The 288,358-nt window shown below is 38.6% G+C and overlaps 1 protein-coding gene and 3 pseudogenes across 6 annotated transcripts; 1 reads left to right on the forward strand and 3 right to left on the reverse strand.

The window, feature by feature from the left end:
- Window positions 1–11,803: 11,803 nt before the first annotated feature.
- MARK1 (microtubule affinity regulating kinase 1) lies at window positions 11,804–154,602 on the reverse strand. Of its 5 annotated transcripts, none has more exons than XM_007988393.3 (18): window positions 153,815–154,599; window positions 96,283–96,486; window positions 94,698–94,751; window positions 77,394–77,442; window positions 75,588–75,653; window positions 71,352–71,422; window positions 61,023–61,079; window positions 58,503–58,739; window positions 58,294–58,413; window positions 44,325–44,424; window positions 42,840–42,952; window positions 39,634–39,787; window positions 39,133–39,326; window positions 25,087–25,187; window positions 23,645–23,809; window positions 22,411–22,665; window positions 17,946–17,990; window positions 11,804–13,951 (listed from the first exon to the last, which is right to left on the reverse strand). In XM_007988393.3, the coding sequence occupies exons 1-18, from the start codon at window positions 153,863–153,865 to the stop codon at window positions 13,597–13,599; spliced, it is 2,391 nt and encodes a 796-aa protein (XP_007986584.2). In that variant the 5' UTR covers window positions 153,866–154,599; the 3' UTR covers window positions 11,804–13,596. The 5 variants fall into 5 exon arrangements, with proteins under 5 accessions (XP_007986584.2, XP_007986585.2, XP_007986586.2 ...); XM_007988394.3 differs by having other exon boundaries at window positions 22,411–22,662; window positions 153,815–154,596; XM_007988395.3 differs by lacking the exon at window positions 17,946–17,990 and having other exon boundaries at window positions 153,815–154,602.
- On the reverse strand, window positions 48,942–51,437 carry LOC103230058 (histone deacetylase 1-like; annotated as a pseudogene).
- A 48,753-nt stretch (window positions 154,603–203,355) lies between the features above and the next one.
- Window positions 203,356–204,609, forward strand: LOC103230061 (L-lactate dehydrogenase B chain pseudogene; annotated as a pseudogene). Its single transcript, XR_005236066.2, has one exon. The product of XR_005236066.2 is annotated as an L-lactate dehydrogenase B chain pseudogene (transcript).
- A 2,909-nt stretch (window positions 204,610–207,518) lies between these two features.
- Window positions 207,519–216,018, reverse strand: LOC103231012 (PRELI domain containing protein 3B pseudogene; annotated as a pseudogene).
- Window positions 216,019–288,358: the final 72,340 nt, after the last annotated feature.

A 288,358-nucleotide genomic window follows, 5' to 3' on the forward strand; every position in this document is an offset into this window, starting at 1 on the left:
GTCGAAGATGACTCCTGGCTGTGCGCAGTGGCTCACACCTGTAATCCCAGCACTTTGGGAGGCTGAGGTGGGCAGATCACTTGAGGTTGGGAGTTCGAGACCAGCTTGGCCAACATGGCGAATCCCTGTCTCTACTAAAAGTACAAAAATTAGCTGGGCCTGGTGGTGTGCACCTGTAGTCCCAGCTACTTGGGAGAATGAGGCACGAGAATCATTTGAACCCCAAAGGCAGAGGTTGCAGTGAGCTGAGATTGTGCCACTGCTCTTCAGCCTGGCCAATAGACTGAGGCTCTGTCTAAAAAAAAAAACAAAAAAAACAAAATGAAGATGACTCCTGTACATTACTTTACACTTCCTCAAAGCAGCAAGAGGAGGTGGGGGACTCTCTTTATGGAGACACATAGGGCACAGGAAATGAACAGCCTTTATTCAAAGAGGGCTGCAGGGAAATACTGCCTCTCAGAGGAGGCAAGTCAAGACTGGGAGGTGGAAGGGAAGTCCTGTGCAGAGATGAGGTGGTGGGTGCTCCTTCAGACTGGGTTTCCAGAGAGCTGGAGAGAGGAGCGGAACAGAGTAGAGTAGTGAGAGCATGAGTCCGAGGGGAACAGAGCATCCTTGGACATACAAAGCTGTTAATCTGGAACTTTTTTAAAAAAGCTATACTTTAATGATAGTTTAATTGGTTTAATATTATATTTCTTTAATATTTAGAGGTATCACTGAGCACTATAGCAAGGGCGGGGGAGGCCAATAAATATGTACAATGCACTTTGCCAAACCAGCTCAGTGGTTTGAACTTTCAATAAAAGTTCAAGGACTTTGAATAAAAGTAAAAGGACTTTGAATAAAAGGCAATTCCTCGAATATGTTATTTTACAAGCATGTTCCTGAGGATGTCTTGTCTCTCTTTCCCCATCCTCAGCCCTTTAAGAAAGTATTCTTTCCAACCACCCACTGAGACTTTTTCTGAGGAATTCTGGTGACTCTAGTTTTTCCATCTCCTTACCTTTTGGTAATGTCTTGGACCTCCTATGAACTGGAGTCCTGAAAACTGCCCACCTGGCCTATCTCTTAACCTGTGTTTTTGTGACAAAGGCAAATAAATTCCCAACTGATTTTTTATTTCATTCCCTTCTCTCAAGAAAAGTGATTGCCAGCTTCAGGGATAGAATATAACCATAGTTAAGAAAAAATAAAAATCCAAAAGCTACAAAAGTATCATGTGTTTTGAAAAAATTTACCCAAGGAATAATTGTGGAAATATGTATAGATTTGTTTACAAGGACATTCATAGCAAAGTTATGATATGAAAAATTAGGGAAAAAAATCAAAATTTCCCCCAAACAGGTCATTAAGTAATCTTATTACACATAATGTCATAAAACTGTTAAAGTATTTTATAATAGCAGAGGTTTATCGCCTTAGACTTTAACAGAGAGCCAGAAGGGGTAGTGCCCCTTATTATTGTAGTGCCAATTATTGTGCATTTGTTTCAGAATTCTCCTGGCTCACCAGATGTTACAGGAGGTCCTGTGTTGATTTTGTGGCTTTCTTCTTTATGAGTCTCAAGTCCCACTAATGTGTTTGTAAAATAAATACTTCTGGCAAACTTCAGGAAAAAAAAGTGTGAAATTTCTGAATTGCTAGAAGTGTGCTTTGAGGAACCTGAGCAAAACAGAAGAGGCACCAGACACTACCAAAACAGGTCAACATCAAAGATCTAGAAAGACCTTTGAGTGGCTTAGGAACTAAGCACCAAGGAAGGAAAATGAAAGGTAATTATTAGAAATTGGCATGGATTCATTAAGAACTGCATTACACCATATAACCTTTCCCCTCCTCCTTCTCCTCTTTCCTCTTGTTGTTATTATTATTAAATGGCAAAAGCAAGCAGAATTTCACTCTTTTCTTTCCAACACACACACACATATATAATGTATATATATAATTTTCATATAGATATGTGTGTGTGTAGTATGTGTGTGTGTATATATATATTCCATATATTTATTCTATGAAACAATACATTGGGGGAAAAAAAGTTCCACTTCATAAAAAAAAGCTTGAAGAATGTTGAAGAATATTGACATAAAGACCCAGAAAGAGGTCCATAGAGCTTAAGTGGAAAAGGTGTGTTGTGAAGCAGTGGTCAGTATGAATTTCATTTTTTAAGTTACTGTTGAATACTGGGTGTGGTGGCTCACACCTGTAATCCCAACACATTGGGAGGCTGAGGCGGGCAGATTACTTGAGGTCAGGAGTTTGAGACCATCCTGGCCAACATGGTGAAACCCTGTCTCTACTAAAAATACAAAAATTAGCCAGGTGTGGTGGCACATGCCTGTAATCCCAGCTACTCAGGAGGCGGAGGCAGGAGAATTGCTTGAATCTGGAAGGCGGAGGTTACAGCGAGCCGAGATCATGCCACTGCACTCCAGCCTGGGCGAGAGAGTGAGACTCCATCTCAAAAAATAAAATAAATAAATAAATAAATTACTGTTGAATAAATGGGCTCAAGTTGGCCTCTGTGTATTGACCACCATGCTGTTTACTTCTGTACCACAGCCCAGGACCATTAACTCAAGCCTACCAGCACCAAACTCAAATTCTTGCACATCCAATTGCTGTAAATACAGCTCAATTTTTTTTCACCCTTTTAGAGCCCATCTGCTTTGCATAACCTGTGAAACTGCACCCAACACCCTCTTGCCATATATAGGACAAACTGTGGGGCTATGAAAGACCCCAGATGGCTGCTGTTCCTTAAGGATCTATGACCAAGAGACTCCTCACTATGCTGCTAAGTGACATCCCCAAACCTGCAAACCCCTCTCTGATCCTCCTCTCCCCAGGGAGGTTGCTTGTCCTTTTTCCCTGATGGTGGTGGCCCTGCTGCTGTATCTGGAAGGTCTTCTGATGTGCGGACTTTCCCCTTCCATGCAATCTGTCCAAACCTCACCCAAATAAAGCTCTTGTGTGCTACTGCCATCTCGTGGTCTGGTCTTTTCCTTGATCAACTCCCAACATTCAAACTCACTACAACCATATGCAGATTTTGCCACTGAAATACACTGGAGGACATACAGCAAAATATTCACAGTGGTTTCTGGATAGTGAGGTGTTTCAGGTTTTTTTTTTTTTCCTCTTTTGGCTTACCTATATTTTCTAAATTTTCATAAAACATCTGTCATTTTTTTAAAGAAAATGAATAAATGATTTTATTTTTATTTTTAAAAACAGAGTAGCAAAGTTATTTTTATTGCCATTCTGAGTTATTTTATGACTCCTAGCTGCAAAAGCAACATTCAAAGGCACTAGAACAGCTCAGAGTATGAAATTTCTGAAGTTTTTAAATTGTGGAAACCAAGAGAATTCCTTCACCTCACTTTTCTAATATATTACTTTTCTTCCCCCAGTAGTTTATATTTGTTAGGTACTCAGAAAGGCCTTTTAGATGGAGTGGAATGATCTGGAACTATATGGCAGTTATGGCTTAGCGTAGTACAGCATATCATAGATGAAACTTTGGATACATAGGCGAATGGCAATATTATCTTGAGAAAAGTGTATACATTTACATAACTTCAAATGTCCTTGAAGTGAGAGAACCTCAATCTCTGACACCAGCTTGTCAATGTCAACCTCTTGAAATGCTCTTAAAAAGAGGACCTGCTACATCAACCTGGCCCACCCCAAGTAGCATTTTAAGTGGCTGCGATGAGCCAGGCTGTGTACTAGGAGCTGTCGTGCCATGTGTTATTGCTCTGGTTTGCTTAGTGTCAATTATTGTGTATTTGTTTCAGAATTCTCCTGGCTCACCAGATGTTACAGGAGGTCCTGTGTTGATTTTGTGGCTTTCTTATTTATGAGTCTCAAGTCCCACTAATGTGTTTGTGAAATAAATACTTCTGGCAAACTTCAGGAAAAAAAAGTGTGAAATTTCTGAATTGCTAGAAGTGTGCTTTGAGGAACCTGAGCAAAACAGAAGAGGCACCAGACACTACCAAAACAGGTCAACATCAAAGATCTAGAAAGACCTTTGAGTGGCTTAGGAACTAAGCACCAGGGAAGGAAAATGAAAGGTAATTATTAGAAATTGGCATGGATTCATTAAGAACTGCATTACACCATATAACCTTTCCCCTCCTCCTTCTCCTCTTTCCTCTTGTTGTTGTTATTATTAAATGTAATGGAAAGTATGCCTAGATTTCAGCTATATATCTGGAAAAATCAATATGGGGAAGAGCAAGTTGAATGATCACAGATTCAGTGAGACTCGTAACTGGCTGAATGAAATAAATGTGGATCAGGAAATTATCCACATGCTTGTGCTTCAGGCCCCTCCCAATGGAGGATGGAGCTGGAGCGATGGGAGTGGGGAAGAGGGGTTTCCTTTGGGACTTATTTTCTTTGTTGCTCTTGTGCCTGCCCTGGCAATATTTAGGGCAGGTTGGCTTTGTCTTTGTTACTACTGAAGCAGCAGTAGCATGACCCGTTTTGGGAGGCAGCTTAATTTACAGCCAGCATCATAAGAGCTCTTTCAATCTATATTTTGATTCTTGGACATTTATTATCAGTTAATCTAGACATAAAGAATAATAATCTATATAAATTACTGTTGGGGTTGAAAAAATTGTCCACTGTGGGTACAGGGATATCAAACTTCAGAATGCCTCATGTCGAATAATTTAATTAATGATGGCATAAAGAAATAATATTAACTCAATATAACTCAGATTCTACTTTAATACAATTTGCATTTTAGGAGTGTATAAAGAATTCCAGTTAGATTTGTTTATATGTAAAAAGGTATGAGTTAGACATTATAAACAGGTAAGAAAGTTCGATTTCTCATAAACATTAAGGAGGAGGGTTTTCTGTTGTTTTACTTGCTTTACTACTTTCATGGCCCCATCTATGTTAAAATATGACTTACTTAGAGATAAACTAAGACTAAAACTAAGAAATGCCAGCTATTTTCAAAGTAAGAAGTTACAATAGTACTATTACTATTACTAAGTAAAAAGTAATACTTTTTCAAAGTCTTTCATTTTCAAAGTAAATATCACTAATTTTTTGGAATTACTTTTTTCTTAGAAAAATAAAGATCAATATTGAAGTATCATTTCCCCACAGCTTGTCTACATTTCAAATGTATTAGCACCAAACCACTGAGTATAGCAGCAATTATTAGGAAATGTTACAGAACCTGTCTATTTGCAATGATCATAGAGTACAGCTTTTGTTAAGTAGGTAGAAATTTTTAAAATATTGATGATTTTTAAAAGATGATGTATCTTATATGTAACACTCCATATCTACAAATGGGTTTTTGTACTTATTGCCATACTATACTGTGTCCTAACAGTCTTGTAAAACAGGCTGTAATTTTTTAAAGGTGTATTTTTTTTCCGGACAATTCACTTTCATCACATATCCTTCTCTTTCACATACCTCTTGCTTTATACTCATGAAAATGTATTGTGGTGTTCTATTACATATACAGAAAATACAGGCTGGGTGCAGTGGCTCACACCTGTAATCCCAGCACTTTGGGAAGCCAAGGCACGCAGATCACGAGGTCAGGAGATCGAAACCATGCTGGCTAACACGGTGAAACCCCGTCTCTACTAAGAATACAAAAATTAGCCAGGTTTGGTGGTACATGCCTGTAGTCCCAGCTACTCGGGAGGCTAAGGCAGGAAAATAGCTTGAACCTGGGAGGCGGTAGTTGCAGGGAGCTGAGATCACGCCAATGCACTCCAGCCTGGGTGACAGAGTGAGACTCTGTCTCAAAGAACAAAACAAAAAACAAAAGAAAACGCAAATGCTGTTACTAACCAATATGATGAATGAAAAAAATTAACTTTTAACCATTCTGGCTTTTAATAAAGTTCTAAACGTTATATAGACAGGTTTCTACATAAATGTAAAAATTTTTAGCAATAAATAATTCAGTTATAATATGAATTTAGAGAATGGAAAATATTACATTTTATACTCCCCAAATAAATAATTTATTTTTAATGCTTCTAAAACCATAAAGGATATATGATTTTCACATTTGAAAACATTTATAAATGTTCTTAGTGTTCCCCCAAATACTTATCATTGGATCATTACTATATATTCTTTATTTAAGTTGCTGATCATGTCCTGAATCTACAACCATCATATCTTTTCTGATAACATCCAAATCTGCCTTTAGATCCAGCTTCCAGTTTATAATCTGTCTATAGGACATTTCATTCAGAGTCCTTCACCTTAGCCTGCCATCTAAGTTGCTGCACTGAGCTGCAACCTATTTATTTGTTAAATAGAGGGGTAAAGCTTGATTATCTTTATGCTATGATTTAAAAATTCTAAGCCTGCAAGCAGATATTATTTTTACTTTTAAACTAGGCAACTCATGATTCTTTGATCCTCTTGCTTTTAACTTATTTGTGTCTATATTAAAAGTAGGTTTCTTATAGGCATCATATAGTTGGTCTTGATGTTTTAATCCAACCGGCCAAGTACAGCCTTTGCATTGGGGCTTTTAGACCATTTACATTTAATGTAATTTTGATAGGATTGGGTTTAAGACTGCCATTTGTTGTTTGTTTCCTATTTTGTCATCTATTCTTTTGTTTCCTTTGTTTCTTTTTCTGCTTTTTTTCCCCACTGCCTTCCTTTGGATTGTGTTTTTATTTTTTTGTTTTTTTTTGGTTCAATTAAAACATTTAACTGGTAAGTTAAAATTATTATATTTGTGTTACACTTTTTTTTCATTTTTGTTCTTGAGACAGGGTCTCACTCTGTCACCCAGGCTGGATGCAGTGGCACGATTTGAGCTCAATGCAGCCTCAACTTCCCGGGCCAAAGTGATCCTCCCACCTCCATCTCCCAAGTAGCTGGGACTATAGGCACAGACCACCATGTCTGGCTAATTTTTTTCTATTTTTTGTAGAGACAGGGTCTCACTATTTGTCCAGGATGGTCTTGAACTCCTGGGCTCAAGCGATTCTCCTACCTCGACTTCCCAAAGTGCTGGGATTACACGTGTGAGCCACTGCACCCAGTCAATGTGATGTTTTTATATATGTATACATTGTGGAATGGCTAAGTCAAGCTATTTAACATAGGTATTACCTCACATACATATCATATTTTGTGTGAGAACACTTAAAAATCTTCTGTCTTAGTAATTTTCATTATCTACAGTCACCGTGATATACAATAGATCTCTTGAATTTATTCCTTCTGTGTAATTTCATATCCTTTGACCAGTATCTCCCTAATCCTTTCTCTCCCAGCTTCTGGTAACTATTATTTTACTCTGTTTCTGTGAGTTTGACTTTTTTAGATTCCACCTGTAAGTGAGATCATATGGTATTTGTCCTTCTGTACCTAGTTTATTGCTCTTCACATAATGTCTTGCAGGTATCATTCACATCACAATTGGCAGGATTTCCTTCCTTTGTTAAGGCTGAATAGTATTCCGTTATGTATATATGCCACATTTTCTTTATCCATTCATCTGTTTATGGACATTTAGGTTGGCACCATATCTTGACCGTTGTTAATAATGCTGCAGTGAACACGGCAGTGCAGATATCTCTTCAACTCACAGATTTCATATCCTTTGGATATATACCCAGTAGTGGGATTGCTGTATCATATGGTAGTTCTATTTTTAACTTTTTGAGGAACTTCCATACTATTTTCCATAATGGCGATACTAATTTACATTCCCACCAACAGTGTACAAAAGTTCCCTTTTTTCTACAGCATTTATTAGCATTCAGCAATTTATAACAGTTATTCTAACAGGTGTGAGGTGATATCTCATTGTGGTTTTAATTTACACTTCCCTGATGACTAGTGCTATTGAGCATTCTCCCTTCGTTGGCCATTAGAATGTCTTCCTTTGAGAAATATCTATTCAGGTCCTTTCCTTATTTTTCAATCAGGTTATTTGTTTTCTTATTATTGAGTTGAGTTCATTTATATATTTTGGATATTAGCTCCTTTTCAGATGAATAGTTTGCAGATATAGTCTCCCATTCTGTAAGCTGCCTTTTCACTCTTTTGATTGTTTCCTTTGCTGTGCAGAAGCTGTTTTTTGTTTTTTTTTGTTTTTTTTTTTTTTTGAGATGGAGTCTCGCTCTGTTGCCCAGGCTGGAGCGCGGTGGCCATATCTCAGTTCACTGTAAGCTCTGCCTCCCGGGTTCACGCCATTCTCCTGCCTCAGCCTCTGGAGTAGCTGGGACTACAGGCGTCAGCCACCTCGCCCAGCTAGTTTTTTGTACTTTTTTTTTTTTTAGTAGAGACAGGGTTTCACCGTGTTAGCCAGGATGGTCTCGATCTCCTGACCTCGTGATCCACCCGTCTCGGCCTCCCAAAGGGCTGGGATTACAGGCTTGAGCCACCGCGCCCGGCTGTGCAGAAGCTTTTAAGTTTGATGTAATTCCAAGAGAATTTTTAAAAATTCCATTTTTTCTTCTTTGCTGGCTCATTAGCTATAATTCTGTTTTGTACTTTTAGTGGTTGCTGCAAGGTTTACAGTACACATCTTTAACATACTCCATCTCCACTACATACATGATATAAGAGCTTTGCAAAAAACCTTCAGGCCTTTGTACTAGGTTGCCATAACTTTTACTTTTACATGTTATACATCTTACAATGCATTGTTAATATTTTTACTCTCAACATAGTTGTTATTTTTGGTGCTTTTTAATTCCTTTTTGTAGACTCCCATCTGGTATGTATTTTCTTATGCTTGAAGAACTTCATTTAACATTTCTTTCCCTGGCCTCTCAGCTCTAATGCAAGCCTGCCGGTGATAAATTATTTCAGCTTTTATGTGTCTGAATATCTTTATTTTACCTTTGCTTTAGAAAGATAATTTTATATGGGTATAGAATTCGAATTTGATAGTTTATATTTTTTCCCAATACTTGTCTGGCTTGCATCATTTCTGCAAGAAGTCAGTTGTTCTTATTTTTGTTCTTTTTTCTTCCTTATGTAATATGTCTGCTTTTTTCTATTTTTTTTTTTTTTTTTTTTTGGTGGCTTTTACTGTTCCCCCCCCCCCCCCCCCCTTGCTGGTTTTAAGCAACTTGTGATATGAAAATTTAGTATAGTTTTCTTGATTGATGTTTATGAAACATTTTAGGTCTGTTTATGGTTTCCTGAAAATTTCAAAAAATTACATCTCCAAACATTTTTTCTCCCCCCACCTCCTCCTCTTTGTCGGGACTCTACACATATACTAGATTGCTTGACATTGTCCTACAGCTCTCTCATCTTTTTTCATCTGTTTTTTGTTTCATTTTGAATTTCTATTGTTATGTGTTCAAGTCCACTATCTTTCCTTCTGCAATGCCCAATCTACTAATTCCATTTATGTGTTCTCCTCAGAAATCTTAATTTTCATTTCTAGATGTTTGAATAGTTTTTTTTTTTACATGAAATGTCTCTACTTAACCTTTTTTCTAACTTTCTGAACATATAAAATACAGTTACAATAATTGTTTTAATGTCTTTGTCTATCAATTTGACCATCTCTGCCATTTCTGGTTCAGTGTCAATTAATATTTCTCATTATGTGTTATATTTTCACACATATTTGCATGCAGGGTAACCTTGAATTAATGTGAGTTATGAAGACTATTACCTTGTTGAGTGATGCACAGTTTCTCCTTCCTTCCTTCCTTTTTTCTTCGGTGTTTCGCTGTTGTTGCCCAGGCTAGAGTGGAATGGCGTGATCTTGGCTCACTGCAACCTCTGCCTCCTGGGTTCAAGCAATTCTCCTGCCTCAACCTCCCCAGTAGCTAGGATTATAGGCATGTGCCACCACGCCCAGCTAATTTTTGTATTTTTCTTTTCTTCTTTTTTCTTTTTTTTTGAGACAGAGTCTCGCTCTGTTGGCCAGGCTGGAGTGCAATGGCACGATTTAGGCTCACTGCAATCTCTGTCTCCCAGGTTCAAGCAATTCTCCGCCTCAGCCTCCTGAGTAGCTGGGATAACAGGCGTGTGTCACCACACCCGGCTTATTTTTGTATTTTTAGTAGAGATGGGGTTTCACCATGTTGGCCAGGCTGGTCTCGAACTGTTGAGCTCAGGCGATCCACCCACCTCAGCCTTCCAAAGTGTTGGGATTACAGGTGTGAACCACCGTGCCTGGCACATTTTCTATTACTGTATTCTTGAGCTTTGTTCTGGGACATAGTTGTTACTAAGAAACCCTTATCCTTCTGGATATGGCTTTTGTTAAGCAGTACCAAGGCAGTGTTAGTGCTAAGTAGTTCCCACTACTGAGGCAAAACTCTTCTGAGTACTACGCCCACTGCTCCATGAATTGTTTTCTACAAATGGCTGGTTGGACTAGGCATTACCCTTGCATGAGGTTCGATGAATTGTTTCTTCTAATACTTTCAGGTGGTTCCTTCACTGGCCTTAAACAGTTTTCTTACATTCATGTGCTGATTTCTGCAGATCTCCAGAGCTGTTTCTTTGGTATCCCTCCACCCGCCTCTTCTCTGCAGACTCTAGCTGTCTTGGCCTCCCTGGCCTCTCAGTTCTGACTTCTTAACCAGAGAGAATGCCAGGCTCCAACATTTTCCTCTCCCTGTGCCACATGCTGGGCCAATCACAGAGGTCATTTTGTTTGTTTTCCTCTCAAGGATCATTGTTCTTTATGGACTAACAGCCAATAAAAATTTTTATTCTGATGAAAACATTCTGTGAAATTATTACATATATCTCATCTTGTTTCTTCATTGTCTCAGGTGGGAGAGTAAATCTGGTACTTGTTACTCCACGTGAAGTGAAAGTGGAAGTCTTAAAATGCAAGCTGAAAACTTGAATCCGATGCCAGGAAGCTCTGCTCCCACCAAATCATCTTTCTTACAGTCTGTGAATCCTATTCATGACACCTTGTTTTTTTTTGGAGGGGGAGGGGGGACAGGGACCACTCTGTCACCCAGGCTGGAGTGCAGTGTCATGATCTCAGCTCACTGTAACCTCTGCCTCCTAGGCTCAAGCGATCCTCCCACCTCAGCCTCCCAAGTAGCTGGGACTATAGGTGCATGCCCTGCTGCTCACTGTATGCTTCCCCGCCCGCCGGCCCCATGGTGTGAAATGACACTGTTGGTGAAAATCACCTCAAAATAAGGTCTTTTAGGTTTTAAATCAAATTCTATCTTAGAGAATATATTGAATCAAGGTTCTGGAGTATATTTAATCTTATTCTTTTCATTTAACAAATAAAATGCTGTGCCCCAGTTTCCACAAAATAATTAATTTAATATAAGGGATGTCATATCAAATAATATTTCAACAGAAGCCAAGGAAATCCTGGTATCACATAGCCAGTGAACATAAACTGGTATTTATTTATGCAAACATATTGCAAAATTCCTCTAAACCTTTGAAAAATATTTGTTGTCATGAACACATAAAACGAAAAATCTAAAGTGAGTATCAAGATTTCATTTTTAGTTCATAAAAGATATTGAAGTCAAATTCCTTTCTACAAACACAGAAGAGTTGGCCACAGTGAGAAAATGTAAAAAAACATCAGTTTCTACCGTGGAAAACACAGCAGGAGGTCTATTTTTTTAAAAAAGTATTTCAGTGACAGGAGTTCCTATAAAAAGATTAAATATTCTTGTCATAATGACAAGAAACCTTCATAGCTTCAATAATCTTGAAAACCTTCACAGCTTCACCTTTTGCCAACTAAATTTAGAACACATACAATAAACTCCTCATACAGAATACTTTTGTACTAGAAAACAGGTAATTCACATTCTGATAAAGAGCAAAAGACAAGTGCTTTATTATGAGAACTGTTCAAGTAAAATTTCAGTGTGCACCAGTGAAAGTGAATAAAGATTTGCATCAATTTTTTTTGAATGAACACTAGGTCAAAAAGGGGCTACACATTTTTTTTTTTTTTTCAAACACCACCCTTTGCTAAGGCAAAAAAAACCAAAACAAAACAAAAAAAAAACCTCACTTAATTTTAGAACATAACTGTTACAGAAGAAAGCTACATCACAGTACAGTACAGAATGTAAAATTCACCCTAGTCTGGAAGCCATTATGGAATGGCACATCACCTACACTTAGACCTTCTAATGTAGGTTGGAATTACAGTATTTATCACAGCTTTATTTTCTTTAAACTGATAAAATTTGAATACACTTTCTATTTTTCAGGAGTGTGCAGATGGGGCCCATATGTTGATATTACAGTAATTACAACAGTAAATAACATTGCACAGTCAACCTCCAAGGCTAATTCAGTATAAAATAACAAGTATTAAAATGTACCTTTACTAGTGGTTTTACATCGCATATATCACTAATTATGAAAGAAAAGTAGGCAAATGCCCAATCACAAAGTGGCACATTATAGGCATAATGATGTGGAATAAATACAAGAAATCTGGCAAAATATTTAAAACAAACGAGTTACATGGGAACAAACTCAACAACCACATAAGCATAAATCAATAATGTACTGTTATAAATAGTATGTTTTGCTCACAAGTCTCTTAAGTACTTATAGATATTACAGTGGCAGGGATGAATGAAGAGGATAGGAGGAGAATGAGGCAAATGTTTCCAATGCCAGTTAATTCCTGAGGTGGCATTATTTCTTAACTGATGCATTGATCAACACTGTAAAGATGAGTTTGTGCTATGAAACAGTCCCAATATTATTATATTCCCACAATTATATTGCGGTATTCTGAAGGCAGCAAACCTACGTGACAATTTATGTTATAATAGCCAGATAAAGTATGTTTTTTTTCTTTTAAATTTTGTTGCTACAATTAGCAGTGGGTCAGAAAACACTTCAAAGTTCAAAAGAAACTTGATGTAGATTTAACTTTTTCCCCAGTACTTCTTAGTTAGCTCAAGGCAATGCTATTATTGAATTTCATGTACTTGAATTTAAAAACTCTTAAGTGCCAACACTGTAAACATTTTGTATCTTCTCAACTAAACCTTGTGGGATAACAAGGAAAAGAGCAAAGATAAGCAGTAATAATTTTGTGTATAATAAAGCTGATCTATTTTTCAGCTTCTGGTTTAAATTTAAATATGATTTTAAAACAATTTTTAAAGGTCCATGCTACAACTTTGTAAAGACTATTTCTATGCACTTTTAATTCTGGACACAATTTTCAAAATTGCATGATGGAGGTAAGAATTTAAAAAACCCACCAGAATGTAAGTAACAGGGAAGAACATTTTCAAATCAAAGCATCAAACGTACATTCATGTGCAGAAATCTAGACAACTATACAAGGTTTTAAGCAATCGTGTTTTATTATACAACTCTATGAACAGAAAATGAACAGAAATACACAATATACTTACCTGTACATGTGAACCTACTTTTTAAGCTACAGATATTTATTATAGTTCATACTGACTTTAATTTTACAGTTCATAACTATGTATAACCTTATTGCATTAACGGCAAATTCTACATGGGGAGATTCACAGGCAGACCACATTAGGCATTACCAGTACATTCAAAAACTGTACCTCATATATGTATGTATCTTCCCTGAACCTGTAAATTTGGACTTCTTTACAGCTTAAGCTCATTTGCTATTTTTGATGCAATGTTCTTAAAGGCAATAGATGTCCCGGATATTCGCTTGAAGCGGACCCCATTAAGTGACAGTCGTGGCAACTTGCAGACTTCCATCTCCCACTGCACGAGGCTATCCTGTCTAGCATCTCCATGGACACAGAAAAGCAAAAATCTCTCTTTTTGCTCATAATCACAGTTATTCGCATCTAACACTTTTCGGATTTCTCTCATCATGTCATTAGGGTCCATTGAACTAGTGGTCTTCATACTCCATGTGAACCGCAAAGAACGCGGCTTAGAATCTTTACCCTCTTCTTTGTCTCTTTCTTTTGGTTCCCCTGATGTACTTCTGGAAGAAGAGGGCAACGGGAAAGAATGAAAACAAATATTTCACTCAGCAAAGAGATCAAAACGCACATAAAATCTAAGTGGTCATAATTCAGTGCCTAATAAAACTACCTAATTTGCAGACTACCCTCAGATGGACGCCAAGATTTATGTTATCTTGCTGTTACAGAAACACACCCCAAGATGCCATCTGTTTTGACTTTTAATATTGTCAATCTAAAATAGCATTTTTCTTAAATATAAGTGGCTTGAGGGAAACACGTCTGCAACTGAAAGTGAAGAACTTAATACCTTCTTCAGTTCCATATTTCTCTGTTCAAGCACACACAAAATAGGGACCACTAATATTCTATTTGGAAATACACATTTTTGAAATATAAAAAAATATTTCTGCCTTTTTGGATAGGAAGAATATAATAACTTCAGAGGGAAAGATAATTCGTTTACCTGATAAGGTTGAGAAAGAATGTTGTACTGCAATTATGTAAAGACGTTAGATTATACCACATGTCTCAGTGTCCTCCAGTGATTCCTTATTTTACTAAAGACATCCTTAAAACAGTCTACAACATTCCCCATGACTTGCACTCCAACTTCTACTCTCCCCACCCCATTTCCTAGAATTTTTCTCCTTCCTCACTCCTATCAGAACACAATGGCCTCCATGCTATTCCTGGAACACACGGGTTATGTTCTTGCTATAAGGCTGTTGCACAGACTGTTCCCTCTGTCATGAATGCTTCTCCCCAGATGGCTGTGATGCTAACTCCTTTACTTTTTTCAAATTTCTGCTCATTTTCTTCATGAGGCTTCCCCTTACCACCCTACTGTACCCTAACTCCTATCCTAGCATGGCCAACTCCCCTTAGCCTGCTTTAATTTTTCTCTATAGTACTTACACATTCTAACATATTATTTAATCCATTTGTTAGGGTATTTACTGCCTGAGTCTATCATTAGATTGTAAACTCCAGGAGGGCAAGGAATTTTGTCTATTTCATTCACTGATCTATCTCAGGCATCTAGAACTGTGCTGGGTAAATAGTAATCATTAACATATTTGTTAAATGACTAAATCTCACTGAATTTTACTTATTGCAGGCATCCCACAAGTAATATGGAAACAAAAAACCTATTTCAAATAGTCATAGGAAGAAACCTGCATAGCTTCATTAAAGTTAATAGATCATTCGTGATACAGAAAATCCTGTAATTAAATTTCTTGAACAATTATCCAAATAGAGATGTTACACTGCAACTTGTTAACCTATCTCACTTCTGTGATTTAAGAAAAAAAAAAGTACCTTGAAAGGAGTTTATAATCTACTGCATAAATATTTTAAATTAATATATATATATTTTATATCAATAGTATAATATATATTCATGTATAATTTTATATATATATTATTTATTTCATTTCTAGGTGTCTGAGCCTAGGTATCTGAGTCCCCAAAGATCTGCAAACTATGCAGTCTTGAGAAAATAAGGAAAGGAATAGGTAGAGAAAATAAATTTCCAAAGACTATTAATAAGTATGGGAAGTATGTACTTCATGTTCTCTATTTTTCTCTTTTTGCCCATTGAATCTAAGCCATTACATCACAGGCCTCTTAGGGCTTGCAAGCCAACCAGAGTCATTTACCAAGGTCACATGTATAATTCTGGTGGATTTGGCATGCTGGAAGGGACTTGAGATCAGTTGACTGAGCACTCATTTTAAAGACGGAACTGATGGCTGGAAAACTTAGAATTACTTTTCTGTGGTTCACACCTGTAATCCCAGCACTTTGGGAGGCCAAGGTGGGAGGACCATGAGGTCAGGAGTCTGAGACCAGCCTGGCCAACATGGTGAAACCTTGTCTCTACTAAAAATACAAAAATTAGCCAGGTGTGGTGGCACACGCCTGTAATCCCAGCTACTCGGGAGGCTGAGGCAGGAGAATTGCTTGAACCCGGGAGGCAGAGGTTGCAGTGAGCTGAGATCGTGTGACTGCACTCCAGCCTAGGCAACAGAGCAAAACTTTGTCTCAGAAAAAAAAAAAAAAAAATTAGTTTTCTGAAGTTATAGAGCTAATGAGTTGAAAAGTAAAGACTAGAATTCAGGGGTATTATTCTAAGTCTAGTTTCCTTCTATTCCACCTTAAGATGACTTTAAGACAATAAAATTTTTTTTGCACGGTCTCACAGACATTGCCACTGATAATGTCAATTTTAGAAAGCTCCTGGAAATGTGCATATTAATATAATAACAACTAACATTTATTGAGTATTTACTAGGTGCAGGAACTGCCCTAAGTGCCTAAAATGTATTAATTACTCATTTACCCCTCAGAACAATCCTAGGAGGCAGGTAGAGTGAGGACATGGAGGCACACAGAGTTGAAGTAACTTCCCCAAAGCCACACAGTAACGTAAGTGGTAGAACACAGCTGAAACCCATGCACTCTGGCTGAGAACCTGTACTTCTAACCACAGTATCACCCCATCTTCCTGAAATGACAGAACCTCACTATAACTGGCTTGATCCCACCTATGTTCCTTGCTGTTTTTTTTCCATCTGTAAAATAGGCATTTTCACCTAGTTGTGAAAATTAAATGACCAGAAAGTACTTTATAGTTAGTATTCAATAAGTTAGTTCAAAAGCAAAAATAGAACCAAACCCAACAACAACCAAACAAAACGGAATGTGAAAAGTATTGTGTAAACATTTATAGAAGATCAGTTACTAATTCTTATAATGCAATAAAATTATGTAGTTGTATCAAAAGGATAAAAATGTAACTATTAATAGCCACTTGCAACGCATACACTACTAAATGTCTCAGAGGGAAATTTAGTGGAAATATAGGATGAAATGCAAGGAGGGGCTCAAAAGTGAAGACTAAGTGAGGGAGAGGCTAAGAACAAGTCCTCCATGTTTATGCAAAAGGCAGAAGAAAGTGAAGAATATTCGTCTTGCTCCCCTGTGGCTCCATACCATGGTGACTCAGGTACCTAACTCTACAAAGAAACATTTCAACTATTATTACTAAATATAAATATAGCACAGTTTGTTAAAAAGACTACATGGGAATGCTATAGTTTTCCCAAAGTTAATTATGTTTTATATTTTAAGTAATTTGAAAAGTAGAAATCAAACTGGAGGCTTGTGTTCAGCAGGTCACAATCGATTCTGAATGAAGCCAGAGTCTTTCGTACTGTGGAATACTTGTTGGTTGTAAAACTTAACGTTGCAACCCTTAAGGCTTGTGTACACTCAAAATAAATTAATGCCTCCATTTCTTAAATTTCCCATTTGTAAAATATTAACGCAAGTACTAACATGTCCATAATGTGGTCCCTAGAACAGCAGCATAAGCATCTCCTGGGGACTTGTTAGAAATGTAAATGCACAGGCACCTGCCTCAGCCCCTGAATCAGAAACCCTGGGTGTGGGATCCAGTAATCTTTTTATCAAGTCTTCCCTGTAATTCTGATTGTGCTCAGATATGAAACCCATTGCCAGAATGAATATACAACTAGCATTAAATGTCAAAAAAAGAAATCCCCAAAAGTATGGCAGGATAGAATTTTTAAATGTGGTCAAACATTGAATTCTCACCTAAAATATATTACTAACATCAAATCTTCCTTCCCTGTTCTGTGTTATTTGTGCTATTTGACTCACACTAATTTTAGTTACATTACTTTAGTGAGAAAAATATCAGGACATTTAATCTATTAATTCCTCAGCTTGATATACTTTATAGAACAGAAAGCCTATTTTTTTTACCAAGTACACAATTCCAATGCATGTTTGGAAAACAAACTTAAAGTTGACTGACTTGAATGCTAGGTAATGTTATGAAAACCCACCCCAATATAAAAATCTAAAATATGCATGCTATCTAGTTATTAGATCTATTCATGACCATTAAGTGCTCGAAGTATTTCAAAAGTACGTTTTCACACACAGGGACCTAGCAGCGAAGTATTAATAGTGGCTCCTCACCTTGAGGTGTCGGTTCTGCCACTGGCTTCGCCTTCACTTGGATCCCTCAAAACAAAGTGAAGGTTGAGATTTAATGATAAAAGTAAAAAATATATCAAGAAAACCTATATCTAAAATTATTTTAAAATTAGCTTGTTGAGCAAACTTCTACCGTGACAGTTTTCTATTACTAGTCAGTCTGAGACTATTTCTCATGTTTTTCATCATAACCGCATGTAATTTATCATTTATTGAGCGTCTACTCATTTTTGTCAACAGGCAATATAAGGTGAAAGTTTAAAATTTTTTTCATAATCTTCCAATTCTCAGCCACAATTCATTTGAAGTCATAATTTATCTTTTGGTTTAGTTTAAAGTTAAAACTACTTAATAATTATCAATAGCAAGATTCAACTCCAAATTTGTAATTATGTATAATTTTAGTAGTCGCTCAATTTAGAAAATATATACATTAACTTTGTAGTTAGCAAATAAATACCAATTTCTAAATAAGCAATTTCTTAGAAGTTATGCTAACAATTCATGCACATGATAAAATATTACAGCAAATTAACAGCCTATCCATGTAGGCAAGTCTAAAAACATGGATTCAATCTTAAATAAAAACACTAACCTTACCTGGATATCCACCTGTGAAATAAAACCAGGAAAACACTACTAATTGTTCTGAGTTGCATGTAATTAATATTTTTGAAGTCTACCAAAATTTTAATGCTTTGCTATTTTTAAAGGTAATTAAATATCTTGTGATAGAGGGTAAAATACTATTAAATAGTGGGAAAAATCACCAACTTGAATCCTTAAGTTAATGTTTTCTTAATGTTTTAGCCATTCCAGAAACATTTCTATTAATTACGTAAAATTAATGCAATAAGAATAAAATCAATGGTACTCTCCCATCCCCCAAATTAATAAAACATACCCACACACCAAGCTCTAAAATTTTAAATTGTTCTTAAGAATATGAATGCCTTATACCTCTCAGGGTCTTTATCTAATACATGCCTTTCTTAACAAACATATTATGAAAAAAATTTTTTTCTATCTGAATTTAAAATAATACTAAAATGTATTCTCACATTCAAATGTAATTTCTTAAATTTCTATTTTTAATAACTGGCATTTTCATTGGGAAGAATAATAAAAATTCAATGCCATCTATACAAATCCATTTTTATTATAGCACATTGAAATAAATAAAACATTTTTGAGCAGGCTCAAAGTGAAATGTACATTTTCAGTTACATGTAGATGAACTGATACACACAGATGGGCAGTGTACCAACTTGGCAAGCAAGACAGTAATGCTGTCGACTCCCACTGCTAAGACAAAATTCCTTTAGGAAGGGACAAAAATCTCACTGGACTTTTCTGTCCTATTTATATTATGCTTTATTATTCACTATTAGCAAACACCTATTCCACAGCTGCTAAACTTAAAGCATTAGGAGTGAAATGTCCCTTAGACCCTATTTCCTCTGCTATAATTGACTGAAATCGCGATTGACCCATATCCTGTTCCTGCCTACGTGGATGCCAGTAGGAACATTGGAAGAATTTCTGCTATTGGCAATTGTTTCAAAGAGCCCAGGAAGTCTGCTTTAAGTAGTCATGGTAGGAGGCAGATGGGGCTACAGAAGGTGCAGCTGGCTCTAACAGCATATGCAGCACAGCATGCTCTCCAACACTTAACACTTAAAAAACAATGACCTACACATAGCAATATATACTCAACTGAACAAATTGGGTTATTCCCTATATAAGAATGAGCTATGGTTAGAAAATCATAAGGTTTGGTGTAGAAGTGAGCCATGCAGGTATTTAGGGCAGAGAATTGCAGGCAGAAGGAATAGCAGGTACACAATGCCAAAACAGTGCTTAATGTACTTGAGGATAGTCTGGTGCCTGGGTGGCTGGTGTGGAAGTGGCAAGAAGAAGAGTGGGAGAAGAAGAGGTTAGAGCAGAAATGGATGGCCAGGTTACACAAAGCCCCACAGGCTACGGCGGGGGCACAGAATTGTATTCTAAGCAAAGCGAAAGCTAATCAGGGGCTTTAAATCTAAGAGTGACATGATCAGATTGACATGACACTGCTGAAACAGAAGAGGAGGACAAGGACAGAAACTAGCAGAACTATGAGGTGGTGAAAGATGAAGAGTGGTTCAGAGTATGAAGGCAGTGGCGGGAGTGATGGAAGCAGCTAAATCCTGGAAATGCTGTGAAGGTAAAGCCCACACAAATTGCCAATGGATCTGATGTGGTATGAGGAAAAGAATTGTCAAGGACAACTCCAAGGCTTATGGTCCGAGCAACTGTAAGGACAAGGCTGCCAATTCCTAAGACAGTGAAGAACGAGGGAAGGATAAGCATGGGAAGAGGAACGAGAGAAGAGTTTTGAACATGTTCTGTTTCAGAGTCTATAATGTATCTAAGTGGAGAGGCTGAGCAGCAGTTGGATGTAAGAGTCTGCAGTTCAGGAGAGAGATGTGGGCTGCAGATACACTGGGGAGTTGTTCACACAGGATGGAATCTAATGTCATGAGCCTGACTGAGATCACCAAGAGTATAAGGAAAACCGGAGAAAAAAACATGTCCAGAGACTGAGCCCTGGGGCATTCTAATATTTAGAGGTTGGGGGAAAGGCAAGGGAATCTGAAAAAAGCCAGCAAAGAAGTCTGAGAAGCGATAGCTAGCCTGTGAGGTAGGAGAAAACCAGAGCCAAGCAAGGGAAATGCTTTAACTGTGTGGAATGTTTCAAGACAGTTAAGTTGCTCACAGGATGGCAAGAGCCCCATCAGTCTCACTCGCTGCTGTACAATAGCTCCTATGAAAGGCCTTGCATGTAGGTCTCCACATATGTGTTCAGTGACTATATGGCAGTCCTTTATCAGAACCTCCCAACAGACCAGCTCTAAGGCAGTTTCTTGCTTTGACATTCTATCTCATGACTTCCTTTCCACAGTACTGTTTCCCCTAGAGTCTAAATTTTTGTTGCAGAGTTAAGAGAAATATTTTGCACAATGCTTAATGCACAATTAGTAATCAAGCACTAAACTACAAACCTATTTTTCTTCACTTTAATTCTGGCTTAACCGTGAGAAAGTACTGGCTTTTTGAAATGGCCTTAAATAGACAAATTCCAAAAGCAGAAACTACTGATATTCTGACTAGTACCCTGCAGATGGCCGGCTAACACCGTGATCTACCTTCCATGCTGACTCTGTTGGTGAACTTTTAGTTCTTTCTGTAGCAAGTTGTCATGCTGCATAGTAATTGCCCAAATGGTACAAAGTCACTGACTGATATGGTTAGAAATTTATGTTACATTTGAGGCTTTAAAAGTTTTTAATTCAGCTATGTGATACTGGGCAAACTGATATATGAACCAAGTCTATAAATAGCTCCATGACAAGGCACTTAAGACTGAAGCTGCTTCTTCTCTTTTCCACATCCACTCTTTGAAATCCTAGGAACAGTAATAACATTGGAAACTAAGTATTTAATTAGTATTTCTTAAAGCAAGTATAATTATTTCTTACCCATCATTGAAGGCTCAGCTGAAATGATTATATGATAGGGTGCCTTCACTGTCTCCCTAGATAGAAACAATTCTATCTTCCTCTGGAATCCAGCATGTTGCCCACACTTTTTAGCACATGTTCTGCTTTATATCACAGCTAGTTGTTTGTCTGCTTCTTACAAGACTATAAGAATCTGGAGGGCACAGATGCCGTCTTACCTATCTTTAGATTCTGTTCTGCACCTAACACAGTGCTTTTTGCTTGTCGCAGGGCTTAAGTAGGCATTTAGTGGGACACAGGAATAGATCAAATCGACATCAGCCTGCATTGTAGTAGCAACTTGTATCATCAATGTGCACTGTACATGTATGCATAGTAAACACAGTAAGTATGCTTACTTTTTAGAAAGTATAATTGTATTGTTTAAGTAGATCAGACCTTTACTATACATGTATTCATTTTGCGTTTACTATGTTGTGATAAGGTTTTATGATATAAAATTACATAAGTGATCTGTGACTCTGGTGTGTAGGCTTTTTATGCAAAGAAGAAAAAAACATAAATGATGTATTATTAGTAAGCAATTTAAAAGTATTGTCAAGATAAATTTGAAGGAAACATGTAAACTCATTTCTTTTCCTCAATCACGGCTTTCAAATATAAAAATCTTTTGGTAAAACACACATTTTTGAAGTCAAGTTTTTGTTCTTTCCATTTTATTTTACAGATTTTAAAAATCTCATTTTGTCGATTTTTTTCTTTCTCTCTCTTAAGGAAAAATACTTTATGTCTTCCTAGATTTTTTTCTTCCAACTCTGTAAAAGAGCAGCTCTAATGAAATGTTATGAAACCATTTTAGAAAATTACTATAAATATTAAAAAAAAGTCAAGTTTCCTTCGTAATCTCTAGAGGAAACAAAACACGACAGTACATTGGTACTGACCTGCGAACAAATTTGGATGTGATTTTGCTTATTATACCAGTTGACGTTCCCCTTCTGGCATGTGCAAATGCACCCGTTTCATGGGATGGTGAAGCAGGTGGCCCATTGTAAGCAGCGCTGCGTCGCTCCCGGAGCTGTTCACCATGGAAAGTGCTTCGGCTTGAGCTCCCTCGGGGAAAGCGGGTCCGGTCTGGAGTCGCAGTACTAATACTGTGAGCAGATGGGGAAGCAGCAGGCACTCTCTGGGTTGTACTGCTGGGACAAATTAAGATATATCATTTAGAATAATGACAGGAAAACCTTTCACTCATGCTAAAAACTTGAAACAAATAGCTATGGCTACTTCTTTTGGCCCTACTTTATTTGTTCACATTAGAGATGTGAGACATGGGTTAATTTTATTTACTATATCATTGGAGAGGAGTAAAATTTCAGTTTGAAACTAGGTACCTTTTGTTTGGTCACTAAAAATTAAGAAATGACTGAAACAGGGACACAAAGATAAATACTTTTCAGTATCACAAACGCCAAACCAGGGGTACTGCAAATATTTTTTTAATATTCTCCTGAAACCACTTAGCAATCAATGTTGAACACAAATTTTATTGTTTATTAAAAAGGCTTTGAATAAAATAATTTCCTATTTCTAATTTAGGCCTCAGTGATGGTACAACATCACATGGTACTACCAATATGCCCAACAAATCTAACAGAGGGTTAAAATGCTCAGATGTACTAAATTTGAGAAATCTTAAAATAGAAAAATACTAGAAAAACAATTACAAAATTTTATATCTGAACAGGCTCTTTGAGTTCATCAGTTTCATTGACAGGAAAACTGAAGTCCAGTTTCATTAAGAACAAGGAATTCAGCCTGATCATTATCCGTGGGTCTCAACTCCCAGTCTAGTGTTTGTTTGTATGTGTTTAAATCATAACAAAATCAGTTTACCTAAATGACAAATTAAGCAGAAATTCTTAACTTTATGGGGATGGACGTAAAATCAAATCCTTAAAAAAATTCCTTTAGAAAATGATTTAAGTTATACGTAACATTTCCAACAACAGCCAAAGTACATAGAAAGTTTATGTTACAATTCAATTTTTCCCCCATTACAAACACTGAATCTTATTAGAAAGGTCTTAATGTGATGGTGACTATCATGTATTTTCACATGGTGCTATATTTTTAGAAATTCTTAATGAACAAAATGAGATGTAACCAGCACATTACCCAGGCCGGTAAGCTTCAGAGCCGTCTTTAATGGTTGGCAGTGTGACTTTAATAGGATGACCAGAAGTGGACATGGACTTCTGGTGGCGGGGTCGTGCTGAGGGGACAGCAGAGGCCACAGAAGAGCCTGCAGAAGATATGCTACTCACAGACATCTCCGTAAGGCTTTCGCCATAAAGCAGTTGAGAAGACCATGGAAATGTAAAAAAGAAGAAAAATTGTGGTTTACTAAAATTTAAGAACTATATTTTTATAGTTTTTTATATTTTAAACTAACACCTTTCATGACTGAAACATTTGAAAGAAACTAGCATAGTGGCATTATTAATGACTAACAAAACAATTAATATTCTTATGAAAAGTATACAGGGTGAATTTATCACTATTATCCATGAAAAAAAATCTCACACACACTTTATGTATGTAAATGTGAGAAAGCACAAAATTATTTTTGTGGATATACAATAATTTCAGATAAAATTATTATGACTGGAGTCATTTTTTACTTCCCCAAAATCACAGTTTGGTGTGATATGTTGCTGTTGTTCATTGTCCATTATTCATACAATCAGAATTGATAATTATACCAAAAATATTATCTCTGGATTCATCAAAACACTTTTAGATCATATCATGGTCAATAGGTTAACTGTTGCAGATTAAAGGAGCTGCAGCTTAAAATTTAGTATAAGAAAAATCGTAAGTCTGAAATCAATTTCCAATTATCTTATGTACAAAGAAGATACATTTTTCTTTGTATGCCTTACAATAGCACTTACTTTACATTCTTATTAAGTAAGAAGAAACAAATGTGAGAATGGTTTGTACACACTACTGAAATGACTGTAGGTGGTACTAAGAAAATAATTTCATTAGAATAGGCTCCATGTCTTTGTACTATATTGATGAGTAGTCCTTGTAACTCATGACAGAAAGAAGATACATTTTTTAAGTAATACAAATAATACGATTTATTATTATTTGAAATAAAACACTTTAAAAATTATGTGGTTCTGAATGATGAGAAATAAGATGGCCACATTTTTTTCAGAGGAAGGAAAATAAAGCCTTTATTCAGATATGGTAATGACTTGATGGGAGGTGAAAGGGAAGGAGGCAGCAGGTGCACAAAAGAAAAAGATTCAAATTATGAAGATGAAATTAGGATGGTATGATCTGCTTTGTTACAGAAAAATATTTACTATCAGATTTTACTCAGAAATTGGCAGGTAAAGAGATTTATTTCTTGTTTTCTCTAAATGTTTTCCCAACCTTCTATCTTGGTACAGGAGAGATGTCTCAGTAAGAATAGTTGGGTTGCAATCTTACTATTTCATGTAATAACTCCTTTTCTCCTGACCCATTCCGCTGCAGGCATTTCAGCAAGGGCACTAACACAGAACAATAGTAAAGGTATTACTACTTGGCACTGTGGCATTTACCTGCTGTCTTTTCCATTCTGCAATGCTGTGTATCGATCTGTGGTCCTTTCACAGACATATGTATTCCTTCTTGCCATGCTACCTCCAGAATACACATTGTTCTTCAAGAATAAAAAGAAGGCAATTAAAAAATTATAAATATATTTGTGGAAAGCCAAAGAAATATTATTTAAGCTGACTCTGCGAAAAATCCACAGAATTTTAATTGATTAGAATCTTATATTAACAAGAATTATCCTCTGCCTCTCTCTCTCATTTAGATTTCCGAAGCAAAAGACAAAGCATCAAAAATGAACTCATTACAGTTTTAGCTTATCCTCCTACAATAGCAGCCAGCAGTTTGGAAGCAATAGGAGAGCTGGGTTTCTATTCACTCCCTCCTTTGTGAGCTGGTGGTAGAGAAAGGGCAGGAGCAGGGGTATGAGCAGCTCTAAGTGACTAGGAGTACAAGCCAACTCCACACTAAGTATCATCACCAACAGGAGCCTGGGGCAGTAAAGACGGCACGCCCACTCAGAAGCCTGTGGGCTGCCTTTCTTCACCTGCTTGGGAAACTCTCTCAACCACTGGGAATATTAAGCAGACTAAATGCCCCAGGATCAAAGGCATGTCCAGTTGAGGCCACCAACAGTGGTGTGTGCAGTGCCACACTGAAGATATTTCCTCAAGGCTCAGGTTTGAGCTAGAAGGAAGGCCAAGTCTGAGGAGCCTTGGAGAAAAGAGAGAAAATAAGCAAAATGGGATAGACAGATGATTCTCCTTACCACGCACACAATCTTTGACCTGTAACCCATTGTTGTGCCTGCCAAATCCTGACCTACTCACTGGTAATAAAATATACAGAAATGATTTTCAATGTGGATATAATACTCTTCTGTTTAATCCTTACTACAACAGAATAAAAAAACTTGCTACTTTTGACTAACACAGCATTTAAAATATATATTCAACCTAAACATTGTTGAATCATGAGGGCTACAAAGTTAATAAGATATTTGCTTGAATTCACTTTGAAGGAAAAAAACTCATATAAACAAAACTGAATACAGATTTAAAATTTTTCAGTAGTGCAGGTTCCTAGATGGAAGGAATTTTGTCTCCAGTTATATAAAAAGCATATGCTAAAAACTATAAAAGTATGGTAGCAAAACAGGCAAAAATTATTAAAATTTTTAGGTAAGACTTGGAACATGTAGGCCAATTGTGGTGGCTCATGCCTGTAATCCCAATACTTAGGGAGGCCTAGGAGGGCAGATTGTTTGAGGCTAGGAGTTCAAGACCAGCCTAGGCAACATGGTGAAACCCCATTTCCACAAAAAATACAAAAAAATTAGCTGAGTGTGATGGCACACACCTGTAGTCCCAGCTATTCAAGAGGCTTAAGTAGGAGGATCACCTGAGCCCAAGAAGTTGAGAAGAATACAGTGAGCTGTGATTGTACCACTGCACTCCTGCTTGGGCAACAGAGCGAGACCCTGTCTCAAAAAAAAAAAAAAAAAAAAAAAAAAAAAAAAAAAAAAGACTTGGTCCATGTTATTAAAGCAAAGAAAATTGATTTGATTATGTGGATGCATTATGAAACTAACTTACATTAAAGTTTTCAAAAAACTAGGAATGTCATCGTATTTCATAGTTTGAAAGACACTGTTTCATTACCTGCTTTCCCATTTAACATGATATTAACATCTATCCACATCAAGTGATACTAAAGTTTTATGGCTGTAGCCTATGCAACTGTACAGACATACCATATTTTATTTTAATCAATAAATTCCTAATTTTTGAACACTTAAATTATTTCCTACTCTACTCTTAGAAGCTACTAACATTTAATTCCCTAGAAATTAACTGGAAATTTGAAATCTAGAGGACAAATCTTAGAAATACATAATAGGAAATAGGAAAAACATACTGGGCAATTATTAAAACTGCACAGGATTACTGAAAAGCTGTAAAATCACCGCATGGGCACCAAATGTACCAATATAAAAATATTTGCTTTTGATAATCTCATAATTTTGGCCAAACTGTCATATGAATAACTTAATTCCTTGTCAAATCATGCTACCATACATCTTCTGGAAGCCTCTAAAATGTTTGTGGCTATTCTCAATGACATTTCTTTCCTTTTCAAAGGCTGATGGTGAATGGGATCTCTCCTTCCAAGCTGTGCCTCTGAATTTGTGCTCCTCCCACCCTACCTCCCTTGCCTTGACCCTTCAATGCCAGTGACATTCAGGTACGGCAACCATCAGTTGTATTTCCCCAAGGAAATTTAAGATAGAATTAGGCAAAAGTTATGGAAACACAGTGTTACTGTTTCCATTTGTCATACATTTATATAAAACTAACTTTTATAGTTGACCTTCCTAATTCAAATAAAAAAGATCTAGTGATCACTAAGCAGGTAAGGTTCTTTCTGCTGAGGATTTGGGAACTAGGTGGAAAACTACCCTTGCAGACTCTTGCAGTCTAGTTTGGTAACTTCCTCAATGTGGAAACCAACCATGTAAACAACTTTTTGGGGGTTCTTTCACAGTAAAGTGATTATATTTTACATAATTATACCATAAGTTTATATACAGTATTTTATACTTACTATAGCATTCTTAATCTTTTTGAGTCTTCCTAAGATAAATCTCTTCTTCCCCTTATTTTATTTTTTTAAATGCTATTCTTTGTTTTTGTTTTTCTTAAAAAAATTTTAAATCTTCTTTTAAAGTTCCAGGGTACATGTTCAGGATGCACAGGTTTGTTACATAGGCAAATGTGTGACATGGTGGTTTGCTGCACCTATCAACCTGTCACCTAGGTATTAAGTCCAGCATGCAATAGCTATTTTTCCTAATGCTCTCCCCCAACCTCCGCTCTCCTCTGAAAGGCCCCAGTGTGTGTTGTTCCCCTCTCTGTGTCCATGTGTTCTCATTGTTCAGTTCCCACTTATAAGTGAGAACATGTGGTGTTTGGTTTTCTGTTCCTGCATTAGTCTGCTGAGGATAATGGCTTCTGGCTTCATCCATGTTCCTGCAAAGGATGTGATCTCATTCCTTTTTATGGCTGCATAGTAGTCTGTGGTGCATATGTACCACATTTTCTTTACCCAGTCTATCACTGATGGGCATTTGGGTTGATTCAATGTCTTTGCTATTGTGAATAGTGCTGCAGTGAACATAAATGTGCATGTACCTTTATAACAGAATGATTTATATTCCTTTGGGTATATACCTAATAATGGGATTGCTGGGTCAAATGATATTTTCAGTTCTAAATCTTTGAGGAATCACCACACTGTCTCCCAGAATGGTTGAACTAATTTACATTCCCACCAACAGTGTAAAATTGTTTCTCTGCAACCTCGCCAGCATCTGTCGTTTCTTGACTTTTTAATAATCACCATTCTGACTGGCATGAGATGGTATCTCATTATGGTTTTGATTTGCATTTTTCTAATATTTAGTGATGGTGAGCTTTTTTTTCCACATTTGTTGGCCATGTGTATGTCTTCTTTTGAGAAATGTCTGTTTATGTCCTTTGCCCACTTTTTAATGGGGTTCTTTTTTTCTTGTAAATTTGCTTAAGTTCCTTGTAGATTCTGGATGTTAGACCTTTGTCAGATGGATAGATTGCAAAGATTTTCTTCCATTCTGTAGGTTGTCTGTTCACTCTGACGACAGTTTATTTTGCTATGCAGAAGGTCTTTAGTTTAATTAGATCCCTTTGTCAGTTTTTGCTTTTGTTGCAATTCCTTTTGGCGATTTCATCACACAATCTTTGTCCATGCCTATGTCCTGAGTGGTATGGCCTAGATTTTCTTCTAGGGTTTTTATAGTTCTGGGTTTTATATTTAAGTCTTTACTCCATCTTGAGTTAATTTTTGCATAAGGTATAAGGGAAGGGTCCAGTTTCAATTTTCTGCATATGGCTAGCTAGTTCTCTGAGCACCATTTGTTAAAATAGGGATTCCTTTCCCCATTGCTTGTTTTGGTCAACTTTGTTGAAGATGAGATAGTTGTAGATGCACAGTTTTATTTCTGAGTTCTCTATTCTGTTCCATTGGTCTACATGCCTGTTTTTGTACCAATACCATGCTGTTTTGGTTATTGCAGCCTTGTAGTACGGTTTGAAGTCAGATAGCGTGATGCCTCTGGCTTTGTTCTTTTTGCTTAGGATTATCTTGGCTATATGAGCTCTTTTTTGGTTCTATATGAATTTTAAAATACTTTTTTTCTAATTCTGTGAAGAATGTCAATGGTGGTTTAATGAGAATAGCATTGAATTTATAAGTTGCTTGGGCAGTATAGTCATTTTGACAATATTGATTCTTCCTATCCATGAACATGGAATGCTTTTCCATCTTCGTTGGTCCTCTGATTTTCTTGAGCAGTGGTTGCAGTTCTCCTTGAAGAGTTCCCCCCCTTCCTTTGCTAGCTGTATTCCTAGGTATTTTATTTCTTCGTGGCAATTGTAAATGGAGTTCATTCATGATTTGGCTCTCTGCTTGCCTGTTGTTGGTGTAAAAGAATGCCTGTGATTTCTGCACATTGATTTTGTATCCTGAGACTTTGCTATAGTTGCTTATAAGCTTTAGAAGCTATTGGGATGAGATGATAGGGTTTTCTAGATACAGGATCATGTCATCTGCAAAAAAGACAATTTGACTTCCTCTCTTCCTATCTAAATGCTCTTTACTTCTTTCTCTTGCCTGATTGTCCTGGCCAGAAATTCCAATACTATGTTGAATAACGAGTGGTGAGGGAAGGCATCCTTGTCTTGTACCAATTTTCAAGGGGGAATGCTTCCAGCTTTTGCCCATTCAGTATGATATTTGCTGTGGGTTTGTCATATATGGCTCTTACTATTTTTAAGGAACTCAAAATATGTTCCTTCAATACCTAGTTTATTGAGAATTTTTAACATGAAGGGATGTTGAATTTTATCGAAGGCCTTTTCTGTGTCTATGGAGATAATCATGTGGTTTTTGTCTTTAGTTCTGTTTCTGTGACTAATTACATTTATTGATTCACGTATGTTGAACCAGCCTTGCATCCTGGGGATGAAACCAACTTGATCATGGTGGATAAGCTTTTTGATGTGCTGCTGGATTCAGTTTGCCAGTATTTTGTTGAGGATTTTTGAATCGATATTCATCAGGGATATTGACCTGAAGTTTTCCTTTTTTGTTGTATCTCTGCTAGGTTTTGGTATCAGGATGATGTTGGCCTCACAGAATGAGACAGGGAGGAGACCCTCCTTTTCAATTGTTTGTAATTGTTTCAGAAGAAATGGTTTCAGTTCCTCTTTGTACCTCTGTTAGAATTCAGCTGTAAATCCATCTGGTCCTGGGCTATTTTTGGTTGGTAGGTGATTTATTACTGCCTCAATTTAAGAACTTGTTATTGGTCTGTTCAGGGATTCAAGCTCTTCCTTTCAGTCTTGGGAGGGTATATGTGTCCAGAAATTTAAATAAACACAGTCAAATGATAAGGAGGGTGCCACCATTGACCCCACAGAAATACAAACAAACATGGTTTGTTTGCTCTTGGTTCTTTAATTCTTTTAGTTGTGACATTACGGTGTTGATTTGAGATCTTTCTAGCTTTTCGATGTGGTATTTAGTGCTATAAATGTCCCTCTTACCATTGCTTTAGCTGTGTCTCAGAAATTCTGGTATGTTGCCTTTTTGGTCTCACTAGTTTCAAAGAATTTCTTGATTTCTGCCTTAATTTCATTATTTACCCAGAAGTCATTCAGGAGCAGGTCGTTCAATTTCCACGTAATTGTGTGGTTTTGAGTGTGCTTCTTCATCCTGAGTTCTAATTTGATTGTGCTGTGGTCTGGGAGACTGTTAGGATTTCAGTTCTTTTGCATTTGCTGAGGAGTGTTTTACTTCCAATTATGTGATCAATTTTAGAGTAAATACCATGTGTCACCAAGAAAAATGTATGTTCTGTTGTTCTGGGGTAGAGAGTTCTGTAGAGATCTATCAGGTCCACTTGGTCCAGAGCTGAGTTCAAGTCCTGAATATCTTGTTACTTTTCCATCTCGATGATCTGTCTAATACTGGCAGTGAGGTATTAAAGTCTTCCACTATTATTGTGTGTGTGTGTGTCTAAGTCTCTTTGTAGGTCTTTAAGAACTTGTTTTATGAATCCGGGTCCTCCTATATTGGGTGCATATATATTTAGGATAGTTAGCTCTTCATATTCAATTGAACCTTTTACCATTATGTAATGCCCTTCTTTGTCTTTTTTGACCTTTGTTGGTTTAAAGTCTATTTTGTCAGAAACTAGAGTTGCAACCCCTGCTTTTTTCTGCTTTCCATTTGCTTGGTAAAGTTTCCTCCATTCCTTTATTTTGAGCCTATGTGTGTCTCTGCAAGTGAGATATGTCTCTTGAATACAGCACACTGATGGATCTTGTCTTTACCCAGCTTGCCATTCTGTGTCTTAATTGGGGTATTTAGCCCATTTACATTTAGGGTTAATATTGTTATGTGTGAATTTGATCCTGTCATCATAATGCTGGGTGGCCAATTCTGCAGACTTGTTAATGTAGTTGCTTCATAGTGTCATTGGTCTGTGTACTTCAGTGTGTTTTTGTAATGGCTGGTAACAAATTTTCCTATCCATGTTTAGTACTTCCTTCAGGAGCTCTTGCAAGGCAGGCCTGGTGGTGGCAAAATCCCTCAGCATGTGCTTGTCTGAAAAGGATTTTACTTCTCCTTCATTTTTGAAGCTTAGTTTGGCCAGATATGAAATTCTGGGTTGGAAATTCTTTTCTTTAAGAATGTTGAATATTGGCTCCCAATCTCTTTTGGCTTGCAGGGTTTCCACTGAGAGGTCTGCTGTTAGTCTAATGGACTTCCCTTTGTAGGTGACCTGGCCTTTCTCTCTGGTAGATCTTAACATTTTTTCCTTCATTTGACCTTGGAGAATCTGATGATTATGTCTTGGGGTTGATCTTGTGGAGTATCTTATTGGGGTTCTCTGTATTTTCTGAATCTGAATGTTGGCCTGTCTTGCTAGATTGGGGAAGTTCTCCTGGATGATATCCTGAAGTGTGTTTTCCAACTTGGTTCCATTCTCCCCATCTCTTTTAAGTACTCTAATCAGTCTTTTTACATAGTCCCATGTTTCTTGAAGGTTTTGTTCATTCATTCATCCTTTTTTCTCTAATCTTGACTGCCTGCCTCATTTCACTAAGATAGTCTTCAAACTGATAGTCTCTCTTCCACTTGGTCTATTCAGCTATTGCTACTTGTATTTTCATCATGAAGTTCTCGTGCTAGGTTTTTCGGCTCCATCAGTTCATTAAGTTCCTCTCTAAACTGGTTATTTTAGTTAACAGCTCCTGTAATCTTTCGTCACAGTTCTTAGCTTCTTTGCATTGGGTTTGAACATAATCCTTTAGCTCAGCAAAGTTCATTATTACCCACTTTCCTAAGCCTACTTCTGTCAGTTAATCCATCTTAGCTTCAGCCAGTTCTCTTCCCTTGCTGGAGAGGTGTTGCAATCATTTGGAGGAGAAGAAACATTCTTCTTTGGGGATTTTCAGCATTTTCAAGTTGGTTTTTCCTCATCTTGGTGGATTTATCTACCTTTGATCTTTGAGGCCGTTGACCTTTGGATGGGGTTTTTGTGGGTTTTTTTATGTAGCTGTCATTGCTTTCTGTTGGTTTGTTTTTCTTCTAACACTCAGGCCCCTCTTCTGCAGGTCTGCTGCAGTTTTCTGGGGGTCTACTCCAGACCCCGTTTGCCAGATTGCTGTCTGCTCCTTTCTCCGGAAGCTTCGTCCCAGAGGGGCGGCAACCTGACGCCAGCTGGAACTCTCCAGTATAAGTTGTCAGCTTGGGAGGTCTCACCCAGACAAAAAGCACAGTATCACAGATGTCCTTAAGGAAGCAGTCTGGTTGCTTGGTGGAGCTGGTGCTCTGTGCTCGGGGAATCCCCCTCATCCTGAACGCCCAGACTCTTCAGTGAGCAGGTAGGACTGCTTAACCTGAGATCACAGCTGCCCCTCCCCACAGGTGCTCTGTCTCGGGGAGATGAGAGTTCTGTCTGTAAGTCCCTGGCTGGAGTTGCTGGGATTCCTGCAGGGAGGCCCTGCCTGGTGAGGAAGGATGGATCTGGGTCCCACCTAAAGAAGCCGTCTGGCAATGATCTGCCATAGCTGCTATGCTGTGCTGTGGGGAACACAGCCCAGTCCAAACCGTGCAGCCTCCCTAACACTGGCAGGGGAAAATCACTGACTAGAGCTGCAGTAATGGTGGTTGCCCCCAACACTGGGAACTTGGTCATCTTAGGCAGACTCTAGGCTGCTGTGCTGGCCAGCGGGGATTCCAAGTCAGTGGGTCTTAGTTTGCGGGGATCCATGGGAGTGGGACCCCCTGAGTGAGGCTGCTTGGCTCCCTGGCTTCAGCCCCCTTTCCATGGGAGTGGACAGATCTCTTGCCTTTCTGGAGTTTCGGGAGCCACCAGATTATGTAAAAACTCCTGCAGCTCAGTGCCTGCCCAAATGGTTGCTGGCAGGACCAGCTGCCATGGGTCTGCTCAGTTTTGTGCTTGGGACCCAAGGCCCTGGTGGTGTAGGCTCACAGGGAATCTCCCGATCCATGAGTTGCAAAAATCCATGAGAAAAGCATAGTGCCCCAGGCAGGCAGCACACTCCCTCACTGCCTCTCTTGGCCCAGTGCAGCTCCTGGATGAACCGCCCATCCCTGGCCCCCACAGCTTTTCCTTGCTCTTCACGGGTTACACCAACCACCTAGTCAGTTCTAATGAAAGAACATGGGTACCTCAGCTGGAAGGGCAGAAATCACTTGCCTTTTGCGTTCCTCTCGGTGGGAGCTTTAGACAGGCATTGTTTCTACTCAGCCATCTTTGGCCCTTCCTTCTTCCCCTTACTTTGTAAAAAAATGGATTAATATTTTTCTTAGAGTTAATGTCTTAGTCTGTTTGGGCTGCTATAACAAAATATCATAAACTGGCTGGCTTATAAACCACAGAAATGTATTTCTCACAGTTCTTGAGGCTGTGAGATTAAGATCAAGGTGCGGAGATACTCACCATGTGAAGGCCTGCTTCCTAGATGGCCATCTTTTTGTTGTGATTTCACATGGTAGAAGGGTAGAACAAGCTCCCTTGGGCCTCTTTTATAAGGGCACTAATCCCATTCGTGAGGGCCCTCATGACCTAATCATCTCCTAAAGGCCCCATCTTCTAATACTACCACCTTTAGGGTTAGAATTTTAACATATAAATTTTGGCAGAGGATGCGGGGGGCACTAAGATTCATATCATAGTGGTTTACATCATTTTATATTTTGTACTGCTCATACATGTGATAGATAATATGGAAAACACCTTTACAAGTTTTATTGTTTTCTTGATTCAAAAACAGCACAACATATTTGTGTCTTCAAAACTCAACACTTAGCTCCCAAGTTTCTAGGCTAGTCGAGGGTTTTCCCTATATTCCCACATGTAACTTTTGGATGGGAATTTCTAGAAGGAAAACATAAAGTTTGTTTTTCCTGCACCTTACTTACAAATAGTAATACTCTGCTACAGTTTGAATGTGTCTCCTGAAGTTCCTGTGTTAGAAACTTGATCCCCAATGCAAAAGTGTTGGGAGGTGTGGCTTGATAAGAGGTGATTAGGCTCTGGTCTCACAAATGAATTCTTGTGTAAGTGGGTTAGTTATCTCGAGAGTGGCTTTGTTATAAAAAGCATATTTGGCCCCCTCTTATTTTCTTGCGTGTGCTCTCTTGACCTTGCTTTATGTCATGGGGTGATGCAGCAAGATTGCCCTTACCAAAAGTTGGCATCTTGATATTGAACTACCCAGCCTCCAGAGCTATGAGAAAGAAATTTCTTTATAAAGTATCCATTATGTGGCATTCTGTTATAGCAACACAAATGAACTAAGAGAGACTCCTTTCATTTCTAGTCTGTGATGGTTGTGGGTGATGAACAATAAAACAGATGACTCAGATAATTAACCAAAACATTTATCCAACCATTATTCTATTTAACTATTTAACTCAAAACTCTCCCCATGCTGTCTATTAACTTTAAATTTCAATGTCAATTTTAAAGATCATCTGCCAGTATCATCCTTGAGTCAAGATACTAAACTAATATTAAATAATACTGTCAATAGAATCATACTTACAACAAGAGCTTTTACTATTGACTAAGAAAATTCTGATTTTATAAACATTAAATGTACTATCACCTATTAATTACCTATGCATGTTATGGGCACTATTTCTTTTTCCATCTGAAAGGAAGGGACCATTTCATGCCATTTGAATAGATTTAATATTTTCCATTACATTCTATTCTACTGACACTGCTAAAAATGTTCATTTGTTCAGGCAATATTTTACATTATTACAGGGCTTGAATTGTAAATGCTGAAGTACTTTCTAAAAATTACCTCAAGAGAAAAGGTATTACAGCTGTGTATTTTGGCTTTAAAGCAGTGATTAGCAAACTTTTCCTGTAGAGTCATATAGTCAACATTTTAGGTTTTGTGAGCCACACCATCAATGTCACCAATAGACAAGAAAATGCAAACTGAAAACAAATGGATACCTTTTTTTTCTTTTTGCCCTTCAGATTGGCAAAAATGATAATATCAATCTTTGATGAGTTTGTGGAGAAATAACTACTCTCTAAATTACCCCAACCATTTGGAAAATTACTTTGGTAGCATTTGTTAAAAATTTAAATGTATATATTCCAAGGATATACACATAGTCAAGTACACTAAGACACATCAGAGCCGAGGCTTTAGGTGAGGTGAGTGGGAGTGGGGATGGGGCTGCACAGACCAAGGGCGACTGTGTCATGGACTGAGGAGCATGAGGAGCCTGCCTCTGCGGCTGAGGTTAAAAAGAAGTGTTCTCACATAGACCTAGAGATGGAACTTTTGAGAATGTCTCTATAAGAAGTATACCAATAACATAAATGTATAAGGATGTGTACTCTGGAGAAATGAAAAACTGTGAACACTGCACCAAAAGAAAGGTTGAATAAATTATGATATATCTATCTGTTAATACTAATGAAATAATATGCATCTATTAAAAAGATCTTGATGTTCTGATCTAGAAGGATCCCCAAACTATTATAAGTGAAAAAAATTAAAATGTTACATAGTATGATTTCATTTTTATGAAAAAGTAAAATAAAATAATTCTCTATGTACATATTCATTCACTTATTTATTTTTATTTTTTTGACAGGGTCTGTCACTCTGTCATCCAGGCTAGAGCACAGTGGTACAACCATAGCTCATAGCTCACTGCAGCCTCAAACTCCAGGGCTCAAGTCATCCTCCCTCCTCAGCCTTCCAAGTAGCTGGAACTACAGGCATGCAATACTACACCAGGCTAATTTAAAAATACTTTGTAGAAATCAAGTTGCACTAGGTTACCCAGGCTGGTCTCAAACTCCTGGTCTCAAGCAAGCCATCCTCCACAGCCTACCAAAGTGCTGGGATTATAGTCATGAGCCACTGCACCTGGTCTGTTTTCTTTAACGAAGGAAAATCTATAGAAGAATTCATTCTAAACGATTAGCACTAGTTATATTAGGAGTTCAGACTAAAAGGAAATGGATAGGGAAGAAGAGATGATCAATTTTACTTTAGAAACTCCTGAAATGCTAAAATTAAACAAAACACATTACTTTGGTTTCTCAAACTACCAAAATTAAAACAGTAAATAACAATATATTATAGTATTATGTGGCTAAGAACAGAATTTCTCTATCAAAATCTTTTAGCTTATGTTTTTTAAAAAAACGATAAATAAGTATGGCATAATTAATTTGAATTTAAACTAATCCCTTAATTTTTATGCCTTCTTTAATAAATATGCTTTGAGTACACACTACATGCTTCAGCACTAATGACTCTGAGAAAGCTACTGTGTCAATATACAACAGATTATAAATTTGGGGAGATAAGGTTTACATGGGAAAATAACAGTGAATGAAACAAGACAGCATATAAACAGCTAAGAGCTAAATGACAGGATAAGCAATTGAAAAAGCTGATGAGTTTTGGAGTATTCGGCCATAAAAGATTCTATCCAGGAGACAAGACTTGAAATGATCTATGGAAATGGAATTTTCATAATGTAATGGGAATGTTTAGGCAAGGGCACTACATAAAGACAGGCATGGAGATAGACAAAGCTGAGTATGTTCATGGGAAAGTAACACTCAGTTCAGTCAAATGACAGGTTAATATTAAGTGGTAGAAAGTACAGGACCAATTATTTCTTTCTGCTATGCAGGGTGATTACACTGGAAACTGTCGTCTAAGGCAAATATAAGTCCCATTATAGTTCAATCATTTCTAAACAGATCAGGTGGAAGCTAAGCGGTTATATCCATCAATTCTTAAAGTAGTTATCTCCATGTCTATCCTTATGCCCTGGATACTATCCAGAGTTTTGATTCTGAATTTTCATTATTTTCCTCTTTTTGCTTATGTTACTACATACAATACTTCAGTGAGTTGATTACTTTCAACTCCTATATATTTTACAGCAACATTCTAGATTCATTTCTCTTCCTGTAAGAATACGTCCTCCAACTAACGTGTTTTCAAATGGTCACTGTGTAGTCAAACAGTTGAGACATTTTATGCCAAAGAACATGCATGGTTTTTGTACCTTCATATTTAAATGTCAACACGGCTAGATAAAATTTCTAGGCTCAATGTGCTTTTCTTTCAATAGTTTAAAAATATTTTCCCCTTTACTTTACTGTATCCATGTTGCTGTTGAGAAACCTAAGGTCAATCTGAATCTTGTTCCTTGTTTTTTTTTTTTTTTTTTTTGAAACGGAGTCGCGCTCTATTGCCCAGGCTGGAGTGCAGTGGCATGATCTCAGCTCACTGCAAGCTCCACCTCCCAGGTTCATGCTATTCTCCTGACTCAGCCTCCTGAGTAGCTGGGACTACAGAATCTTGTTTGTTTTAAGGTTTTCTTCGCTCTGACTCTGGAATCTTTAAAATATTCTTCACCTTGTTTTCGGTATCTATAAATTCCACTTCCAGAGTCCAGGAATAGATTTTCTTTCTGGCTTCTATTTGCGACTCTGGGTCCTTTCAAAATGAAATCTTCCCTCTTTATTTTTTGTTATTATTTCTTTAACTATTTCTCTTCCTTCATTTTGCTCCCTTTCCTTTCAAAACACCTATTATCTGAATGTTACCAATTCTATTTCTACCTTTCATATATCTTAGTTTTCTTTTATATGTTCTCTCTCTATTCTTCCCTGCTGCCTTATGGGAGAACATTTCAAACCTCTTCTAGTTCCCATTATATAATTTCTATGGTTTGCTGTTTTTAAGTGAATAATGTGAAGCAACTTTATAAATTATTACCTGAGTCTGCCTTCATTAAACGGCTTATTTGTAAATAAAAATGAAATGTGCCAATATGATATTAAATAAACATTATAAAAAGGAAAATGAAGCGGGAAAGTTTAATGTACCATTTTGTGTTAAGTGTTATACATGCAAAAATGAATTCTTTTTTGTTGTTTTTAACTTGCATTTATGAGAAGTGTGGTCCCTTTTATATGTTCTTTTTTTTTTTTTTTTTTTTTTCTTGAGACAGAGTCTCGCTCTGTCGCCCAGGCTGGAGTGCAGTGGCCGGATCTCGGCTCACTGCAAGCTCCGCCTCCCGGGTTCACGCCATTCTCCTGCCTCAGCCTCCCGAGTAGCTGGGACTACAGGCGCCCGCCACCTCGCCCGGCTAGTTTTTTGTATTTTTTTAGTAGAGACGGGGTTTCACCGGGTTAGCCAGGATGGTCTCGATCTCCTGACCTCGTGATCTGCCCGTCTCGGCCTCCCAAAGTGCTGGGATTACAGGCTTGAGCCACCGCGCCCGGCCTTTATATGTTCTTTAAAGTATAATTCCCTTTAAAATTTTCAATCATTAAAAAAATGAAAGATAAAAATTTTACACATAACCCTGAAACAAGTTATTACAATAAATTGCAATATACCAGAGTATTTACTCACACTTGGAATAGTTGAAGATTTTTTCCTCTCTGGCCCTACAAGAGGGCTTGCAGTCATCTCGCTTTTTGATCCAACTGTTGTGCTGCCAAGTTTTCGAGCCACATCTTTGTCCCACTCTTCTTTCTGTTCACTTTCCACACTGTTAGCCTGAGCTCTTTTGGTATATGATACAGCAGGAGGAATGGATGGACCAACTATAATTAAAAAAAAAAAAAAAATAGCATAACGAGCTGAAAAACAACTGATTTATTTTCTGCTCACAAACAAAAACTCTATTAAAATTATCCACATTTGCATGCTTTAAACTCTGAACGAAGATTAAATTGTGATTTCAAAAATCAGGTCAGTCCCTGTAAAAGGGATTATATTTATAATTCAGTAATATAAGTCTGTGAGAACTAGATGACACAAGTACATAGAGACGTGAATGTACAATGCTTTAAAAATACAAGTTTAGGTAGAACCCGTGTGTTGTTTCACTTATTTGACTTTTTCCCCTACCATGATCACTGAAACGCCGCTGCTTCTGATTTGCTGAGATACTTCTCTGAACCTTCAGGTGAGCAGGGGACTGAAGAGTGCTGTTGTTTAAGTCACTACTGGGCCGGGACCTCTGACACAAGTTTCCACTGGATAATGATTCACCACCTTCAAACTATAAGAAGAAAAACCACAAGGATTTTAAAGCAAAAAAAAAAAAAGTTTGCACAAATACTGCACTTTTGATTTTCTAAATGATTTAAAGCTATATAAGAAGTAATCCAAACTGAAAAAACAGTGCAGTATTGGGCCTAGAACTTTAAGTTGGCAAGCAGGAAAAGGAGTGAACTGGATAGAATATGCTTTAGTGACTACTCATAATCTTCTATTATCTTGTACAAATCCTTAGTTTAGTCAAAATACCAAAGAACAGTTACCAATTATTGAATGGTTATTATAGACTAGGCACTGTGCTAAGCTCTTTCTATATGTTACTTTATTTAATCATCACAACAAACCTATGATGTATTAACCTACACTTTACAGATGGAAAACCTGAGGTTAAAAAAGTTAAGGGGCATTATTGAGATTCAAACTTAAAATAAAATCTAAAATTTTAAATATACACACATGTATATACCCATATGTATGCATATAAACATACACATAGATTTGTTTGTTTTGTTTTCTCCACATTTGCAAAAAAAAAAATATATATAGTTTACTGTTTCTGATCAGGAAACCGTATCTACTTAGAACTCAGCATGGTAAACTGCGGGTTGACACACTATCCCTCTCTCTGTAACATACAAGTTGTTTGCTGCCAGCAAACTTTTGATGGAATCACTGGCATCCCAATAGGAAATCTAAATTCATATACAGATAATACTAGTGATAAATCACAGAGTAATACTGATGATGATAAACAACTAATGCAGAGCACATAATAATCCGCTAGAAACTGTTCCGAGTTTGTAAGCCCATAATAATCCACTAGAAACTGTTCCGAGTTTATAAGTGCTCATTCATTTAACACTTTCAATGATCCTAAAAGATAAGCACTATTATTGCCCTCATTTTATAGATAAGAAAACTGAGGCACAGAAAATTAATTGCCTTAGTTGCACAGTTAGTGGTTGTGCTGGGACAGGGCAGGGGGGACTCAGATCCAGTGAAGCTGGCTCCAAAGTTCAGGCTCTTACTACTTACCAGTAGCCTCATCCATTTATATTTGATACAATTCACACTTCATTTAAATTCATGCATGGTACGGTTATATACTTATAAAATTACAGCTTCTTTCATATTTAAATTAACAGGAAAATTAAAGACCTCAGGAGTGTACTTTAAAATCTAAGTAGAAACAGTTCAAAGCCTTTAGAAATAACCATTTGTACTATTTCCCACTTAAAATTCTCTTGACTTGGCTTCTTTGATACCACATCTCTAGCTGTTAATGTCTCCACTAAAGATTCTCTTCCATTATAATAGTACCCACCTGGTAGGTTCACTGGGAGGATTAGATTAATTAATATTTGTAAAGTCCTTAGAACAGTCCCTGGCACATTACTATGTGCAATGTGTTCCCCTCTAATGAAGACTCCAAATCTGTTATTCAAATCTCTCCCCCTAATTCAGATCTATATATCCAAATGCCTAATAGACAGCTCCATCCAACAGAATCTCAAATTTAACCATCCCAAATTGAACTTCTTATCTTCCCCCTGAAATCTGTACCTTTCCTATCTTGGCAAATGTGCTTACACAGTCATCCATATTGGAAATCTCATGGGCTCTTATCTCTTATTTCTAACTGGTCCCCAAGTACTACTGTTAATTCTACTTCTTACATGTCACACAGACCTGCCTTGGTGGGTCTGACCTTAGCCTACTGTAGGTACATGTCCACCTATATGCTCCCAGAGTATGCTGTGCATCCCCAAAATCAGAACACATACTGTACCATACTATTAACTGCTCGCCTCACCTCTAGACTAAGGGCTCCTTGAGAGCAGAGACTTTCTCGTCTTTCTATTCACAGTACCCAGAATCGTTTCTGGTACAATAAAGGTTCAATATATGCCAGCTGGAATGCACTGCTCCATTAACAGTTACTACGGAATTATAAATAATTTCAGCTTTTTGTCTCTAAAATACCTCCCACAGATGTCTAATTTCCAATAAATTGTTAATGTCCTGCAATCTGTTCTGGACTCTCCATGTATAGCCTTTATATTTGTTTTGCTAAAGAATCATTTGCTTTTATGCTTCATGATACGGTTTGGATGCTCTGTCCCCTCCAAATCTCATGTTGAAGTGTGACCTCCAATGTTGGAGTGGGCCTAGAGGGAGGTATGTGAGTCAAGAAGGTGGACCCTTCATGAATAGCCTGGTGCTGTCCTCATGGTAACAAGCTCTCCCTCTATGTGTTCACCCTAGATCTGGTTATTTAAAAGAGCGTGGCACCTCCCCCACCTCTCACCTGCTCCCTCTTGCCATGTGACATGCTGGCTCCCCCTCACCTTCCATCATGTCTGTAAGCTTCCTGAGGCTCTTATCAGAAGCAGATGCCAACACTATGCTTTGTGTAGAGCCTGCAGTACTGTGAGTCAAATAAGCTGCTTTTCTTTATAAATTACCCAGTCTCAGGTACTTCTTTATAGCAATGCAAAACTGACTAACATAGTTCACCATTTGTATACAGTTATTTTCTGAGTATATCTCCTTATTATAGTTCTCCTGGCCTTGAGAATTCCCAACTGAAAGCATCAGTCACTTGACACTTTATAAGGCAAAATGTCATTACATAACCTTTCCTGGAGTTACCTCTTTTAACAATCCTTTAAGACATACATTTTATTTTAAATGCTATCACTTCCTCACGTTTCAGTCATTGTCTTTTCTGCACACCTGGAATAACCATATTACCTTTGGTGGGACTGTTACATTTGGATGCACAAGCTATGGGGGAGGCCATTCTCAAAGGCCAGGCTGTGAATGGTGGCTCCTGGAGCTAAGAAAGACAGTAGGCCTATTCTTTCATAAAATCTCTCTTGGTACCCAGAAATAAAACCAGTTTATAATTTAACATCGTGATTTTTGAGTTTCAATAAATAAGAATGTTAGAGTAGGATCTTTATATTATTTTTGATTCCACAAAGAATATATTTACTAATATATAAGCTCAAAAAATAATTCACAGTAATTTGAAAAGGTGAAAAACTTACTTCAGGTGGTTTTCTACCTAGAAGAATATAAGTCGCCATAACTTCATCATACTTCTGATTTATTAAGGCATCATTTATTTCATCTCGTGCAAAGCCCATGGTGACCATAATGTCTAGAAATTTAAAAAAGAGAAATTTTCTGAAAATGGTTTTATTTTCATAAACAAATCAACAAACATGGGCAAGTCTGCCAACTTTGAATATGAAAACTTAGTCATGAAAATTTAGTGTAGTTTAAAAAACTTCTGGACTATTAACCTATGGATACCATATTTTCACAGATATTGTACAATGATACTTTTACATGCAGAAATTATCTACATCATAGGTAATATATTAATGGGCCCACTTAATTTCTCATTGCCTCATACATTCCTGAGCTAACTTTCTTTGTCCAGTCTAAGACCATGTCAGTCTTTGTTACATGCAAAATTCTCTTTCTCTCAACTCATCCTCAGCTACTCGTGCAGTGGTTTCTTTCGTCTCTTAACAATTTCTGCTTTCTGATTTGCAGTAGGGTGACTCTTCTTTGAGAGATCTGAATTTTCATGGTTTTTCTGATCAGGTTCCTAATACCCTAAAATGCTCTCCCCTGCCACTCTGCCCTCAAGTCAAATAGGAACACAGTTGAGATGACTCAGTTGAGACTAAATGATGGCTTTGGGAAGGGACTGCGAAATGAAAAGAACAAGTTAGAAGGACAGCTCTGGCTGGGTATGGGCAGTAGCAGGACGAGTGACGAGGGAGAATAAACATTGCTAAGACAGTAGAAAAAGAAAGGGAGAGCCAAAGTGTTCAACTCTTAATTCAGTGCCTCTATATCTTTGGTTAAAATACATGCTATGTTCGCTGATACTTATCAGTCTGATAAGTACTGATAGTCATATCAGCCATTCCTCCTGCTGGGCATAATTGAAAGTAAAGAATTCAATTTATTTACATTAAGTTTTATATCATCGGCCGGGCGCGGTGGCTCACGCCTGTAATCCCAGCACTTTGGGAGGCCGAGGCGGGCGGATCACAAGGTCAGGAGATCGAGACCATGGTGAAACCCTGTCTCTACTAAAAAATAGAAAAAAATTAGCCGGGCGCAGTGGCGGGCGCCTGTAGTCCCAGCTACTCGGGAGGCTGAGGTAGGAGAATGGTGTGAACCCGGGAGGCGGAGCTTGCAGTGAGCCGAGATTGCGCCACTGCACTCCAGCCTGGGCGACAGAGCGAGACTCCGTCTCAAAAAAAAAAAAAAAAAAAAAAAAAAAAGTTTTATATCATCATTGTCAAACATTGAATTAGACCATAATATATATGAGAACAAATTAGAGAACTTGAAATGTATAATTTTTAGTGTATTACCATTAAAATGATAATGCAAGTATTTTTCAAATAAAAATTGCTTCCTATTTATACTTTTAAACACTATTTTGGTACACTAAAGAACTCCTACTTGCTGCCTAGGGACAGTACTTCTTACCATGTTTAAATACTTACCTATTCTTTTTGTGTCATTGAAATCTGGATCAGGCTCAGTATATGGCTTTAGTTCTTCTTCTTCATGACCAACATTCATCCATCGATCTTTCATTATTTGCTAGGAAATAAACTCTACATTATGTGTGGTCAATCAGAACATTCAGCCACTTACTATAACTCTATTTTAACAAATGTAAAATTACTGGTTCACTCAACAAGTTCCATGTGACATTTCTAGTTTGATTAGTGGGCCAAAAAGAGGTGTAAGACTTTGGGACACACACAACAACTATGACTGTCTTCCTACACACTCACCAAATGTATTGATTCAAAATACCATGCCTCTCTTATTCCTTCAAAGGGAATATTTTCAAATTTGGTTATTTTAACATAAGAACTTACTTCTTATAAAGCAGATTTTAACTTCTGCTTTAAATTTTTACATTTAAGATTAATATGGAGATTATAATTTTTTCCTGGTTTATGCCAAACATATGCCTTATTTTAAAATCATCACTTATTAAAATATTAGCAAAGAAGAGGTCATGGGGAATGAAAATCAGGGTTAGCAGTAAAGCTATCAATAAAGATAGCTAAAACAATGTGGAAAGGGAAGGCAGTCAAAATTTAAGTCTAGAGTTAGGAATTAGGTAAGAATCAAGCTGGGGTTGATGTGAAATACCAGAGTCAGATTTAAGGTAAGGCTGTGACAATAACAGACAGTCCTGGGCTGTTAAAAGGCAACCTTGTAGGGGGCAAGCTAGAGAATGGGAAAAATATTGGCAAAACATATACTGGATAAGGAGTAAATATTCAGAATATGTAAAGAATGCCTGCAACTCAATAACATAAAAACAAATAACCTCAATAAAAATGGGCGAAGTAATTAATAGATATTTCTCCAAAAAAGATACGTAAGTGGTCAAAAAGCATGCTTGCTGTGTGAAAAGATACTCAACATCATCAGTCATCAGGGAACTCAAAACCATAGTGAGCTATCACCTTATACTCATTAGGATGGCCACTATACTCATTAGGATGGCCACTGTCAAAAAAACAGGAAACAACAAGTGTTGGTGAGCATGTGGAGAAACTGAAACCCCTGTGAACTGCTGGCAGAAATGTAAAATGGTGCAGCTGCTACGGAAAACAGTACAGAGGTTCCTCAAAAAATTAAAAATAGAACTACCATATGATCCAGTAATCCCACTTCTGGGTATTTACCCAAAAAAAACGAAAGCAGAATATCAAAGAGATATTCAGAAACTTATATGCACTGCAACATTAGTCACAAAAGCCAAGATGTGGAAGTAACCTAAATGTACATTGACAAATGAATAGATAAAGAAAATGTGGTACATAAATACAAAGAAATATTATTCAGACTTAAAAAAAATCTTGTTACATGTTACAACATGGATGAACCTTGAGGACATTATGCTAAGTGAAATAAGCCAATCACAGAAAGACAAATACTGCATGATTCTACTTACACGGATTATCTAAAGTAGTTAAGCTCACAGAAACAAAAAGTATAACAGAATGGTGATTGCTGGGGCTGATGAGGGGGAAATGGGGATTTGTTTAACGAGTACAGAGTTTTAGTCACACAAGATGAAAAAGTTCTGGAGATCTGTTGTACAACAATGTACACATAGTTAATGACACTGTAATACACACTTATAAGTTGTTAAGAGGGTAAATATATGTAAGGTGTTTTTTACCACCACTACCACCACCACCAAAAAAAAAAGCAATCTAGTAGAGAATTTACTATACTCATGGTCAGGCAATGGGGAACTGGAAGAAACTTATTTGAATAATTTTGTATTAATTTAGAAAGATTGTTCACTTTTTATTACTACAGAATTTTAGGTTTTCATTCTAGGTGCTGATATATTAATTGCTTTTTCCAAGTCCTATAAAGTACGTTCTCTATCTTTAAACTTTACTTGCCAATATTCCACTAATTAGAAAAATAACTTCCCATATATATACCTTTTGAAGGCTAATTTCTTGACTGCCCAGGTACCTTCTCCTCATTTATTAATATCTACCTAAAGCTAATCACTAGAAAATAAGAAATCCAGGGCAGATCTCTAATAACCGAAATCTCTAACAGTATTGCTGTGCGGAATTGGAGGATTTTCCAGGTCATCATCCCATGATTTTTTTTTTTTTTTTTAAAGACAGAGTCTCACTATATTGCTCAGCCTGGAACTCCTGGGCTCAAGTGATCTGCTTGCCTCAGCTTCCCAAAGTGCTGGGATTATAGGCATGAGCCACCATGCCCAGCCACATGATACATTTTTAAATTAAACTTTCTAGAGAATTCATATATTTAAAAAACACTATTATGCAGACATGTAACTCTTAAAAAATTATCACTAACTTGATTTCTTTTCACCACTTCGGGCAATGGTAATTTAAGTGCCTTATTCAACTACTTTAAATAAAACTAGAGACCTACTACAAATAATTCTACCATGTGTCTTTAGTGATATTCATCAATAAGGGAAAAGTGTTGGGGTGGGTGAACATCAGGAGGAAAAAAAAAACGGGCAAAGCAGAGATGCAAAAGTTGCCACACAATTTCTCAAAATACTAAGGCCTTTCCTGTTCCTTCCCTCTCCCCTCTCAAACATTATGTCTGACAGAAGCCTGAGCAAGAGTCAGGCACCAGCATCTGTAGAAATAAAATTTTGTTGTTGGCAGAATTTCCTAGGTTGGAAGGTGAATACATAGAAAACCCTCAGAGAACATATTGAACTACTTAAGGACAGTTATACAGTACACACAGTTCCTCCCACACTGATCAAGCTCCAATCCAGCCGTCTACTCGACACCTTTATTGATTCAATTCTACAGCTGCACAAGCAGAGGAAGTAAGGAAGGCATACGGAAGTAGTAGCTCAGCTGATGCTTAAAAGTCTTTAAGCATATATAAAGTAAATCCATAACAAATCCTACCCCTCCACACACGTATCAGTACAAACAAAGGAATCTGACTGTCCTTTTATTAACACATTACTTTTTAATGGGAGTTCTTTGGACATTTGTTGTTATCATAATGAATGAGAAAGAAAAAAAAGAAAAATAACAAACATGAGCTAGACACAAAATACTTCTAGTTCCTCAAATCGATTTAAGTCCTTATTGATGTTCTCAAATTTAAGATTACAAGTTTGAAAATAATAACAAGTGGAATAAGATTAATAAATAGTAGAATACTAAGTAAGTAAAAAGTTAGATTCAGGTAGAATAAATACGGGTTAATCACGCAAAAAGGAAGTGGAAGGAAGACAAAGAACCAGGAGAGAAAATGCAGGTGTAAAGAGGCCCTCAGGCAAAACCAGCATGTAATGGTTATCTCTCAATGGTATGATTTTGAAAAGTGTCTCTGGCCAGTACATAGGGAGTGAGTTAGAGGGGTTCAAGATTAGAGGCATATAAATCATGTAAGAGGCTCCAGCTAAATCTAGGAGAGAGATGATGACACCCCAATTTAAAGGTACACAGTGGCAATAGGGAAACAAAAGACATTTTCAATATTTTGCAGGTAAAAATGAACAAAACTTAATGATTTATGCAGTTTTATGGAACTTCATAATCACAATTCATGATTATGAAGGATGGCTATCCATATATCTACATGACTGGATATGGGGGAGAGATGAAAAGAAGAAGAAATTGAAGACAATGCCCAAATTTCTTATTCAGACAACTGAATGGAGAGGTTGGTATCATTCACTGAGATATCAAACGCACAGAGGGAAGAACGGATGGAGAAAGATGGAGCTCGGTTTTAGACAGCTTAAGCTGAGTTTGAGGCACTATGGGATATCTCAATAAACATGTACTGTAAATACTCTGATACTTTACTCTGAGGCTCAAGAGAAATCTGGGCTAGGGATTGCGACTCAGGAATCGTTAGCCTACAGATGATGCTGTATAAAAGCTGTGGGGTGGGTGGGATTCTCCAGGAAGAATGAATAGTGTTAAGAATAAATAGAAGAGGTCTCAGAGTGCAGCCTCAAGGAACACTAGTACTTAAAGGTTAGAAAGAAAAGGAATCCAAAAAGAAAAACCCGCAGAGCGTGACATGGAAGGCAACGAAAGAGTTCTTTGAAGAGGAGAAACTGCTGTCCTGTCAAATATGGCCAAATGGTCAAATAAGGTGACACCTAAATAAGTAACCCGTGTGTTTAGCAATAGAGATGGGGGACTTTGCTGGGGGAAGTTTCAGTGGAGTGGTGGCATTAGGAACCAGAAGGTAAATGGATTGGTGAGGAATGGGTGATGGTTTAAATGTAGATACTCTTCAAAACGGCTCACTACAAAGGAGGAGCAAGATGGCAGCACTGAAAGGGGATTACCAGGTTGAAGGATGTCTTTTTTAGTGGAGGAGATTCAAGTATGTATAAAAGCTGAGGAAAAGGAGTCAGTAGAGACAAGGTTCAGTTGGTTACAGAAGAGAGAGCCTTTCTGAAGGGGTGAGATACTGAAAAGGAAGATAGATAACCAAATCCAGCAAACAGATGAGTAAAGTTTTCAACAAGAGAAAAGACATCTTTCCACTATGACAGGCAGTGGGGAGACATGGGGTCTAAACAGTTAATTTTTTTTGTATAGAAACATACCATTTTATTACAAAGAGTCTCAAAAATGAAAACAGTATCTCAAAAAGGAAACTAGACCACCAACCTCCACCTGCAGAATTAGAGGAAGACAAAGGGCACGCAGTGTCAGTTTCTCGGCTCACTTGAAGCCACTGGGAAGGTATGAGAACAGAGTCAATCTAAAAATGGCTGATGTTACATTAGGAGCCTGAAAAGAACAGGAGACCCTTGAAGATCTGGCCATCCCTTCTAGAATGTTCAGTAAGGGCACCTCTCCAAAGCTACTAAGCAGGCATTTGGCATTTCAGGATTTTGTCTTATGGTTGCATAAAAGTATCCCTTTCACCCAGATCTGGTACTCTTTATGGCTCAAAGTTAAGAACTGGGGAAGGATGGAAGGATGAGTGGCAAGGCAGCTCCTAGAAGAGTTCACCCAGCATAGCTGCCCTGGGCTCAGGGCCTTGGTTTCTGTCTAGTTTCTGGGATTTATATTTAATAAATTTTCCTATAAATACACAGAGAAATAGAAGTATAAAATCTGAGGTGTTGGTGGAGAAAGGCGGGGGACTTGGCAAGAAGCCAGAGCTGGAGAGGTCTTTTCAGGCCAACCTGACCTCCTCCTTGACCCCTTTGGCTTCTGGCTTCTCCTCCTTTATTTTCTCCTCTTCTGTGACTTCGTTCTTCTCATCTAGGTCTTTCTCTTTTTCATCCAGTTTTGACTCTCTTGGCTTTTTTGAAGTTGGAAGAGTTCTTGTGGCCACCCTCTCCCACCTCATCAGAGTCGGAGAACTCTCCCTCACAGGCAATTCGTTTGTCAGAGGAACAGATCGAGATGTATTTGTCAGGGTCTTCTTCACTCTCATCGCCACTCTCCTCAGGGACGGATCCTGTGGAATCACCTGCATTTGGACCCAGGTGTGTGGGGCAGCATTCTGAGGTTCTCAAACAGTCGCTGTTTATCTTCTCCAAGTACTATTCGTGTTCTGGTTAGTCATACTGAAAGGACTGATGTGAACCTTGAAATCTGGTCCAAACTATTCCAAGTAGTCGCTGTATGGAAGCTCATTAGGGATCTCTGTATCCAGGGCCACACCTGTCTAATAGGTCCAGCACTAGGCAACATTACAAATGATGAACCACCTCCTCCCAGCATCAGCATAGGCAGGTTAAAGCTCTTGACAAATCCCACACACTTGGCATGGACCCCCCGCCACTTTTTTTTGAGATGGAGTCTCACTCAGTTCCCCATGCTGGAGTGCCCTGGCGCAATCTCGGCTCACTGCAACCTCCGCCTCTAGGGTGCAAGTGATTCTCATGACTCAGCCTTCCGAATAGCTGGGATTACAGAAGTGCACCATCATGCCTGACTAATTTTTGTATTTTTAGTAGATGCGGGGATTCACCATGTTGGCCAGACTGGTCTCAAACTCCTGACCTCAAGTGAGCCTCCCACCTCGGCCTCCCAAAGTGCTGAGAACAGGCATGAGCCACCACGAGAGCCACCACGACAGCCACCACGACAAAGCACGACATGTGCTTTGATGATCAGATGGAAGCAACCTAACCAGCCCCCAGATAAGGAATCTGAGCCACAGTGTAAGAGCACTGCACTAGGCTGGAACATCTCCATTACTCTGAACGCAACCAGCTTGAAATGGCCTCATAGGACTTGTCATCAATCCCATCTCAGAACAGGTAGTTACCAGCATAATACTTGCCTTTGCCAGCCCCAATATCCTGTAGATCCCTAGTTCCTGAAAAGTTCTCTCCATACTCAGGAGAAGACACAGTCAAGACCCAGTCTGTGGTATAGAAGGCCTCTTCCATCCCATCGCCGTGGTGAATATCAAAGTCAATATATAGCACCCTCTGGTGATACGTTAGCAGTTCCAGGATGGCCAAGACAATGTCATTGATGTAACAGAAGCCAGAGATGCCTCAGGCTTCTTTGCATGGTGCAGGTCCCCAGCCCAGTTCACAGCGATGTCTATCTGCTGCTTATTAAGTTTCACAGCACTTGCCACAGAGCCACCAGTAGACAACTGTAAGAATTCAAACAGTCCATCTAATACCGAACAGTCCTTGCCGATGTTGAATCTGCATCTGCTTGCTGAGCTCGAACATGTAATCTGAACGGATGGAGCGCAAGAATTTAATGTAGTCATCCCCGTGGTACTTGGTCATCTCCTCAGTACTGGGCTTGTGAGGGTGACAGATTTCTATTTTTCAGTGGAGACCATAGTTGGGCAGCAAATTATAAGTCATGCAGATCTGGTGAGGCTTCATTGGATGGCCTTGTCTATAAGAGTAACTTCCAACATCCCCATCCTGGTAGTAACAGACTTTCCCCCTGGTGCCCTGTGTCTGCGTCATCTTGCTTGCCTCCCGTCCCTCTCATCAGTTGGTCTCAACAGTAATGTTTAAGGTATGGGGATGGGAAGTGAAGAGTACTCATGACTTTTGGTTTGTATTTTCTCAGTGGAATAAAAGACAAAGATATTTGCCTAGAATGTTTTCCCCATCTTCCCACCTAAGTTCCTTTTTATTTCAAAATGACCACATAAAGTCTGGGCCCTTTCTGTTACTCTCTTTTATGACACCCCAATCTTTGCCTACAATTGAATGAAGGTGGTTGTTATGTAATATTTTGGTTTACCTGTTAATCATGTATCTCCACCACTAGACCATAAACCCAATCAAAGAATGATCCATGTCTGGTTTGTTCAATATTGCATATCCAACACCTAAAAGTACCCAGCACTAAATGGTCAGTACATATTTGCAAACTGAATGAATAAAACCTCAACTTAATCACTTATCTGTCCTTCTCCTGTGTTCCCATGGAACTCTGCTTATATCCTAGTGTTACTATTATTAAACTCTACCTTTGATTACAGTTAGTTGTGTATAGGTTTATCTCCACGTTATTTAAAGTCCTTGAGGACAAAGGCTGTGCCTTATGTGGTGTTTTTTCTCACTACAGATGTCTGTTTTTGAACAAGGTAGTGTTTTAAAATAATGTTGCTACAAGATCCCTGGGTAAGACAGAATCCAGAGATTAGCAACAAGAAGACACCTTACGAAGTTGTTATAATGTCCAGGAAAGAGAACAGAGGACTGAACTAGACATGAGGAAATGGAAGAAAGAAACCAGAAGCATAATCTATTGCACTTGATGAAAAGATTCATTTTGGTTCTGAGGGAATTGATGGAATATAAGAGGGTTCTGACAATTTTAAATCAGGTGCCTGGCAGAATAGGGTTTCTATAAATTAAGCAAGAAATATAGGAGCAATAGCAGATTTGATAGCTGAGAGATAAGCAATTAGAAGGAAAATGAAGATAATTTTCCGATGTTTCCCAATTAAATTGCATTTATTTGGTGCTCATTTCATATCCACATGTTCCTGTCAGAATAAATATATACATGGATCAAACCCTTAAAAGTGATTTGTTATTTGGGGAAATGAGATTTACTTATGAAATCTAAATTCTTTTTTATTTTTTATTTTTTTTTTTTTTTGAGACAGAGTTTTGCTCTGTCACCCAGGCTGGAGTGCAGTGGCACAATCTCGGCTCACTGCTACCTCCGCCTCCCAGGTTCAAGTAATTCTCCCGCCTCAGCCTCCCAAGTAGCTGGGATTACAGGCATGGGCACCATGCCTGGCTGATTTTGTATCTTTAGTACAGACGGGGTTTCTCCGTGTTGGTCAGGCTGCTCTTGAACTCCTGACCTCAGGTGATCTGCCCACCTGGGCCTCCCAAAGTGCTGGGATTACAGGTGTGAGCCACTGCACCCAGCCTACTTTTTTTTTGTTTTTGAGATGGAATCTCATTCTGTTGCCCAGGCTGGTGTGCAGTGGTGCAATCTCAGCTCACTGCAACCTCCACTTCCCAGGTTCAAGTGATTCTCCTGCCTCAGCCTCCCAAATAGCTGGGATTACAGGTGCTCACCACCATGGCCAGCTAAATTTCTATTTTTAGTAGAGATGGGGTTTCATTATGTTGCCCCGGCTAGTCTCAAACTCCTGACCTCAGGTGATCCACCCACCTGGGCCTCCCAAAGTGCTGGGATTACAGGCGTGAGCCACTGCACCCAGCCTATTTTTTTGTTTGTTTGTTTTTGAGATGGAATCTCATTCTGATGCCGAGGTTGGAGTGCAGTGGTGCGATATCAGCTCACTGCAACCTCCACTTCCCAGGTTTAAGCGATTTTCCTGCCTCAGTGTCCCAGTAGCTGGGATTACAGGCGCTCGCCACCACGGCCAGCTAAATTTTGTATTTTTAGTAGAGACGGGGTTTCATCATGCTGGCCAGGCTGGTCTCAAACTCCTGACCTCAGGTGATCCGCTCGCCTGGGCCTCACAAAGTGCTGGGATTACAGGCATCAGCCAAAACTATTTGAATACACAATAGAATTAACTATTTAAAGTTGTGCTATTAGCAGTGAGTTTTAATAAAGACCAAAAAGAACAACTCGAAGTGTGGGCTGGGATTTTCAGGGAAGGAACCATAAGGGGACAGGATGTAAACTGATTTGAAATATAAGCAGTATTTGGAATGGTGCAAAGTCATGGCAGAAGGATGTGAGGAACAGTGAGGAGGCACCCTTCTTTTACTAAGCACATGAATCATATATAACGAAAGAATACATTTCATACTACATTTTATAATTAGCACGGGAAAAAAAAACAATAGGTGGACACAGAAGGACTGACTGCTAATTCTCACATAAAACTAGATTTGAGGCTAGGCTGAGTCAGGAAAAGTAGAAAATGCAGTGATAAGGAAAGAGAATTGGGCAGCAATGAGAGAATCAACAGTCTTGTTTCCCTTTATTATTATTATTCTAGTCACTGGGAATCACCAAGAGTCTGCTTAGCAGTTTGTCTCACAACAACAGTTGTATTTCAAAGCAGAATAAAAGTAATCTCAGAACGGAAAATAAAGGTTGGAAAGATGATCTCCTTAAGAAAGGGAAGATGTGGGGTTTAACTCTGTTAATTCAAAATCTGACAGTCTTTTTCCAAAAATAAAGCATAGAAAGCAACAAAGAATGGATACATGAAAGGGAAGAGAGATATGGACTACTTGCCCTTAGTTGTGTGAACCTCATGCCTATGTAAAATTCTTTCATGGTAACCAAAAGAATTGACATTAAAAGTCTAGGGAGAAACGTTCCCAGAAAACTGAGGTACTGCATGACAGGAGAGAGCTCACATAACCCTAGTCTGGGTGGTTTCAGGCATGGCATAAATAACTAGGCCAACAAACTGCACTAGACATAGAAATTAGTTGAATAAACTCATCCACTCCGATTTCATTTCATATGTCTCATGAGAAACTAGAGGACGAAAAAACTTCCAAAATTAACAAAGCAAAGTTTACCCTAGCCATCAGTGCCAATGAACATAAATGACTGCCTGAGAGTTATATTAACAAAACAATTGATCAGATGAATTAAACTAGCTATGGGAAATATACACTCTATACTTAGGTGCACATTTATTTTATTTTATCTTATTTTATTTGGAGACAGGGTCTTGTTCTGTCATCCCGGCTGCAGTCCAGTGGCGCAATCATGGCTTATTGCATCCTCAACCTCCTGGGCTCAAGCAATCCTCCTGCTTCAGCCTCCCGAGTAGCTAAGACTACAGATGTGTGATACCACGCCCAGCTAATGTAGAGAAAGGGTTTTTCCACGTTGCCCAGGCTGGTCTCGATCTCCTGGACTTAGGTGATCTGCCCGCCTTGGCCTCCCAAAGTATCTGGATTACAGTTATAAGCCATCAAGCGCGGCCTTAGGTGCACATTTTAAAAATATGGAATTTAGAATGGCCAGACAGAAATAATTTTACTTAAATTATTTCAACCTTTGTAAAACATACTATATGCTTCTGAATTTGTAACAGAAATCGTTCATTAAAAAATTATGAATTAATTGATTTTTTTGCTTCACTGTCACTTGGCAGACATAAACAAGACTGTAAAGATTATTTTAGTAACAGCTAAAAAATTAAGTATTAAAAGTCAGAATAAACACTTTTTTGGAGGACCAATGATGACAAAGAAAGGGCAATAAGAGGAGCTTTGCTTCAGGCTCAAATTTTGCATTATTTTGAAAGGTAATACAGTCCATCTTGGTTAAAGACTGGAAAAATGAATGAACACGTATAGAACAGGGAAAGCAGAAAAGTTTTTCAGTTTCTAATAAAAAAATCTAGACATACCAATATTCCAATAAATGGGTTTTAAAAACAATAGTGTACAACATAAAGCACAAATCCTTTTAAAATCATAATGTCCTCATTATCAGAGGACAGTATCACACATGGAAGTTCCAGACTAGTACAATTAGAAAGAGCTGACAACATTCACATATATAACCTGAAAAAATTATATAACTGTTTGCACTTATGCCTAGAAACAAACTATAGGCTAGCAGAATGTGAAACTAATTTCATTACTTTTTATTTTCACAGATGATAAATAAGGTATTTAACTTAGGAGTCTTTAAGAAACATTTTAATAAAATATACAGTTATGTCTGGTAGCAACAGAAAGGTAAGTTAAATAAGTTTGAAATGATAAGCAACCATGTAAGATTCTCTAAATCAAATTTCAATATTAGCAAAATATATAGTGAAGAAAGTATAGAGGATACTCTAATCAATAATTCATGACACTAAAGTACACTGAAAAAACATTCATGATGTTCCACTTTTTCAAAATGTGGAAATTACCAGAAAAATATTTTATATTAAAATATACAAAGTTGGTACCAATCTATGAGGCTTCTTAACCAGACTCCTTAAGACAAGTAGTTAAAAGACACTGAGAGCTTATACATGAAGAAGCACAAACTATTCATTAAAAATGTTCCATTTTATTGCTAATAAAAGAAATACAAATTAAAGCAAGGCATCAAATACTAGAATTTATATCCAATATTGAATCAAGCTATGGAGAATAGGTACATTCAAAAGCCTTGGGTCACACACATCTTTTGGCAATGATAAAAGAGCTATCTGATCACTTGCACCCTTTGGCCCAGTAATTCCACTCTGAAGATTTTATCTAAGGATATATCCCAAAGGGGAAAAAAGTATACCACATTGCTTTTATCAAAAACAATGGAAACAACTCAGATGTGCAATAAACGTAGAACAGTTAAATAAATTATGATATGTTACCCAAGGAGAATAACATAGCTATTGAAAACGAAGGAGTGCATTCTTATGACAAAGCAAGAATGCATATCAAAATCTTCTAAGGTTAAAAAAAAAATGGAACATGATATAAAATATTACTAACACATAAAATGTTATGTTTACATAATACAGATTGAGTATTTTGAAAATGGCTTTAAAAAACTTTACAGATTTTTTACTGTAATGCTAATAAAATTGGTTGGAAAAATAAAAGTGAAGACTAACAATTTTTGAAGTCACCAATATTTCTAGGAGAGTTTCTTAAGGTTTGGTATAAGAAATATTTCTATTTAAAAAAATGGTGTCAAGTTTCCCAGGAAAGTCATTTTTGGGAACTGTGAAGCAAATCAGCCTTTGCATAGTAATATCTATAATATTATGATAATATTTCCAGTGGGAACTCGTGCTTTCATAGCTGAAAAACTTTGTTTTGGTAAGCTGGAACAGAAAGCTGCAGACTATACTGAAATATGTTGGAATGAGCTTCTGATGATCAAATATTTCAGTAATAAAAATTTGGCTTTTAAATTCAACTCAAAGCACTCTACTATTTCAATCCTCAAACACTTTAATACTAATGATAAAAGACTAATGTGTTTGGCTACTATAAATTAATCATCTTTAAGGCATCAGCACATCTTACCTACTGTCCACAGAGATCTGTAATATCTATTCCCCCAAAATAATTTTTGTATATTCTTTTTGCTCTGCTCATTAGCTAAGCTGTTGCTTCAACTCTGGGCATTTTATTAAGTGACACTCAGGTAAAGTGGGGTTCTTACGATAAAAGTCACAAAGCAGGATTACAAGACATGTTCTCTAAAGTTCATTATTTTAGAACTGATATGAGAGTCAAGAATTTTAGCTTTTTAAATATTTCACCTAATTCTTCTATGAATAATGATGGAAAGCTTTCAAAATAAGTGACATAAAAGTGGGCATTATATAGTACATGTTCTCTACTAAAGCATTACTATCGTAATTTTTTTACCCCCAAAAGGGGGGAAAGCCCACAAAATTTGTAAGATATAACTAATACCATTTAAACAAATAATTCAGTAAAAAAAATCCTTATCATTGATGAACTGACACAAAGCATTTAAAATAATTTCCCAGTGGAAGTCACCATCCCTTAACTTCCATCAAAACATGCTGTATCTTCTACTGAAAAATATTTGTGGAAATAAAATTACAAAGCCCACACTAACCTGAGAGCTCTGTACACAGGGATGTCTCACTATAAGGCTGCCTCCTAAGCAGCATGAAGTCCGTGCCAGAAAGCCCCATTACTACACTAAAAAAGTACAGTTTATATGAGGTTAATTCTCTGAATTCTCTACCTTTCTATTAAGGCGAATAAAAGAAGACAGAAAGTACTAGTGAATAATGCATGCTGAATCTCTGAAATTATCTTAGTAAAGGCTAAAATATCATTCTTAAAAACAGATGGGCAAAATACTTAAGAAATAAATTATTCTAACTGCAGCGCAAGAAGAAAAAAAATACTAGACATTTTGGTTATGTGAACTTGCTTGCCTGTAACATACTTAGTCCATTTATAATAGTGTCTATTATTATAAATAACCTCATACATGGAATGTATGTAGGTAACACAACAGTGTGTTAAGAAATGAAACGCCTGTTTCCAATATGTTCTACTTAAATATTTGTAAATTTTCTTTACTAAAGTTGAGAGGTTTCTATTGCATTTTAAAATGCTAGATACCAATGTCAGATATAGCTGTGAAATATTCACTAGATTAGAATTTTCACTATTTTCTTTTATCCTTGAAATATTTATTGAGAACTTACTAAAAACAAGGTTTCTGTTTTCGACAAAGCAATTTCTGAGAGAGGCTACGTTTTCCTCCTTCTCTAACTAAAAGTGAATTTAACCTCTATTTTTGTGTTGTTTTAATTTAACACGGCACTACAGAACAAAGAGGAAATAATAGTTTTTAGAGACAGCTACTGTGGCAACTTTTGAAAGTGAAAAAAATAGTGAAAAAAAGTCATGTCATTTTCCCTACCTCTAAACAACAGGCAGATTAGATAATTTGGCAATCTTCCTAAGAAAACATTGCAGAAAAATGCTCTTCAGTTTCTGGAATATTTTAATTGTTAAAATTTAAATTTGGAGTATAAAAATTTACTTACTTCCAAGCTACCTCTCTTTATTGGATTCAGGACTAATAATTTCTTCAGAAGATTTTCACAGTCTGTGGACATGTAGAAGGGAATACGGTACTTCCCTCGTAAAACTCGCTCTCGCAGTTCCTTAATGAAAGTGAAAGAAAGCACTTGTAACTGGTTTTTGAAATAATCATACTTGGGGATAAAACATTAATATAAAATTTAGCTGATACCTTTAAATTCTGGCCATCGAAAGGCAAGGAGCCACTGACTAATGTATAGAGAATGACGCCCAGACTCCATACATCCACTTCAGGCCCGTCATACTTCTTTCCTTGGAAAAGCTCGGGAGCAGCATAGGGTGGGCTTCCACAAAATGTGTCCAATTTGTTCCCAACTGTAAATTCGTTACTAAAACCAAAGTCAGCAATTTTAATATTCATATCACCATCAAGGAGAAGGTTTTCAGCCTAAGAGGAAAATAATAAAAAGAACAATGTAAAAAGCCTACATAAAATAAAAATATTTGTTAAAAGTGTTTTAGCTTCCAAACTTACATCTCTTGTCTCATTTATAAATGTAGTATCAAATTTAGAAGCCCAGTATGGTACTTCAATGCATTCTGAATTACATCTATATAAGACTAAATTTTAACAATATAAAAGGAAAGCTCTCTTTATATGCATATATGCAACTACTTAAGAAAGGTTATTTAAAACCTATTTTCTTTCATAGGTTATTTTAAACTCATTTTTTTCCTCATAGTCAGAAACATCCTAGAAGTGTACCTTAGTATGACCTACTCTAAAGAGCATAATACTAATCCATCTTGGACTTAAACTAACATGATTACCCAAAGGAGCTCTATTTTAATAGGGTATTGTTGGTTAATGCTAGGCTCAAAGGTATATCTACAGTAACTGCCTGTCAGGGGTTCTGTGACTACTAATTCATTCCTTTGTCCTCTCTTGTAGAATGCTTCCTCAACATAGTACTGTTTCAGTAAAACATGACCAAAAAATACAGCCTCCATTATATCTTGTCTGTTTTAAGCTTCTTTTTGCTGTTTTAAAACTAGATTCTCTTCTTGACACATATTTTACATAGAAAGCAGTGAATTTTCCATGTTTTGAGGTGGTTTTCCAAAATCCTAAAGCAGAATCACTCAAAGACAATATTTTACATGTCCCTTTTATAAACAGAAGCAATTCAATAAAGGACTTGTTTTTGTACACATTTTATTTCAAACTCTATTACAATGGATGGATAGACTAACAAAGGTATAGGTTACTTTGTAGATGTGTTTTATCAGGTTTCAAAAAGAAATAAAATTTGACTAAAACAAAAATCAGATTTCTCTATATTACTAGAAGGTCCAACAATCGTAAGAGTCAAGCACTCTGCCCATCATATATCTCTTCCCTCCCTACCTGCCACAACCTTTCTTTTTTGTGGTATACTAGCTTGGGATATTTGTTTTCATTTTATTTTGGAAAATGCAGATACACCTAGAACCCAAAATATACAATAAAAATGGGGTATCATTTATTACATAAATACTATAAAAGCACATACATTTGGAAAAATTTATAATAGATTGTAACATTTTTGAACTGTGACAAAACCAGGTTATTTTGATGTTCTGATGTAAGGGCCTGGTCACTGTAAATTTCTGAAGCTGTTTTTGAGCAAGCTGGACTTTCTCTAAAAATGTCTGGATGGATATCAAAGTATCCAAGCTGCCTCAGAAGAGAAGAGCTGCACGGGGTTCTGAGGTCTCCTTCCAGGAGTGTATAGGAAAACTCTCTCTACTGGACTGGAGGGAAAACACAAGGTTTTGAACATTATTATTTTTTGCAGATTTTTTTCATATAAGAAATGAGATGATAAACTGGGAGTTAAACACAGAAGCAGGGGAACAGTTCTTTTCTTTCTCATTCATCATGGAAGTGATTCCCCTTAAAATAGCCAAGGAAGGAAACCAAGAAATAGAAAAATTGGGAGCAACAGAAAATTCATAAGCTCTGAAAAATGAAGCTAAAATACAGAATTAGACTTGACTTTTGACAACTGTTTAGGATAATATATTCAAACATAACCCAAACTGGTGCAAGTAGTTGATAAAGGTGACGAGGAGAAAAGTAAAAAAGAAAAATAAGACTCTTATGTACGGGACAATGAAAATTAAATTTGGAAGATTAGAGAAAAAAGGAAAAAAACATGTAAACATTTTAGCCCAGGGTCCTTCCACTTTCATTTTTTAAACAATCTATGTGGCACAACCATTTATTGACTAACTACACATTTCTTATTCCAAAGTATGCTCGTTTATACTATTATACGCATTTAGTGTTCATAAAAATGTTTTAAAACTTTCCTTAGTCCTTTGAGCTTTAAGGTAGAGTGTGAATACTATCTCTTACGTAAGGGAAACATGGGTTTGTGCTCTGACTTTGCTTCTGTCTGAGGTCCCACACTTTTGACTGGGAATAAAGTTCCCTATCTATGCATTTAAAGCAAACTAATTAATAGTGAATCAAATCCTCTAACCTCTAAAGCTAGATAACTTCTCACTCACATTTTCTTCATTTGCTCAGTGAAAATATTACCTTTCATAAAGCTGCTGTGAGAATCAAAAACTAACTACTTGTATAGTGTCTAGTAGCACAGTTAGGCAATAAGACAGCTCTAATATTATTATTAAACATATGTTAATAATAAAGATTTTTTTAAAATTACAATCAGAAGCTTACCTTAAGATCACGGTGAACAATGCACTTTTGATGACAATACTGTACAGCAGATACAATCTGGAATAAATATTTGGATAAAAGAGTCAAACTATTAAAAAAAAACTTCCCCAATAATCATCTCCAATTTAGATAAATTACTAACTTGGATTTCAAGGTAGTATTTAATAAATATGCTATGTCTTTAGTTCAGAAAACTATACACATTAAAGCGATGAAATTTTCACTGTTAAGTGCAGAAAATTTGGAAAAATAATATTCTCTTACTAAAATACAATAAAATATTTCTTTGTCAGAGGCTGTGAAGATGTCATATGGATCATTTATAGTTCTCTGTTTATGTGACTGAATGTGTACAATTTATAGTTTTGGTCAAATGGTTTACTATAGTGTTGAAATAAAAGCTTTGACACACATGAATTAGTATTTTAAGATAACTGTCTCAAGTTAAAAAAGCAAAACTCTATTCTAGGAATTACAACAAATGTGTTCAAGGCATGTTTCTTTAGTGAGGCCAATTCACTAGGAACTTATCGATAAGGTATTTAGCAATACCTATATTTATCTATTCATATACAAAGAGAAAGGAAAATTTTTGAGCCTTAAAAAGAAATGTGATCAGCAATAGAAAAGAGGGAAAAATGAAATTCAATCTTAAACCTGTCACTAATTCAGTCAGGTGAAGTATTCTATGCCTGTAACTTGATTTTGTATGCAGCCATAATTTTTAATCATCACACAGAGCTCTTTGGAGACAAGGACTAAACAAGGAGGAACCCAACAGTTTAAAGGCCAAAAGTATGACAGAAATAGATTATAAACAATTCTATGATAGTTCTTTATTACATAAAATACAGAAATAGAATCTCATAGCAATCAATTAAGAACTATTTTTTACATATAATTACATCTGATGAATAGAAGGATGGTCATTTTAATGTACATCAGAACATTCAATTCTGTGAATTCAGTTAAATATAAAAACAGTTCGAATGTTAGGCATTTGCAAATGGAGACAAAAATGAGATTTTTTTTTTCAAGTATAAAGGTGATGTGAAGTATGGCCATGCTAATAGGAATATAGGTGGGAAAGAAAACCTTCAAAGTAGAAGTGAACTGATATTTCAGTATTATAAAATTATTCTAATGTATATTAAAATGGTTTGAAGAGAGAGAAAACATGAATTCAAAACAAAATAATCAACACACAATGAGTAATATACAATTCCATTTAATTCATTTTGACTCAACAGTTTATTGAGTACCTGCTATGTGCAAGGAAATGTGCTGGTTGCTAGGCAAATACAAAAATGAATACTAATTGGACTCTGTCCTTAAGGTGCTTACAATCTGATTAAGAGGAGAAAATAAGGTATATATTCTCTATATACCTTGTATTATGGAGGTATATATTATTATATATAGAGGTATATATTATTACCTTTCTATATATTGTATATAGAAAGGTATATATTATTCCCCTATAATACAAGGTAGAATCATAGAACTCTACCTTTTTAAAAGAGTATCATAAAAAATAAAGAATAATTTCAGTTGGAAATGCTTCCTGAAGGAGGTGATATTTGCTCTAAGCCATCCTTGAAGGACAGAAATATTTAAAATGTGGAGATCTGGAGATGGGGAGGTGGTGAAATGCATTAATGACAGGGGAACTGTTTATTTGAAAAGCAGGTAGGATTCATGCCTGTAATCTCAGCACTTTGGGAGGCTGAAGTGGGAGGATGATCGCTTGAGGCCAGGAGTTCAAGACCAGGCCTTGACAACACAGTGAGACCTCATCTCTACAAAAAATAAAAATATTAGCTAGGTGTGGTGGTGTGCACCTGTGGTCCCAGCTACACAGGTGGCTGAGGCAGGAGGATTTCTTGAGCCTAGGAGGTTGAGGCTGCAGTATGCCATGCTCACACCACTGCACACCTGCCTGGATAACAGAGTGAGACCCTGTCTCAAACACAACAAACAAACAAACAAAAAGACCAACCAACCAACCAACCAATCAAACAAACAAACAAAAAACTCCAGAAAACCAAACCAAACAAAAAATCATTTAAAGAAAAGGAGGTGGAAAAATGGTGACAGTGGGAGTCAAACCTTGACAAATAGGTTGGTAAAAGTCAAAACTAGGCAGGTACTGCAGAACCACTAGATGTTCTTAGGCAGGGTGACTGGGAATGATTATAATCAATTTGAAGTATGATTCCCAAAAACACAGAAGGATCTAATGATGAACATTTATAGTATTAGTTTTCTTAAGCAATATGCTTCAAAATTCTAATACCCAATTTTCACTAAATTATGTTCATTAGCCAAAAGACATACACATTTATATGTATATTTTATTAGACATACTATATAGGTTATAGTATGTTCATATTATAAGATTATTTTGTATCACGGGTGACAGAAATTTGCTGATAATGACATTATCTTTTATTAGTCACGTTTGTATGATCCACTGAAGGTATGCGACAGATAATAATTTGGTTATCAAACATGATCAGAGGCCATGCAACTCATGTCAGACAGAATGGTCTCTATGAAAACAGTTCTATATTTACTTCTGGAATCAAACATTTCCTAACCTCAAAGCATCAAGAATGGAAAGATAATTACAAAGAATCCTCTGCATTAAGCATGTGTTCTCCCCAAACTCTATGAAGTCTGAGCTATCAGTCAAATGTGGTGGTTTATTATAGTGTTAACACAATTGCTTAGCAGGGAACAATTTCTGCCATGAAAGAAGTTCTGCCTTCTGACTCACTGCAAGAATCCCCCTCTACAAGCCCAATTTTTACTGCATTATTTTACAGCTAGACCTTCCAATCTCAAAACATTCTGTACTTCCATAAAGAGGATATAGGAACTTCCCTATGAGCCTTCTATTAACGGATCTTGAAAACATGATTTATAGGCAGCTGGGAACTGACGGTAAGACCACACACGTCAGTGTTTTCCATTGAGGTGGAGTTATCAGGGTTACTTTGCAATTATTAATACTTATAAGTGGGTCAGGAATCCCCACGCTTGAAGTGGTAGACTTGATATTACAAGAATTGAATCAATATTATGATTTTTTTTTTTTTTGTAGGCTCAAGTCTTAAGGAATTTTGTAAAAGCATTGTATGGGTAATGGCTGCTAAGTGGTCTTAAACTGTCCTAGTGTCTTCAGTATTTCTAAGAGTAAGGTCAAGGACGTATATACATTTATCCTTGTTGACACAGTATTAACACATACATTCTTTCACTGTTAAAATAAAAAAGAAAATAAAAGTAAATGTATATTCATTAAGTCCATAAGAGTTTCAAAAATCCATAAATAAAAATAAGCTACTCAAAAATAAATTTAAGTGTAAATTTACCTTTAGTCAGGTAACCACAAAATAATGTACGTGTGTGCATATGTGTATGTATGTTTACATATCTCTGGTTTCTAAAAATGAGACTTAGTAACTTTTTTAGTTTTGGGAAAACATATATAGATACTAAATACATTTAAAATTTACAGTAAATAAATAAATTATAAATAAAATATTTCCCATTGTTTTACAATTTAAATAGCATTCATCGGGCACTCAGTCTCCGCAATGTAAAGAGTATGAAGATGATTTCAAAATATTACAGATTTTATTTCAAAAACCATGCCAATGTTAGTAATTATTTGTATCTGTAAAAATATCTATGTCCCAACCTCCTATCCTGCTCTCGCTTACCAGCAAAGTTGGAAAGCTCTTTAAAATAGCAGGCATTTCCAACTTCTCTAATTCCATATAGTACCCCATACAATTTTCTACATCTACCAAAAAATAAGTAAAACTAGCTGCCTAAAAAAGTAAGAGTAAGTAGCAATAATCTCTAAAATATACATTAGGATTCCAATGGGAATATTTAATGCAAACTGGAACTTTCTTGCTGGTCTGCTACTAACAAAAGCTACTGTGACTGATATTAAATGAATAATATATAAAATGATGTGTGTGGCTGTGTGCAGTGGCTCACGCCTGTAATCCCAGCACTATGGGAGGCTGAGGTGGACAGATCACCTGAGGTCAGGAGTTCAAGACCAACCTGGCCAACATGGTGAAACCCCTTCTCTACTAAAAATACAAAAATTAGCTGGGAGTGGTGTTCTGTGCCTGTAATCCCAGCTACTTGGGAGGCTGAGGTAGGAGAATCACTTGAACCCAGGAGGCGGAGGTTGAATCACTTGAACGGAGGTTGCAGTGAGACAAGATAGCACCACTGCACTCCAGCCTGGGTGACAGAGCAAGACTCCGTCTCAAAAAATTAAATAAATAAATAAATAAATAAATACATGTCAAGACAGCTGAATAGGAACAGTTCCGGTCTGCAGCTCCCAGCGTGATCGATGCAGAAGACGGGTGATTTCTGCATTTCCAACGGAGGTACCTGGTTCATCTCACTGGGACTGGTTGGACAGTAGGTACAGCCCACAGAAGGCGAGCTGAAGCAGGGCAGGGAGTCACCTCACCTGGGAAGCACAAGGGGTCGGAGTATTTCCCTTTTCTAACCAAGGGAAGCCATGACAGACTACCTGAAAAAACGGGACACTCCCCGCCCAAATACTGCGCTTTTCCAAGGTCTTAGCAACCAGCAGACAAGGTGATTCTTTCCCATGCCTGGCATGGCACGTCCTACGCCCATGGAGTCTTGCTCACTGCTAGTGCAGCAGTCTGAGATCCATCTGTGAGGCAGCAGCCTGGCTGGGGGAGGGGCGTTCGCCAATACTGAGGCTTGAGTAGGTAAAAAAAGCAGCCAGGAAGCTTGAACTGGGCGGAGCCAACCGCAGCTCAACAAGGCCTACTGCCTCTAGACTCCACCTCTGTGGGCAGGGCATAGCTGAACAAAAGGTAGCAGGCAACTTCCGCAGGCTTAAGCATCCCCGTCTGACAGCTCTGAAGAGAGCAGTGGTTCTCCTACCACAGCGTCTGAGCTCTGAGAAAGGACAGACTGCCTCCTCAAGTGGGTCCCTGACCCCCGTGTAGCCTAACTGGGAGACACCTCCCAGTAGGGGCTGACAGACACCTCATATAGGCAGCTGCCCCTCTGGGATGAAGTTTCCAGAAGAAAGATCAGGTAGCAATATTTGCTGTTCTGCAGCCTACACTGGTGATACCCAGGCAAACAGGGTCTGGAGGAGAACTCCAGCAAACTCCAACAGACCTGCAGCTGAGGGACCTGAGTGTTAGAAGGAAAACTGACAAACAGAAAGGAATAGCATCAACATCAACAAAAAGATAATCTACACCAAAACGCCATCTGTAGGTCACCAACATCAAAGACCAAAGGTAGATAAAACCACAAAGATGGGGAGAAACCAGAGCAGAAAAGCTGAAAACTCTAAAAATCAAAACGCCTCTTCTCCTCCAAAGGATCGCAGCTACTCGCCAACAATGGAATAAAGCTGGATGGAGAATAACTTTGACGAGTTGACAGAAGTAGGTTTCAGACATCTACAGAACTTTCCACCCCAAATCAACAGAATATACATTCTTCTCAGCAATACATCACACTTATTCCAAAATCGTCCACACAGTTGGAAGTAAAGCACTCCTCGGCAAATGTAAAAGAACAGAAATCACAACAAACTATCTATCAGACCACCGTACAATCAGATTAGAAATCAGGATTAAGAAACTCACTGAAAACCGCACAATTACATGGAAACTGAACAACCTGCTCCTGAATGACTACTGGGTAAATAACAAAATGAGGCAGAAATAAAGATGTTCTTTGAAATCAATGAGAACAAAGACACAATGTACCAGAATCTCTGGGACACATTTAAAGCCATGTATAGAGGGAAATTTATAGCACTAAATGCCCACAAGAGAAAGCAGGAAAGATCTAAAATTGACACCCTAACATCACAATTAAAAGAGCTAGAGAAGCAAGAGCAAACACATTCCAAAGCTAGCAGAAGGTAAGAAATAACTAAGATCAGTGCAGAATTGAAAGAGATAGAGACACAAAAAACCCTTCAAAAAATCAATGAATATAGGAGCTGGTTTTTTGAAAAGATAGACAAAATTGATTGACTGCTAGCAAGGCTAATAAGGAAGAAAAGAGAGAAGAATCAAATAGATGCAATGAAAAATGATAAAGGGGATATCACCATCAATCCCACAGAAATGCAAACTACCATCAGAGAAAACTATAAACACCTCTATGCAAATGAACTAGAAAATCTAGAAGAAATGGATAAATTCCTGGACACATACACTCTCCCAAGACTTAACCAGGAAGAAGTTGAATCTCTGAATAGACAAAAACAGGCTCTGAAATTGAGGCAATAATTAATAGCCTACCAACCAAAAAAGGTCCAGGACCAGAAGGATTCACAGCTGAATTCTACCAGAGGTACAAAGTGGAGCTGGTACCCCTCCTTCTGAAACTATTCCAATAAGAGAAAAAGAGGGAATCCTCCTTAACTCATTTTATGAGGCCAACATCATCCTGATACCAAAGCCTGGCAGAGACACAACAAAAAAAGAGAATTTTACACCAATATCCCTGATGAACATCAATGCAAAAATCCTCAACACAATACTGGCAAACCAAATCCAGCTGCACATCAAAAAGCTTATCCACCGTGATCAAGTCGGCTTCATTCCTGGGATGCAAGGCTGGTTCAACATTCGCAAATCAATAAATGTAATCCATCACATAAGCAACCAACAACAAAAACCACATGACTATCTCAATAGATGCAGAAAAGGCCTTCAACAAAATTCAACAGCCCTTCATGCTAAAAACTCTCAATAAACTAGGTGTTGATGGAATGTATCTCAAAATAATAAGAGCTATTTATGACAAACCCACAGCCAATATCATACTGAATGGGCAAAAACTGGAAGCATTCCCTTTGAAAACTGGCACAAAACAAGGATGCCCTCTCTCACCACTCCTATTCAACATAGTGTTGGAAGTTCTGGCCAGGGCAATCTGGCAAGAGAAAGAAAGGAAGGTATTCAGTTAGGAAAAGAGGAGGTCAAGTTGTCCCTGTTTGCAGATGACATGAATGTATATTTAGAAAACCCCATCATCTCAGCCCAAAATCTCTTTACATTGATAAGCGACTTCAGCAAAGTCTCAGGATACAAAATCAATGTGCAAAAAATCACAAGCATTCGTCTACACCAATAACAGACAAACAGAGAGCCAAATCATAAATAAACTCCCATTCACAATTGCTACAAAGAGAATAAAATAACTAGGAATCCAACTTATAAGGGATATGAAGGACCTCTTCAAGAACTATAAACCATTGCTCAATGAAATAAAAGAGTACACAAACAAATGGAAGAATATTCCATGCTCATGGATAGGAAGAATCAATATCGTGAAAGTGGCCATACTGTCCAAAGTAATTTATAGATTCAATGCCATCCCCATTAAGCTACCAATGACTTGCTTCACAGAATTGGAAAAAACTACTTTAAAATTCATATGGAACCAAAAAAGAGCCTACATTGCCAAGATAATCCTAAGCAAAAAGAACAAAGCTAGAGGCATCATGCTACCTGACTTCAGACTATACTACAAGGCTACAGTAACCAAAACAGCATGGTACTGGTACCAAAACAGAGATATAGACCAATGGAACAGAATAGAGGCCTCAAAAATACCACCACACATCTACAATCATCTGATCTTTGACAAACCTCACAAAAACAAGAAATGGGGAAAGGATTCCCTATTTAATAAATGGTGCTAGGAAAACTGGCTAGCCATATGTAGAAAGGTGAAACTGGATCCCTTCCTTACACCTTATACGAAAATTAATTGAAGATGGATTAAAGACTTAAATGTTAGACCTAAAACCATAAAAGCCCTAGAAGAAAATCTAGGCAATACCATTCAGGACATAGGCATGGGCAAGGACTTCATGACTAAAACACCAAAAGCAATGGCAACAAAAGTCAAAATAGATAAATGGGATCTAATTAAACTAAAGAGCTTCTGCACAGCAAAAGAAGCTACCATCAGAATGAACAGGCAACCGACAGAATGGGAGAAAATTTTTGCAATCTACCCATCTTACAAAGGGCTAATATCCAGAATCTACAAATAACTCAAAGAAATTTACAAGAAAAAAACAAAACAACTCCATCAAAAAGTAGGCAAAGAATACTTCTCAAAACAATCATCTATGCAGCCAACAGACACATGAAAAAATGCTCATCACTGGCCATCAGAGAAATGCAAATCAAAACCACAATGAGATACCATCTCACACCAGTTAGAATGGTTAGAATGGCAATCACTAAAATGGCAGGAAACAACAGATGCTGGAGAGGATGTGGAGAAATAGGAATGCTTTTACACTGTTGGTGGGAGTATAAATTAGTTCAACCATTGTGGAAGACAGTGTGGCGATTCCTCAAGGATCTAGAACTAGAACTACCATTTGACCCAGCAATCCCATTACTGGGTATACACCCAAAGGATTATAAATCATGCTATTATAAAGACACATGCAGACGTCCGTTTATTGCGGCACTATTCACAACAGCAAAGACTTGGAACCAACCCAAATGTCCATCAATGATAGACTGGATTAAGAAAATGTGGCACATATACACCACAGAATACTACACAGTCATAAAAAGGATGAGTTCATGTCCTTTGCAGGGACATGGATGAAGCTGGAAACCATCATTCTCAGCAAACTATCACAAGGACAGAAAACCAAACACTGCATGTTCTCACTCATAGGTGGGGACTGAACAATGAGAACACTTGGATACAGGGTGGGGGAACATCACACACCGGGGCTTGTCGTGGGATGGGGGACTGGGGGAGGGATAGCCTTAGGAGAAATACCTAATGTAAATGATGAGTTGATGGGTACAGCACACCAATATGGCACATGTATACCTATGTATCAAACCTGCATGTTGTGCACATGTACCCTGGAACTTAAAGTATAATTTAAAAAGGAAGAAAAATAAAAAATAAAAAAATTTAAAAAATGATGTGTGTAATACTTTATTTAAGGGTAAGCTTGAACTTCCATCCCAGGATAGAAAATAAGTTAACAGTACGTGGTTGGATGCCATTCAGTTTCTTAATGTTGTTTTCCTTATTACCAGTTGTCTTTACATTCAGCTATTTTAACATGAATATTTCTAGGAATCTATCCCAAATAAAAGGGCTATGCACATCTTTGGTATAAAGCATTTCACAAATTGTGTTCCAAAAAGCAATAATTCTGTGAGATATTAATAACAGAGGTTTCACAAAACACACACACTCATTTCATGGTCAATTTGGAGAATGCCATGTTACAAGTTAAACAGACTTTTTCTTCCCCTCCCTTTCAGGACTTCTCTCTATTTGTTTCACATGTTAACACACATGTACATATCTTAGAGAAAGAACTTATATCAGTATTTGGTCTTTTCCCAACATATTGATTACAGAACCTCTTTAATTGTAAAATTAAAGTGTTCATGCAGGTAGAAGAGGTAGCGAGCCATTTTAAAAATTCTAAATTTAGTAAAAGTTTAGGATATAGTAAATTGTCCGCTAAATTTTAGTAAATTTTATGAACAATTTACAATTCACTAATTTGCTATTTCTATGGTAACTTATATGTATGCTTACAATTTACAATTCATTAATTTGCTATTTCTATGGTAACTTATATGTATGCTTATTTCAATCACTTCAGTTCTAAAAATTAAAAATAAAATTCTAGATAAATTTATTTTTTCTTATTTTATTATTTCTGTAATAAGTCATATTCAAGTTGAACTGGAAATATGAGTATCTTACCATATTCCTCTGCCACATTTTGCAAAGTTTCTTGCCTACTTGGTTAAATAAAATTGACCATATGCTTTAAATCTACAAAAATGAGTTTAAACACCAAAACATCTTTAATTAAAAGAATATAATACAATACTCTTTAAATAGTACACATACATGCTGTATATATAAAGCCAGTAATAATTTATAATAATTATTGGATAAAGACTTCAAAGGGTTAACTATGTTTTTTCTATGTCAGTCTAGTCTATGTTTCCAGGACTCTCAGAGAGTTAACAGGGTGAGTCTCATCTATAAATATTTACTCTTCATGACAATCTAAAAATAACCATCTGCTACTATTTAAATTTAAATTCAGAAAGGTTTATTTTTTAGGAGTTTTTCATCCTTAAAAATATAAGAAAGCAGGAATTCTTCTTTTTAAAAAATACCGTGTGCTGTGAAGTCCAGTTTGTAATAATGTCCATTGTACATCACTACAAATATCAGTAAAACAAAGTTGAAAACTACTTTCCATACCTGCCTAAATTTTGCACGGGCCTCTTTCTCTTTCATTCTTCCATGGGCAACTAAGTAATCAAATACTTCACCTGAATCAGAAAGGTAAAGCAGGTAGTAAAATATACATAGATTTTTGGTTAACAATATATGCAATGTCAAGTTTTTTCCTTGTTTATAAAGAAACTTTTGGCCCACAATTTTCTGCTAGTTTATGTAAGTTACAAACTAATACATGAATAGAAAAAAGGAAAAAATTACATATAAAATTGAGTATCTGCAGCAGTTTGTGATTTAGCAAAACTCTTTAAAAAATAAGTCATAAAAACACAACCAAGAAACTTGCTTTCTGCTTTCAAGTATTATGTAAAAATACAGTCAACTCTTTATTATTCATTCTAGTAAAGGGAAGACACAGCCTGGGAAATCAAAAATTAAATTTGGCTTTGTATTTGGGGCCTACATTTCAAACAAAATGATTAAGTGTTTTTTGTTGGATTGCTCTTTTAAATTCTCCCTGTCACGTAGCCTGGATAAAATTCCATCTCACTACTTCCATCCACATTGATTTGTTTCTTTCTTTTCCTATACTCTGTGTTTATTCTCACTCTACTCATTTCATACATTTCAGTAGTTAGCCGCAAATTATACAGAATTAAATCTTTTGTGTGTGTATCTCTATTACCCCAGATGAACTGTAAATTGCTTGAACATCATCATAATATCTGTACTTAATTTGCATCTTCATCTCCATGGCAGAACACAAAGTGGATAGATAAATGTTTGGTAAAATAATTTAAAAATAACTAGAAGCTGTAGAAATTTTCTACTAGATCCATTACTTTACATGTCTGTAAGTTTTTCTCCTTTTTCTCTAGTTAGTAATAGCTTAAAACTAAATTAAACTTGAGACACAATTTTAAAAATAAGATATTATCTTAGTATAAGAGTTAAATTTATTTTTGTGTCCTTATAATTTGTACCATATAGATATCCATGTATATTAAAAACTCACAAAATGGCTTCAAGTGTTCTTATAAAGTATAGCAAAGTGGTAAAAACAAAAACTCAGACTTTAGAATCAGACCAATTTTGGTATGAATTTTGTTTTAGCCCTAAGTACTACTGAAAGACATTATTGGGAAGATTTCTTAACTTCATTAAGACTCAGTTTCTACCTACTGCCTACTCACATGGTTGTTGTAAGTATTAAATGAAATAATACATGTGCTTAGCACAGCAACTGGCATATAGTAAGCACTCAATAAATGGCATTTTTGTACCTAGGTATACAGATACATTATATATATATATGCAATATCAATCCTAGGATATAAATAAAATATTAAAAACCAAATACGTAATGAATGTATGTCACATGAAACTAATACATCTACAATGTTAGACAGCATATTATATAATATTAAGCATATTTAAGTGATTAAATGGGATGATGAGAACAGAGAAATGAATGGATGCTTTAGTTGACTCATCATAGTAGTTAATTCTAGGTATGTGGTAATAGTTGTTAATTCTAGTTAACCCATCACAGTAGTTAATTCTAGATATGTGAGTTTAGGCTGGGAAAGATATATACAAGAGTTCGAAAAATTTGGATCTACTCTTAAGTACTGCCTAGAATACACTTACCCCAGGTATTTACATGACATAATCCTGTACTTATCATATATTGTTTGTGTATGATTTACTTCCCCAACTAGAATGTAAGCGTCTTGAGGGCAGGGACTTTGTCTTTGCTCACTCATGTATTCCCAGCACCTAGAACATTACCTGATATATGGTAAGCATTTTATAAATGTTGTTTGAATGAACAAAAGAAAGAATAAACATATCATTTCACAGTAGTCCTGAAACCTACTTTTAATAGGCTCGTTTGGATTAAACATGGTTCAAAATAAAAAAAAAAGATGTATTTGATTTTCTAATCACTGAAAATTTTCATTCCATTAGTGAACCAGAATCAACTCTTGGCAAAGAGGCAGTTGTCTGACTTAATTCTTATTCACATTACCTTTCTAGTGTACATGTCAGGTTTGATCCTAAACCAACTAGAAACTTCAGAGGAAAAATATTCAGTGTTTTATTTTCCAGAGTCACCTTGCCATTTATGGATTAAAAAGGCAAGAAAATGATTCTGGACTATCACAGAACCATGATGGTTTTTGTCACAGAATCACTAACTTGCAAAACTCAAAGAAAACCTATTGCAGGAATCAGAATTTAATGAGACTAGCTGGTATGGTCTGAATTCCTGTACCCATTTCTCTACACTACTCCCCACTGTGCCTCCCAAATATGCTACTGAAGGAGAGTGGTGAAGGCCTTACATACTCTTACTCTAGCCATTACTCCCCTTCATTAGCACCAATAGAGAGTTGACTGTACTTACCATCAATCATTAAGCCAGTATACATATTAATATTAACACAGCCTTGCAGTGGGCCTTTATAAAAACATAAGGGTGTCTACAGAATTTTAGCAGTCTATAATAATTTTCCAAATTAAAGTGGATCTAGCTCCTTTCTCTAAACTTTACATCACTAAAAGGAAGAAAAGAGTCCAATAAACTAAAAATAATATTCGGGGTTCCTATGCGACAGATTATTACAGCAATCTAACTGAAGGACATAAAAGTAAAGAAATAGTTCATTATGTGGTATTTGTAGATTCATTACTTTTATTATAGATACACATTTTATGCAAATTTACATGGTTTTAATATAATTTTTAAAAGCCTATCATAATAAACATTAATGATAGATTTTCAAGTTAAGTAAAAGAACCTACACTGAAATACTTTTTCTGGTTACAAAAGCTTTGCCAAAAAAAAAAAAAAGGACTAAAATATTCAATCTGTATAAACAACTGCAAACGCAATTAAATATATTAACATCTATAGTAAAGCTTTTTAGAAATACGAGGCCAGGTGCAGTGGCTCACGCCTGTAACCCCAGCACTTCGGGAGGCGGAGGCGAGCAGATCATGAGGTCAGGAGATACAGACCATCCCTGCGAACACAGCAAAAACCCATCTCTACTAAAAATACAAAAAAATTAGCCAGGCATGGTGGCAGGCACCTGCAGCTCCAGCTAGTTGGGAGGCTGAGGTAGCAGAACGGAGTGAACCCGGGAGGCAGAGCTTACAGTGAGCTGAGATTGCGCCACTGCACTCCAGCCTGGGCAACAGAACAAGACTCCGTCTCAAAAAAAAAAAAGAAATACAAGACAGTATAAATATAGTTTAGTTGCTACAGACTAGATAAATCCTTTTTATTCTAGTTCACATAAAATCTGAATCACCATAAAAATTATAAATTTCATTAGCTAAGAGCTCAATATAAGTTCAACACTAAGTTTTTCTATCGATTAGCAAAAAATCAATCAGCCAAATAATTTCAGATGCCTTCTTTCTTCTTCAGTTGCTTAAATCCTGAGCCCTTAAAATCTCCCTTTAAGTATTCTTTATTTTTACTTATTAAATGATTAATTCCATAAATTTTCAACCCATTTCTGAGAAAGTGAAGTCCTAAGTCTAAGAGAAAAGTGATTCTGAGCTGACGCATTTCTCGTTTAAGGGAAAGTGCAGGAGATGAAGGTGATTTTCTATTACACATCAGTGTTTAAAAATCATTCCTATTTTTGACATCATGATAGTCAAAACATATGTGATATTCTACTACAAATGCATCTTGCTATCTCCCTGTCAACTCAGTCCTCTAACATGTAAAATGTATAGATCAATACTTGTTTAAATGGAAACATTTAATTCATTTTATGAATTATCTTGGAAAGGCATATATATTGAAAATCTGTCATATGTGAACAATCAGTGAAATAAACGCCTGACCTAGAACAAGCTTTTATTACAGATTTTATTAAATACATTCTGTACTTGAGATTCCCTGCTGATAGCCAAGAGTTTCTAATCATGATATGATATAATAAAATTTAGGTAAGAGAATCAATACATTTATAAGATGACAATACAAATTTAACGTTTCAAAAAATGTCCCTAAGTAAACTGTAAATAAGCCAAAAATTCCACTTATAATACTGTAGGATCAAAAGGTCTTAAAAGCAAACACTGAATTTTTCTTAAGATGTCATTTGAAGGCATTTAAATAAAACAACAGATTCATTAACAACACTGAAGACATAAATGTCATAATGAACCCTTAGGTGTTAATATTTCTGTATGTCTCAGCAAAGAGAACTTTTCAATCACCCTCATTCTTACCCCCACTCGCGTATTCCATGACTAAATAGAGAGTCTTCTCTGTTTCAATAACTTCAAACAATTTTACTGAAAAAAAAAATTAGAGATATAACTCTATAACTGTTAGCACAGATTGAATATGCTTTAAGAAAATCTAAGGTAATACTAAACTAGTAGAAAACTTGACTATTTACTAAACATTATTAATCACAATTTTAAGTTCAAAAAGTCTCTCAAAGATTATTACTCCTATGACAGAAAACTACTTACCACAAAGTGATTTAGAACCAACTTCTTAAGTTGAAAAAGTTAAGTTTCTAGGATTAAAAAGCCATTACTTTTTCAATAAGGTAATAAAAGGAACTCTTAAAATCAGAAAAATAGAATTTTAAACTGAAGTTTAAAAAGAGACTATGTTATATTACGGTGAGCAATTATAAAATGTTAAATAATCTTTGGTACAGAAACAAAAGAATTTCTGTATTTCTGTCATATTATAGAAGTTTCTGGTTAGAAAAACTACCAAATTATCAAATTTATGTAGTTGAAATAGTCACCACAAATAAGCACTTTAACAACTATATACAGTAAGATTTTTAAATGTGCAAAAACAAGGTGTTTTAAAAAAACAGATTTTAAAAAGAATTTTACTTCTCACAATCAAATGATTTCATATAATAATATATCTAATCAATAAGTTTATTTGTAAAGATGGGGAGAAATCAGAACTTACTGAAAAATTTTACTAAAATTGAAATCAACTTATTTTCTTTAAAATGCAGTTATTTTGCCTGTAAACTATGATCAAACCCAAGTGCATAGTATCAAAATATTTGAAAGTCATTTTTTTTTAAAATAAATACCTAAATGGCCTGCAATCTCACTTAGAGACTTTTTTTTTTTTTTTTTTTTTTTTTTTGAGACAGGGTCTCTGTTGCTTAGGCTGGAGTGCAGTGGTGCGATCTTGGATCGCTGCAACCTCCACCTCCCAGGCTCAAGTAATCCTCCCACCTCAACCTTCTGAGTAGCTGGGCCTACAGGTGTGCACCATCACGCCTGGCTAATTTTTTTTTTTTTTTTTTTGTAGAGACAGAGTTTTGCCATGTTGCCCAGGGTGGTCTCAAACTCCTGAACTGGGACAATCCACCTGCCTCAGCCTCCCAAAGTGCTGGGATTACAGGCATAAGCCACGATGCCCAGCCAGAAAGACATTTTCTTTTTTTAAATTTAGAGACATTTAATCAGGAAATTAAAAAAAAATTGTATGCATTAATTCCAAATGGTATCAATTATTTCAGTGGAGAGCAGAAGATAGCAAGGTAGCAGAAAACAGCAATCTGTAGCTTCCAGTTAGCTTCTTTGTAATCTATTTTTACCCAAAGTATCACTTTCCTGGGTTATCATTCAGGTTATCACTTTTCTTCTGCTTAAATAAACTATCCTTAAACATTGTGTCTTTTCAGGCTCGGCGCGGTGGCTCAAGCCTGTAATCTCAGCACTTTGGGAGGCCGAGGCGGGTGGATCACGAGGTCAGGAGATCAAGACCATCCTGGCTAACATGGTGAAACCCCGTTTCTACTAAAAATACAAAAAACTAGCCGGGCGTGGTGGCGGGCACCTGTAGTCCCAGCTACTCGGAGGCTGAGGCAGCAGAATGGCGTGAACCCGGGAGGCGGAGCTTGCAGTGAGCCAAGATCGCGCCACTGCACTCCAGTCTGGGCGACACAGCGAGACTCCGTCTCAAAAAAAAAAAAAAAATGTGTCTTTTCAAATACCCTCAAATTAAGGAAAACACTTCATTGCTGATTTTATATATATATTTCATACCTATATTAGGATGATTCAGTATCTTCATTATTCGTACTTCTCGAAATAACTGTTAAAGAAAACAGGTAGACATATTTCTGTTAAAAAAAAAAAACAAGCAAGCAGAGAGCCAATTAAAATATTTATTTGAAGAAATTAATCTGCTTATAAAATGCTACAGGATTCTGGCAATGAACTGAAACAAGGTATTTTCTCAGTCCCAACTCTGTGCAAACAAGCTATGTTAACTTAGACTGTGACATTAACTTCGCTGTGACTTGGTTTCTAAAAGAATTTTAAGTAGATGAACTCAAATGGTCTCTCTCTGTGTGTGTGTGGTGTGTGAATACACTATATGCAAAAAACTTACAATTATTTAACCACTCCTTATGAAAAGCTACAAAAGAAAAACACTGTGAAAATGAAACTAAATGCTCTTTCATATGATTTTTACCCAGAAACTACCTTCCTTAGAGGTTTGACTCTTTAAAGTCATCTCTACTGACTGATCAGACATTTTAATGAAAGATTCAGTAAGGTTTTTAGGTAGATTTGTAGAATAACATTAAAGAACAATAAAAATGCATTTACTAATTTATATAAAAACAAAATGAAAAGAAGTGACTTGAAACACAAATGTTAAAATTTCCCTGCTTTTCATTTTACTTTTTAAACAATATAGGGCACGTTTTTCAAAAGCATAATTTAGTATTATTTTCTCAATGTCTTTGAGTATGTGTTAGATTCCAAATAAAGCAATTTGTTCAAGAAAATGGGAGAACCAAAAATTGGTGATATTCTGAAAGTATATTAAGACATATGCATTTTATCAGAATAAAATCTAAAGTTACTGCTTTCAGAGGTGACACTTCTCCAGCAAAGATACGCAATAGCCAAAAGAACACAAAAAGATGTTGAACATTATTAATCATTATGGAAATATAAATCAAAGCCACAAAGAGGTACCACCTCACATCTATTAGGATGACTGCTATCAAAAACCAACCCCCAACTCTGCCCAGAAAATAGCAAATGTTGGCGGGGATGTGGAGAAACTGGAACAGTTCTGCAGTGTTGATGAAAATGACAAACGATAAAGCCTCCATGAAAAAAATATATAGCAGTTCCTAAAGAAATTAAAAATAGAATTACCATATGACTTAGCAATTCCACTTCTGGATATATGTCATATACCCAAAGAATTGAAAGCAGAGACTCAAGCAGATACTAGTACACCCATGTTCATAGTAGCATTATTCACAATAGCCCTGCAACCAGAGTCTATCAACAGATGAAGAGATAAACAAAATGTGGTCTATACAAACAATGGAATATTACTCAGCCTTAAAAAGGAAGGAGATTCTGAGACATGATAGATACAACATGGATAAACCTTAAGGACATTATGCTAAGTGAAATAAGCCAGTCACAAAAGGGCAAACACTGTATGATTATGCTTATATAAGGTACCTAGAGTGGAGTCGTCAAATTCATAGAGATGTAAAGTAGAATGATGGTTGCCAGGGGCTGGAAGGATGGGGCACTGGGCGGGTTACTGTTTAATGAGTACAGAGTTTCTGTTTTGGAAGATGAAAAACATTCTGGAGATTGATGGTGATGTCTGAACAACAATGTAAATGCACCTTAATGCCACTGAATTGTATACTTAAAATGGTTAAACCGGTAAATTTTGTTAGGTATATTTTACCACAATTTAAGGAAAGAAATAAAATGTGCAAAAATGCATTAATAAATGTCCACCCCAATTAAAACAAAATAACTTAAGGCTTACCTGCAACGAAAAAGCTTGCTTTCACTAGCTATTCTCAATAATTCCTACACAAACCCAGGGAGTCTGTATGTGTGCATATGTATATTCATATAAATAAATTTTTATAAAGTCCATGATACTTACAACTTTAATAATTAAAAATTACCTACCAGTAAATAAAATATAAAGGTGGATTCATTCATGTTCCAGACAAGTACTTTCTGTAACTGTGAAACACATTTTCATTTCAAATTTGGGACAAAGAGCATGCAGGTTAACCTCTCAGTACACATGGTCTTCAGTACACTTGAGATCATCTCTTGTTCTGGCTCTGACAGCACATCTTCCTGAACATCCTCCAGCCTAAGTGGCCCCTCTCAGTCTTCCACTAAACCTCTCCCGCTCTACTCAACCTTTAAACATGGAGCTCATCAGGGTTCAGCCCTTAGTCCCCTTTATCTTCTCAAATACATGTTTCTCCTAATGATTTATCATGGCTTCAAATATCATCAATTTGTTGCTGACTCCTAAATTTAACTTTCTCATCCCAACATTTATATCCAATCCATATACACCTACTCAATGTTTTCACTTGGCTGTCTCACAGAAATTCAAACCCAATGCTTGAGTTCTCACACCAAATTTGATACTGGTTTTCCCCAGCTCCATATATCTGTCGAGCACCTTAATGACTGAAACTTTAGGATCATTCTTAACAACACCATCTCTTAAAATTTCTACATCAGATGCATCACTAAGACATTTTTACTCACCTCCACAATTTATTTCAAATCCACCCATCCATACTGACACCATTGTCACACTGAATCCCACTGGTCTTGGTACAACCATTCTGACTCTCTTTTCTACCCTCCCATCCTCCAATCTGTTATCCACACATCTTTTCTATCCTCCCATCCTCCAATCCGTTATCCACTAGTTAACATCCACTGGTGGTTTCTCAATGCCATTAGAATAAAACCCCTAACCTTGAACACTGGCTATCAGACTCTGGAAAATATCAAGATCCTATTTACCTCTCTAGCCTTATCTCATGACTCTCAAAGTGCCTACTCTGAGCCTCGTCTGCTCCACCTTTGTGCTCCACAGTCCTAATGGCCCCTTTGAGCTCCAAGTCACTGTAACTGATGATTTTGCTATTTGCAGCCTTGGACAATGGGAGTCGGCCTTCACCCAGAAGCGTTCCTCAGAGTTTTGAACTCTTCACCTCCCAAACAGGGCTAACAGGTTTTAAAAACCAATTAGTTATTAGCATGCTACTGACTGCTTGTCAAAACTGAGCATCTGACCCACAGAGGGACAGCTGCATTTACTGACCAAATTGCCTTACTCAGGTATGTGAACTAGGAAAAGTCAAAGAAAGTAGCATCGGATGTCATTTTATATACATATACATACATACATATACATATCTATGATACACACACACATAATAGACTTTATTTTTATAGCAGTTTTAGGTTCACAGCAAATTTGAGCAGGAAATACACAGAGTTTTCATATACTCCCTGTCCCCAAACATGCAGAGTCTCCCCCACCATCAACATCCCAAACCAGAGAGGTACATTTGTTATAATCAATGGACCTACATATCATTATCACTGGAAGTTCACATTTACATTACAGCTCACTCTTGCTACTACTATACATTCTATGGGTTTAGACATGTACCCATCATTTTAGTATTACATAGACTAATACTAACACCGCTCTGAAAATCATGTATTCCACCTATTCATCCCTCCCTTTTCCCTAACCTCTGGCAACCATTGATCTTTTTATTGTCACCAGTTTTGCCTTTTCCAGAATGTCATATACTTGAAATCATACAGCATGTAGCCTTTTCAGATTGGCTTTTACTTATAATACACATTTAAGGTTCCTCCAATTTTTTTCATAGCTTGATAGCTTATTTCCCTTTAGTGCTAAATTATATTCTGCTGTCTAGATGTACCACTGGTTACTCATCCATTCACCTACTGAGGGACATCTTGGTTGCTTCCAAGTTATGACCATTATGACTAAAGCTGCTATAAACATCCACGTGCAACTTTCTGTGTGGACGTAAGTTTTCAGCTTCCTTCGGTAAATACCAAGGAGTGCAACTGCTGGATCATATGGAAAGGTATGTGTAGTTTTGTAAGAAACTGCCAAACTCTCTTCTAAAGTGGCTGTACCATTTGCATTTCCACCAGCAACAGATGAGAGTTCCTGTTGCTCCACAACCTTGCCAGCATTTGGTGCTGTGTTTTGGGCTTTTGCTATTCAAATAGGTATGTAGCAGTATCTCATTATTGTTTTAATTATCATTTCTCTGATGACATATGATATGGAATATCTTTTCACATGCTTATTTGCCATCTGTATAACTTCTTTGATGAGGTGTCTGTTCAGATCCTTCACCTATGTGTTAATCGAGTTGTTCATTTTCAAGCCTTTTCAAGCCAATTTTTAGAAGCCTGTTCCAATCCTCAATAATACCAGATGCCTGTCGACAGTAGGAAACGTAGAATGTTCATTAAATATCTTGTTGATTCTAGTTTGTCACATCAGAGAAAGGGTCCTTACCGTGGGCAGTCCTGGAGGTCCTGGGCAGAGGGAGCCAGAAGTCATATTCCCTCAATTCCTCCTCAGGGGTCTCAGGGAGGTGTGGGCCTTGGTCTGAGTGGCGGCCCTCAGGTCAGCAGAGGAGAATGTGCCTGGAATCTGGGTGATTATCCAGAGTGAGGGCTGAGGGGGCCTCTCGCTCTGACACAGAAAGGATGCTACCCCTGCCTGGGCCTACCCAGGACTGACAACAGAAATGGAACTCCATGGGGTCCCTTGGTCTGAGCAGGTAGTCCCCTCAGAACATTTTCAGGGTTTTTACCTTGGCTTCTGACTCCACCTGAGCCTCCTCTCTGCCTACCTAACCCGCCCCAGACTCACCTCCCTGAGAACCCCAAAGAGAAACAAGGGGGCACCTCATCAGGTGACTACTGCCCAGAGACTCACAGGCTGACAGTAGGGGTGGGGCTCTACGGGTTAGATTTGCAGAGGATCTCAACTTCTTATTTCAACCTATTTTTTTCCTTACTGTGGCACGAGCAGATAAAATTCACACGTAAAATGAGCAGAAAAGATCCACATATAGCTATAAAACCAAAATTCCCAAATCTGATGATTCTAGGTTTTAATGTAACCAAGTAATTTTTTCCAGAAAGTCAAATATGGTAGCTTATTATTTGATGACTTTCATAAAATCATTTTATAAGCACTGAGTAGTAAAATCAGCCATTTAAACATTTAAAGGTCATTTTATAAGAAAAAATGCTTAAGTGTAACTAAGGTAATTTAAAAAATTGAACATTATTTTTTAAAAATATTATTTTCCCCAAGCCTCCAAGAACATATTATAAAGAATAAACACAAACAGTACATACTTTGGTTTTGCTATAAGATATAGATTTTAAAGTTTATAAACTTGTTATTAATATAAGTAGCACTATTATTTTTCATTTGTAATTTATTTGTATTATCGCTATTATATATCTCTAACAGAAAAGTCCCTGGCACCAATCTTGCTCTCCTACACTCATATACAATATCTAAATGAATTACCACTTCTACTTTCCTCATCTATTCTTGTTTTCTTGTTAAAATTTTACTTATTTGTTCAGCTGTAGGAAATGACTTAAAAAATCACAACTCAGCACTTCAGTGTATCAGACATCTTTGTAACTGGCCTCTACTGAACTAACCTGCCAACCTTTTCTCTACATTTCCTCTGCAACACACAGTGAGTGATATCTGTGCACCCATAATGCTCTTGGCTATTGGTGTTCCCTGCAGCCTTACACTGCAAGCAGCTGAGTATCATGCTTACCAGAGGTTATCTAGGTCCCAAACATGTTTGCTAGTTGCAGTTAGTACTGGAAATAGATACTTTAATATATTAGTTTCCTATTGATGAGTAACAAAGTACCATACCGTAGCAATTTACAACACACATTTGTTGCCTTGCAGTTTCTGTGGCTCAGTAATCCAAGCAAGACTTAACTGGGTCCTCTGCTCAGGTCTCATAAGGCTGCAATCAAGGTGTTGTCCAGGATGGTTCTCATCTGGATATTTGACTAGGGAAGAATCTATTTCTGAGTTAACCCAGGTTACTGGCACAATTCATTTCTTTTTAGCTGTTAGTACTGAGGACCCTGGCTTCTTGGTGGCTGTTAGCTAGGGGCCACCCTTACCTATTAAGAGACTGTCCATAGGTCCTTGCCAAGTGGACTTCTCCAACATGGCTATTTACTTTCTTAAGCCAGCAAGTATAGTCTCTAGAGCAAGTCTGCTAGCAAGACAGTCTTACATAATATAATATAATCATGAGAGTGAAATTCCATCACCTTTTCCCTATCACATTGGTTAGAAGCAAGTCAGTCATAGGTCCTGTTCACAATCAAGGGGAAGGGATAATGCAAAAGTGTGAACATCAGAAGGCAGGTATCATGAGGGTTGCCTCAAAGTCTGTCCAATACAAATTTTACATAAACCAATGAAGTACACGTTTGTTGTTTGACAAAACAAACCAAACTGAATACTTTGGAAATACTAGATAAAAGTTGCTAGACTGCTGTCCAACTAGGTGTGGGCAAGATAAATGTAAAAGACTGGGAAAAAATCTAGGCTTCTGCTCTAATTGCTGCCTGAGTGTCATTCAGTTCTCTCATTAATTAAAACAAAACAAAACTGGAAACAGTAGGAAGTGTATTATGAACTTATGAGTGTGATCTGTACAAGGCAAATAAAGCAGAATGATAACTGGCAGACCCAAACTTAAAAAAAAAAAAAAAAAGAAAAGAAAAAAGCTTTGGCCCTACATGAAAAGATTAATCAATGCATATACATTTGTGTGTACAACTGAAGTGTTAAATGTTTATATAACTTTTAATAATTCCTCACTTTAACCTGCTTTTTTCAATTAACAGTTCCTTACTACACTATGAAAGAGGGCTTTTACTTTTACTCTAATTGGCACAGCCATTTCCTGTATACTATGAAGTGTGGCCCATTAAGCCACATGAATAAGCCATGTTGGTTTCTGGATTCTAACTCCTCTTCTTTCTCTTGTCTTGACAAAGCACATCAAATTACAGAATACCGAAGACAACACTGTCATATGAATAATCTTGAATTGACTCTAGTTACTTTTTATGAAATTACTGGCAAATTTGGTAGTTTTCTCTTAGAATCAGCTGGGATATATCTCAAAACTAACAGAAACATACTGATGTTTCCTGGCAGCTCCATGTTTCAGAACTACTAATCTAAAGAAACAGACTGGCAGCATATTCTTCAGGTATTCCTCCAAAAGCATTGGGGTATTTTTTTGTTTATTTAATTATTTCATAAGTTGGGCTTTTGACTGCAATGAGTTAATAAATCCCTAACTGGTACCTGGAATGTAGTTATTCCGTTCTACAAAGAACAGACATGAGCTGAGGGATAGGATTAAAATCATTTTGTGAAAACTGGGGCATCCACAACAAAAACAGCACCTGAACAGAAGGCCACTCCACTTCCATCCTGAGAAGAAGCAAGAAAAAGAGTTGTAGGCAGGGCCAAAGTTCTAATCATAACTTTAACTGGAATTTTTAATTCCAATTAAAACAACAATACACAGCCATTGGGTTCCTATATCTCAAGTATGTCTTGAGTACATTGTTCAATCCTTAGTTTCCTCTCCTTCAGCAGTTTTGGACAAAGAGAGAGAAAAAAACATAAGCGATAACAATAAGATGTGTGTGGGTTTGGGTGTGTGTTGACTAAAAATGATAGGCAGTTGTCGAAGAATGGTTGCTGTTAGAAGGAGCATCAGGATGTTTTACATGGTATATTGAGTAAGGATAATGGAATACCAGATTCCTACCCCATCAATCATCTCTCCTCCCAAAGAAACACTTGAATTGTCAGCTGGATTTCGATCCCTGTTATGAAATGAACTGTGTTCCCCGCAAATTCATATGTGGAATCCCTAATGCCCAGTGTGACTATACTTGGAGACAGGGACTTCAAGGAGCTAATTAAGGTTAAGTAAGGTCAGAAGGGTGGGGTTCCAATCCAATATGACTGGTGTCCTAAAATGAGGAAGAAATGTCAGGGATGAACTGGTCATGTGCAGGCCAAGGAGAAAGACCTCAGGAGAAACCAAACCTGCCTACACCTTCATCTTGAATTTCCAGACTCTAGAAAGGTGAGAAAATTTCTGTTAAGTCACCCTGTCTGTGGTATTTTGTGATGGTCCTACTAGCAGACTAATATGATAACCCTCCAAATCTAGAGAATTTTGGCCAATTGAAAAGTACCACATGGCTTCAGCAAATGTCTAAGATATCTCTTCCTCTCCAGGACTCCCCTCAACCCCTGCCTAGCTCTTTATTTTCCAGTTGGCTGCATGAAAGAAAGAGACTGAAGCTAATGGCAGAGTTTTCTGCATGAGCTGCATGAGCCAAAAGGCAGCAGGGAGAGGGAGAGGAAGAGCCACATATATATATGTGATCTTTTAACCCAGGGCAGATCCTCATCAGCAAAGTGCCAATCTTCACACTTCTTTGGGTCAGTGGAGAGAGTTAAATGGGCATTTAGACAATGAAAAGAGGTTTGAAACAGAGAGTTACTCTTTAAAAAGTTAATTACTGTATGTGTCATATGCTTCAGGTACAAGTACAAAAAATAGAGGTATTTTTAAGAATAGTAGTGCCATGCTACTATTTGAGTTTCTGATGTTAATTTTCAGTTCTTTTTCTTTCTCATTTTCAAACTGTGATGTCACACAATGTTGCTAGCAAATGTAAATTTAGTAAGAGAGCTCTGAATTTATTATTCCCCTTTGAATTTACTGTTTCAGGTTTGCTATAGGCTGGAAATTAAGGCCAGAGTTTGCTAGAATTGTGTGTTAAATTAGGAAAATAAGTCAGGAGTGAAGGCCCAAGATACGTCTTCTATATCACAGCTATTCTAGTTGTTTAGAGGCCTTTATTGTTTCCTTCTTGGTTCTTGGCTTTGTTCCAGATAACTAAAGTTAGTAAACAATCTTCAATTCTTTGGAGATATTGACTTTTCAATTGGGTCTTTCCTGGCTAGAGCTTAGGTCAGGATTAGCCAAACCCCATTAGTGTCAGTCAACATTTGCCTCAATTATGTGCATTTTCCTTGTCTCTTCTCAACTGCTCTTTGTTCCTTCCTATCTCTTCCATTCTTCTGCTAGTACTCTTTTTGTGATGAGAAAAATTCTGCCATTTTTAGAACTAGCCAACTGGACATGGCTTAAACAATCATCATTCCAGTTATACCCAAAGTGTCACAGTCAGGGGCCAGTCAAATGCACATAGTCTTCTCTCCATCAGACCTGCTCACCAGTCTGATAAAGTTGCCCTTGATCTCCTCAGTGTTACAGGACTTCTGCATCGCTTGCTTGATTTTGAGGCAGAAGGAGAACACTGTGGTCACTGGGAGCTTGACAAAGGCAATGGTTGAGCTCGTTCCTCCTGAGAGCGCTATTCCATGCTGTCTTCAGAGTCACAGTAAACTGGGCTAGGAGAAGGCTGGCACACAGTTCCTGTGCCTTACAACACAGCCTTCTTCACCTTTCAAAGATTGTGCTCTGATTTGGGTTTTAGGAGGGTTAGGAACCCTTCTTTGTCTTCACCGCAATCTTTGTAAAACTTCTATCTGTATCTTTGACAGTTTACTGGCCTATTAATATGAAGTGTGGGTGTGGCTTTACCCTGAAGGTGACATGCAGTTCCAAGAGACTGCTAGGTCCTTGTCTAGACTATCTCAGAAGTGCCATTTATTGAGGGATTATGTGCATATATATATATTTTTTATCTACGTTAACGGAATCCTACAGATTAAACTTTCAGCTTTTTAAATTCTAGAATCATCATGTCATTTCTTTTTTAGCTCTTAGACATCTCATTGGGATGTCAAGTATTTTGTAAAATTATTGCTAGCAGCACTATAACAATTTAAGCTAACTTCTTAAGGTCTTCCTATGAAATCACAGCACAGAAAAACATCTGAATATAATTAAATGAATACATATTAGGTGATTTATAACTACAACAGTAAAATAATTATTCAGTATTTCTTTATAAAGTTGATAACTTGCAGCCAATTATTCATTGCAAAGTAATAGAAGGAAATACCCTATAAATGATAGCCTGTGTCAGTTTCCCAAAGTTTTGTCTTCACATAGGTAGATTATAAGATTCTTATAAGAAGATTATAAATCTTATAATTTCTTATAAACCAGTACCAATTTCATATTACTAGAATCTCTCCTAAGATCCTGCACAGCTTTGGGTATAAATCAGTGCTCAGTAAAAGTAATTGTTGGAGATATGAAGTTAAATAATTTCAGAAAGAAGATATTAAACTTAAAAGTAGCCTAAATTTGAAAAGATGGCCAATTTCATTAGAAATCATGGAAATTAAAATTAAAACTAGATACAACTTCACACCCATAAGGTTGGCAAAAGTTTTAAAACATGGTAATATAAAGTGTTGACAAGAATGTGGAGCAATAGTAAATCTCATACAGTGCTGGCTTAAGTAAAAATTGGTACAGCTACATTGGAGAGCAATTTGACATTATCTAGTAAAGTTGAGGTTATGCATGCCCTTCAACCCAGCAACTCTACTTGGAGAGAGACACCCCTCTATATATCTTCTCAAAAAGATATACACAATAATGATCATTCATTATCTGTATAGTAAAAACAAATAGTTAACTAACTCGAAAAACAAAATAAAATACAAACATAGAACAATAAAATCCACTAACAGGAAAATAAATAGATGTGGTATATTAAGGAGAAAATGGATAAACCATGCATGGCATATTCATACAATGGGATCCAACAATAGCAATAAAAAATAAATGAACAAGGTCAAGCATGGTGGCCCACGCCTGTAATCCCAGCACTTTGGGAGGCCGAGGCAGGTGGATCACCTGAGGTCAGGAGTTCAAGACCTGCCTGGCCAACATAGTGAAACCCTGTCTCTACTAAAAATACAAAAAATTAGCTGGGCTTGGTGGCGGGTGCCTGTAATCCCAGCTACTTGGGAGGCTGAGACAGAAGAATCACCTGAACCCAGGAGGTGGAGGCTGCAGTAAGCCAAGATCACGCCATTGTACTCCAGGCTGTGCAACAAGAGTGAAACGCTGTCTCAAAAAAAAAAAAAAAAAAAAAAAAAGGGAAGAAAGAAAGAATAAGACTATATAACTAGCATGAATAAACTATAAGACAATGTTAAATGAAAAAATCCGATTACAGAAAGATAGGACATCTTAAAATAACAAATATACTGTATTTTAAGTACAATCATATGTAAAAAAAAGTTTTTAAAAATTTGAATGGGAATAAGAAAGACCAAATTCAGAATAGTAGTTATTTCTAGGTAGGAAAAGACAAGACTGGAACCAAGAAATGACACATGGGGCTTCAACTGTAGCTGTGATGTTTTATTTCTTTAAAAACAAGATTAGAACAAAACATTTTGGTGTAATAAATAAATATCATGAGAAAGCAACTTTTTTAAAATGGGAAAGACATTTTGAAGTCCCTATCCAAAAAATAAAAATAGACTAGTTTATTATATCAACAAACTGCCAAGCTTAGAAAAACATGAAAATATGACTCTTAAAATAACTAAATAAGAAAAAAGACTGTGACTTTTAAAACAGCCAGATGGTTAGTCTAAACTTCATAGGTGACTTAAATACTCTAAGCCTCCTTCATTTCCCTCAAGAGAAAATTCTTCCACATTGATTTCAGTGTATCTTAAGTAGCTTCTTGAGAACACAGAAATGGATGCTTTGCAGCTATTAAAAACCAAGCAATTAGGATAGAGGTTTTCAGAGTTAGAGGCAGAATACAGGCATTAAACCAAAAACATCAGAAACAAAAAGCGTCAACAAACAAATCAACAAAATGACTACCAAAACTAAAACAAATAAAAATGGAAGTTATTATTTATAAATAACTTGGTTATGAGTGCTTGATTTTATGGAGGTTAAGTGGATTTAACACTGTCAGAGGAATAGGAAAGGTTTCCCTGAAGAAGTAACTCTAGGCTGAAATGGGAGGAATGAGTAAGGACTAATTAAGGGAAGAGGGGAGATAAGCCTTACCCAGAAGGTGGGAGAAAGTTGCAAAGGCCTGGTAACTGGAATAGAGTATGAATAGGAGCAGATGAAAATCACTAAAGCTGCAGGAGTTGGGGAAGAGGAGAGTAAAGAGAAGCTATGGGGAGTTCATGGTCCATGAGGTAGAAAACGAAGGTAGGATACCATGTTAACAAATTTGATTTTTGGACTACAAACAATAAAATGCCATCTGAAAGTTTAAACAAAGGGATAGCATATTCACAGACGTATTTTGCATCCTTGACGACTTTTAAACTCTATGTATTACATTTTAAACTCTCTCTCTCTCTGTGTGTGTGTGTGTGTGTGTGTGTGTGTGTGTGTACGTACATACATACATAAAGTGGATGCAGTTAGAAGGCTACAAGAAGATAATTGTGACTTTGTCTAAACTGGTCATGATGGAGAAAGATAAAAGCAGATATTTTCAAAAGAGATATAAGAAATAAAATTAGCAAGACTGAAAATTCCCAAGTCACAGTCATAGATTGGGAAAATGAATAAGCATTAGGTAATGTTTCAGATAATTCTCAAGACATTCAGAGTGATTACTGAATCTAACCTTAAAGAGATATTCCTCCCTGAAGATTATGTATGGCTGTCAAATTCTAGGTTGTCGAGCTTATTAAACTCAAAATCTGAAAGACTGGAAGTTTTAATTTGAGGGATATTAGCAAACAGATTTTTGATATACTCTTTGGATATGCTTGCTCTGGAAGATATTCTTCATATTTGGATGCACATCTGTATGTTAAAAATGCCCAATTATATGTCATTGAGCCCTTTATCCAGTAATTAAAGAAGGCTAACAAGGTTTAGAAAAGTCAGATTTTTGGTCACTAAACCGCACCGTTTGTTTTTCTCAGCAAATCTGATGATCACATCCTCAACATTTAAACTGTTGGTATTTTAGCCGGATATTAATATTATTGGTATCACCTTAAAACACTTGTTTAAACACCTTTTCCCTCAAAATCCCCATATTTCAGCGTGAAAAGTATACTTCCCACCAATTCTTCATATGATTTTATGTTAAACCCTGTTTTCAGTATTTTGTCCGAAACCAAATCAAAATTAAAAGCATCTTGCCGACCACTAATTTCATGGAGAAGGAAATAGTGGGTAACTGGGTATTAGGCATAATCTTATTTATTCACATGGTAGTATTATTCCTTGCAGAATATCCCCACCTTTAACCTTCAAAAAAGCTCTAGGGGTATTTCATCATTATTGATTAAAAGATATGCAGTCTACATACCATTTCACAAAATAATAATTCTCTTATCACTTATGTTTTTGTTGGCCCACGTAAGAACTAGTCAAATTGTTCCTTCAAATGATCCACACACGTGACAAGAACTGTATGAAAGAATTACTCAGCACATAAGTGGTTTTGTTTAGCTATAAAGTGAAATATGCTATATAGCGTGTATATGTGAGAGTAGCTGATATTTCAATATATGTCCAATAGTAACATTTGTTAAGGAATACTTCCAAAGCACTTCTTCTGCTCACTCCTTGATAAAAATATTTGTCAATAATTTTGTGATTGGTTTTACAAGTTTGGTTTCTGATAATTGGCTAAAACATATTGAATTCTGAATATTGCTCCCATGGTTCTGTTCTCCTCTCTACCTTTCACTATGAAATTCTTCAACATGACAAAGATTATTTTGCAGATATTCTGGAAAACTTAATTAGCTTACCAGAGAGGTCTCTGAGCTTTATTCAAAAACTCACAAAAGTTTAAATGGCTTAGGCCACCATTTGACAACATTTTATATAACAAGTAACACACCAGACATGAGTGGTAAATTGATAATTCATTTAATAAAGTCTAATTTTCAGAATTCAATAATTTAAATTTTTTACCCTTTTCCTGTTTGTGTAAAATCACTGTCCTAGCAAAGCGATTCACATTCTATAAAACTTTAATGCAGCAGTCATCTATTATATAATGACATAATTCTGAGTTGTAGTAAGTCTTGTTTTTATTTTCATTACAGATTTTACTAGTTAGGAAATCACTTCTGAACTACTTAGCCACTTTTGTGAATTTGGAACATAAAATAACACAGTAAAACAACGGAAAATGTAAATTAATAAGTAATACACGGAAGATACAAAAATGTTAGCAGAGATTAACTGCACCCTGGTGACTATAAGCTGAGACAGACTTGACACAAACTTTGCCATCTTTGCATAAATTGATGTGTCTGAGTTTCAAAACTAGTGATATCTCTGAGAAAATGATCCTACAACATTTCAAATTTATGAACTATGAAAAATATTGTTTCATTATTTTGCTTTTCCTTCAACATTAGTAGGCTGCTTAAAAGAACCCCACGAGGCTGGGTGTGGTGGCTCATGCTTGTAATCCCAACACTTTGGGAGGCCGAGGTGGGTAGACCACGAGGTCAGGAGATTGAGACCATCCTGGCCAACATGGTGAATCCCCGTCTCTATTAAAAAAAAAAAAAAATGACGAGTTGATGGGTGCAGCACACCAACATGGCACAAGTATACATATGTAGCAAACCTGCACGTTGTGCACATGTACCCTACAACTTGAAGTTTAATAATAATAAATAAATTTAAAAAAATAAATAAATAAATAAATAAATAAATAAAAATTAAAATTAGCCGGGTGTGGTGCGTGTGCCTGCAGTCCCAGCTACTCAGGAGGCTGAGGCAGGAGAATTGCTTGAGCTTGGGAGGTGGAGGTTGCAGTGAGCCAAGATAGCGCCACTGAACTCCAGCCTAGGCGACAGAGAGAGACTCTGTCTCAAAACAAACAAACAAACAAACAAACAAACACCAGGAATCACTAGTATGGTTCATGGACCCTCTTTTAAAATACATTATTATATGAGGCAGAACTAATGCTTTGAAGAGGAAGAACTAAAAATAGTATGTACCTTAAATACTTTTTAACTATGAAAACTAATTAAATTGGATTCCACTAATTCAAAATATGTAATACAAATAATATGAGCATATTATGGGAACAATATTGAAGCCAAAGATACTTAACAATTCCAAAAACCAAACACGTTTAAGAGCTTTGTATTTTGGCAGTGTTAAGCAGTTGGTGTATCAACTTTAGATTATTTTATCTATCATTGATGTTTGCAAAGGAAGGCAATAATTCCTATAAATATCTGATACACAGAAGAGGGTAAAGGAGAGGGATCAGCTTAAATTCAGATCAAACCAGAACAAATTTACCCAAACACTTCTAGAAGTGAGATTACAATGAATCCTTATTTCATATAAATGTGCGATAATTACCTGCCTTTTAATGAGTATACCTAAGACATGGAAGCAAATTTTACTATCTTTTTCAATGCTAGGGAAAAATGGATTGTTTTACATTCCATTACTTTCTAGGTATGACTGACTGGGAGATGCCACTGCCTAAATGGGAAAGGTCAAATGCTGAATGTTCTAAACACATGAGAGTTAGTGAAGATTTGATCTGTTTTTTCTTCAGAACTTCTAAAAGAAAGCAAATCTATGAACATACATGTAAATCACTTAAAAAACAATCACACACACACACAGTGTACTGGCTACATTTAGTGAGTCTTCATCTTTATTTTTACTTTCACAGGTTAAAGAAAACAAAATTGTATCATTTTTTATATGCCTATTTGGAAAAGCAATACTTTATCAACAAGATCAGTAGACTATATGACAGAAATTACTTATCATCAAGAAGTACACATTTTAGTTATTCAGATAAAGAAAGCAACATTCAGTCTCATGTTCACATGTTTCAGTAAGTACAATTTTGTTTATACAACCTTGGAAAAGACAGAGTAGGAGTCGCATTACTGTGTATTCCAGCTAGCACAACAGGCCTGAGTAGTTCTAGATGCCACTTAAAATCACTCAGTTTGCTAGGGTAATCCACAGCTAAATACAGGAAAAGTAGAAAAGCTAGGTGAGCCATGGACAAGGACGCTGTGTACAGTTACGCAGTCTGTGCATTTTAAATGGGTTCCCAGCACACGGGTGGGCAAAGACATATCCCACTGTGGTTCTAGCCCAGTAAAAAACAGCATCTTTGCGTAGTTAATTGGTCCAGGGAAGATGTCTTTTTGTCACTTACACAAATGCATCATGGTCAGCAAAAAGACTGATGCTAGAAGAAGAGACTTTCTCCCAGAAGAAACTTAGAATACATTATCTCACATTCACGGAAAAAATAGAACCCAGCAAAGTTTTCATGTTCTTACTGGGCAGAAATATCAGTGTTATGAAAAGTTAAACTGGTTGTCAAATTTTCAAAAGAATCTCCAATAAGTACAGAGGCAGAGCTCTAAGAAGAAATTTGGGACTGAGCCAAATGAGAAGAAAGTTTGAAAAACACAAACCTAAATTTTTTATCTAATGCTACAATCATAGCAGATGTAAGCACAGCATACTAACAATTTCTTATAAGATTCTTTCTGTTTTAGGAATTCAAAGTCGTTTGTGTTAAAATTACATATGTGACAATGGTCCCATTATATTCTAATAAAAGTCACAATGTACATTCTCTCACTCTATACAAACCTATCATATATGGCATAAATGTTAAAACATTCGTTTCATTTTTAAAGTACTAAAATGCACATCTGAGAAAATTTTCTCATTTAAGTAATTAATGAAGTAACATGAAATAGCTTTGGTTTGCTAAGGCAATCCCCGTCCTAACTGCTTTCTTTTCTCTCTATGTTGTTTCATATTTTCATCCTTTAAAGAAACATTCTTATTTTTTACTGTGAGTTATCTGAAAGACTAGTAGTTCTTGTGGAAGAAGGAAGAAGAGCAAATGAAGCAATAAAAGGAAACTCACCTATGAACAATATTAACTTCTAACTAGATTTTTAATTAAAAAGCTTATCAGCAAGGTCTCTGGACTTCATCTGAAAATTCACAAAAGTTTAAATGGCTTAGGCCACCATTTGTCATTTTATATAACAGCTAAGACACCAGATACTATCAGTAAGTGGATTATTCATTTAATATAAATCTAATTTTTAGACGTCAATTCTGAATACTTGAAAATACTTCAAAATATTTGAATAGCTCAAATCCTGAATATGTATGATACAAGGTTTTATTCTATTGAATAGAAGAGATAAATTTCTTTCATATGGTACACGTATTTAAGTAGTAGATAGTTTTCAAGCAACTACTTGGTAAGTCATAAACATTACATTTTGTATCATGTCTTTTCTTCACATATTGATGAAATGTAGAATTGTAGCTAACAGAAAATTTAGAATGATTTTACAGAACATCATATATTAATGATAAACTCACATTCTAATTACTTATTAAATTAATTAAATACCTTTTGTAGACTGGTAGGATTTAGCTGAGTTTTGTCTATTATTTTCACAGCAACCTAAAAAAAAAAAAGAATCATTAAACTCTGTTTGAAAAAGGCATATTTTAATTAATAAAACTTACAAAAGACCCAACTTTTGTTTCATTCCTAACTAGATATCATTTCGCTCTTTTTAGGTATTCAAATAATCAGATAGTAACGTTTTGATAATTTGGCAGCCTTAGAATATACTCCATTGACCCAAGTCTTTAATCTTTTGATCCTGAGTCGATGAAATGAAAGCGTTGCTATTTCTTCTAAGTTTCCTTCTTTAAAGTAAAAATCATCCTGTATCTTAACCTTTTACTCATGATCTTGATAAGCAACAATTATAGGGGGGAAGTGGCTTGTAAACTTGCAGTAAGTTAAATATTATGTGAATAAAACGATTCTGCTGGTAGAGAGATTGGATATCCAAGCTCACTTAGAGCAAACTGACAAAACGGACCTGAATATCTAAGGCTCTGCCCAGTATTCCCTGTCTCTGAATGGCTCCTAGGGTCAGAATAGACAGAAGGAACCAAATTCAATGGGAAACGACAATAATATTATATATAGAGCAAAGTGAAAATTTATTAAAAATATTTTTATTGTTTTTTTTTTTTTTTTTTTTTTTTTTTTTTGAGACAGGATCTCATTCTGTTGCTAAGGCTGGAGTGCAGTGGTGTTATCACAGTTCGCTGCAGCCTTGACCTCCTGGGCTCAAGTGACCCTCACCTCAAGCTCCCAAGTAGCTGGGACTACAGTTGCACACTACCATGCCTAGCTAATTTTTGTATTTTTTGTAGAGCCAGGGTTTTGCCATGTTGCCCAGGCTGGTCTTGAACTCCTGGCCTCAAGCAATTATGCCCACCTCAGCCTCCCAAGGTGCTGGGATTGCAGGCATGAGTCACTGCATTGGGCCTGATTAAGATTTTTTTTTTATATAATGTCCTAATCAGATCTAGTAAATGTTATGTAATACAAAATGTTACACATTTATTCAAATAAAGTCTTTAACCCTAGCATACAGGTATATATACACAATATACATATGTGCAAGTATATAAATTCTTACTATATAAATACATATAAGTTAAAACACATGAGATTTTAGAAATCCAATTATCTTATTACCTGAGAAAACCACCCACACAGAAGTACTTGCTCAATGTAGTCTCTAAATACATACAAATTAGCAGGTGACTTTCTATGTATTTATACCTAACTTATCTCAAGCAGCAAGAACTTTTGTTCCCGAGGGTTGGGCAGCAATGGAAATCAGAAACGTTCACAGAAATCATATAATGAAAGTCAACATCTGAGGAAAGCTCATCTGCATTACACCTGATTGATAAGATGCTAATATGTATGAATGATTCTTTTCTAGATATTAAAAGGTCAACCTTTATGCCATGATAAACCTCTGCCTACTAATGTTCCATTCACACATACCCCAGTGTTTACCATATTGAAACTGTCATTTACTCCCAAACATGAGCTATAGAGAAGCTTTAACAAGACTCCAGAGAGGTCCAGGCAGATATTAAAAGGCATTGTGCAAACTTACCTCTCTACCAGTTAGAACGTGTCTTGCCAATTTGACTTTGGCAAAATTTCCCTTCCCTATTGTTTTTTGTAAACGGTAATTTCCAATGTGAGGCTGTTCATCTGTTGCTGATGTAATGGAGTTTCTACACCGGGGGATGTTCTGTCTGCTACTCGACTTGGTAGGCTGGATGTGCGGTTCAGTATATCCATCCACAGATGTATGCTAAGAAAAAGTTTACAAGATTCATTGTTAAATTATATTATAAAAGGACAAGTAAAAAGGGTACAAATAATTATCATTACCAATTCTTCAATAACAATATATTGTACTACATCCTTTTAAAGTTTGAGCATTCTATTTATAATTTCTTCTGGACTTGAGCTCCCTTTACCAGGTAGAGTATAATTGTTTAAAATGAAATATTCAGGCCAGGCATGGTGGCTCACGCCTGTAATCCCAGCACTTTCGGAGGCCAAGGCAGGTGGATCACTTGAGGTCAGGAGGTCAGGACCAGCCTGGTCAATATAGTGAAACCCCGTCTCTACTAAAAACACAAAAATTAGCCGATTGTGGCAGCACATGCCTGTAATCGCAGCTACTTGGGAGGCTGAGGGAGGAGAATCACTTGAACCTGGGAGGCGGAAGTTGCAGTGAGCCAAGATCACGTCAGTGCACTCCAGCCTGGGTGACAGAGCGGGACTCCATCTCAAAAAAATAAAATAAAATGAAATATTCTACATGGTTTTAGGGATACGCTTTCAATTTAAAATTGTAAATAAATATACAGCCAGAAGCTTCACAAACCATTATTTCCTTATAAAGGTGTTATCTCTTTAGGTTGTGATGACAGTATAGTTCAGGGCTGCTTCATTAAAAAGGCAGAATGTCTTTATTGCCAAGACAACCTCACGGGTGTAAATCTCTTTCTCAAAACTAGCCCAGCCATTTGTCATGTTCTCGCTTCCATTTTGGGGGCATATAACTCAAAGAACTGACCAATGAGCAGCCCGCCTCAAGTATACCTATAATTCATTCCTGCCCAACCCCCTCACCCAGTTTATTGTGTCCAAGTGAAAGCTATCTATAGTCCTGCCCAAGTCCATAACCTATCCATTGCATCAGTGCTGTTCTGGAGGCAAAGATGTCACTTTGTCTCATGGCCTCACACTAACCTACAACTGCAATGGATAGCTGATCCTGTTCACCTATGGACTCAGCACCTAAATTCCCAGGTCAAGCTGCCGAACCAGCTCTGTTTCACTAGCTGTGATTGTTCCTGTTCTTGTCTAGTTTGGTCTGTATTTTGACATACATAAAGTTTCTAGCAGTTTTTGTGAAAATGTTGAATCACACATGATAAATACAACATCTTTCTCTGGCATCTTAAAAAATTGCTGATGAAGAGTAAAACAAAATAACAAAGGAAAGGATATCTTTTGTTTGCAAAATAATGCAGAGTTGTATTGCCCCACCTATAGGACCAACAGCTTCCTAAAGAATTTTGATCTTAAAGGCAACATTAAAGAGGAATCAATTTACCAATCTCATGCAAAGCATGATTCAAAGTCATTTTTCTATTTGTAACTACTTTTTGTTTTATGATAATTTTTAAAAACTCAGCTCAGGACTAAGGGTTTTTGCTGGGTCTTACACACCTCTGCAGCTTTTGGCCTCACTCTGTGTTAGATGCACTTTGGTGTATTCTCACCACAACCTGTACTTCCATGTATCGCAGCATGCTTTCCATTGTGCTATCATTATACATTTACTTGCCTGTCTCCCACCACCCTATTATAAACAATTTTAGGGCAGAGATGTTTTCTTTTCATCTTTATACACTCAGCACATTACAGGTTACCAGATACACAGGAAGGATTCAATAAAGCAATGGTTTTCACAGTGTTATCCCTGGACCAGCACCATCAGAATCATCTGAGAACTTGTTCAAAATACAAATTCTCTGGTCTTATTCCAGACCTACTGACTATGAAACTCTGGGGGGAGGGTCCAGCACTCCGTGTTTCAACAAGTTCTCCAGGCGATTCTGATGCATGCCAACATTTGAGAACTGCAATAAAAATAATGTAAGGGGGAGTAAAATATAAAGTTACTCACTGGCTCTTGGAGACTTTTCTATCATCTGGGTAGAAACAAGAGATTTTAATTACAGTACTTAATTTCTAAGAGTTAACAGACTGCCATTATATTTCCTACAACTAGTACTTCTCTACAAACTTGTTCTGTAGGGAATGCTGACTTCTCCAGCCTTCAAGATGTATCTTTTTTTTTTTTTTCTGCGACAGGGTCTTGCTCTGTCACCCAGGCTGGAGTGCAGTGGCATGATCACTGCTCACTGCAGCTTCAAGTGATCCTCCCACTTCAGCCTCTTGAGTAGCTGGGACTACAAGCATGCACCGCTGCCCCTGGCTACTTTAAAAACAATTTTTTTTTTTTTTTTTGTAGAGATGGAGTCTCATCATGTTGGCCAGGCTGTTCTCAAACTCCTGGGCTCAAGTAATCTTCCCACCTAAGCCTCCCAAAGTGCTGAGACATAGGCATTAGCCACCGCATCTGGCCATTCATCTTTCAAGATTTAATATGAGTATCTCCTCCACACAGCTTTCTATGCCTTTTCACAGAGATAATTATTCCTCTTTTCTGTTGCTACCTATATACCCAATATATACTTCAACTATTAGAACTCTCACACCATCTTCTAAGTACTTGTCCATGGTCTGTGTTTACCGCTGACTTAAAGCTCCTAAAGCCCCATAACTTAATATAGTGTTAGGCACAGATAAGGCATTTGATACATACTAACTAAATTGAAGGGATTTAGGATCCTCATACTCCTGGTACCCTTACAGAATGACTTCTGAGGAATGAGGCCATGCTGTCCAGATCTTTGATACATATAAAAGCAATATGCATTACAATACTTGAGATGTAACTCAGCTCCTAATGCTGGTTGTAGGCTATATATTGATACTATACCACATTTTGATGGACTGTATTATTAACCCCAAATTTTCACACCCTTTGCCATGTAACTTTTCCAGGACCCTCCCACTGAGGGGGGACATACTTTCCCACTCTTTGGGTTCAGTCACATTTTTTTTTTTTTTTTTGGCCAATAAAATGAGTTAGAAATGATGGTAGGCAAGTCCCAAACTAGACTTCAAGAGGTCTTGTTGTGTCTCAACTTGCTTTCTGCCATCACCATAAGAAGGACTTATCCAGGCTGACAGCAGAAGGATGATGAGAAATACATGGAGCAGAGTCACTCCCAGTTAAGCCAAGATTTAATCAACTGCTCCCCAGCTGACTCTGACTCATGAGAAATCATAAATGGTTCTTGGTTTAAGCCACTTAGGTTGGGATGATTTGTTACACAGCAATGTCAGTAGATACACAATGCTGTCATTATTTTAAAATTAAAAAGTAAACATAAGAGAAAAGGCAAAAACTTATGAACAATTAAAAGATTCTTATTAGACATGTTTACATTTTAGCAGAGTCTAGAAAGAAAGGATGAGGGAGGGAGGGAGGAAGGAAGGAAGGAAAGAAGAAGGAAGAATGAAGGAAGGCAGGCGAGAAGGAGGAGGGAAGGAGGGAAGGAGAGAAAGAGGAAGGAAAGAAGGAAGGAGGGAGGGAGGGAAGGAAGGAAGGGAGGGAGGGAGGGAGAGAGGGAAGGAGGGAAGGAGGGAAGGAGGGAAGGAGGGGGGAGGGAGGGGGGAAAGGAGGGGGAAGGAGGGGGAAGAGGGAGGGAGGGAAGAAAAAAAAAAGAGGAGCTATATATGGCCAATTCCCTAAGGAGAAACCCTTGATTGTAAGCTGCATGGGCGCAGAATCCTTGATTATTTTGCATCCCCATCACCAAATATGGTGTAACACAGAGATTGGCAAACGATTCTGGAGAAATAATATACCCATGGGTCTACAGGCTGTAGCTAGCCAACCCTTGGTGTAACATGTCACATTCTGGGATACAGGTTTAAATTGTTTCTCAATGATTTTTTTTTAAAGATCTCCTAGCTCTCAACATTAAACATGATCATTTATACACAATACATTTATATGTCTTAAATAAAAAATCAGGATATACAGCATATATTTTATATTATAGATATTATATATTCTGAATATATTATGTATTCTGATTATAAGATACCCACCAAAACAAATATTTTCAAAAAATTACATGTTTCCTTAGGATTGCTACAGCATCACTTAGGAGGCAACCTTTCCTTGGAAGGACTCTTTGAAGTACAGTTTGGGATAGCTGATCTCACTTTCCTGATCAACAGCTTAATTCTCAAATAGAAATGTGGCAAGAATATCAACTCAACTCATGCTAGATTAAACAGTGAATTTAATTTAGAACTACCTCAACCCTAAGGCTGTTAGATAGAAGAAATTATGTTAGCTCAATTACAGCATGCCTATGAATTTTAATTTCTACCATTATCTGAAAACACAAGTTCCAATCCTGTCATTCTTTCTTCAAGTTTTCCACTTAATCCAGTAGACTGTGAATTCCTTCATTCTTTCTGCAGCAGTGGTAATGTGACCCTAAAGCTTGCCCTGAGTGTGCAGTGCAGTCAATCAGAGATAATGATTTCATTAGCTCTTCAGTGCTGCATCCCATGGAGCACCAGACTCAAATTCCTGAGTAAGAAGAGATTTTTCCCCGCCTTTAATACTGACTGAAATGGAGTTCTTCTACTCACTGGCTATACATCCTTGGAAATATATATTTTAAAAATTGCAATGTTTTATGACAGCCACAAAATCTGCTTGGTGACTGAATATTCAAATGCTCCTAAAAAGTCAGATCACATATTAGACTAGAAGCCTGTCACAGCTCTGCTCTCGGGACTTTGGAATATGCTAATTTTGCATACCATAACCACCCTTTGGCCAAGTGATATTAGCACCAATACAGGTCACTGCAATTTAGAAACAATAACCACACTTTCGTTTCTCAAAGTCACTTTATTAAAGGAGTAGGAAAGTTCTGCTTCCAACAAAGAATAGTTTGTATCTAACTAAACCTATCAGCAGACAAAAATACAATCTGTAGACAAAATACTAAAAACACCTGTTTGAAGGCTCTGAAGAGCCACAAAAAAGGAAGCAAAGTCTTAAGGGAAGTTGATCATTGAATGAAGAAAAATTTCACAATGTAAAATGTGGGTTGTTACAGTTTTGAGCTGGGGGCAAACTCTGGCCCACCTTGCTCCGTATGACTTAACTACAAGCAGACAGCAATAGTTTTATTGGCTAAAGAGGAGTCTGAGGATAGGCTTGGGAGCTCACAATATGACTGGAAAGTGAGAGAGAAAACCTTGGGAAAAATGAAGTCATGGAGAAGAAAAATGAAATTTGTATATTAATTGCAGGTGCTTTGCTAAGTCCCAAACTATGTACAAGCAAGAGAACCTCTAAGGAACACATTAAAACAAGGTAGTTAGAAATGTAAGTTAATGAAGTAGGTATTTGGCCTGTTCACCAAAAGGAGGCTGAATTTGAAGTTTGAGTCAAGCCAAATTAACTGTCTGCTAAAGCAAAAATCAACACTTCAGAAGATAATTAAATTCAGAGTCTCTGTAGAGTATCAATAAAAATGTTCAGTATGTAAGTAAAACTTACTAGACACATGAAGGAACAGACAAATATGATTCATTGTCAAGAGAAACAATAGTTAACAGAAACAGACCCCAAGATGATCCAGAAGTTAGAATCGACAGGCCAGAACTTTAAAGCAGATATTATAAATACATTTTTTAAAGTAAAGGAAAATATAGTCACAAAGAACAAGTATATGGAAAATGTTAGCTGAAAAATTAAAATGATCATAAAGAGACAAATGGCAATTCTAGAACTAAATACTACAATATTTAAAAAGAAAAATTCATTGGATAAAATTACAGTAGACTGCAAAGAAAAAAGGGTCAATGAACTTGAAGACAGATTAATAAAATTTAGCCAATCTTAACAACTGAGACACAAGAAGACTGAATAAAAATAAAGCCTCAGCCGGGCGTAGTGGCTCATGCCTGTAATCCCAGCACTTTGGGAGGCCGAGGCAGGTGGATCATGAGGTCAGGAGATTGAGACCATACTGGCTAACATGGTGAAACTCCATCTCTACTAAAAATACAAAAACTTAGCTGGGTATGGTGGCGGATGCCTGTAGTCCCAGCTACTCCGGAGGCTGAGGCAGAAGAACGGTGTGAACCCAGGAGGCGGAGTTTGCTGTGAGCCCCGATTGTGCCACTGCACTCCAGCGTGGGTGACAGAGTGAGACTCTGTCTCAAATAAATAAATAAATAAAGTCTCTACGATCTGTGGTGGGTCAATGTCACATAAACTGTCACATGTATAAATGGGGCCCAGAGAAGGAATAAAAGAAAATAGGGTGGAAAAAAAGAACTTGAAGTAATAATGGCCATACAATTCCTCCAAATGGTAAATTTTAAGAATGATAAATACCAAGGAAAAAAAAAACAACCCAGTGTAGAAGATCACTGTCAAATTGCTGAAACCATGCTTAGAGGAAAACAAAAACCTTAAAAGAAGTCAGGGAAAAATGACATGTTCACATATAGGGATAACAATACAAATGGCAACTCACTTCTCATTAACCAACAATGGAAGTCAGATGACAACATTTTTAAAGTGCTACAGAAAAATCAAATGCAAGCCAAAATTTATTACCCAGTGAAAACATTCCTCAAAAAAGGCAAAAAAGACATTTTTAGATTAACAAAAACTGAAAGAATTTGTTGCCAACAGACATACACTATAAAAAATGCTAAAGAAATGAAAGTAACCATAGAGGGTAAAATGAATCTACACAAATGAATAAAGAGCTCTGGAACTAGAAAATATGTGGGTAAATACAAAACAGTATACATTTTTCCACCTCTTCATTTATTTAAAAGACACATGACTCTTCAAAGCAAAGCATAATACTGTTAAGTGGAACTTATAAGCAGAAGTAAGAATATGTGAAAACAAAACTACAGAGATTTCAGCATTACTCTCTCAATAGCTGAAAGAACAACTATACCTGAAAAAACAACTGCCAGGCGTGGTGGCTCATGCCTGTAATCCCAGCACTTCAGGAGGCCAAGGTGGGCAGATCACCTGAGGTTGGGAGTTCAAGACCAGCCTGACCAACATGGAGAAATCCCGTCTCTACTAAAAATACAAAAAAATTAGCTGGGCGTGGTGGCACATGCCTGTAATCCCAGCTACTTGGGAGGCTGAGGCAGAAGAATCGCTTAAACCCGGGAGGCAGAGGTTGCTGTGAGCAGAGATTGCACCATTGTACTCCAGCCCGGGCAAAAAGACCGAAATTCTGTCTCAAAAAAAAAAAAAAAAAAGAAGAAAAGAAAAGAAAAGAAAGAAAGAAAAGAAAAAACAGTAAGGACACACAAAATCTGAACAACACTATCAAGTTATGGAAGGTTACAGATTTCTTAAAGCACATGGTTCTTAAGTTCTAAGTCAAGAACCCTTCTCTAGATCTCTTAAGCTCTTCCCATAGATATTTTAGTTCTCTTTAGAGTGACAATGTTGTCTTTTCATCAAAGGATAACTTAAAGAACAGCTTCTTTGCCGGCTGCAGTGGTGTTTGCCTGTGGTCCCAGACACTCAGGAGGCAGGTGAGAGGACCGCTTGAGCCCAAGAGTTCTGGGCTGTAGTACACTATGTTGACCTGGTGTTTGCACTAAGTTCAGCAACAATATGGTGACCTCCTGGGAGTGGGGGACCACCAGGTTGCCTAAGGAGGGATGAACCAGCCCTGGTCAGAAACAGAGCAGGTAAAAACACCCATGTTGATCAATAGTGGGACTGCACCTGTGAACAGTCACTGCATTCCAGCCTGGGCAACATAGTGAGACCCTGTCTCTAAAGAAATAAAAAATGAAAATAAAAAAGAACAGTTACATCTCTATAGGAACATGGCTGAAGATACATTAATAATAATTAATACCTACTTCATAAGGATCCAAGCAACGAATCTGCCTGAGTTTAGTTTTTGGAAATATTTCTCTGACCTGGTACACTTCCTTTATTATATTAGTATACAATAATGTCTCCCTCTTTCCCCTGTTTTGACATTTCAAGGTGACTTTTCATATTAAATAGTACAATGGTGGATGTTGTCAGTGATGCTACTTTTATGAGTGACAAAAATATTTTAACAGCTGGAAAAGAATGCTTATGAAACATAGAAGACCTGTGATTCTCCTCCTCTATGTTCCTACTGCACTTGAAACATTCTTTTACATAATACTTACAATCTTACAATGAAACTACCTTATTTTTTTAAGCCATGTTCTATGAAACTGTGAGCTTTTAAATTGTCAAGTCTTTTACATTCATTATCATTCAATATAGTGACTAGTACATGAATGATGAATGAACCCACTAAATACGTTATCTTCTATTGTTAAGTACTCAACTTAAATCCTTCTGCAAACTGGCCAATAACTATTTTATCTGGTTCTTTAAAATCAACAAAACTAAAAGTCCTCAACAAAATGCAACTTAATTACAAACAAAAAAATCAATTTTATTTGATATTATCAGAGCTTATTTCAATGAGATGTCAATAAATTTGATAAGATAGTCACATACCTATTTCCAAAAACATAAAACACAAAAATACAAGGTCTAACAATGGAAAAAGAAAAAGTTATTGAAATAAATTGCCACTAAAACCTTCCGACAGCTACCATGCTATGCACAGCATAAATCCAAAGGGAGAAGTTGTACAATATGTTCCTGCCTGCCCTTATTGAGCAAGTGCGCAATTTTCCAAATATTCATATTCCAAGTACCCTTTTACCTGGTTTGTTTTTAGGTACCAGAAATGGGTTCAGTTTTAAAACCTAAATAGTATGATAATAATGAAGAAAAGTAGCCAATATAGTTTATTAATAGAGATCCAAGTAACCTAAATGAAATATTAGCTGATATCACCAGTAACATATTAAACAATTATCACTTCAATTAAGTAGGTGTATGATCAGAAGGCAAAGTTAACTCTATACAAGAAAAATATTACAATTTACTGCTTCGACTTGAAAAACATAGAGTTGTACTAAGTGAAATAAACCATAAAAACAGAAACAAGAGTATCCCATCAAACACCTTTATTCAACAAAGTAGCACTACTAGATATATCAGCAATGCTTCTTAAGAACATATATATATATATATATATATATATATATATATGGAAAAGATTTATTTGTATTCTCTTTCTGCAGCTGGCATAAATATAAACCTAGAAAATCCAAGTAAATCAATAAAGTATCTTTTGGAGGTTCAAAAAGTTGTAAGAGACAGGAAACAACCTTAATAATTACTACATTCTGAGGAAAATCACTGGGTTAACTCTTCATTCATCCTTTCATATTCAGCTTAGACATCACTTCCCAGGAAATGCCACACATCATATTGGAGTTTCTACTCCTTCTTCATCTAAGTCAGGTTCAGTGTCACATTTGGTCTTTCTATTGTTATTTCTAGCACTGCACTGTTCCAAAATTTTTAATTAATTTTTATGAAATGATATATTGTTCACCATTGCTTTTTTACATCCTTCTACTTCTCTTAGATTTACTTTTTCTAGTTTGTAAAATTTTTTTCAGATAGGTGTGTAGGTGATATACTTTCTGAATCTTTACAGCTGCTAATTTTTGTTTCAACTTCACATGTAAACAACAATTCCATTAGATACAGAATAAGTACAAAGGAACATTCTTCCAGTTACTCCAGTTATTTCAGAAGGTTGAACCTTTTAGAAACATGATTTACTTATATCTATAAAAACATCACAAATTGTGACCCCTGAATGACAAAACAATGAAAGACAGAAGAAATCCTACAGAAGTTCCAGGTGAAAAAAACTTTTTACAAAACCTTTGTCTAAGGAATAGACCTAAATGCAAAGGAGAATATGTGATATGTCAGTGTGAAATTTAGCACTTCATATCAATGAAGAAGTAATAAATTATTCAACAAATAGTATTGGAACAGCTAGAAAAAATAAAGCTGAATATCTAGGAGTGAGGTATCACTCTTTACTCCAAAATAAATTCACAATCGATTAAGAATACAAATGTAAAAACAAACAGAAAAAAACACAAAGATGAAGAAACCACAAAAGTACCAGAAGAAAGAATCAACAGTTCAGCAAATGTTTTTTAGTCTCAGCATGGGAAATGCCTCTCTAAGTATAACATAAAATAAAAGTCACTAAAAAAGTTTAATAAATGTGACATCACAAATTTAAAAGACAGTAGTTGATTTTTCAAAAAACTCTCATTTCAAAGCAAAGAGGCAGACAATAAATTGAGAAAAAATATTTGTAATATATGGCAGGCAAATGGTTAATTTTAAAATACTAAACCTTCCATAAGTCAATTTTTTAAATGGGCAAATATGAATGTGCACAGGAGGTATACAGATATTTCACAGAAAAGGACATATATGTGACTTTCAAACATATGAAGTCAATCATAAGTGAAATATAAATTAAAGTTACAATAAAATCTATTTTTCATCTATCAGATTACAATGATTAGAGTTTGACAGCATTTGTTGGTGACGGTATAGAACTAGGCATACTTATGTATCATTGGTCACAGTGAAAATTGACACAAGTTCTATGTATAGGAGGAGTTGGGAGACAACTATCAAATACATTCCCACAATCCTTGAGCTAGAAATTTTACTTCTAGTAATATGTTTTACAGACATAGTCACAAATGAGTGTAAAGACGAACACATACAATATTTACTGTAGCACTGTTTGTAACAGCGAAAACAGAAGCAAGCACAAACGTCCATCAATAGGGAGCTGGTTATGTATGTATGGTATGTTCTTTGTAAATGTGTATATGTGTACATGTGCCTCCATGCATGTGCTTCAATAAGCACAGACTATCTCCAGAAGGTTACACAAGACACAGAAGAGGAAGCAGTCACCTCTAGAAAAGGGAGCTAGGGGACTGGGAAACAGAAGTAGAGGGAACATTTTCATTTTCTAACGTATATTTTTAAGCATTTGGAATATTGTTCTAAATGCACATATATTAACTATTCAATATGACAGAACAAGTGATTTTTTTTTTTTTTTTTTTTTGAGACAGAGTCTCGCTCTGTCGCCAGCCTGGAGTGCAGTGGCGGGATCTCGGCTCATGCAACCTCCACCTCCTGGGTTCAAGCGATTCTCCTGCCTCGGCCTCCCGAGTAGCTGGGACTTCAGGCATGTGCCACTACGCCCACCTAATTTTTTTTGTATTTTTAGTAGAGACGGGGTTTCAACAAGTGATTTTTTTTAAAAAAATTTGCCTAAGAGGCTGGGCAAAGGGAAGAGGGACCCACCATTTATTAAATGTCCACTATGTACCATACATTGTGTTAGATTGAATAATGTACCCAAATTCACCTCAATAGCTATTCACATTATTGGTATTCAAACTCAGCCATTTATTGCTATAAACCTAGCTGTAGATATGTTTTTAAAAATTTAAACTTGAAATATAGCTTTGAGGGCAAATGGTAGAATGACAGTACATGTATATAACCTTCTTGAGAACCCACTGGAAAAAAAATAGGGTTGGAAAGAAACAACCTATACTATAAAAAGAATGCAACTACAACCCTATTCCTCAAACTTCAAGTTAAGTAAAAAGTGGTAAGTGAACAGTTTCAGAAACCCTTACTAATAACTCCTAACTAGGAGGGATGATGATAGGGTGCGTAGAAGACCACAGAAGAAACACGGCGAACAAGCTACTCAGCCCCTGAAAGAAGTACTATATTGAAGATCATCCTACCTTTCTCCAACTCAATTTCCTAACTAGTAAACAGGATAGCAAATCTGCTCATTCTGGAAATAAAGGTCAAAATTCAAGAAGCATTCTCTAATGGACTAGATGTGACTTCAAGACCCTTAAAATTTAGTGAAACTGTTCTAAGGAATTAAACCTTAGCCAAGGTTACCTGAGGCAACCCCAACCACCACCACAATCTCTCTCCTCTTACCTCATCACTTCCTTCAAACTACTGAAGAAATGAAAAGAGAACATGAATCTATTAACACATGCTCAGCTGTCAGCTCAAGTTCTATTTACATTTAATGGGAGGTAAATCAAGGATAATCCACCTATGTTATTCTTGAGCAAACAGCAAATCTGGATAAAATTCCCCATTCAAAGGATGAACTATATGGAAAATATTCCAACACGGTACCTATGTATAGATACTGTGTGGTGGAGAAAAGGAATACCAGATTTAAAAAAAAAAATACTATGGTAAAAGAATTACTCCAGAAAACAGGAAAGAAAAAAACATTTTAGATAAACCTCTTCTACAACATTCAAAAAATAAAACCAAAACTAAAGAAAAAAGTAATCTTAGAATATTTCAAACAAAATAAACAAATTAAGTGACCTTTGAACCATATTTTGTATAGCCTTAATAAAATAAACTTTTAGGCAAAAAAAATTTAAATATCATTCAGTCTTATTAATAGTAATATTATTAAAACTATATTTTCTATCTGAATATATACATATAAAGACAAACCAAGTAAGTAATTATATATTAAAATTATAAAAATTTTCAGGATAAAATCAAAGTAAAAATCCTGTAATATTAAATTTGAAGTAGAAATATCAGCATGAACTCATGACTTACGCTTTTTTAACAAAATGTCTATTTCCTGAATGTGGATGAAAGAGGTCTCAAAACACAGACAACGCACCCTCTTTAGAGAAATGCCTGAGTCTAGGTCTGGGGGCAGGAGATTTACCAGATAAACCTGGGACACCGTGTGCCAGAAGGAAGAACACTGGCAATTATTAATGAAATTATGTCAAAAAGACACAGAAGCCGGCCTGAAGGGGCTCCTAGTGTCACTCTGCTAGCTATTAAATAGCAGAGCTGGGATTGAAATGGAGGGAGTATGGCTCCAGGATTCATGTTCTTAACCACTATTGTAGACTACCTCTCAAACAAGACAAATTAAATTACAAGGGGGAAAGGAGATGAAAACTAAAGACTAGAATAGAGGAAAAATATCTTCTTGACTTACAAGCATCTTTTGAAACAGCTGATCCCTTCTTTATCCTTTAATACTCTTCTGTACTTGGTTGCCGTGGTTTCCCCACCTGACCTCATATACTTTTAGGCAAAAAACTCTTAAATATCACTCAGCAGTCTTATCAACAGTGGTATTATTAAGACTATATTTTATATCTGTATATATACATATAAAGGCAATGCAAATAAGTAATTATATTAAAATTATACAAATTTCTCAAGTCTTGTTTATTTCCATTTTTCTCAACTTCTTAATACTGAAAAACCCCAGGAATTTAGATCTTGGTATTCCTGTCTTCTCTGCCCATGCTACACCAACTTCCTTGGTAATCCTATGATCCCATCCAGTCTCATAGTTTTAAAAAAACATGTATATGCAGATAACTTCAAAAGTTCTACCTTCAGCCATCTCTCCTGAATTCCAGACTATTACATCCAGCTGCCACTTTAATATCTCCACTTGTATGTTTATCTGTCAATATTTCAATCTTAGCATGTCCCAACTTGATCTCCACCCCCACACCCTACAAAACTTGCTCCACCACAGCCTTCTCTATCTCATCTGATGGCAATATTATCCTTCCAGGTGCTCAGACTAAAAACTGAAGTTATCTTTAACTTAGACCCTTCCAACCCTCCCTCCCTCTCTCTCTCATCCCACCTTCAACCTGTCAGGAAATCCTATTGATTTTACCTTAAAAATATGTATCCAGAATCCAGCCACTCTCACCAATCCTACGTTACCACCCTTGGCTGAGTTACCTGAATTATTGCATTAGCCTCCTAACAGCTTATCCTCTTTCTAACCTTGTCCCTTACCATTTCCCTCTCCCCAGTCTATCGTTGTTTTTTTTTTTTTCATTATACTTTAAGTTCTAGGGTACATGCGCTCAACGTGCAGGTTTGTTACATAGGTATACATGTGCCATGTTGGTTTGCTGCACTCATTAACTCGTCATTTACATTAGGTATTTCTCCTAATGCTATCCCTCCCCCTGCCCTCAACCCCACAACAGGTCCTGGGGTGCGATGTTCCTCATCCTGTGTCCAAGTGTTCTCATTGTTCAATTCCCACCTATGAGTGAGAACATGCGGTGTTTGGTTTTCTGTCCTTGTGACAGTTTGCTCAGAATGATGGTTTTCAGCTGCATTCACGTCCCTGCAAAGGACAGGAACTCATCCCTTTTTATGGCTGCATAGTACTCCATGGTGTATATGTGCCACATTTTCTTAATCCAGTCTATCATTGACGGACATTTGGGTTAGTTCCAAGTCCCTGCTATTGTGAATAGTGCCACAATAAACATAAGCATGCATGTGTCTTTATAGTAGCATGATTTATAATCCTTTGGGTATATACCCAGTAATGGAATCGCTGGGTCAAATGGTATTTCTAGTTCTAGATCCTTGAGGAATCGCCACACTATCTTCCACAATGGTTGAACTAGTTTACACTCTCACCAAAAGCGCTATTTCTCCACATCCTCTCCGGCACCTGTTGTTTCCTGACTTTTTAATGATCGCCATTCTAATTGGTGTGAGATGGTATCTCACTGTGGTTTTGATTTGCATTTCTCTGAGACCAGTGATGATGAGCATTTTTTCATGCGTCTGTTGGCTGCATAAATGTCTTCTTTTGAGAAGTGTCTTCGATTCACATCCTTTGCCCACTTTTTGATGGAGTGTTTGTTTTTTTTTTCTTATAAATTTAAGTTATTTGTAGATTCTGGATATTAGCCCTTTGTCAAATGGGTAGCGTGCAAAAATTTTCTCCCATTCTGTAGGTTGCCTGTTTACTCTGACGGTAGTTTGTTTTGCTGTGCAGAAGCTCTTCAGTTTAATCAGATCCCATTTGTCTATTTTGGCTTGTGTTGCCATTGTTTATGATGTTTTAGTCATGAAGTCCTTGCCCATGCCTATGTCCTGAATGGTATTGCCTAGGTTTTCTTCTAGGGCTTTGATGGTTTTAGGTCTAACATTTAAGTCTTTAATCCATCTTCAATTAATTTTTATATAAGGTGTAAGGAAGGGATCCAGTTTCACCTTTCTACATATGGCTAGCCAGTTTTCCCAGCACCATTTATTAAATAGGGAATCCTTTCCCCATTGCTTGTCTTTGTCAGGTCTGTCAAAAATCAGATGGTTGTAGATGTGTGGTGTTATGTCTGAGGCCTCTGTTCTGTTCCATTGATCTACATCTCTGTTTTTGTACCAGTACCATGATGTTTTGGTTACTGTAGCCTTGTAGTATAGTTTGAAGTCAGGTAACATGATGCCTCCAGCTTTGTTCTTTTTGCTTAGGATTGTCTTGGCAATGTGGGCTCTGTTTTGGTTCCATATGAACTTTAAAGTAGTTTTTTCCAATTCTGTGAAGAAAGTCATTGGTAGTTTGATGGGGATGGCATTGAATCTATAAATTACCTTGGGCAGTATGGCCATTTTCACGATATTGATTCTTCCTATTCATGAGCATGGAATGTTCTTCCATTTGTTTGTGTCCTCTTTTATTTCACTGAGCAGTGGTTTGTAGTTCTCCTTGAAGAGGTCCTTCACATCCCTTGTAAGTTGGATTCCTAGGTATTTTATTCTCTTTAAGTTGGATTCCTAGGTATTTTATTCTCTTTGAAGCAATTGTGAATGGGAGTTCTCATTATTTGGTTCTCTGTGTCTGTTACTGGTGTATAGGAATGCTTGTGATTTTTGCACATTGATTTTGTATCCTGAGACTGCTGAAGTTGCTTATCAACTTCAAGAGATTTTTGGCTGAGATGATGGGGTTTTCTAAATATACATTCATGTCATCTGCAAACAGGGACAATTTGACTTCCTCTTTTCCTAATTGAATACCCTTTATTTCTTCCCCTTGCCTGACTTCCCTGGCCAGAACTTCCAACACTATGTTGAATAGGAGAGGTGAGAGAGGGCATCCCTGACTTGTGCTAGTTTTCAAAGGGAATGCTTCCAGTTTTTGCCCATTCAGTATGATATTGGCTATGGGTTTGTCATAAATAGCTCTTATTATTTTGAGATACATTCCATCAACACCTAGTTTATTGAGAGTTTTTAGCATGAAAGGCTGTTGAATTTTGTCAAAGGCCTTTTCTGCATCTATTGAGATAATATGAGGTTTTTGTCACTGGTTCTGTTTATGTGATGATTACATTTATTGATTTGCATATGTTGAACCAGCCTTGCATCCCACGGATGAAGCCCACTTGATCGTGGTGGATAAGCTTTTTGATGTGCTGCTGGATTCAGTTTGCCAGTACTTTATTGAGGATTTTCACATCGATGTTTGTCAGGGATATTGGTCTAAAATTCTCTTTTTTTGTTGTGTCTCTGCCAGGCTTTGGTATCAGGATGATGCCGGCTTCATAAAATGAGTTAGGGAGGATTCCTTCTTTTTCTATCGATTGGAATAGTTTTAAAAGGAATGGTACCAGCTACTCTTTGTAATTCAGGTAGAATTCGGTCCCCAGCCTATTCTTAACACAGCAAACAGAGTATTTCTTTTTAAAACATATATCATATCATCACACTCTTTGTTAAATATCCTACAACAGATCCCCATTTCACTCAGAGTAAAATCAAAGTCCTTATATGGCCAATAAGGTAAGACTAACAAAGTCTGACCCCCTATTACCTCTCTGCCCTCATTTGCTACTATGTCCCTTCTCACTCACCTTGCTCCAGCCAGATTGGTTTCATAGCCATTCTTCAGGAATGTCTGGCATGCTCATACAACAGGCCATTTGCTCTAGCTGTTCCCTCTGCCTGGAACACGCTTCTCTCAGAAATCAGTTTGTTCAATTCCTTCAGGTCCCTCAAGTATTTGCTTAAATCTCATCTTTGCAGTGAGGTTTACTTTGACCTATTTCATACCACACATCTCCTTTGCCTTTCTGATGGATTGTTTATTAGTGTCTTCTCCCTTTCCCCACCCTCATAAGAACAAAGATATTTACTGCATTTACTTTTATATCCCAAGTGCCTGAGAAAGTAAAAATATCAAGAAGTACTAAAAAGGTTTAAATACAATAATTTAACAGCATTTTAACAAAAACATCTATTATATTACTGAGCCTAAGTGGGTTGCACTAACCTATTCAAAAGAAAAAGACTTTTCATACCATGAGAGGGGTATTCCTAACTTCAACTATATGCTGCCCGTGAGAGAGACATCTAAAACAACTGAAGTAAAAAAGTTAAAAGTAAAATATACTAGGCAAATACAAATGGATAGAAAGCAGGGGCCATGTGGTAATTAAGAAGATAAGCTTTAAAGCTAGACAGACTTAGTATCAAATAGTGCCTATGCCACTAAGTAATGTGACCTTCGGGAAGTTACCTCTCTGAGACTCAGTTTACTATTCTATAAAATGTTGTTATTACCTATAAGTCAAGGATTTTTAAATTATAATTATACAAAAGAGAACATTTAACACAGTGCTTGGCGCATGCTCAATATCAGAACCTACTGTGATTACTGTCCTTGTCACAATTCAAAATGGAACAAACGCCTTTCAATATTTCTGATATCAGAAAAACAGTCCTAATCCGAGTTGTTTTAAAATAAAGGGAAAGTCCAGAGTAGCAATTCTAGCTTTCGGATATCTCTTCAGGAATCGGAAGAGGCCTCAATAGCTTTTAATGTGAAAAGGCTTACCACATAACTGGTAGCTCTCCTGTGTTTTTCCATCCCTCTCAGGTGAAACACAAGTACTAATTTTGTCCTATCAGAAGTTTCTTTAGTATTTACTCCATGAGCCAGCAACTCCACTTCTAAGAATTTAGCCTACAAATAAATTCCCACACATGTGAATGTGAAATGACACAGGTACAGGTCAGACATTCACTGCAATAAAATATTTGCAAAAACAAAAGGTCAAAAACAACTTTAATGGCCATCAGTAGCAAACTTGGTTAAATATGTCCATACAGTAGAGTACTAAGCAATTTTTAGAAATAAAATCTTTATATAGTGATATACAATCATTTCTAAGACATACTATTACATTTTTTAAAAAATCAAAAGAATAAAAAGTGTCATATGCTGCCATTTGTGTAAGGGAGAAATCTGTATTTGCTCATATATACATAAAATATATCCGAAAACAAACTCAAGATACTAAGGACTAGGTGGGGAAGAAAACTTCACTGGCATGCCCTTTTGAACTTTTAAAATTTTCATGTATTTGAATATATTGCCTATCAACAAAAATACTTAAACAAAAGACTATTAAGTAGTTAGTTTCTATCTAAGTAGTTACTTAGTAGATGTTACCAGTTTCTCAAGCTTACAATGAGGATTAAATAATGTCTAAAAAAGCATTCAACACAGAAGACGTTGTCAGTGTTGAGTAAATGATGGCTGCTATTGAGTAGTTACTAATAGATAGAAGCTACTTAACTACTTTCTAAGCAAATTAGATTATACCTGAATTTGTTCACCAAAGGCTAACTACATATCTACTATGTATTGACATTTTCGTCTTCAATTTCATAATTTGTTTAGTTAATACTGCTGTCATTAGGGAACTACATGCCCACACAAATTGCGTTTGCAGTGTATTTACATCAACTCACATCACCTCCTTTAAGAAATGAACAAATAAACCAAAAAACCCTAGCAATGGTTTGCTCTCAGTAAACTGTTTGACCAATAATAGTTTCAAGTACAAATGTTTTCTGGTCTGCAGATGGAGATCCAAAACTAGAAAATTCTAGCAGATAGATATATGGTGAAATGGTGTAACTCAGTATTATTCTTCATTAATAGATCATTCAAGACTAAATAGCATAGACTTATGTCTTAAATGGTGGTTCTTTCATCTGGTCGCTTCTTTCCCATTTTATCCTAGCTTCTACTATGAGCAGAATACATGGGCAACTACTTGTAATCCCTGAAAACAGGACTAATGTTACTACCAGTTCAATAATAGTAATATCAGTCATCATTTACTCAACATTGACAATGTTTTCTGTGTTGAATGCTTTTTTAGACACTATATTATTTAATCCTAACTGTAAGCTTGAGAAACTGATAACATAACCCAATTTAAAGATGAGACATCAGAAGCTTGGAAAGCAAAACAAATTGCCAGTGGTCACATAGCAAGTAAATGTCAGTTCCAGAGGTAAAAACCTAGATCCATCTTACTATGAGGCCTATGCTTTTCACTAGAGCTACCTCCTCAAACCTTCCTCCTATCCCAACATTAACAGTCTCTGAAGATAACAAAGGATTCCTCTTGGGGCTGAGTGTTTACAGTGTTACCAGCTTTCACCTACATGGTAAGTTTTGCAAGGTAGGCTCTGCCCCTTGTGACTGTCCAGCCTTACCAATAACTAAAAACAGTAAGTGAGGTAAAAACATAAAAAATCTGATGAGAATTCTTACAGACATGGACAAGGAAAAATCCCATCGATATCTCTCACTGGCTACTACAACAAGGCCAGTTTCCTCCTACAGAGTCTTTAGCCTGAGCTTTTGGGCTAGGGGGTGGCCTTTGTTTCATCCCCACTCCCAGTTACATTTTGTTGCTCCAACCCCTGAGATCCCTGCTCCTCATAGGCGATCCAAGACCAGGGGCTTGCCATGTAGCCAACCCTCACAGAACAGTGCATATACAAGTACACACATTTCAGCATTTCCTTCTGTTCCTCCAAAACAATGACGACAACTTCAACAAATCGAGATAATGGGCCACTTTACAAAAGCAAGGTAGTATTCTCTGGATATTACCATAGGGATACTGGTGTCTCCCAGATGAACCTCAATATTGTGGCACCATCTGAAATATGTTGTTAGCTGATGAAAGACATCCACACGCTCTAAGTGATGGTCACAGCTGAGAAAACTGATCATTCACGTTATAGCTTAAATGCTCAGTGAGAAACAAATGGGAATATATTTGATGGATATAATTAAAATATAGTTATTTTCCCCTAAAGTTCTGCTCATTTTTCACATCTACTGTTCTATTCTTAATTGAAGAGTTACTGCAAACAATACCTTATTGAAATATAAAGGCAGAATTATACACATTTGGGATTTTATATGCTTTTGCATAAAATAGGTAGTTTTGTAGTGTTTTAAATTACAATATAAGCAAGTTTCTTCTCTGAAAAAACAGAATGGGGAGAAAGGAGAAAATTTAATCTAAAGAAGAAAATGAGAATAATGATAATAAAAAGGAAATTATATTGAATATTTCTTCTTTGGTATTTGAATAAACAGCCTTAAAGAAGAAAAAAGACAGTATTACTTCAGGAATAAGATGAAGTCCCTACACTTTAATATCACATTGTCTAGTTGAATTTAACAAACACTAATTGACAACCTATAGTTGCTGAAGAAATAAACATGATTATAAGAAATGGCCCAAAATATTAAAGGTTAGTAGGAAAAACTAACAGTTTCCATATGATATGGTACTTTATAAGAAAGGTACACATAGGATGCTATGTTTCTGTCAGCTAGAATTGTTTCCCAACATTAAACAGCAATTCTCAGGCCACCTGAGTTGTAATTCAGTAGATCTTCTCTTATCTACCTTGTACCATCCGAGACCTAACTGGATAACATACAGAGAAAACAATTTGCATATACATCTGGTTTTTACCTTCTTAACAATTATCACTATAATTAAATAATTAATTGTATGTCTCCAAAGGGCAGAAAAAGTGCTGACTCATTTTGTCTCATACCAGGCAAAACACTTTGTACCAGATACTCAGCCCACAACAGGTTTTCATGTATGAAACAAAGGATTAAACATCCAAATACATACAGATCTACGACTGGGCTTCCCCAGTGCAGGACTCATACCCATTAGATATCACACAGCCTTTAGTTAATGAATACCATATGAACCCAAGCCACAAAAAGAAGTTACAGACTAAAGACACATAAAACAAAAAATTCTCAATTATTTGTATTAAATTAAGAGCACAGAGAACACAGAGAAATTAAATCCACAGGCTATTTAAAGGTCATTTAATGCAATGGTTTCTACTTTGTCTCTCACTAAACTAATGTTTTTAATAAATAAGCATGTAATCCATTTTAACTTGGCAACTCTTCTCTTTTCCACTGTTATCCTCTAACAGAAGTACTGATTTACAATGAAATAACCAAAAGGAAGACCCCACAATAAAGAAGGAAGGCTCTCTCTATACAAACTGGATTATCAGTTTTTTAAAGCAAAAAAAAGATGGGGGTTCAAATTAAAAATATTTCCGTTAAAAATATATTTTGATTATTCATTAATTCCTACAGACTTTAGCACAGTGATTAAAAGAAATGAATAGGTCTGGAATTAGGCCACCTGGTTTGAATCCAGGCACTGCAACTTGTGAGCTGTGTGACCTTGGGCACGTTTTTTAACTTGGGTATTCCTAGGTTACCACAAGTAGGAAAATGAATGATAATAATATCTTCTTCAAAGGGCTATGATCAATTTTTCACCCAACTACACAGAGGGGTCTTCTCTGATCACTGTTTCTAAAAATGCCTCCTGCCAGTTTCTCTCCATCTTTTAACTTTCCTTTATTTTCTGCACATAATTTACTACTATCTAAAATGATACAGTTATCATTTACTTGTTTTCATCTAATTTGTAAGAATAAGAATCCTGTCTGTCTTATTTACTTCTATAGTCCTGATTCCTAGGAACAGCGTCCAACACTCACAAGTAGGAACTCAGTAATGCTGAGTAGATTGAATGAACAATATACAATACAGTAAGAGGTATACTAAGCATTCAGCAAATGTTAGCCATTATTTTTCAGGTAATTGGTATTTTTTTTTTTTTTTTAACTTTTCTTTTACCTTCTTTTAAGGAAAATTATTTATAATTTTCTTCATTATCTTTGCAGGTTGTATTTACTATTTACCAAAATCAAGAATTACATTAATGTACTGCTTGAAAGGATTTTCCCTTCCAGTGTTAGCAGTTGCCTTTGGGATACATTATTTCATTTACCTTGATCTCAGACATTGATTGAGCACCATACTAAGAAGCACAATTTGCAGATACAGCAATAAAGACAGCCCTGGCCTGCCAAGAGACTGTGTATTAGTTCAGCACCTGCTACTGGCCAAGCTACCTACTTAAATGCAGGAAGAGGACTGATATCAATATGTACAGTTGGCCCTCTACATCTGTAGTGTTCCACATTCATGGATTCAACCAACTGTGGATTGAAAATATTCAGAAAAAAAAAAAATCCCACAAAGTTCCAAAAAGCAAAACTTGAATTTGCTCTGCCAACTACTACATTGAATCCACATGAATGAACTCATGTGAAGGCACTGTATTTGGTATTATAAGTAATCTAAAGATGCTTTAAATTATATAGGAGGATATACATAAGTTATATGCAAATATTATACTATGCCATTTCATATGAAGGGACTTAAGCATCTGTCGATTTTTATCTGAGGGAGGTCCTGGAACCGATCCCCCACAGACATGGAGTGACAGCTATACAAAATGTTACTGGGTTGAGGGAGGTGGGAGTTTGTAAAGGGTCCTGAGCATTTAATAGAAATCCTCATCAATTACACAGTTCTTTGGGGACCTTCAAATTCCTTTACTCGTTTTGGCTGAAGTTTCATCTTAGCTACTGTTTTTGTTTTTGTTTCTTTTTGAGACAGAGTTCTTGCTCTGTCACCTAGGCTTGAGTGCAGTGGCACTATCTTGGCTCACTGCAACCTCCACCTCCCAGGCTCAAGCGATTCCCATAACTCAACCTTCCGAGTAGCTGGGATTAAGGCATATGCCACCACACCCAGGTAAATTTTTTTTTTTGTATTTTTAGTATAGATGGAGATTCGCCACATTGGCCAGGCTGGTCTCAAACTCCTGGCCTCAAGTGATCCGCCTCCCAAAGTGCTGGGATTACAGGCGTGAACCACCACGACCGGCCTGTTTTAGTTAATAGTAACAGTATCATCAAAAGGTCAACTGGCTATACCTAGATTCTCAAATAAGTAAGTTAAGTGTTTCCAAAATATTTCCAACCAGATAAAAGTTTACACAGGTCTTCAGCAAATAAAAAATATGTATTTGTATGCATACGCAAATGCATACACATATATTAGTGTAAGATTGCCAAATGTTCTCTTAAAAGCACTATCCCTTTGAAATCATGGCCTTCTTCTCATAGTAAGTTTTCTCCCACATACTTGACAAACAAGCTGGCAAGGTCATCCATTGCCAATAGGCTTTTATTTTTATTAATTTTCTAAGTCTATGAAACTCTGAAATCTAGAACATCTAGAAGTAAACAGAACACAATTAACAGCTCCCTGGCCAAACTCCAAATGCAAAATAGTTGATCTTTTATTCATTAACATACTCTCTCTTCATTCACCCAAGTCCAATTTTCATTAACCATTGTCTATACTATTCTAGTAGATCTTAATAATAACTCAGACAATATTAACAATATTTATCTGATCATGCATTTCAAAATGGCACGGATCTTCCCAGGAAGTGCTTAAATCCTGTCGCATTGCTTAGAAACACTATTATCAAACTCTGTTTGACTATGTTCTTTGTAACTTTTTAACTTATCATGTATCCCTCTAAGTAAATCTTGTCATAAAGAAGCTAAGAGCATTTAGAGCAGAGGTGTCCAATCTTTTGGCTTCCCTGAGTCACACTGGAAGAAGAATTGTCTTGGGCCATACATAAAATAACACTAATGACAGCTGATGAACTTAAAAACAAATCACAAAAATTCTCATAACATTTTAATAAAGTTTACAAATATGCGTTGGGCTGTATTCAAAGCTGTCCTGGACTGCATGCAGTCCAGGGGCCGCAGGTTGGACAAGCTTGATATAGAGCATTTATTTGATGTGTTTAACTCCTGTCCCAAATATCTTTCCTGGAATATTCAAAGCTTTCTTTAACCTCAAAGCCTCTAATTCACTGGCCCTTCCCAATCTCACTACCATTCATCCCTGTAATGTCCTTACCTACACCTCCTTACTCAGGTTATATGCCAGGGTCCTTCAGTATAACCACTCCTTTGCAAACATTCTATCTTCCCTGCTTTCCACACTCTCTTCCATATTTGCTTGGCAAACCCACACCATTCCAAAACCCAACCACTCCCTACTCTACACCTGCACCTGAAAGCTCAACATTGTTACACATATACAAATAAGCTCCCTGATTTCACTTAAATTTTTGGTCACAGATCCCAATGAGGACTCAACATCACCTGACAGTCCTCTGTACTTTGAGTATTCCCCCCTTAGCTGTGATTTCACTTTCTCTGGTTGTATTTACCTAAGGTCAACCATGACCTGAAAATATTAAATTGAAAATTCCAGAAATAGGCAATTCATACATTTTAAGTTGTGCATCATTCTGAATAGTCTGATGAGGTCTTGCTTTGTCCATTCTGTCCCGCCTAGGACCTGAATCATGCCTTTGTGGAGCATACACATGCTGTATAGGCTCTCCACCCATTAGTCACTTAGTAGTCATCTCACTTATCAGATTGGTTGTCTTGGTATCACAGTGCTTTTGTGTTTGGGTAACTCTTATTTTACTTTGTAATGGTCCAGGTGCAAGGGCACTGATGCTGGCAATTCAGGTATGCCAAAGAGAAGCCATAATGTACTTAATTTAAGTGAGAAAGTGCAAGCTCTCAACAATAAGGAAAAAATAATAATCCCATGCTGAGGCAATTAAGATCAATGGGAAGAACAAATCTAACCATGAAGTTGCAAAGGAGGAAAAAGAAATTCATGCACAGTATATGTATATCTGCAGTTTCAGCCATCCACTGGGGGAGATCTTTCATATGATTTGACTATGGCCTCACCCAAACGTCATCTTGAATTTTAGCTCCCATAACTCCCACGTGTTGTGGGAAGGACCCGGTGGGAGATAACTGAATCATGGGGGGCAGTTTCCCCCATACTATTCTCATGGTAGTGAATAAGTCTCATGAGAGCTGATGGCTTTATAAGGGGTTTCCCCTTTCACTTGGCTCTCATTCTCTCTCGCCTGCCACCATGTAAGAGGTACCTTTCGCCTTCTGCCGTGATTGTGAGGCCTCCCCAGTCATATGGAACTGTGAGTCCACTAAACCTTTTTCTTTATAAATTACCCAATCTTGGGTATGTCTTTATCAGCAGTGTGAAAACAGACTAATACAGTCTTAGAACATATACCCCAAATATAAGGGGGGACTACCATGCACTCCCTTTACTCTTCTCTAAAACTTCCATTTCATTCTTTCTCCTCTCTCTTCTTACATCCCCATTTGCCAATGATGTCTTTGCTTTATGGTTCATTAATCCAGAAACAATTGGAGATCCACTCAATCGTCAATCTGTATCAAAACTGCAGCCTACCCACTGCCTCTATATACTCTGACTACATGAAATCTCCCTGCCAAAAACCACTTCCCAAGCTATGAATTCCATTCAGTTCCATCTTTTCAAGAGCTTTTGCTCCCACACTTACTCTCACTTACCTGAATCATCAATTACTCCCTCTCAAATAGACTTTGTTCAATAGTATATAAACATGCTCCTGTATCTCATGGTAAAGAGAAAATTCTCCCATGACCACATGTCCCCTTCCAACTATGGGCCTATTTCTCTGCTTTCCTATATATAAAAAGTTCTTAAAGAAGTTTTTGTAGTTGTTTGTATCACTTCTCAGTGTTTACTTCAACCCACTCCAACCAGGTTTGTCCCCACTACTCCACTGGGACTAGCCTTGTCAAGATCATCAGTTACCTGCTGGTTGACAACAGCTGGTTGACAACAGCTGCCTCTTTATTCTCTTGGCTTCCACAACATCACAATCTCCAGATTTTCCTTCTAACCTACTAACAGATACTTCACTGCCCTTTGTTGCTCTTCTCTAGCACCAAACGTTAACAGGCACAAGGGCTCGGTCCCAAAGCCCCTTCTGTTTTATTCTTTTCAAAGAACCAGCTTTTTAGGTTTCTGATTTCTATAATTTTTCTTTATTTTGCTATTTCATTAATGACTGCTCTAATTTTCATTATTTCCTCCTTCTACTTAACTGTTTAACCTATTTTAGGTTGCAAAACTGACCTCTTGAACCTATTTAGTTCTCTAACACTGACTGATTAATTTTCAATTCCTTATTTTCTAGTATGTGTGTGTAGGGTAATAAATTTTCATCCTAGTTGCATTTTAGCTGAAATGTTCTATAAATGTTTAAAGAGAAGAGTATACTCTGTTTTGAGAGTACCCAACTCTACATATCTCTACTGAGTAATATTTATTTCGCTTGTTCAAGTTTTGCTTATTCTTATTTCTATAGTTTTATCATTAGAGATGTTTCTTTAAAATCATCTATTTGCCCATTTCTTTTATAAACATAGCAATTTTTTGTTTTATATATTTTGGACCATGTTGTTATGTATGTATAGTTACAGTAACATATCTCCTTGTTAATAATATCTTTGACTATTTAGAGTAATGGCCTTCATCTCTAATAATGCTCTTTATCCTATTAGTCTGATATTAATATTGATATGTCAGATTCTTAATCATCTTTTTTTTCAACCCTTCATTGTCAGCAAGTTTTAGTCACTTTAAAATAGCTAGAGTTACATTTTACTAGTTTTTACACAAGCTGAGAAACTATTTTTTTAAATAAGAGAGTTTAATCCTTTTATATTTATTTTCTGATTATCTTACCTGGTTTTTTATTTTTCTTCCATCTACTGGATTTACTTTTCTTCAATCTTCCTCCCTACTGCAAGCTGCTATAAAGTTATACATTCAGTTTTTATTCTTTTAAATTTTTAAATGCACAATGCATAAAATAGTCCATTTCCATCCTCCTCCCCAATAACTGAAGACCTCAGAATTTTCAGCTCCAATGTTTCCCCTGCCATTTTCCTTAATAATAATAATATTTATTTTAAAAATTAAATATTATTATTATTATTATTAGAGACAGGGTCTCACTCTGTTGCCCAGGCTGGAGTGCAGTGATGTGATCATGACTCCCTGTGGCAACCTTGACCTCCCAGGCTCAGGTGATCCTACCACCTTAGCCCCCTGAGCAGCTGGGAGTACAGGTGCATGCCACCATGCCCAACTAATTTTTTGCAATTTTTGTAGAGACGGGTTTAACCATGTTGCCCAGGCAGGTCTTGAACTCCTGGGCTCAAGTGATCCACCCGCCTCAGCTTCCCAAAGTTCTAGGATTATAGGTGTGGGCCACAGTGCCCAGGAATTTTCCATGTTATTCTTATCTAGCATTTTTATCTCACCCGATTTTTCCAATACCCTAAAAATAAGTAATTGCTCTTTTTTGGCAGTTTTACAGTCAGTTCTTGTTTATATTTATCAACCTGCAACTTCTTTTGCATACTATCACTTCTTGCATCCAACTTCTTTCCTCTAAATTCTGTTTCCTTCTCCCTGAACTACATTTTTTGGTAATTCAAACATAAGAGTACATAGGTAGAAAAATCTTACTTTTCATTTGTCTAAAAATACTTTTATTTGTCCTTATTTTTATTTATTTATTTAGAGACCAGAGTCTCTGTCACCCAGGTTGGAGTGCAGTGGTGAAATCTTGGCTCATTGTAACCTCTCCCTCCTGGGCTCAAGCTATTCTCATGCCTCAGTCTCCCGAGTAGCTAGGACTACAGGCACGTACCACTAGGCCCAGCTCTATTTTAATAGAGACAGGGTTTCACCATGTTTGGTCTCAAACTCCTGACCTTAAGTGATCCGCTCACCTTGGCCTCCCAAAGTGCTGGGATTACAGACATGAGCCACCGTACCTGGCTTAATTTGTCCTTATTCTTGAAGGATCATTTAGTTAAAAAGAGAATGTGAGACTGATATTTTGTCTCACATTCTTTAAAAATATTATTTCATTTTAAAAATATTTGTTATTGCTGATGAGAACTCTAACTTTTGTCACTTTGGAAATCATGTTTTCTCTTTGTTATTAAAATTTTCTTTCTATTCTGAGTTAGCCATTCCACTAGGTATGAATCTCCTTTTATTTATTCTGCTGGTATTTGCTGTGCATCAATCTGAAGACATATATCTCTCCACTTCTGGATAACCTCTCACTACAACCTTTCAAATACTGCCTCTCAAAGATTTTCTCTATTATCTCCTCCTGGAAGTCTAGTAGATGAATGCTGCACTTTCTCATTCTGTACTCCGTATTTATTAACCAGCCTTTAATATCCTCAGTCCCTATTTCTCTATGATTCATTCCAAGTCATTTCCTCAGATCTATACCAGTCCATCAAGTCTATCTTTGGCTGGGAATAATCTGCTGCTTAATCATTCTACTGAGTTTTTAATTTCAATGACAGTACTTCATTTCTATAATTTTTACTTAGTTCTTTTTCTAATCAGTTTATTTCTCTTCATCTCTTATTCTTTTATTATGGTATTTATTACTGTCTTTAAAACTTTTTAAACAAATTTATATTCTGCTTTATTTCAGATTGTTCAGATAGTTGCATTATTTCCAGTTCTTAGGGTGGTATTGTTACTTTTTGTATTTGTTAACTCTCTCCACAAGTGGTTAGTTTCCTCATGAAATCTGTATTGTGTGTGTGTGTGTATGTGTGTGTGTATGTGTGTCAGTCCCATGAGTCCCAGATTTTGAAAGAAATTCTACTAAGCACCTTTTCACTTGTTTCTAGCAGAGCCTACCACAGTGGTGAAATTTTTTTCAAGTTAATGTCATAGTTTGGGGTTTCTACTCAACATATAGCATGGAGCTGATGTTCTCATTTATTTAGAGTAACCATTTAAGTGTCCCCTGTCAAACTTAAGGCCTCAGGTACTGATGACAAGTTTCTTTGTCAACTCCCTCAATTAAGGGGGCAGAGTTTTTTCTAACTTTCTTTGCAGGGAGACAGAGTTATCAAGGCTTTGAGTTTCATACAAGAGGTTCATTTCCAGTTCTTCTAGCACAGATGGTGCTGATACCATATTTCCTGTCCCTAAGACAGTGTTAGAGCTACATGTCCCAACTCTTATGCTGGATCAAAAAGCCCCGAGGAATGCCATTATGTCCCCTTGTGCTCACCATTCTGACTTTGATTTCTCTTCATTCCTTTGTCCTTTGAAGGTCAGTTATGTAGTTAATAAACTTTCAGAAATTATATTCTGTCTATCTACATATTAGCAGCAAGAAGAAAGGGAATCATGTCAATTCAGTCCACTATATTTTTGGTATTCTCCCCTTTTCCCTGGCTATGTAATCTCCCTAGGTGAATTTACTCAGTCATGTGACTTTCAATATTATCTGTAGCATATGACACCCAAACTTTCTCTCTACCTATGACCCTTCCTTGAATTTTAGACTTGTGTGTCAACTATATGACATCTCCATATGGATATCGAATAGGCACTTCAGATTTCTCATAGCCAAACATAACTTAATTTCCAAATATTAAATTTGCTCCTCTCACAGAATAGCTCATCTCATTAAATGGTTCTACATCTAAAAATCAATTAGCTATTTTTGATTTTCCTCTTTCTCACCCTAACTCCTCATATCAAGTCCCATAAGCAAATGTAGTCAACCTTAGCTCCAAAACACATCACGAATCCATTCATTTCTCTACACCTTACCTTTACCACTGAGACCAAACTGTCATCATCTCTTACTTCAATACAGCAACAATCTCCCAACAATTTTCTGTGCTTCTCATTATTTTGCACCCTCCTTACCCCTAAGAATTCTGCCCACAGCAGCCAGAATAAACTGAGACATAAATTAGGTCATATGTGATTATTTTCATTACAATTAAATATATCTAATACAGTCTTTCTAACACACTTAGAAAAAAAGGTTTAAACTCCTTACCTTGGCCTTCAAAACCCCTATAGGATCTGACCCCTTCCCTTCCTTCTAGTCTACCATCATTTCATACAACTCTCCATTTTGTTTAGTGTAGTACAGACAACAAAGCTTTTTTTTCTGTTCCTCAACTACACAAAGTTTGGACCCACCTGATGTACTAGGTGTTCTCTCTGCTTGGGAAATGTAAATTGAAAATCACAATGAGATAGCAGCATGTACCCACTAGAATACCTAAAGTAAAAAGGACTGACCACACCAAATGTTGATGAAGAGGTAGGCCAGTCTTGCCGGGCACAGTGGCTCACAACCGTAATCCCAGGACTTTGGGAGGCCAAAGCGGGTAGATCAACTGTGGTCACGAGATCAGCCTGGCCAACATGGTGAAACCCTGTCTCTACTAAACATACAAAAATTAGCTGGGCGTGGTGGCAGGTGCCTGTAATCCCAGCTACTCCGGAGGCTGAGACAGAAGAATCACTTGAACCTGGGAGGTGGAGGTTGCAGTGAGCTGAGATCACGCCACTGCTCTCTAGCCTGGGCAACAAAGAGTGAAACTGTCTCAAAATAAAAGAGGCTAGTCAAGACTCTCATGCATTGCTGGTGGAGTGTAAAATGGTACAACCACTGTGGAAAATATGAGGGGTCTTCAAAATGTTCACAAAAAATACATATTATAAAAAATTATGCATAAATTTCAATTTTGGTGCCAAAATAAGCTTGTACTAACTTGTTAAAACGTGACAACAGGATCTAGTTTGAGGCACTAAGATGGATAAGACGTCAGTCTGAAAAGAGTCTCTATCAGAACAACACGAATTCTACTAAAATTAAAGCAAGAACATCAAATTATGATTATGCTTGGATGGAAAAATGCTGAAATCTATGATCCTTACAAAAAAATTGTAGTGACAATATCCCAAAGAAATCAACAGTTTACAAATGGATAACTTGTTTTAAGAAGAACTGAGACAATGTTGAAAATGAAGCCTGCAGCAGCAGACCTTTGACATCAATTTGCAAGAAAAACATTAATCTTGTTTGTGCCCTAATTGAAGAAGACTGACGATTAACAGCAGAAATAAGAGCCAACATGGTAAGACATCTCAGTTGGTTCAGCTTACGCAGGTCTGACTGAAAAATTAAAGTTGAGCAAACTTTCTAGTAAATGGGTGCGAAAGTCAATGCACCCAGATCAGCTACAGACAAGAGCAGAGCTTTTGACAGAAATTTTAAACAAGTGGGATCAAGATCCTAAGGCATTTCTTGGAAGAACTGTAACAGGAGATGAAACATGGCTTTATCAGTATGATTCTGAAGATAAAGCACAATCAAAGCAATGGCTATCAAGAGGTGGAAATAGTCCAGTCAAAAGCTGACCAGTCAAGAGCAAAGGTTATAGCAACAGTTTTTTTGGGATGCTCAAGGCAGTTTGCTTGTTGACTTTCTGGAGGGACAAAGAACAATCACATCTGCTTAGTATGAGAGTGTTTTGATAAAGTTAGCCAAAGTGTTAGCAGAAAAACATCCAGGAAAGTTTTATCAGAGAGTTCTCCACAACAATGCTTCTGCTCATTCGTCTTTTCAAACAAGAGTAATTTTGTGAGGTTCAATGGCAAATCATCAGGCATCCACCTCATAGTCCTGATTTGCCTACTTCTGACGTCTTTTTGTTTCCTAATCTTAAGAAACATTGTTAGAGGGCACTCATTTTTCTTTCATTAATAATGTAAATAAGATTGTATTGACGTGGGTAAATTCCCAGGACCTCAGTTCTTTCGAGATACACTAAATGGTTGGTATCATTGCTTATGAAAGTGTCTTGAACTTGATACAGCTTATGTTGAAAAAATAAAGGGTTTCTTAATCTTTTAATTTTTCCACAAACTTTTTGAAGTCCTCTCATATTTTGTCAGTTTCTTATACATTTTAAAATATGCCTTTGCTACAACCCAACATCCTACTCCTACATGTTTCGCCAAAAGAAATAAAAATATAAGTCCACAAAGACTTATATAAAAATGTTCATAATAGCTTTATTCCTAATAACCCCAAACTGGAAACAATGCAAATGTTCATCAACAGGATAAATACATTAAATTTTGGCATATCCACACAATAGAATATTACTCACAGAAATCAATAAATTATGGATACATACAACATGGATGAATCTCACAGGCAAGGTAGGTAAAAAAAAGTAGAGAAAATACATTGCTTGATTTCACTTACATGAAGTTGTGGAACAGGTAAATCTAATCTACCATAACAGAAATAAGAAGAGTTGCCTTTGGGAGGGTGCTAATTTAAACAAAGGCAGAAGGAAACCTTCTGAGATAATGATGGAGATGTTCTTTATCTTGATCAGAGATGCTATATACTTTTATCAAAATTAACTGTATTGCCAAAAAACGAAGCATTTCCTGTATGTAAATGTTATTAACCTCAGTTTAAAATACTTACCCATCAAGCTTCTACCTAGCAATATCAACATCTGTCATTTAAATGCCTGGTTTTTATGTGATCATTGGATGCCTGCACACTAAAGAGAGCGAAAAACCGCACCACAAAGCTGAATACTGAATATGTACACTCAATTGTTCTAACTATACCTGTAATACAAATATATAGATTTTTAGTTGTTTTTAACGAGAGAGGATACTATGTTTAGTGGCATTTAATTTGTCAAAACTGCTTACTGAATATGTACACTCAATTGTTCTAACTATACCTGTAATACAAATATATAGATTTTTAGTTGTTTTTAACGAGAGAGGATACTATGTTTAGTGGCATTTAATTTGTCAAAACTGCTTTTTTGAACACTGTCCAAAATTGACAGAGAAAAACATCTCCTATGTGTTATCTAAACAATAAAAACTGGACAATATCACTTCCTCGATGAGTAGTTATCCAGAGCCACAACCTTCTAAAGGTATATCACCCATAATATTTTGATTAAAAAAATCACATACCCTAAGAAGCCAGAAATATCCTGATCATGTGTTGGTCACAAAAAGTTGCATATTAACCACAGTCAGGCTGCTGTGCTGCACAAACTTCAGCACACACCTGTCACATTCTAATCCACGTGAATGGTATCCCGCGGACTTGTACACAGTCTATGTAGCCACTCAGTGGCCCTGACCCTAGCTGTTCCACACAGGTAATTAAACTGAGGTGATAATTATTATAACTATATATAAGCAGCATAAATCAGCTCTAAAACTTAAACTACTCAGGGTCAACATGAGTAATAATAACAACTTCTTTGTACTCAACCTAACTATGGTGGTTTTGTCCTGTCAACTTGGCTAAGCTGCAACTATGTTTCCCCAAATTCCCTTCCGGTCCATGGTCCACAGGTGAAATGCAAGATCTGGGAAGCAGAATGTTATGTTCTAGGTCTAGGTCAGGTACTTTTGCTGCTCACACTGTGACTTAAATAAAAATTCAGAGTCACAGCCCTCACACAACTCTCAGACTTCAACTACTTCAAAAACCCATCCCTTGAATAAAGGGGAACCTAGGTGTCTTTGAAGAAGGACACTACTATATACCCCAAAATGTATACTAAAAGTCTTCCTTTCCTAGGAAAATCTTCCCTTTCCCTAAAAGGAACTACAGTAACTTACAGGGTGATCATGTAATAGATTTCCACGCCCTCAACCCCCTGCCACATCTCCAAACTATCTCCAAAGTAAGAATAATTCCTAGAGACCCCAAATTCCACTGTGATCCACCAATGAAAGCAGGAGTTTATAGAAATCAGATGATCAATGACCTTTTGGACTGGGTCCAGTTCACAGTAGAATCAGTGGGCCTCCAAACCCATTCTGTGGTTACTTCCCCAGTTCTGGAATACAGTTGGAAGAAATGTACTCAGCATCTGCTACAGCCTACATTCATTCCTTGGCCTGCGAATTAAGGACTGTTACACTGGGAAAGGGCAAGTGGAAGCCATTAGAACTGCTTGGGCTTACCAAAGTAGTAAACCAAAAGCAATATTGCTTCCTGGGGGAACTGTAGGTTTAGTGCCACCATAAAAAGTTTAAAATATTCAGGGATGGCAATTCCCACTACATCTCTACTCAGCTCACCTATTTGGCCTGTGCAGAAGACAGATGAATCTTGTAAAATGACAGTAAGTTATCAAAGTTGTATAAGTTGGTTATGCCAATCACAGCTGCTATTCTAGATGTGGTTTCCTTGCCGAATCAAATCAACACACTCCCAGTACCTGGTATGTGACTACTGAACTGCAAATGCTTTTTTCTTTATACTTGTTAGTAAAGAAACATCGGAACCAGTTTGCTGCTTCATTTACTATCCCACCTGGGGGCTATTTCAAACTTCTACCCTTATGTCATGATTTAGTTCAGGGTCTCTCCAACTCAGTACTACAGACATTTGGGGCCACATAATTCTTTGTTATAGGAGACTATCCTATACACTATAAGAAATGTAACAGCATCCCTGGCCTCTACTCAGCAGATGCCAGTAATACTCCAACCTCCACTTGTGATAACCAAAATTGTCTCCAAACATTGGCAAATGTTCCCTGGGAGGTAAAATTGCCCCCAGCTGAGAACCGCTGATCTAGTGCACAGGGACTTAATCACCTTTCCTTCTATAGGAACTCACACTGGTCCATTATGTTGATGACATTACGCTGACTAGATCTGGTGAGCAGGAAGTAATGACTACTTCAGACACCGTGATAAGACACAAGCATGCCAGAGGGTGAGATATACATCCCACATAAATTCAGGGGCCTGCCTCCTCAGTGAAATTCCCAGGAGTCTAGTGGTCTGGGAAATGTTGAGATAGTTCTCTTAGGATAAAAAGAAATCGCTGCATCTGGGCCCTTCTACCCTTAAGAAAGGGTACCATGTATGTCAGGAGCGAAGGTAATATATACTTCATTAACATTACAGCTAATCTGAAAGCCTGCCAGTTTTGAATGGATGCCAGAACATCAGAGGTCTGCAACAGGTCTAGGCTGTCATGCAAGCTGCTTAGCCACTTGAACCCAGAAGACTCACTGGTGCTTGAAGTAAGTGTCTATGGTAGACAGAAATCCAGTATGGAGCCTCTGGCGGGCCCCTTATGAACCACAGTGTTCACCTTCAGGATTTTGGAGCAAAGTTATGCCATTCTGTGCAGACAATTATTCTCTTTTAAGGAAGCAGCTGGTAGCTTACTACTGAACTCTATAAACACTGAGCAATTGACCACATAGGCCACCAAGTTACCATTCAACATAAGCTTCCCATTACGAGCTGGGTGTTGTCTGATTCATCAAGCCAAAAAGTTGGGCATGCACAGCAACATTCCACTATAAATGCAAATAGTATGTATTAGATAAGGCTTGAGCAGGTCTTGAAGGAACAAATTACATTACATGAGATGCTCCTGACCCATACTCCTGCTCCCCTGCTACACTGATGTCTAAATTAACAAGTATGGCCTCATGGGGAGCTCCCCAGGATCTGGTGATGAAGAAAGAAAACAATACAAGTCTTATTTACAGTTGGTTCTGCACAATATGCTGGTACCACCCAAAAGTAGACAGAGCACTACAGTCCCACTCTCGGGTGGCACCAAAGGAAGCGTATAGGCAGAACTTTGAGCAGTGTACCTGGTTGTTTATTTTGCCTAGAAAGAGAGAGTATGTACTATAAATCTATAGAGATTCACAGACTGGTGCTAATGGTTTTGCTGAATGATCAAGGACTTAGAAAAAGTATGATTTGAAAATTAATAACAAGGAGGAAATCTGCAAATAGATCTCCCTGAATGAGCACAGCATATGGCGATCACTGTCTCCCATGTAAATACTCAGAAAAGTTGACTCATGCTGTATACATCAGTTAGTCTCTTTCTCCAGCCACCCATTCTTGCCCAATGGCCTCGTGAACAAAGCAGCCATGATGGCAAGGATGAAGGTTATGCATGGGCCCAGCAACACAGATGAACATTCACTAAGGTTAATCTGTCAGCTTCACAGAACAACACTGAGCTCCCAAAATAGCACTACTCCTGGGGGTGGCAGGCGGCCGGGCGGGGAGTGGGCAGGAGGGTAACAGAAGGTTACCCAGTTACCCAGTGACAGGTTGATTATTTTAGACTACTTTCATCACAGAAGGGAAGGTGTTTTGTCTATTCTCATTGAAACAGATACTTGCTATAGACATAGCATAGATTTGTCTTCTCTGTCCACAATGCTTATGCCAAAACCTTCACTGGTGGACTTACAGAATACATTTTCTAAAATACCATTATGGTATTTCTTCAGTATCATGGTATTCCACACAGCATTGCTTCTAGGCAACGAACTCATTTTATAGCAAATAAAGAATGAAAACCAGGTTCATGCTTTGAGAAGTCACCAGTCTCACTATATTCCCCAATACTCTGAAGCAGCTGTCTTGATAAAACAATCTTTTGAAGATTCTGTTTGATGCCAGCTGGGTGACAACACCTTGCAGAGCTGGGGTAACATATTCCAGGATACAATATGTACTCTAAATTAGTGACTAAGATATGGTGCTATTTCTCCTGTAACCAGAATTCACAGGTTCAGGAATCAAGAAATCAAGAAATAGAAATGGGAATAGCTATTCTCACTATTATCCACTACTGAAAAATTTTTTTTCTAGTCCCTACAACTTTGGGTTCTGTTGGTCTAGAAGTCTTAGTGCCTAGGGAGAAATGCTTCCACCAGGTGTCATAGTAATGGTCCATTAAATGGCAAGTTGAGACTGCTTCATGGCAGTGAATCAATAGGCAAAAAAGGAGGTTACCATACTGGCTGGGGTGACTGATCCTGACTATCAAGGGAAAATTAGGTTGCTATTACATAATGTCTGTAAGGAGGAGTATATCTAAAATGCAGGGGATCCTCTGGGGCACCTCTTCTTACTCCCATGTCTTATGGGATAAGGCAATGGAAAATTGCAATAACCCAATACAGGCAAGACTTCTGAAGGCCCAGACTCCTCAGGAATGAAGGCTTGGGTTACTTCACCAGGCAAAGAACAAAAATCAGCTAAAAGTGTTTGCTGAGAGCAAAGGAAACATGGAATCAGTAGTTGAAGGAGGTAATTATAAATACCACCTACAACCACATGACCAGTTATAGAAATAAGCCCTGTAATGCTTATAAATATTTATTCCTTTTTTGCTGTAAACATACTTGCATATATATTAACCAATTCTTTTTTTTTCTTTTTGATTCTCCTTCCCATTTCTCCATCATTCAACATCAAAGTGTTAACGTTAGCTAACTCTTTATGTTAATACTGAAGTTGCAGGGAATAAGGAGAGACTGAGAAGAGGAATGAGCATTACCTAAAGATGGATAAAGAGATTTTTTTTATCATGTTAGGCTAAAGATTAATTCTGCTATTATCTTTATCTTAAGTATGGTTAAGAGAAGTGTGGCTACATCTCATACTTAAAATGATGGCCAAGCTGGCAAGGAGTGGGTTTTAATGACTTCCAACATGTTAACTTAGCTAAACTGGAACTCCGTTTCCCAGAATTCCCTTCTCTCTATGGTCCTAGGCTAACATCGCCACAAGAGAAATTTGCACAAGATTAAGAAGGCAGAAATGAAAACAGTAATCATTTATACGCTCTGAAGGTCAGTGCAGGGCCAGACACAGCAGCACTCACGCTTGACAAAGCTGATGTGCTGGCATGTCTCATGGAGCTCCTTCAGCTCCCGCCGGACCACTTGCTTCAGTTGCTCTGAATTCTGGTCCAGATGCGTGGGCAACTCTACAATGAAGGGCACCAGCTTATCCTCCAGGTCACCCTCCATGCCATCTTAGAAGACAGAAGGCAGTGAGAGACACAAGTTTCAGTTTGTCCTCGCAGTTTGTCCTAATTTGTTTTACTCCCCCATGTCACATCCATCTTTCCCTCCTGACTGCTGGCCCTGAGGATTTCAGTCTCTTAATACCAGACTCTGAAGCAGCAACTATACACAGAATGCTTAACCAGCTCCCACAATTGTATAAGTATAATCCCTTAGTAAAAGCTTTATTCTGTATCACTTACAGAATTCTGCTTCCCTGACTGAACTCTGATGTGATAAATTAAATTGTAATGTTCTTACTTCTAAAAGGTAATTCAACATGAGATTGTATTTCTAATTTAAGTCACTATTATGGAAACCTGACCAAGGTGAAGTTAATTCCTCTGACTAAAAAAATACCAAGCATTACTTTAAGATGAAAATATCTTTCCTTAAAGGGAACGCAGGACAAACAGAATTAGAAGAACTTCTCAGCTCTCATCTGTAATCCTGACACTTTGGGAGGCCAAGGCAGGCTGACTGCTTGAGCCCCAGGATTTTGATACCAGCTTGGAGAACATGGCAAAACTCTGTCTCTACAAAAAATACAAAAATGAGCCGGGTGTGGCACACGCCTGTGGTCCCAGCAGCTTGAGGGACTAAGGCAGGAGAAGCACTTGAACATGGGAGGTCTAGGCTTCAGCAAGCCATGTTCCCGCCACTACACTCCAACTTGGGCAACAGAGCAAGACCTTGTCTCAAGAAAAAAAAAAAGAGCTTCTCCTAACTCTGCTTCTAGCTCATCAAGCTATTATCTATCATTTCTAAGGGGCAAAAAAAATAAGCATTATGATTCAGAAAAGACAATAGAAAAAATACTGTATTCCAGCATACATAATGACATTATGAAAATTATCTTCAAGCAGTACCCTGACTTAAGACTTGCCTTTATATTTGGGTTCAGTAAAAGCAATGCAGTCTCGAGAGAGAGATTCCATTAGCATGTTTAAAGCAGTAATCATTTCAAGTATGTTTGTAGTCAGTCTCAAGAATGAATTTATTAAAATGAAGAAACTGGTAAGCCTGGGAAAAAGGCAAGCCCAAAGAACACAAATTTAGTTGTATCACGACTGTGAGGTAAGAGAAATACAACCTAATCAACAACTGTGAATTTTCTCATCATTTTGGTTTGATTCCTTGCTTCTTTGATACCATTACTGAACACCTATTATTACAAAAGTATATTATATAAACCTACTAATGAAAACCCAACAACCATCCAACCAGGTATGTATTGTCTTTGTTTTACAGATAAGGAGACACGCCATATGTAATACACCTTGTAAAAGGCTGAACTGGGGATAAACCCCAGGAATGTCCTGTCTACAAAGTTTGCGCTCTTAAACATCATGTAACACCACAGATACGTCCATTCCCACCAAGGACGTCTATGTCACTACACAACTCTCCTCTTCTGTACTCTGCTCTAATTCCCTGCTCACCAAGCCACCTGCAGATAATTCAGCTTCACAGTGGCCCTCTTACACTTAATACAAGCATTCTAGTAAAACAGAAAGACTTCATGTTGTAAATGTATACTTTTTCTTGATATAAAAAGGAATAAATCCATGATGTGAAATACAGAAATTTAAAAAACAAAAACCATGTAATTCAGGAACCCTGAGATGCACTTAAAACTGGCAAATTTACTTCTCCCAAGCTTTAATTAAATGGAATAATAACAGCAGCATCAGCAGCTGGCACTTCTACTAGGTGCCAGGTACTGTTCTAAGGGCACCATATGTGTTCAATTAGTTAAACAAAACAACAATTGAACAAGGTAGACACTTTTGTTCCATTTTACATGGAAAGAAACTGAGGTATAAGGAAGTTAAGTGGCTTCCCAAGGTCACATCTAATAAATGCTAGAGCTAGGATTTGAACCCAAGGACTTGAGCTTCAGAGCTTGTGCTCTTAATCAAGAAATTATACTGCCTCTGCATCTGAATTGTGGTATACAAAGGGCAATTACCCCTATTGCCCACACAAACAGAGTCTGAGGGCTGAGACAGAGGAGGTGGACAGGGAGTGGCTGAGCCTGTATTTTAATTTTAGAGGCACTTCTCCCTAAGATACTCCCCTACACCCCAAGAAGCTACTTTGGGAGGGCTTTCACTACTGCTTGCCAGGATTTATTACAAGCTGGTAATAAAATAAAACACTTACCTAAATTATCTAAAAATATCGTGTTAAATTCTTTTCCAAACTTCCTAGTTCTTTCATTCTCACAAGAACAAAAACGTTACAGCAAACTCATGCCAGAAATTACAATAGATGTTTCTTCATTATTATTATTTTTATTATAATTATTATATTATATTACTATTAATTATTATTATTTTATTTTTTTCTGAGATGGGAGTCTCACTGTCACCCAGGCTGGAATGATCTCGGCTCACTGCAGCCTCCAGCTCACTGCAGCCTCCGCCTCCTAGGTTCAAGCAATTCTCCTGCCTCAGCCTCCCAAGTAGCTGGGATAACAAGTGCCCACCACCACACCCGACCTCAAGTGATCCGCTAGTCTCAGCCTCCCAAAGTGCTGGGATTACAGGTGTGAGCCACCACACCCAACCAGATGTTTGTGTTCTCTAAATCATTACATTTGATTTACTTTAATACTCTAGTGGTCAGAGCTTTATTCTACAACCTTCAGTTCAGTTATATTTAGTAAATCTAACAAAAACCAGTAATTATTTTCTAATACAAGCTAATAATCATATCAACTTAAATTAACTTTTTGAAGAACACTGAAATTTTAACAGATAAATTTAACTTATTATGATCATGAACATAAAGAGAGGAACCTCTCCCCAATATACTTCAGGTGTTCACCACAAAATGACCAGAATTTAAAAAGCAAATATTGTATCTACATAGCATCACCTCATATTCTTAAAGTACTCCAATAGTTCCAGGGAATGAATGCATCTTAACTATATACATTTACTAAGCATCCGATGAGTTGCCACTATGTGCACAGCACTATGCTAAAGTATTGTAGGAAGAGGGATGTATTTTATTGACATACTCTTGCTGTTTTTAACCCAGCAAGGCAAGCAATTCTGCGAAGTGCAGGTATCATTGTTTGCTTGATACAGGAGTCAGTAATAGTGTTCCTGGTCTCAAGGAGTTTACAGTATTATGTGTGGGACAGGCTTAAGAAAATCACAGTATAGAGGTTGGGCGCAGTGGTTCACACCTGTAATCCCAGCACTTTGGGAGGCCTAGGCGGGCAGATCACGAGGTCAGGAGATCCAGACCATTCCGGCTAACACAGTTAAACATCGTCTCTACTAAAAATACAAAAAAAATTAGCCGGGTGTGGTGGTGGGTGCCTGTAGTCCCAGCTACTCAGCAGGCTGAGGCAGGAGAATGGTGTGAACCTGGGAGGCGGAGCTTGCAGTGAGCACCACTGCACTCCAGCCTGGGTGACAGAGCAAGACTCTGTCTCAAAAAAAAAAAAAGAAAAAGAAAATCACAGTACAGTTTGACACTACTGTTACAAAGTACATACGAAGTAAAATTAGCAACTGATAAATACTCAATTCTGGCAGAAAGGGGAGTAGACTCCTCATTGACATACTCTTACCTCTCCTTGTTTTTCTCCCCTCCTTGAGAGGAAGGTAGAAGGGAAAGGTGGAAGTGATCAACCAACCTGGTTCCAGCCTTTTCTATTCAAGACTTTCTTCCATAGGATGTTCTTTGGGCACTGGTAGTTAACAATTCACTAGTAAGCCAATTCCACTGGTTTAAACAGTGGCTACTAGTACATACTTTATTTCCTTCTAGTTCTTGGTATTTAGGCAATACAGAAAGAATCTAGAGTGGCCAGAAGGATCAATGGCATGATTTAGTAGTGCTATTCAGTTAATAAATAACTTCTGTAGAAAAAAGTACCCAAGACAGTTTATAGGTAAGTAGGTACCAAAATGAGACGTACCAGTAAGAGCCATAAGAAAAAAGGTTAGTGATTTGATCCAAGATAAACTAGCTTATCCATAGCTTTTTGCTTTCTATTCCTACAGTTGCTTTCCTTTTTTTTTTTTTTTTTTTTTTTTTTTTTGGAGACAGAGTCTCACTCTGTTGCCCAGGCTGGAGTGCAGTGGTGCGATCTCAGCTCACTGCAACCTTTGCCTTCTGGGTACAAGCGATTCTCCTGCCTCGGTCTCCCGAGTAGCTGGGACTACAGGTGCACACCACCACGCCCAGTTAATTTTTTGTGTTTTAGTAGAGACAAGGTTTCACCGTTGTTGCCCAGGCTGGTCTCGAACTCCCGAACTCAGGCAATCCACCTGCCTCAGCCTCCCAAAGTGCCAGGATAACAGGAATGAGCCACCGTGCCCAGCCAATTAGTTGCTTTTCATTACTAAAAGCAGGTTGGAGACTATCTTTACAAAGCAATAATATCCCTTCTTAAGTAACTGAAGAAGCAGTAATAGAAAGATAAATCTAACCCAGAACAGAGCAGTAGCTAAATAATCTTTCCCTTTAGTTCAACTATATTCATTACTGATTAAAATCACAAAGACCAATCATCATTAAAGGACAATGATATACCAATCCTAGTATTTGCTAAATTCTTCTCCTAGCCCCTTTTATCATCCTATTCTTCTGCCCTAAATCTAGAGAAACTCTACTTTCTAGTCTACTAAGTGATTGTTTTATGGTTACCATGGACATCTGTAACCATACTCCCAATACATACCACCATGGTGAAAAATGTGTGGGATTTCATTATAAAATGTGAATCTTTTCTTAACCGGTGTTAAATAAAAAATTATTCTGATGTTTGTTAAAATTGTAAGGAAAACTTTACTCAAGACTATTGTAATACGGGTATTACCATAGGGAAGAGAGACAGGCTCAACTCTGAATATTGCAAAGATGGCTAGTGATTTACAGGCAAGGAGCAGAGTGAGAGGGTCAATACATGGAAAAGCACTAAAGGAGACATCAAGGGTAAGGGGGTTCTTGCAAATGACAAGCTAAGGACTCTGACATCAAAGGTTGGGGGTGAAGAACTCAATCAGCTATCAGGGGTGGTCAGATATCAAGGGTGATATCTCACCAAACTGACTCAGGAAGATTCTTGGCTAATTTGGGGTTGTGCAGGCCCAGGAAGGAAATAGAGGGTCAAGGTCAAGGCCTAGTTGAGAACAGGGCTCTGAACAGCCTAACTAAAGTTTGTCAAGAGTCTTTGCCACCAGCACTGGCGTCTCCCCTTTACCAAACCTTTCTCTAATATGCCAATAAAGTGCATCTAAATACTGTATTAAAAGCGCTTTCAGGCTGGGTGTGGTGGCTCATGCCTGCAATTTCAGCAATTTGGGAGGCAGAGGTAGGGTGGCTCGCTTGAGCCCAAGAGTTCGAAACTAGCCTGGGCAACATGTTGAAACTCCCATCTCTATAAGAAAATACAAAAATTAGCCAGGCATGGTGGTGAGCACCTATAGTCCCAGCTACTAAGGATACTAAGGAGGCTGAGGCGGATGGATTGATTGAACCCGGAAGGCCAAGACTGCAGCAGTGAGCTATGATCATGCTACTGCACTCTAGCCTGTACAATACCCTATCTCAAAAAAAAAAAAAAAAAAAAAAAAAAAAAATTGACCATTAGAAAACAGCCCACTGAATTTAAAAACTAGAGTGTTTCTAAAGCATGCAGGCACACAGAAAATATTTAACACAAATCTCATCAAGTTGACCCTCCACCTAAATCCTCCAAGAGCTTCTGCGGCCTCCAGGACTAGCTCTTGCTACGGCATATAAGGCCCTGCCTACTCTCAAGCCAGGCCCTCTCACTAAATGCTGCCCACCTCAGGGCAATGCTCTCCTCTTTTCCACTTCACACTCAGGGACTTTGTGCAAATGCACCTTCCACCCAGAATGCCCTCTTCTTCCCACCAACTCAACTTTCCACAGAGCCACTTGGTGAAGGAGTACTTATCTTTCAAACCTCATTTCAAAGGCCTTCATGAGCACGTGGCCCGCCTCTCCTTCCTTCTTTACTCTGTGTTCTAATCAGCTGGATGACAAGGAACTGCAACTTTCTACTGTACTTGTTTGTCTCTATGTCTGTCTCCCACTTCAGGCTCTGAGTCACTCCAGAGCAGGGAACAGGTTTCATTTGTCTTTGTATCCTTATCATCTTCAATCGTGATGAAGCGAATAGAAAAGGAAATAAAAGCAAACCCTCTTTTTAAATTGTGAAAGCAGCACTGCTGATCCCAAAAGGAAAAGTAGTCTTGTGAAACCTGTTACCATATACTTTACAGTAGTTCACTAAAATTTGGTACTGTGGCTCAGTTTCTAATTTGTTTTACTACCTGGGCTAACCTGATATAGTGGTCAAAACAGTATTAAATAACACTTTCTTAGGAGAAAGATTCAGCCTATAACTAAAGGCACTGTCTTAGTCTCTTTTCTGTTGCTATAACAGAATACGGCAGACTGAGTAACTTATAATGAACAGAAATTCATTTAGCTCATGATTCTGTAGGCTGGGAAGTCAAATATCAAGGGGCTGGCATCTGGTGATGGTCTTTAGCCTGCGTCATCCCATAGTGGAAAGGCTGAAGGGCAGAAAGGTAAGCAAGCGTGCAAAAAAGAAAAGCACCATGGGCAGGGCTTGCAACCCACTATTGAGATAACTAACCTGCTACTGAAAAAACGTTAAGCCATTCATGAGGGCTCTGACCTTATGACCCAATCATCTCTTATTAGGCCCCATCTCCCACCACTGTTGCATTGTGTATTAAGTTTCCAACACACAAACTTTTGGGAGGCACATTCACACCACAGCAGGCACCATATGGTAAACTCCTTTTTCTGTTGCCATTTCCCTTCCCACTTTATTGTTAACCACATAAATTTGAGGGAAGGGAAGGGAAGAACATGAAATTCCTCTTTTGCCCCTTTTTTATATCTTACACCTATAACAACCACATGCATGTACCTTATTACTTACAGAAAATTACCTGATATTTTCTACTGTTGTCATCACCTACAAAAGGATTGACTTATCATTTCTTCCATCCTACTTTCTAAAATATAGCCATCAACTATAACTGTCTTTTCATTTTCATCATAGTATGAGATTAATTACAATGTCATCATCATCATATAAATCAATGTTTTCTAAAACCTAGCCAGTGGATATCTGTGTAAGAATTCCTTAAGAGTTTGGAGAAAGAGAAATTCCTAGACCTCACCTAGAAAAACTGAGCAAGAACATAGAATGGGAGGGAGCAGGAGTTAGGAAATGTAAATTTGAAACAATCTCCTCAGGTGGTTCATAAACCCACTGTATTCAAGAATAAATAAATAAAATAGACCTTGGTTTATTAAATTATTGAACACCAAAAAATACACCAAACACTATGCTAGGTAATAAAGGATATAGAGAAATAATGTTGAAAGTGGTCCACAGCCTCAAAATATTTTCAATTTAGCTAGAAAGTAAAAGTGTATACACAGAAGAATTAGAGAACAATGCTAAACTCTGTGGCACAGAATGGCCTCTAAACTATAGTCCAAGGTATTTTTAGCTTCAAAATGTGTAAGTATGGACTCCCATAGGAATACTAATAAATTACATATGAATTACTTTATAAATAGATTATGCATATGAAAAAGTATAATATAAAAAATTTTGGAAATATATTGAATTCTGATGGTACAAATTTTTCAGTGATTAGTAAAATATTATTAATGTTATACAATACAAATGAATGTTTCTTGAGTTTGCAAATATTGGCTTAACAATTTGTGATAAAGAACTGAAGGACTGATTGTAAGTCCAGTTTATGTTGCTACTTGATTTCAATGACTGTCAAGACTAAAGAGAGCATCTCACACAAATGGAAGTAGTGGACAACTGCTTGCATTTATTTAATTATGATGCTCATATTTCAATCTATTCACCAATTATGCGAAAGTTCTGTTAGATTTCCACTTTGCCCGAGCCATTCTTGAAAATTAATCATTCTAACAATTGTAACAAATGATTTCAAAAATCTAGTAAATTTTCAAATTCAAGATTTATAAACAGAAAATTATGCACATTTTAAAGTATACTGATATGAGAATTTCAGAAATGACACATGGTTTAGGAACATAAGTATGGAAATTTACATAAGTATGGAACATAAGTATGGAAATCCCATAAGTATGTAAATTTCTAAAGACCCATTTACAAAAAGCTTATTCCAGAATTTCTACAGTGCAGTAGGCGTGATATTATAAGGGGTACTCCAAAATAGTACATATTTTTTACATGAATTACTGACCTATAAGAGAGTACGAGAGACCTCCAAGGGCAAAACAAAAACAAATAAACAAACATAAAAAAACAAATCAACAAACAACAGCCAAAAGTTACCACAAAAGCCTGAGTTACCCTGCAGTCAAATATTAAGCCTTGGACTCACTACAGGGTTAGAGAGCTGCATCTACAACTCCCAGGAATCCCTACAGGAGACTAAAGTGCCCCAGGTCAGTAGGGGTTCCCAGCAGAAGCAAACCCAATCCCTCTCTGAAGGAAGCATGCTCAATTTAGGCCCCCAAGTTTCACACAAATAACAATCAGGCAAAGAGGAGCTCAGCATCAAATACCAGCACATTCAATAAGAAACAACCATAGTGAATGACACCATCAAATACCAGCACATTCAATAAGAAACAACGTAGTGAATGAGAATTAGCAGACAATCTAACCTCCTAGGGACTTCAGATAACGGAACTACCAGAAACAGCGTGCAAATTACTATATATTAAATGTTCAAGGAAATGAAGATGAAATCATAAAATAAGCAAGGTCCAAGAATCTACTTAAAAAGGTAGACAAGCTTAAGAGAAATTAAAAATATGATAAATGAAATTGAAAATTCAACAGATGGGGAAAAATAGTGTAGAGTATGGATCCAATGTTCTGATTTTTAGGGGACTGCCAAAGGGACCGGTTTTAGATGCTGACAGAATCCAGCTTACACTAGAGGTCACTACAAAAAAATCAGTGAAACACGTAGGAATACAGCAAGAGAGGATAAGAGGAACAAAAACCTACAAGACAGAAAACAGTTAACAAAATGGCAATACTAAGTCCTTCCCTATCACTAATTGCACCAAATGTAGATGGAGTAAACACCATAATCAAAAGACAAGAGTTTTTTTGGATTAATTTTGGATTAATTTAATGGATTAAAAACATAAGATCCAACTATATGTTGTGTACAAGAGATTCACTTTAGATTTAAGGACACCCACAGGCTAAAAATTAAAGGGTGAAATAACCAAAAGAGAGCAGAGGTAGCCAAACTTACATCGGATAAAACAGATCTTTTTTTTTTTTTTTTGAGAGGGAGTCTCGCTCTGTCGCCCAGGCTGGGGTACAGTGGCCGGATCTCAGCTCACTGTAAGCTCCGCCTCCCGGGTTTATGCCATTCTCCTGCCTCAGCCTCCAGAGTAGCTGGGACTACAGGCGCCGGCCACCACGCCCGGCTAGTTGTTTTTGTATTTTTTAGTAGAGACGGAGTTCCACCATGTTAGCTAGGATGGTCTCGATCTGCTGACCTCGTGATCCCCCCGTCTCGGCCTCCCAAAGTGCTAGGATTACAGGCTTGAGCCACCGCGCCCGGCCTAAAACAGATCTTATGTCAAAAACTATCACAAGAGACAAAGAAGAATATTAAGTAATGATAAAAGATCAATTCATGAGGAAGCTGTAACAATTATAAATATATATGTATCCAATATCACAGCAGAAACAAACATGACAGAACTGAAGGCAGGAATAGACAGCAACACACAATAAAAGATTTCAATACCCTACATTCAATAATGATAGAATATCTAGATAAAAGATCAATAAGGAAACAGAGGACCTGAAGAACACTATAGAACAAATTGACCTAATGGACATATAGACATACAGAGCATTCCACCCAACAGCAGCACAATATAAATTCTTCTCAAGCACACACAGAACATTCTCCAGGACTGATAACAAAAATACAACAGCAAAACTTATGGGATGCAGCAAAAGCAGCAATAAGAGGGAAGTTTATCGTGACTTCATTAAAAAACGCCTACATTAAAGAATAAGAGTCTGGGTGTGGTGGCTCTTGCCTGTAATCCCAGCACTTTGGGAGGCCAAGGTGGGCAGATCACTTGAGGTTGGAGTTTTAAACCAGCCTGGCCAACATGGTGAAACCCCGTCTCTTCTAAAAATACAAAAACTAGCCATGTATGATGGCGGGCACCTGTAATCCCAGATACTCAGGAGGCTGAGGCAGGAGAATCACTTGAACCCAGGAAGCAGAGGCTGCAGTGAGCCGAGATCACGCCATAGCTCTCCAGCCTGGATGACAGAGCAAGACTCTATCTCAAACAAAAAAAAAGAGAAAGACCTCAAATAATCTAACTCAACACCTCAAGGACTAGAGAAAGAAGAGCAAACTAACTCAAAATTTAGCAGAAGAAAGGAAATAAAAAAGATTAGAGTAGAAATAAATTAGTGAACACAAAAACAGAAAAAAAAATCAGTGAAAGACTTGGTTTTTTGAAAAGATCAACAAATTTGAGAAACCTCTGACTAAGAAAAAAAAAGACAGGACTCAAACAAAATTGGAAATGAAAGAGAAAGTATTACAACTGATGAAACAGAAATAAAAAGGATATAAGATACTACCATGAATAATCATATTCCAACAAATCAGATAACATCGAGGAAATGTATAAATTCCTAGAAACATATAGCTTACCGTGATGGTTAATTTTATATGTCAACTTGACTGGGCTAAGGAATGCTCAGACAGCTGGCAAAATATTATTCTGGGGTATATCCAAGAGAGTTTTTCCAGAAGAGGTTAGCATTTTGATCAGCAACTGAACAAAGCATATACTTTCATCAATGTAGGCAAGTATATCATTCAATCCATTGAGAGAGTCCGATTGGAATATAAAGAAAAAAAAAAAAAAAAACTCACACCTGTAATCCCAGCACTGTGGGAGGCCGAGGAGGACGGATCATGAGGTCAGGACATCAAGACCATCCTGGCTAACACGGTGAAACCCCGTCTCCACTAAATATATTTTAAAAATTAGCCGGGCGCGGTGCTGGGCGCCTGTAGTCCCAGCTACTCGGGAGGCTGAGGCAGGAGAATGGCGGGAACTCAGGAGGCGGGGCTTGCACTGAGCAGATATCGCGCCACTGCACTCCAGTCTGGACGACAGAGCGAGACTCCGACTCTGTCTTAAAAAAAAAAAAAAAGCCAGAAAAGTTTTCTCCCTTCTTCAGCTGGGATATTCATCTTATCCTGCTTGCAGGCATCAGAGCTACTGGTTCTTGGGCCTTCAGACACAGACTGAATTATATCACTGGTTTTCCTGGTTCTCCCACTTTCAGATTAAATACTGTGAGACTTTATGGCCTCCATAATCACAGGAACCAGTTCCCATAATAAATTTTCTCATATATCTATGTATAGCCTATTGGATTTTTTTCTCTGGAGAACCCTGATAAACCTACAAAAACTAAGTTATGAAAAAATAGAACATCTAAACAAAGCTAAAACTAGTAAGGAGATTGAATCAGGAATCAAAAACCTTCCAACAATGGTAAGCCCAAGACCAGATGGCTTCACTAGTGAATTCTACTAAACATTTAAAGAAGAATTGAAACCAAATCTTTCAAACTCTTCCTCAAAAAGAAGAGAAGAGAATACTTCCTAACTCATTTTATAAAGCCAGAATTACCATGATACAAAAACCAGAAAAAGTCACTACAGGAAAAGAAAACTACAAGTCAATATCCCTAATGCATAGCAATATAAAAATTCTCAGGGAAAAAAAAACCCAAAAAAACCTAGCAATTCAAATTCAATGGCACATTAGAAGGATCACATACCATGCCCAAGAGGGAATTATCCCTAGGATACAAGGATGGCTCAACATAGAAAAATCAATGTGATATATACCACATTAATAGAAGGAAAATTAAAATTGCCTCATCATCTCCATAGATGCAGAAAAAGCACTGACACAATTCAATACCTTTTCATGATTAAAAACGTCACTCAACAAAATAAGAATAGAAAAAAATTACATCAACATAAAAAAGGCCATATATAAAAAGCCCACAACTAACGTAACACTCAGCGGTAGAAAACAAAGGTTTCCCTTTAAGATCAAAAACAAGACAAGGATGCCCATTCTTGCCACTTCTGTTTAACATAGTATTAGAAGTCCTAGGCAGAGCAGTTAGACAAGAAAAAAATAAATAAATAAAACATATCCAAATCAGAAAGAAGTAAAATTATCACTGTTTGTAGATGACATTATCTTATATGTAGAAAACCCTAAGGATTCCAAATACCAAAAAAAGAACTGCTAGAAAGAATAAACAAATTCAATAGTTTCAGGCTACAAAATCAATGTACAAAAGTCAGTGACATTTCTATGCACTAACGAAGAACTATCCTAATGGCATTTTTTACAGAAACAAAAAAAAATTATAAAATTCATATGGAACCACAAAGGACCCTGAATGGCCTAAACAATCTTCAGAAAGGACAAAGCCTCACACTTACTGGCTTCAAAACATATTGCAAAGCTATGGTAATCAAAATAGTATAGTACTAGCTTAAAGACAGAGATATACACGAAGAACAGAATAGAGAGCTCAGAAAGGAACCCATGCATACACAGTCAAATGATTTTCAACATGGATGCCAAAAATTCACAATGGGTAAAGCACAGTGTTTTCAACAAATGGTGCTGGGAAAATGGATATATATATGTGCAAAAGAATGACACTGGACCCTCATTTTATATCATATACAAAAACTATCTCAAAAGGGATTAAAGATTTAAATTTAAGACCTGAATTATAAAACTCCTGGAAGAAAACATAGGAGAAGAGCTTCATGATATTGGTCTTGACAAAGATTTCTTGTATATGACATCAAAAGCACAGCCAACAAAAGCAAAAATAGACAATCAGGACTAAATCAAACTAAAATGCTTCTGCACATCAAAGAAAACAACAGAGTGAAAAAGCACACTACAGTATGAGCAAAACTATACACAAACTTGATTTAAAAAAACTTGATTTTTAAATGTGCAAAGGAGTTGAATAGACATTTCTCTAAAGAAGACACACAAATGGCCAAGAGGTATATAAAAAGATGATGAGCATCACAAATCATCTGGGCAATGCAAATCAAAACCACAGTAAGATATTTCTTTTACAACTGTTAGGATAGTTGTAATTTTAAAAGCCATAAAACAAAAATAAAATAAAAATAGAAAATAAACATTGGTGAGGATGTACAGAAATTGCAACCCTTGTGCACTGTTGGTGGAAATGTAAAATACTGCAGCTGCTATGAAAAACAATATGAAGTCTCCTCAGAATATTAAAAATAGACTTACCATTTGACCCAGTAGAACTACCATATGACCCAACAATAGAACTAACATACAATCCATTTCTGGGTATTTATCCAAAAAACTAAAATCAGGATCTCGAAGAGATCTTTGCACTCCCATATTTACTGATGTATTATTTATGAGAGCCAAGAAGTAGAAGCAACCCAAATGTCCATCAGCAGATAAATGGATAAACAAAACAAGGTACATAATACAATGGAATATTATTTAGCTACAAAAAAGAAGGAAATCCTGTCATATGCTACAATATGGATTAACCTTAAGGGCATTGTGCTAAAATGAAATAAGCCAGTTACAGAGGATAAATCCTGCTATATGATCCCATTTTTGTGAGGTATCTAAAGTAGTCAAACTCATCAAAGCAGAAAGTAAGAATGGTGGTTGCCAGGGTCTGGAGAGAAAGGGAAATAGGGAGGTGCTGTTCAATATATACACAGTTTCAGTCACACAAGATAAAAAATTTCTAGAGATGTGCTGTACAATATTGTGCCTATGGATGAAATTGGAGGTCATTATGTTAAGTGAAATAAGCCAAGTACAGAGAGACAAATATGTTCTCACTCATATGTGGGAGCTAAAAAAGCGATCTCATGAAGATAGAGTAGATTGGGTGGTTCACAAAGGCTAGAAAGGGTTAGTAGGAAGGGAAGGATGAAAAGAGATTGCTTAATGAGTATAAACATACACTTAGAAGGAAAAAGACCTAGTGTTCAATAGATCACTCAGGTGAGTATAGTTAACATTAATCGACGTGCATTTCAAAATAGCTAGAATAATTTTAATGTTCCTAGTATAATGAAAAGATCAGTATGTAAAGTGATAGATATCCCAGTTACCTTAATTTGATTATATGAATGTATCAAATTAACACATACACCCCCAAAATATGCACTAATAGATCTAATACATATCATAAAATTAAATAAAAAATAGGACGTGAAAAAAATAATAAAATTGCCACCTTACCACCACTAAAATCTACTCCCTTCCCACCAAAAATACTGTACTGTACACTTAAAAATTTGTTACAAGGGTGTATCTGATGGATGCTTTTTACCTCAATGAAAAACAATTCAACAGATAGGTTAACAGCTGAAGAAAGATCGAAACATATATGGTAACTATAGCATAGGTTATACTACAGATTGGAGTACAAAGAAACAAGAGGAGGAAAAACATGAATGACAGGTTAAACATGAAGGATAGAACGATAAATTTTAGCACATCTAACCAGAGTGCCAGAAATACTATATAGAACAGAGGTAAGGTAACATTCAAAGACATAATGGTTGGTACATTTCCATAACTGATGAGACATATGAATCTACATAAGATAGAGACAGACAGAAAGGATCACACACCAAATAGCAGACAACTCCCGAACAGAAATAATGTAAATCAATAGACAACGGAATACTACCTTCTGAGTGGTGAAACAAATCAAACTATCAACCTAGAGTTACAGACTAAGCAAAGCTATCTTTTAAGAATTAGGGCAAAATATGTCTTCAGACCTAAAAAAGTTCATGACTAACAATCCTTCACCAAAAGAACTTCCAAAGATATTCATCAGGAAAAGAGAAAATGACCCCCAAAGGAAAGAATGAGATGGAAGAAGAAAAATAATAACAACAATAATAATAACTTTAAAATCATGTGTCTAATTCTATACGACCTGGATTTTTACTAAAAAAAAAAAAAAAAGAAGACGTAATAATAGCATGTAGGTCAAAAGTGAAGTGACAGACATTAAATACATTTCTTCTTCCAATGTATTGCCCTGCACACCGACTGTAGAGACCAGTGATTGGACTATATACATCCACCACTGTTCAGCTACAACAATATTAGCTGCGATCATTTCAGAAGTCTTGTTAAAACAATGAGACAAGCCATAAACGATTTGTAAATTTGATATGAAGGGACAAGTGCAAGGCACTCCACACAGGAAACAGTAAAGGTTCAGAAGTAGGGATAGGGATGGCATACCCTGTTCTTCCTCTAATAAAGGATCTTATTCCACTTCATATGCTCTTCTAAAATCTTCTCTTTTTTTTTTTTTTTTTTTTAACAGGGTTCTCACTCTGTCACCCGGGCTGGAGTGCAGCGGTGTGATCTTGGCTCACTGCAGCCTTGATCTCCTGGGCTCAAGCAACCCTCCCACCTCAGCCTCCGTAGTAGCTCTGACTGACTACAGACATACACCACCATGCCCAGCTCATATTTGTATTTTTAGTGGAGACAGGGTTTCTCCATGTTGCCCATGCTGGTCTTGCATTCCTGGATTCAAGCAATCCTCCCACCTCGGCCCCACAAAGTGCTGGGATTAGAGGCGTGAGTCACTCTTCTAAAATCTTTAAGACACAAACAAAACAAAATAAAACAAAAAAACACGTTCTAGAAGTAATAGCATGAGTACAGTAATAGTGGAAGCTGTCAAATTTTCATTATTAACCTTGAAGGATGGAATTATTAACGTTGGGTAGGTCACTAAATTTTCTCTCTGAAGGCTTCATTCAGCCTCTCAGGTTGTAATACGTAATGTCTACCCTCACCAACGTCACCAATATACTTTGGCGATAAATGAAAAAATTCAAAAGGGGTGTTACAGCACTGATTTCTTGTATACTAGTACTAGTCACTGCGCTGGGCACTGGCAATACAGACTAAGGGAGACAAAATCAGGCAATTAGATGCTATGTGATAAGTACTGTGACATGTGAAGGATGCACAGGATACTGAGAAAATCCAAGGGTAGCAGCAAAGGTATGCTTTTTCCTCTTGCTTCTTCATGCCATTAACAATGATGCTCACAGGACAAACTACTGATGGCAACCTTAGTTACAATAGGTAATCATTATAACCACCGCCATGAATTTCAGTATGTCACAAGACTCAACATCAAGAGTCTTTTTTTTTAAAGACTTTTTAATCGAACTGAATTCAATCTTAAAACCTCCCAAGAAGTAGTCAAAAGAGTTTTCTTCATACTGATCAAAATTTCATCACAGATAGCTAGGCTGAGCATTTTTGACCCATTAATAATTAGCACAGAGTTTTTCCCAAATACTAAACTTTTTTAATTGTTTCATTAAAAAAAAAGTAAGAGTAATGATAATATATTATCTACATCCATGGTGGAATTATCCAAATAAAATCTAACAAGAAAAAAAGAAAAATATTTTTTACTTCTTCTGGACTTACTGTTTATAATCTAAAATCAAACACATTTTGCATGATTATATTATCTGCAACACGTATTTTTTTACTTTACTACAAAGTGTTTATTGCCTTAAAAGTTAATCATTGGTTGTCCTGTTGTATTTAGCCCGTTCAGGCCTATTAACAAGGCACACACAGATCTTTCATCAAAGAAAATACTTCTGAAAAAGTACACACAGGCTGTCCTTAGAGAGAAGCAATGCTTTCTCATTCTACTATATATAGTAGTAGTATATAAGAGATCAGTGCTATAATATTCCTCTTTTGGGATTTTTAATTTATCCTGAATATATATTAGTGACACTGAGAAGGGTAGATATTATATATTCCCAAGGAGACAAAATCCAAATATGTTATATGGATGACCAAAGAAATGTTTATATTAACTGCAAATGACAACGAAATATCAAGATGGTGTTTTGAATTACTGTATTTGTTGATTTTAATTTCTAAGGATAATACAATGTTTTTGGTTAGCATCCTTGATACACCAAAGGACTTAGAACTCTTTAATAGTCATATGAATATAAAAGTTTCATAACTATTTTTAAAAATATGTCATGTAATTGAAAATAACTACAAATAAACATACATTTTGGCTGCCATACTGGCATTAATATATTAGCTAACAAGCAGGTTTGTTACTTTATTTCATGGATGAGAAGTAAAAATGGATGATGCCATTTACTACCAACTACAGAATAAAGAGAGTCACCAATGGTGATTTAGTAGCCATCAGTGGTGGCCTCTTTGATAAACACCTATTAACACCTATAAACCAATTTAGCCCTACTTACACAATGTCTTCTACGATACATTATTTGTTTGGGATTATTATATCTTCTGTAAGCTCCTTGCGGGGGTTGGGGGGGGAGATCTTAAACACTACTTCTATATCCCCTTCCCAACCCTTTACCTAAAAAATGAATGTGCTGAGTGCATACTTATTGACAGTTGTCGTATAATAGATATTTTTCATAGCAATTAGGAGAAAATAAGGATGTGGGGTAGAGTAAGCTAAATGGAGATATCATTATGTACAATACAATAAGGCACAAGACCATAAAAGTGACTTTGAAATAACATGTTCAGAAACAGCAAATCAGTTTACACAGCATAAACATTTTCAGAAGGTACTCACAACAAAATTTATCATACTATTATTACTTAGCTTTAAAATCCTTTTTTGTGTGCTCTTACATGAGAAGCTGCATTCTGTACTATTCCTTAATGCATATTTCTATAATTATATCTCATGTCTTTATGAAGTACCTTATTCATACAAGTATGAGAAGAGCTATAAAAATCTAAAAGAAAATAAAAACAATGTATTTTTCCACTCTTCCTGGGTTAACATATACAGTAATTTGCTAATAAAAACAAAGGTTATCATCTGTCTTACTTTTCATCACACTCTTGAATGACAGGCATTTTTTTAGAGTTCCTGTTAGAAAAATTCTGTGCCAACTCGGCTTTAAAATCAACTTAAACCAAAATATCCATCTCTTTCTCTGACCTTGTTCAATCTCTCAATCAAAACTGTGTATCAATTATATTTTCTAAAATAGCTATGATGCAAATGAACTAATTTGATTTGAACTAAAATGATTCTAATTTATGATAGCAGCAGCCTCACACTATCTTTCCCATTTTAAATGCACGGCGCTAGAGAAGACAAAAGCATACTCTGAAACATCTTCACAGGTCCTCTAACAATGGTCTCTTACTAGAATTTCTTCTCTCTCTGTATAATTATATTAAATTTCTGTGCTCCCCTCCTAAGATGAAATCATCTGTTTATACCCCCTCCAACAACTCAGAAGTGAGCTTGTATCCTTTCTCTCATGCCTTTTGTCTAAGAACACCAAAGCGCTTCGTTATTTTATTTTACCAACCCCATGAAGTCAGTGGTACATCAAAAGCTGGACGGCTGATGAGACAACTAGACAGAGAGGTCTGGACAGCTGACCAAAACTTAGTACCCCTCTAGGTCCTTAAAATCAGTTGGAACATCAGCCAAGCCCTATTTACAGGTCTTGAGTGTTTTAAACAAAAACAAAAAAAAACCAAGAAAACCTTCCCACAAAGGAACTTGCACGCGCACACACACACACACCCCACTGTACTTTTCAGAAGGTGGAAATACAAGGGGTCTTGTTCTTTTCGGTTTTTCAAGAGCTTAAAAGCCAGGGACATCTGCATTTTGATAACAGCTCCTGAGGGCAATCAGATCAAAGACACAGAAAATCCTTCCTTCAAAGATGTGCACCTTGTGACACTCCAAGAAGGAGGAGAGATATTTAAAGTAAAACCTGCCCTGCATCATTATCACTGACTTAAGGAAGAGATTAAAAAGCCCTTGGCTTCATGTGGCTTTTCAACATTTTGCTGTAACCCCAGGGCCATAGATGCTGTTCGTGAAATTCTTCTACTCATCTCTACTAAGAGTGTCACAGCAATATAAACTCATATACAAACACGCACACATCTTCACTTCCATTCCCATCCTTCTCCCTTTGGGGCCCATGACCCAAAATGTGGACACAATGTTACAAAAAGCAAAGTCATGGGGCAATGCGGGGGGAGGAGGGGAGGGTGCAAAGGATTGAAAGATCCAGAAAAGCAAGAGAGAGAGGTAGCCGGCTCGTCTGCTATTGTAAAGCAAGCATTCATTCGGGTGGGGGCACAGAATGCAGAGGTAGAAATAAAGCAATCCTGACTGCCCACTCTGCCATCCCATTCTGCCTCTCTGCCCTCCATCACCCCATCCGCTCCTGGAGGACCACCTCCGAGCGAGAGGGCGCCACTTACGGTTCCCCACCCTCACCCTTGAGGGGAAACAAGCGAAATGGGGTTGGAATGAAGAATAGGGCTGAGCAGTGGGTGAGGGTCATGCCGGGCTCCAGGTGGAGACCCTGCCCCGGGTGGCCGCGTGAAGGCACGGGGGCGGCCCAAGCGCGAGTGAAGTGGGGATCAGAGGAGGGTCTCGCCCCCACCGCTCCCGAGAGAGGCTCCGGTTACTCACATTTTCCGTGTCCCGCTCGTTCACCGTCGGCAATGGCGTCCGGGCCGACATTTTGTGCGGGCAACGGGGTCTGGCCGGGGTCTCGCCGGCCCGGCTGGGGTGCGGGCCCCGGGGGCGACAGGAAAGGGCTGCGGACGCGAGCACAAGACCAGGGCGAGCGGCTCCCGCAGGCCGCGGAGCGGTGCAACAAGCGGCCCCGGCGGGGGAGAGAGAGAAGAGGACGCGGAGGAAGAGGAGGGGGAGCCGCTTCCCGCGGCGGCGCCGCCGGGGTACGCGGACAGTAACGAGGGAGGGCTTCGGGCGAGGCGGTTGCCCGGCGCTGGCGGGGCGGCGAGGCTGGCAGGATGCGGCGCTGAGGGGTGGGAGGCGGGGAAGGGGAGCCGGGAGGCGGCGGCGAGCCCCGCTAGGCTCTCCGGGCCATGGGTGAAGGTGAACCCGGTGCCTCAAATCACTGCCTGGCTCGTCCTGGCGAGCGCCTGGGCGTCAGGAACTGCGGCCCTGACAGCGTCGCCCGCGCCGCGCCCAGTTCCCCGCCTCAGGTGTGCGGCGCCGCCCGGCCCAGCCGCATCCACGCGCCCGGGGCCCAGCGGCGGCGGCGCCCGAGCCCCCGGCGCGAATGTCTCGGCTCGGTCCGCGCGGTCACAGCCACCGCCGCCGCCGCGCCTCAGTCAGGAGGAGCGGCCCGAGCCGGCTGCGCGCGGAGCAGCGGGCGCGGCACACAGCGCCCAGAGGCACTTGGCGGCCGCCGCCGGGTGGGCGGGCGCCAGCCGAGGGGGCCTCTCCATTCATTCCCTCATTAGGGATGCGGGGCCGCCTCCTCCTCTTCCTCCTCCTCTTCCTCCTCCTCCTTCTCCTCCTCCTTCTCCTCCTCCTCCTCCCGCGCTCTCTTGCCCGCCTGTCCCTGTGTTTATTTTTATTTCGTGCCCCACCCGCAGAGTTTACGGTCGTCTAAGAGCCTCTGGTGGTTTTATTTTTATTCGTGTTTGGTTTTTGCCGGGTTGAGGGTGAGAGAGAGCTGATGTGAATAAGTGGCTTTTTTTTTCTTTTTCTTTCTTTCTTTCTTTCTTTTTTTTTTTTTTTTTTGGTCCCTTTCATTGGAGAAGAATTGGATTCAATCCTACCCTGGATCCTACCCCTCCTTTTCTCCTACCTCGGGACTTTTACCATTCTTAAATTCTACTGCTTCTGCCCCGTTTCCACGCTTTCTCAATCCCTGTCCTCGCCTGAGCCCTCTGTCAGTCCCCTTCTCTAGGGAGCCATTAGGTTCAGGGTCACCCTCAGAGTTTGGCAAAGAGCACAAAAGCCCCTAGAAGCGCCAGCAGCCTAGCGGGGCAGCTGGAGACTCAGTGCAAGTGGGTCTCAGCCCCCGACGGCGCGGCCTCTTCGGGAATAGGGCCAACGGAAGACGTGTCGCTCTGGGCGCCCCGCAGCACCCCCGGAGTGGGTGAGACCCGCGAGTCACAACATCTACACTGGCTGATCGTCACTTCCTGGGACACAAGGAAGTGTCACTTAGGCGAGCCTGTTTAGGGAGGATGGAGAGCTGTGTCTGATTTGGGCCCTGTCCTCCCTCTTCCAGGTGGCTTCCTCACACTTCCACCCACCTGCCTCATGACATCCTGCACGCATCCGCGTCTGTAGTGCATTGTCCAGGACCCATTCGCCTTTTATAAGCAAGGATGCTTTTTTTTTCTATCTCATTTGAGAGCTTACATTTTGCACATGCAGCCTCTAGAACGAAAACCTTATCATCTCTCTATTCTTTGCAACATTTCTTTTTCACTTCCTTTCATGGATGGGCAGGAAGACAAAAGGAAGGAAAGATAGGAGCAGATACATTCATTTGTTGAGCTACTTAAGTAAGCCTCCAATGGAATTCTTATGATAGTGGGAAATTTCTCGTCTCTCCTGAATTTCCTCCATTTGAAGGAAGAACCCCTGCACCAGATGGTTTTTATCCTGACTCATTAAAGGTTGTTTCTGAAAAGTTAAAACTTGACCCTTAAAGCATGGGTCCAAAAGACCTAAAAATAGCAAACACAAAAATCCTTTGAGGAAAGAAACAATTCTCACCCAGTCTATATTTACTTCTAGAACACCATCTATGTACTTATTCCTTTCGCATTTTCTCTTGTAACCACGTCCCAATTTCACAAATCAAATGAAAAAAAACAAGATCCCTTTGGTGGTCATCACCACTTCTCAAACAGAATTCAGGCGGCAGAACTGCAATGCTGCATCCTGAACTATGAGGTGTTACTGAGAATGTCAAGTATTTACATTACCTCTGCAGAAAATCCTGAATCACCAAGATGTTTCGAAGTTGCAAGGGCACAATCTTGTATTTTTCTGGTTATTTTCTGGTTAACTATTGCGGCGGCTGCCTGTAGGGGCTGCCACCAGTGTCAGCGGCACCACTGACTGCTGCAGCCACACAGGGGTACCCAGTGTTGCAATAGTACCTGAGTTAACCTAGCAATAAACAAGTATCTGTGAAAAGGTGTTCAGCCCCGTTGGAATATGAATCATTCCTTCAGCTGGTAGTTTGCATTTTGCTCTTCAAAGTGTACTCACATGTTATTCTATCTTTATAATCATGGTGACCCTGACAGGCATATTTATTTCCATTTTACAAAATTCCACTAAGTTAACTTGTTCAAGATCACAGATGCACCAGGTTAATAAGATACAGAAGAAGATAACTGGAATATGTGGTGCTGTTCAATCTTGCACCAGTCACAGAAACCATAGGTTCACCCCGTAAGATATAACGGCTAATTCGAGACAGAGCTCAAAGGAGAGCCCCAGATTCTGGCACAGTGGCTTCCACAGATTTTAAAGTGTCTGTTAAAAGCCATGGACAAATTCCTTAGCTCTATTTGCTACACAATGCTCACTATTTCACATAATGAAATTTACAGAATATCACATAATAATAAGGGATATTTATTGTTTAAGTCAATCCGCAAAGAACGTTTCTATCAAAGAGAGTCATTACTAGGTAGCTCGAATCCATAATTCTAGCTAACCAAATTCTAGTTAACCAAATTGTTTTTTTTGGATAGAATGACTCTATCCAAAAAAAAAAAAAAAAAAAAAAAAGATGCCATTCAAATAATCCTTATTAATATCTACAGTTTTAAGTTTGGTATGTAGTGAAAACTAAGTGAAAATGAACTTTGCCCAGGTTAAAAAAAAAAAAAAAAGTCACTATGTTTTTCAAAAGGAATTACTGTCTGTCTCTATATGAGCTCTTCTCCCCTTAAAATAACATTGGTAGATAGATCCTTAAACATGGGAGAGGGAAAAAAATGACATGAGGCATTATTGTGATGGAGTCAATACTGTTTAACCCTAGTCCTTAATATGAAAATGCTCATGAGCAAAATTTTTTTGTGTTACTATATATAGCTTCTGTGCCTGCGACTATGGAGAAATGACAAAGGGAATATTTTAAGGCTTTGAGTAATTTTCTTTTGGGTTATTAACCAAATGTGGCATGTTCAATTCACAGATTCCTAACTTAATGTATTAGGGTAATGAAAGTTTCGGAAGAAAATTGAAGTACTGACAAAACAAAAGGGAAATAAAGATCTAAAAAGTGCTAAATCTACAGTGAAAAGTGGGAAAAGATCATTGCCTACTGTCAGCCCTATGGAGTAGAATTCTCTAGAACTACCGGGTCCAGTACTAGTTACATGTGACTACTGAGCTCTTAACATGCTGCCTGAATTTTTAATTTTACTCAATTTCAAATAATTTACATTTAAAAACTGATTTGATTCAGTGACTGAAAAATTTTGTTATGTTTGAAAGTATGTTAAGTATATGAATCTACTTTTTCAACTATAAATTTTCTGAAATCTATATACCGATCAAGTATTTCAGTGGAAATTTATTACCTTAATTGGGATGTGCTATAAATATAAAATGCACACCACATTTTTAAATACTTAGTAGGAAAAAAAGAGAGTAAGCTATCTCTTTAATAAATATTATAACCATTGCATATTAAAATGCTAATATTTTGATATACTAGGTTAAATAAAATATATTATTAAATCAATTTCAACTGTTTCTTTTTTATTTTTTCAAATGCGGATCCTAAAAAATATAAACTTACATATGTGGTTTACATTACATTATATCTCTGTTGGACAGTACTTCTCCATATGGTCAAAGCTGAAAATAAAAAGGCTTAGTTGCTTAAGAATTGAAGGCCGGCCGGCCGCGGTGGCTCAAGCCTGTAATCCCAGCACTCTGGGAGGCCGAGACGGGCGGATCACTAGGTCAGGAGATCGAGACCATCCTGGCTAACACGGTGAAACCCCGTCTTCACTAAAAAATACAAAAAACTAGCCAGGCGTGGTGGCGGGCACCTGTAGTCCCAGCTACTCGGGAGGCTGAGGCAGGAAAATGGGGTAAACCCGGGAGGCGGAGCTTGCAGTGAGCTGAGATCCGGCCACTGCACTCCAGCCTGGGCGACAGAGCCAGACTCCGCCACAAAAAAAAAAAAAAAAAAAAAAGAATTGAAGGCCTTGATTATAAGCTATTAATAATTCATTCTGTGGTAGAGTGGTACCCAATAAACGCTTGTTGGGTACCATTCTACCACATGCCAAGCTGTGCTGTTCTAGGGGAATATTCTTCACCTAACAGTTAGCAGCAGTCAACCTTATAGCATTCTTTTTAAAGAGCAAAGTGGGAAACATGTTGAATTCATACAAATGAGCATTAACAGATTGTAGTCATTTGTAAACAAAGAGTTTATCAAATGTGACAGATTCAGCAGATTAATAGTAAACTCTTAAAACTGCACATGTGCGTTAGATGTATCCAACGTCTGATAGAGTTGGCCAGTCAATAATTATTTGTTGATGGAGTACTTTGTTTTAGTTACTACAAAGCTATTTACAATCTTTCATTTAACCACACAGGAAACTACAGGATGGACAGTTATGTAAGGTAACAAAAAGCAGTCTCAGTTAAAGAGAAACAAGGTTAATGTCCATCAGGAAAGAATAATCAGTCCTTGTCACGAATAAACTGGGTCCTGATTGCCTGCCTGTCTTTGGCAAGGTGAATTTTTGTTGTGTCAACGTTCATTACTTAAAATGTAGAATCACTGAAATGGACAAGAGCCTCAAAAGAAACGATATATTGTATTTTTAAAACTGCATAAAGAGGTTGCCTTTTACATTGTATATATTGTCATAGAAGGACTGGAAAGTCCTTGTGATAATTTAACCTATACTTGTCTTCATAGTCATCAGTATATACATAAACTGTCAGATCAAGCAAGGATCAGCTCAGTGCTTTTTTGTGCCACTCCACAATGCTTTTTTTGCGCCGCTCCACACCTCACAAACATAACCTCCAAGAGTTGTTTATTCTCCTGTTTCCCACAAGCACTCCGGGTTCAGCAATGTTGGTTTGCTTGGAATTCCCCGAACACACCATATTGCTTGACTCCTCCGCGCCTTTGTGTCATCTGTTCTGTCTTCCTGGAATGTCCTCCCCTCTTTCCTGCCTGATGGCCTCAGAGTTGATCTTTAAAAACCTTCCTTTCAAAACCTATCCTGACACCGCTATTTCTCCCCAAACCCACAGTTAATTAATCACTCCCTGTACACTACTTCTGTACCTTGGACATACCTCTACTGTTGCTGTCCTTGCACTGTGTACCTGGCTGGTCCCCTATCCAACTGTGCACTAGGAAAAGGAAGGGAATATGTCTTATTTATTTTCGCCTAGAACCTAGAACAGTGCTTAGCAATTTGTAGATACCCAATTTCCTAAATGACTTTTGTTGACTTGTATGTTCTCCTGAGCTTCCACATTCTTTTAAATTTCTAAGAAGCATCATTGAAAATATAGGAGAATTGAAAATATAGGAGGATAATTAAAGTCTACAACTGGGAGTAGAGAAGAGTTTACACAGTATGCAAAGTATCTTCCCAATAAATGTTATTGACTGGGTAGCAAAGTGACTCTGTTCTGTCTCCTACAGATTACCACAGTGCCACTAATTTTACTGCTCTGTGATTTTACTGTAATTACTCATTTTTATCCATACATAGGAATTGCTGATGATTGATATTTCAATGAGTCTTTTAAATGAATATCTGCATAAACCAAGGTATACTGTACTTGGTTAGTAGGAAACACTTCAAAAGTAGGTTAAAAAATTAAAAATGGAATGACATGACAATGAAGCGCTAGAGGCAATAGAGCTGGTGGTCAACCCTGGGGAACAGTCCCCAGAAATTGGGTGGCTCTTCCTAAGTGAAAGCCTTTCAGCAGACTGTCACAGCGTCAGTTGGCAGTGCAAATTGGCGCAGCAGAACAAAGAACAAGACACATGGAAGTTATACTGCAGTGAGTTATGCACTGGTCTTTAGCAATGCTGGAAAAGTGCAGGTGAAAATCAACATTCATAGCATCATCTCAAAGGAACAATGGTTGCATATGAGTTCATAAATGTATCAGTATAGTTATACTCACATTATTGTACCTTCCATACTGTAGTTTTGTAAAGTCACATAGAAAGCAAAACAATCTCTTGAAAGTCTTATGGTAGCCTACCTAAAGTAGGAGTTTGGTTGTCTTTCACTTGGCATTTGTGACTACAAATTACACATAATGTAGTTCAATGCCCTTTTAAATAGGCTTGCAATTTGGATATTTGATTTCCTAGATGACACGCTAAGTGAATTGTTTCGTCATGTTTTTGTACTTACCTTATTAATATAAAAATTTTATTTTTATAGTTTCTTTATACAAACTCAATTTATTCAATGCCTTTAAATTATTTTTTTCTATGTTAAATGTGACATCACCAACATTTTGTTGATTTCTTCCTTTTCTACATAAATATTGACACTATTTTTTACTTTGCTTTTCATTCATTCATTAATTTAAAAATATATAGCTCTGTTAATGTCAGGGCCTATTCTAAGCTCTTCAGAAACAGCAGTAGATAAAATAGACAAAAATCCCCACCCACATGAAGTTCACATTTTTATAGGTACTTTCAGTGTCTAGACAGTTCAAAACCAGAGACTCCCATTATACAAATAACATTTTATTATGTCTTAATTATATTACTCTTTCAACAAACACAAGCACCCAAGTTTAACTTTTCTAAAAAAAATTAATGAATTACAGCAGCTAGATCTAGTCTCCAATCCAATAGTAATTTGCTTTCTGTCTTAATATTTTGGCCTTTCTCCAATAAGCTTTTGTATAAACAGCTTCAACTGGTTCCACAACTAGCTTACGTACTTGAAAACCATAATAAAGATGACTTCCTGAGCAGGTGACTTATATTTGATCTCCATTTTGTAATATTACACCAGCTTTATTATATTGACACCAGTACACTTACTACATTTCATCATTATGAACTGCTTTATTTTCAATAACTGATAGTTTTCTATTTCTGTTAGTGCTAAATAATATTTTTGTAGTTCAGCAAAAAATCATATAGTAAATAGGAGTCTACATTATAACCTAAGCAAAAGCAGACTGAAACCATTTAATTAAATTTGAGATTATCCAATTTAATTATCAATGCAGTTTATCAAAGTTGATGTGTAAACTTTGTAATTCTGTAATAGTAGAAACAGCTTAATTATAACCGTTTTAGCAGTACTTTTTTTTCAGATAAAGAAAATTTTGGAATGCTTTCCCCTGTCCATTTCATAAAACCCAAGCCCCCTATTACTTTAGTAGTATATTCTACTTTTCCTTAATAGCTATTATGATAATGACTAAAATAAAGCAGTTGTGAATATTCAGTCCAATACTGTATCTCTAATGCCTAGCACAGTGCCTAGCATATGGGAGTTGCTCAATTAAGCAGATGAATGAATAGTAGATTTAATCATTTGTCTGAATTTGAACATATGTTTTCAGATCCTGGATTTCTTTCAGATGATTTTAGTATATTGCCACTCATAAGTAAAGAACCCAAGTTAAGTGTCCCTTAATCTTTCCAAATTGACCCTCTATAGTCACCCATTGGGAACTTGCCATCCATTACTTAAGAACTCAATTGCCAAGACTCCCATATTAACTTTTTCCACTATTTACTAATATCTTCCTTTTCTAGTACTGAAACAAGTATCTAAATTTCTAAAGTCATAAATGTGTCCTTTTAAAAGCATTACAATCATGGAATATGCATCTCAGAAGATTACTGTGGCTAGAATCCAGGTTTGTTTACATACGAAAAAGTGTACTTCATTTGTAATATTTTTAACCATTCTTTTATTATCTACTTCTGTCATATCAAACTCTTAACAATAAGCCACAATCAGTTGCATAGTATTGAGCATGTACTATGAGTTCTGTTCTATTCTAAGATGCACTAGGTGTGAGGTATGATGCTAACATGTTGCAATTAATTATTATTATTATTATTATTTTTAGATGGAGTCTTGCTCTGTCACCAAGCTGAAGTGCAGTGGCGTGATCTCGGCTCACTGCAATCTCTGCCTCCCAGGTTCAAGCGATTCTCCTGCCTCAGCCTCCCGAGTAGCTGGGATTACAGGCATGCACCACCACAGCCAGCTGATTTTTGTATTTTTAGTAGAGACGGGGTTTCACCATGTTGGCAAGGATGTTCTCAATCTCCTGACCTCATGATCCACCCACTTTGGCCTCCCAAAATTTTTACATAAATACAGCAAGAGTTGTATAGCAAAATTTGAAATGAACTTTCAAAGTAGTCACTCTGAGGAAGCATATATTTAATACAATGACATGATGTTACACTTTATAAATTTATTATGCAAGAGCTCTGGAACCTGTAGTTTGATGTTTTGTATATTCTCAGGGGTGGTAAATCTTTGTCTTTTGATGATTTATTTTTAAGAATAATCTGTTTGGAAACAACTTTGATGAACTGCATGGATAACTGAATTGGATAATCCCATATTTGATCAAACAACAGACATGTAATAGTAAAAACAACAGTATTTTCTTCTGTTCATCAAACTGGATCATTCCTTAAAGGAGCATTTAAAACAATGAAAGATGACAGCCTCTTTTCAAGCATAAAATCTTGAAAAGTAACTATTTTAGGATATGTACTAATTATTTTACAATCATTTCTACAGGTGGTCATATGGTGCATGCAGTTGAGGAACATGCAGTCTTAATAGAGTAACATGAAAAGTTAAAGAACAAAATACAGTGTTAATTGGTAACTGTCCAAAGGGCACTAGCAGCAAAGGAAGATAAAGAAAAGGCTTCATGCAGAAACATCAGTGTATATCATCATCATCTTTATTAAGAGCTAAAGTTTATGTGGGTTTTCTAAAGTCCTCTGTTTACATCATCTCCAGTAATTCAGCCTAAAATTCTTACAAACCGACAAGTATTCTTAGTCCATTCCCCAAAGAAGAAATCAAGGCACAAAAGGTAAAAAGGTTTGTCTTATAGCATATATTCCACGACAAATTGATCTGGAAATCCAGGCCCTCCAGCCCTGAACCCAGGCCTCTTTTCATTCATTTCTGGGTCACAGGCACCTGCAAAATGATTGCTGACTCCCACATCTGTATCTCCCTTTTCGTTTTTACTTTTAAAAACCACTGTAGCTTTCTGAGTATGAGAACATTAGTGCAACAGAGACATGGAGAAGAGTGTTAAGGACATAAAAATATATGAATAAATGTGAACTTATTGTGTTATAAATGTGAAATAAAATCAGGTCTGACCATAGAGACAGCATTCAGGACAAACTGTATTGTGTAGCTTGCCTGATGTTTTTGTATGGATGAAATCAGATCAGAATTAAGACAAACAGCAAACTAGAAATAGGAAAGAAATAGTAAAAACATGTAACATACAGCCTAAAGGGTATGTGTTGTGAGGAATGGTAAGAGGGAAAGGCACCTATATGCAGAAGTGGAGAGAAATTTTGCCATGCTGATGGTTGGGAGAGAGCTTGTGGGCTACAGACATACTTCAGAGATATTGCAGATTCAGTTCCAGACCACTGCAATAAAGCAAGTATCACAATAAAGCAAGTTACACAAATTTTTTGGTCTCCCGGTACATATTAAAGTTATCTTTACACTATATTTATGTATTAAGTGTTCAATAGCATTATGAATAAACAAATAAGGTACTTAACTTACAAATACTTTGTTGCTAAAAAAAGTACCATCAGATTCTTCTGCAAGTTGTAATTGGAGCCTTCAGCAAGTTGTACTCTTTTTGCTGGTGGAGGGTTTTGCCTCCATGTTGATGTCTGCTGACTGATCATGGTAGTGGTTGCTGAAGACTGGGGTGGCTGTGGCAATTTCTTAAAATAAGATAACAGTGAACTTTGCCACATTCATTGACTCTTCCTTTCACAAAAGACTTCTCTTTAACAGATGATCCTGTTTGATAGCATTTTACCCACAGCAGGACTTTAAAAATTGGAGTCAATCCTCTCAAACCCTGCTGCTGCTTTATCAACTATGTGTATTTAATATTCTAAATCCACTGTTGTCAGTTCAGCAACATTCATAGCCTCTTCACCAGGAGTAGATCTCATCTAAGACACCACTTTCTTTGCTCATCCATAAGAAGCAACTACTTATGCCTTCAACTTTCATCATGAGGTTGTGGTAGTTCAGTCACATCTTCAGGCTCCACTTCTAATTCTAGTTTTCTTGTTATTTACACCACACCTGCAGTTACTTTCTCCATTGAAGTCTTGAACCCCTAAATTCATCCACGAGAATTATAACCAGCTTCTTCCAAACTCCCGTTAATGTTGATATTTTGACCTGCTCCTATGAATCATGAGTATTCTTAATGGAATCTAGAAGGATACATTCTTTCCAGAGCTCTTCAATTTACTTTACTTAGATTCATCAGAACAATCACAATCTATGGTAGCTATAGCCTTACAAGATATTAATATGCCTGTAGACTTGAAGGCCCAAATTACTCCTTGATCATGGGCTGCAGAATGGATGTTGTGTGAGCAGGCATGAAAAAAAACATGAATCCACTTGTACCTCTCCAGCAGAATTCTTGGGTGACAAGGTACCTTCTCAGTGAGCAGTAATATTTTGAAAGGAATCTTCTTTTCTGAGGAGTGGGTCTCAACAGTGGGCTTAAAATAGTCTGTAAATCATGCTACAAACTGATGTGCTGTTATCCAGGCCTTGTTGTTCCATTTACAGAACACAGGCAGAGTAGATTTAGCATAACTCTTAAGGGTCCTAGGATTTTCAGATCTGTTAACCGGTATTGGCTTCAATGTAAAGTCACCACCTGCATGCGCCCTTAACAAGAGAGTCATCAATCCTTTGAAGTTGTAAAGCCAGGCATTGCCTTCTTCTCTCTAGCTATAATAGCCCTGGATGACATCTTCTTCCCATAGAAGGCTGTTTTTCCACATTGAAAATCTGTTGTTTTGTGTAGCCACTTCATCAGTGATCCTAGCTAGACCTTCTGGATCGCTTGCTGCTTCACCTTGCGCTTTCATGTTATGGAGACAGCTTCTTTCCTTAAACTTCATGAATCCACCTCTGCTAGCTTCAACTTTTCTTGAAGCTTCTGCAGCTTCTCCACCCCCCTCGGCCTTCATAGAATTAAAGGGAGTTACTGCTTTGCTCTGAATTAGGTTTTGGCTTAAGAGAATGTTGTGGCTGGTTTGATCTTCTATTCAGTCACTAAAACTTTCTCCATATCAGCAGTAATACTGTTTTGTTTATCATTCATGTGTTCACTGGAGTAGTACTTTTAATTTCCTTCAAGAACTTTTCCATTGCATTTACAACTTAGCTAAACATTTGGTGCAAGAAGCCTTGCTTTTGGCATACCTGGTGTTTCAACATGCCTTCCTAAGTTTAATCATTTCTAGCTTCTGATTTAAGTGGGAGACATGTGACTCTTCCTTTCACTTGAACACTTAGAGGTCCTTGTGGGGTTATTAATTGGCCTAGTTTCAATATTGTTGTGTCTCAGGGAATAGGAGGGATTGAGGAGAGAGAAAGAGATGAGGAGATGGCCAGTAGGTAGAGCAGTCAGAACACACACATTTATAGATTAAGTTTGCTGACTTATATGGGCACAGTTTGTAGCTCCCCAAAACAATTACAATAGTAATATCAAAGATCACTGATCATAGATCACCATAGAAGATACAACTATACGAAACAAGTTTGAAATACTGTGAGAGTTACTCAAGCGTGACACAGAGACACGAAGTGAGCACATGCTGTTGGAAAAACGGTGCTGATAGACTTGCCTGGTGCAGGGTTGCCACAAACCTTCAATATGTAAAAAATGCAATATCTGTGGAGGGCAATAAAGTGAAGTGCAATAAAATGAAGTATGCCTGTAACAACCTGCCCAAAGAAGTTAAGTAGTTAGTGAAAGACAAGGTGTGTCCTAAATGCCAGCATTAGTTTCAATGACCATCTAACTCTCCCAGAAGAATAAATGTAGGTTATTTTTATTAAGCAACCACAACAGCAATAGCCATGAAGACTAGCAATCTCGAGTGAAGAGCTCCCATACTGAGCCTTGTACTAGAATCACAAGAAGAGCACTTCTGTTATTGAACACCTACCAGGTGCCCTGCAGGTCACGTTTGTCAGGTTGTTTAATCACCACAGCAATCCTATGGGAGTTGCCTAAAGTCACACACACTTATGAAATTTGTCTGACCACCACAACCTGAGGGAATTGTCCCTGCTTTCGAGAGTCTCACAATCTAAGTAGACGAGACGGCTATCCACCACATCTTGCCACTTCACCACCAAGACCTGAACACACACACACACACACACACACACACACCCCACAAGTCCAAAAGCACCTATAAAGCAAAATACCTGCATAGAAATATAGTATAAAATGTACAGACTGGGGCCACAAAGGAATGACTGAGTCAGTTACATGTGTTAATTAGAAAAGACTTTCTGGAGGAGCAGAGCTTTAAGCTGCATTTTAAAAGACAAAAAGGACAAATATAAGTAAAGTGAATCAGGCATTCTCCAAAAAGAATGTAATGGGTAAAGGCCTGGAAGCAAGAATGAGCATGCTGTGGATGGGCGATGACAAGTAGCTTTGTTTGACTGAAACAAAGTTTTCTGCAGTCCTGAAGAATCATTCATGTGAAAAAATATTTAAGGACTCAGCTATGTGTGTTCATAGGTGAACGTTGTCTTTCCACAATTTTGCTACTTGCTGTAGAACCATCAGCATCTATTGAGATGGCTTTAAAATAATGCTGGGAACCGTTACTTGCTTTTTTCAATTCCTCAGTAGTTTTCTCCCTGTGGGACCATTCAATTCTCATCTTTGGGCTTCTCTGAATTCTAGCAGCACTCACTCCCTTAGGTCTATAAATACTAGTATTACACACACACACACACACACACACACACACACACACACACACACAGACTTTCTATTTCCTTAAGAGGAGAATACAATCTTTATTTTTAGTTGAAATGTGTTATTGTGCATTTTCTGAGATTCTTTCCCAACAAAAGACCACAACTATTTGTAGTGAAAGAAAAGTTCAGCATGTGGAAACTTGTTTTTGTAAGATACTTTAATGCATTGCTAAAGAAATATGTTTGCTTTGCTTTGCTGCCTGTTATTTTTATAGACCATTTATTCGTGATACTAAGAGCTTTAAACAATAAACGAACACAATCCCAACCCCCATAATCTCCTCTGGGGAGGAAGCAGGGTCTGGATGTTAAGCCATACCAGATGATGGAACAACAGGAACTCTGGGCCTGCTTCCTGGTTTCAACGCATCTCAATTACGGTCATTCCATGTGCCTCAGTTTCTTTATTAAAATGGAGATAGCCATTCTCACCTCACAGTAAATGCTTATAAAATATGTTCAAAGGCCCAGCAAACTACAAATATAGATTTGAAAGTACTCACTTTCTTCTATTTCTGATAAAACCACAATATCTATGTGACATAATAAGAAAAGTCACCAGAATAGCGAATTGATCATTCCTGACAGACCTCTTAGATGGTAACAAAAATGCCACTTAAAATTACATTAATTTATATGTGGCCCAATTCTGAGGGAAAGGTTCATAGTTCTGATCTTTGAATGACTTTCCTAGGCTTCTGAATATATGTCTGATGCTTTAGAACACTGCTTTTAACATTATCTGTGCTGAGGGGCCAGGTGTTTTCCTCCCAAATTTCAAACCTCTCAAATAATTATACCATAAAGTACAATAAGAATGAATTCATTAAAAAACCATTTAAAAATGTAGACATACACAATAAAAGCTTAAATTTATTACTAGATTCAACAGACCTAAAATTACTCTGTCGAGTTCTATACATTTCTTTTTCTTTTTTTTCTTTTTTTTTCCCAGGAGGTGAAAGGAAGGAAGGGAGGGAGGAGATGGGCGAGTGTGCCAGGGAGTCTCAAAATTCTATACGTTTCTAAACACTCAGTGGGTACTCAGTTCACCATTGAACAAAAATGAACAATTCTGAGTTTGGCACCAGTGTGTGGACTGACCATACTTTGAGTAACTCTGCTCGAATGTACTCTCCCTGAACTCTCTTTCCATCATTTCCTCCCGTACTTTACCCCAAAATGTTCTTAATACTGATCGCATAGTTCGTTGACTATGCATAGAGGAGTATGGAAGACTAGAGCGTGGTTAGTGCTGGCAATTTAGAAATGTCGTCTTATCTTTGAGCATCCAGAGCATCTTCTCAGCTTTGTGTCTTCATCTCAAGTCCGAAAATGATCTGAGTAGTTCCTTAATCACTGGGAATGGGCGTAGTCTTCTGGTAAAAAAGAAAGCTAAATAGTCTAGGCTTGTCCAAACGCCACAGTTGCACATCACTCCTGGGCTAAGTAGGGGAGATTCCTGAGATTTGCCATGGAATGCCAGGTCCTCCATGCCCCAGTCCCTGGTTCAGAGACGGGGGGCCCAAGAGAGTTGGGGACTCTAGAAGTGCATTTGTCCTCCTTCCTAGCCTTTGTTTTGGTGGCCTCTGCCACCTTCACAAATGACATTGGCTGCCTCCAAAAATGCTTCTAAGCAGCCATCCTTATCCTTTGGCAACATTTTTCTCTAATGACTGCATTCCTGTGATATCAGATAAATAGAAAATAAAGAAGAATGACCAAAGGGCATCAGTCTTTATGACTTTAAAGCTAAAAGAAAATAACCTCCTGAAACTTCAAGCCCTCCCCCGCCATGATGTAATGAGGATGCAATGAGGTCATCCACTTTGGACTTCTGCCTCTGTATAGAGCTATAATTGAATTAAGGATCACTTATCTAGAGTCTGAAAAAGAGGGAGATCTAGGCCGGGCATGGTGGCTCATGCTTGTAATCCCAAGACTTTGGGAGACCGAGGCGGGTGGATCATCTGAGGTCAGGAATTCAAGACCAGCCTGGCCAACATGGTGAAACCCCATCTACTAAAAATTCACAAATTAGCTGGGCGTGGTGGCCCCCTCCCCCACCCCACCTATAATCCCAGCTACTTGGGGGGCTGAGACAGGATAATCACTTGAACCCAGAAGGTGGAGGTTTTGCAATGAGTCAAGATAGTACCACTGCACTCCAGCCTGGGTGACAGAGCAAGACTCTGTCCCCACTCCACCCCAAAAAAAGGGAAATCTAGAGACCCCCTGAAAGATATAAGAAATCATGAGTTTATATGAAGTTTTCTGTAAAATGAGGCACTAGTTTTAGTCAGATTTTTTAAAGAGTTCTGTTTAAAAAAAAAAAAGAAGTTTAAGACTTCTCGTTTAAACAATCCTAAATGGGAGAGTAGCTTTCGTTCTGTGTTTTTGACTTAGATTCTCTATAGTGCCAGACTCAAGCCTTATTTAATATTTCCTCTTCATCTAGTCACTGTGTTCCTCAAATTACCTTTGTGATCTGTACCATGAAGCACTGTAGGCATTTACAAGAGAATTAGAATACAGTAAGATAATCTTGAGTGTCTCGTGCATAGTAAGGGTAAGTATTATCTTTTTTTTTTTTTTTTTAAATGGAGTCTTGCTCTGTCACCCAGGCTGGAGTGCAGTGGTGTGATCTCGGCTCACTGCACCTTCTGCCTCCTGGGTTCCAGCAATCCTCCTGCCTCAGCCTCCTGAGTAGTTGGGATTACAGGCCATGCCACCACGCCTGGCTGATTTTTGTATTTTTAGTGGAGACTGGGTTTTGCCATGTGGCCAGGCTGGTCTTCAGGTGATCTGCCTACCTTGGCCTCCCGAAGTGCTGGTATTACAGGCGTGAGCCACCATGCCCAGCTGGTAAGTACTATCTTATGATACTTTTGTCATGTGTGTATACTGCATATTGATGTAAAATGAATTTTTTACCTGGGTTGGGGCCAAACACGGTTGAAAGCTATTGATGTGGGGCTTTAGTTCTCAGACTTGAATGGTGTACGAGAGTCACCTGGGCAGTGAACCAACATACAGATTCCCTGGCCCTGTCTGCAGAGCCTGCTTATGAGAAATCTGCATGTTTACAAGCTTCTTGGGTGAATCTGACGCAGGTAGGCTGTGAACACACCGGGATAAACATTCGCCTGGAAGTACTGATTGAGAGCATAGGATTGGGAATTGCACAGACCATAACCAAAAGACCAATTCTGGTGGGTTAAGGATCTTAGCAAATTACTCTGTGATCCCACTTTCTTATCTGTGAAATGGCATTGTATGTCCTACGCATAGAGTAGTTTTACGTATTACAGGAAATAACCCCTGTACGGGGCCAGCTACATGTTATGGAGACCTAGTGCAAAATGAAAATGCAGGACCCCCTTTTCAAAAATTATCCAGAATTTCAAGATGTATGGCAGCAGAAGAGCATTAAATCAAAGGCAGGCCTTTCTGAGGCCAGCATCTTGTGCAACTGCACAGGTGCACACTCATACCACCAGATCTGTGAGTGCAAAACATCTAATTCAGTGCTTATTGTGTAGAAAGCACTCAAGAAAGGTGCAGCGTTATCTAGCTAGACCACATATCTGTATAAATATGAAACAATCTATGTAAAAGCGTTCCAAGCAAAAGCACACAGCTATAAATAGGCCAAGGTATTAGTAACAGGATGTAAGATAACTATGATGATGCTGATAGGAGCTGATCTAAACTTTCTTAATTAGGATCAGGGATGCTTTGTTCTACAGCTTTGTTGTTTGAAGAAAGAAGAGCCACTGTGCCAGTCCAAGTACTGAATTGTTTCTGGCAGGTCCAAAATGTGCCATGTCCTCCTGTGCCCTCCAGGGGCGGTCACAGTGGTATAAGCCGCCACTCCCTTTCAGCAGCAGTACCCTGAGTGTGAGGCAGTAGCAACCTCCTTCCCCCTTCCCTCTCAGAAAGCCTACCAGGAATTTCTCAGCAGCCTCATGAAAGCCCACTCTCTTTATCAATCAGTACAGGTTAAATAAAGCACTTTCAAGATCTGAGAATAATTCTCAGAACTTCGTGTCAAGTGGAAATCAAGTATTATTAACATCAGTTCAGAGATGGAAAAACAACATGTAGGAAAACTCATTCCCTCTCTGGGCAACTTATCTACATACCTTGTTTGTTACTTCTAAGCCCTCAACTCCCCAAATTACATTACCATCAAGGCCATTCATTCTTTACTTATCCTTAACAAAATTAAGCACACTTCCAATTTAACCTCAAATGGGCTCAAAACCAAATTTGGCATCATTGTCTCTCACATTGGATTCTCTTCTTGACATACCATTTTGTTACAGTATCCCAGACCAAGACCTTGCAGTTTTCTGTAGTTTATCACTATATACATACACCTCCCATATCTAAGATACATTATTTCAGATCATAGTTATTTGTGTGCTCCTCGGTTGCCTCTACTGGATTCAAAAGCCCTGAGGGCAGGAACAGTGACTCAGTCTTTTATGCATGCTGTGTCAGCAACCAGACCTGTCTCATCCTCCATTTGCTTAGCGATAGAGAGTATAGAGGGCTTGCAGCAGGCCCTTAGTATATATCAGCATCAGTTCGAATTTGTACCTCTTTTTGCTTGTTGCATGCTTTGGTTACCAACTGTAGCTCCAGTCATCTGGTGACTGCTTTGTCCAATGCTTCCCAACACTTAGGGCCCATGACAAATATTATAATTCACAATTATTTTGTTCCCATTAAAAAATATTTGCCTGGGATAAGGTTGAGGTGTATAGGACTACCTCTTATTCCATGAAGTAACAAGGTAACACTTAATTTGAAGGTACGTAAATTTAAGTATCTTGAATGATTTTTATATGACTTTTCTTAATATCTTAATACCTTAGATGACTCTGGAATATCAATCAATCAACAGGTTTAAGAATAGTGTGTCAATCAATCTAACATGCTAGGTCACGTTCTGATATGGTAGGCATTACAAGGCATAATTATTGACACCAAGCATCTTAAAATTGAGTTGAAGATATTGTCTATGAAATTAGATACAAAGAGTACTCATGTACAACTGGCTAGAAATTTCAGAGATGGATATAAAATTAAAAGATTAGTGTGTGCATGAATGACTGAAAGAAGGCTTCAAGCTCCTTGACTTGAGCGATAAGGGATAAGAAGGGTTTGGATGGATAGAAGGGCGACATAAAGAGATAGTTGGGGGAAAGAGCAAGTAGTAAGCCAAGTAAGCCTGCCCTAAGCATGGATGGGAGAATAGGAAGGAAATCAGCTTGTCTATAGACAGGAGTTATATTTGGGAATAGCAAGTACCTGAGTTTGTATATTTAGGTAAGCCAGGAACATTAATCTTGAAGTGATAAAAGGACTTTGAACTTAATCTGATAGGCAATAGAAAACAATTGCAAACTATTTCCAAGAAAGTGACAGAAAAGATTTGGGTATATGACTCTATCATTGGTGCATAAACTTATTTGGGAGCATGAGGATTATGGGGTGGTTAGGGGGATGGAGGTTCTGCTATAATCCGTATGTGAGATTATGAGAAGCCAGACAGCCGTAGAAGTAGTAGAGTAGGGGAGAAAAAAGAGGAAGGAATCTAGGAATTGCTGAAAAGTCTTAATTCAGTTCACAAGCACTCACTGAGTGCTTGCTAAACGCAAGAGCTTCTGCTAAGCTTGGGGGAATCAATGGAGAACAAGATACACAAACCCCTGACGTGCCAGCATTTGCCTTCTAGTGAGGGGGTCAGACAATGAAAGAAGCAGGCAGTTATAGCACAGAGTCATAGGTAGTCTGATGGGACCAGTGGGCATAATCTCCATGGACCCATACAAAATGATTCCCAGACCTACTGGGACAAAGAGAGTGGTGGAGAGTCTGGGAAGATAGTTAAATAAAATGACATGTAATATAAGAGGATAGGGTTGAAGAAAGGAAAACATTTTGGGCATGCTATAAAATGGGGAAAAAGTGTCACATACCCAACAAAGTACACACAGAAAACACACATACCCTAGAAACAGCCCTCAGTCTTCAAATCATTTCTACTCGACAAATGGCAGAGCCTTGGATTTAAGACTTCCTTTTGTACTTGAAGATAATGGAAACTGATCAGGTTTGTATCTTGTTTGTTTCTTTTTTTCTTTTCCTGGAAATACATAGTCTTAAAGCATAGGAGGAAGGTGTCAAGATCCTTGCTCTAGGCAGCTGCTGGCTGAAACAAGAGCATGATATACTTCAAAGTATGCAGAGAGACAAACAAGGCTTTGGAGAACAAGACATGCCTGTTTTTAAAAAATGCATGCGGTGATACTCTATTATCAGCTTACATCTGGATACCAGGGTTATTTCTCTAGTTACAAACACTCACTTGGAATAGCATAGGGCAGGATGGATGCACCATCCTGTGCACTCGTGAGCTTAGCGACGGAGGAGCAGGTAGAGTACACAAAACAAGCTTATGGACCACTAGAACTGATGATGGCTTCCTTCTTTAATGAAGGAAATACTGGAAGAGAAGCAGGTTTGGGTCAGGTAGGGGGGTGGGGGAAAATAATTGTTCACTTAACACAATGAGTCTGAGGTGCCTATGGGACATGCAGATGGAGAGATTCAATTTGCAGGTGAATCTGAGCTCAGAGGAGAGGTCAAGACACCCTGTATAATGAATACTTTCCTTTAAAAGAAGAAAAGATCTGAAGGGAATATCGGAAAATTTTAACATCTATTAAGTCTTTTTAGTGGAGATTAGGAGGAGCTTGAATCACCTAAGAACCATCTTCTTGAGCTAATATTTTTGCATAATTATCTTTTTATTAAATGAAGTGTTTCAACAGAAAGAAATGTTTGGGGAATCACTTAACAAACACAATTATCAATCAACAGCAGCCCTAAGAATGTAAATCAATTTACCCAGAAACCACAAAGGCCAGCAGACAAAAAATTCCACTCATCCACTTCTCCCCCACCTTGTGTCCCATCCTCTGTTCCTCAGCCCCTTTCTCCTTCCCCTTCCCTTTTTGTCATGGTCTTCCCTCTATTTTACTTTCACTTTTTTCTTGACCATTCTTCATCATCTCTGGCTGATATAGACCTTACAAGATATGACCTTGCCCTTCCACATGATTAAGTTCATTATATCTTCAGACTGTGTAGCACTCCAGCTTTCCATAGCCCATGATGGAGCCTGGGAAAGGATGGTGACTGCTCTCTGCAGGATTCATATACCCAGGTGCTTCCTCCTTTTCACCCTAAAGAATATCTGGCCTCCAAAAACCATTTATAGATACCAACAGTACTCCCAACAGAAAGCACTGCACTCCTAACCAAGTATCATTCTGCAGCTCTCTTGCATAACTCTCCATACTCAGCTTGCTCTTAAAATTTTACTCATCTCCTGTTTTCCTTCTTACTTTCAAACCTGAGTTGAAGTCATTCACAGTGGTCATAAGAGAACAAACATTTTTGTTGATATCAAATCCCACAACATAGAAAAATCTAGGATAAATATTTCAATCCCCCATGGCCAAGAACAGTATGACCTAGCGATTGAATATTCAATTTAGAAGTCTACATTTTAATCCCTGTTCAACTTTAAAATAATCTCGACTTTCCATCCTAACCAACCTTAAATATCCAACACCTTCCTGAAATCTTCTCTGACTATTCTAGTTCACTTTATTATTTCCCTTTTCCCAATGACCACAGTACAGTCATCTCTCAATATACTGGGGGGATTGATTCTAGGACTCCCAAGAATATAAAAATCTGCAGATGCTCAAGTCTTTTGTATAAAATGGCATAGTATTTGCATATAACCTATATACATATTCCTGCGTACTTTAAATCATCTCTAAATTACTTATAATACCTAATACTATGTAAATGCTACATAAATTGTCACTATACTATATTGTTTTTATTTGTATTCTTTTTATTGTTATATAGTTACTTTTAAATTTTTTCCAGATATTTTCCATCTGCAGTTGTCTGAATCTGCAGATGTGGAAACTGCAGATATGGAGGGTCAACTGTATTCACATCAAACCAACACAATAGAAATTAATCTAATCACATACTTGCATACGTCACAATTAAGCTATTTCACCAAGACTTCTGCATCCCTTCCAGGTACTAGCATAATGTGAATCAAATCATAGTTTGGTTGGAGTAAAGATTAATCCATGCTCATCCACATTTTGGGAGTAGAAAGAAGAAAAGTCAGGTCTGATAAAAGCCCCTAGAAAGTCAGCATTTTTTTTTTTTTTTTTTTTTTTTGAGATGGAGTTTTGCTTTTGTTGCTCAGGCTGGAGTGCAACAGGACGATCTCAGCTCACTGCAACCTCCATTTCCAAGCTTCAAGTGATTTTCCTGCCTCAGCCTCCCAAGTAGCTGAGATTACAGGTGTGCACCACCACGCACGGCTAATTTTGTATTTTTAGTAGAGACGGGGTTTCAGGAGTTCGAGACCAGCCTGGCCAGCGTGCTTTTATGTGGGATCTAGGGAGTGACTAGACAGCTGCTGTGTCCCCACCAACTTGCCCATGCACCTCACTGCCACAATATAGCTTGGAGTGTCACTATATTATGTATGTATCCTGGGTCATCTGTTCCTCAGGAAAAAGCACAGACAGGAACACGAAAAGAGAAGGGTGGCACTCGGCCGGGCGCGGTGGCTCAAGCCTGTAATCCCAGCACTTTGGGAGGCCGAGACGGGCGGATCACGAGGTCAGGAGATCGAGACCATCCTGGCTAACACGGTGAAACCCCGTCTCTACTAAAAATACAAAAAACTAGCCGGGCGAGGTGGCGGGCGCCTGTAGTCCCAGCTACTCGGGAGGCTGAGGCAGGAGAATGGCGTAAACCCGGGAGGCGGAGCTTGCAGTGAGCTGAGATCCGGCCACTGCAGTCCAGCCCGGGCTACAGAGCAAGACTCCGTCTCAAAAAAAAAAAAAAAAAAAAAAAAAAAAAAAAAAAAAAGAGAAGGGTGGCACTCTATGTACATTCACTGACAAGTTTCCTCAAAGATGTAACGTTTTAGAAAATATCTCCAAAGGGTTCTCATTTTTCACAGCATAAGCTGTCATAAAACATGCAAGTAGCCATATCTGTTTCCTAATGAAATTTATTTTTAATCCCTTCCCTGAGGCCTCGTGATAACTTTAGTAAGAGGAAATGTGAATTCAAGTGGAAGCAGGGGAACTGCAGCTGGTCCGTCTGCCTATTAGGATGGGGTGAGGAGTGGGATTTATATAAGTAGGATGGATAGTAGATAAATAGATAGATAGATAGATGGACAGACAGATAATTTATTGAGTATGTACTCTATACCAGGTACTGTGTTAAATCCATTACAAAGATTATCCCATGAAGTGGTTAGACTATTACTCTCTCTATTTTAGAGATGATGAAACTGAGGATCATAGATTTTAAGTAATTTGCCCAAGGTCAACACCTAGAAAGTTGTAGTGTCAGGGTTTGCTGCCAGTCTGGTTCTGGAACCCAAATTCTTAAACCTTAATGCTTAATATTCTGAATATAAAAAGGAAGTTTAAGCCTACCAAACCCTTTCTGTATCTTTACTTTATCATTAGCAAAATGCCTATGGATGCCTGAAAAGTTTCTTCTCAAGAATGTTTCTGCATAGAAAATTTGGGCATCGGAGAGGGCTGTGAAGAAATGATCTCTAACATCTCCAACAGCAAGTTTATCCTAAAAATTACTGTGTGAGTAGAGCAAGTTTTATTTTATTGCTCTTTAAAACTGAAGGGAAGGCTGGGCACAGTGGTTCACATCTGTAATCCCACGGCATTTGGGAGGCCAAGGTGGGCAGATCACTTGAGACCAGGAGTTCAAGACCAGTCTGGCCAACATGGCAAAAACCCATCTCTACTAAAAATAAAAAAATTAGCTGGGCCGGGTGACATTCGCCTATAGTCCCAGCTACTCAGGAGGCTGAGGTGGGAGAATCACTTGAACCCGGAGGCTAAAGTTTCAGTGAGCCAAGATCATGCCACTGCACTCTAGCCTAGGTGACAGAAAGAGATGCTGTCTAAAAAAATACAATAAAATAAAAACTGAGGCGAAGATAGATATCATCCCTCTGGGATTAATTTTTGAGTACTAAGTAGTTAGAAGTTTATTCAAAGCATTTAAAGAAAGGACATGGCCAAATTGTTGTGTTTGGAAGGCTATTTTAACCATATCCCTTTCCACCCATCCCTAACATACAAATATGCATATTCATCCAGCTAATTGCACTTTCTCCTTCAAACTCTGTGCTCAAGGGTTTACTCCTCCAAGAATCCCTCGCTGCCTGCGCCCCTCAGCAGGATCTCATCCATGTCCATTGGGTCCCTGCCTTGTTATAGGATTTATTCCATTGTTCTGTCATCATGGATTTTAGTGTTAGTCTCTCCTGCTGAACTGCATGTGTCTTAGGGATTGTGAGCATGCCACCTGTGTATAGCAGTTTCCAGTCTAATGCATGACACTGAAAAGACACTTAATATACGCTAGTACTAAAGTCATGCACCATAATAATATAGAGCCTCTAAGTCTGAGGAAAGGACCCTCATCTTTACTGTGGGGAGCTACTGGCTGAAGCCAGCTGAAGACACCTTTCCAACTAATGAGTAAACAGAGACAGCCTGTGTGAGAGCCCAGGGCAATCAGATAAATCCCCAGTTGCAAACCTTTATGGTTTTCAGGGTAAAAGACCTCAGAGACAATTGTTCTCACTTGTCATTTCAAATATTTAAAGTCACCATTCCCTGGAGCTGCTGTTGTTGACAAGCACCATGGTGAACCTCTCTGGGTCTTTTCACCTGTCGGAGAGGTCTGAGGACAGAAGGGTTTAAGAAAGGAGCATGGCCTTTCTTTTATAAGCATGGCCTCGTTTTTCTCTACGCTGTTGTGTAAGGTTTTCTTACCACATTTTTTTAATGTATAGATTTTTGTCCATGGTCATATGAGTGGCTTTGCTGGATGCAGAATTCAGGTTTCCTGACCCCCAGGCAGCTATATTTCTACCAGTTGATTGCAACTCTTTCATCAGAATGAAGTCAAGCCTCACCTCCTCCAAGAAGCCTTTAGTGACCTGCTCCCCAAGTCAAATTTAAATGCCCTCCTCCATGCTCTCAGTGCCCTGTGTGTGCTACTAGTGTGGCACATATTACCCTGGTCAGAAGAGGGGCTGATTTACTTGTCTGTATTCTACTAGGCTGTTTGCTGTAGAGAACAAAAAGCATGTCTCATATCCCAGTGCCTCAAACCGTGCCACACAAACAGACTCTTACGTTAATTCTCTCCCTGTTCCTTTCTGGTTGGGGAGGGGGAGGAGGAAATAGTCTCTGATGGTTTGTGTTTTTCATGAGGTCCATTTTTGCATGTCCCACTGCTACAGGGAGCAGGGAGAAAGATTTTAGTGTGGTTTACCACATTAAGATCAAGGCTAATAATAAAGGTTGCCTACATAAACTCCAGGAGCCCTTCCAGCTCCCAAAATCTAAAATATAATTTCATTCAATGCTATATTTTTTTCTTCCTCCTGCACAAAGCCCTGCTTCCTGCCCAACCAACGTTAGAGAAAACAGGGTTGCCCTGAACTGAGCAGCCATCTGAAGGCTGATATTATAAACACTCCCTGGGACTTCATAGCAGTCGGGAGGGCTGAACTGCTGTCGATTCAAAGACCAGTCCAGCTGCTATCCTGGGATGAGGGATCACAGGGAGAAGAGGCTGAAACAACTGTTATAGATTTTACTGGCAGTGGCTTTCAACAGACTAGAATGGAAACGATAATTGGTGAAGACGTCTTAGAGGTCACTAGTGAGTAGGAGAAAGCTCTCTGGCTTTCATTAACAGCAGCCTCTGCCTGAACTGGATAATAACCTTGAAGATGGTAGCTTGAAAAATGAATTCACATGGGGAGAAAGTCTGGTACCACTTCTAAGTAGCAGCTTATAGCCTTTCAGAAACAAGTGCTATAATGAGAGTCAAGTATTTCTCTTTAAAAGATTCTTTGCTACCAATTCAGGTAGCCAAATAACTGCACCCCAGTTTTATCAGAAAACAAGCCTAAATTAACAAATAAGCTAAAATCATTAGTGAGCATTTTCAGTAACAAATATATGTTTCTTAGTGGAATAAAGAGAAGATAAAGAAGTTAGCTTTTTCCTTCCTGGCTGCAAATGACCTTAAAAGATACTGTTAAATAATAAATGTCCATTAACTAGTCTTGAAATAATTGCATTTAAACCAATTTTATGATCATATAGAACCACATTTTACATCATACTGAAGCAAGATAAAAGTGCTCTATATTGCAGTTATTGGGAAGAAATAGAGGCTGTCTTGTGAGAGGATTAATATTCAGGGCATCAAAAGACTACAGGTGTCCCCCAGATGTGGTATCACCAGCTTGTGGTATCGGTCTCCTTTTCTCCCATCAAGAGATGAACAAAGAACAAGATCATAAAATAGAAAAAGTTTCTCAAAATGTCATTCTTTTTAAAGGCAAATAAGTATACACAAATCAGCCAGGCATGGTGGCACACACCTGTAGTCCCAGCTACTTTAGGGAGCTGGGGCAGGATTCCTTGAACCCAGGAGGTCAAGGTTGCAGTAAGCCGAGATTGCACCACTGCACTCCAGCCTGAGTGACAAAATGAGACCCTGGCAAAAAAAAAAAAAAAAAAAAAAAAAAAAAAAAAAAAAAGGCAAATAAGTAACTTAAAAAGGCAAATAAGTGAGTTAACAGAATGGGAGGGTTCTTTCTGTAGACTCCATCACAAATGCAGATGAGTTTCTCCAGTTGACCAATTGTCACCTGAGAAGGTAGAGGAAATCTGCTAATATTTACCAACATTGTAGAGAGACTAAGGAAATGAGTTGCAGAAACGCAGGACATCATTTTATCATTGGTTGGTTAGTTAGCATCTTCTCTTTGCACATGATCCACAGTGTAAGTCATCATCCTTACTATCTGGGTTTTTCTGTTCATATCAACGTTTTCTAATATGATGGTGTCGCTTAGGAGGGAGAACTACACGGAGAAGCCTGCCCTTCTCCTTCACTTCTGCACTTTGTAAAGTGACAGAGGGAAGGAGGGAAAAAGTGAGGAGATTTTCTTCTCAGAATAAAAAATTTGCATTATCCATATTCTGTAAGAGAGTTCTTATGCTCTTGGGAGAAACAAAAAAAAAAAATCTTTAGAGAGAAACCTCATATATTATGATACCGTAGCCAAAAAAGAGTTCAAAGTGAAGAATTTATGGCAGGCATAGCCAAAGAAGAAAACAATTTTAAATATATCACGTGCCTAGGTAATAGCTCAGGTGGGTACAGAGTCTGTCTGCCTGTTAATGGATTAGCATTAGACCAAATGTTTCCTGTGTGCATTCTCTTATGCCACACAGGATAAAAGTACACTCTATACAAACAGTACAAATGCTTTGGAAGGAAAAATGCTCCTTGCTTTAATGAGGATGGCCTTCCCACCTTGGTCAGTAATTCTAAACCCTCTAATGTGGCCAGGGAATTGGATGATCAGCCAGAGGTCAAGCCAAAAAGATCAAATTCATCAGTAGCTTTCCCTTTTGTATCTTCAAACTGCCCCCACCCCATCCCTACAGACTTATAGGAGTCCAGAACAGGTCTTGGAGTTGTACTTCTTAATACTTATTATAATTTCAAGGATGGGGCTTGCAAAAATGACAATAAAACACTGATAAACTGATAAACAATTTGTTTGCCATTACTTTAAGGCAGTGCCATGAATAAGTGGCATTTGGTCATCTATGTATTAGGGTCTGGGTTGATGAGGGTAAAGAACATAAACACCCCCACTCCACCCTCAGCCTGTACCTCTGCCACCTACCCACCAGATTGGATATAAAAGGAAGGGAAGAGGTAAGATGCACCTACCCTGAAACTACTCTCTCCAAATCAGCACGAGTACCCATGCTGGCCTTCATCTATGCTGGAAGTATAAAATGGTTGTAACCACTCAGCAGATCCACACTTGCATTGCTATAAAAGAATATGTGAGACTGGGTAATGTAAAGAGAAAAGAGATTTGATTGGTTCATGGTTCTGCAGGCTGTACAGAAAGCATAGCACCAAGATTTGCTTCTGCAGAGGCTTCTGGAAGCTAACAGTCATGGCAGAAGTTGAAGGAGGAGCAGGTGTCTTACATGGCAGGAACAAGAGCAAGAGGGAGTGGAAGGTGCCACACACTTTTAAACAACCAGATCTCACAAGAACTCACTCACTATTGCAAGGATAGCAGCAAGAGGATGGCACTAAACCATTCATGAGAAATCCACCCCATGATCAAATCACCTCCCACCAGGCCACCTCTAACATTGGGGATTACAATTCAACATGAGATTTAGAGGGGACATATATTCAAACTATATCAAGCACATTCTTTTTGCACAGTAGCATAATTTGAGAAGTCTGTGAAGTATTCTCATTCTCATCCTGAGAACTGCAGCTGATGACTGGTTGAAATTCATGCGGTCATCGTTGCTGCATGCGGAGAAAGCATTGGACTTCTGACTCGCAGCGCATCTCCCACATCTATTGAACAAGAGATGCTTAGGATGATTATTTGATTTCACTGGGGAGATTTGCCAAAATACAATTTCCTGGGCTTCCCAATGCATAGATCTGATTCAATGTACTTTGAAAAACCTAAGGGACTATGGCATACACCCCAGGTTAGGAACAGTCTACTATCCAGGAAGACATTATCAGTCTTGAGTAAGAAGTGACCCAGGACAGAGCCAACAAGAACCACAAGTGAGTCAACATCTGCTGGAGCTGCCAGGGTGCTGGAGTGGTGGACAGGAGGAGGAGGAGGAGTAACAGTTACCTAACTTGTGTACCTCAGTCTTCACATCTGTATAATAGAGATAGTAATATTACCTGTCTCATGCAATTGCCATGAATGCTAAATCGATCAGTCAATGTAAAGTACATAGTACAATGCCTGGCACTTGTATCTTAATAAATATTAGATGCTGTTGTCTTTATTTGGATCTGAAGCTGCCTGAGTAGAAGTTGGAGAATGAGGCAAGGTTGTTTAACGGGGCAAGTCTAAAAGGTGAAGTACAAAGGAAACTAGGTTTCTAGCTCCTTTAAATGTTCAGAGAAGAGCTGGAAATTCTACTAGGGTCAATCTTTGAGGATTAGTAGTTTGTTAATTCACATTAAAAGGATCAACTTAAGGCAAGATTATTTAACATCCATACCTTATACATGTATGTCATCCAAAAAACTTCCAGCATTTGCCAAAAGGAAAAAAAGAGAAAAGGAAAATATTTTACCAGTAATCCAGATTTTACTTGGAAGCTCCTGGCTTTGTGAATATTCTTTATAAAAACTGCAAATTTATCAGAATTAATACTGACATTCCGACTTATAATTCAGGTTAGGGAGGTATATTTGTTACCTATTACTGTGTAACAAATAACCATAAGCCTAGTGGCTTTTAGCAACACACAGTTATTATCTCACAGTTTCTGTGGACTGAGATCCAAGCACAGCCTGTCTGGGTCCTCCACTTCAGGATGTCTCCTAAGGCTGCAAGCAAAGTGTCTGCCAGATCTGGGGTCTTGTATGAAGGCTCAACTGGAGAAGAATCTGCTTCCAAGCTGATGAGGTTGTGGCAGGATTCATTTCCTTGTTGGCTCTCCTTACCATTCCTTACCATGCAGGCCTCTTTGACATTACAGTTTTCTGATTAAAGCCAGCAAATGAGAGAGTCTGCTAGCAGGTCAGAAGTTACTATGTTATGTAACCTAATCATAAAAGTGACATCCCATCCTCTTTGCTTTCTCTGATGGTTAAAAGTAGTTACCAGTTCCATGCACACTCAAGGAAAGGGGATTAAACAAGGGCATGAATACCAGGAAGCAGGGCTCATTGAGGTCCCTCTTAGAGTTGGTCTGCCACAGGCAGCATTTCCCAAATGGGGTTCCCCGAAGCACTACTGTGCCTCAAGACATTGACTGACACTTTATAAAACAAATTGACACAATGCTAGTAATTGTTTTTCATCTCAATATCCTCAGACAAGGAAATCCAAAATACGCTCTTATATGATGACCCCAAATATGCAATAATCTGCCATATCCAAGAGCACTTTCCTTGAAAGATTATTACTTAATATGAGAATGCGAAATGTTCACCGTCTATAGTGATGCATAAGCAGCATTGATTACAGGTTGATCTATGTCATTTATTCAGTGTCCGCTGCTGCGTGTTATCTATCTTGTCTTACAATTTCAACATAAATGAATATTTAATGTTTCTTTTATATTAAATATTTATGCTACACAAATTCATGCTCCACAGATCTGTGACTCAAAAAAAGACCTTTTCAAACAACAAAAAAAGAGTGTTGAGATTCTCAAACTGTCACAATCAAGCAAAACTTGGAATACATCAAAATGAAGGTTAAAGCTTTGCTTTCTAAATATGCCTGGGAGTAAGATGTTCACAATGAAACACTGAATTATTCCAGAATAATCTAAGTCAATGATACCAAGATTTTGCAAAATATATAATCTGGGCTCTTTCTTTCCCTGTAACACTCACCACCTCTATGACATGGGATTTTTTTGGCTGGGCACGGGGGCTCACACCTGTAATCCCAGCACTTTGGGAGGCAGAGGCGAGTGGATCGCCAGAGGTCAGGAGTTTGAGACCAGCCTGGCCAACATGGCAAAATCCCATCTCTACTAAAAATACAAAAATTAGTCAGGAGTGGTGGCGGGTGTTTGTAGTCCCCGCTACTTGGGAGACTGAGGCAGGAGAATTGCTTGAACCAGGGAAGCGGAGGTAGCAGTGAGCCGAGATTCTGCCACTGCACTCCAGCCTGGGTGACAGAGCAAAAGTCTCAAACAAACAAACAAACAAACAAACAAAACAAAAAGAAAAATGGGATTTTAAAAATTTTTCTTTGCAATGAAAGGAAATTGTGGAATAGATTAAATGCTGCACTTCAAATTTGGATTTTAATCAGCAATATATCATTTCCAAAATTAGACACAAAACGTTGTTTTTGTTGAAAGGGTTTTTTTTTGATGTCACATTTTACATTAGCATGTAAAATAAGATTTTTATGTTTTCTCTTACAATATTCCACTTTTCTAATTTTTGTGTGACAATTTGAGAAGGAAGACAACAACCATCAAACCTTAAATATTATATCCTTTCTCTTGTCACTCCTTCTGAAGAATATCCTATGTTTTATATTTAGCTCCTTGTGCCTTTGTGGTGCTGATGGGATAAAAAAGCAAATTAAAGGTTGAGAGAAACCATGCAAACATCAATGAACTCATAGAAAAAGATCACAAGGAATGACACAAACTTAAAGACGGGGAGAGGTCATCAAAGTTCTGGAAAGACAGGCAGAGAAAGGAACTGGAAGCAGCACCCATGAATAATGTTGTTCCATACTGAGAAGGATGGGGAAAAACTGCTTAGTTTTCCTCTGTGCTTTGCAGTATAATTCTCTCTTTTTCTGCTCACGGAAAAGCAGTAGTAACAAAATAGTCTTCAATAATAATCATTATTAGTCTTTAAGGCTTTCAAAGCCAGACTTGTGTTTCTTTTAGATGTGCCATGATGCTGAGGTGGGCCTTCCTTGGGGCACTCAGAAAGTTGTCTCTCTCTACAGCATCCTCTGTGTTTGTCCTGTGCTAATACTGACAGTTCTTCTCCCAATTTCCATAATACAAAATCCACTCCATGGGGTATTAGTGTGCAAGGTAGATTTCACTGAAGATTTCATGGTGCATCATGGATGACTTCATTAAAAAATTTCCCTTGGGTAATTGCTCTCCAAGACTGGTCTAGTCTGCCAGCTGCCAGGTCTGTGTGTCCCTGTTTCCCCATCTGCCTTTCCCTCCTTCCCTCACTGATATTGCCTTCCAGTCCTCCAGCTCCTTGAGATCTACTTAAGTATATTCAACCCCCACCCCCACCCACCCCATTTCCCACATGGCAAACAAAATACTCTCCCTAGAAATCCATGCAGGACTACGTAGAAATGTTTTTTCACTGTCACATAATGTTCGAAAAAAGAAAACTGATAAAATGTTAATCATTTATGATAGCATTTGTTTTGTCTGTCACTTTTCTGGCATAAATAGAAACCAAGCCTCTATTACATCTCCTGACCTTTTGTCAATGCTCTGTCAGTACATTCTAATTTTAAAGGAGTTTTGATGTCAAAATGGTTTGGGAAATTTTGCAGTGGAATGTATGGCAGGGAGTGGCATCTCTAAATCCAAATTAGGCAGGAGAATTCAAGCAAAACTTGGGTAAAGTGATCATTTCAAAAGGATGAAGGATACACCCTATGCAGAGGGAGAGGCTGAATATTTATTCATTCACTGAGCATTTGCTGTACACCTGCTATGAGACAGACACAAAGCTGAGGGCCAGGCCTACAATAGGAAACAAGTTGGACATGGTTCCCACCCTCATGAAGTCTGTGGTCTAGTGGGAAAACAAGTAAACGATTAAATAAGCAACTTGAATAGAATGTGCATAAATTTCAGGGAAGTACAGAGTGAAATGGGACAATATTCCCAAATCCTCTAGCACATTTATTTGTTTATCTAGGATAACTAGGGAAGAGGTGGGAAGGGGAGAGTGGGGGTCTTTTGAGCAGGGGTAACAACAGATTCAAAGGTGAGGAAGTAGAGGAAGCACAGGCAGCTTGAGAAGTGTCGAGAGAGGAGCTTATTTTGTCTGGGTGTAGGAGGGGCAGGGCAGGTTTAGCCGAGAAGAGGCTGGAAAGGAAAGTCCCACATCCTCAGGTTTCTACCCTTCAGCAACAAATTCCAGTTTCCTTATGCTCAGCAGAAACCTAACCTCAATTTATGCTGTAGTTTAACTGCATCTCTTTCTCCCTGCAGGAGCCCAGAGTTTCTGAGTCAGGGGGCTGCCCTGCAGCATCTCAATAGCACCCCTCAGCCTCAACATCAGCTCTCTAAAGTTGGGACATGCAATCCAAGTGTGGTTAACTTTACATCCCTCACCTTAGTTTTGCTGCCTATCAGAAAAAAAAATGGGCAATTTAACAAAATGTTTTTTATTCATATCAAATAAATTAATTTTACTTAAAAATCTTTTCTGAAAATTTCTTGACCAATCTTCAAAATAATAGTAACATGCTGGCATATTACATGTTGGATTTCAAATTCTTTTTTTTTTTTTTTTTGGAGACGGAGTCTGGCTCTGTTGCCCAGGCTGGAGTGCAGGGGCCGGATCTCAGCTCACTGCATGCTCCACCTCCCGGGTTTAAGCCATTCTCCTGCCTCAGCCTCCCAAGTAGCTGGGACAACAGGCGCCACCACCTCACCCGGCTAGTTTTTTGTACTTTTTAAATAGAGACAGGGTTTCACCGTGTTAGCCAGGATGGTCTCGATCTCCTGACCTCGTGATCCGCCCGTCTCGGCCTCCCAAAGTGCTGGGATTACAGGCTTGAGCCACCGCGCCCGGCTGGATTTGAAATTCTTTTCCTCGATCTGAATATTATGCATTGTGGAGATGAAAAAAATTAATTAACCCAGAATTCATTGGATAACTAGTAATAGCCATGTCCCAGGAGTTACATAAATAAGAAAATGTCTCTCCAAAGTGTTCACAGTCTAGGAAACATACAAGGAAACTCTATAAATTCCTGTGATAAAGAGTGATGTAAAGGGCATTATTACAACCCAGACCCAAAGGCATAGAGTTAAAACAGTGAGTGGCGGCTGGGCGCAGTGGCTCACGGCTGTAATCTCAGCATTTTGGGAGGCCGAGGTGGGTGGATCACGAGGTCAGGAGTTCGAGACCAGCCTGGTCAATATGGTGAAACCCCATCTCTACTAAAAAAAATACAAAAATTAGCCAGGTGTGGTAGCGTGCACCTGTAGTCCCAGCTACTCGGGAGACTGAGGCAGGAGAATTGCTTGTACCCGGGAGGCAGATGTTGCAGTGAGTTGAGATGGTGCCACTGCACTCCAGCCTGGGTGACAGAGTGAGACTTTGTCTCAAAACAAACAAACAAACAAACAAACAAACAACAAAAACCAATGAGTGACTGGGTAATACTCACTGAGGAGGTGCATATCAGGGGTGATATAGTTGTCCCCTCCATATGTCATGTTGAAATGTGACCCCCAATGTTGGAGGTGGGGCCTAGTGGGAGATGTCTGGGTCATGGGGGTGAATCTGTCATGAATGGCGTGATGCCCTTCCTGCAGTAATGAATTCACCATGAGAACTGGCTGTTTGAAGGAGCCTGGCATCCCTCTCTCTTGCTCCCTCTCTTGCCATGTAATGCCTGCTCCTGCTTTGCCTTCCTCCATGGCATGAGTAAAAGCTTCCTGAGGCCCTCGCCAAAAGCAGATGCTGGTGCTATGCTTCCTGCACAGCCTGCAGAATCATGAGTCAAATATGCCTCTTTTCTTTGTAAATTACCCAGTCTCAGCTATTCCTTTATAGCAATGCGAAATGGACTAATGCAAGGAGGAGCTGTTTCTCTACATTTTCCTTCTTTTCCTTTATTGCATGATTACTGCTATTTACCCAGGCTTTCTGGGACCATATCCCCAATTACCACACCAATGTAGTAATTAGGTAAAAAGACTCCATATGAAAGCGTTCTGGACATATTAGGCTGGAGTTTGAAGGAAGGGATCTTGCTCCTTCTCTGTCTCAAGCCCCTCCTCATATTCATGCCTTCCCCATGACTTGTTGGCCCATTAGGCCAAGGAGGTCTTCTCTGCTGAATAGGCAGCTGGATGCTAACTTGTGTTCCTAGACATGCGCGTACTCACCGCCCCAACCCCAGGAATTAATGTCCAGAGCAGACAGAGCACCTAACTAGGAAAGACCTGCAGAAACACATGGAGGCAGAGACCAAAAGATACAGAACTTAGCATACATGGGAAGGGAAGCCCACACAAATTATATGAGGGGACATGTACGATGTCAAGAACCATTTGTTCTAAACTTCTTCACTAATTTTTTTCAAAACTTGGCATCTTAATGGAAAATGACAATAAACACGTGGGGTAGTGAAGTAGAATCAAATGATGCATTTTTTTCTTCTCATGCACCCTGCAGTCAGTACCTGAGGGCCCACATTGAGAACAGATTACCCTCTGAGTGTTGAATAGGAATGTCTGAATATTAGAGGTATGCTTATTTATCAACAGTAATCTTTTTCACTCATTTGTTCACTTATACAACAAAAATGGATAGAACCCCTACTACATGCCATATGCTTTGGATCCAAAATATAAATAAGACAAAGTCAGTCTAATAATGAAAACAGACAAGCACAGTAAAATGACTAGAGTGCAGTATATCAGAGAACAATGTAAGCCTCCTAAACAGCAGGGATGTATTTCCATATTTGTCATTCAGAATTCCACCCCGAACACTTAATGCAACACCTAACATATAACAGGTGCTCATTAAATAAGTGCTAAATGATGTGTCTATGTATCCAATGCACAGTGTGCTATGTAGCATGGAAGCAGGACACATAATCAGACAGGGTTGGTGGGTGAGGAAGGTTCAGCTGAGTTTGGTGTTCATATATAGAGTAACGGCATCTGCCTGATAATGTGATTTTCTGCAGCAGTGCTCATCTGCTTGATTATAAGTGGAATGATTGGAGGATTTGGATGATAAAAAATAAGTTTCAGAAAGCAAAATATACAGGAGTAGGGAGGCAAGAGCCTTTCTGAAGAGTGACTGAAATAAATAACCATAAAATCTAGGAAGGAGAGCTGGGAGCTGTGGCTCACATCTATAATCAATCCCACACTTTGGGAGGCTGAGGCAGGCAGACTGCTTCAGCCCAGTAGTTCAAGACCAGCCTGGGCAACATAGGGAGACCCCATCTCTACAACAAATACAAAATTTAACTGGGCATGGTGGTGTGTACTTGTAGTCCCAGCCACTCAGGAGGCTGAGATGGAAAGATTACTTGGGCCCATGAGGTTGAGGTTGCAGTGAGCTGTGATTGTGCCACTGTACTCCAGTCTGGGTAACAGAGCGAGACTGTCTCAAAAAAGAAATAAAATCTAGGTGGGTAGGGAAGAGAATAAAGAAGCTCCAAGGGAATGAGAATAGAGTGGTCAAAGCACCAGAGGTCTCAGTGAAATTCAAAGACTAGAGAGTGGGAATAAGAATGAGGAAATAGGATCTATAGGTGAATATTGATGTACAAAGCTGAGATACTGATGTTTAAGATTTCAGAAATAGACCTGTTCAGGGTAAAGTTTATTTCCAGTGGGGATGCTGAAGTGGGGTGGAGGCCATTTAATTAGAGAAGATCAAAGCATTCTGTAATGCTTGGGTGGTAGATGGGGTCATCCTTGCTGTGTTGGACAATGGCAACAGGAGTAGCAGTGAAGGAGAAGAGCCAGAGGCCAAAGACCTCAATGGAACAGTGGCAGGGACATCAGTGAATGACAGCATTAGAGAGGGGTAAGCTTCACCAGGGTTCTTCCAGAAAGCAGAGCCTGAGGCAATGGTTTGCATGCAGTTAGTTGATTTGAGGACAAGATCCTAGTGAGTAGGAGTGGGGGAATGGGGAGATTGAAACAAGGAAGGCAAAAAAGTTAATGCAAAGGTATGTTCTTGAGTGATCTCTACTGTGAGTGAATAGGGCTCTATCCTGCCTTCAGAAACTTCTGAGATGCCATGTAGAATGAACCTCGAAATTTGTCCACCTTCTTCTTCTCCTTAAGGGGGAAGTCAAGGACTGTCTTAGTGGGGCTTGGACTCCTTGTGAGGCTGCAGCAGTGTGAGTGCCAGGCAGGTTTCCACAGGTGTCCTACCCTAAGGCCTCTGAGAAGCTCCAGGTAAAAATCAAACGATAGCAAGGTGCAGCTGAAGCAACATGCTGTCAGGTTTACACCTGCCTGGAGCTGGTTGTCACCGCGGTGGCTGGAGTAAAAGCTAGGCAGACAAAACGTGAGACGGGGCTGGTGCCGGTCTGTTACAATGGGTAAAGGAGTCATTGTAAGCAGCAGCAAGGAGCAAATAGAAAGCCAGTGTAGGCACGGGCATGAAAGGTACTGCAGATGGATGGCATTAATGACCAGAGTCCAGTTGGAGCCTTGACCTAGAACTCCAAAAGAATGTGGATGAAAAGTCATTTTGTAGCTGAGAAGGACCCAATTCCAAGGAAGGGAGCTAGATGGGAAGATCCATGCTCACTTGGGCTTCTAGGTGTCTACCCCAAGTGTGTTTAACCAGGTATAGAGCATGGCTGCTTGGAAAAGCAAGCTGTGGCCTACTTAATGGCATCAATATATCAGGAGATACAATATTTGAACTCATAGAAGTCTATTCTGAATATGGAAGAGAGAGAGAGAGCGTGTGTGTGTGTGTGTGTGTGTGTGTGTGCGAGAGACAGAAAGAGAGAGTAGAAAAAGAAATAAGGTGGCACTTTACTCAGCCTTGAAGAACTAACCTACAAAGATATAACTTATCTGATCCACTTGGCAGTTTTATTTATCAAAGTAAATTAACAAATTGGCATTCTGATTTAGATATAGCTCTCTTGGGAGTTTGTTTAGCCGGTTAAGCTGCCCTGAGCCTGAACAACCCTGGGCTTGCAAATAAATCAAGTCTAAGGATCTCCAAAGCAGAGGATCACACCCTGGGATTCAGTGACCACAGCAAAGAACTGAGGCCCTATGCAGTATGCAGTCCTAAGTTAGCGTCAGGCTCATCCCCTTCTCTAATATTTTAAAATTCACTTTCTGACTTCAACACATTATTTCTGTTACATGTCATTATATGAAAATAAAATGATGTCTCTGTGGGTATTAGTTACCTTTTGCTGCATAACAACTTATCCCTAAACTTAAAACAACCTACATGTATCGTCTCAGTTTCTGTGGGTCAAGAGTCTGGGCAGGCTTAGCAAGTTCCTGCACTTCAGGGTCTCTTACAGACTTGCAGTCAAGGTGTCAGCTGGGATGTAGTGATCTTAAGGTTCAACTGGGCAAGGATCTATTTCCAGGCTCACATGGTGGTTGGCAACCCTGAGATCCCTGTGACTGTTGGACTGAGGGTCTCAGTTTCCTGCTGGCTGTTGGCTGGAGGCCCTCTTCAGTTTCATGCCACATAGGCAGCTCCAACATGGCAACTTGCATCATCACAGCCAGCAAGGGAGAGAGTCTGCTAGCAAGAGGAGATGATAACCTTTTGGAACTTAATCAGTAAAGTGACATCGCATCATCTTTGCCACAATCTGTTGGTAGGAGAGTCACCAGACAAATCCACATTCAAGAGAATCGGATTATACAAAGCTACACATACCATGAGGCAGGATCATTGGGGACCATCGGAGAGGCTATCCACACCACTGTGTATCATCATAATGGAGACTGTGGCTCATTGAGGATACAAACTAAGCTGCTTGGATATAGAAGTCCAAATGCAGTGGCTTAAATGGGATAGAAGTTTCGTTGTCTCTCTTTAATAACAGGCCAGAGATCTGCAAACAGTGCAGGGTGGAGTGGTAGCTGTAGTTCCTTTTATCCTGTGGCTTATCCCTTCCCCAGAGTGCTGTTTAAGTCCCCATGAAGCAAACTGGTTTACCACCTCATTTTCATTCTAATCTCTGGGAATGAAAAAGAGGAAAATAAGAACTTAATCAAATTTATTTTAAGGATGTAATGCAACAGGGAAATTCTGCAGGTCACTTCTACTTGCATCTCATTGGTGAGAACTTGTGCACATGACCACCTATAACTAAAAGGAGGCTCTTGCTGGTCATCCATGGGCCCTGTCAAAACTTGACAGGAGGGATCCTATTAGAGGAAGATAATGGGGAACAATCCAGCAGACTGCACCACAGTGGCCAAGGATGAAGGGAGAGTTAAACATTTAATTTGTTACTTTCAGGTCGTGCAGCAGATGTTTCTTTGTCCCAACTCTGACACTCTTTTCTTATCTATCATGGTCACCTAGAAAACACTATATGCTGACAGGCACGGCTACCAATCTGAGATGAGCAATTTTCTGCTTGGTTAAAATATTAATTCCAGTCCTAATGAGGATCAAACAAATGAGGTATTTTCCCAAACTAGAAAGAAAAAGTGCATTACAGATGACCTCAAGCTCTGCTACAAGCCGTACCTTGTATAGTTACACGTTGTTATTAAAACATCTTAAATGCTAAAATTCAAATTTACAAATAAAACCTTCAAATTAGTGGACAATTCCTAAGAGAACTCTTCACTTTGTATACATTTCAATACCATAGTTATCAAATCACGAGATCCCCTTGTGCATTTATTTTTAAAAGATTAATTTATTGAAAAAGAAAACTCTGCATCCCTGTATTGATATAAAACAAACTGGTGCCTGGTAAATTCTATTAGAAATACAGAAGCACTGATAAGGCTGTGAGTGCCACGTTGTCAGTGTCTAAGAGGCATTTCCGGCCACTAGTAGTAGACTAATTCCAGCTGACAGGAGAAGACTGGGGATAATGCCCAGTTTTTTTGAGTTCTTCTAACAAATGTGTTAAGTCTCAGAAACACACTTACTTTACAGTGTGTAATTTCTTCTCTGTGTAAGAAAGAAGACTCTAGGATTTTCTAGGAGGTTTCGGGGTATACGTATATTAAAAACCTTCCTATGCTATGTCTGTCAATAGTGCAGCTCACTCTATGGTTAAAGAAATCCCATGGACATTATCCATACCAAAATTTGTCACTAGAATCACTGGCCAGGGTACAACTGTTGGGCAAACTGGGTCCGCCAGAAAGTTAGGATAAGTAAGTCATTGGCTAAATTTTTCAAACCTCTCAACTTTCTTCTTTAAATAGGTATTTTGGTTTCATGGCATTTTGCCAGAGGTATTAAGAAATTCAGATGCATCTGTGATCTTTCACCTAGTGATTGACAATTTATAATCATATTTCAGATTTTTTTTTTCCAAAAGGCAAAATATAGTTTGAATGATACGTCTTCCTTTCTTCTTCTACTTCCTAGTGTGAAGATTCTCAACAAGGATTCCATGAAATTGCTTTGGGAGTTCTGTAAAACTCTTGCAATTGTTTGTAAAATTTGTATATATGTGTACAGACTCTTTTTTTTTTTTTTTTTTTGTTTTGAGACGGAGTCTCGCTCTGTCGCCCAGGCTGGAGTGCAGTGGCCGGATCTCAGCTCACTGCAAGCTTCGCCTCCGGGGTTCATGCCATTCTCCTGCCTCAGCCTCCCGAGTAGCTGGGACTACAGGCGCCCACCACCTCGCGCGGCTAGTTTTTTGTATTTTTTAGTAGAGACGGGGTTTCACTGTGTTAGCCAGGATGGTCTCGATCTCCTGACCTCGTGATCCACCCGTCTCGGCCTCCCAAAGTGCTGGGATTACAGGCTTGAGCCACCGCGCCCGGCCTATGTACAGACTCTTAAAAGGGTGTTTGACAGTAAGAAGTTTCCAGTGATTGGATGACACAATAGTGAAATAAAACCTAAAAACAAAAGAAATGACGACAATTGTCATTTATTGAGTGATTTCTATGTGCCAGGTATTATTCTAAATACTTCACCTAAAATACATCATTCCATCCTCATAACAACCCTATTAAGTATGTGGTAATAGGCCTCATGCAGTGGCTCACGCCTGTAATCCCAGCACTTTGGGAGGCCAAGGTGGGTGGATTGCCTGAGCTCAGGAGTTCAACACCAGCCTGGGCAACATGGCAAAACCCTGTCTCTAATAAAAGTACAAAAAATTAGCCAGGCGTGGTGGCGCACACCTGTCATCCCAGCTACTCAGAAGGCTGAGGCACATGAATCGCTTGAACTGGAGAGGTGGAGGTTGCAGTGAGCCAAGGTCATGCCACTGAATTCCAACCTGGGTGACAGAGGCAGATTCTGTCTCCAAAAAAAAAAAAAAGTGGGGGAGAAGGCAAGGCATGTTTTAGCAGTGTCATTTGAATAAGGAGTTGGGCTGCACAGATGGACCAAAGAGGAATAATATCACAAAGTCGAACTTAAGTTGTACAAAGCAGAAGCTCAAGAAGATTCGCTGTCATATGGCTAATAAATGGCAGAAGCCAGATTTTAACTCAGGGTTTTCTCATGCCAAAGCCAGTGCTCTAATTCTGTGATTCTGTGAGTTCTGGCCTCCTGCTGTATTGACAGGCGCAGGAAGAATTTGCCTTATGTTAATGAGCAGTATCTACACTAAGGGCAAGGGAAAAGTTTTGATTTTTTTTTTTTTTTAGGTTTGAGAGTTGGAGTTTGTCTGTCATTTGTTATTGATTGATTGATTCATTTGTTCACACACATATCAAATATTTACTGAGCACCTAGCATATGCTAAGCACAGTACTAAGTATTGGGGAACTCAAGATGAAAAGACATGTCCCTTTTCTCAAGGGGTCTGACAGGTTAATGGGGACATAGTCCCACTAACACACAGCAACACCAGAATGCGAAGGAACTAAAGTGATTTTGTGAGGATGCTACAATAAAAACATAGGAAAAGGGGTAATCCCCAGGGGAGTCTGAGATGGTTTAAAAGATAAGAAACCCTTTAAATGAACATTTCAACAAGAGTAGTGTTTAGGAAGATAAGTAGGGGAAGCTGCAGATGGGAGAGGGGGGAGGAGAACAAAGAGAAAACATGGCATATTTAGGGAGTGTCACATGGCTTGACATTATAAAAGCATGAAGAATGAGGAGGATACAGAGGTGTGTCCAGGTAGATTTATAAGGCTGCACTGCAAGACATGCCTTTGAAAAGCCAGACAACATGGATGATAAAGCCACTGACATCATTTGAGCAGCAGTGACCTGCTTTCATTTTTGTGTTAGAAGGATTACTCCAGCAGCACTGGGGAGGAAGGACCGAGGAGGGCGCAGACTAAAGGCTGGTTTACTTACTAGGAAGCTATGGAATGATCTGGGTGAACAGATGGTGTTGCCTTAGACTAGGACAGTGGCAGTGGGGATAGATTTAAAAGAAAATTGGAGTATAGACTCAGTAGGCCCTGGTGGTCAATGGGATATGGAGGATGGGGAGGAGGGAAAAGGCTAGGATGACTCCCCGGCGTGTGTCTTATACAGCTGGTATGCGATGCTGACAATCATGGTCGGGAACACAGCAAGAGGAACTTATTTGGCAAGTGGAGTACCTGAGTTAAGTTTTGGATCTGTTGAATATGAAGTGCCTGTCAGACATCCCACTGGAGAAATTCAAAAGGCAAATCCCTCCCATGCCCCTGAGACCTCAGGCTGCCTCAGCTCCACGGTGGTTTGTGGTGGACTCAGGGAAAAGTCCTCCCCTCTGTTCTGTGTCTTCCTTTGCCTGTAGGCCACTAGAGCAAGGATGCTTTTGCCCTGAGTCTCAGAGTATCGTGAAAATTGACTCCTTTAGCATCTGATTCTTTCTAACTCCTTTTTCCCACAGTGGTTCAGAACCATTTTCAATGGGACCCAGCAGAGCATTCCCCATGCCACATTCTCTATTGCCCTTTTCTCTTTCCCCTGGATTTCCATGTATATTCTCCTCTTTCTTCCTTCACCCAGAATGTCAAAGTCTTTGTGCACATGGATAACAAAACACAAATATATGTCTGGCTGAATGTAAGGAGATGTCCACATACCCAATGTCCGTTAAGGAATTCCCCATCTCTGCTACACATATGTATGGAATAAAGTTTAGGATATTAGTGAAGATGCTGACAGTGGTTATCTCTATGTGGTGCGATGATTAGGTTTTGATGTGTTTTTACTTCCCTTTGTTTTTAAAGCCTGCTATTTGTTTAACAACAAAAAATCAAAAAAAATATAGAATTTGTAATTTCCTCCCATTTGTCCTCAATGCTTGTGTCTGAGATTGTCTCTGTGATAATGAACCGAACCTGCTCCTGGATGCCAACCACTGATCCTGCACACTCCAGTTTTTACTTCTGTTCAGTGCCTGTTCTATGATCAACTAGAAATCACATGTTCAGTGAAAGACAGAACCCATATGAAAGAGAGCTGATTACTGTGAGCATTCACTGTATTACAGTGAGTGTGAAAAGAGAAGAGTAGCAGCTGTAATCAGAGTGAAAAGGAAGCTCCATTCCTCATCAGCTGTGACGTCATCGCACATCAAATGGAAACCATGGCAATGAGTTAGTAATGTGAAACCGTAGTTGCCAGAATGCTGCAACTAAGAGAGGGTGGAACAATGGAAAGGTAGCAGGAAGGAACAGTGTCACCCAGTACAAATGTCAAACACTGGATCCTGGTGTAATTAAAGCTGGGCCCTCAGGAGATGTGGCAGAGGCTTACAATGGTGCCACCACCCTGTGCATTACTCACCTGGTGCCTGTCAGGTGACACCTCAGCCTGAACAGGAATATCGCCTGACACCATAGAAACACTGTCCTCTGATTCAGGACTCACCAACGGGGAAGTTAAAAATTAACCATGGCATTTATGCTACCCCCACGCACACCTTCAGACTTCAGAAATGTCTCCTGGCAGAGGCCTCTTTGGCCTGATGGTACCGTACCCTTCATAGAGTTATTGTTCTATTGTTTTATTTTTTCACAGTAAACAGCAACACTATTTCTGAACTGTGGCTGTTTATACAGAAAGGCTGAGTAGGAGGGTCAAGGCTGTCTTTTGCCCAGTGTCCTGGGACTCTAGGGTATTGTGATAGCCCCAGAAAGTGAGCAGCCCTTCAGTGACTGTACTTCTAGAATCTGCCTCACCTGCCCTCCGGCTTCCCTGAATCCTTCTGATCAGGGTGTGTTTGCTCCCTCACAGCCATTTTTACTTCTAGCTGAGTGTTCTACATGCCTAAATTTGGGGACACCAGGAAAGTTTCTCTAATGTTCCAAACAGTTTGACCATTAACTCATTCAGACTTAGAGTCACCACTGTCTTTTGACCATAGTTACAATTCAATTAAAGCTACAAGCATATTAATTTTGAACTGATTCTCTAGTTGAGACAATTTTGACCTCCAGGAGATATTTGGCAGTGTCTGGAGACAGCTTGGGAAGGTGCTACTAGCATCTAGTAGGTAGAAAGCAGGACAGCCCCTGCAACAAAGAATTAACCAGCCTGGCTGAGGTTGAGAAACTCTGCTCTAGTCAATGGATGTCGCCTCTGCATTTTCCATCATATTAATACTATTTCAAAGAAAAAAATGCAATTAACCCTAAAATGAAAGTATTAAGCCTTGTCAGTTATCTACAGTGTGGTACAAATACGTTTAACAGATCCTTTGGGAGAACAGTTTTAATAAGTGGAGGAAGACTATTTGGGTGCTGGTGAGGAGTGAGGAGTGAGAGTGGGTGGAAATCATTCAAAATTGAAACTTACAGATGAAATGTCACCTTCCCTGAGATAGACGCCAAAGGATTATTCTCTGATTATTTGGTTTCTTCTTCTAATGTAGTTGGTTAGTTTAGCAGCGTACACATCAAAATCCCTTAGAAGCTTTTTCAAGATTAATATCCTTAGTCCCCATCCCCAAAATACGTTTAGGGCCTGGGCGTGTACTTTTAAGGCACTCTGCAGGTGATGATGATGTACACTCTTGGTTTCCAGCCACTGTGCTGAACACAATTAGCTAGTTAGGCCACCATGCTACATTTTCCTTTCCAGACATGGAAGCCCCATTTTAAAAGAACGAACCATGATTATTCTGCTGCATGGCCCTGTAAATTAAGATGGAAAGGCCCTTCCTGTCCGGGCTTGAATCCTCTTGTCTTGAGAAATAATAACCCCCCAGGGCCATCTCCATTAAGTTTCCATTACCAGGCCCTGCAGCAGAGATCGTGTTACCTGAAATACAACTTCTACTCAGAACAATTTCTGAATCCTGAAGATTGAACATGACTGAGAGGAGGAGCACCTCTCTGGGCTCTCAGTAGCTTGTTCATTACGCAGGGTTTCAGAATTTCAAAACGACTCACTTGCCCTTTAAAAAATGTCCTCTTTTATTTATGTGCTCACTCATTCCATCAGTCAGCCAACAGCTGTATTTTAGACTCTTTGTCCATAAAATTATACCATGTGTATTTGAGATCATGATATTACAAAAATAGTTTCCTTGGAGGAACTCACAGTCTATTAGGGGCAAGAAATGAAACAAAAACCATGTAAAGCTGAAAAAACAAACAGAATAAAAGAGAAAATACTTAGACCCTGTTCAACAAGTCATTTATCTTTTGGTGCCAATTTCCTCATCTGTATGACAATGAGGTTGGATTAAATGGTCTTTAAAACCTTTTCCAGCTTTCAAGTTCTCTAAATCTATAATGCTGTTAAGTGTGTTTGCCCTGAGTGTTTGTGTATTTATTGATAGAGTTGTAGCCCCAAGAAGGATGTCCAATAAGGGAATGAAACCCCCTCCAGAGAGATACCTCCAAAGCTCACCTATAGATGTCAACCTCTGCCAGTCCTTTGGGATGAGGTCATGAATGCCTTTCTCTAATGGAAAGATTTGCCTTCTGCAGTTCGTGACTCAGTTGTGACATGGACAGCATGTAGTCCTTCAACCTCAACCTGCTCACTGGTGGGATATGGATTTATTCGATTCTGCTGCCTCAGATCTATGGGCTATCATCATCCTAAGTGCCTGCACACCTACCCACCCCTGACCTGCCTGCCCTGCTCAGGATTTAACTTGGTCTGGAAGGCTTAGCTTGGCTTTTGCTTTGTTTTCTTCTGTTTGTTCATCCACTAACCATTAGGTGCATGCATGTTCATATCAGGCACTACCCTTGGCACTTAGATACAGACATAGACATAAGAGCAGGCCCTGCCTCGCAGAGCCCACAGTCCAGCTCTGCCTACCCCTGGACTCCCAAAACCCACCTTGTTGGCTGGGATTCTGCTGTGGAGGAATGAGTGCCCAGAACCTCATGGTCAAGGCTTTGGCTGACTCTTCCAATTCGTCAGTTAGACCCCTGCTGATATGGACGCCTATCTGTATCTCACACTAGTGCACCTTTCTCTTTTCTTCTGGATCCTCTGCATAGGCCTCCCCAAATCCATGTGGTCAACTGATGTCTCCCCATCCTGGACCCTGTCTGGTCCTGGTTTCTTCCACTAGTACACCACTCTGTTCTTGAAATATTAGCTGTAGCCATTTCCACTTGAGTAATGACAGGACAGAAGAATTAAGTCACCCTCACTGCCCTAGTCCTTCATAATTAGGAACACTTTTATTCAATATGTTCTTAAAGCATCTTGTTGGAAATGTGTCACAATTAAAAACAGGAGCCTTTAAAACAGATGTAGTAATGGAGCATTAATGGCATCTCAGTGATTGCTAAGAGAGTTTCCCACCACACACAAGTGTCTAGAGCTACATTTTGCAAAAACTGAGTAATGGGAAATGTTCTGCCAAGACTCATCAGTTTGCTCTTTCTCTGCAGTCATGCTGCCAGTGCAAGGATGATGCTGGAGACAGACAAACCCAGCTTCCCTTGGAAATATCAATTCAAATTTCTTTTATCTGTCCCTCTGCATTTCTCTCCCCCACACCACCCCCATCATAGGGGGAGTTTAATATGCAGCACATGTGTGTTTCTCTTTTGCTGGGGTTGGGGCTTTGCTCTGGAGCCTGCAAGGCTGCCTTGCAAACATATGGGCAAATCCTCCCTTTCCAGCCTCCTCTATACCCAGAATCCCCTCTGGCATGGAGAGGGAAGGCAACACAAGCTCACGCCACAATATGGAGATGTTTATCCAGAGTCACTGGCTTAGTCTCCACTCCAAACCCCTAAACACACTGTCAGTGAAAGGTCAGTCTCAGTTTTCTTTAAGCAAGGAGACTTTGAAGCTGCTATTTCCCAATCCAAGGAATTCCAGAGGAAAGTTGCAATGGAAATTGCTGTGACCAACGCAGCGGGCTATTAATAACATTTTAAAGTCAACGAGCATGTCGTCATTTGCTCTCATATCATTTCTTTCAATCCCCACAGTCCCACCCACTGCCAGATGGGTAGAATCTCAAGTCTTGGGCTGGTAACCCATGGTTCCCTCCTCACCACTGAAAGCTACAACAAAGACACAAGGAACTGTTAAAGAACCTCTACATAATCACCTCCCTCAAACTCCCAAAATATATGCTAAATTCCAGGTCATCACTAGCCAGCCTAGAGAAGGAAAGCCAACTGTTAACTGTAGCTAAATAGACTTCCAAAAAGTCTTTAGCCAATTATGTCTCTTTCCTCTCTCATCTTCCCCCATGGGCAAAATGAGGATAGTACTTTACCTGCCTAGTCCATATAACTAAGATTTGAGAAGTGCTTTGAGATCCACAGATGGGCAAAAGTTAACACTTTGGAGCCCTCCCATGGGCTGGGTCTTCACTGGCATTCCTCATACCTGCCTTGTAAATTAGATGTCATCTCCAGTTTTCAAAGGAGGAAATTCCATTCCCAAGACCCCAAGAATTTGAGCCAGGTCAGTCACACAATTGGCAAATTGAGCTGGGAATCTAATCCAGAATCTTGTAACTCCAAAGGCTAATAGCTAAAATCATTTAATCTCCCCTAAAAGCGGCATATGTACTTCTATAAATTAATTTATTCAATAAAATAATTCTTGAGCACCTACTATGTGCCAGATATTTGTCATAAACCAAAGAAGAAATTAAACAAAATTCTTGGCCTCATAGAGGTTATCCTCTAGTGAGCAGAAATAAAGGAAGATACTTCAGGGTTTTTTTTGCTTAAAACTCCACAATGTGTATTGCTGTTGAAAACACAAATAGACACTATAAAAAGTGCTGCATGAAGAATGTAATATTCCAAAATGAAGCTGAATTGGTTACAATGATCAAATCCACGAAATTTGGCCATTAAAATAAGAAACCATAATAGTGAAGAAATGGATTTCCATTCCTATAGTATGATGGCTGACAATTGTTGAAATTCTGTATCATTAGTCAGCTTTGTATACCAAAACACTTAAAAGGATGAAGTGTCTGTCAATTGATGATTTCTTGCCATAACAGTCAAAGGTTTGTATTTCTACACATATTTCATAAATAAGGACAAAAGTTCTCCAGGGGATGAATTGCTCAAAGTCACTCAGAGATCATTTTGTACAATGGCAAAGTGTAGTCCTGAGTGGAAATTTAAATGACAGATTTACCAGCAGAGATGTGAGAAAAATTTGATGAATGCTACAAGACATGCTCTTTTAAAACAAAATTTCATTTTAAGTTTCTGGGTACATGTGCAGGATGGGCAGGTTTGTTACACAGGTAAACATGTGCCATGGTGGTTTTCTGCACCTATCAACCCATCACCCAAGTGTTAAGCCCAGCATGCATTAGTTATTGATCCTGATGCTCTCCCTCTCCCTGACGCCCAACAGACTCCAGGGCCTTGTTCTCCTCCATGTGTCTATGTGTTCACGTTGTTCAGCTCCCTCTTATAAGTGAGAACATGTGGGTTTGGTTTTCTGTTCCTGCATTAGTTTGCTGAGGATAATGGTTTCCAGCTCCAACCAAGTCCCTGCAAAGGACATGATCTCATTCCTTTTTATGGCTACATAGTACTCCATGGTGTATATGTACCACATTTTTTTTTTAATCTAGTCTAACATTGATGGCCATTTGGGTTGATTCCATGTCTTTGCTATTGTGAATAGTGCTGCAATGAACATATGCATGCATGCATCCTTATAATAGAATGATTTCTATTCCTTTGGGTCTATACCCAGTAATAGGATTGCTGTGTCAAATGGTATTTCTGGCTCTAGGTCTTTGAGGAATGGCCACACTGTCTTTCACAATGGCTGAACTAATTTACTTTTCCACCAACAGTGTAAACGCGTTCCTATTTCTCCGCAGTCTCGCCAGCATCTGTTGTTTCTTGACTTTTTAATAATGCCATTCTGACTGGCATGAGATGGTATCTCATTGTGGTTTTGATTTGCATTTCTCTAATGACCAGTGATGTTGAGCTTTTTTTCATATGTTTGTTGGCCACATATATGTCTTCTTTTGAGAAGTGTCTGCTCATGTCCTTTGCACAACTTTTAATAGGGTTGCTTGTTTTTTTCTTGTAAATTTGTTTAAGTTTCTTGTAGATTCTGGATATTAGACCTTTGTCAGATGGATAGATTGGAAACATTTTCTCTAATTCTGTAGGTTGTCTGTTCGGTCTGATGATAGTTTCTTTTGCTATGTAGAAGCTCTTCAGTTTAATTAGATTCCATTTGTCAATCTTCGCTTTGCTGCAATTACTTTCGATGTTTTCATCGTGAAATCTTTGCCCATGCCTATACAACACATGCTTTTAACTTTCTCTGCTTCAAGCAATAGGAGTGAGCATTAAGTGACACCTATATGATGATCCTACAGAAGTCAGACTTTCCCTCTTAAAAGCTCTGGCTTCTCCTCTAGAATGGATAGTTCTGATAGTAGGAGTCCTAGAAGGTAGGCCACCTAGTATTTCTCTACTGCTCAGCATAGAAAAGACAAATGACTCAGCATCCAGAATGTGAAGTTGTGGCCTACCTTCTAGGACTCCTATTATCACAACTTTTCATTCTAGAGGAGAAGTCATAGCTTTAAGAGGGAAAGTCTGACTTCTGTAGGATTTTCACCTAGGCGTCACTTATGCTCACTCCTATTGCTTGAAGCAGACAAAGTTAAGAGCATGTCTTGTAACATTCATTAAATTTTTCTCACACTTCTGCTAGACCATGTAACTTTACATTACCAGAGCATGTAAAGATCCAAAAAATATTAGGTGATTGTATTGATGATCACTTTACTTTTGGCTGTTGTAATGAGTGTCTACCAGCAAGTGGTACCACTAGTGGTTCAAATTCTGACTCTGCCATTTAGCAGTTGTGTCATTTTGGATAAATTACCTGACTTCTGTATGTCTCGGTTTCCTCATCTAAAAAGTAGTGATAAAAATAGTACCTACCAGCCGGGCGCAGTGGCTGACACCTGTAATCCCAGCACTTTGCGAGGCCCAGGCAGGCAGATCATGAGGTCGGGAGTTTGAGACCAGGCTGGCCAATATGGTGAAACCCCGTCTCTAACAAAAATACAAAAATTAGTCACATTGTCTTCTCCACACTGCTGTTACTGAGGTCTCCAGCTCCTTCTCCCTCCTGTGCAAAATGGCAACTCTTAAGGAAAAACTCATTGCACCAGTTGCAGAAGAAGAGGCAACAGTCCCAAACAATAAGATCACTGTAGTGGGTGTTGGACAAGTTGGTATGGCATGTGCTATCAGCATTCTGGGAAAGTCTCTGGCAGATGAACTTGCTCTTGTGGATGTTTTGGAAGATAAGCTTAAAGGAGAAATGATGGATCTGCAGCATGGGAGCTTATTTTTTCAGATGCCTAAAATTGTGGCAGATAAAGATTATTCTGTGACTGCCAATTCCAAGATTGTAGTGGTAACTGCAGGAGTCCGTCAGCAAGAAGGGAAGAGTCGGCTCAATCTGGTGCAGAGAAATGTTAATGTCTTCAAATTCATTATTCCTCAGATCGTCAGGTACAGTCCTGATTGCATCATAATTGTGGTTTCCAACCCAGTGGACATTCTTACATATGTTACCTGGAAACTAAGTGGATTACCCAAACACCGCGTGATTGGAAGTGGATGTAATCTGGATTCTGCTAGATTTCGCTACCTTATGGCTGAAAAACTTGGCATTCATCCCAGCAGCTGCCATGGATGGATTTTGGGGGAACATGGCGACTCAAGTGTGGCTGTATGGAGTGGCATGAATGTGGCAGGTGTTTCTCTCCAGGAATTGAATCCAGAAATGGGAATGGACAATGATAGTGAAAATTGGAAGGAAGTGCATAAGATGGTGGTTGAAAGTGCCTGTGAAGTCATCAAGCTAAAAGGATATACCAACTGGGCTATTGGATTAAGTGTGGCTGATCTTATTGAATCCATGTTGAAAAATCTATCCAGGATTCATCCCGTGTCAACAATGGTAAAGGGGATGTATGGCATCGAGAATGAAGTCTTCCTGAGCCTTCCGTGTATCCTCAATGCCCGAGGATTAACCAGCATTATCAACCAGAAGCTAAAGGATGATGAAGTTGCTCAGCTCAAGAAAAGTGCGGATACCCTGTGGGACATCCAGAAGGACCTAAAAGACCTGTGACTACTGGGCTCTAGGCTATAGAAATTTAAAAACTACAATGTTATTAACTCTGAGCCTTTAGTTTTCATCTGTGTACATGGATTGCAGTTTGCTTTGATCTTCTTCAATATGTGAATTTGGGCTCATAGAATCAAAGCCTATGCTTGGTTTAATGCTTGCAATATGAGCTCTTGAACAAATAAAATTAACTATTGTAGTGTAAAAAAAAAAAAAAATTAGCTGGGCATGGTGGCATGCACCTGTAGTCCCAGCTACTCGGGAGGATGAGGCAGGAGAATGGCATGAACCCAGGAGGCGGAGTTTGCAGTGAGCCGAGATCACACTACTGCACTCCAACCTGGGCAACAGAGCGAGACCCCATTTCAAAAAAAAAAAAAAGTACCTACCTCATAGGGCATCATAAGGGTTCACTGAGTTCATGTGAAAGCACTGAGTTAATTCATGTCTGGCACCAGAGTAAGTACTCCATTATGAAAGAAGTTATTATTATTTAAGATTGTGCATCTAAGTGGAGTAATGGGGTAACGTTCCGACATAGCCCGTTTGTTCTAATAGCATTTGAAATTTCTTTTTCTTCAATGGTGGCTGAAGACATGTAGAAACAACTTCCTGACATATCTGAAAGACTGTGAGATAACAAACAGAGTTTTTTTTTTTGTATATCTCAACAAAAATATTGGAATAAACTATCACATAGTCCATCAGGTGACCAGGTACAGAGTCATCCACACAGAAGACTAAATACTGAATTTCCTTTGGGTAGTTTGATTGCCCTGTCTAGACCTGACCTGAGAGTGCTGACATCCATCAAGGCACAGACCAGGCAGTCATGATGCTTCAAAAGGAGCAAAAGAACTAAGTGCTGCTGAGCAGAACTCTATACCAACATGAAAATAACAGTTAAGAACCTTTTTCTATTCATATATGGGGTAAATTTCAGAGGCTGAGTTAAGAAAGGACATTACACCAAGTTGCAATGATCCAGTTTCAGCTTGAGAAGAAAGTACTGAGATGAAATATTTGTTTCCTCATGAGAGGTTATTATCTTTGGCAGCCTTCTGAGTGATTTGTTAAAATGGGACACAAACCAAAAGATGAATCCGACGAGACTTCATAGTTGTTACAAATGGGGCAAGGTATAAATTGTGAGGCTGACTGGTTCTTTTCACATGTACTTGGGCAACAGCACAGGTGTCCTATGGGCAAAGAAGGTAATAGATTGCTGCTGAAGGAATATATATATATTTAATGTCACAGCCTGTGTCCCAAATAATGACCTTGACGTGTCCCTGCCAAAAAAAAAAGAAAGAGAAAATAGAAGAAGAAGAAACATTTCCCGAGCACCTTCACCTTGAGCTTTCGGCTCTGAAATAAAACCTTCACTTGCCTCTGAGAAAGAGCTTCCCTTTCCAGATGGAAATCTGTGCAGACACCTAGTTGGCCAAGATGCTTTCTTGTAGCTCCCAAAAATGATCGGGCACAGAAAGACAAACTTCACATGTTCTCACTCATTTGTGGGAGCTGAAATTAGAACAATGGAACTCATGGAGATAGTAGAATGATGGCTACCAGAGGCTGGGAAGGGTACTGGAGATGGGAAATGGGAAATGGGGTAGTTAATGGGTACAAAAATAGAGTTCAATACAATGAGTAAGATCTAGTATTTGATAATACAACAGAGTGACCACAGTCAGCAATAATTTGTTGGACATTTTAGAGTAACCAAGGGAGTACAATTGGAATGTTTGCAACACAAAGAAATGATGAATTCTTGAGGTGATGGAAACCCCATTTACCTTTTTTTAATGTCACAGCCTGAGTTCCAAATAAGGACCTTGATGTGCCCCTGCCAAAAAAAAAAAAAAAAAAAAAAAGGAGAAAATTTCTTGATGTGATTATTATACCCTGTAGGTCTGTAGCAAAATATCTCAGGTATCCTATAAATATAGATACCTACAATGTACCCATTACAATTAAAAAGTAAAAAATAAAATGATTAAAACATGCTAGGAAGAAGAGTTGGCAGCCCCACTACCTTCACAGAAAAAAGGAAAACAAATTTTTACTCCCTCAGCTCACCACAGAATGAGTCTTTCCAAGAGTTTATGATAGTATCTTCTTTAAAGACTCATTAACTGAGTAAATGTCCAGCAGTAAAATTGAGTAGACAATAAAAGGTTATGTACATGCTATTGTATAAATTAAAAATTAAAACAACCTATTAATTTCAGCAAAATGAATATGTTTCCTTGGGCATCAGGGTATCTAAGTTCAAAATTTTGGGGGGCCTGTGATGTCTATAAAGTATCCTCAACTAGCATCTTCAATTTGCTAACAGAAAGCCTGATTTTAAAGTATATATAAAAGTTTATTTTTTCTTTCTTTTTTTTTTTTTGAGATGGAATCTCCTGCTCTGTTACCCAGGCTGGAGTGCAATGGCACGATCTTGGTTCACTGCAACCTCCACCTCCTGGATTCAAGCAATTCTCCTGCCTCAGCCTCCCGAGTAGCTGGGATTACAGGCGCCCACCACCACACCTGGCTAATTTTTTGTATTTTTAGTAGAGATGGGGTTTCACCATGTTGGCCAGGCTGGTCTCAAACTCCTGACTTTGTGATCTGCCTGCCTCAGCCTCCCAAATTGCTGGGATTACAGGCGTGAGCCACTGCACCTGGCCAAAATAATATAAAGCTTTCTAGATTTATTTCCATTTTTTTTCTATATGTTTACTCACAACTTGCTTGGTGGTCAAAGACACTTAAAAATCCCTTGTGAGCTTTGGATTAATTTAATAATCAAAATATAACTCCAGGTTTTATTAAATGTCTCACTGTACACTATTTGGCTATAGTTTTTTTTTTGTTTGTTTGTTTTAAGTACAAGGACTGAGCCTGAGTGTAATAATGAAAATTATGATTATTACTACTACTAACAATATTATCAGTCGGAAAAGTCTCTATATGTATTTAATCAAATATATTTTCAGGGGGTAAATTTAACCCTAGAAAATAGCTGAATATTATGCAGATGGTGTGCTCCTGCTATAAGGCATGAATGGAATTCATCACTATCATTGGTGAACGGAACTGAGAGGAGCACGGCAGGACTCAAGCTGGGAGAATCATCCAGAAAAGTAGGAGTATAGCAGATCTAGAAGCAAAAGGACACAAATAGTAGGCATCAAGAAAGACACAAACCTATTCACAGGTTTTAGAGAGCTCCCCAACACAGTGTCAGGCCCTGCCCTCGGTGCTTCAGAGAACGTGTAGGATGAGACTTGTACCAGCACAGATACATCTTCTGGACCTGGCTGTCAGAGATGCAGGGGTTGGGCATGGATGAAGCAAGGCACGGACTGAGGGACACTGATTCAGGAAATACCTGCTTGTCACCAGGATGGCAGGTCAAGTGAATTGGTTTGATCAAATAAACAGTTAATTTGATATAAAAGCATCAAATTGGTGGTTTGAAATTCATAAGTCAATATTCAAAGCGAAGAAAACTATAGCCTGTATATATAAATACCACTAGACAATAAATAGGTTTTAGGTCCAGCTATCAGGGTAAAAGAGCTGCAAAATTTATCTGAAAAGTAAAAAAGCATATACAAATGTCAAATATTATCACTATGCTATTATTTTCCTGCATCTCCATTACTGGATTCATTTATTGTAAGTATCACAATTCCAGTCTGGGCATGAAAGCTAAATTACTGTATTGTAGAAAATGTACATTTTGGGACCTACCCTGGATTGTTTTAGCATGCAAATAAAACCATATTAATTGCCATTGTTGGCAGTCATGGATTTCTTAGGACTTTTTATCTGCAACCAAACTAATTGGCCTTGAATCCATTCTGACAACATTTTAATTATTCACTAGTTAATAATTCTTAAAAGCAACTTCAACATTAAAATATCTCTAAGAGCATGTACAGAGCTATTCAATCCCAAATAATAATTTTATACAATATTCATATCAACCTAAATATTCTCTGTGATCTTTATAAATTTATGTAACATATTTTTGTATTCAGAAGATAACCTTAAAATTATATGGCTGTGTATAGCACCCTTTGCAAGACATGTATGTATATTCTCCAAATGCCTTGTTTTTTCACATAGTTTGAGTTTCTCTGATGTCAGTTTAAAAAAAGAATCCATCGAGAAAGCAATTTTTTTTTTTTAAAAAAAAGGCTAGTTCCTACTGTTTGCACAACTATACGATGGAGAGTATGAAGAAACACAAGTACTACACTCTGTCGGAGGTCTGCGCATATCCCCCAAAGAAACCTTTACAACAATTCAACATAGGAAAACAATTGAAAGTAAAAAATATATATAAATACCACTAGACAATAATAGATTTGTTTCCTGACTTAAGTTGGGATCTCCAGATGAGGATTTGTGTGAAAGTGATCTGGGGAGTAGGAAAGTGGTGCTAGGAGGGGAAATCCCATAAAGGGTAACTTCAGTTCAGTCTTTCAGTCTTTGGAGACCATGTTCTGGTCAGGGGCCAGGGAGCTGGGGTAATTATTCCTCCTGTCCATCAGCCCCTAAGATGAGGCACCCTGGGTTGGGGGTGTGGTGGTTACTTATATTAAATAAATTTCCAGGCACTTCCTGCTGTCTGCACTAGCAGGAAAAGTGGGTTATCGCTGCTTAAAAGCAGCCTTACAACAGAGAGATGTGGGTGCTTGCTCTAGAGAGTGGAAGCTCACGTCAGTGCGATCTGTGTGTTTGGAAATGGCCAAGTGTGCTAATGGGATATGAGTAGAGCTCTGACAGCATCGGATCACCTCTACTATGGTGGCATTAGGCTGGACATGATCGATTGCCAAATTAACTATATAGGCAATTATTGCTGTAACAGATTAGAGAAAGAAGAGATCTGATCACAGAAGCATGTGCTCAGGTTCCCTTACTATACATTTCACGGGGATAGATTTGCCCCAGTTCATTGCCACCTGTGATTGAGTAAATCCACCTACTTCTGGGGTTTGGTGTAAAGAAGACACTTGCCCAGAGACATAAATCACATTCTACAATAATGCATTATCAATGTGAAAGAAAAGGTGAATTTTGATTTCCATCTACTTTACTCTCTATATATTTCTTAATTACATGAGTACTCAGGTGAGGAAATGGAGTGTTATTTACTGGTCCTTCCTGAACCTCAATAAACAACAATAATTAACATTTATTGAGTGTTATGTACCAGGAACAAGTCTAAGTACTTTTCAAAAATGGTCTTATTGCATCTTTTCCACAGCCCTATGACATGGGTCCTTTTTATGCTTTTTAAATTGTGGAGACTGAGGCACAGAGAGGTTAACTGTCTTGTCCATGACCACACTGCTGTAATATGAAATGAGGATTTGAACACAAAGTCAATCTAGTTATGAAGTCTATGCCTTTAACCACTAGATTAAAGACAACTGAAGCGAGAGCAAGAAGATTTCTGAAGGCTTCTGTGGCCAGAGGATAATGACTGTACCACAGAAGCCACAGGATAGGTTTTTTTAGTGAGGATCATGATGGAGTATAAGAACTTACAGGATCAGTGAGACCCAAAGTAGGCTGAGATCACAATGAGAACCACAGGGTTTTAACTCAGCTGAAAGAACAAATCAGAAGTTCGCTAGCCACACCTCAGTGAACACTAGTGTAAAGAAACTCACAGACCCAACCAAACCAGAAATCTGTCACCTGGGACCAGAGAAGTCTGAGAGGTGAGTTACAAGGATAATCAAAAGGTACCAACTTCTCTTCCTCCAATGCCTCAAGGTCACATAGGGACTCACCATTCCCAATAAACCCAGATTTCACACTGATTGGTTTACATTGTATCTCCAGTGTAACTATCCTGCTTTGGATTCATAGGGCTTCTCATATCTGTGGATTGATGCCTTTCATCAGTTTTGGAATACATTCATGAAACAATGAATGATGGGGATACATTCTGAGAAACATGACCTTAGAAAACATTGTCATTGTGTGAACAGCATAGAGCATACTTACACAAAACTAGATGGTATCACCTACTGCACACCTAGGCTATATGGTATAGCCTATTGCTGCCGGCTACAAACCTGTGCAGCATGTTACTGCACTGAATACTGTAAGCAACTGTAAAACAACGGTAAGTATTTGTGTATCTAAACATAGAAAAGGTACAGTAAGAATATGGTATTATAATCTTTTCAGACCACCGTTGTATTTGTGGTCTGTTGTTTACTGAAACATTTTTATGTGGTACATGACTGTATTCTCAGTCATTATCTCCTCAAATATTTATTCCTCATTCTCACTCTCCTGCCCTTCTGGGACTCAAATTAAAATGTTTTAAGCTTTCTTTTTTTTTTTTTTTTTTTTTTTTGAGATGGAGTCTCGCTTTGTCGCCCAGACTGGAGTGCGGTGGCCGGATCTCAGCTCACTGCAAGCTCCGCCTCCCAGGTTTACGCCATTCTCCTGCCTCAGCCTCCCGAGTAGCTGGGACTACAGGCGCCCGCCACCTCGCCCGGCTAGTTTTTTGTATTTCTGTCATATAAATATTATCATTTATTGTTAATTACTTTTTAAAAATATTGTAATATTGGGGGATTTTCTTCCATTATAGCTTCTAGGTGATTGTGGTTTCTGTATCTGATATGCATTGGTTTCTTTATGTTAATTTTGTGCCCTTCTACCTTGCTGAATTATTTTATTGTTTGTAATACTTTTGCAGTTGATTCACCTAGGTCTTCATGTTATCTGAAAATAGTAAATAGCTCCATTGGTATATAAATGGATTCAGAAAATATAGTATACATACACAATGGATACTATTCAGTCATAAAAAATAATGAAATCATATCATTTGCAGCAACATGGATGGAACTGGAGATTATGTTAAGTGAAATAAGTCAGGCACAGAAAGAAAGATGCCATATGTCCTCACTCATACATGAGAACTCAAAAATAATTGGCCTCATGGAGATAGAGAACAGAATGATAGATACTGGAGGCTGGTAAGAGTGTTTGGGTGGGAGGAAGAATAAAGAGAGGTTGATTAGTGGGTATAAACATACAGTTAGATAGAACAAATAAGCCCTGATATTCAATAGCAGAGTAGGGTGACTATAGTTAGCAACATTGCATAGTATTTTTCAAAGTAGCTAGAAAAGAGGACTTGAAATGTTACCAACATATAGAAATGATCCTCAGGGTGATAGATACCCCAAACACCCTGACTTACTCATTACACATTCTAGGCATGTTACCAACATATAGAAATGATCCTCAGGGTTATAGATACCCCAAACACCCTGACTTAATCATTACACATTCTATGCATGTAACAAGTACTCGTGTGTATCCCGTAAATATGTAAAATATTTTGTATCGATTAAAAAATAGTAATAGCATTACCTCTTTCTTTCCAATTTCATACTTCCAATTTCATTTTTTCCTTTTTGCTAATTGCATTGACTGGTACCTCCTGCACAGTATGAAATGATGATAGTGGGTATCCCTGTCATGTTTCTGACATCGAAGGTAATGATCTCAGTTTGGGGGCAAAAAACCGAAAAAGTTTTATCTCAACATTTTAAGTATCTGTCTTTTCCTATCATACTGAGTTTTGTTTTCTTTTAAGTCAATAATGGTTGTTGACTTTTGCCAAATGGTTTTCAGCATTTATAGACAGGATCAATAGTTTATCTTCTAAAAACTGTTAATTCGATGAATTATATTAAAAGATTTCCTAGGGCCAGGTGTGGTGGCTCACGCCTGTAATCCCAGCACTTTGGGAGGCTGAGGCGGGCAGATCACCTGAGATCAGGAGTTTGGCCTGGCCGACATGGTGAAACCCTGTCTCTACTAAGAATAACAAAATTAGCTGAGTGTGGAGGCACACGCCTGTAATCCCACCTAATTGGGAGGCTGAGGCAGGAGAATCACTTGAACCCAGAGGTGGAGGTTGCAGTGAGCCGAGACTATGCCGTTGCTCTCCAGCCTGGGCAAAAAAGACTATCCCCCCATCAAAAGAAAAAAAAAAAGAGATTTCCTAAACCATTTTTGCTGTCCTGAACAAAATCTTACTTGGCCATAATATTACTTTAATATTTTTATGAATTATATTCTCCAATATTTTATTCAGGACGATTGCATTGACATTTATAAGTGGATTTGATCTTTAGTTTTACTTGTTTCTAAGAAAGTTTTTATTAACACAAGTTTTTCTTAATTCACATTTCAATTTTAATATTAAATAGTCCAAGATTTTTATTTATGAACACTTTATTCCAGTTTAGTCCTCTTAAATTCATTTGCTTGCTGTTCATTTATATTTAACATGTAAAAGCTATGAATTACCACCTATTTTTTTTTAAAACGGTAACTAACTGCACTGGAAAATGAAAATTTATAAAATCGTATCATTAGATCAGAGTTAAAAAACCAAAAGATAAGGATTTGTTAGGATTTGTTTAAAAATCTTTTATCATTAGGGCATTAAACCTTTTTCAGAACAAGGATAATTTGCAGAAATTATACAAGGTAACTTTTTATCAAATATCAGTATTTAGCAAAGTTTTATTTACCTGAAATGTTATTTCACTGGTAAAAACTATCTCCAGTCACAAAAAAAAAATTCAGAAATCTTATTAAATTTAATCTGCTTTTATAAATGTCCTAAGAAGTCTTAAGCTAAACATATTTTAAGTAGAAAAATGATAATTTAAAAATAGTTCCTTATACTGTTTCTGTGGTTTATGTACATATATTAACTGATCTCTTTGATAGGAAATATGACTAGAAGTTCATCACATTAAGCACTGTAAAATAAAAGTGAGAGCTAATCATCTTCTAGCAAAAATACTTTGTATGCAACAATTGCAAATGTTAAAGCTGTTATTTAGTGGTTGATTATTGCCTGCTATGAAATATTAAACAATGTATATTTACTGGATTGTTTTCCAGTTTGCAGCTGCCCTCTGAGATCCCAAACAAGGGGTTCCCATAAATAAAAGCTGCAGAGCAATTCACTTAGTGGTTAGTTTCAGGTCAATCCTCCCCTCCTCATTATACTCATTCTTCCCCACTGCCCCCAAACTTTGCAGTGGCACCATATTATTAAAAACAGTAAGTACCTGGGGTTTATGCTTCAGAACAAGACATTATTTGAGTAATTTCAAATGATATACAGTTCCTTCATGTAAAAAAGATGTTTTGTAGTCACAATTGCTTCAAAAAGTAATTATATTCAAACGACCTGACATATCAGGCCTTAGCAATTACAAACCATGATTTTGACACATGGCAATTTTTAAGTTAAGCAAATGTTAAGTGCTAAAAGATGTGAACAGCTGTTCTGTTTAAGTTAGAGTGCTGCAAAACTCAGGTAATGACTATTTTTTCAGTTAACATAACTAGTCCATGGTACAGCATACTAAATCACAAAGTACAAATCCAAGGAAGATAATACCTTTACGAGGTTACAAACTTTGGCAAATCAATACAGTACTTTTTTTTTTTTTTTTTTTTTTGAGACAGTCTCTCTCTGTCGCCCAGGCTGGAGTGCAGTGGCGGAATCTCGGCTCACTGCAAGCTCCGCCTCCCGGGTTCACGCCATTCTCCTGCCTCAGCCCACCGAGTAGCTGGGACTGCAGGCGCCCGCCACCTCGCCCGGCTTTTTTTTTTTTTTTTGTATTTTTGGTGGAGACGGGGTTTCACCATATTAGCCAGAATGGTCAGGATCTCCTGACCTCGTGATCCGCCCATCTCGGCCTCCCAAAGTGCTGGGATTACAGGCGTGACCCACCGTGCCCGGCCTACAGTACTCTTTAATATAATGAAACCATACTTTTGACCTGGCGCAATGGCTCATGCCTGTAATCCTATCACTTTGGGAGGCCGACGTGGACAGATCACCTGAGGCCAGGAGTTCCAGACGAGCCTGGACGACATGGCGAAACCTTGTCTCTACCGAAAATACAAGAATTAGCCAGGAGTGGTGGTGCGTGCCTGTAGTCCCAGCTACTTGGGAGGCTGAGGCACAAGAATCGCCTCAACCCGGATGGGGAGGTTGCAGTGAGCTAAGATTGCTCTACTGCATTCCAGCTTGGGTGACAGAGCAAGACATTGTTTCAAAACAAAACAAAGCAAAACACAAAACCATACTTTTGTTGGAGTCCTGTGTTACTTTAGTGATAATTTTCACTCCGAAAATATTTAAGTACCAAATCAAAACACTGGTTTTTAATGGTGGTTTATAGCAGAGCAAGTTATTTTATACAAAATATAGTTTAAAACTACACAATTTCTCCTTTTGAGTGAGTTCCCTTGTGCAAGCTGTTGAAGTGTACAGCAGCAGGGTAATGGGCATCTATAGGAAGTAACTCTGCTCTGTTCTGGGGTTGGTCCAAAGGCAGGTGGAGTGCCAGTGTATGAAAAGCTTTAAAATACTACCTTAAGGAGATTTAATGTCAATACCAATTTCCAAGGACTTCTTGTTAATTTTTCACATAAATAATGGCACCCTCAAAATCAGATAGTAATTTCAAACAACATTAATTTCAGATGATCCCTTTTATTTAGAAGACTTTCTGTTTTCATCAAAAGTCATATAGCCTTATATCAGCTTACCAAAAAAAAAAAAAAAAACTACCTAAAATATAGTTGTAATTTAAAAATGACAAATAAATATATAGTCGGCTTGGAGAGACCTGGGGTACCCTATGTTGTCTACCAACTTGCATGATCCCTCCTCTGCAAATACTGCTGCTGCCATTGCTTCCTCCTGCTGAGGCTGTCAATTCTTCAATCTCTGCTTTTTTTTTTTTTTTTTTTTTGAGACGGAGTTTCACTCTTGTCACCCAGGCTGGAGTGCAATGGCATGATCTCAGCCAACTGCAGGCTCCGCCTCTCAGATTCAAGCCATTCTCCTGCCTCAACCTCCTGAGTAGCTGGGATTACAGGTGCCCACCACCATATCCAGCTAATTTTTGTATTTTTTAGTAGAGACGGTTTCACCATGTTGGCTAGGCTGGTCTCAAACTCCTGACCTAAGGTTATCTGCCTGCCTTGGCCTTCCAAAGTGCTGGGATTACAGGCGTGAGTCACCGTGCCCAGCCCAATCTCAGCATTTAATGTGTGCATTACCCATTCCACTGCTTCTTCACCTTTACTGGCACGTGAGGATATTGTACTTGCCATCAGTCCTTCAAGGTAACTGCTGAGGCTAACCGCTTTCATGGTGATTATGGCTTCTTGAGTCAAAATAGTTCCTTCTGGGTCCTGAGGATATGGTTTTTATATGTCTCTCATCTACTGAAACCATATTTGTAAATGAAATATTAGTAGATTTAAGTTCCATTGCTTTCTCTACAGGATCAACAGAATGTTCTTGCACATGTATTTTGGTTCTTGTTGCACCAATAAAGACTTCGCAATGGACAGCAGTCCCTACTCTGTGCTGAGAAGTCTGTGGCTGTGCAACTTTTCAGAGGGATCTATATGTCTGTCCAACACATTAACTCCAGCCACACCTGGGTTCATAGGGTCTGGGTATTTCTACATCACAGCTGTTGTAATAGTTTCCCATGAGTGGTCAAAGACGTGCTCTGAAGTCCAGATCTTCATGGTGCTGGCGGCCTGAGCAATGTCTAGTGGCACCAGGGAACAATGAGGCACAGAGTTTACACCTGCCCTGGCTCACCTCCAGCACTTCAGTCAGCCCGCAGAACACAGGTGCCCTCGGGCCTAACACGAGGGACCTCCTGACACACAGCCCAGTTATATCTGTCTCATAAAGAGAATATGGAGGTTTTGTAATGTAAATGTTGAGTTGCAACAGGTGCAGCACACCAACATGGCACATGTATACATATGTAACAAACCTTCACATTGTGCACATGTACCCTAGAACTTTAAGTGTAATAAAATAAAATAAAATAAACTATATCCAATAAAAAAAGATAATATGGAGGTTTTGATATACAAGTGCTGAGAAGGGAACAGTGTGGTACCTTTAAATGATAGAGAAGGCAGAAAGGGAAGTGCTGGGTAGAGAAAGGCAGGTCCCTGGCTAGGGCTCCACCTCCACTGCACTCCAGCCTGGGCGACAGAGCAAAACTCCATCTTAAAAAAAAAACAAAACAAACAAAAAAAACCATTGGAATTACTTGCCCTTTAATGCCTTTATCAAATTGATCTGTAACGCTGTCTGGTCTTGTTGCCTTGATAGGGGTGTAACTCTTTGAAAGTTTTCTCTATTTCTTCTATAAAAATCAGACTGTTTAGATTTTCCAACTCTTCTGGAGTCGCTTTTGATAAATATGGTGAATTTCTAGAAAGTTATTCATTTCTATCGAGGTTTTAAAATTCATTTACATAGATTTCAGCCATCTTAAAGGGTTCTTCTAATGTGGTTATTTCCCCTTTATCATTTTGTATTTCGTATATCTCCACTGTCTGTGTTTTTTTCTCAAAGTTTCCTGTGCTATTTCTCAATGTTGAATGTTACGTGCCAAATTTTCTGGAAGTTGGAATTCTAAACCAATGTCTAGGTACAGACCCAGGTATATTTTAAAAGTTAGTTTATGATAAAAGTGACATTTTAAGTCAGCTGAAGAAATTTACCAAATTGTGTTAAGAGAAATAACTATTAATACATATTTGGGGAAAAAATAGACTCCAAACCTAATAGCACTCACTGAAATAAACTCCAAATAAATTTAAAAGTTATTCCTGAAATGTATGTGAGAAGAAAACGTAGTAGGGTATTTTTCTAACTTTGGAACAAGGAAATCATTTCTAAACAAGGCAAAAAAAAGCCATAAAAATAATTGTAGATCAGATCAATTAAAGTTTCAAAGCAGTAAAAGACATCATATGTAAAGTTAGGATACATTACAGGGAGAAAACTTTGCAAGATATTTAGAAAGTGAATAGTTAATAATCTAGCATACATTGAATTCTTACAAATTAATAAGGAAATGCCAAATAGCCTATTTAAAAAATGGACAAAGGATGGAAAGGAAAATTTACAACACACATACAGTTTTGCTATTACAGAGAATAAATAATATATAAACAGAGAATAAATAAAAGGATATCCAATTTACTGTCATCTGAAAAGTGCAAATTAGAACAAGTGTACCAGTTTTGCCTATCAGAATGGTATCAACTAAAATAATTGAAAATATTAAATTTTTGAGCAGAAACAGATAGGAAATATAAAATATGGGAGTGAATCTGAAAGATCACTTTAGAAAAATGTATATACCCCTTCATTCAGCAATTACTCCATTCTAAAGAAATACTTACGCAGCTTCACGGAGATGTATACAAGAACATTCATTATTGGTTACATAGAGAAATGGTCAAACAATACATATTATATGCATAATATGAAATACTGGTTGTCATTATAAGAAGGAGCTAGAGCTAACTACAGTGATGTGCAAAGCTCTGAAGATCTATTCTTAAATGAAAAGACAGGTTGAGTAATGATCTATATATTATTATCACATATGTAAAACAAATAGCAAGACTGTACGTGTGCTGTATAGTGTATATGTATAAATGCATTTTTTAAAAAGACCAAAGGATGTTGTCTTAGTCCGTTTAGACTGCTATGACAAAATACCTCAGGCTAGGTAATTTAAAAGCAATAGAAATTTGTTGCTCACAGTTCTAGGCTGGGAAGTCCAAGATCAAGGAACCAAAGTGTTACGGGATCTCTGGGGTGTTGATTTCTCTGATCGGAAACCTCTGCGGCCACGACACCTTTGCCCAAGTTCTTGTCCTGCACCCAGACAAATGAAGGGGGAAGAAGAGTTTTATTTAGTGATAGAACAGCTCAGAAGAGTGGGTAGTTCCTCTCTGTAGGCAGGTCATCCTGTTGATTGTTCAGCTCTCAGCAGAGAGGAGGTCCTGGAGAGAGTGGCTCCTCCCTGCAAACAAGTCATGCAGATGTCTCTGCAGGTCTCTGAAGCTCTCAGTAGACGGAGTAGCTCCTCTCTGCTAGCAGGTCATCTCTGCAGCTCTCAGTGGAGAGGGTACTCCTGTCTGCAGTTGATCAGCCTGTCTCTCTGCACTCTTCGTCCTCGGGCCATCCTGTGCCCTACTCTGGCTGAACCCAGGGCTTTTATGACCTCAGAGGGGAGGAAGTGTGTGCTGACTGGTCCATGGGTGGCCATGAACTGGCTGGAAGAGGCACCCGAGTCCCCACTCTGGTGGGAGAAACCGGCAGCCCAGTCCCCAGCCTTCAGGCCCTCCACGGCCTGAGGGCGGGGCCTTATTGGGAACACCAGCCCTTCTGTCTAGGGCTCATGTCTGCCTCCTGCTGCCATTCATGGCCCCAGGGCTTGGCTCCAACCGGACTCCGAGGTTGGAGAGGGTGCTGGGGGCCAAGAGAAGCCAGACAGAGGGAGCAGACACCCCTGAGCCTGCAGGGACGGAGGCAAAAGGGGCCTTCCTGGGGTGCCCAAGGGCTCCCAAGGGTGCAGGCTGCAGAGATCCCCAGGTCTTGCACTTGGGAGGGCAGCAGCAGCTGCACCTGGGAGCTTCCGCCCCGCCAACTTGGAAGGGACAGGCCTTCTACTTGTCCCCTGCTCCTGTCAACTTCCTGAAGCCGAGTCCCAGGTCTGCAGCCACACTTGGGATGGCAGATCCTACCTGTTCCCAGCTCCCCCAAAAGCACAGGGAGGCTCGGATCCACAGTTGCAGTTTGGGCTACTGTAGCCCCGGTCGGGGCTCCTGCCTGCTCTATAGAGCAGGAGGCCTGGGTCTGCAGCTGTGGTTTGGGCAGCTGCAGCAGCACGGGGAGCTCCCATCCTAACTCAGAAGGAACGGGGCTCCCACTCACTTCATGAAGTGTGGGACCCCAGCTGTACTTCCCTGCTGCAGCCGGCATGATAGCAGCAGCTACTGCCTTAAAAAGGATTCAGTGTCTGTGAGGGCCTGTTCCTCATGAGTAGCACCTTCTTGCTGTGTCTTCACAGAAGTGGCAAACAGGTTCCCTCAAGTCTTCTTTATAAGGGCACTAGTCCCATCTCCCAAAGGCCTTATCTTCTAATACCATTACCTTGGTGATTAGGTTTCAACATATTAATTTTGGGGTATACAAACATTTAGACCATAGCAGATGTTTGGCAAAATGTTGACATTCTCCCCTCTAGGTAGATAAGGCAGTGTGGGAAGAATGAAGATATTCACATTTCTGTATATATATTTCTTGCACTTTATATTGTTTGAATAATTTACAGTAAGAATACATTAAATATGACTAGTATCGTTTTTTTAAAGGCAGTAAATATAAACAAAAAATACATGTGATGGTATGAAGCTGCCAACAGGGTTGTTGAGCCTCTGACTCCAGTTCCTCTGCCATACTACTTGACAAAAGACAACTAGAGAGGATATAAATATACATACAGGGCAGGTTTGGCGAGGACCAATTACATATGACCCATTGTCATTCAACCAGGAGACACTTCCATGTTTCAGTGAAACACTTTGTAGTACAAAACGGTCCTTCAGTAAGAAACAGATATATTTAAATCCTCTCTGTCTATATCTCACATACATATGCACACAAAGACACATATTCATTTATTCCCCAGGTGTTTGTTGACTATGAACCTAATTATAATGCTGTCATAAGTGTGAAGTGGTAACACTTTCTTATCACCCTGTATAGGTAAAAATATGCATTTGATCAAACTTGCTGGGTCACCATGCCATGTTAATACGGCATGCTGCTGTTGGTGATGATGGATGATTTTAGAAAATTTAAGATGAGCTGTTCTTCCTCACCCCACACCCACCTCAGGCTTCAACTGCTTATGCAGAGCTGACGGAAGCAGGTGTTAGGGTGAGAGAGAGTTTAGGAAGGATCTATACAAAAGTATGTGTAGTATAGCCATCCCACTTTAGCTGTAGAAAAGAACTAGTCTAGATCAATGTTTATGAATTCATTTTTTGGGAGGTAATGGGTTGCCATGAGAAGGAAATAGAACATAGGGTCAACAGATTTTACAGGGGTGTTTGTAGCTTCTATAGAAATAGCAGTGGAAGTGGCATCAAAAAGAGGCAAAAATTAAGAGCAGCTTGAAAAGCAGGATCTGAGAAAATGGCAGCAGAGGTTGGGTCAGTTACCTCAAGTTAAAAGAAAAGAAACTAGTTTAAGAAAATGTGGGTGTATGATCCAGAGAAAAGATAATGAAGCATTTCAGGTGGGAACCAAACAAAGACTTTTGCAGGCCTTAAGCACTGAAATAGATTAGGAGGTGCTCCAACATTCTTCCCATATGAAATTCCTAATACAAAATAATAATAATGCAAAGCCAAGTAAAATATAGAAATCAGCAAAGCTTTAACAAATATTTTGAAAAGTATATTGCCTTACTTTTTTCTAGTATATCAAGCATTTTCTCAGGCTATATACTGGGTCGTCTGTAAGATTAGATTCAACTGTGAGGCTGAGGCTGGATACCAGCCTGAGAAGACTCTTGTCCTCAGGAACAAGAACACTGAGAGTCCACCTAGCTGGCTTGAGGCCTAAAGAAGGGAACTTATCTTAAAGGATGGTAAAACTATACTAGGCCACTTAAGGTAGGGCTGTGATAGGTATTGGGTAATTTTGGAGAACAAACGTGAAGAAGCCGAGAGAACAGTTGGTGAGAACTATTCTGTTCCCTAGTGGAAATATGAAGTGGCCATAACCAAAGGGAATCTCAAATCTGCCATGAAAGGTGCTGAGATCACCTCTCCATAACTATGAAAGAGGTTAAATAAGTCATCTCTAATGAGGGACGTCATCTGTTTCCAAAATCTGTGCTTTATATCTCCATTGCCTACCTTTAATTGCTTTCTTCTGCAGGTCTTCAGGAGGCTCCAAGACCAGCAGGCATATAAGCAAAATGGACATAGACACTAGAATAAACTTTCCTGTGTTAGTAAGCTCAGTAGCATCCTCATACCATGTGACTTTCCAACAGCTGCTGCCCTATCCTCAGAGCCTCTGCCCAGCATGGACTGGGGCACTCAGAATGGTATCCCTTGATATAATGCATATACAATGGCACTATCAACTCCTCATGCCTAAACATTTCTCAGTTTTCAGAGTCTCAAAACTGTTTCCACAGTATTGAACTCCCAGTTTTCTAAACCCCAACATGTTTCTTTCTTGATCACGAATCATCTTTTCAGATGACAGCATCCTGGCTTGAATCCAGGGCTAAAAACTATTGAAGTCAAATTAAAACATACTTTTATGATGACAAATTTGTTAAAGTTAATAATTCAACTCACTGCTTGCTTGTATTTGTAACTTCAAAAAATTATTTTTGGGGCTTTAAAATTCATTACTCTCACATAAGTTGTATTTTAATGGAATTGATCTGATGAATTTTAGCTCTGAAGCAAGCCACATCTTTGCACTGGGACAGTCCTGTTCCCTAAACACAAGTGGATTATTCCATTCTCAAGTGGGTTCTATTTCTGAAAATGCACCTTATCTTTGTAAGATGGTCATGCATTGCTTGAACTTCAGAGAGTAAAAGCCATTCTACCATCACTTTCATTCAACTATATTGGATCTTCAAAAAGAACATTTAATTACAGAAAAAGACTTAATAATCCTGTTTCTTTGAGGTCAAAATTTCAAGGTAGTCCTTATCAAAGAAATATACTTTTGAAGTAATCTGCCTTTACACTCCAACTAGAGGTAAGATAAACTAACTCAATTCTGGCAAGTAAGGTGGAAAAATTGAAGTATTTCCATTTACCAGTTATGCATTTTTAGAAGAAGTCTGTTGTTTTTCTGTGGTATTAGACATGCAAATGAAGCAAGCCTCCCTCTGCCTCTACCTTGGTTTGGTTTATATGTACCAGATAATCTCAAAGGAGTTATAGTGGGTCCATGTGATATGAAATGAACCATGTCTAACAGGCCTAAGATATGCAGGGTGAAATGGGCCTGACCAGAGAAGTCTGGACTAGAAAACTAAGATGACATACTATTAGGAAAAACTCCAAGTTCACAAGCTATAGATGGGTCATTCTATGGGAAGACAAATGGTGAGCTTCCTATGTATTCAGTGGGTGCAGGTAATTGCATTATTTATACTCTTCCATTCACAGCACATCATCATCAATGGTCTCTGGAACTCGTCTTCCTTTATCTTTTATTTCATTCATTCAACACATACTTATGAAATATTAATATATGCCACATGCCAAGTATTGTTTTAGGAAGGAGGGATACAACATTGAACAAAACAAAGATCTTTGCTCTTACAGAGTTTACATTCCATCAGGGTCATACAGACAATCAATAACATAATGAATAAGTGAATTATATAGCATGTTAGAAAATGATGTGTGCTATGGAAAATCTGATAAATTCCTTCCCAATTAAGATGCAAACAAATGTAGATTTTAAAAATCAGAATGTTGGAGAATCAGGAGTCATACCTTTCAACTGGAACCACATTTAAAAAGCTACTTCATTCTTAACTCACATTAAAAAAGTTACTTCATTCTTAAGCCCCAGGGCAAAACATACATAAAAGAGAACACATGAGGACAAAGATAGAAACTTGGAAAGACATGCTCTGTTTCAGCAATTCTTAGAGTTCCAAAATATTTTAACAGTACACTTAAGTAAGTCCTTGGATAATTTTAGAGGGACATTGCTTAATCATTGACTACGGTTACTGTCTTTTATACCATAATGTAATTTTTTCTCTTCACATTGAAGTCAGACAATTTTAAACAGATCTTGAGTTTAAATTGTAGACCACTCCAAGCACAGAAAGGCCCATTTCAACTGTTGTTAAATGCAACACTGACAGAAATTCAGACAGGAAAGCCCTTTTGCTCACACCCTATAGTCTATTTAATGAAGTGCACTCCATGACCCTAGCAAACCCGGTAACCAGCATTCATGCCACAGTCCTATCTTATCTGTTTTCCCCATTAGCTGCAAAGCCCTTGAAAGCAGGAACTAGGTTTTATATTTTGAATTCTTGAACTCTAGCTCAGTGCCTAGCATATAATAATTAATTTAGAAATATTTAAAGAATGAATAAATGAATGTTCTATAATTCTATGAGTGATAGAATTGAAGGGGTTGATAAGGAGTTGGAATTTCTTATTTAAATAGAAACATAATTTATATGGCCTCCACATTTCAGATCTGAAAATCTCTGGTTTTTAATGGTAATTTTTTTGCACTCTAGAGTCCATGACTGCCTTTTCTCTTCTGCTCAGCTGCAGAGAGTGATGAGAAGCTTTGCTCCTTAGTGCAGCTAAAACTGGGTTCTTGTCACATGAACAGGAAGAATTAAGAACACGGACACATTGAGGGGTGAGGGGAATGAAATTTATTGGGTGAAAAGGAAAAAGAAGAAAAAAGCTTCCAGCAAAGCGAGACAGGATCCTGCTAACAAGGCCTCCCACCTCACCGATTGATTCCAGGCCACATACAGGAACTGAAGAGGCTAGGCTCCTCACCCCTGTACGAGGCATGAATTTGCCCTGGCTCCACCCCATTCTCCCAGTGTGCAGGCAGGTCAGAGATTCTCCAGGGACCTTCTCCCTTATCTGCCTCCTGCATCTATCAGCAGGAAAGACCTGCATCCTCAACATTTAACCCTACCTAGTTACTGACTCAAACTGAACTCATACTGGCATCCCATTTTCATTAGCATGTGTGTTTGTTTTGTAAACAAAAAATAAAATCTTAATTCCCCTCTTGGCCAATGAGATCCCGTAGAAACCTGAAAACCTGAATCCCAGGCCATGACTGGAAGGGAGGCTAGACAAACCTCATTATACACAACTGACCAGCACTAACATTAAAATAGAAATCAAAAGACTGACAAAGCAGATTGTACCAAATTCTGTCCTGTCTTTAGTATAGCATCACATGAAAGATAGCAGATCTTGAAGGAAATAAAAATATTTTACTCCATAATATATTTGACATATTTTGTTATGGCACTGCAAAGTCATCTTTTGTGGGGAAAATTTGCATTTATAGTGAGCCTCCATTAATGCCGCCAGGTATTTCCTGGATCTAGTAGAGATTAAGAGTCTGACACCCTTTTTTTGTTTGTTTTTTTGAGATGGAGTCTTGCTCTGTCACCCAGCCTGGAATGCACTCAGCTCACTGCAACCTCTGCCTCCTGGATTCAAGCGATTCCATGCCTCAGCCTCCTGACTAGCTGGGATTACAGTTGCCCACCACCATGCCTGGCTAATTTTTGCATTTTATTAGAAATGGGGTTTCACCATGTTGACCAGGTTGGTCTTGAACTCCTGACTTTGTGATCTGCCTGCCTCAGCCTCCCAAAGTGCTGGGATTACAGGTGTGAGCCACCACGCCCCTCCGTGTTTGACACCTTTTAAGGTCCAAAAAGAAACATTTACCATTTATTCTCTCTGAGGGCTGCTACCTGGAGGCTTCAGCTACATAACAAGAACCTTGGTTTCCACAACCCCTCTCATCTTAACTCAAGCATTTCTTTCTACGGACTACAAGTCTTTAGACAAAGCATAACTCTCTCAATTGATTGCTACTCAGAAAAATCTTTGAATCCACTTATGACCTGTAAGCACACCTCCCACCCTACTTCAAGATGCTCCACCTTTCTGGGCCAAACCAATGTATACCTGAGGTGTGTTGATTTATGTCTTTGCCTGTAACTTTTGTCTCCCTAAAATAGGTAAAACCAAACTGTAAGTCAACCACCTCGGGCACACTTGAGACTGTTCCCCAGGCCATGGTCACTCAGATTGGCTCAGAGTAAGCCTCTTTTAAATACTTCAGAGTTTGAGATTTTTTCACCAACAGTATGTTGAAGTGGAATGGAATGGAGGGAAGTGAGGGTGTTAAGGGAAGATGCAAAATTAACCTAGATGCTCTCATCTGATACTATTAGAGTGAACTATGGTTATCTATTCAAGATATTGTCTGCTTGATTCATATAGCTGAACTTCTGCCTTACAGTCTATAGAAGGTGCTATGGTGTGCCACCCAAATCCTCCATTCAGGAAAGCCATCAACCAAAGGGAACTGCCTTGCTCAAGATTACAGCCTTTCTTTGGAGATAGCCCACACTAGATCAGTGTGGTAGCAAATGCCCAAGTCCCCTTGCCTCATTTGGATATCTTTGAACAACTATTCAAGTTTCAGGGCTCTGTGAAATGAATGAGATTTCAATTATGGGATTGAGTGAGACCTCTGTTACAAAGGCATTACAACTTCACATTTCCTTCTGCTGAATCATCCTTTCCTCATATCCTTGTAAGCACTGTTCCCAAAAGCACTCTCCAATAAACTTCCTCCGTGCAAAATTTCATCTCAGTTTATTTTCTTGGAAACTTGTCCTATAACAAAAGAGTGTTACCCACACTCCAGTGCTCCACCTGAAGCTAGAGGTTGCTTCAAATCTTAGCCAACATGGCTGGTGATAATAATCTCTGTGAAGACCATCCCTGTCCTCTCCCACAAATAGTTGGCTCTGTTACAGGAGGCAGCTAGTCAGACATGAGCAGAGCAGGAAAGCCTTCCCCGCCTACCCCCAACCACCACTAGCAATGTCAGGCAACAATCACGTGATGGTCAGACAGTTGTTAAACTGTCTCTAAAATAATAATTGAATGCAGCCAGCAGCAGGGAAAGGCAGTCTCCCATTAGATAGAAAAATACCCTGAAACTGTTGATCAGCAGCTTTCCAATAAGGTCTCAGGAGTTGGGTGGGTGGGATTAAGTGTGTGTACTAAGAGGCAAAATGGTGGAGTTTAACTGGTGTATGACCTTATAGGAACACTCGACTGGAAAGGGAAAAACGCATCAAGTGAGCATGTGTACAACTTCAGTAAACACGCTCCGAATGCAGCCCCTCCCAGTGGCTGTCAAGCCACTGCGCATGCGGACAGCCCACCCCAAGGGAAGCATCAAGGGAGAAGGGATTCAATCCCCTGGAAGCATGCCAATGTATAAAACCCCCAAGTCAAAAGTCAAACAGTGCACTTCTTGGTCCTCTTCCAAGTGTACTTTACTTCCTTCTATTCCTGCTCTCAACTTTTTAATAAACTCATTCCTGCTCTAAAACTTGCCTCAGTGTCTCATTCTGCCATATTTCCCTCAGTCGAATTCTTTCTTCTGAAGAGGCAAAGATTGAGGTTGCTGCAGACCTGTATGGATTCACCACCGCTAACAGATCCTATATCCCATACTCTTAGTAAATGGCATGATAAACCATTTTTTAAATAATACCAGTTTAGAAGATTCTACTTGCCTAGAAACTCCACCACTGTACCCCATTTAGTAACAGAACTGGCCAAAACACCATTTAGACACTGATTTGAGCTTCTGGCTACCAGTTTTGGATTTGACCAGCATTCTGGATTAACACAAATTACTGGGCTTCACATTATTATTGGATCAGCATTTCTCACTATCTGCCTCCTCTGCCAATTAAAATTCCACTTTACATCCAACCACCACTTTGGCTTTGAAGCTGCCAAGCTATAAGTGAATTTATAGCTATTACTTGGCTCATTTCAAGATTGTTTTTCCTTTCCTAATGACTATATATACATTGCTTGGCTGAACCAACAAGGATAGTAAATCCATCCTTCTCTACTACTTTGCATTGATATGCATTCATATACAATATAATATTTTGATATAACTCAGTATCTCTAATCTTCTTCACAAAGAATATTTCCCAGAAAAGCTCTAGAGAGCTCTCACTCTGTCCTTTATGATGTGAAATATGTATTTTGGCATAGATAAATATATAAGAATAAGAGATCTAAGATATTAGGATTTCACATATATGAATTATGCTTGGTAAATAAAATGTCAAGTTAAATCCTTTGACTCACTTCCAGTTTTAGAGGCTTAGGAAACAAGAGCACAAAGGTAACATGTAAAATAATAATTGTCACCACACTGTTTTATGTTAATAACTTTTTTAAAAAACAAAGAGAATAATTTGTAGAGACTCCATTAATAGAGGATTGGATAAATATATTATGATACACTGATAAAAGTATGATAATTTGTAGAGACTCCATCAATAGAAGAAATTATGATACATTGGTAAAAGTATGCAATCATGAAAATGATGGTATAAAAGTACATTTATTTATATGGAAAGAGGTTCGTATCATAAAGCTGAATTTAAAAATCAGTTTATTAAACAATATGAAAGATATGATTCATTTATATGAGATATATTTGACATGGACATATAAGGAGATAGCTAGAAAGAAGATCGTCACCATATTACCGGTGATTTTCTCCTAATGGTAGAATTTAGAATGATATTTTCAGAGTTGCTTGAATTTTTATGATATATATTCAAGAACAAAATTACTTTATTTTGAACTTTTTCTCCCAACAATCTGCCATTTTCCCATTCTCCCATCCCTTTTTTACATATTCTACCCTCCTGCCATTTTTCCATTCTCCCATCTCTTTTTTTACATATTCTCTGAAGAAGAGGATCCAGGCTCCTGTTGATAGAAGTATTATTCACAATAAAAAGGTGGAAGGAACCCAAGTGTTGATCAATAACTAAATAAAAATATGAAATATGCACACAATAGAATATTATTCAGCCTTAAAAAGGAAGGAAATTCTGACTTATGCTACAACATGAATAAACCTTGAGGATAGCATGCTAAGTGAAATAAGCCAGTCACAAGTAGATAAATACTGTATGGTTACTTATCTGAGGTACATAGAGTTGTCAGAAAGTAAAGAGACAAGAAGTAACATGGTTCCCTGTGGCTGGGTGGTGGGGTTATTATTTAACTGGTATAGAGTTTCTGTTTTGCAAGATAGAGTTTTAGAGGTAGATGGAGGTGATGGTTGCACAATGCGAATGTATTTAATGCCACTGAACTGTACACTTAAAAATGTTTAAAATGATAAATTTTATATTACGTGAATTTTATCACAATTAAAAAATAATGAAAGAGTTTTAACAGAAAAAGAAGAAGATTTGACTTTTCTCATGCGATCTCACTGGAATATCCAAACACTCTTGGAACATCTTTCTTCCAGGGGAGTGGAGGAGAGGGGATGGTAACCTGACGTGTGCCTCACAGAAGAAACATTTATGGGATTCTTTTCAGCTCCCAGAGGAGGTAGGAACAATGGTAGCTTTGTTAAGCATGTGAAGGGCAGAAGAACCACAGGGAAGAAGGGGAAAAGGCAAAAATTAATGCAGAAAAATAAAAGGGTATGTTAATTCAAGCACACAGGATACCTGCCTCCAGTGTTTCTCTTGTACCAGTAAAGAAGTATAAACCTCTCATCCACAAAAGACAGAAGATGATGATAGCTCAGAGAAATACTACCTGATAAATCCTGTTATAATAATCATTCCCCAGTTTGAATTAACACAGGATGATGACCAAACCCAACAGATTTTCAGCTACTCTGTAAAGATTTTGTGATGGTGATGTCCTTGGGGTTTATAATGAATGGAGCAAGTGTTATGTTTAAGGAGACTGGTCAAAGTATGGAGCATAAACAGGGTTCTTTGTGGTAAAAGGAGATGAACCAAACACTGGACTTAACTATTAGAAAAATTCACTTCGCTTCCAATGCTGAGATGCTGGTGGGATGCCCTGGCAGCAAAGGAGGTGGCATAAACTAAACCTGGTCTTCTAGTGAGGAGGTCTGCTTGCCAAGCAGAGCCCAACTCATGAAAATGCCACCTTCTTTTACCCATGCTCCTGCGAGAATCATCCAAATGATTTGTCTAGGTCTTCTTCCCTTCTGCTGCTTCCAAAGCAAAAATCTGTTCTGACCTGACCCTCAAGTACAGTTTGAACCTGCTGACCCTGAGTGATTCTAATTTCCCTGAACGGTTGGTGCTTCTTGTGAGCTGGACCAGCAGAGAGAACCATTATATAATTTTGCCTTTCTTTAGTGTTGCAGTGTGATAGGCACACTGGGCTGGGATATATCATGTGTCTTTAGAGCAGAGGAGACTCTAATTGCTAATGAAGAGGTTTTAGAGGTAAATACAACAGTTTTTTTGGGAAGGAATGTCATCTGCCCAGGTGGTATTGAAAGTCAAGACGTTTGGGGTGTGAATGGCCAAAAGTTCCTTTCTTTGGACTCTAGGTAGGGGTAAGAGAAAACTAAAGAGGAATTTGGGGCTGGGTCAACTAGAAAGCCTCTGACATAATATCTTAGTATTTTGAAGATTTGAGAGAATTCTGACTGGTTGGTGAAACTCAGCTAATGTTTTTCACTACAGATCTCATGCTTTGCTAACAACAGATTCTAGACAGGTCCAGATATTTAAGAGCCACCACCAAACAAACTGGAATATTCAGAATTAAACTTAAACTAACTCGCTATCTAAGTTACTCACTGAGAATACCAAGTGGAGAAAGCTAACAAATTAATGATATAAATTTATTAAACTTCTGTCTTTGTCTCTTAATTCTACTACATTTTTTTGTACCCTTTCTATAAAACTTCAACTCGGTCTCTGCTTCAGATTCTAGCACTAACTCACGGCTTGTGCAAGAATCCAGCAGTTAGCTCAGTTGCTACTTCTCTTTTTAACAAACATTGAAGTCATTGCTTGCCTTTTCCAAATCAAAGGGATTCTCTGCCATATCTGGCCGAGGAGTATTTCTCTCATAAAAAAATACTTTATGTATAGATATTTATTAGCTCTATGATTTTAATTCACATCTGAAGGGATTTGGCCAATTCATCTTATTCATTATATTTGGTTTGGAATGTTTCATTACAACTGATTGTCAACTCTGTCTTTTGTTAACTGTTCCTATCAACATCTATTTTCTTCAGATACAATTTCCCATCAGCGTACAGAGAGTGATTAGATAACATTTAAACAGATTCACATACTTCGAGAGAAGAGAGTCTGCTAGAGCCAGGCACTGTTGGAGAGGTCAAAGGCAAAGTTTCTTGTCCTTGCTCAATGTGTATCCAGACATGCAAACAGCAACAACAGCCCAAGGCAGAGGGTGATAAAGGTCACTGGGCTAAATGGAGGAGGGGATCACAACCACCGCAAGAATCAGAAAAGGCTTAAGGCAAGAAGTGAACTGGAGCTACACCCTCGAGGATGGAGAGCAGAGATGGAGAGAAGGGAATTCTGACTGCAGAAAAGCATAAGCCAAAGAGAGCAGGTAGAAACTAGGAAGCATCCAGGTACAAGTAACAGTCCAGTCTGGCCAGCATATATGTGGGGAAAATGTCAGGAAAGGAAGGAAAGAGAGGTTAAGGTTGCAGATTAACTATAAATGGGTTCTGAAGAGACCATCAGTGAACTCTCAATTGAAGTGATTTTGGGAAGAGAATACTGAAATGTAAATGTGACAATCACTTGCTTCATACCATGTTAGGTGATTGGCAACTTAGGGTCAGAAATTAGCAGCTCCTATCCAAGCACTGAGCAGAGAAGAAAGTGGTTCTTCGCACTGCTGCAAGCATCTGTTGCCCTGAGGTTCATGCCTCTATTGTGGAGACAAAGCCCCAGGCTCCTAATTGCCTCTGATCATAAAACCATTGCCCCTTGTTCTAACTCTGTGGTCACCAAACAATCTTACCATGTCACTTTTACAGTGTTTATTCATTGTAAAATAAAACCCAAACTCTATAGCAAGGTATATGAGGCCACACACACAGATCCAAAGGCAGCCTCCTTGTCCACTCTTACCTCTTTAATCTCTACCCACAATTAACTGCAGCAGAGATGAAGGAGGCTAAATCTTAGAATTGATCTGGCTCTGGGCTTGGGGCTGAGACAATCCCGCTGAGATGGGGTTGACTTGAGAGTTACAGAGCACAGAGCCAAGGGAATGCCAAATGCAGCACTGGAAGTAAAGTCAGAATCTAAATGCAACCAATGTGTCGAGCCACAAGGCTGCACAGCGAAACAGAAGCCAAACATGGAAACTGGAGTTACCCAGGCAGACAAGCGTACTTAATATTGTGTGTAGGAGGTAGACCCTGGAGAAATTCCAAGGTTCTGGAGCATTTTCCCAGAGACAACTTTACATGGTTATCTAAGGTTTGGGGATAATAATATATCAAAACAGCTCATAGAGACGTGAGGTTCCAATGAATTAATGTCTGACATCACTTATGAATGAGGAGAAAACTACTAATGGAAAGTGATTACATTCCAGGAATCTTTGTCTTTGTATTTCCCTCTCTCTATCATACACATCTTCTCCCCTCAGCCCCTGGTCAAGCTCCTCTTTTACCCTTCCAACCAGACTTAAATGTAATGTTCTCTTTGAAGCTTTGCCTGATTCTCCCTGGTAGAAAGATGTTTCCTCCTCTGAGTTCACAAAGTGCTTTGTACATAATCTTATAGCCAAAGAGACCATCTTTTCCAAGCCAGAAATTGGTGCATATATTTTGGAAAGTATGGGGGACAGTATTTTAAATGGATACTGTTTAGGAAAATCAGGTTCATGAGCTTACCATATTTATTGCATTCTGTCATAACCTAGAGTGCCTTGGTTTCATGTGCTTCTGCCTGACTTAATTTCATGTTTCTGAAGAAAAGGAACTATATTCATTTACCACTGTAGCTGTTCTCACATTAGCAACATGCTTGACAGATGATAGCTCCTTGGTTTGTCAGTCAATAAATATTTATGGAACAAATAATCTGTTTTTAAAATATATACAAAAATATCACAGTATTCCATGTCTTAGTTTGTGTTTAATACTATATCTAGTCTATAAAATAAAACTACTTTTTAACTAAAAATAATAACTGTTAATATCTATTTTATCACACAGGTGTTTTAAGCCATTTTGTTTTCAAACTCCAATCACCAAGCGTGAATTATTTTATTTTTTCCTTAATAAGAATCAAAGCATGCAAACAACGACACCCTTGTATCTACCTCTGCCTTTAAAAAAAAGGGTTAACCTCTGCTAATCAGCAAAGTTACTTTTCAGGAGGCAGAGCTGGGATGGGAGAAGAAACTAAGATAAATTGGCCAAATTATGTTAGAGGTGAACCAAGGTGAGAGCTCTAGAAATGGATCTCAGCGTGAGCTGCAACTCCAAGAAGCAAGAGAGGAAAACAAACAGTAGGGGCTGTCAGCAGGATGAGGGTGAGAAGTAGGATCTGGTTGGATGAGAGAACCTGGCTGAGGGAGATGATTCAGAAATTAATGCCATGTCCCCAGTGGTGTGCGGAATGCCCCCGCTTTTGAGGTGCTTAGTGTGTGGTGAGGGAAAGGGAGTGTGTGACATAAAGCACCTCTGCAGGGTGGGACCCGGTGAACCTGGCATCGTCTTTAGGGTGTTCCTGTCCTTCATAGAGCCTAAAGGATGCACCAAGCTGTGCATCGGTAATTATTGCTCTGCTGTCTCCATTGTTAGAGGCCATTTTGGGCTGCTATCCTTTTGGCATTTCTTTAATGACATCAGGAATCAAGTTCTGGGATACCATTGTATTGGTTTGAATACTAGTTCGCAGCTGAAACAAAGAATAGAAAAAAAAAAAAAAAAAAGTAGTTAAAATGAGAAAGAGGTTTCTTTCTCTCTCAGGAACAGTTTGAGAGTAAGCAGCCCAGTCTGGACATGGAGATCCCATGGTGGCAAGGATCCAGGCTATTTCGATCTTTGTTGCTCTTCCTCCTCGACATATAGCTTCTATCTCATGGTCAAAGGTAGCTGCTCTAGTTCCCTGCCCTGAATTCACATTCGACCTTCAGGAACATGAGAAGGAAAAGAGACTGTATGCCTCTTTTCTTCTTTCTTTCCTTCTTCCCTGCCTCCCTCCCTTCCTTCCCTTCCTTCCTTCCTTCCTTCCTTCCTTCCTTCCTTCCTTCCTTCCTTCCTTCCTTCCTTCCTTCCTTTCTTTCTTCTTTCCTTCTTTCCTTCCTTCCCTGTTTCCCTCCTTCCTTCTTTCCCTCTTTCTCTCTTTCTTTCTTCTTTATGTACAGAAAACTCGATAGTGTACATTTTACTCAGTTTGGTAGCAAGTTCTTCAGCCTTTGCCTTTTCAAGCTTGGCAATACAAGCCACAGACTTGGGACCCAGGACTTTGCCTCCCCAGTGACAGTGGACTTCATCATATCAGTCATTGTAATTGGTCTGGATAGCTTCCACCAGTTTAACCAAAGCTCCTTTGTCTTCCGAGTTAACCTGTGTGAAGGCGACCGTGGTGCAGGTCTTCCTGTGGACTACATGTGTCAGTCTTGCCTTCCCCTGGATAATGCAGTAAGGAATCCCCATTTTGTGATACAGGGCAGGCAGAAAGACAACAGCTTGATGGGATCCACATCATCTGCAGTCACCACCAGGTGATTATGCTCCTTTCATTTAAAGGGCAAAACTTAGAGGTTGCACACATGACTTCTACTCACCCATTGGTCAGAATCCAGTCACATGCTCTGCTCACTTTCAGAAAGACTGGGAAATGGGGTCTTAAGCAGAGTGGCCACAGAAAGTGAGAACAGATAACAGAGGGACTTTTCTCTGTCACAGAAGCATTCAGGCTCTCTGCTGTGTATAATATTGCCCTTTTCTACCCAGAGCTAAAGGCGCTTTAGAGAGTGAGGAAAGAAACCAGAATGTTGCAGAGGTCTGGCCTAGGGAAGGCTGAGCATTTCCTGAGTATATACCATAGACCAGTAATAAAGAGAGGTTAATGAATGTGGCAAAAGGCTGGATTAGACAAAATAAGAAAGATTGGTTCACCACACAGATTCTTAGCTCAAAAACTGCTTTTAAATTTTACAAACATCCAATAGGGATAGTATCTAACCTTAGAATCATCTTTTCTTTAGTCCATATTTTGCTGAAGACCATCTCATGAAAGTGATCCATCTCCATGGAACATAAACAGATAGGTAATACTCTAATTATTTAACTGCAGTCCTTTGTTTTTGCTGGGGTCCAGGCCTTATTTCTGCTTTTTCCAATATTTGCATTCAGAACTGCTTACCTGATCCCTGTGTACCTGTTCTGCTTCACATACTCAGAAGCTCTGTTTTATTTTTTGACCAACTCATCCTCACCCTTCTCATCTCCATCCCACTCCCTCCTCCATCACCTCCTTGGAATTCTTAAAATTTCCTGGACCAAGAATTTTTTTTTATGCCCTTGTGTGAATTTGGTCAGTGGCTACTGGCCCTCTCTCTTAGGCCATTGCTCCTGTTCACTTTTGCCCACGCTCCTTAAGGTAGAACTCAGAAATATAGATGTGGGCTTCTAAAGCAAAATATATATATACACACTTTATATATATATATATATAAATATTTATATATATGCTTTACGTATAAAGCATATATAGAAAGTCTATATATAAATATACAGTATATATATAAAGTATATATGTATTGTACACACACACACACACACACATATACATATTAGGCCAGTTCTGTACCTGAAAAAGTGAGCAAGCAATTGGAGCAGGAGGGGAGCTGACAAACTTCGTGTTTTGAGAAAACAAAACAATTGTTTGATTAATTGAAGTTCTCACTGTTTCTGTTACTGCAGCATCAAATCAATAAACAGTCATCATTTATTGAGACATAATAATAGGGTTTGAAAGGAATAAAAAATTATAAAATAAGGTCTCTAGAATTCAGGAAGTTGTGGTCTAGATGAGGAGAAAAAGAATGAAAAGCTGTCATACTGATTCTTTTTTTTTTTTTTTTTTTGAGACGGAGTCTCGCTCTATCTCCCAGGCTGGAGTGCAGTGGCCGGATCTCAGCTCACTGCAAGCTCCGCCTCCCGGGTTTACGCCATTCTCCTGCCTCAGCCTCCCGAGTAGCTGGGACTACAGGCACCCGCCACCTCGCCCGGAGAGTCATACTGATTCTTGAGATCCCACAACAAAGAAGCCAGCTTCCCTGATCATCCTCTAACAAAGCCCACCAAAAGACAAGCCCTGCCCCTGCCATTGTGCTTTCAATCAATATTTTAGTACCTTACTTGTAAATACCAACAATCACAAGCCATTCAAAGACGATTTCTAACATCAAAGAAAGAACCCAAGATAAACAAATAGGTAGAACAAACATACAGAAATTATGAAGAACACAGAAGGAAATGTCAAAAACCATTTAAAAGGTAAGAGTATATTGCTTTCCTAAAACAAGAATATAATGTTATGAAAAGAAACAATCAGAACACTATCAAAGGTTCTTGAAAAGTAAATCGTGAGCCTAATTTTTCTGAAACTGAATAGAAGGGTTGTATGATATAAATCAAATAAGTTTTTCATAAAATAGATCAGAAAAGAGAAAAACTTAAAAAACAGGAGAAAAAAGAAACCTAACACCATAAGTCAGACAGAGAGAAAAGAGAAAAATGGAAGAAAGCAAATTATCTAAGAAATAGTTCAAGAAAAATTCCCCCAAACAAGCCCTAGCAAATGCCCAACAAAATGAAAGAAAAAAAAAAAAAAAAGAGAGACATACAAAGACATGTTATCACAACATTTTCCACCACTAGGTTAAAATCTTCCAAAAAAGTTAAATAAATAAGTCACTTCTAAATTAGCAGGAATCGGAATGTCAGCAAGTTTTACAATGGCAACACTGGTAGTTAAAAGACTGTAGAGTATATACGATATATTTTTTTCTTTATTTTGAGATGGGCTCTCTGTATGTTACCCAAGCTGGCCTTGAACTCCTGGGCTCAAGTGATCCTCCTGCTTCAGCCTCCTGTGTAGCTGGGATTATAGGCATGTGCCACCATGCCAGGTTTGATCAACTGATTTTTAACAAGGAGATGAAGAACATTCAATGATAAAATGATGTATTTTCAATAAATTGTGCTGAGAAAACTAGATGTTCACATACAAAGCAATGAATTTGGACCCTTACTTTATAACATATGCAAAAATTAACACAAAATGGACAAAAGGCCTAAATGTAAGAGTTAAAGCTATAAAGCTCTTAGAAGAAAACAGAGAATAATTTCTGACATTGGATTTGGCAAGATTTTGTGAATATGACACCAAAAGCAAAGGCAACAAAAGGAAAAAAATAGATAAATTAATCAAATTAAAGACTTCTGTGCATCAAACATCACTATCAACAGAGTGAGAACCCACAGAATGGGAGAAAATGTTTGTAGATCATATATCTGATATGAGATTGATGTCTAGAATAAAGAACTTCTACAACAAAACAATAACAAAAACAACTCAATTTAAAAATGGGCAATGGACTTGAATAGACATTTTTCCAAAGAAGATACAAACATGGCCAATAAGTACATGAAAGAATTATTAGAATCACTTTTCTCCAGGGAAATGCAAATCAAAACCACAATGAGGTACCTCTTTGGATTTATTAGAATGGTTATATAAAAACAGAAAATAACAAATGTCAATGAGGATGTGGAGAAATTGGAACCTTAGTACATTGAGGGTAGAAATGTAAAATGGCACAGCCACTGTGGAAGTTCTTCAAAAAGTTAAACATAAAATTACCGTCTGATTCGGCAATTCCACTTCTAGGTATATCCCCAAAATAATTAAAAGCAAGCACTCAAACAGATGTTTGTGTTCTAGTATTCATAGCAGCATTATTTACAATAGCCAAAATGGGGAAGCAATCCAAGTGCCCATTGATGAATGAATGAATAAAAAAATGTGGTATATACATACAATAAAATATTGTTGTTTTAGGGATGAAATTCTAATACATACTACAACATGTATGATCCTTGAAAACATTATGTCAAGTGAAATAAGTCAGGCACCAAGAGATAAGTATTGTACGATTCCATGTATGTGAGGTTATCAGGGGAACCCACCCCAATATTTCAACATAGGTTCTTTCTATTTTCCGTAAGTGTCAGCCAGCTGAGAAATAAAGAGAAAGAGTACAAAGAGAGGAGTTTTACTGCTGGGCCACCAGGGGTGATATCGCATATCGGTAGGACTATGATGTCCACCTGAGCCTCAAAGTTTTTTATTAAGGGTTTCAAAGGGGAGGGGATGCAAAACAGGGAGCAGGTACAAAGATCACGTGCTGCAAAGGGCAAAAAGCAGAACCACTACTAAGGGTCTAGCAAAGATCACATGCTTCAAAGAGCAAAAAGCAGAACTACTAATAAGGGTCTAACAAAGATCACATGCTTCTGAGGGAACAGGACAAAAGGCAAAAGCAGGACTACTGATAAGGGTCCAATAAAGATCACAAGGCAAAGGGCAAAAACAGAACTACTGATAAGGGTCTGTGTTCAGCGGTGCATTTATTGTCTTGATAAACATCTTAAACAACACAAAACAGGGTTCGAGAGCAGATAACCGATATGACCACAAATTTAACAGGTTGGAGTTTTTCCCCACCCTAGTAATCCTGAGGGTACTGCAGGAGACCAGGGTATATCTCAGTCCTTATCTCAGCCACATAAGACAGACAGTCCCTGAGTGGCCGGCCATTTATAGACCTCCCTCGAGGAATGCGTTCCTTTCCTAGGGTATTAGTATTAACATTCCTTGCTAGGAAAAGAATTTATTGATATCTCTCCTACTTGCACGTTCATTTATAGGCTCTCTGCAAGAAGAAAAATATGGCTCTTTTTCCTGACCCTGCAAGCAGTCAGACCTTATGGTTGTCTTCCCTTGTTCCCTAAAAATTGCTGTTATTCTGTTCTTTTTCAAGGTGCACTGATTTCATACTGTTCAAACATACTTGTTTTACAATCAATTTGTACAGTTAACACAATTATCACAGTGGTCCTGAGGTGACATCCTGTTACGAAGATAACAGGATTAAGAGATTAAAGACAGGCATAAGAAATTATAAAAGTATTATTTGGGAACTGATAAATGTCCATATTAAAATGAAATCTTCACAATTTATGTTCCTCTGCCACGGTTCCAGCCAGTCCCTCCGTTCGGGGTCCCTGACTTCCCACAACATGAGGTATCTAGAATAGGTAAATGCATAGGGACACAGTGGAATAGTGGCTACCACAGGACAAAGGAAGAGAGGAAGAGGAGAGTTATTATATAACAGGGACAGACTTTCTGTTTGGGATGATGAAAATGTTCTGGAAATGGATAGTGGTAATGGTTGCACAGCAACGTGAATGTACTTTGTGATGGTGCATTGTACACTTTTGTTAAAACGGTGGATTTCATGTTATGTTTATTTTAACACAATGAACAAAATTTTCAATGAGAAAATACCTTCAAATTTCTAAAAACAAATGACTGTCAAAATAACATTTTACCATTCAAATGAAACTAACATTCAAAGATGAATGTAGAATAAAGACATCTCTAGTCATGCCAACATTTGAAAAATGTATGTCCCATGAACTCTTTCCTGGGAAGTTTCTGAAAGGTGTTTTGGCACAGATCAGCTCTGGTCCTTCTTTCCTAAATGGAAGGAAACAAAGACAAGTAGCTTAATCAGGTATGTCATATGAAAAGCAGCCTGGATGCAGACAGCCAAAAGAAACATGAAGTAGACACTAGAGATAGTAGAGATAATTTATGAAACACAAAAGAACTAGCAACAAAAAAACCTTTCTGCTTAATATATTCAGAGAGATTTGAAATGATATTATATAATATTTATAAAATAATGAACCAAAATAAAAATAAGACTATATAATTTTTTCAATATAAGAACTACAAATAAAATCAAGAAGATCTCCTTAGAACAATAGAAGGACAATCTAAAAGATCTGGTCAGATGAATATGAATCTTAGGAAAAAAACAACAGAGAAAATAAAGGAAGAAAATTTTTATTATTTATTTATTTATTTATTTATTTATTTTTATTATTTTTTTGAGATGGAGTCTTGCTCTGTCACCCAAGCTGGAGTGCAGTGGCGCAATCTTGGCTCACTGCAAGCTCCAATTCCTGGGTTCACACCATTCTCCTACCTCAGCCTCCCGAGTAGCTGGGACTACAGGTGCCTGCCACTGCACCCAGCTAATGTTTTGTATTTTTTAGTAGAGATGGGGTTTCACCATGTTAGCCAGGATGGTCTCGATCTCCCGACCTCGTGATCTACCCACCTTGGCTTCCCAAAGTGCTGGGATTACAGGCATGAGCCACCGCGTCCAGCCTAGAAAATCTTTAAAGAAGCAATATATTTAAAATTTCCAAAGGTAAAGAAAGATACATTTTTTTTTTTTTGAGATGGAGTTTCACTCTTATCCCCCTTGCTGGAGTGCAATGGCATGATCTTGGCTCACTGCAATCTCCATCTTCTGGGTTCAAATGATTCTCCTGCCTCAGCCTTCCAAGTAGCTGGGATTACAGGTGTCCATCACCACACTTGGCTAATTTTTGTATTTTTAGTAGAGACAAGATTTCACAATGTTGGCCAGGCTGGTCTTGAACTCCTGACCTCAGGCGATCCGGCTGCCTTGGCCTCCTAAAGTGCTAGGATTACAGGTGTGAGCCACCATGCCCAGCCAAAAGATAGAATTTTTTAGAGGGAGAGTGCCCACAGAGTATCAACATAATTAACGAAAACAATAAAAATCCTCATGCTTCAACCCTTTTATATGAAGTTTCAAGACACTAAAGACAAAAAAATATTAAAGCTTTCAGAGAAAATAAAACAAATCACCTGGAAAAGAGTAAGAATTGGTTTGCCATCAAGTTTCTCCAGCAACATTGGATGTTCAAATATTTGTCTTCAAAATAGTTTTTAACCTAGAGTTCTATATACAGCACATTATCAGGCAAGTGTGAGGGGAGAAAAAAGTATTTTCAAAGGAACAAAAATCTTTCCCTAGGAAATTACTTGGTGATAAACACAACAAATAAAGGGTAAACTGAGAAAGACGTGACATGGAATCCAGAGGACCCAACTTAGGAAAGCAGAGAGGAGAATTCTCAGATATCGACTTATGAAGCTAGCATAAGTCAGATCAAGGACTCCAAGAGGAGTCCCGGTCTCTGGAAAAGATACTATAGAGGAGATAAAATGCGTTAAAGATTGAAAACACTTGAAGATAGGATAAATTGTAAGAAAATGAAGCAGAAAATTATCAACTCCAGGAAAAACAGAAAGTTATCCAAGAAAAACATAGATCAAGTACTAAGCAAACAAAAACATCTTGAGATTTTTAAGCAACTGATGCAACCTAAAAGAGAATAGCTGTTTGACCTTGAAGCTAAGAACATTCTATTTTATTTAGCCTGTGGATGTTTCCACTGGACTCTCAGAAAAGAGTGTAATCCCAGCCCTCAGCATAGCATGGAACATGATTTTTACCTTTTAGAGGCAACTATGGACTCAATACAGAAGACTTGATTGTTGTGGCAGAAGCAAATGTAAATGTTAACTATTTCAACACAATGTAAAAGTAGAAAGATTTGCCTAGAATGTGGGATGAAATAAGCAGAGAGAAAAAAATAACATAAAATATGAAGAAGATGGCTGGGTGTAGTGGCTCACACCTGTAATCTCGGCATTTTGGGAGGCCCAGATGGGCAGATCACCTGAGGTCAGGAGCTCGAGACCAGCCTGGCCAACATGGAGAAACTCTGTCTCTACTAAAAATACAAAAATTAGCTGGGCGTCATGGCAGGTGCCTGTAATCCCAGCTACTCAGGAGGCTGAGGCAGGAAGAATTGCTTGAATCTGGGAGGCGGAGGTTGCAGTGAGCCGAGATCATGCCACTGTACTCCAGCCTGGGTGACAAAGTGAGACTCCATCTCAAAAAAAAAAAAAAAAAAAAAGAGAGAAAGGCTGCCCTTTGCAAATAGGTGTTGAATGGCCAAAAATGAGGATTATAGCAATTGTAAACAAAAAACTGACCACCCCATCTCTAGAACCCAGTTTTGTTTCTCTTAAACCAATCCACACTCTGCCTTTTCCTTTGATTGAGGCACTAGCTCCATTCCTCTTCGTTTGGTGTCTTTAAAATAGCCTACTTTCCCAATAATTTAGCCCTGATCCATTTTCCTGAAACTTACCCACCCAAATTGTTTGGGTCTCCTAGTGGGAAGTAATCCTGCTCCACCCTTCTCATCCTCAAACAACACACATCAGCACCTTCCTCACCACCACAGTTTCCTTTCTTCTGCAGAGGATAAAGGAAAATGCCACACAAGATTTGGGTTCCTTCTTCAGGGGATATCACAGTGCCCATTAACCCCTTCTCCCTTAATCTCTGTTGGCAGCTGGGTCATTTATCTGTGAGGTTAGCCTATGGCTTCTCTGGTGCCTGCCTGTCATTTCCACACTCTACCTTCCAAAAGCTGCATGAATTTTCTCCCTTGCTTTCTTCCTCCTGTATTAAGAGTAGCTCCAACTCCACTTTCCCACAGGCAGATCGTCTGTCTGCTCAATTATCCTTTTCCTGCTCCTGCTCCCTCCTGGGCCTGAATTTCCCTCCTCTTTCTCTCACTGGTTGTCCCATTGCTGGCTTCTCTTCCTGCCTGGATCTTAAACATAGACCCAACGAAAAGATGTAAATAGCATTCAGGCAAAGAGAAGAACTGTCAAAAGGCAAGACATGATTAATTGCTAGATGTATCGTGCAGACAATAATTGCCATAGGAGGTCAGGGAAGACACATTGCGAGCTTGCTAATGAACCATTTCTTCTTCTCACCAGCAACTCTCATACTTATCTGTTATCTCTTTAATCATTACATTGGTTCTCAAAGTGTGGTCCCTGGACCAGCAGCATCGGCTTCTCCTTATTAGAAACGCAAATGCTTGGGTCCCACCCCAGATCTGCTGGGAAGTAAGCTCTAGAGTAAGGTCCAGTAGTCTGCTTTAACAAGCTCTCCAGGTCATTCTAATAAATCCTTAAGTTTGAAAGCTGTTGTCTAAATGTGCAAAACCCAGTCCAAACTCTTATTGCAAATAGTAGTCTGAGTTAAAAAAGAAAAAAGTTGCAATGATTTCTGCGAGCTAAAAGAGGTAATAAATTATTTAATACTTCACAGCTTAGGGATCTGTATCTCATATCTGCCACAAAACCTACCAGTTTCCAGAGGCCTCAAGATATCCATCTCCCTTTCTTTCCTCATACTTTCAGAAGAGAATTTCTTTTTTCTAGCTCTAAATGTTTGAAGACAAAAATCAAACGACCATGTCATATCTTTAAAGACAATCAAGATCAGAGATCGAGCTAGGATTTCACCTCCTCACAGAAACTTCCTATTATTTAACTCTTCGTGGAGAATATCAACAGTCAGAAGTAATCAGAGGCAGCTTAGCCCAGCAGGTACTGGTGCTGAGGGCTTTACATGGATTTGTACTTAATCTCCGTTACAACCCTATCAGGTAGGTAGTGGTATCCTTCATCATTCACAGGAAGAAACAGACTCAATGATTGAGCAGTTTTCCATCAAGGTCATATAGCTTGGAAGTGGCATATTGAAGATCAACTTGATTCCAAAGCTAATGGACTCAACGTATAAACTGAGAGTTTGTTATCATCCATTTAGTTACATGTTGCTATTTAGCTACAGGTTGCCACATGGAACTGCTGACTCCTTCTAATATATGTAGAGCTTGGTTTCTCTTCAAATAGCTTTTAGGCAAATCAAGAGCAGGCCGGGCATAGTGGCTCACGCCTGTAATCCCAGCACTTTGGGAGGCTGAGGTGGGTGGATCACCTGAGGTCAGGAATTCAAGACCAGCCTGGCCAACATGGTGAAACACTGTCTCTACTAAAAATACAAAAATTAGCCAGGTGTGGTGGCAGGCACGGGCGATTCCAGCTACTTGGGAGGCTAAGGCAGGAGAATCACTTGAACCCAGGAGGCAGAGGTTGCAGCGAGCCAAGATCGTGCCACTGCACTTCAGCCTGGATGACAAAGACTCCATCTCAAAAAAAAAAAAAAAAAAAAAAGAAAGAAAGAAAAAGAGCAAAGCACACATCACTCTCCAGTTTTGGTTCTCCCCATCCCCACAGTACTTGTGCTTTCCAGTAAATATTTGAAGAATGAGTATATGGAGGAGGTGGGACAGTATTCCCTCCACCACCCTCTCACTATGCCATGGGATTGGAGTGGTATTATTGAGGGTCAACTGTGCTTCCTGAGATAATCAATGAGTAGCAAGACTCTGGTGGAGCCCTAGGCCTTCTGTAGTTATCCAGCCCTATTACAGAGTCAGGTTCACTGTTTCCCTACTGCTTACTCCTCTAATGTTCTGTGTATTCGGATTGGGTGTTCTCAAGGGAAGAACAGAAGATGCATTTATTCACCTATCACAGCTCACCCTGGTACCCTAATTCCTTGATCCTGTCCTATGTCCATATTTCCTTCACAGCCATCCTAGTTAAGCAAGTAACTGCTATGGAGAATGTAAAAGAGCATTTTTGGATGTTACTGGATCTAGTGACTGGGTTGGAGATCTGTATTAGTCAGGGTTTTCCAGAGAAAAAGAACTGAGATAGAAAGAGATGCGTTATGAGGAGTTGGCTAACATGACTATGGTGACTGCCAAGTCCAAAATCTGCAGGGTAGGCCAGCAGGCTGGAGACCCAGGAGAGCTGCAATTCTACTTCCAGTCCAAAGGCAGACATCTTTTGAACCAGAAAGAACTGATGCTGCAGATGAACTCTGAAGGCAGTCTGCTGAAGAATTCTCTCTCACTTGGGGGAAGCCGGTCTTTTTTTTTGTTATTCATGCCTTCAACTGATTGGATAAGGTCCATCATACCCTGGAGGGCAACCTGCTTTACTCAAAGTCCGCTGATTTAAATGTTAGCATCATTCAAAACACCCTCATTGAAACACTCAGAATAATGTTTGAACAAATATCTGGGCACTCCATGTCCCTGCCAAGCTGACACATGAAATTAACCATCACAGGAACATCCAGGATCAACCTGGAATAAGAAAGTCAGTCGGAAAAGTAAGATCAATAGCTGCCTTATCCTGAAAGGCTGTGTTTGTCTTGTTCATCAACTTTTTCTCGTTGTCTAGTAGGGGCCATAGTATAAAACAAGTGAGAAACGAATACTGGTTGAAGGAATGAAATAAATATTGATCCAAAATGATCAAAACATTTTTGACATCTAAGATCTCAGAAGTGCTTTCATTGCTGCTGCTTTTATTGAATCAGACCCTGTCTAAGGAACAGTCAGTTTCTGGGCCTAAAATTCACTCTATCTCTTTAAGCTCCAGGATAAGCTAGAGAAATAGATGGTAAATTCCAAATGGTTGGTTTTGGGTTTCTCTTGGCAAATTGAGGCAAGATATTTTTCCATCCTTCTATTTCTCTGTGACCAATTAAGTGCCATGATCCACAGTTGGCTTCACTTGTTAATTCAAAGAAGATACGTAAACACATCACACCACACACAGCAGTTACCTGGTCCACCTGTTGGAGAATTTACCTTCAGGGAGGTATTGATAAATTGAAAAATAGACTAGTTCCTCCTCCCGGGTCAAACTGCCACAGTATTTGATAATCAGTTAGCCTCCAAGTCACAGGAAGCTGATTCTTAGAGCCCCGTTGCTCAAAGCAGTTAATTTCAGAAAATGGTGCATAAGAATCACCTGGGAAGCCTGGTAAAGCTACAGACTTTTGGGCCCCACCAGCAGAGACCCAGCAAACCTGAAATGAATCTGCATTTTTAGCATGCAGCCCCAGGAGATGCTGGCATATGAGATGTAGGGGACACACACCAGTACGCACAAGCACAGGCACACACACACCTGACTTACATAAGGGAGAACACTAGCTCACTTAAGAACCTACTCAATTCATGAAGAAAATGTTAACACACGCTGGGAAACTTGCTATTACCTGATACTATTTGTTCTACTTTACTGGTAATGTCACTAACAGTAATATCTTTCCTTTCAAAAGACTTTGCTATTTCAGAAGCATTACAATTAGGTTGGTGCAAAAGTAATTGCAGTTTTTGCCATTACTTTCCATAGTAAAACCACAGTTACTTTTGCACCAACCTAATACTTGCATATCATCTTTCCTGATCCTCCCAGGTAGCCATTATGAGGTAGGCTGAGAGAGGTATAATCTCCCCGCTGGGGTGGTGAGAAATGGAGGGATTAAGGTAGTGCTGTACTGCTTAGCTAATAAGTGGCTGAATGATGACAAATTACTTGAGAACAGCAATGTTATTTTTGTGTGGTCCCAAGAGTAGATATTAGCCAAACTCTGGAACTTGCTTTTGTCATGCCAATCCCAATCATCCTCCAATCAGGATGGCACCAGGTTCAAGAGGCCAAAGAAGAGACCCAGAGCCAGCAAACGAGACATGGGGCTTTACTTGGGGCTTAATACAGGGGAGATTGTCCAGTGGCAGCGGGCTGGATGAGATAACTGCATGGCCCAGGGGTGGTGGGCTGAGCAGGAAAACTGCAACAACCTGCAAACAACCTGCAGTTTATACAGCATTTTCACTGAACACCCTCCCATTAATGACCTCCATGTGGCAACCTTCATGTAACCCAAAACTCAGGGCCTTCATCCTCTGTACAACCCATGGGACATGGGATGGGATGGGGTTTTAGTTGTTCCTCATAGACAAGGAAATAATCTCCAGGTTGGTCACTCCCAGATTCCCTAGTGCAACACATATTCAGGTCCATCTGCTTAGGATATGCTTAAGTTATTGCTGTCAAGTGCCTTTACCGTACACCTTTTCAGGCCCAAATTTAGCTTCATTTGTGCCATGCAGGTGCTACCTGTTTCCAGTGCCTTCAAAAGGAGAGCACAAAATATTTTCTTGGAAAATCAATCGAGACAATTCCCCTCCCATCCTAGTCTGAACCCTGGCTCTGTACTTTGCCTGTTTCTAAGCCTCTGTTGGTTTCAGTCAGGATTGTTCCCATCCTTTTCTATGCTTGTGCTTGCTCTTTAAGCCTTTGGTGGTCCCTGGGTCTGTGTGAGCCTTTGCCAATACTCAGGTATCATTTCTCCAACTCCATATGACACTTTTGTTTTGTTACTCCAAGCCTCTGAGGCTGCCCCTCAAAACTTCTCTCCAGAATTCAGCTTTGCCTCTGGCTTGAAGGCCACTTTTGTCCCACCCGGATGGCAGAGAGCACTCTCTAGAAAAACTGAAAATTCTCTTAATGGGAAATAACACTTTTTATTAGCAGAGAACACAGCTGTCCCATCTTTTGCTGTCATACATACAGGCTCTTACATGCCTCTTTGCTTGGGAAAGTCCTATTTTATGCCTAGTGCTCAAGTGTGATTATTAATAGCTCCCTCTTTCACTCTTGGACATGTCTTAGATTGGACGATAAATTAGATGACCAGCCTACTCATTTGACATCTCTCCCTAGGAACTCAGCTTCTATGTTTTAGAATAACTGATGGCATTTAGTGCCTCTCAACACTGGTTTAGGCAGCAGAATTATCCAGGGAGCCTGTTAAAAATAGATTTAAAGTCCCTGTCACTCTCCTCCCCCCAAAAAATGACAACAGCAGCATTTTTGGAGTAGAACTAAAGAATCTGCATTTTGAGAAAGTTCCCAAGTGACTCTCATTGTGTTCTTCTACAGACCCAAATTTGGGACCTACTCCTCACTTGCATTTCTGCTCTACCCCTCCATGGTTGTGTGACCTTGGCAGATTACTGAATTGCTCTACATCTATTTCCATTGGTGAGCATAGGCAAACTGCTGTAAAAAGCACCCTGAGAATCTTGGTGGCTTAACAAAATATAGATTTATTTCTCAGTCATATCACAAAACAGTGCAGGCTGGAATGGTGTTGCATCTCAGATGGATATACAGGTCCAGACTCCTTCCATCGGGCTCCATGCTCTCCTCAGAGTTCTCTGCTGGATTCTCTAAGTCAAGCTGGAAAAGAGAGAGCATGAGCATGGAGGATTGTGCAGAAGTTTTTATGAGTCAGGCCTAGAATGGTATGCATTACACCCAGCCATAGTCCACTGGACAAAATTCAGTGACATGGTTGCCCATAACCACAAGGGCGGCCCGAAAATTGTCATCCGGTTATATGCTTAGGAAGAAAATGAGTGATCAAATAAACAATTATTCCATCTCTGCCATAGACCCCCAATCTGGTCATCAAATATTTGTGTAACCTTCCTCTCATAGGCAATCCAAAGGAGACAACCCCAAAGTCCCCCAAAGCCCCACCCAGTCTCTGCACCCAGGTTAAGTCTAGGATCTCCAAGGGCTGCATAGTCCCCTCCATCAAGTCTAGATGTGACCTCTTCTAGTTTAGAGATCTGTCACTTTGGATTAGAAAACCAATTTACCTGCTTCCCTTTCCCCCTCCCCCATATAAACCCAACATACTATGATGGGTTAGGGGCAGGGTGTTCTCAATAGAAACTCTCATTTAGAAAGGGATAGAAGAGAGATGTAGCAACATTGGCCCTCAGCTAGACAGTCAGTAAGAAGGCTCCCTACCCTGGGGTAGAAGAAGTACTTTAGTTACACCCCAATTCTGCACCCTGGGAAGAATACCTTTGTCCTTCATTCTCCAGGGCCCCTGGTTTGGCCCTTTGTGGTGTTTTTTCCTACTCGATAATTTCTTTGTCCATATCTGAAGTCTGGAGAGCTGGAGTATATGTACTCATGGAGTTTACGTGCTTGGAGCTTTTATAGGAGTGAGGCAAATCTGGAAGTCCAGGTGTTGATTTGCACTTTGGAAAGTCCAGGCTCATGATTTCCTTGGCAATACAATGTTTTCAAACACTTCCTAGACTTCCAGTGTACTTTGTACCAGTCAGTTCCACGAGCCAGTAGCCACACCCAAAGTTCTTTCCTAGATGTACTCCTCAAACCTGGTTTCTTCCTTTCCTTCTTCACCTCCATGTTTTATTCTCTCTCTCTCTTCTTAATGGTGGCCACCTTGAAGTTGTTCAAAACAAGATGAAGGAAGGACACACACCTAAACTGACATTTTTGTCAAAGGGCTAAGTCACTCTGTTCAGTTGCGGAATGTTACTAGATCTTTGTCACTCAAGGTCTGTATACATTTTACATTTTAGGATCAAGAAGCAGTTAATTCTTTCACATCTGATGTCCAAAATTCCTGGACTCCTTCTACACTCTTCCACTGTGGCTCGTAAACTGGCCAGTTTGTTTAGCTTATCTTTCTTTCTTTTTTCTATTTTGGATAGTACCTCGTCAAGGAGAGCTAATAATAGTCGTACTCTCACTAACACTCTGTTATTTTCCAGCTATTTCCCCTGGAGCTACAGTTTCAGTGCACACGTAAACTCCGTGCACATTAAGTGAGGTGACAGTTTTGCCAAGTGTTTCACCACTGCATAAGGTAAGCTGCCATCTTTCCAGCCTTTGATGTCAGTTTTCTTGGTGCCCATTACTCAACTGCTAAGCCAATGTCACATGTTTTGGAGTTTTGTTTTGAAAGACCCCCATACTTCAAGGCATCGATATAAGTGTGCTATCTAATATAACAACCAGAATAAATATTTATTTCTTGCTTATATTGCCAGGGTGTGTTCTATTTCACACATTCATCCTGGGACTCAAGCTTCGTCACTCTAAGTTTTCCGTGGAGTTCCCAGGCCTTGGAATTTTCTACTGGAGTCTTTGCCTTCATTCAGTAGGTAAGGAAAGAGACATAGCTTGGAGGATTGGGTGAGGGTTTTTTTATGGGCCAGTGGAATACACCACTTATGTCCACATTCCCCTAGCCTTATCTAACTGCAAGACAGCCTGGGTTGTGAAATTTGTCTGTATCCCAGGGAGAAAAGAGAAGTGGTTTGAGAAATAACTGATAATGAAGCAGTCTTTGCATACTTTATCTGTGAAATGGGAATAATAATAATATCTACCTCATTGGATGTTGTGTGAGGTACATGAAGTAACTAATGTATGTAAAAAACTTAGTCCAGCATCAGGCTCACAGTAAATACACAATATATATTCTTATTTTTAATTATTATCATGCACATTTTCAATGCTGGCTGAAATTAACCATTCTGCATAAGACGTCTCTATCTAACTTGAAATTGTTGAGCTCTCAACTACTCAAGTGCCCCATTATGGAAGAAAACCTACCAAAGGTGAATTCCTCAGAGATAGGGCTATTCTAGGGAGTTCACGAGTCACAGACATTAAACTCTTTCAATAGAGAGAGTCACACCAGTGAGAAGAACCCACAGAAAGTCATTCTACAGGAAGAGCCAGGATAGCAGGCTTTACTGTGGTCCAGAGTAAGAGGATAGATGTCAAGAGAAAAGGTACACACTGCTGAAATTCTGAGCTAGAAATTCCACTCAGAGAAGAGATTATCATGAGCCCCCAGCTGTATGCCCAGAATATGTGTAGAGGGCATGAGAGAACAGGCACACTACCATTGCTATGTACAAAGAGCCTGGGACCTGGACCATTCATTTGTTATATATTTGGAAGACAATGGTTTGTCTCCCTAGGTCCATCCATGAAAGGCTATTTTGTCCATTAGTTAGTTAATTTAGAAGGATTCAAATAGATGTAATGATAAGAGTTGATAGCCCTGGCTTTCCATTTAGTTCTTCTACCAGCGAACTGCGGGGCATTAAAAAAAAATCATTTTAACCTTCAGATTCTAAGCTTATACCTACTAAGTGAAATAATGCCATGGTGGATTTGTATTGTGTCAATTTAGCTAAATCAGAGCTATGTTTCCCAGAATTTCTTTCTCCACACAGTTCTAGGTTAGCTTGGCCATAAGAGACATTCTGTGCACAATTTGCAAGGCAGAAGTGAAGCAGAAGCCATATTCATCTCAGGCTCAGATTTGGTGCAAGGCATCAGGCGCTGTTGTAGCTCATGCACTTTGTGATAGCTAATCTGATGGCTCACCTTGACGGTATAGTGTGGCAGCCAGGCCTGTAGCCACTGTAGCTCCTGCCAAATCTTCCTTCAGCCTCTCCAGCAACTGAGTCATGTGCCTGTTTAGCTTTGCGATGAAAGGCCCCAGTTTCTCCTGCAGATCATGCATCATCAAAGATGAAAGCTTAGAAGGAGGGTAAGACCCATGCAGGTGCCAGTCTGTCCTTGGGGTTCCAGTTTATCCTTAAGGGTTTCAGGTTGTCTTTGTTCTTCTCCACTTCATGTCTCGCTTTTATTCTTGTATTAGCTATCTGTTGCTGGACAACAAAGGACCTCAGATAAGAAGCTTGAGACAACAAAATTTATAATTTCACATGGTTTCTTAGGGCCAGAAATCTGAGAGAGGCTTAGTGGGTGATTATGGCTCAAGGTCTCTAATGAGGTCTTGGTCAAATTCTTGGACAGGGCTGCGGATTTACTTGGGCCTTGAGAACCGACTTCCAAGCTCGCCCAGTGTTTGCTAGCTGGCTTGTGTTCCTTGCTGGCTGTTGGTCAGAGATTTCGGTTCCTTGTCACTTGGGTCTCTCCACAGCATACTACAATGGGTCAGGTGGCTTCTCCCAGAATGAGTGATCTGAGAGAGAGAGAGAGCAAAAGAGAGTGACCAAAACAGAAGCCACAATTTATCTTATAACCCAATCTCAGAAGTGACATGCCATCACTTCTGCTGTATCTGTTGGTCACACAGATTATTACTGGTACCATGTGAGAGGGGATTACACAAAGGTGTAAATACCAGGAAGCAGGAATCACTGGGGCCATCATAGAGGCTGACAGTCACAGTTTCCTAACGCTTGCCCTACTCACTTCAGGACCCAGCACCAGATGCAAAACAAAACAAAACAAAACAGAAATAAACAAAAAACAGTCACACAAACATTGTTTAACCAGATCCTACAACTGCATAAGGCTAAATCCATAAAAATTCCTTATTCTGTATGGCTTCTAGTGGTCCTGCCTCTGACTTAATACAAGTATCAAGTATCTCTGACTTAATACAAGTATCCCTGACTGATACAAGTATCTACTTCACAAGATTCTTGTGAAAATGAATTAATAGGCTGGGCACAGTGGCTCACACCTGTAATCCCAGCACTTTGAGAGGCCAAGGCAGGCAGATAGATCACTTGAGGTCAGGAGTTCGAGAACAGCCTGTTCAACATGATGAAACCCCATCTTCACAAAAAAAAAAAAAAAAAAAAAAGAAAGAAAAAAAAATTATCTGGGTATGGTGGTGGGCACCTGTAATCCCAGCTACTCAGGAGGCTGAGGTAGGAGAATTGCTTGAACCCAGGAGGTGGAGGTTGCAGTGAGCTGAGATCGTGCCACTGCATCCCAGCCTGGGCAACAGAGCGAGACTCAGTCTCAAAAAAAAAAAAAAAGAAAGAAAGAAAGAAAAAAAGAGAAAGAAAGAAAGAGAAGAAGAAAGAAAGAAAGAAAGAAAGAAAGAAAGAAAGAAAGAAAGAAAGAAAGAAAGAAAGAAAATGTGTTAATAATGTATATTCTTATATTCCAGAAATATAAATTGTTACTCTTATTAGACTCTAGCCACCACATATAACCATATCTATGGAAAAATACATCAAAGTTTCCAACTTGGGATGCTAGGAACACATGTCCTCCCCTTCCTATTAAAGGATCTATTTCCCAAAATCTTTGGATGAGAGTGGAGGAAACTTAGGGCCAGAATTTCATGTGATATGAGTTATGGGGTCCATGGCTTCTTTCAGTAGAATCCACAGAAATACTTCCTTGGCCAGGCTGATTCCTGGGCACCTGCTTGATTTTCTTTTATTTTCACCAATTGAAAAACTGGACATGAGAACCCTAGAAGCTCAGAGCCTGGAGAGATCTGTGATCATCTCGTTCCACTCTGGTTTCCCTGTTCATGAGTCTCAGGCTAGCCAGGGGGCAGACCGTCTCTGATGATAGTGCTCAATAGAGAAAACAGTACAGCACTTCCTCAAAAAATTAAACGCAGGACTACCATGTTATCCAGGCACTTGTGGGTATTTATCCGAGAGAACTGAAAGCAGGATCTCGAAGGGACATTAGCACTCCCATGTTCATTGCAGCACTATTATTACACTTAAAAATTTGTAACCACCCTTTTGTTTAAAAACATCTATTAAATAATAGAGAATATGAATGAATCTACCTCATTCACCCAAAAATAACACTGTAATAATAAAATTTAATATTTTCTGAGTACTTACTAAGTCCTACTCCCTATGCTAAATGCTTTACATATATTATCTTAACTACACTTTATAACAATCCGATTAAATAGTTACTGTTCTTGACTTTATTTTACAGCTAAGAAATCTGAGACCTAGCCAAAGTGACTTAGCTAAACTGCTAGGGCCTGTGTCAAGCCTGGCTGTTGGCTCCCTCAGAGCTCTGTTCTAACCATGTACATTACTGCCTCATAGTGGAATGCCTGAGGAATGTGAAACAACCCCCACCCAGGCCAGGAGAAGAACCTGCCTTCTATTGACCAATGCACAGTGCAATCCCAGGGACCAGGCCTTCCCAATAACCACACTCAACCAGTCCACTCTGGTTCACTTCTCTACCTTTTTGGCTGTAATCACTGAGGACCACGCCTTAACTACCTCAGTGTCTAAAAGGCTGTGATCCAGAACCTCACCCATTCACCTATATAAACATGCCATTGTTTTTCAGGAAATCCTTTGACCTTCAGGTCATTACTAGGTGAGGGTCTCTCTCTCTCTCTCTCTCTCTCTCTCTCACACACACACACACACACACACACACACCCCTGCAGTGTTTTTTCTGACCTTTTTGTCATCGTAATTACTCATCTTCAATTCTTAATACAACTTGGTATCCTCCGCAATCTCTGAGAAGTTGCTGTTGTTTTATTTTATAACCCCTCCTCAAAAATCTTTATTTTAGACTTTGAACCTCATACTACTTTCTTCTTCTTAAAAACATTCTTGATTAATTTATTAAAATTATCATTTGCAATACATCTTCAAAGCATTTCCTTTTCAACAGGAAACTTTGCTAAGCAGACATTAAATAAAAGAAATTATTATATGAAGAATAAATTGATGTATGTATCCAGATTTCTGCCATGTATAGTCATTAATGTCTGGAAAATCTTAAATAAATTGATAATTCTCTCTCCATCTGGGATCAACTAAAACCCAGTGACACCTTCAACTTCCTGGTTGAAAAAAAATCACCCCATCCTAAGAGGGCAACCTTCCCCATTCTCTTCGTCAGCAGTGAACTCTCCTTCCTACTCTTCCCCACAAAATTGCTGACTGCCATTGTTATTGGGTCTCTCCAAAATTTTCCTTTTCGTTGTATGGCAATACATTGTTAATAGATAGGATCTGAAGAACTTTAAATTAATGGGATCGACAGTTTAAAGAAGGCCTTGCTTGGGTTTTAAACTTCGAAGACCAAGACTCCACTGTTTTCAGTCTGTGGATAGAATCCTTTTTCTGTAGTTTCCTCATCAACACTGGGACTTATCCAGTTAGATTTATATCTATATAATCCATGGTACATTTTGAATCTTTTGTTTTCTTTTTCTGCAGACTGGGTCCACAAGTGAGCTTTTATAGGAAGAGGAGCCGTCTCTTCAGGAATGAGATGAATCTCTTTCATTCATGATCCCAGGAGCAAAGGTGGGACAAGGTGCCAAAACAGGAGTTGGTGGAGGTGATCTGGAAAGACACAACAGCATTATAAAAAGCAGATTTATTGTGAAGCAAATCAAACTTGAGTTTCAGGGCCTCTCACTTGCTTTGGTTGCTTCCAAGTTTCTGAGAGGGACCCTAGCATTTTTTGTTTGTCCACTTGTGACATTTTTCTTAAAGATTAACCCCCTCTTAAATGTTGTAAGATTTAGCTCTCCAAATCTGTATGCATTCTTAGGTATTGCACTCCACACTAAAAAGAAAAAGAAACCCCTTGGAAGGGGAGGTAGTTCCCTTGCATAATCAGAACTGGACTCAGAATATGTGATCAGAGCCCTGGATGAATGAGGTGGGAGGGAGGGCAGGGGATGCCATCCTGGGAAATCAACAGCCTGGCATGGGATGTCCCCCACATAGGTGATAGCTATGACAGAGGACACACTCATAAAGGAGCACCTTATTAAGGCCTTTTATGGAGGACAGTTCCAAGCTGACCTGAGGCAGGAAAAAAAGAGCAGGAGAGCAGGAGCTCTGGCGGTCAGGAGAGAGCCCTGTGGGCCCAGTGGTCATCTTTTAACTCAAAGTCATCTTGTTTCATGGAGTTTCAAAATTTCCAGTAGGTGCCCAGGTGGAGGAGGCTGCATGGCTGGTGCTCTGCCCCTCAATTTCCACCTGAAAAGCATAGCTCATATCTGTCCTGTATATTGGCATTCTGAATAAAATGTACGTATGGGAAGAAAACACTTTCATTTCTTTAAAACTCCAAATAAAGCAACGATGTCAGGGTAATACTTCCAAGAGACTGGGAAACACAGAGGCATATTGCAGAACTCAGGTCTATCGATGCAATTTCCTATTCATCAAATCTTTCTCTAACATTAATCTTTCTCTAACATTAAAAGTCCTTAAAGGAAAATACTTGATTGTTCTGTAGAGTGTATTTTTTCAGATTTTTGGCTCTAGCTAGTGTGAAAACCTACAGAATATAACTAGGGAACGCTTTCGCAAATACATTATACACAATTGATAAAAATGTGTGGCAATAAGGAAGAAGATGATATTAAGAGCATCCGAAATCAAGATCACGGGCACATTTTCTACATACATCCTCCATTTTCTTCTCCCCAACATACCTGAAGAAGAATTTGAGCCACTTGTTTTCCATTTTCCTTCTTGCCTGTAATCTCCACAGATTTGCAACACTGACAATTGACAATTCTACTGTAGTCACTGCAAGGTTATCCTACTGTAATAATATTTCTTTTAAACGACTGCCAGTAAGTTATTATTTGAGTCTCTATCAAAGGGACTGGGATTTTTTTTCCAACCTGTTTCTAGCCATGCTTCATTTTGTTTGCCTTCTAGTCTCTGGAAACAATTCCTAAGAAACAAATAAAAGAACACACTGAGAAGTAATGAGGAAAATATGTTAATAGAAATGTGAATGCATCTTAGAAGTCGAGTCTATAATTAAATATAGCCCGCTGGTAAAGGTTTAGTTTTTTCAGCAGTTTGGAAAGACATTTGCTAGTAACACAGATGTGCCAAAAGGTTTCTCAAGTAAATCTTGACTTCAATCGACAAAGCCTGACATTTCCTCCAGCTTTTCTGACACTAGTAAGACACTGGTTTCATAGTACATGCATGAAGGTGGAAGGGTAAAATAAGCTAGCAGATGGCTAATGACTGTGCAGGATAAAAGCAGGGAATAGTCCACAGAGGATAGGACTTTCCCCAAGGCAGTGGTTCTCAAACCTGGGGTGGCATTTGGAAAGTACAGATTCCTGGCCAGGTTCTGACTCAGAAAGTTTGGTAGATTGCCCAGAAACCTGTATACCTTTAAAGTCCCCAGGTACTTTTGATATACAGACAGTTTTGGTGAATTACAGCCCAAAAACTCCTACTACAATTACAACTGTTGGCCCAGCACTTACGTCAGTAGAGCTCATGGGAGCCAAGATGGAATAAGACGTGAAGGGTGCATTAACCTTGTGTTCTGCAAAGGAGGTCCTTCAAGGTTAGGGTGGAAGCACATGGCCACTGTGTCCATTTCTTGCATAAATAGTGGAATTTATCCTGCAGGCTGCCAATTTGGCACCCATTTGGAGCATTAAATTCACTTAGCAAGTCAGAAAGGGAGGCTTTTAAAATAACACCATTTTTAGTTAGGGTAATTTCAATTGACGGTGCCCATAGCTCTTTATTGTAAACAGCTGTGGTTGCTCAAACACTAACCACAGCACATAACTACACCTGGTATTTTCAGTATCAAGGATCTAAAAGTTCTTTTGAAAATCAATCAATCGACCATCCTTAGGAAAAGCCAGCTATAGTCAGAGTCACAGATAAACCACTGGAGTTCATCAGACATGGGTTTGAACACAGGTTCAACCTCTTGTTGGCCATGACCATGGACACAACCCCTTAGTCCCTGTGCTTTGGTGCTCTGCCCTGTGAAGTGGAGGTAACAATAGTACTTACCATACAGGGTTATCATGAATTATAGTAGCATATGACAAAAGATAAAATTACAACAAATTTAGTTGAAAGATCTCAACTGGCTTTATTTGCAATTCTAGAATCAGGTGACACTTCATTCCATAAACTAGAAAAAGTGTTCCAATGAGCTGAACAAAAGAGGTTGGCTTATAGACATAGAAGGACTGAAGAAAGCAGAAACAAAGAACTAAAAGTGGATTGGTCATTTCAAAGTGACTTTCCATGTAAGGTGGGCACAGGGCGACAGGACAACAAAGAGATGATGACTGGCTGGTTAACATCAGGTTTCTTCAGGTTAAAACAGGAGGAACTTCCTTATGCTGATTGAAGATGGAAACTGGCCTGTTTGGGAAACTGGCTGTTATCTCTTTCCTGATTTCTCCCAAGGTCAGATGACAACTTAGTTTAGGTTTGGTGACATTAGACTTTAGCATGAGTGACTCCATTTTCACTTTTAGTCTGGTTCATGTTGAGGGATAGTGCAGGAGCTTAGTCCAAGACAATGGCCTTCTATACTTTTTATTTAACAGATAATACAAGTAGAGCTCCTAGGTCACTGTCCGGCACATAGTAAGCAATCAAAAGTGACAGCTATTAGAATAAAATAATAATGATCATTATTATATTTGACACAAAGCCACATGGTAATGATAGCTATGGTGGGGCCAATAGAGATTGTTCTTACAACCCACCAAATCCACCTCTGAGGATGTTTTTGTTTGTCTGTCTGAAAAAAATTTTATTTCACCCTTATTTATTTTTAATTTTGGGGGGGTACACACTATGTGTTTACATTTATGGGGTACATGAGATGTTTTGATACAGGCATGCAATGTGTAATCATCACATCATAGAGAATGGGGCATCTATCTCCTCAAGTGTTTATCCTTTATGTTACAAACAATCCAGTTATACTCTTTTAGTTATTTTTAAATGTACAATTAAATTACTATTGACTATAGTCGCCCTGTTGTGTTATCAAATACCAGGTCTTATTCATTCTTTCTACTTTTTTGGTACCCATTAAACTTTCTCACCCCTCAACGCCCCCACTCTGCTTCGCAGCTTCTGATAACCATCCTTCTACTCTTTAGATCCATGAGTTCAATTATTTTGATTTTTAGATGCCACAAATAAGTGAGAACATGTGAGGTTTGTTTTTCTGTGCCTGGCTTATTTCATTTAACATAATGATCTACAGCTCCACCCATGCTGTTGTAAATGGCAGGATCTCATTCTTTTTTGAGGCTGAATAGAGCTCCATTGTGTATATATATCACATTTTCTTTATCCATTCATCTATTGACGGATGTTTAGGTTGTTTTAAAATTTTGGCTATTGTAATCAGTGCTGCAACAAACATAGGAGTGCAGATATCTCTCTAATACACTGATTTCCTTTCTTTTGGGTATATACCCAGTAGTGGGATTGCTGGATCATATGATAGCTCTATTTTTAGTTTTTTGACCCCTCTGAGGATTTAAGAAGTAATTAGACATGGTGCTCTTCAGTGTTAAGTTTATTTAAGACAGTTTGTGAAATAACTTAGGGCAGAGAGGGAGCCATCAGCTCTCCCTCAGCATAATAAAGCTGATGGAAGTATTTCACGAGAAAGACAATCAAAGCTACAACAATAGGAGGAATAATAACTTCCCCTGCAGACTAAAAGGAGGGAAGTTGGGAAAGAAATTGATCTTCATGGTGGTGTTTGATTTACAATACGTTCAAGGAAACTAGCCAGTCTGGAGAAGAAGTCCATTAGTTTCCACCTCTCTATTCATGGGTCAGATCATAAGGGACAGGCAGACATAGAGATAGTGCCCCACCATGCCACCATTAACATTCGGTGATAAAGATCAAGAAATGTACGAGACCTGAGAGAAGACCTGGAATTTATTTTCCATAAGGAGGGCATCCTAAGGGCAGGTGGGGAGGAGTGAAAGGGCAAGGACCTTTAGAGGTAGGAGGTAAATAGAGATTTTAGGAACAAGAGAAATCTGCAAGATACCCTCAAATTGCCTGGGAAACATGAAGGTAAAGTAGGCCTAGGCAGATGAGACCTGGTACCTTCTGTGATCCAGAGGGGCCATAGAAATAACCTGGGGGAAATGCCAATTCTTCCTCCATCCTCTTTCCCACTCTATGCAACTTTGGACCTTAGAGACCTTCTCTATGCAACTTTGGACCACTTAAAGACCTTCATTAAAAAGGCCTTGCGTCTTATTGAGGTCCAGTGTGGGGTTACCCCAGGGAAAGTCAGGTGTTAGCTGTCACTGTTCCATGGGACAACCTCTAGGGTGGACCATGGGGCAGCAAAAAGTGATCATGCATAGCCTGTCATCTGGCACTGCACTTTCCCCCCTACTGCAGGACTGCCGTGACCCCTCCAAAGGGATAGGTAGAGACACACCCTTTTGGACCAAAAAGGGAGAGGCTTCCTTACATTAGGAGTTACTTGGTAGTTTTTTGATAGATGATATAGGACCTAAAGGCAGCACAACCTATGTTACAGGCAAAGCCTTTCCAAAATTCAAGTAACTAAACCTCTGAACACATTACCAAAGATATTTGTGAATTTTCCATTTATGGAAACTTTCAAATACAGTTGTCCCTTGGTATCCATGGGGAATTAGTTCCAGGAATCCTGCATATTCCAAAATCCATAATACTCAAGTCCCTGAAGAAAAATGGTATATTATTTGCACACAACCTACACACATCCTCCTGTGTGTTTTAAATCATCCCTAGATTACTTATAAGACCTAATACAATGTACATGCTATGTGAATAGTTGTTTTACCATATTGTTTAGGGAATAATGACAAGGAAAAAACTCTGTATGCAGTCAGTACAAACATAACCATCCATTTTTTTTTTTTTCCAACCACAGTAGGTTGAATCCAGGGATATAGAACACATGGATACAGAGGGCCATCATCCTGCATAGTTTAGAGTTTAGTCTTGCCTAACCTAGAATTTATGCCCTTTGACCCCTCAGATGTCCATAGCTTCAGCTCTTTGTGCTTATGTATTACCAGCAGGAAAAAGAAAAAAAATGCAGAAAGTGACAATGTCCAAAGCCAATTCATTATCTCCTTTTATCCTCAAAATTATGTTATGAGCAAATGAAGCAATTGAGATTCACAGAATTTAACTTGACGCAGGTCACAAAGCTTCCATTGAGTGTTAGACCTACACCCAAAGCTCCTGCCCCTAATATCACACCCATTCACTTTGCCAGGGAGGCAAAGGAGGAGTCAGCAGAGGCCCAAAGTCACTTCATCTCTTCAACATGCTTCCGGGAGATAGGAACACAGAACACAGATGCAGCCCAGACCACTGGTCTGTGTGGTTTTAACATATTTGAAATAAAATTTAAAAATTCACCTATCAAATAGGTTTTCTGTTTTCTTTGAGACAGCGTCTCGCTCTGTTGCCCAGGCTGGTGTGCAGCGGTGCTGTCATAGCTCACTCTAGCCCCAAACTCCTGGGCTTAAGCGATCCTCCCACCTCAGCCTCCCAAGTAGCTGGGACTACAGGTGTGCATCACCATGCCCAGCTAATTTTTAAAGCATTTTTCTTTTGTAGATATGGTGTCTCACTATGTTGTCCAGCCTGGTCTCAAACTCCTAGGCTCAAACAATCCTCCCACCTCAGCTTCCCCAAGTGCTGGAATTACAGGCATGAGCTGCCGTGCCTGGCCATAGATAATTTTTTACAAAACTTTTTTGTTTTGTTTCTTCACTCAAATAATTATTGGCCACTTTATTTACCTCAGTATTCCCTGACTCCCATGAAGAGTATCATGCTAGATGTTGCAATCCAGAGTAGAGGTGGTTGTTTCACAGACGGATGGCTGGAGATTGGGATTTTGAACAGGAACGTGGGAATTCGGTCAGTAAGGAAGAGTTTATTTCAGTGGAGATGCGCTGCCCCAGGACAAAGGTGTGGTTGGACAGGTAGAACGAGCTTGTGTTATGGTCAAACATAGCATTCAAGCTTTGATCTTCAAGATAGCTTGAAAGGTAGTGTGGACACCATGCAGATCAGCAAACAAAGGGGATCCTACACAGAAGACTGGGCGGGCTTCAGCCACTGAAGTAGACAGAAACCATGTTGCTGCCACTCTAACACAAGACCCAAGCCAATGACCCTGAGATCTGCTTGGTTAAAACATCTTTTAAAGTAAGAGCTGCATATGACATCCGTTCTAGTTCCCCAGCATCAGATCAGGACGGGTTCTTCCCTTGCTACCAGTAACCAGTGGTACTGACATGTTCTACAAATGTATAGGGATCTCTGCTGGTGTGTGTGTGTGTGTGTGTGTGGTGTGTGTGTGTGATACAGAGACAAAGATAGAGAGAAAAGAAGATATGGCCTCTCATGGGGGCCCTCAATTTCTGCAGTTCCTCCAATCCCACAGCCTCAGAACCACAGAGAATCCTTAAGTTCAGTCCTTGACTCCTTGGTCTTTGTAAATGTCTTGTGCACCTTGAAATGCTCAGCCATTTCGCTTGTAAGAAACAGAAATAGAAAACTGGTGGAGAGGAATGAGAAATAAGGTTTGAAAGGTAAGATTTGGGCCAAATTATGGACACCCAGGATGACAGGCCAAGGGGCTGTTTGAAGAAATATTGATTTTTCTTTTAGAAATACATTTTGGAAACCATTAGGGATGTTTAGTTTCTTGTAAACCAAAGATATATGTGGCTGACTGCCCGTCAGCCAAAGATTTTGATATCATTTAAACATTATCTTTGTACATTTGCCACAATTTATGCAAAGAATGCATTCCCCAAAGATCGTGTTAAGTCACATGTTGTAAACAAATCATATTTTAAATGCACTCAGGGACTTTTCTACTTAAAGAACCCCTTATTAAACATTTTATCTACTGAATACACACACACGTATATAGTGTATTAATATGTGTGTCTGTGAGAGTGTGGGTATGTGTGTAAATAGTAAATTTGTCTTGGCTTAAAATTGGATACAGCTATGGTTTACTCACTCACTAAATTTACCATTTACTAAACTCTTGCTTTGCTGTCCTCTCCAAGGGTTTAATGCCGAAGACAGTAAAAACTACTGCCCTAAATATCTGCTAGATTTTCAGACAGGAAGACACCAGTTTATTATCATCTACTTCATGCCCACATAAGCTACTGTCAGCAAGTTACCTGATGTGTAAAATGTCTAGTGAAAGTGTGTTTTATTTTTAAGGGTATAAGAGGGAGGAGAGAAAGAACTGCCTGGATGTTCTCTGGAGGTCTGTGTGGAATATTGTTTGTCTGCTTTGAAGGACTCAGTGAGCAATGACCTGCCTGTTCAAGGCAATGACCTGCTGGTGGGAGGAAAAGATTGCTAAACCCAGCTCAGAGGACCTCCACAGATCACAGAACTGTTTTACTTTAGACCTTTCTGAATTGCTCAGCTAAACCAGACAAAAATGGATCTCTTGTTTTAATTACCCAGTTCATTGCTCCAGTTTCCCATTTTGCTTTGTCAGCAATAACCTTTCCCATATACATACAAGCACCGCCCACATTCGTATGCAAGAGCCATCTGTTTCTTCTGCATCTGGCACAGCTGGCCCTTCTATGCATATTTTTCTGGTCATCTTGAACCTGAACAAGTCCTTTAACTGTTCGAGCTCAAGGCTCTTTCCCACAAGACTTTCTATTCTGGAATAACTTTTCCCAGAGCACAGATTAGCACTTTGCTAGGGAGATAAAAATGCTGCCAGAGCAGAAGTGAGGCCACGGCCTATCCCACCTGTGCTGATTCTGCACGTTCACAAGCTCCAGGCTCATCTCCACCACTTCCCTCTCCATGCATATTCATTGTCCATCACAAACTATGAACTGCAGGGAGAAAGATGTTTCACTGGTAATAATTGTGCAACTGGAGACTGTTTACCAACCCTGAAACAAATTAATGCCAAATCCAAGGTTATGTTGATGTGATGTTTAAAAAATGCATTCAATTCAGTCCAATGACTAAAAAATTCCATTGATTAACTAAAATTCTGTCTCCAGGGTTGACTGTTTTTTTCACAAAATTGACTGGCTCTTTAGTGCCTTATTGACACTTCCCGTGAGTAGTTTATCCTCACAGTGAGGATTTACTCCTCCTTCCCAAACCAAACATGAGACCTTGAAGAGTTCAGGAAAACTAAGGAAAGAACATCAAGATCTATGGAAAGAGTAATTGGGGAGGGAGGTAATTTAAAAGAATGCTTAATTTTTGATGTTTTTATTTTTTGCAAATTTGTGTTTGGAATCAGAGAGTTTAAGAATATGAGGCCAGGTGCGGTGGCTCATGCCTGTAATCCCAGCACTTTGGGAGGCCAAGGTGGGTAGATCAAAGGCCAGAAGTTCAAGACCAGCCTGACCAATATGGTGAAACCCTGTCTCTACTAAAAATACAAATATTAGCTGGGCATAGTGGCAGGTGCCTATAGTCCCAGCTACTTGTGAGGCTGAGGCAGGAGAATTGCTTGAACCCGGGAGGCGGAGGTTGCAGTGAGCTGAGATTGTGCCACCGCACTCCGGTCTGGGTGACAGAGTGAGACTCCATCTCAAAAATAAATAAATAAATAAATAAAATAAAAGAATTTGAAGAGGAGTGACTCTCCATGCACCAAGCAGGGATACAAATAATCTACATTTCTAATTGAATTAATTATATTATCACATTCGTTTCCAAATATTCATTCCATCATTGGCTTTCCTTTTTTTTTTTTTTTTTTTGAGACGGAGTCTCGCTCTGTCGCCCAGGCTGGAGTGCAGTGGCCGGATCTCAGCTCACTGCAAGCTCCGCCTCCCGGGTTCACGCCATTCTCCTGCCTCAGCCTCCCGAGTAGCTGGGACTACAGGCGCCTGCCACCTCACCCAGCTAGTTTTTTGTATTTTTTAGTAGAGATGGGGTTTCACCAGGTTAGCCAGGATGGTCTCGATCTCCTGACCTCGTGATCCGCCCGTCTTGGCCTCCCAAAGTGCTGGGATTACAGGCTTGAGCCACCGCACCTGGCCCATCATTGGCTTTCAATCAAACAGATCGCTATAGAAAATTTCCATACTTAAAGCCACTTCTACATAAGAATGCGAGCCTGACCTTTTAATAATAACATATTATCTTATATAATTCATAACACTGGCTACCATTATAGAATACTTAATCAGTGGCAGGTCTTGTATCAAGCACTTTTGCAAACATTATCTTGTTCAATTAATCTTCACAACAACCCTATGATATCTGAATTTCTAATTCCATTTTCCTGATGATGGCAACTAAAGTGTCATATAGTACAGGCATACTTCAGAGATATTGCAGGTTCAGTTCTAGACCACTGCAAAAATCAAATATCACAATAAAGCAAGTCACACAAATGTTTTTTGGGTTCCTGGTGCATATTAAAGTTATGTTTACACTATACTTGTCTATTAAGTGTGCGATAAAATTATGTCTAAAACAATCATGTACATACCTTCATTGAAAAAGAATTTATTGCTAAAAATGCTAACAGTCCTCTGAGTCTTCAGTGAGTTGTAATCTCTTTGCTGGTGGAGGGTTTTGCCTCCATGTTGATGGCTGTTGATGGATCAGGGTAGTGGTTGCAGAAGGCTGGAGTGGCTGTGGCAATTTCTCACAATAAGATAACAGTGAACTTTGCCACATTGATTGACTCTTTCTTTCATGAAAGACTTTTCTGTAGCAGAAGATGCTGTTTGATAGCATTTTACCCACAGTAGAGCTTTAAAAACTGGAGTCAATTCTCTCAAACTCTACTGCTGCTTTATCAACTATGTGTATGTAATATTCTAAATCCATTGTTTTTAGTTCAGCAACGTTCATAGCATCTTCACCAGAAGTAGATTTCATCTAAGAAACCACTTTCTTTGCTCATCCATAAGAAGCAACTAATAATGTGTTCAAGTTTTGCCATGAAATTGCAGCAATTCAGTCACATCTTCAGACTCCACTTCTAATTCTACTTTTCTTGCTATTTCCACTACATCTGCAGTTACTTCCTCCACCGAAGAATTGAAACCCTCAAAGTCTTCATCCATAGGGTTGGAATCAATTTCTTCCAACCTGCTGTTAATGTTGATATTTTTACCTGCTCCTGTGAATCATGAATATTCTTAATGGTATCTAGAATGGTGAATTCTTTCCAGAAGCTTTTCTATTTACTTTGTGCAGATCCATCAGAGGAGTTACAATCTATGGCAGCTACAGCCTTACAAAATGTATTTCTTAAATAATAAGACTTGAAAGTCAAAATTATTCCTTGATTATGAACTACAGAATGGATGTTGTGTTAGCAGGCATGAAAATAACATTCATCTCATTGCACTTTTCCATCAGAGCTCTTGAGTGACCAGGTACATTATCAATAAGCAGTAATATTTTGAAAGGAATCTTTTTGTTCTGAGCAGTAGGTCTCAACAGTGAGCTTAAAATATACAGTAAGCCATGCTATAAACAGTTATTCTGTCATCTAGGCTTTGTTATTCCATTTATAGAATACAGGTAGAGTAGATTTAGCATAACTCTTAAGAGCCCTAGAATTTTCAGAACAGTAAGTGAGCACTGGCTTCAACTTACAGTCAACAGCTGAATGAGCCCCTAACAAGTATGTCTGCCTGTTTTTTGAAGCTTTGAAACCAGACATTGATTTCTTCTCTGCAGCTAGGAAAGTCCTAGATGGCATCTTCTTCCAGTAGAAGGCGTGATCTATGTTGAAAATCTGTTGTTTAGTGTAGCCACCTTCATCAGTGATCTTAGCTGGATCTCCTGGATAACGTGTAGCTTCTACATCCGCACTTGCTGCTTCACCTTTCACTTTTATGGTGTGAAGGCAGCTTCATTCCCTAAACCTCATAAGCCAAGCACTGCTGCCTTTCAACCTTTCTTCTGCAGCTTCCTTGCCTCCCTTAGCCTCTACAGAATTAAAGAGAGTGAGGGCCTTGCTCTGCATTAGGCTTTGGCTTAAGAGAATGTTGTGACTAGTTTGATTTTCTATCTTGACCACTAAAACTTTCTCCATATCAGTAATAGTGCTGGTTCACTTATCATTCATGTGTTCTGGAGTAGCACTTTTAATAATTACTATTATTTTTAAGACAAAGTCTTGCTCTGTCACCCACATTGGAGTACAGTGGTGTGATCTCAGCTCACTGCAACCTCCAACTCCCAGGTTCTAGTGATTCTCCCATCTCAGTCTCCTGAGTAGCTGGGATTACAGGCACATGCCACCATGCCCAGCTAATTTTTGTGTTTTTAGTAGAGATGACTCACCATGACTTTCACCAGGCTGGTCTCAAACTTCTGGCCTCCAGTGATCTGTCCCCCTCAGCCTCCAAAGTACTGGGATTACAGACATGAATCACTGCACCTGGCCTTAATTTTCTTCAAGAATTTTTCCTTTGCATTCACAACTTGGCTGTTTGGGTGCACAAGGCCTAGGTTTCAGCCTAATTCAGCTTTCGACATGCCATCTTTACAATCCTTAATCATTTCTAACTTTTGACTTAAAGTGAAAGACATGTGACTCTTCCTTTCCCTTGAACACTTTGAGGCCATTGTAGGATTATTAATTGACCTAATTTCAGTATTGTTGGGTCTTAGGGAACAAGGAGGCCCCAGGAAAGGGAAAGAGGTAAAGAAACAGCCAGTTGGTGGAGAAGTCAGAACACACACATTTATGGATTAAATTTGCCGTCTTACATAAGCATGGTTTGTGGCACACCAAAAAGACTACAATGTAATATGAAAAATCACTGATCAGAGATTACCATAACAGAGATAATAATAGTTTGAAATATTGTTAGAATTACCAAAATGTGGCACAGCGGCTGGGTGTGGTGGCTCCTTCCTATAATCCTAGTGCTTTGGGAGGCCAAGGTGGGAGGATCGCTTGAGGCCAGGAGTTCAAGACCAGCTTGGGCAACATAGCAAGACCCTATCTCTACAAAAATAAAAATAAAAATAAATTAGCTGGGCATGGTGGTGCACACTTGTAGTCCTAGCTACTTAGGAGGCTGAGATGGGAGGATCACTTGAGCCTAGCAGTTCGAGGCTTCAGTGAGCTATGATTGTGCCACTGCACCTCAGTGTGACTGACAGAGTGATACCCTGTCTCTAAAATAATATAAGTAAATAAAATAATCAAACACAATTTTTTTTTATATGACATGAAGACACAAAGTGAGCATGTGCTGTTGGAAAATGCCACCAACAGAACTTGCTCAACGCAGGATTACCACAAATCTTCAGTTTGTAAAGGGTGCAATATCTGCAAAGCACTGTGAAGCAAAGTGCAATTAAACAACTACACCTACAGACAGGACTTATTTTGGTCTGCTTAGCTTGCCTTCCCTGGAGAACCAGTCTTTCCCCTAATCTATAAACCACTAGGGTTTCAATCTCAGCTCTATCAAAACACAGGACCACGGCAATAGGTACATGATCAGAATAGGCCAAGTAGAATCCCTATCCTGAGAACTTAACTTTGAATGAAGATGCATCCCAGGACTCAAAAGCGGCTACAGTGGAGTTGTCAGAGCTGAGTATCCTAAAGATATAAGAGGCTTAATGTCACTACCAAGATCCTTGCAACTTTCCTAGACTCTGTCTCTTTATACAGCTTGAGTTTCAGCTCTTCCTTTTATTCTGTGAATGGCCCTGTTCCCTCCCAACAAATTCCTTTTGGGGGTGTTTATGTTAGCCAGAGCTAGTTTCTATTCCTTGCAACTCAAGAACAGCACCAGATATGCTTAAACGGTTTTTGTAACTGCTTAGGTCTGAGAGCTACGGAGTGGCAAGGTCAGGATTTTCTTTTTTTCTTTTTGAGACAGGGTCTTATTCTCTTGCCCAGGCTGCAGTGCCTGGGCATGATCTCTGCTCACTGAAACTTTGAACTCCTGGGCTCAAGCCAACCCCCACTTCAGCCTCCCAAGCACCTGGGACTACAGGCACACACCACCATGCCCAGCTACTTTTTAAAAATTTTTTGTAGAGATGGGGTCTTGCTATATTTCCCAGGCTGGCCTTGAGCTCCTGGCCTCAAGCAATCCTCTCACCTTGGCTTACCAAAGAGCTGGGACCACAGGTAGGAGCCACCGTGCCCGATCCCAGGTCAGGATTTTAACCAGGGCCTCCGTGACTACAAAATTCCATGAGTAGTCATTGGTTATGCTGATTCCTTTACCCTGTTATGTGTATCTCGTGGCTTTTATTATTCTTGTAACAATAGGTTTTGTCAATTTTTGCTTTTCCTCTAAAAGCTTTGGCCAGTTTCTTACTAGTAAAACACATCAGCCAATATTAGGGTTGTTTTGTTTTGTTTTATTTCTTAAAGCACATTAGTAATACTAGTACTACAATGTTGGACAAATTACCTCGCCTATATGTCTGCCTCCTCATCCATCTGTGAAATAAAAGGGGGAAATTGTCATATAATTGTAGGCTACCTTTTAAGAAGGAAGGATGCAGGTCATTTGAGGGTCCTCTTTTTACTGAACAGGGATGAGGAGTGAGACGGTTGGGTGAGCTTAGAGTTGCTCAGACATATCTAAATTGCCCAAAGATCGAACAAAGACCATCCAGGAGCCTGGGCCTAGGGATGGGGGATAAATCAACTCCACAGTTTTCAAACTGTTTTTCACATCCATGTGTTAAAACTTTTTGAGCATGCACCCCCAATAAAATACATTGTTTTTGTAAATATAAACATTTACTATGGAATCATTGTCATATATTATAAAATATATGCAAAAATAAAATGTAAAAGGATACATTAAAAATACAAACTTGTTATAATATTTTCTTTCTGCATCAGCAGGATTACTTTGTGCACCTGCTAGAGTGTTATCCTAGGCTGTTTTGCATTGCTTTAAAGAAATAACTGAGACTGGGTAATTTATAAAGAAAAGAGGTGTGACTGGCTCATGCTTCTGCAGGCTGTACAAGCACGGTGCTGGCATCTGCTTGGCTTCTGGGAATGCCTCAGGGAACTTTTACTCATGGTGGAAGGTGAAGAGGGAGCAGGCACCTCACATGATGAAAGCAGGAGCAAGAGAAAGAGTGCAGGGGAGGTGCCACACACTTAGAAAAACAGATCTCACGAGAACTCAAGGCACTATCTCCAGGACAGCACCAAGCCCATGAGAGATCTGCCCCCACGATCCAAACACCTCCCACCAGCCTCCACCTCCAACACTGAGGATTACAACTTAACATGAGATCTGGAGGGGACATCCAAACGATATCAGGTACCCATACTTATTTTGGACACCACTGACTTAGGGATCAAGAGAGAACATCCCTATAATAACTCCATGGGCCGGGCGCAGTGGCTCATGCCTGTAATCCCAGCACTTTGGGAGGCTGAGGCAGATGGTTCACTTGAGGCCAGGAGTTCAAGACCAGCCTAACATGGTGAAACCCTGTCTCTACTAAAAATATAAAAATTAGCTGAGCTTGGTGATGCATACCTGTAGTCCCAGCAACTCGGGAGGCAGAGGTGGGAGAATCTCTTGGGCCCAGAGGTTCGGTGGGCTGAGGTTGCAGTGAGCCGAGATGACACTGCTGCATTCCAGCCTGGGTGACAGAATAAGACCCTGTTTCAAAAAAAAAAAAAAAAAAGACATATTAAAAAAAAAAGAAGTAACGCCTGATAAATTTCTTTTGGACAACAATTTTTGCTGAAGGACTTTTAAAGGACTTTTTCTATCTCTGAGTTTGCAGGTAAAAGTGGTGTTCATATTACTAATTTTAAAAGTGGTGTTTATATTACTAATTTAGCACGTAGCATAGGTATATTTTCCTATTAGATTGTAACATTCTTATGGGCAAGGGCTGTGTCCTGTGTATTTTTGCATTCCCAATGTATAGCTCTCACACAGTACACAGCACAAGTAGGTGCCCAATAAACACTTGCTTAATTTAATAGAACCCTGTTTCCTCTGCATCCTTCTTTCCAGAGTTGCCAGCCCAGACACTCAGTCTTCTTTCCATTGGTAGGGCCTGGGCCACCATTGGGCCCAGACCTTCAGAGCCTCAGTTGCCGAGTGTCCCAAGCCCAGCAGTTCTGCTCTTAGCCCAGGCTCACTGAGCAGCTTGCTGTAGAGCAAGTGATCAACCCATTTTAAGCACAAACAAATGCATATAGTTGAATATCAAGAAGTTAGCCTTAGGCCTGGAAGAAGGAAATAATTAAATAGTAATATCTTAAAATCTATCTTTGCCTTTGGATGCAATCTCTATTGGAGGAATGGGCAAGGTTCCCAATATAGAGTTTCTGAATTTATTGTGCAATACAACAAATACTAAAGCGTACCTCCAGGTTCTCCCCAATAGCTATTTTAAAAGAAACCTGTGTAGCAGGAGGATTCCTTCGTGGTGAATTACATTTCCTGTGTCTGTAGTTCTTTGGTCTTGAGGCACTTAACATTTTACAATTGAGATCTTTAATTGTGCTCAGGTCAGGAAATAGTACATATGTTTCTTAGTTTCTCTAATCCCTTGACTATTTATTATTAGAGTTTATGGAGGCAGAGGTCGCATCTCACATTTTTGTGAAATTATGCAATTCAATCTTTCTTGGCGTCCCACAAGAAGCCTGGGAAAACTTGAATTTCAATCCTTTCTTGTTCCCCTAGAAGAAAGTGGAATTCTATTCTTTTGTCTCTGCTGTTTTCCCCCTACAGAGGAAAGAGTGTTGTACAAGAATAATTCAGAGAATTCAGATAATACATTTATATCCTTGGGGAGCAAAAAAAATTAATCAGATTCCCAGGGCCAGAGACATTTAATCTGTCTAATTTCTAGGACTATTCTCTCCTCACATATTTTCAAATGATGAAACAAAGGAATGTCAGACCACATCCCCTGTCTGGTGAATGAGGTGGAACAAACCCAGCAGGAAAGAAGAGAAAAAGACAACGTAAGCGGAGAGGATGGAGGAACTGAATATGTCGATACTGCAATCCTGTGAATAGATAATTTAACCTGTGATAGGGGCTATTTCCTTTGACATGAGATGTTAGTTCTAAATCCAGAAGGCTTGCTCATTGAGGCTAGAGTCCTCGGGCAGGCAGCACTCAAGGATTTGTTCAAACCTCCTCTCCTTCTGCACAAATGCTGCCTCAGCTGTTTGTGGTGGGCACTTTCAGATGCAAATGTAATGTTGGTCACTCATTGCTAATCTCAGTTGCTATTCTAGTTGCTCCTCTGTCCAGGAGAGAATTGGCTGGAACACCAATACTACCCCACAACATGCAGCGTCACGTCTCTGCGCCTACTGCACTTAAATAAAATAAAGAAAAGAAAAAAGTCTTGATAGCATTTCCCCCTCCCACAGGGCCAATTAGTTATGGACTTTCTTTTGGCTTGATGCTATTCAGTGAAAACCAACCACATGGAACCCCCAACCCCTCCCCTCCCTGAAGTTTTCTAAGAAATTCACAATGCACAAACCAAGGGAGTGTCTTTCCTAGGCTGTTTTTCTCTCTCAATCGGTGGACAAAAATATTACTGCAGCATTTATGCTTCTGAACCTTAGCTTTTCCCTTCCTCTTTCACAGAAGATAATTGCATTTGTCCTCCTGAGCTTGGAGGAGAAGAAAATGTTGGCCCTAGTTACGTTTTGAAATTCTCTCCTTGAGTCCTTGAGCTGGATTTAGTTCTGATCATGGACAGATTTGCAATGTGAGATTGAGTGGTCTTCAGGGCTGTCAGCAAAATAATATCACTCCTTTGTGAAGGGGTGACAGGCTATACAAAGAGTGCGGCCTATTTTATCTCCTCATGCTGGCTGCCAACTTTCTAAAAAAACAATTTAAGTATTTTCCCACAGAATATATGCTCATTGAAAAATGCATATAACATAAATAAGCCAAATAAAGGAGCAGAAAGAATCAAACCTAATTCCCCTACTTAATGTAACCACTAGTCACACCTGATATGTCTATCTTGTCTCCTATTTATATGTGATTTTTCTTTTTAGAAAAATACTATTTTATATAGTACTTTTAAAAGCAACATATTCTGCATGTTTCTCATGTCAGATATTTTTCTGAAAATTCACTTATAAAGCATTGTTTTTCTTTGTTTGGCCTTATGAATAGACCCTAATTTACTTAACCAATCCCCTATTTTGAGGACATTAAATTTTTTGTTGTTGCAAAAACTTCTTTAGGTAGAATCTGAATTTTTAACACATTTATGATAATTTTCTGAAAATCAATTACTAGCAGTAGAATTTGCTATTCAAAAGTAAACAAAATGTTTTTTACTCATCCCCAAATGCTTTTCAAAAAGATTATATCAATTTACAGGGCCACCAGCTATGTATGAAATTATTTTTAATCTCTGGCATTTTGACAGGCACCCACTAGAATGCATCCTGGTGCTTTAATTTGCATTTATTTAAATAGATAATACACTGAGCATTATTACTTTTGGATGCCCATTTGTAGTGCCTTTTTTGTGAATACTGTATTTTGTGAATATTTTTACCCAGAGTCCTCAGATGAACAATGGGTGAGGAACTGACTATTGATAACTGAGTATTTTTCATATTGATGTGTCAGAACTCTTTACATATTGTATGCTGAAAGGTAATCTACATGTTGCAATTATTTTTCTTTAGTTTGATGTTTGACTTTCAATGTTGTTTTATTGTATGGAACATATAAAATAATTTTTATATGTTTACTAAATAAATGTAAAATACAGAGAAGCAATAGATACATGAACTATAATCACTTAAATATTACCACCCAGAGATAACTAAGACTTGCAGACATTTTTATAGTTAATGTGATTCAAATCATTTCAATATTTTCTTTTGTGGTTTTTATCTTTTTTGTTATTCTTGGAAATATATTTCTTATGCACAATCACCTGCATTTTTAATTCATTTTTTGTTAATATGTAAATGTTTAATTTATCTGGAATAGTTTTGGTGTATGGTATAAGGCAAGAGTATAACTTGGTATCTTTTTAATTCTCTTTCTTCTGCCCAATATATTTCTGTCTAAAAAGTTTATAAATGAGCCCTAGCAACATAGTGAAACTCCGTCTCCACAAAACAATTGAAAATTAACCAGATGTGGTGTCATATGCCTATAGTCCCAGCTACTCAGGAGGCTAAGGTGGGAGGATCATTAGAGCCTGGGAGGTCGAGGCTTCAGTGAGCTGTGATCACACCACTGCACTCCAGACCCTGTCTCAAAAACAAACAAACAAACAAAGAAACAAAAAACTTACCTTTGTAGCTCCTTCTTGCTGTATAAGTGTGGAAGAATCAATAGAAAGAACTGTGAGTACACCAAATAATTCTGCAAAAGCAAGAAACTGTACCAACAACAATGAAGACAGATCAACATAAGAGGTCATCTATAATAACCAGGTCAAAGAGGGTCCAACAATGTGTGGTGCAATGATGGAACAGCCACAGGCACCAGGAGGTGAGCTGCCTGTTCAGTCCATCACTGGCTCTGTGACTTTTCCTCTACCACCACCACCTACTACCCGCTTTTTGGAGGTAAAAACACAAACCATTAAGGGAAAACAGCATTAAGGCATAATGAAATATGTGAAGCAAAGAGGGAAATTTAGTGCCCAGGACTTAATGGGCATGATATTGGATAGTTGAGACACCAGGGGAGGTATCAGACTTTGTCTTCTGCCATCGCTGGATGACAGAGTAAAAAACTATAGTTCTCTGTATAAGGAAGATTATTAGTGACTTTCACATTAAATAACTTCCCCGTGCCTACTCCCAGTTGCACGAGAGTTACATAGTTTTATGATCTAGTTCAGATTAACTGCTTCACTCTCCTGGCCCTGCCCATGTCTCTGTTTTAGGAAACGCTCTCAGCACTGCTCCATCTAGAATCCCCTCCTATTTGGTTGGCTACCTTGAACCCCAGCCCCAGGCTGTTTCATTAGAGGCAATGTCCAGTCCAGTATCCCTCAGATGAACATAACTCTCCACCTCTGTTTTTGTCTTCCCTTCTGGACTCTGATGCTAACACAGCACTATCTACTCTTGACCTGTCAAGCTCTCGCCCAGATCACCTGCTGGGCCTGATGCACACCTCAGTCTCTCCCACTCTTGGCCACATGAGCCTTCCAGGAGCTAAGACTGGATGCTGACTGACTACTCTTCTTTACTCTCAACTTATCTGTTAGTGATTAGGAGATTTCCAAGGAAGTTAGAATAAAACCTTGAGCTTATTGTCACCTCTGTAGAAATTCACAACAATTTTTCAAAATGCTTTATAGTTTTTTACCCAAGTCTTTTTGGGGCTAACTCCTTTTTTTTTGTTTGTTCTTTTTTTTTTTTTTTTTGGTTTCAAGTGTGTTCATGATTGGTCACTGAAGCATTTTTACAATGGTTGCTTTAAAATCTTTGTCAAGTAATTCTAACATCTTTGTCATCTCACCATCGGCACCTATTGATTGCCCTTTTTCAGTCAGTTTGAGATCTTCTAAGTTCTTGGTATGACAGGTGATTTTTGATTGAAAACTGGACATCTCGGTTATTGTGTTATGAGACTCCAGATCTTACTTAAACCTTCTGGTCTAGTGGGCTTTCTTTGATCCTGCTCCAACAGGGAAGTGGGGACACCACCTTGTTACTGCCAAGTTGGGAGAGAAGTCCAGGTTCTCCCTCTGGCCTCCGCTGGCACTCAAAGGGCTGCTCCTAGTAACTGATGGGGCAGGGATGGAGGCACTGGAGTGCTTCCTTACTACTCCCCATATGTTCTCCACTGGTCGAGGGTGGGAGGAACCTCTTTAAAATGAGGCAGTCGTAAAAGCCTGGACTGTCCCCTAGGCCTCTTCTGACACCTTCCCAAGGGAAGGGGAAGGATGCCTTTTGTATCACCAAGGAGAAATCACGATTTCAGTTCCCTATTACACCTTCCCGGGCAGCATCCCCATTATGGGAGAGAACCTAGGGCACCTCATTATAGCCTGCTGGGGGTGGAAATATGGGCTCCCTACTTGGCCTTTGCTGGCATAAGCAGAGTGGGGCCACAGTGTTTTCTAAGGTGAAGTACAGTGATTCTTGTCTAAAAGTCTGTCTTGCTAGGCTGTCCTTGTCCTGGTCCTTTGGTTAGGGAAAGTAGGCTTTTGTTAGAGCTTTTGGTTTTTATCTGTGCCTATTGGCATTTTTGGGTTGCTAGCTTCTTCAGATTCACAAAGAAAACACGGTCATTCCTTGGGTCCTGAGGTCCTTAGCCAGTCTGCCTTCTGCATACCTTTCAGAGCCATCTTACGTTTGTTTTATATATAATGTTCAGGGTTTTTAGTTGAACTTAGTGTAAGACATACCAAAAAGTATGTTCATTCCATTTTTCCAATTCCGTTTTGTCTTAAAAACAAAAATAAAACAGATAGATGCATACACAGACACACATACACACAAACACACACACATGCACACATATATACGTATCATTCTTATCATGGGAACAACAAAGCCCATGCTTTTTTCATCCAGTTTAATTTTCCCTGATATTTAAGTAAATATGAATAGTTTGTGTTCAGAAAAATTCTCATTCAGGAAGAGTCAAAATCAGCTAAATATGGATCATCACTCTGTTTCAATGCCTAATTAGACTTGTCACTGTCAGTCCTTTCTTGGTTACAAATCATCAGTAGTTCTTATAATTATATCTTTGTAATGAAAGACAGAGTGCTTCTCCCTGATGCCAGAAATTCTGAGCAATATGAAAGCAACTAAGTACTCATATGGAACTTGTATGAAATATCAAGGGGGGTGTGTGTGTGTGTGCGCACATGCATACATATCTTACATATATGTATATACTTACTGATACAAAATGTTTAAAGTCATGCCAAATTTTTTTGAGTATCATTTTAGAAAGAAGCATAGTTTGTGTCATTATAGAAACAAAATTGAGAAATAAAATGTAAAGATGTCTCCACCAAAGCCTATTTGATCAGGGTAGAGCTTACCTGGAAAAGCGGGCTGAGTAGTGAAATAAGTACCCCCACTGAGGTCACAGGCCTCTATTTGCTGTTAGAATCTCAGCCAAATGTATTTGAATTAACCAGTTGTTGGACTGAACTGAGTTAGCTCCTCAGCTTAGTTCCATATCCTAGACCTAACATTTATGTCTCCCAGGACTTTGGTGGTGGTGGAGGTGGAGGGCCTTTAAGCAGTGACAGAGCTGCAAAGAAAAAGATGAGAGGAAAAAAGAAAGAGCCTCCAAGACCGAACCTGGGTGTCATCAATACAGAGTCACCAGACCTGCATTACAATGGTCATTGGCCTTCAAGTTGCAATAGGAGCATTTCCTATCATCTGTCCACTCACTTGAGAGGCCTAGCCCTAGAAGAAAATGAGGCAGTAGAGAAGTCTTCTGTAGAAGTATATTTCTGATTGTGGCAAAGACAGCATCATCATCCTTGTAGAGAGCTTTGTGAGCATTAAGGAGACCGGACTTTCCCGATATGGCAGATGCATACTGTTTCAGGCCCTGAAAAATCTAAATCTAACTTCACACAGGATATATAGAATAAATAAAGAGACTTTTGTGAGAGGCCCCGTTTAATGTCTGCCTTGATGCAGGTCCTTCAGTTCCTCCTCACTTACTTATGCATTCACTAACCCACACAACTAGCCCAGGAAAGTCACACAATTAGCCCAGGAAACCCTATCTCCACCCCAATTCCAACACTACCACCCTGTTTATCCCCCAAATACTATTGTTTAGGTCCCAAGACAGCCAATATTGCTTGGCCCTGCGGACTTGCATTTTGCACATGGTTGCTAAGCTTTAAACTGCAGTTCTTTCGGAAACACTCTGACCAGGTTTGCATTCCTGGCTCACTACCTCCTTGCCCCACTTCCACCACACAATTGTGCTTTAGGTAGGACCTCACCCCAGCTCCTCGCCCATAGAAGCCAGTCCTTAGCCTGATCTACCTGCCCCACAGCTGACTACATGTGGCTCTGAGCAAGAGATATACCCTTTCTGAATCTCAACTTCTTCATTTATAAATGGTACATTATGCTACTTCAAAGACTTCTTTACTGTTTGGATAAGATATTGCATACAAAGTATTTAGCACAGTTTCTTGTGCATAACAAGCCTGTGTGTGTGTGTGTGTGTGCGCGTGCATGTGTGTGTGTGCGTATCCATATTTGAGATGGTATCAGAATTATGTTTCATTCTAGGCTTTACTCATTTTCAGAAGGGTATTGATAAAGTAGAGTATCCAAAAGAAAATCAGCCTCAAGATGGAGAAAATACTAAGAACCATTGTTGAATACCTGCGTGCCAAATATTATACTAGCAAACTTGGTAATTTTGTCATTTATTCTTAACAAAAAGCCCTAAAATGTAGCTATTACTATCTTTATTTTCCTAATAAAGAAACTGAGACAGAAATGGGGAATTTGCCCAATATCATAGAGTTCAGAATAGCAGAAATGGAATTCAATCCCAGATCAATTCGATTCCAAAGCCTACAGTCTTTCTACTACATGACTCTGCTTCCTGCCATATGATGTAAGAGGAAAGTGAGGGGATTAGAAATATTTACCAGGTCATCAGGGTGTGAGAGGGAAAGGTGCAACATTGAGGAATCTTCAATAGCTCATCCTACTCTGAGGTTCTGTGATCTAATGAACACCAGGACATGGAACCAAACTAGAGGAAGCTGTGATGTGTGGCCCTGATGCAGATGAGGTTCTAGTTTCAGCATCTTGACTTTTGGTATTTTCTTTTCCCACAAACTTTACTTTTCTCTCCCTGCCATAAAAAAGTTTCCTTTTTCTTCTGACACAAGCTCAGTATATTAATAAACTGCTGATTTTCAAAGGAAATAGTCTCTATTGTTTAGAGCTGCTGGGAAGCCCCTGCAAGTAGACATGCTGACCAGACAACAGGCTGAAGAAATAGTACCTGAGATGGCTTCTAAGTAGTGATGATGAAAATAAAAGATAAAGAATTCAAAGCATGGATTTCAAGGAAGCTCAATGAGATCCAAGACAACACAAATAAACTTCTAAAGCAATTCAGGAAATAAAGAAAGAGATAAACATTTTTAAAAGAAATCAATCAGAGCTTCTGGAATTGAAATACTCACTTAAGCAATTTCAAAATTCAATTGAAAGTTTTACCAATAGACTGAACCAAGCAGAAGAAAGAATTTCAGACCTGAAGACCTGATTTTTGAACTAATCCAGTCAGACAAAAAGTAAAGAAAAAAGAATTTTAGACAATGAACAAAATCTTCCAGAAATATGGGATTATGTAAAGTGACCAAACCTATTAATTATTGGCATTTCTGAGAGAGGAGGAGAAAAAGGAAACAAACTGGAAAACATATTCGAGGGAATAATTCAAGAAAATTTCCCTAATCTTGTTAGAGAGGTAGATATCCAGATATAAGAAATCCAGAGAACATCTACAAGATACTGTGCAAAGCAAATATCTCCAAGGTATATATTCACCAGACTATCTAAGATCAATGCTAAAGAAAAAGTCTTAAATGCAGCTAGACAAAAAGGTCAGATCACATACAAAAGAAACTCCATCAGGTAAACTGTGGCCATCTCGGCAGAAACCTTACAAGCAGAAGAGATTGGGGACCTATTTTCAGCATTCTCAAAGAAAAGAAGTTCCAAACAAGAATTTCATATCCCACCAAACTAAACTTCATAAACGGAGGGGAAATAAAATTTTTGCCAGACAAGGAAGGGCTAAGGGAATTTGTTACCACTAGGGCAGCCTTACAAGAGATCCTTAAGAGAGTTCTAAACATAGAAATGAAAGAATGATACCTGCTACTACAAAAACACACTTAGGACGTTCATAGCCTACAGATCCTATAAGCTAATCACACAATAGAAACTACAATACAACCAGCCAACAACTTCACAATAGGATCAAAACTTCACATACCAATATTAACCTTGAATATAAATTGTCTAAATACCCCACTTAAAAGGGACCGAGTGGCAAGCTAGATTGAAAAAATAAAAATAAAAATAACTCATTCATCTGCTGTCTTCAAGAGACTCATCTCATATGTAATGGACACCCATTGGCTCAAAATAAAGAACTGGAGAAAGATCTATTGTGCAAACAGAAGACAAAAAAGATCAGGTGTTACTATTATTTCATCAGATAAAACAGATTTTAAAACAAAAACAGTACCAAAAAAGGGGGTAGGGGACAAAGAAGGGCATTGCATAATGATAAAGGGTTCAATTCAACAGGAAGACTTAACTATCCTAAATATATGTGCACCTAACATTTGAGCACACAGATTCATAAAAAAAATACTTCTAGACATACCAAAAGACTTAGACAGCCATACAATAATACTAGGGGACTTCAACACCCCGCTGAAAGTGTTAGATGTATCATTAAGGCAGAAAACTAACAAAGAAATTCCGGACTTAAATTCAACACTTTATCAGCTGAAGCTGATAGACATCTACAGAATATTCAACTCATCAACTACAAAATACTTGTTTCTCTCATCTGCACATGGAATATACTCCAATATTAACCACATGCTCAGTCATAAAACAAGTCTCAATAAATTCAAAAAAATCAAAATCAAACCAACCTTATTCTTGTACCACAGTGGAATAAAAATAGAAATCAATACCAAGAATATCTCTCAAAACCACACAATTGCATGGATATCAAACAACTTCCTCTCAAATGAATTTTGGGTAATCAATAATGTTAAGGCAGGAATATAAAAAATTATTTGAAATAAATGAAAAAAGAAACAGAATACACCAAAATCTCTGGGATGCAGCAAAAGCAATGTTAAGAGGAAAGTTTATAGTGCTAAATGCTGACCTCAGAAAGTTAGAAAGATTTCAAATTAATGATTTAACATCACACTTAGAGAAACTAAATAAGAACAAACTAACCCCAAAGCTGGCAGAGTAAAAGAAATAACTAAAATCAGAGCAGAAATGAACAAAATTGAAACCCCAAAATCCATGCAAAGAATCAATGAAATCAAAAGTTAGTTTTTTGAAAGGACAGACAAGATTGATAAACTACTAGCTAGATTAAAAAAGAAAAACAGAGAGAAGATCCAAATAAGCACAATCAGAAATTACAAAGGTGACATTACAACTGATCCCACAGAAATACAAAGATCCTCAGAGACTGCTATAAATACCTCTATACACACATGCTAGAATCTAGAGAAAATATATAAATTCCTGGAAACACACTATCTCTCAAGATTGAATCAGGAAGAAATTAAAACCATGAACAGACCAATATTGAGTTCTGAAATTGAATCAGTAATTTGAAACCTACCAACCAGAAAAACCCCAGACCAGATGGACTCACAGCTCAATTATATCACACATACAAAGAAAAGCTGGTACCAATCCTACTAAAACTATTTCAAAAAATTGAGGAAGAGGGACTCCTCCATAACTCATTCTATGAAGCCAGTATCACCCTGATACCAAAAACTGGCAAAGACACAATGAAAAAAGAAAATTTCAGGCCAATACCCTTGATGAACATATATGCAAAAATCCTTAATGAAATACTAGAAAACTGAATACAGCAGCACATCAAAAAGTCAACGCACCACGGTTAAGAAGGCTTCATTCCTCGCATGCAAGGTTGGTTCACTATACACAAATCAATAAATGCCACTCACCACATAAACAGAATTAAAAACAAAAAAACCATATGATCATCTCAATAGATGCAGAAAAGGCTTGCAATAAATCCAACATCCCTTCATGACTAAAAAACCCTCAAGAAACTAGGTATCACAAAAACATACCTCAAAATAATAAGAACCATCTATGACAAAACCACAGCCAACATCATACTGAATGGGCAAAAACTGGAAACATTTCCCTTGAGAACTAGAACAAGACAAGGATGCCCACTCTCACTACTCCTATTCAACGTAGTACCAAAAGTCCTTGCCAGAGCCATCAGTTCAGAGAAAGAAATAAAAGGCATCCCAATAGGAAAAGAAGAAGCCAAACTATCTCTCTTAGATGATATGACTCTATACCTAGAAAACCCTAAAGACTCTGCCGAAAGGCTCCTAGAACTGATACATGACATCAGGAAAATTTCAGGATACAAAATCAATGTAGAAAATTTAGTAGAATTTCTATACATCCATAACATTCAAACTGACAGCCAAATCAAGAACACAATCCCTTTTATAAAAGCCACACACAATATAAAATACTGAGGAATACATCTAACCAAAGTGGTGAAAAATCTTTATAAGAAGAGCTACAAAACACTGCTGAAAGAATGCATAGGCAACACAGGGCCCGGCATGGTGGCTCATGCCTATAATCCCAGCACTTTGGGAGGCTGTTGTGGGCAGATCACCTGAGGTCAGGAGTTTGAGAACGGCCTGGCCAACGTGGTGAAACCCCGTCTCTACTAAAGATACAAAAATTAGCCAGGTGTGGTGCGGGCATCTGTAATGTCAGCTACTCAGGAGGCTGAGGCAGAAGAATCATTTGAACCCAGGAGGCAGAGGTTGCAGTGAGCCATGATTGCACCACTGCACTCCAGCCTGGGTGACAAGAGTGAAACTCCATCTCAAAAAAAAAAGAAAGAAAGAAAGAAAGAAAGAAAGAAAGAAAGAAAGAAAGAAAGAAAGAAATCATAGACAACACAAACAAATGGAAAAACATTCTATGATCGTGGATTGGAAGGATCAACATCATTAAGATGACCATACGCCCAAAGCATTCTACAGATTTAATGCTATTCCTATCAAGTTACCAATGTCATTTTTCAAATAATTAGAAAAACCATTCTAAAATTCATTTGGAACCAAACAAAGAGCCCAAATAGCCAATACAATCCTTGCAAAAGGAACAAAGCCAGAGGGGTTGCATTACCTAACTTCAAACTATACTATGAGGCTACAGTAACCAAACAGCGTGGTACTGGTACAAAAAAAAAAAAAAAAAAAAAAACATAGACCAATGGAACAGAACAGAGAACCCAGGAATAAAGCGGCACACCTACAGCCATTTGATCTTTGACAAGGTTGACAAAAATAAGCAATGGGGAAAGGAATCCATATTCAATAAATAGTGTGGGTATAGCTGGTTAGCCATATGCAGAGGAATGAAACTGGGCCCCCACCTTTCCCCATATATAAACATTTTTTCAAGATGGATTAAAGATTTAAAGGTAAGCCCTCAAACTATAAGAATCCTGGAATTAAAATCTAGGAAATACGACTGTAGGCATCAGCCTTGGGAAATAATTTATGACTAAGCCCTCAAAAGCAATTGCAACAAAAACAAAAATTATCAAGTGGTGCTTAATTAAAGAGGTTCTGCACACCAAAAGAAATTATCCACAGAGTAAACAAACAACCTGTAGAATGGGAGAAAATATTTGCAAACTATACATCCAACAAAGGTCTAATATCCAGTATCTATAAGGAACTTAATTCAACAAGCAAAAAGCAAACAAATCCATTAAAAAGTGGGCAAAAGATTTCTCACAAGAAGACATACAAGTGATAAATAAATATATTTTAAAATGCTCAACATCACTAATTATCAGAGAAATGCAAATCAAAACCACAATGAGATACCATCTGATACCAGGCAGAATGTCTATTAATAAAAAGTCAAAACAAAAACAAAAAAAGAAACAAATGCTGGTGAGGCTGCAGAGAAAAGGAAGTCCTCATACACTGGAAATGTAAATTATCTCAACCACTGTAGAAAACAGTTTGGATATTCAGAACTACCATTTGACCCAGCAATCCCAGTACTGGGTATCTATTCAAAAAAAAATACAATTTTCTAACAAAAAGATATCTGCACTTGTGTGTTCATCACGACACTATTCACAGTAGTAAAGACATGGAATCACCCTAAGTGCCCATCAATGGTGGACTGGATAAAAAAATGTGGTACATATACTCCATGGAATACTATATGGCCATAAAAAAGAATGAAATTACGTCCTTTGCAACAACATGGATGCAGCTGGAGGCCATTCCCTTAAGTGAATTAAGAGAAGAACAGGAAACCAAATATCACATGTTCTCACTTATAAGTTGGAGTGAAACATTGGGTTCTCATGGACCTAAAGATGTCAACAATAGATATTAGGGACTATTAGAGGGGGGAAGGGAGGGGAGAAAAGGGCTGAAAAACTACTTGTTGGATACCATGCTTAGTACAGGATCATTCACACCTCAAACCTTAGCAATATGCAATACGCCCATGTAATGAACCTGCATATGTACCCCCGAATCTAAAATAAAAGTTGAAATTATAAAAAAGAAATATACCATCCTGGCTAACATCATGAAACCCCGTCTCTACTAAAAATACAAAAAAAAAAAAAAAAAATAGCCAGACCTGGTGGCACGTGCCTGTCGTCCCAGCTACTCAGGAGGCTGAAGCAAGAGAATAGCTTGAACCCAAGAGGTGGAGGTTGCGGTGAGCCAAGACTGTGCCACTGCACTCCAGCCTGGGCAATAGAGCGAGACTCCATCTCAAAAAAAAAAAAAGAAAAGAAAAGAAAAAGAGAAATATAAACTATTTTATGAAAAAATCAGTTATTTGTTATAAAATGCATAAATTATAAGATTATAAGGAATTTCAAGATTTAGAAAAAGTTTTCATTTACCCACGAGTTTCATTAACCAGTCTGTCAAAAATGTCCCATTTCTAGTGGTGTAATGTGTGTTTCATGTTAACTTAATGCCAGCATTTTATCTAAAATCAGCAAGATTTTCAAGGTTTTTGCAGTGTGTTCAGATGACACACTCCTCTTTGTTATTAGTATTATCAAATAATTCTAAAGCCTTTTCATGGCTTCTGCTTGAAATTTATTTCTCAGACATAATGAATTTCTTTTTTGGGTCTGATCAGAAAAAATATGGTTTTTCATTTTACTGTCATTATCAGACGAACTATTTTATTTTTAATATACTTTTTTGTTTTGTTTTATATTCCATTAAGTTTTTGTCTGTATTTCTTTCATGTTCTATTTAATAAATACATTTTAAAATGGTTGAAACAGAAAAAAAGAAGACATGATGCACACACACACACACACACACACACACACCATGAAATACTACTCTGCCATACAAAAGAATGAATCATAAAAAGGAAAGAAATCACGTCTTTTGCAGCAACATGGATGGAACTGGAGGCCATTATCTTAAGTGCGATAACTCAGAAACAAAAAATCGAATATAGCAGGCTCTCGCTCATATGTGGGAACTAAATAATGAGTACACATGGACAGAGAAAGTGGAATAATAGACATTAGAGACTCAGAAAAGTGGGAAGGTGGGAGGGGGTGAGGGATGAGAAATCACTTAACAGGTACAAGACACACTATTTGTGTGATGGTTATACTAAAAACCCAGATTTCATCGCTATGCAATATACTAATATAACAAGACTGCATTTATGGCCCCTAAATCCACGAAAACAAAAAAAATAAATAAATTAAACTAAATAAAAAACAGTGATGATGATCGCCATGGCTTGGAAAGTGCTTCCTGTGCACCGGTCCCTGTTGTATGAACTCTATGTGTACTGATTTATATAAATCTCATCACAATTCCACGGCAGTTTCTAAGTAACACCCTATGCTTCCGATATTCTGTCTTCTGAAATTTTCTTGCCCTGAGTATGTGAGTTTAGACTCAAGTGATACCTCATTTTTTGATACCTGATTTTTAAAAATTAACACCCATCCTTTAGAACTTATTTTTCAGTAGGGTATAGTATCTTTAACAGTGTGGACTCTGGAGCCAGCATCGCCTGCCTCGATTTGAATCTCAGCTGAACGATATCCTACTGTAAGACTTGAGGATCATATAATATTTACCAATAAGGTTATTAGGAGATGAGGAAATTTACGTGTATTTCCCAAGATTCCACAACTAGTGACAGAGCTGGAACTTAAACCCTGGTGGAGTTGTCTTCATGTCTCCATTCTGCAAAGGGGCTATTGGTGTTCACTGGCTCCCTGCGGTCATGTTTGCACCCAGTTGGCACATCCTCACAGACAAACTTCTTTGCTCTCTACTTAAAACCAAAGAGAAAGAGAAAAGAACTTCCAGCAACCTGCCAGTGGAAGTCCTTGGTACTTCTCTGTTATTGATTAAAATAGACTCAACATGTAGTGACTGAAGAAGCTACTACGTGTGAGGCACTATTTGAGGGACTGGGATACAGAGCCGAATAACACAGCCCTTTTCTGTGAGTTGCTTGTAGTCTATCGAGGGAGAAAACCTGAAAACACATAAGCTAAATGTAGTATGTGAGGTGAGTGGCAATATTAACATTTCCAAATTGGAACTGATTCATTTTTAAACACTGTTATTTCTCTCCTTTGCCTTATCCTTACTAAAGCAAGGAAGCCAATCCATACCCACGGCCACAGAGGAAGAATGTGACACAGCAGAAAACAGAAAGGAAGGAGCCTTCCCAGCTCCACCCGTACCAAGGCATTGGCGGTACAATTGAAGACAAGAAGCTGATCGCTGGAAGCATTTTTTTCACTTATCCACTCAGCATTCAGTCACTTACTCTTTTACTCAACTCATGTTTATTAAGTCACTACTATGAGCCAGGTACAGTTTTAGGCACTGGAGGTACAGCAGTGAATATAATAAAGTCCCTATACCTCAAGGTCCTTGTATTCTCAAGTAAAAAAGACTGAAAATAAGCAAACAAATAAATATGAGTCACCAGATGATGATAAATGCTGTAGATAAAAATAAAGCAGGGTGGGGGGAAGGGAAAAGTATTGCTGGAGGTGCAATGGGGAGGAGGTTGCTGTCTTATAGAGAGTGGTCCAGGAGCAGCCTCTCTAGCTGAGGGACTGGAAGACGTAAGAGAGCAAACTATGCGGCTCACCAGGGACAGAGCATATCATGCAAGGGGAATAGCAATTCAGAGGCCCTGAGGCAGGAGTGTACTTCATGTTATTCATGGCGGCCAGTGTGGAAAGAGTAACTGAAGAGGACAGAGTAGGAGATAGACGTCCAGATTATGTAGGACTTCAGATGTCACTGAGAAATGGCTGGCCCTTCCAATGAATGAGATGGGAAATTACTAGTGTTTTGTGCAGAGAAGGGTCACAATTTGACCTTATTTTATTATTTTGTTTATTTTGAGACATAGTCTCCTCCGTCTGTCACCCAGGCTCTGGAGGGCAGTGGTGCGATCTCAGCTCAACACAAGCTCCACCTCCCAGGTTCAAGTGATTCTCCTGCCTCAGCCTCCGAAGTAGCTGGGATTACAGGCACGTGCCACCATGCCCAGCTAATTTTTGTGTATGTTGAGCAGAGACAGGGTTTCACCATGTTGCCCAGGCTGGTCTCAAACTCCTGACCTCAAGTGATTCACTCGCCTTGGCCTCCCAAAGTGCTGGGATTACAGGTGTGAGCCACCATGCCAGCCTTGACTTTTGTTTTAAAAGGACATTCTGGTTTCTGTATTGGTGACTGGGAGCAGGTAAGGAGAGAAGCAAAGAAAAGAGTCTGGAGACTATTAGAGTAATCCCAGGAGGGAGGATGTTGCTTGGACCCAGCAGTAGCAGTGATGTTGAGACCACAGGATATACTGATGGGCAAAATGTGGGGTATGCCATAGAAAGAGCTGTTAAGCATTCCAGCTCCAAGAGTTTTAGCCAGAGCAAGTGGAAGCTTAGAACTTTAGGCAAGATGGGATCTTGCCATTCATCCATTTCAACCCATACATTCACAGTTGTGTGAGAACACTGAGACCTAGAGAGATGAAGTAGCTGCTGCTGATTACATCAGAAATGAGCGACCAGAGTAAGGTTTTCTAAATCTCAGAGCACTGCCACTTTTTCTTTCACTTTTGGGATCATCAAGCTGATTTATTGACCTTGGAGAAGCTGTCACAGGCAGTATTCACTGATGCTCTGGCTGAAGAGAAATGAATATCTACAGAAGACAATAAAAATTAGAAAACCAGTGAATCTGTATTTTTAAAAAATAATGGCTCTATCTACTGTTTAAATATTTTTGTTTGAGAATAGTTTTCAATTTCCAGAAAAGCACAGAGATTCATATCCCCACACCCAGTTTTGCCAGTATTAGTGTCTTAGACTAGCGGTACATTTGTCATTCATAATTGATAAACCAATACTGATACATTACTATTGACTCAAGTTCATATTTTGTTGAGTTTTTCTTTGTTTTTCCCTAATGTCCTTTTTCTGTTTCAGGACCCCACCTAGAACACCACATTATATTCAGTCATCACATCTCTTTAGACTCCTCTTGGCTGTGACATTTTCTCACACCACCCTTGTTTTTGATGACTTTGACAGTTTTGAGACGTATTCATTAGGTATTTTATAGAATGTTCCTCAGCTGGAACTTGTCTGATGTTTTTCTCATGATAGAACGGGGTTATGTGTCTCTAGGAGGAAGAGCACATAAGTCAAATGTCATTTCATCACATCCTATCAGGGTGCATACAATCAACCTAATTTATCACTGTGGATGTTAACCTTGATCCCCTGGCTGAGGTAGTGTTTATCAGATTTCTACACTGTAAAGTTACTCTTTTATTCCTCCTTTTCATTCCGTATGCTTTGGAAGGAAGTCACTATGTGCAGCCCACATTTAAGGAGTGGGAAGTTAGGGTTCTATGTAGATATATGTGGAATATCTATAAATATTATTTGGAAATCTTCTGTATTGATTTGTCTACTCCCCACATATATTTATTTATTCAATTCATTTACTTATACCAGTATGGATTGGGCAAGACACCAACAGTGTCCATTATTTCTGACGCAGACAATGAATGAATGAGTGGTTGGATGAATGACAATAGTTACAGTTGACAATAGAAATTATAACAGCAAGCGTATGTCCACCCAAAACCTTATATACAAATGTTCCCAGCAGTATTATTCATAATAGCCAAAAGGTGAAAACAACCCAAATGCGTATCAACTGACAAACACATGAACAAATTGTGGTATATCTATCCAATGGAATATTATTCAGCTACACAAAGGAATAAAGTGCTGGTACATAATATAACAACATAGACAAACCTTGAAAACATGGTAAGTGAAAGAAACTGTCACAAAAGACCAAATATTATGATTCCATTCATAGGAAAAGTCCAGAACAAGGACATTAAATCTATAAAGACAGAGAGTAGCATAGTAGTTGTTTAGGGCTGGCTGACTGGGGATTAGGGAGCTCGGGGGAATGATGGTTACAAGGTACAGAGGTTCCTTTTGAGGTGAAGAAAATGTTCTAAAATTGATTATGGTGATAGTTGCCCGTGTCTGTGAACTTACTAAAAACCATTAAATTGTATACTTTAAATGGGTGAATTGCATGTTATGTAAATTATATCTCAGTAAAGCTGTTTTAAAACATAAATTGCAACAGCATGCAAGCTGGGAAATATAATTTGGTCTCTCTTATTCCAACAGTAGGATGGTTTGTACTTTAATTTAGATCCCTGGTTATCTTTGGTGTGGAAATGAACAGAAACAGATCATTTCAAAATGTTAGGCAACAATTCAGAAGCATTCATATTTGGTTCTAGAAAACATTACAGTGGACAGGTGTAGTGGCTCATGCCTGTAATCCCAGAACTTTGGGAGGCCGAGGCAGGCGAATCACTTGAGGTCAGGAATTCAAGACCAGCCTGTCTAACATGGTGAAACCCCATTTCTACTAAAAATTACAAAAATTAGCTGGGTATGGTGGCACGCGCCTGTAATCCCAGCTTCTCTGGCAGCTGAGGCAGCACAATCACTTGAAACTGGGAGGCAGAGGTTGTAGACAGCTGAGATCACACCGCTGCACTCCAGCCTGGGCAACAGAGGGAAACTTTGTCAAAAGAAAGAAAGAAAGAAAAAGAAAGAAGGAAAGAAGGAAAGAAGAAGAAAGAAAGAAAGAAAGAAAGAAAGAAAGAAAGAA

Source organism: Chlorocebus sabaeus, chromosome 25 (genome assembly GCF_047675955.1).
Source record: "Chlorocebus sabaeus isolate Y175 chromosome 25, mChlSab1.0.hap1, whole genome shotgun sequence".
NCBI classification, from domain to species: Eukaryota; Metazoa; Chordata; class Mammalia; order Primates; family Cercopithecidae; genus Chlorocebus; species Chlorocebus sabaeus.

What these genes read in the sequence shown, in the direction of transcription:
- MARK1 (XM_007988393.3), bottom strand. Translation starts at nt 153,865, where the DNA reads ATGTCGGCCCGGACGCCATTGCCGACGGTGAACGAGCGGGACACGGAA. An exon ending in ACGTTCTAACTGGTAGAGAG is followed by an intron (nt 94,752 to 96,282) that starts GTAAGTTTGCAC and finishes TTTTTTTTTTAG; the next exon opens with GTTGCTGTGAAAATAATAGA. An exon ending in TAAAGAGAGGTAGCTTGGAA is followed by an intron (nt 44,425 to 58,293) that starts GTAAGTAAATTT and finishes TTTATTTCCTAG; the next exon opens with CAAATAATGAAAGATCGATG.